At 45.9% G+C, this 236,828-nt stretch overlaps 1 protein-coding gene across 4 annotated transcripts; it reads right to left on the reverse strand.

Moving 5' to 3' along the window:
• Positions 1 to 12,403: 12,403 nt before the first annotated feature.
• bcar3 (BCAR3 adaptor protein, NSP family member) lies at positions 12,404 to 195,871 on the reverse strand. 4 transcript variants are annotated; one of them, XM_080195243.1, is made up of 14 exons: positions 195,668 to 195,871; positions 143,838 to 143,966; positions 120,940 to 121,054; positions 105,157 to 105,472; positions 89,317 to 89,356; positions 45,648 to 45,776; positions 40,257 to 40,702; positions 37,933 to 38,033; positions 35,588 to 36,297; positions 22,514 to 22,629; positions 20,664 to 20,835; positions 18,956 to 19,067; positions 16,105 to 16,311; positions 12,404 to 13,217 (listed from the first exon to the last, which is right to left on the reverse strand). In XM_080195243.1, the coding sequence occupies exons 2-14, from the start codon at positions 143,925 to 143,927 to the stop codon at positions 13,042 to 13,044; spliced, it is 2,730 nt and encodes a 909-aa protein (XP_080051369.1). In that variant the 5' UTR covers positions 143,928 to 143,966; positions 195,668 to 195,871; the 3' UTR covers positions 12,404 to 13,041. The 4 variants fall into 4 exon arrangements, with proteins under 4 accessions (XP_080051369.1, XP_080051370.1, XP_080051372.1 ...); XM_080195244.1 differs by lacking the exons at positions 120,940 to 121,054; positions 143,838 to 143,966; positions 195,668 to 195,871 and adding an exon at positions 109,134 to 109,358; XM_080195246.1 differs by lacking the exons at positions 89,317 to 89,356; positions 105,157 to 105,472; positions 120,940 to 121,054; positions 143,838 to 143,966; positions 195,668 to 195,871 and adding an exon at positions 63,645 to 63,782.
• Positions 195,872 to 236,828: the final 40,957 nt, after the last annotated feature.

Genomic DNA, 236,828 nt, shown 5'->3' on the forward strand with positions numbered 1-236,828 from the left:
TGGTTCTTACCCTGCCAAGGCTCTTCAGAGTCTTGTATGTTTCAATTAGATCACATCTCCTAAAATCCAGAGACTATGGATGGAATTTTCCTGTCCTGTTCACCACGAGATTCGTAGCTAACAGAACACTGACCATGCAAAAGTCCATTGACCTTGGGTGGGATTTTCTATCCTTCAGGCAAGCACAGCTGGAAAATCCCACCCTACAGGTCCAATCCTCTCAACTTCTCATCATAGGACAACTCACTAACCCGAGACCAATTTAGTGAACCCTCCCTGTACTGCTTTCAGTGCAAGTTTATCCTTAAATATGGAGACCAAAGCTGCACATACTATTCCAGATGTAGACTCAACCAAAGCCCTGTACCATTGCAGCAACATTTTTGTTCTTGTATTTCAATTTCTTTCAGTAAAGAGCAACACGCTATTTGCCTTCCTAATTGCTTGTTCTACTTGTGTGCTCATATTCTGTATTCCTTGTATTAGTACTCCCAACACTGTTAACATTAACATTGACAAATTTCATACCTTTTCAAAAAAAAATCTGCTTTACTATTCTTATGACCAAATGGAATAACCTTGCACTTTCCCACATTATATTCCATTTTCCCTCTTGTTGCCTGCTTACTTAACATGTCTATATCTCTTTGCAGGCTCTCTATCTTCCCCACACTTAACTTTCCACCTAGCTTTGTACCATTAGCAAACTTTGATGATGTGACAGAGCGCAATGTATCTAAGTCAATATATGGATTCTAAATAGCTGAGACGCCAACGCTCATCCTTTCAGCACTCCAGCTCTTTTGGAGAATTGGTGCAGGCTTGATGGGCTCAATGACCTCCTTCTGCACTGTAGGGTTTCCATGGTTACATCCTCCAACACTAATAAATTTGTCAAATGGGGTTTCCTTTTTTCAAAACCATGTTGACTTGTTCTAATCACACTGTGCTTTTCTAAGCATTAACCATGGATAGTTAGAAGCTCTTTCTTAGGTTGCAAAGGTTTAAGGTGCAAGGGGCAAAGTTTGAAGGAGATGGACAAGGCATGTTTTTTTACACAGAGGATGGTGCATGCCTGGAACTTGCTGCCAGGGGGAGGTAGTGGAAGCAGAGATGATAATGATTTCTAAGGGACATTTTGATAAATAAATGAATAGGATGGGAATCGAAGGGTATGGTCCCCGGAAGGGTAAGAGGGTTTTAGTTTAGTCAGGCAGTATGGTTGGTGCAGGCTTGGAGGGCTGAAGGACCTGTTCCTGTGCTGTAATTTGTTCTTTATAAGTCCTCCTTAGAAATAGATTCTAACATTTTTCTTTTGACAGATATTTGGCTAACCAGTCTGCAGATGTCTGTTTTCTCTTTCCCTCCTTCCTTGAAAACTGGCGTTGCCATTTTCTGACTTTGATCCTGATGGGATGGTTCCCAAATGCAAGGAATTTTGGAAAGTAGTAGCCAACACATCCGCTAGCTCTGTGGCAATCTCTTTATGATCCCATGGCTTTCATTGTTGTTTTTCAGTGGAACATATTTTTGCTGAATGTTTTGAATTTGTTGTTTAAGTGACTTGATTTTGTTTTGGATTATTTAAAGCTTTCCCATTCTGGAAGTGAAATTGACTGGCCTGTGCTGAGTGTACAAGAATAGAATATAGAAACATAGAAAATAGGTGCAGGAGGAGGTTATTTGGCCCTCTGAGCCTGCTTTGCCATTCACTATGATCATAGCTGATCATCCAACTCAATAACCTGATCCCAACTTCTCCCAACCCCCATATCGTTTGATCACCTTTGCCTCAAGTGTAATATCTAACTGCTTCTTAAAAGCATTCAATGTATTTTGCCTCAACTACTTTGTGGGAGCGAATTCCAAAAGTTGGCCACTTTCTAGGTGAAGAAATTTCTCCTCATCTCAGTCCTAAATGGTGTACCCTTTATCCACAGAGTCTGACCCCTGGTTCTGAACTCCCTCATCATTGGGAGCAGCCTGCTTGCTCCTCTGTCTAACCCTGTTAGAATTTCATAGTTTACCATGAGATCCCCCTTTTTCTTCTGAACTCCAGCAAATACAATCCCAACTGATTCCATCTCTGATGTGGAGTTGCTGATGTTGGACTGAGGTGGGTGGAGTAGGTAGTCTCACAACACCGGGTTAAATCCAGCAGGTTTACTTGGTAGCACAAGTTTTCAGAGCATTGCCCTTTTCATTAGGTGATGCACCTGATGAAGGGGCAATGCTCCGAAAGTTCGTGCTACCAAATAAACCCTGTTGAATTTTAATCTGGTGTTGTAAGACTACTTACTGTACTGACTCGATCTTTGTTCAAGCTCCAGTACTGCTATCCCAGTAATCAGTCTGGAAAACCTTCTTTGCACTCCTTCTGGAGCAAGAATACCTTTCCACATATCAGTAGACCAAAGCTGCTCATAATATTCCAGATGTGGCCTCATTTTTTACAACTCTCCAGGCCTCTGTGTATATATAGAAGTTTGGGAGATTCTGTCTAATGGTTCCACAATTTCCACCCTTCCCTCAGTATCCTTGGATGAATCTGGTGACTAGCCACAATTAAATTTTCTAATAACGCTTTTTTATCAATTTCCACCCCCATCTAGTGATTCATCTCACTATCTTAGCGGCAACATCTTATTCCTTGGTCTCACTACTGTGCCAATATAGTCTTGCAGAATGGGCAAACACTTGACAGATAAAACTTAATCACAAATAGTTTCAAGTGATACATTTTGATAGGAGAACGAATATCAAGATAAACTAAAGGGTGCAATGTTGAACTGGGCACAGGAACAGAGTGACTTGGAGGTGACAGTACCTTCAAAATCTGCAATCTCAACTACCTAGGACGACAATTGTAGCAGATGCATGGGACCGCTACCACCCGCACATCACACTCTCCTTGGAGAAGAGAATATTGAAAGGATATTGTGCAGTGATGTCCAAAATCATGAGGGGTCTGCATAGAGCAGATAGAGTTTCCATAGTTTGGCATCTAGAAACAAAACGTGAAGTAATTTGATTCCTGTGAAGTATGATCACAATTTGACAAAATTTATTTCTATTGTATGTCGTGTGTGTATAATTTGTAACAACTGGAATAACCTAGAAGTCCTTGTTTATATGACGTGGCATGATTTGAATGCTGTGAAAGTAGAATCATCTTTTGATGACTCATTTGCTAAGTGGTCTGCGTATGGTGGAATGGAAATATACAGACCAGGAAAGGCCCAATTACATTCCTCAATCATTGCTGAGCTAGTTAATTTTAGCCACTGACTGGTTGAGCTATTATAATGAATACTTCTGAGGTAAGGAGAGGCAAGATCCATGAGGGTTCCAGTTCTGAATCACCATCCACCCATTTCTGCTGGAAAACACAGATACGAGACTGGGATCGTTTAAGTTTGCTGTTATTTCTAACACGTCGCCACACAAATGATTAAGATAGAAAATGATCAATCTGTAGCCCACCTAGGAGTGATGATGACAGCCTACCCCAATTTTAATTCATCCCCCACCAAATGACGATCCACCAACTGCCCTGGTGTTTAACAGCTTTGTAGCATCCAGTGCACTTACACACTTCAGCTGTACAAAACTAGATTTGGCCACATGATGGAGACAATGAACAGTACAAGTTTGCCTGTTCCTTACAAATTTTGTATGTTTATTTAATATTTAAAAATTTATGTGATCTGTACTTAGAATTTTTGACAAAAATATATTGAGATACTGGGTAAAAGGTAAACAGATTTTCTGAGGATTTAGCAAAAGGTATTATATTGCTTGACTTTTTCAGATATTCTTTTTCTTTTTTTTGGAAAGGGAAGAATTTCATTTATATAGTGCCCTGTTTGGCCTTAGGATGTCACAATGCAGTCTGTGGTTAATTGAATCACTGTCACGGTTGTAATTTAGGTCTAGGACCAATCCTCTCCACTAATTCCTTCATGAATATCTGTTTTGCTGGATTAGCCAGAGACAGATTTACAATGAAACACATCGTGCCAAGGCATAGGGCCCCACCAGTAGGAGGGGGGGGAGGGGCCGGCTGGTTGGTGGCTGTGGGGGCACCAATCAGAGCCTGATTGTTTGCCGATAGGGTCAAATGTGTTGGTTGATCAAATCATCTGCAGGACTCAGTTAAGTCACGCTTTACTCAATTGCTAATTAAAACCGTGGGGCTTGAATCATGGTGTGCTCTGGCAGCAGACAGGAAGGTGTGGGTATTGCGACCTTCCAGTGAGATTTCAGAAGATTAATTCCAGCAAACCAGATAGCAAAAAGGTGGAGACCATCCATTGCTAATGCTGTCCCTGCTTTCCATGCCTCTGTCGAGCTGCTCGAGGCTGCTCCAACCAGCTCCCAGCCCCTCCTGCACTGCCATGTCTTCTTGAGTCTTTGAGCTGGGATAATTATGAAGGCTCTGGCTTCAACCCAGCCTGGACTCCCAGGCCAGCATGGCACAACGGGAGTGCAGGGTGTCGAAATTTGCTGATGACACCAAGATTGGGGGAAAGGCAAATTGTGCGGAGGGTGTGGAGAGTCTGCAGAAGGATCTAGATAGGCTGGGCGAATGGGCCAGGAAATGGCAAATGGAATTTAATGTTGGCAAGTGTGAGGTGGTCCACTTTGGTAGGAAGAATGGTAGGAAGGACTATTACTTACGTGGCGAAAAACTGCAGCAGGCGACGGTGCAGAGGGACCTCGGGGTCCTTGTGCATGAATCGCAAAAACCCAGCTTGCAGGTGCAGCAGGTGGTCAGGAAGGCAAATGGGATGCTGGCCTTCATAGCGAGGGGGATTGAATATAAAAGTAGGGAGGTCTTGCTGCAGCTGTATAGGGCATTGGTGAGGCCGCAGCTGGAGTACTGTGTGCAGTTTTGGGCGCCGCACCTGCGCAAGGATATTTTGGCCCTGGAGGGAGTGCAGAGGAGGTTTACTAGGCTGATACCGGAGTTGAGGGGATTGAGCTATGAGGAGAGGCTGAATAAACTAGGCTTGTACTCGTTAGAGTTTAGAAGAATGAGGGGAGATCTCATTGAGACGTATAAGATGATGAATGGGATGGATAGGATAGAGGTGGAGAGACTCTTCCCGCTCAAAAAAGACAGTAGGACTAGGGGGCACAGCCTCAAGATAAAGGGGAGGCGGTTTAGAACGGAGTTGAGGAGGAACTTCTTCACTCAAAGGGTGGTGAATCTCTGGAATTCTCTGCCCGTTGAAGTGGTGGAGGCTGCCTCGCTAAATATTTTTAAGAAGCGGGTTGATGGGTTCTTGATAAGAGAGGGGATTAAGGGTTATGGGGAGAGGGCGGGAAAGTGGAACTGAGCTACAACAGATCAGCCATGATCTTATTGAATGGCGGGGCAGGCTCGAGGGGCTGGATGGCCTACTCCTGCTCCTATTTCTTGTGTTCTTGTGTTCTTGTGACAAGAAGAAGAAAGATAAACCAAAGTGGCCAAGGCAGTACTTTCCGCTGGGCTGGCCAAAGCCAAGGTGTTGAGTGAGGGGTCCCAGCCCTGCCCTGGCTCTGGAACCACCCCACCAGCCACCATTCTCACATCAGGAGCAGCTCCTTCCAAAGCCGTGCTAGTGTTGGTCCCTGGAGTGGCCAAGAAAGTGAAGAAGGAGAAAGAGTGAGTGTTGGCTTCCCCAGAAGGAGCCGGTCAGGAAGGATGAAGACTAGAAGGAGTTTGACTTGAGCAAAAGAAAGTTGACCTGAAGAGTCTCATTGAACAGGGAGTCAGTGCTGGGCTGAAGCTGGACACTCACGGCCATCCCGGCTCGATGACTCAGGGAGTGGGAGCCAGTCGGAACCGATTAAATTAGCTTGGGAATCCATGCTTACCAATCAGTGCTGAAAGAGAGGAAGAAGATGACGAGAAGAATTAAAGACGATCAAAGTAAAGATGGTGGAGCGTATTTTGCATCGAGATGGAGACAAGATAGTGGAGCCCTGGAGCAAGATAACTCCAGCACTAGTTGTTGCAAAAACCCCAGACTCAAAGCCATCCAGTGTTTATCCCAGTTCTTGCAGCCAGACCAGGTAATGTGAGGCAATCACAATCATAAGGACCACTAGAGATTTACAATAATGCAGCTTCCATCCCTACATGCTGCCAAGTATGTAGAACATGATGTGGAGATGCCAGTGTTGGACTGGGGTAAACACAGTAAGAAGTCTGACAACACCAGGTTTAAGTCCAACCGATTTATTTGATAGTAAACTCGCAAGCTTTCGAGTGACGAAGAGTTTTACCTCGAAAGCTTGTGAGTTTACTATCAAATAAATCGGTTGGACTTAAACCCGGTGTTGTCAGACTTCTTACTAAGCATGTAGAAACCAGAAAACATAAAACAATGGAAAAACAAACCTTGAGATGGTGAATTATGGAAACCAGAGCCCGAGAGGATGGTTCTAAAAGTCAGTCTGTTCAGCTAGAACTTGGCAACTAGTTTGCTCTTGGGAAACAGTAAATATTGATGCATATTTTACAGACTGGTGCACTGTATTCCATCCAAGGTAATTAATCTACTTGGAACCTATCTGTCTTCATCCCACAATGCCTGAAAGGTTTTTAATTGGTCTGGTGTAGATTTCTGCAAGAAAATGAGGCATCATGGGAAATTTAAGCTATATGGACTGGAACTGATAAAGGGTTTGCCTGAGTGTCAGTCACTCCTGGAATGATGTTTTCGCATAAGGATTAGAAGTGCAGCCATTAAGTGGTCCACTTGTTTATGGTGCTGTTTCTTATGAGAGTGCTGAACCTCTCAAAGGTGACCAGCTCCCATACCAGCCTTTGCCTGCTTTGATGAACCAACACTGGTTTATGAAGGAAGAGGTGAGCAGGATCCCAGTCAGAAAGGGCAGAGTCTGAGGGACCCTCTTCATCCCACCAGGTAAGACCTGATATTTTAAATTTAACATCAACTTTCTTCACCTCGTGCTTTATATTGATACTTAAACACTGAGCTGCGCCGTAACATTGTGTGAATACAAAGTGCTCAGACCCAATCATTCCAAATAATATTTGATTTGATTTATTATTGACACATGTATTAGCATATAGTGAAAAGCAGTGCTGGATTTAGGCATAAAATAAACAAGCTACAGCTTAGGACCTCACAAGATTTCAGAAGGCTTACAATGAAGAGAACATTTAAGAGCAGATACCAGAAAAGAAAAAGAAAGCACCAGCTTGAAGAGCAACTCAAAGAAAATTACCAAAAATTGACAGTTACTTTATTCCAGAAACAGATAAGGATCCACAAACCTGATCCTGATTACTTATTTTGTTAGCATTTTGTATATATATTAATGTATCTTAAATGTAATTTTAAAAATAATTTTAAATATTGTTTATGGGGTATACTATATTATAATCTATGAAGAGAGCAAGCCAGCCAAATGATGCGTATGTAATCAGTAAAGGCATCCATTTGAAAATAATTTGTATTTTTCACTTTAAGTACCTTGCTATTAAATAATTAAAAGGCATAATTATGATTTCAACTTTTTTTTTAGCATCCTGTTTTGGTACGCACCTTTGTAAGGCTTTTTGGTGTAACTTTTTAAGAAGGGGCCTCCAAGCTTTATATAGCTTAGGGCCTCACCAAGTCTAAATCCAGCACTGCTGAAAAGTATTGTTTCTTGCGCGCTATACAGACAAAGCATACCATTCATAGAGAAGGAAAGGAGAGAGTGCAGAATGTATGTTACAGTCATAGCCAAGTTGTAGAGAAAGATCAACTTAATGCAAGTTAAGTCCATTCAAAAGTCTGACAGTAGCAGAGAAGAAGCTGTTCTTGAGTTGGTTGGTACATGCCCTCAGACTTTTGTATCTTTTTCCCAATGGAGGAAGATGGAAGAGAGACCGTCCAGAGTCCATGGGGTCTTTAGTTATGCTGGCTGCTTTGTCGAGGCAGTGGGAAGTATAGACAGATTCAATGGATGGGAAGCTGATTTGTGTAATGGATTGGGCTACATTCACGACCTTTTGCAGTTCCTTGAGGTCTTGAGCAGAGCAGGAGCCATACTAAGCTATGATACAACCAGAAAGAATGCTTTCTATGGTACACCTGTAAAAGTTGTTGAGAGTCATAGCCAAATTTCCTCAATCTTATGAGAAAGTAGAAGCATTAGTGGGCTTTCTTAACTGTAGTGCCAGCATGGGGGGACCAGGACAGGTTGTTGGTGATCTGGACACTTAAAAACTTGAAGCTCTTGACACGTTCTACTTCATCCCCAATGATGTAGACAGGGCCATGTTCTCCTTTAAGTTTCCTGAAGTCGATGACTATCTCCTTTTGTTTTGTTGACATTGAGGGAAAATATATCTTTGCACAGCTGGGTTCTGTTCTATAACAAACTTCTTTAAAAATTAAGGTTCATTCTTCTTTAGCTTTAGGAAAGAGTATTTAAATAATTATATTTAAAGTGGGAAATGGCAGAATTTGAGATTAGAGTTTCCATATTTTAACATAATATAAAATGTGTTTAAAATGTTTTCAAAAATCTGTTTTCTTTTTGCATCTTATATCGTAGCCTGGCTTGAATTATACACGTGTGTGTACCAACACAAGTTGCTTTTTAAGAAGCTTTTCAAACTCCATCATCACAGTTAGCAATAATAATAATTGGAAGTGTAAAACATTGATTTGAGTAGACCACTTCCATTGATTCTTGAGGGGTGATTTGATTTATTATTGTCAAATGTATCCGGATACAGTGAAAAGTATTGTTTGTTGCGTGCTATACTGACAAAGCATACCATTCATAGAGAAGGAGAGAATGCAGAATGTAGTGTTTCAGTCTTAGAGAAAGATCAGCTTCATACAAGGTAAAGCCATTCAAAAGTCTGATGGCAGCAGGTGAGCATTGGCTAACGTAAGACCAATGGCCTGTTTAGTATTTGAAATGCAAATGTCATCGGAGGGCAGGGTATGATGTAACTGGGGGAAGGGGGGGTTGCAGAAATGAAGGTGAGTACTGGACCCCACAAAGTGTAAGTCGATCATTAGGATTAACTTTTGGATTTGCAGTGTATTCACAAATGCAAATTTATCGACTTTATCAAGTGACATTTTCTTGTTCAGTAATTATCCGTAGAACAAAGAACAGTACAGCACAGGAAACAGGCCCTTCGGCCCGCCAAGCCTGTGCCGCTCATTGGACCAACTAGACCATTCATTTGTATCCCGCCATCAAATTTTATTTGCATTCTTCTGAATTATGCATCATCCTCTAGTGTTGTAACTATATCAAGATACCTCAAAGCAAGTGTAAATATAACAGCATTCTTGCTGTTGAATGTGTGTGATGGAGTTGGTATAAAAACCTGGTGAAGCGAGTTTAGCACTTTTGAGAATGGCAAAGCTTTTTCTGAAGGGTAATTGCATAAATGGAGCATGTATTTATGATGCTGAGTCACCCAGAACAAGCCAACCTCCGGGCTTGATCTCAGACATGTGCTGTTCGAGCTACTTTCAGGCAGAGCAGCAGAAGGGGTAACAAGAGGTTGTCGGAATAGATGTTGATAGATGTCCCTCAGCAAAGGTGGAGAAAGAATTGGCCAAAGTGTCTGCTCCTTATTCTTATCCACGCCGTGTACTATGATGAAGAACAAACATGTGAGGCAGTTGTTTTTATACAGGTCAGGAGGGACTCTGGATAATTGAAATGCTGATGAGATCAGCTTGGTCAGCAGGCCTTGGTAATTGAATTGGAAATCTTTGGGCATCAAGACACAAGTGTAACCTCTGAACAATCAGGATGGTTATGTTTCTAATATGAGTTTCTCATGGAAACAACAGTTTTGTCAAATGGATTCATTTTCCAATATTAAGCACTTTTCTGCATTGTTTTTGTGTACTTGTTCAAATTTGTCGCAGATAAATGAAGCAACAGGTTCTGCCAACGCCCCTATAATAGAACTTAAAATAAAAACGCTCACAGTGTCATTTCATTCAATACAGAGCATCTGGTGAGGGGTCAGGAGGGGTTGGGGGGGGGGGGGGGGTTGGTCACAGCATCCTCGGGGTGGGGAGGGGCGGGGGGGGGAAACGGGGCAGGAGGAGGAGGCAGGTCAGGTGTATCTCTGGTGGGGGGGAGGGGGCTGATTGTTGTCTGGCGGCTGGGGGGGGCGGGGGAGTGGGGCGGTCTGATTGCTCACTGATTGGCGGGGGTTGCGGGAGAGCGGGGGGGGGGGGGGGGCGGGTCCGAGCACCATTGCAGGCTCTGAAGCTGCTTCAGACGTTCCCCTGCAAAATAAAAATTGGCTTCGGATTTTTAATTTACAGGACGCTTACAGTGCAGATCCGGAACGGACCAGAAGAAAGTAGAGTGGGATTTGGTAAGAGAGTTGGGCGCGCGGTTCATTAAATCATCGGGCTGCCCGATTTGGGTACAGACAGGATCTGCGCCCGAATTGGGTGTTGGTAAAGTCACGGTTTGTTTGGATTATTGTGCAGATCGTGTTAAAGGCCCGACGCCCGAATTTATTGTGATTTTGCATTTGAACACAGGCGCAAATTGTTGGTAAAATCAGACCCTAAGTCCTGAAATCACATCAGTTTCTGTGGCTCGCTCCACTGTTCCATCCTATTGAAATGATTGAGTCTTGGTGGGATTGAGTCTTGGTGGGATTGAGTGGTGAAAGTAACACATTAGAATCACGCCAATAGCCTATTTTAACTTTACTATGTTATCCAACTGAAGAAACAATCAGATACCATACTGGGAGTGGGGGATGCTAGGATCTCACTAGATTGATAAATTAAGGCAGGTCAAATGGTCTTTCTCATCTATAATTCTCTTGTAACACACAGCAGGTTGCTGTATAATTACATCATAAGATTTTGTGGACAATTTGTATATATAGATGTGGAATTGGAACATTTAATGGAAATTTTGAGATGTAAACATAAAGGATGGAATATACAACTTTAAAATGAGCAAACTGAATTAGCAACATGTTCTGGGTGAATAATGTGATGAATTTTTTTTAATCACTTTAATAATTTGGGATTTTAGTGTGTTTCTTGTAAGGCAGACATGTAAGGGCTATGTGAGCATCTAATTTCATAGGATTATAGTGCAGAAGGAGACTGTTCGGCCCATCGCGTCTGCGCCAACCACAATTCCACACAGGCTCTGTTCCTGTAACTCCACATATTTATCCTGCTAATCCCCTGATACTAAGGTCAATTTATCATGGCCAATCAACCTAACCTACACATGTTTGAACTGTGGGAGGAAACTGGAGCACCTGGAGAAAACCCATGCAGTCACAGGGAGAATGCGCAGACTCTGCACAATTTAATTAAAATGAAGACAGTTGGGTGGCAAGGGCTAGAACATCAAAGGACGCAGGTATGAAAGGCATCATTTGACGTGTATAGGGTCAAGTTAGATTCTCTACAAGTAAATAAGACATGTCTAGAAATTTGCATTAGGAGATAAAGAATGTCATGCTGAGTTGTTAAATTTCAAACGGAAGTAACTGAGAAAGGTTGCAAATAAATGAGGCTAAGTTTTATTTTACTTGGAAATTTTAGTCATAAGGAGAACACAAAAAGTTTTTATTTCTGGGAAACATAAATTTCAAAGAAGGATAAGGACAATGAGAAACCATGAAAGACAAAAACATATTTAAAGAGAGGTTAGGAACTGTATTGCAGGGTGGCTATTGCAGACCTGGTGTGTACTGTGTTGGGAGAGAGCTGTAAAAAGAAGCAAAGTGAACCAGTTTTCAGCCAGCCCTGGAAAATGCTTGTTTAGAAAGCAGGGTTTTGTTTTAAAGTTTTTTTGCATTTTTCCACAGCTGAGTGGGAGAGAGAATGACAGAAAAGCACTGGTTCAACTTTTCCTAACAATTATTGCTACCTTATGGAATGTTGCTGGAAATTTTGGGGGATTGAATATCTATGACAGCTAAATAAACATGCCTAAAGGGCTGTTCATTTGTGAATCTAACCAAGTAAGAATCTTTTTTGGGGGGAATGACCTGTAAGACTAATTTTAACTGTGTAAATGTAATCTTTTGTGTTTAAGTTTTCACATCCAAAGCTGTTCCTGGAATATGTGGAACTGAGCAGCGACAGATCAGCCATGATCTTATTGAATGGCAGGGCAGGCTCGAAGGGCTGGATGGCCTACTCCTGCTCCTATTTCTTATGTTCTTATGTTTATGTTATGACTTCAGTACACACATCCTGTAGTAGCAAAGTACAAACAAAATAATTGTGACGGCTTGCCAAAGTTCCCTTTGCGATTTGGTTTGCAGGGCACTTACCACATCATGACCATCAGTAGTCGCCACTCCTCATGTGCAATGTCATGAGAGATCAACTACTCATTACAAAAGAAAATCAAGCATCAAAGTTGATAAAGAAATGGTGCAATTTTACTGGATCATGTTAATACACTTTCTGCACTGTAATTCTGCAGAACTGCATAAAATATCATATGTAACTGTCTTCATTTTTACAGAACTCTATTTACACATTCTGGTTTGATATTACAGTAAGAAAATATATTAAATGGCTGAAACCTTCAGGCAAGAGAGATTGCCTTCTTATTAGATATTTACAAAGACCAACATTTAAACAAACATCGTCTGACTGTTTACCCGATGCAAGCTTCCGGACCCAGGCAGGACCTGGGCTACTGCCTGGGGAAAGCTACATGATCACTCCAACGAGTTTCCTACAAGTGTCCTCAATATCTCAGCTAAAAGATACCCTCGCAATGCAGAATAAACCATCACAACCACATTTCAAAGAATTATCATAAGAGGACAGTGACATTCCATGAGTGTTTCCAGACTCTGCCCTGCTATTAGTTACATTGAAGAATTCCCCTGGAATGTTTAAACTTGTGTTAAGCGGAAGCGGCTGAGATCCAGTATGAGGCAGCGACTAGCGAAAACACTGATATGCGGGCATGGGACTGCTTCTTGATTGCGGCTGAATATATAATGAAGTGTGCTTTAACAACCTTCCCGGGTTGTATTCCCACTGATTTCTAGGGGTCCGGTTGCCGAGCTGGTGGTTCAAGTTTCCGTGACAAAGCTGTCAGAATCATCTTAAACTTTTCGTATCGCTCGCTCTGCTTAACTTGTGCCCCTTTGCTCCCCCACAGCAACCTCATTGCAAACTCAGTCTGAAACGTCTCCAGCAGCTCTTCCTCTGACTCGAAACCTAGGAGCAGAGAGATAAAGCTCAGAAACATACTAAATACCAGGTACAACAGTGGTGCTAACAACTCTGGAGCCATTCAAGATACAGTTGGTTAATGTAAAGGAGTTGAAAGGTTTCTGTGGAAGTACAACCTGGAATGGCTCAATGTTCCTCATCGAGATGTGAAGACATTGGTGTTGGGCTGGGGTGGGCACAGTAAGAAGTCTCACAACACCAGGTTAAAGTCCAACGGGTTTATTTGGAATCACGAGCTTTCAGAGCACTGCCCCTTCATCAGGTTACTGTGCCCACCTCAGTCCAACACAAATGTCTCCACATCATGGTTACCACTGACACCACAAACCGCCAGCTCAAAATGGAGAAGAGCTCCTGCACTCACCTGATGAAGGGGCAGTGCTCCGAAAGCTCGTGATACCAAATAAACCTGTTGGACTTTAACCTGGGCGTTGTGAGACTTCTTACTGTGCATTCCTCATCAAGAAAAACCTTTATTCAGTGATAAAGTGGCCCAGGTTTTGCTGGAGTGGGCATCTCCTGCTTTCCTCCATTAGACTTGTTCATGCACATTCCAGCTTTAAAATTGACAGAGCTGCTGGAAGTGTGGTAATAATTGCACGATGAAGGAATGAGAGCATTTTGACCCTTGATGGACAAAGGGACAGACAATGTAACAATGAAATTAAAGGATTGAGAAATAATCAAGGACCGAAGAGCAGTTTGAACTTGAGTCAAATCAGCTACAGAAAAAGAAATAAAGAGGGGGAAAGAAAGACTGGATTGAGAGAAGAGCAAGTGGAAAGAACATATTAAAAAGGCAACTTTGGCAGAGGAGGAGGGAATGAGACTCCACATTTGTAATTGTTTATTTTCAGGACTAGGAGCAGTTTCTTAGCAGTTGTTAATTGCACAATATACAACAAAACAACTTTCTGAAAATAGCCAGGCAGGTTAAGATTGAGATATTTTTGTGGGGCTAGTAATGGAGCAGTGCTAATTAGCCAGCAACTTGTGGTGGTTCACAATTCAAAGGATAGCTCTTCCTCACCACCGGTTGCTGGATTTCTGCATTAATAATGGCACATAATGGACTTCAGCAAGGTCTTTGACAAGGCTCCACATGGTATCTTGTAGCATAAAGTTAAATTGCATGGCATCCAGGGTGAAGTAGCCAATTGGATACAAAATTGGCTTGATGACAGAAGGTGTTTGTAGAGGGTTGTTTTTCAAACTGGAGGCCTGCGACCAGCAGTGTGCCTCGGGGATCAATGCTGGGTTCACTGTTATTTGTTATTTATATTAATGATTTGGGTGAGAATTTAGGAGGCGTGGTTAGTAAGTTTGCAGATGACACCAGGATTGGTGGCATAGTGGACAGTGAAAGGTTAGCTAGGATTGCAATGGGATCGTGACCAATTGGGCCAGTGGGCTGATGAATAACAGATGGCGTTTAATTTAGATAAATGTGAGGTTATGCATTTTGGTAGATCGAGTCGAGGCATGACCTATTCAGTTAATGGTAGGGCATTGAGGAGAGTTATAGAACAAAGATCTACGAATACAGGTTCATAGCTTCTTGAAAGTGGAGTCACAGATGGACAGAGTGGCAAAGAAGCCATTTAACATGTTTGGTATGATTGGTCAGAACATTGAATACAGAAGTTGGGACGTCTTATTGAAGTTGTACAAGACATTACTAAGGCTAACTTGGAACACCGTGTACAGTTCTGGTCAGCTTATTATAGAAAGGATATTATTAAACTGGAAGGAGTACAGGAAAGATTTACTAGGATGCTACCAAGACTTGATGGTTTGAGTTACAAGGAGAGTCCTTTCCCTGGAGCCTAGGAGTCTTAGAGGTGATCTTATAGAGGTCTATAAAATAATGAAGGGCATAGATCAGCTAGATAGTCAGCATCTTTAGAGTCTAGAAGTTATTTAAGGTGAGAAGGGAGAGATACAAAAGGGCCCAGAGAGGCACTTTTGCACACAGAGAGTGGTGAATGTCTGGAACGAGCTGGAGGAGGCAGTAGTAGAGGCGGGTACAATTTTGTCTTTTAAAAAACATTCAGACAGTTACATGGGTAAGATGTGTATAGAGGGATATGGGCCAAACGTGGGTGATTGGGACTAGCTTTGTGGTAAAAACGGGGCAACATGGACAAATTGGGCCAAAATCTGGTTGCATGTTCCTGCATTTTGAAACTTCTTTAGTGGAATGCAAGAATCTCAGAGAAACTAGCATTTACTGCCCAAGCCTAATTGCCCTCGAGAAAGTGGTGGTGGTGGGACACTTTTTGAACCATTGGGGTCCATGTGGCTAAAGTGTACTGACAACAACTGGTTTGACGCAACTCAGTGGCACGCTTGGTCATTTCACAGAATCCCTCCAGTGCAGAAGGAGGCCATTTGGCACATCGAGCCCGCACCGACAACAACCCCACTTCAAGCCCTATCCCCATAACCTCACATATTTACCACGCTAGTCCCCCTGACACTAAGGGGCAAGTTAGCATGGCCAATCCACCTAACCTTCACATCTTTGGACTGTGGGAGGAAACCAGGGCACCTGGAGGAAACCCACGCGGACATGGGGAGAATGTGCTAACTCCACATAGACAGTAACCCAGGGCTGGAATTGAACCCAGGCTCCTGGTGCTGTGAGGCTAACCACTGTGCCACTGTACTGCCCCAGGATTATGACCTTGGCTTTACAACAGCGGTTGAGAACATGGCAATTCCGCAACCTACCAGTCTTCATTCAGCATACAATTAAACCAATACCGTTACAAATGTGTTCAGCCTCATCACACCATGTCAGAATGCTTCTGGTTTGGACTCAAACCAGCTGACTAAATACTTTCCTCCGTTTAGTGCACAGTATCCTCACCTGTAAGAATGCGTTTTGCATTGGTTTTGTAGATATCAGCGTTGTGTGCAAAGCAGCGTGCATTCTCCAGATGTTGGAACATTATTTCACAGCCCTGGTCAATGCTTTCCCACAACTCAGCAGCTTCAAAGGTAACAAACTCCCGCTCCATCAGAGTAATGAGGGGCATGAGGTGGGGAATTGTCACCTTACTGACAGCGACCTCCTCTATCAGAATAAACAAAAGGAAGAATGAAACATCAACACCGCAAGTTACGACAACGTGTTAAATAGAGACAACCTTCAAACGATGATCGTTAGAATTCCACTCCGTTCTTCATTTGATTGTGCAGAAGATCTTCCCATAACACCAAGCAATTTTAAAATGAATTTTAATAAATAATTTATATATCTTCTCCCCACATCAACTATCTTCTCTGGAGACACTGATTACTGCTGGAGTTCCGGCAGTGCTGGGTAACATTTACAGCTCTTTTCAGTTATTCACTTGCGAATCTAAGCATTGAAGACCCAAAGATCTATGTTAGCCTTCATAGGAAGAGGTATAGAATATAAGAGTAGGAGTCTGATGTTGCAGTTGTATAGAACGTTGGTTAGGCCTCACTTGGAGTACTGCGTCCAGTTCTGGTCGCCGTACTACCGGAAGGATGTAGAGATCCTGGAGAGAGTGCAGAGGAGATTTACCAGGATGTTGCCTGGTATGGAAGGGCTGTCTTACGAGGAAAGATTGAATGAACTTGGGCTGTTTTCCCTTGAGAGACGTCGGCTGAGGGGGGATCTAATAGAGGTTTATAAGATTATGAAGGGGATAGATAGAGTAAATGGTGGTAAGCTTTTTCCGCTATTAGAAATGGATAGAACGAGGGGTCACGGGCTCAGGGTGAGGGGGGCTAGGTATAAGACAAATATTAGAGGGCAGTTTTTCACACAAAGGGTAGTGGGGGTGTGGAATGCACTGCCGAGTAAGGTGGTGGAAGCAGGCACGCTAGGGTTGTTTAAGAGTCACTTAGACAGCCATATGAGCGGGCTACATATAGGGGGATATAGTAGGCCTTACTTAACATTGTAGGCCTGGGAATACGTTTTGCCTCAGGGATGTTAGTCTTTGCCTGTTTAATAATGAATTTTTTTGTCTCCACAGGCATTTAAGTCCAGCAAGGGGCATGCATGCGGCAGGTTGTAGTGGGCTGCTCTTGGACGTTGCTTCGGGAGTTGCCTATTGCTTCATGTCGTTAGTGTGCTTAAACTGGACCATCTCGAGGGCAACATGACAGCTCAGAGACTATCTCTGTTGCTGTGCGGACACATGGATTTGGGCCTGTGTCTGTGGGAGTTTGCACGTTCTCCCCGTGGTTGCGTGGGTTTCCTCCGGGTGCTCCGGTTTCCTCCCACATCCCCCAAAGATGTGCTTTTAGGCTGATTGATTGGGTACTAAATTGTCCCTAAATTGGACCTCCCTGATCCTCGCACGTTAGGTGTAGACTAAAATCATGAATAGGTCACTGAGACAGGGGGACGGCGGCGCGGGCTCGTTGGGCCGAAGGGCCTGTTTCCCGTGCTGTGTTGTTCTTTGTTCTTTGTTCTTTGTATTCAAATAGCAGGGACTAATCCTGCATGCATCCAATGTCCATACAATAGTTATGCATCCCTTCCAATACTAGCTAGGGATGGGAATGCATTCTTCCCATTCTTCCTTGGCCAAGGAAGGCTGAAGCTAATTTTACCAGCCTAACTCTCGCCCTGTCTCAAATGATCTATTTTAGTGCATTCCGGGAGGATTCATTCAGGTGTGAAAATGTGAAGAATTAATTAACATTTACAGATTTTAAAGAATTTGTTCACAAAACTTGAGCAGCGTTCTCATTTATTGTCCATCCCTAATTGCCCTTGAGATGGTGAGCCACCTTCTATAACCGCTGCTACCCATGTGATGGAGGTATGCCCACAGCAGCTAGGGAGTTACAGGAATGTTTTCCCAGCAACAGCAACCCAGTCGCAACTCAGGATGGTGAGTGGCTTGGAGGGGAAACTTGCAGCTGGTGGCATTACAACGCGTCTGCTGCTCTTGTGCTTCTAGGTGGTAGAGGTTGCGGGTTAGGGAGGTGCTATTGGAGCATCCTTGGTGAGTGGCAGCAATGCATCTAGTTGGTGTTACACACTGCTGCCATTGTACACTGGGGTTGGAGGGAGTGAATGTTTAGCTGGTGAACGGGGGTGCCAATCTAGCGGGCTGCTTTGTTCAGGTAAGCTTCAAGTTTCTTGGGTGTTGTTGGAGCTGCCACTCATCCAGGCAACTGGAGAGTACTCTGTCACACCCCTGACCTGTAGATGGTGGAAGGGCTTTGGGAACAGACATATAAATGTGGCATCTTTTTGACCGCTGGACATCCCAAAGCGGTTTTACAGTCAATGTGGTACTTTTGAGGTGAAATCATTGTCAAAGTGTTCCAGCTAATTTGTGCACAGCAAACTCCCGTAAAAAGGCAATGTGATAACGATCAGATATCTGTTTTGATTGATAAATATTAGCCAGAACACTGTGAATAACACCCTGCTCTTTTAAGGTATCGTGCCACAGAATCTTTTATATCCATCCAAAGGCTAGGTGGGAGCCTTGGTTTAACCCTCAATGAGAAGTTATGACCTCTGACTGTACAGCACTCCCTCTGTACCGCACTGCAGTGTCAATCTGGATTGGTGTGCTCAAGTGGGACTTGAACCCACAACCCTGTGGCTCAGAGGCGAGTGTGCCAGAACTAAGGTAACATTATGGAATAAACCCATCTGTAGCACATTCCCTTTCAGAACAAATAACCTACTGCTTCCTGGGTGAACTATCCTAGCCTCTTACCTCTTCCTTCATTTAAAGCTTTGATGCACGGTTTCAGAGTCTTCTCATAAACAATGGCACTCTCGGTGTGTTTTCGCCGCAATACAGTCCACGTTTCTTCTAAGCGCGTAATCTACACAAATAGAAGTGGCATTAGAACAACTTTTGTGCCCAATGAACAGGCGCCACGATCTGCAACAAAACCTCAATTTGATCAAAATTTATCCATCTGAACCCCCCCCACTGCACTGAGTTCTCGGTTCAGAATCACGTCCAATTTCTTTTGCCATGACCGTGTGCCAGCTTGTGTTGGAAGCACAGAATGGGGCAGTAGAGTTACACACTGTCCTCATTACACACTGCACAGTCTCTGGTAGCGCAGGTAGCGATATGGAATGAGAAACTTTCCTCAGCGCTCACCACTACTCAGCCCAGGCTGAAAATCCTCCCCCTTATGCAGGGGGGTGGAAGCTATTTGAGGAATTTCTATAAGTTGATTATAATCAGCTAAAATTCAGTCAGACCTGAGGTGTTCATTCATTGTATCACTCAGGTGTTGTTAAAAACTTGCTGGGCTGATCGAGAACTTTATGTAATATTACATATGAACATTCAAATTAGGCTCGGGAATAGACCACTTGCTACTACTTTGTCCAATCTCTTTCACTTTGCCTTGGTCTACTATTGGCCTGAAAAAAGTATACCTCGTGGAACCCAACGAGACACAAATTTTACCGTCTCACCCACCCGATCACACGTGAGACCAATGGAGGATGCCGTACTGCGAGCCTCGCCTACCCCAAAACTGGGTAAAATTCCAACCAAAGGGTCTGGGAGGTTGGATCAGATCCAGGACGCACAGCTCAGGGTGAATCACCTGCTGGAGGCTGGAGTGTGGGCTGGAACTTGATCCTCCAGGGATTCTGCCTCCTTTATATTGGCCAGAAACATGGTGGCCCCAGTGGAATAAATCACCGGCCTCTAGACACAGTGTGTATGGCTCGGAGTGTTCGGAGGGGGCCTCATCGTCAAGAGCCAGTGTGAAGCACTGTGTGGCCCCAGAACAGATCTCTGACCTTGCACGGAAAAGGTGATCAATTTCCAGAGACTTTGGGGATGACGGTACAGATTTTATTCTCTGCCTAAACTGCCTGAGGGTCATCCTCCCTCTTGTGATGTTTGGGCCTGTCCTCTCTCCATTGACAAAGAAAGTCCATTGGCATGAGTGGTCAAGTTTTAATTCTATTTAACATTTATCCACTTCATTGATTCATTTTGTTTTCATTCATTTGCGGGGCATGGGCTGGGCCAGCATTTATTGCCCATCCCTAGTTGTCCTTGGATGTCCGTTGAGAGTCAACCACATTGCTGTGGTTCTGGAGTCACATCTAGGCCATTCCAGTTCAGGAGAAATCTGCCGTCCTTAAGGACATTAGTGAACCAGATCAGTTTTTCCAACAATGGTCATCAGTAGCTTCTTAATTCCAGATTTTTTTTTAAACTGAATTCAAATTCCACCATCTGCCATGACGGGATTCGAACCTGGGTCCCCAGAACATTAGCTGAGCTTCTGGATTAACAGACGAGCGATTATACCACTAGACTATCGCCTCCGCAGAACCGAAGAGGTGTTTGATAATTAAAATGCTGAATATACCCAGTGATAACAGGATTAACTTCAGCGGGCCAGCTTCCTGTTTAACTTAAGGTGCAATGAGAAAGCAAATACCTGAGGCATGTCTAACGCTTTCATGACAGCAGAGAACGCGTACAGATCTCCCATGGAATATTTCAGTTCCAGTGCCAGTTGGATGATCTTACTCAACACTGCAGCTCTCTCTTCAACACTTCCTGTGCAACCCAAAACGTCCACTGCAATCCCAATGGCCAGGGTATAATGCCTGAGAAAATAAAGGTGCTTTTTATTATTGGTCTGGATTTCAAGATAAAATTAAACAAAGTGACTCAACTAACGTCAACTTAATTTCAACGTAACAGACTTTTAAATCATATCCCAGTGCTGAAAGGAATATCTGGAAGAGTTGCCATCATTCGGTGCTTTTCATGATCTCAAAGTAGCCAATTAAACTCTGCCATGCTGAGAATTTTTTAAAAACTTGGGTGCCCGTTTTATAAAAAGATCAGAGCTGATCTTTCAGATGGCTGCCACAGGTCACCTGATTTTTGGAACTGCAAGCTAACCAGGCTCCTGGAAGCTTCATAATTACACCCTTTTAGCCCTGCAATCACTTTGGTGAAACAGCACCACATCAGCACTATACCGACACTACAGCAGCACTACATCGGCACCATATCAGTGCAATATATTGTTTCCTGAAATTCATTGTCCAAAAATGCACACATTAACTCCAAGGTGGACTCAGGCCAAGGCTCAAGCAGTGCTTGCTCCCATTCTCCTCCAATACAACAGTGACTAGTCCAATCACACTGTTGTAGCCCAACATTTCCTTTACCTGTACATTCTGCTGCAACCTGCATCCTCTGCCGAGACCTGCGCCCCCTGCCGAGACCTGCGCCCCCTGCCGAGACCTGTGCCCCCTGCCGAGACCTGCGCCCCCTGCCGAGACCTGCGCCCCCTGCCGAGACCTCCCAACACAGAATCAAATGCTTTCCGCAAGTTGGAATTTCCTCTTCTGCACTGTTGTGGGAATATTCTAACAGGATTCTCAACAGGGTAGATGCAGGGAAGATGTTCCCGATGGTGGGGGGAGTCCAGAACCAGTCTAAGGATTTGGGATCGACCATTCAGGATGGTGGTGAGGAGACATTTCTTCACCCAAAGCGTGGTGAGCCTGTGGAACTCATTACCACAGGAAGTAGCTGTTGCCAAAACACTGAATGTATTCAAGAAGCAGCTGGATACAGCACTCTGGATTCACCAAAGTGATTGCAGGGCTAAAAGGGTGTAATTATGAAGTTTCCAGGAGCCTGGTTAGCTTGCAGTTCCAAAAATCAGGTGACCCGTGGCAGCCATCTGAAAGATCAGCTCTGATCTTTTTATAAAGCGGGCACCCAAGTTTTTAAAAAATTCTCAGGGTGAATGGGATCAAAGGTTATGGGGAGAAAGAGGATTAAGCTATTGAGTTGGACGATCAGCCATGATCGCGATTTATGGTGGAGCAGGCTTGAAGGGCCAAATGGCCTCCTACTGCCCCTATCTTCTATGTTTCTATTTTGTAGTCACACTTTCCAATAGGTGGTGGTGAGGAGCAGGAATCCTGGCTTCACCCACCCCCAACCTCCCTCCCCTCCCCCAGCACTGAAGCCAGATATAACACACACACGCACATGTGTGTGCACATACACGCGTGTGTACCCTCTGCTGCCCCAGTGGTGAAACCCATACAGGAAAATGGTGAAAGCGGCTCCCTTCTCCAAGGACTCAATCCCACAACTTGCAGAGTATCCAGCGACTGAACCAACAAGGGGGGGGGGGAGGAAAGGGGATTTTAATAAGCTTCAGTCCCCCCTATGCCTCCCCTCCGCACCGTGCTGCAGTTTTGTAACGTGCCCTGGTGTTACAGTGTACTGTATAAACAGTGCAGTGGGACTGTTTACCTTTCTGTGAGATCGAGACGCAGTTGGTGCCCATGGGGCAGTGTAATAAGCTCCAGGCCAGAACTCACGCCCATCTGCTGCTTCAGTTCTTCACACACATCAAGTATCCTAGCAACCTGCAAAAGTACAAAAGTTCACATTTATTATTTGTAGTGCGGAAATTGCCGCTTTATTAAGAAGGTTCGTTTTTCAAGAGCGGGGACTAGAAGACTAATTACATTAGCACTGAAATACAGCCCAAGCCCTGACCACTGCCACTGTCAATAACCTCACTTCCAAACTCACTGCCCGGGCACAGAATGAGAGAGCAATGTGCAGGGTTTTAAAAAACAAACACGTTCTAAAATATCCTGCAGCAACAGGGGAAACTGTGAAAACACAGCAGCCCGGGCGAAGGGAACTGGCTATGTATAAGCTAATGTCTGGGATTTCAATTATCTTTCAACTGCTCTTTTTCAGTAACCATTCCAAAAGAACAAACAATTCAAGCATTTGTTCTTGAAATGATTTACACAAATGTCCCGTCACTTGGGGGAAAGAGATCCAAACATGTGAGTGGAATAATGTGTCACTGGGTCTTACTGCACTAGTTCCAGCTCATAGTGCAGTAATCCAGGGCCTTTAATAATCCAGGCCTCACATCTCACTCCTTTCAGGTTAAACAGTGTTTCGCTTGCATCTCCTTCATGTTGGTGCACTGTGCTCACAGGTCTCCACCACACTGGGGAGACCAAATGCAGACTGGGTGACCTCTTTGTGAAACACCTTCACTCAGTCCGCAAGCACGACCCCCGACCTTCCTACTGCCTGCCATTACAATTCACCAACTTGCTCTCATGTTCCCACGTTGAAGCCCAACACAAACTGCAGGACATCTTCTGAGTTCAGAATGAGGGGGGATCTCATTGAGACGTATAAGATGATGAATGGGATGGATAGGATAGAGGTGGAAAGACTCTTCCCGCTCAAAAAAGACAGTAGGACTAGGGGGCACAGCCTCAAGATAAAGGGGGGGCAGTTCAGAACGGAGTTGAGGAGGAACTTCTTCACTCAAAGGGTGGTGAATCTCTGGAATTCTCTGCCCGTTGAAGTGGTGGAGGCTGCCTCGCTAAATATTTTTAAGAAGCGGGTTGATGGGTTTTTGATAAGAGAGGGGATTAAGGGTTATGGGGAGAGGGCGGGAAAGTGGAACTGAGCCACGACAGATCAGCCATGATCTTATTGAATGGCGGGGCAGGCTCGAAGGGCCAGATGGCCTACTCCTGCTCCTATTTCTTATGTTCTTATGTTCTTATGTTCTTATCTTCCAAACAGGCATCTCACAACTTAACATTCAGTTCCACTACAGACCATGAACTAACTCTCTCTCCTCTCCACTTTGACTTTTTTAATCTTATATTTTTCCCCAACCCTTTCTCAGCATCTGTAACTTGTTCTGAAGTTTTGTTTTCACAGACTGCTGACCTGAATGTTGGTACATTCTGCTGTTTTACCTTTATGCCACTATTAGCACCCTCTTTAGTCTTTAACACTCCCTTTATCTTGTGGCCATGAGATCTTTGCCAATCTCTCCGGAGCTCCCACCTACTCCGCTCCATCTCCTCTCTTTAACAATATAAAATATAAAATTTCTCCCTCTCTTCAGCTTTGAAGAGTCATAGGGCCTGATTTTGCCATTTTGATTCTAAGTGCCCAGTCTGGGCGTAGCGCAGATCCGACTCAGAAATCCTCTTTCAGGTTCCCCGATACGCTCTCAGCCATCTCCGGTCCGATTCGCGCTGTGGGCGGGGCTTAGCACTGCCGGAACGATCGGATTGCGCATGTGCAGTTAGAAAAATATCGGAAAAAGTGCGCCCGTGTCAGATCGCTACCGAGTGGCAGAAAGCAGCCCGGGAGCGAAAAGCGAGGGTGTATCTCGGGAGAGGGGGTGAGAGGGAGGGGGGGGGGGATGCAACATGTATCTCAGGGGGAGCAAATGGATCTCTGGTGGGGGGGCAGGGGGTCTGCTGCCATTCTGCAGGCAAATCAGTGCAGGGAGAGAGGGGGACAGATGTGACAATCGGTCTGGGTAGTGGGGGGTGGACAAGAGACACACACACACACACACACACACACACACATACACACACATCACTGCCCCCCTTATCCAGCCCTCCACGACCCAGACCGATCGCCACCTCTGTTCCCCTCCCCACCATTGATCGCTCACAGAGTGGCAGCGGACCCCCCTGCACCCCCCCCCCCCCCCCCCCACCAGAGATCCATCTGACCAGCCTCTCTCATTCTCCTCCCCTTCACCAGAGAATGATCTGACCTCCCTCCCCTCCTCCCGTCTCCAACCAGACCCACCCCCACCCCCACCCCCGCCACTGATCGGAGTCAGAGAGCCGTTTGAAACAATGAAAGCCCCCTTCAGAGGCTGGAGCACCCGACTCAGACTTTTATTCAGCAGGTCTGTAACGGCGCGGTCCCTGATGGGTAGACACGGCGGTAAAGGGGGAAATGACGATAGAGTTGGGCAGGCAGTTCATTAATTCAATTCAAATGCATTTAAACCGTAGTGGTGCAGAACAGATCCGCGCCATTTGCGGGTCTTGGTAAAGTCACGATCTGCTCCGACTCGGGTGCAGATCGCAATAAAGGCCTCACACCCGATTTTACCACCATTTCGCACCCAAAAACAGGTGCAAATTGTTGGTAAAATCGGGCCCATAAAATCCTACAGAGCAGAAGGAGGCCATTCAGCCCATCGAGTCTGCACCGACCACAATCCCACCCAGCCCCTATCCCCATAACCCCATGTGTTTTACCCTAGTTAGTCCTCCTGACACTAAGGAATAACTTAGCACAGGCCAATCTACCTAACCCACAAATCTTTAGACTGTGGGAGGAAACTGGAGCACCCGGAGGAAACCCATGCAGACACAGGGAGAGTGTGCAAACTCCACACAGACAGTGACCCAAACCAGGAATCGAACCCGGGGTCCCTGGCGTGCTAACCACTCTGCCGCCTGAGTCATACGGACCTAAAACGTTAACTCTCTTTCTCTCTCCACAGATGCTTCCAGACCTGCCGTGTTTTTCCAGCATTTTCAGTTTTTATCTCACTGCTCAGGGTCCTTTCTGTTACACTGACTATGTGTAGCTCGGTTTCAGTGAGCATGTTTGTGAGCAACACATAAGAACATAAGGAATAGGAGCAGGAGTAGACCATCTAGCCCTTCGAGCCTGCCCCGCCATTCAATAAGATCATGGCTGATTGCAAGTGGATCAGTTCCACTTTCCCGCCTTCTCCCCATAACCCTTAATTCCCTTGTCTATCAGAAACCTATCTACCCGTGACTTAAATATATTTAGCGAGGCAGCCTCCACCACTTCAATAGGCAGAGAATCCCAGAGATTCACCACCCTTTGAGTGAAGAAGTTCCTCCTCAACTCTGATCTAAACTGCACCCCCCCCCACTTATTTTGAGGCTGTGCCCTCTAGTCCTGCTATCCTTTCTAAGCGGGAAGAATCTCTTTCTAAGCGGGAACACACCTCAGCATTCACTCAGGGTTCTTTAATAGTGGGTGGAATCCCGTCACCTCAACTCTCAGAAAGCCAATGGGCTTCTTCTGAAGGGCACTCACTGTTTGCTTCATAGGCAAATGAGGCATTCAATTTGCACACAGCAAGCTCCCACACACGTGATCGATGATGACTTCAAATATCAGCCCTGGTGGGTGAAAGGTTATGAATCCAGCAGGAGTGTTCCTGCTGTGGAAGCACAATCCGAGAACGTCCAACTGAATGAGAAGATGGTGCTTTAACACCCTCTGCTAACTCTCCCAGTGTTGCAGTGAAGTGTCAGCACACATTTTATATTCAGCTCGCAGGGAGGCGATGGTGGTATTATCACTATACTATTAATCCAGAAACTCAGCTACTGTTCTGGGGACCCGGATTCGAATCTTGCCACGACAGCTAGCGGAATTTGAATTCAATAAGAAATATCTGGAATTAGGAATCTACTGGTGACCGTGAAAGCATCGGCGATTGTCGGAAAAACCCATCTGGTTCCCTTTAGGGAAGGAAATCTGCCTTCCTTATCCGGTCTGGCCTACATGTAATTCCAGACCCATAGCATTGTGTTTGACTCTCAACCGCCCTCGGGCACCTAGGGATGGGCAATAAATGCTGGCCAGCCAGCGACGCCCATGTCCAATGAATGACTAAAACTGGGGTCATGAATCTAGAACCTCTTGATTTATAGATACAAATACTATCACGAAAAACAAGTTGTGACGTATTGGCACAAATGCTCCATCAGTTTGTAGCTCAAACTGTTCTCGACTGATGAGTTTGTATTCATCATTGTTAGAACTCATGTTAACAAGAAGTTATGTGTTAATACGCTATTCAATGGGTTCCCACAGGAACTGGGAGCTCCACAGATTAATCTGGCCATTGTCACAATGCTGACAGTGGGATCTTACTGTGCACAGATTAGCTGCCGGGATTCTACTTACTGTGGCTGCATTTCAGGGGTACAACATTGGATGTAAAGCACTTTGCAATGTCCTTGGGTTCTGAAAGGCACATTATAAAAGCAAGGCTGTCTCTCCTTAACATAGTTGCAGTTTGTGTAGTTTGTAATCTGTGAGAGGTGACGTCTGTGCGGTACAGTTTGACATTGCAGCCGTACTGGAACTGTGGGAAGGACATTCTCTTTGAAATAGAACATCTTTGCAAAAGGAACATCATGCTAGAGTCCAGGTTACAACACAAGGTTGTGCTGCACTGGTTCCACATTTTCTGCTTGCATTCAACACTGTTATTTTCCTGCAATGTCAGTGGTCAAGGTGTGCATAACATTACCTGCAAGTACTTCAGTGCAGATAAATCTCAAATCTGACACACTGGCAGACTAAAGTTCTGCGGCACAGTGACACACTGCTGCCTCACTGCGCCCAGGACCCGGGTTCGAGGGGCAGGAGTCACTTGCTCAGAATCACAACAGCTGGACCAGTTTGATATTGCTTTGATTCCCGTGCTCCCCACTCTGCTTTGATTATAATGGCACGGTGGCACAGTGGTTAGCACTGCTGCCTCACAGTGCCAGGCGCCCGGGTTCAATTCCAGCCTCGAGGCAGTGGAGTCTGCATGTTCTCCCCGTGTCTGCGTGGGCTTCCTCCAGGTGCCCCGGTTTCCTCCCACAACCCAAAGACGTGCAGGTTAGGTGCACTGGCCGTGCTAAATTGTCCCTTAGCGTTACTAGCAGGGTAAATATATGGGGTTATGGAGATAGGATCTGGGTGGGATTGTTATCGGTGCAGGCTCGAGGGGCCAAATGGCCTCTTTCTGCACTGTAGGGATTCTATCATCCTATGAAAGTGGAAGGGCTGAATGGCCCACAACCATTTCTTTATTCCCAGTTAGGCTGTTCAATTCTAATGAGAAATAGTGAGCAGTTGGCAGTAAATTGCTGAGAATTGGTGCTGTGGTTTGAAGTTAGAATGTGATGTTGGGTCAGTGCACAATATCTTCAAGCATTCATTATCAATTTGCCATTTGAGTGAAAGCATTCATCTGTTGAGTTTAAATAGGTCAGCACCTCTATTTAAATAACATTAAGCACTCGTGCAATTATCAACATGAGAGCAGTTTGCAGGCTTTGACTTTCAAAGCTGTATATCAAAGTGTGAATAGATGAACACTGGCAATGATTATCCAGAGCGACATGGGACATCCTGGCTTTAGTGTCAAATGAGCGATAGTGAACTGGCCACCTCCCTCAATGGAAATAAAAATGAGGAGGAATGCAAAACAGGTTACCGGCTCGCTGTCACCCATTTCACACTGGATCTAACTTGGGTGGCACAGTGGTTAGCACTGCTGCTTCACAGCTCCAGGGACCTGGGTTCGATTCCTGGCTCGGGTCACTGTCTGTGTGGAGTTTGCACATTCTCCTCGTGTCTGCGTGGGTTTCCTCCGGGTGCTCCAGTTTCCTCCCACAGTCCAAAGATGTGCGGGTTAGGTTGATTGGCCATGCTAAGAAATTGCCCCTTAGTGTCCTGAGGTGCTTAGGTTAGAGGGATTAGTGGATAAAATGTGTAGGGATAATGAGGGTAGGGCCTGGATGGGATTGTGGCCGGTGCAGACTCAATGGGCCGAAGGGCCTCTTTCTGCACTGTAGGGTTCTATGGTTCCAAACAGTGAGAGAAATGGATATTGCCCCAAACTGTGGGAGCACAGAGAATTTCACCCTGGTGATGCTTGGAGTAGTTGATGAAAATTGTATGTTAGCAGTTGGGAGTTACATCAGGAGCACTGGCAAAATTAAACTTGTATCGACAATTTGATCAATTCTGTCACTTGCTTTCTACATCTGGAAGTCTGAAATTTCTCACTTCCTCCTTCCATAGAACACTACAGCACAGAAACAGGCCTTCTGGCTCTTCTTGGCTATGTCGAACCATTTTTCTGCCTAGTTTCACAGGTCCCTAGTTCTAGAGAAGGTTTTCAGGGACTTCCTCAATTTTGTGCCGGTTGATGTTCCCACCTATTGGATATCCTCCTGTCCGGGTGACCATGTTGTTACAATATATAAATTAATCAAATATCTCACCCAGTATTTCGCATCGTGTAAGTCTGTCTATTCCTGGTTGAGACAGTAAATGTTATTTAAGATTGATGTGGCCCCAGGATCCATCCTGGCTACTGACCAACTCCATCACAGGTGGGCACTTGGCAGAATTCTGCCAATAATCTGGATGGCAGGAAAATGGGCTGTGTTCAGGGGATCCGTCACTGAGGGCCAGTGGCTTCAGTTTAGAGTCGCCCACAGGCTTTGTGGAAGATTGCAGCCCCGAAATTTACAGGATACTGGATAGAGTGGACGTGGAGAGGACGTTTCCACTCATGGGAAAACTAGAACCAGAGGGCACAACCTCAGGCTAAAGGGACGGTCCTTTAAAACAGAGATGAGGAGGAATTTCTTCAGCCAGAGAGTAATGAATCTGTGGAACTCTCTGCCACAGAAGGCTGTAGAGGCCAGGTCATTGAGTGTCTTTAAGACAGAGATAGATAGGTTCTTGATTAATAAGGGGATCAGGGGATATGGGGAAAAGGCAGGAGAATGGGGATGAGAAAAATATCAGCCGTGATTGAATGGCAGAGCAGATTCAATGGGCCGAGTGGCCTAATTCTGTTCCTGTGTCTCATGGTCTTCGATTGTGTGCATCGGGTCTTGCATGGGGTCAGGTTGTTGGCCTGTGCCGATTTCAGTGACCTTGCTAAAGGATGACAGAGTGGGTACGACAGTTGTCTCTCTGCCTCTGGTGAGAGCCAATACCTGGCGAGCTCTGTTCCAAGGGTGTGTGCGTGTAAATCAGCAGAGAACAGGACTGCCACTGCCCAGGGCTCATTCAGCAGTTTCCTGGTGAAAACTCTGGAATATTCCAGCCATGGCTATTCTGCTGGACAACACACTATTTTTTTCTCATTCATTCATGGGACATGGGTGTTGCTGGCTGGGCCAGCATTTATTGCCCATCCCTAGTTGCCCTTGGCAGGGTAGTTGAGAGTCAACCACATTGCTGTGGCTCCGGAATCACAGGTAGGCCAGACCAGATAGGGACAGCAGATTTCCTTCCCTAAAAGGACATGAGTGAACCAGATGGGTTTTTCCGACAATCGTTTCCTGGTCATCAGTAGATTCTTAATTCCAGATATTTTTTACTGAATTCAGTATTCACCGTCTGTCATGGGATTTGAACCCAGGTCCCCAGAACATTAGCAGAGTTTCTGGATTAATAGTCTAGCAATAATACCATTAAGCCATCAACTCCTCTTCAGAAAACAAAACCTACAATGCTGCTCACCAGATTCTTTTTTCAAAATCACTGTAGTTCTTCTGAGGAACGTCCAACACCTCACGATAATCTTGGTACCCGTCTTTCAGTGACCCAGTACAGTTTTTGAGCAGTTTAAAAAATAATTCATTCAAACAGCTGGGAATGTTTTCTCAAACGGAACCTCACTCGAGTACAGGAGCTTGTTCCACTGTTTCAGCGCTAACAGCAATTATCGAGAGTCGCATCATTTACTGGAGCACCAGCCGCTGTTCCATGTGGGTTTCAGCTTCCTGGCAACACAGCCACAGGGTTGTCCTTCCAAACCACTGCTCAGGAAAGGGATGGAGTGGGAGCTCGGATCAGGTAACCGGCAGTCGGTGGGCTGTTGGGTCCCTGAACTCACCGCCCCTGCCAACGCTCATTTTCTGTTGGGAACACGTTATTAATAAAAACGGCCTCTTTTTAATCACCTGTTGTTCCCAACTCGACATTTCAGTGGGAGGAATGGGCAGACGTTGGATATTAAACAGAGAAATGCTGGAAAATCATGGTAGGTCTGACATCTGTGGCGAGAGAGAGCAGAGCCAGAGCTCTGGTGAAGGGTCATCCAGACTCGAAACGTTGGCTCTATTCTCCATCCACAGATGCTGCCAGACCTGCTGAGATTTTCCAGCATTTTTCTGCTTTTGTTTGAGATTCCAGTATCCACAGTATTTTGCGCTTATCGTAGTTGGATATTGTCCGGTTAGCAGCATGTCAAGGGCAACAGTATCTGCATTAAGAGATCATCGTTATTGCTGAAAACATCCTGAGAATCCTAGTTGCTGAAACTGATCATGGAGCTATTTGTGACACTAAAATTGCTATAAATATCACAGTTTCAAAGATAAATATATATAAATACCTCTCTCCCTTCTATGGAGAAGTGGCAAGTGTTCACCACTCACTGCCTGTGGACCTGACTAGCTCCTTATTCTGACAGGGTGCAGTAGATTGCTGTTAGATTTTATCAACTCCAAATGCCAGCCACACTACCAGGAGCTGTGTAAGATTTACCTAGTCCCCATTCAGGAAGCAGCAATCCATTATCTGCAGAAATCTCACTTTGACAGGACGCTGAGGGAGGAAAAGTCCTGTTGGTGATTTGGACTGCACTTCAGCTTCTCAAATAGATTTACACCGTCTGCTGGAGAAGGGAATGATTTACTCTGGGGTTTCCCGGCATTGGAGTGGTGATTGTCCCCCCCCCCCCAAAAAAAAACTCACAAATAAAATGGATGCACTCTGGTGTGTAGGGAATCTGGCCTCTAAAAATACAGTGTACACATTTCAGGGGTGGAACCAACCAGGTAAGCAACAAGTGTTGTTATACTTGCCCATCTGACTCTCAGGTAACCTCACCACACGTTTCATCAATTTACAGGACCCTTGAAGACAATCAGCAGGGACAAGGCGGCGGTGCCTGGCAGTACAAGGCGGCAGTGCAAGGCAGTACATGGCAGCAGTGCGTGGCAGTACATGGCGGCAGTGCGTGGCAGTACATGGCAGCAGTGCGTGGCAGTACATGGCAACAGTGCGTGGCAGCACATGGCAGCAGTGCGTGGCAGCACATGGCAGCAGTGCGTGGCAGCACATGGCAGCAGTGCGTGGCAGCACATGGCAGCAGTGCGTGGCAGGCAGCACATGCAGAGGAGATTTTTCACTTTGTCAGAGAAAATAGAAGGAATGACTCCAGAATGTCTGCGCCAATCATCAGCCATACAAACTGGAGGGAGGTGGCACGGGGACTGAGGCAATAAAGAAGTCGCATTCATCAATCGAGGGATTGAGTTTAGGAGTCGGGAGATAATGCTGCAGCTTTATAAGACCCTTGTCAGACCCCACTTGGAGTACTGTGCGCAGTTCTGGTCGCCTCACTAAGGAAGGATGTGGAAGCTATTGAAAGGGTGCAGAGGAGATTTACAAGGATGTTGCCTGGATTGGGTGGCATCCTTATGAGGATAGGTTGAGAGAGCTCGGTCTTTTCTCCTTGGAAACTCGAAGGATGAGGGGTGACCTGATAGAGGTGTATAAGACATTGAGAGGTATTGATTGGGCGGATTCTCAGAAGCTATTTCCCAGGGCTGAAATGGTTGCCACGAGAGGACACAGGTTTCGGGTGCTGGGGAGTAGGAACAGAGGAGATATCAGGGGTAAATTTTTCACTCAGAGGGTGGTGGGTGAGTGGAATCGGCTGCCGTCAGTGGTGGTGGAGGCGGATTCGATAGGGTCTTTTAAGAGACTTTTGGATAAATACGTGGAACTTAGTAAGATAGAGGGTTAGAGGTAAGCCTAATAGGTAGGGACATGTTCAGTGCAATTTGTGGGCCGCAGAGCCTGTTTGTGCTGAATTTTTTCTATGTTTCTAAGACAAATGGTATGCTGGCCTTCATAACGAGAGGATTTGAATATAGGAATAGGGATGTTTTACTGCAATTGTATAGAGCGCTGGTGAGGACAGGCCTGGAGTATTGTGTGCAGTTTTGGTGTCCTTATCTGAGGAAGGATGTCCTTGCTATAGAGGGAGTACAGTGAAAGTTTACCGGGCTGATTCCTGAGATGGCAGGTCTGTCAATATGAGGAGAGACTAAGTTGTTTAGGATTACATTCACTGGAGTTTAGAGTGAGAGAGGGGATCTCATAGAAATGTATAAAATTCTGACAGGTTTGGATAGGGTAGATTCAGATAGAATGTTTCCGAAGATGGGGGGGTCCAGAACTAGGGTCATTGTTTGAGGACAAGGGGTAAAGCTTTTAGGACTGAGGTGAGGAGAAATTTCTTCACCCAGAGAGTGACGAATTTGTGGCATTCACCTCCACAGAAAGTAGTTGAGGCCAAAACATTGTGTGATTTCAAAAAGAAGTTAGATATAGCTCTTGGGCTAAAGGGATCAAAGTATGGAGGTGGAATGGGGGATCAGGATATTGAATTTGATAATCAGGCATTGTCAAAATGAATGAGCAGGCTCGATGGGCTGAATGGCCTTTTCCTGTTTCTATTTTCTATGTTTCTATGACCCAATGCCAAATCTCCCACGCCAGCCTCTCCCCAGCATTACAGTCTATGTTGCTTCTGACTAACTTTGCTGTAAAAATGTCCTATGCTGTTTACACACTACAAAAGCAGCAAGGGAATTCCCAGCATTAAATACTGAAAACATTTCCTCCACATGCCATATCAATGAGTGTCATTGGTTTTCCCAATGTAATGTCATATAGTCACAGGAGCAAAGCAATTGTATTTAACATTTACCACCAGCTGCATCATACTCTGAAGGATGTTCATAGTCAATGCCAGTACTTCTGATACACGTCTAACATTATGATCTGCTGACTTTTGCTGAGGTTTATGTGATGTGGATAGCCCTCCCGAGGAACAGGTTCTCAGTTCATTCCACAGTGGTTAGCACTGCTGCCTCACAGCTCCAGGGACCTGGGTTCAATTTCTGGTCTCAGGTGTCTGTCTGTGTGGAGTTTGCACACTCTCCCTGTATCTGCGTGGGTTTCCTCCGGGTGCTCCGGTTTCCTCCCACATTCTAAAGATGTGCGGGTTAGGTTGATTGACACGGTAAATTGTCCCTTAGTGCCAGGAGGACTAGCAGGGTAAATAGGTGGGGTTACTGGTGGGATTGTTGTCGGTGCAGACTCGATGGGCTGAATGGCCTGCGGGGATTCTATGATTCTATGAATACAAAGACAGTTTACATGCTTTAATGTTCTTGTGTGTTATGAATGATGTGGCCTGACTAAAAGTGCGACAAATTTGTGTTTTAAGCTTTGTAGGAAATCACACCACAGTAGAAGTTAATGGCTGGAATTCTCTGACTGTTCATCCCGCTCCCCTTCCCCCTCTCCTGCAAGCGAGGATGGAGAATTTGACACTCAGCCAGATCTCCATTCGCTGTGGTGGGACTAGAGAATCCCACCATCATGAACAACAAGAGAATGCCGGCCAATGGATAACAGACAGAATACACCGGATACACTCCGAAATGACCGGAGCTCAGTGATCTGAAACAATCAACACATTCCCCATTCATTCAACACCCAGAACCCTGCCCCCAAATCTCCACCAACTCCTGGAATTATACAGCCACAACCATGAGAACTCATCATCATCAGCAGGGAGCTCTTCAGATGGATCAGTTTCAGTCTAATTTATTTAAATGGCATCTTCCTCATAAGAGTAAAATGAAGGAGATAATCATTGGCTTTTGGAAGCGTAATGGAGAACGTGCCCCTGTCTACATCAATGGGGACGAAGTACAAATAGTCGAGATCTTCTAGTTTATAGGTGTCCACATCACCAACCTGTCCTGGTCCCCCCCATGCTGACACTAGGGTTAAGAAAACCCACCAACGCCTCTAATTGTTCAAAAGACTAAGGAAATTTGCTAAACTTTTACCAACTTCTCCAGATGCACCATAGAAAGCATTCTTTCTGGTTGTATCACAGCTTGGTATGGCTCCTGCTCTGCCCAAGACCGCAAGGAACTACAAAAGGTTGTGAATGTAGCCCAATCAATCACGCAAACCAGCCTCCCATCCATTGACTCTGTCTACACTTCCCACTGCCTCAGAAAAGCAACCAGCACAATCAAGAACCCTGGACATTCTCTCTTCCACCTACATCCAGCGGGAAAGAGATACAAAAAAGCCTAAAGACAGCTTCAGCTTTTTCCCTGCTGCAATCAGACTTTTGAATGAACCTACCTTGCATTAAGTTGATCTTTCTCTACACCCTAACTATGACCAACACTACATCTGCACTCTCTCCTTTCCTTCTCTATGAATGGTATGGTTTGTCTGTACAGCACGCAAGAAACAATACTTTTCATTGTATGTTAATACACGTGACAATAAAATCAAATCAAATCAGTTCCTTAATGTAGCCAAGTGCTAGAAAGGTCCAGCAGGTCAGGCATCTGTGGAGACAGAGTTAATGTTGAGTGTAATATGACTTCTTCAGAACGGAAGAGGAGTTATATTGGACTCACAACCCTAACTCTTGTTTCTTGGTCCACAAAAGCAGCCAGACCTGAGTTTTTCCAGCGTTTTGTGTTTTGAATTTGAATCCTCAGTGTTCGCAGTATTTTACTGCCACTTTGCTGATTCCCAGGCTGTCGGACACTACGTACAAACACTTGTAAAGTCAGACAGACTTACACAATGTATAATTTTTAAAACACAAATCCTTACCTGGCAGTCCACTTTCAGAATGTGCTTGGCAATGGTGGTGGGGTCATTATTCGCAAACAGTTCTTTGACACGTCGGATCACCCAGGTGTCCAGGGGCTTGTTGTCCACGGGAAGCAATTTTGACCTGAAGTCATTTGGCTTAAAGCAGGAGTCAGTCTCAAAGAAAGGCCCAGAGAAGACCAGGTCGTTGGCTTCTTCCTCACTTTCTGCAGAACTGACAACAAACTGAAACGGGCTCTCGTCCGAAATGCTGAGGACGGATCTGGATCTTTGGAAGGAGATCTTTGGCGCTTCCTCAGTTTTTAATCTTTCTACAAAACCGTCGGACTGGAGTAAACACTGATCTGTCTCTGCCTGCTCTGCTGAAGCATCATCGTTTAGTTCACAGGAGTAATTGCCCCTTTCCGGGGTAACAGCACCACACCTGCCTCTGTCAGGATCATTCAGTAATGAAGGGGAGTGGGGCATTCTTAGAGAAGGCACCTTGCTGGGCTTTGGGGGTGGCTTGGGACAGAGTTGACTATCAGACCCTCTCAGTGCTTCCCCAACTTGTGATTCCAGAGTGGGGCTTCGGACACACGTTGGGCTGAGGGTGGGCTCGCTGCCCGTCCTAAACACTGGGGACTTCATGCGTGCAATCCCTTCCATTCTCTTCTGTTGCTGCTGCTGAGGTTGGTGCTGTTGCTGAGGCAGTTGTGGAGCTTTCGTTCCTGTACATGAACAAGAGAGGGTTAGGGTGTAGTAACAGCCAGTGTGAGTGGGGAGCATTACTACATTAGAAGGTTGTATCTAAACCTGGGCTATTGCTTCAGTGCAGTACTGAGGGAGTGCTGCACTGTCAGAGGTGTGGGCTAGTGGAGGAGATATTCTGCCCTCTGAGGTGGCCATCATAAAGAAGAGCAGGAGAGCTATTCCCAGTGTCCAGGACAATATCTGTCCCTCAACCAAAACCATTGACAAAACAAAATTTATTGATTTGGTCAGCTCGTACTGTGGTTTGTGGGATCTCGCTGTGTGCCTCCTCTATTACAGTGACTACACCACTTACTTAGTTGTAACATGGGATGTCCTAAGGTTGCTAAAGGTGCTATACAAATGGGGCTTTTATCTCCTATGGGACATACAGGAATACCCCATTTTAAATAGTAGGTACATTCCTGAAAACCACAGCTTAAATCAAAACTGCTCAAAATCAAAGTATCTCTTCCCATTTCAATGTCCATAATATCAGGTTCCCACCCCTGCAATTTCAGCCTCAATATGTAACGTAAACACATAAGTTTTTAAGTTTATTTATTAGTGGTGCAAGTAAGGCTTACATTAACAGCGCAATGAAGTCATTGTGAAAATCCCCTAGTCACCACACTCCGGCACCTGTTCGGGTACACTGAGGGAGAATTTAGCATGGTCAATGCAGTTAACCAGCACAGCTTTCGGACTGTGGGAGGAAACCAGAGCACCCGAAGGAAACCCACGCAGACACGGGGAGAATGTGCAGAGTGTGCACAGACAGTGGCCCAAGCTGGGAATTGAACCTGTGTCCCTAGCGCTGTGAGGCGGCAGTGCTAACCACTGGGCCACCATGCAACCAAAATAAACAAAACACAATGTAAATAAATCTTCGATATCCCCAGTGATGTTGCAAAGAAACCGAAGAGAACAGGATATGCTTTTTCCTGATTGCTTGAAAACAAAGCTAGAAAATTTGGCATAGTTTTGACAGTTCGATTTCCCCCCGACTCTTGTTTTGTCCCATTGGGGATTGGGAGTGATGTAGAAGAGAGAGACAAAAACTAAAGAATGGGGAAAGGATATTTCTGCTGATTAACCCAGCTGATAACTATGTAGATAGTCACAAAAAAAAACCCTTTTGTATCTGCGTCCCAACTACTTTATACCAGGATGTGGCCAGTAGTTTTTTTTTTAACATAACAAAACAACTCTACTTAAAATGGGGAAGCTACAAACAAATAACTGGAAGTTTTAAAGTATTAAACACTTGCTTCACTGTTAGTAAGTATTACAATGACTAGAATCTCAGTGTCTATTAGTTTCAGCTCAGCAACATCAGAAGATTAACATTCAACCCCAGAATGATAAAACACCACTGCTTTTCGCACTTCACATTTAGAACAACGCTGAAGATACAAGCGGCAAGCTTCTCAAGATAGGAACATTCTAGTCAACACTGACCACCGAGCACAGCAAGAAATTTGGCAAATGCTGCAGTTATTTTTAAGAGTTAGACGGAAAGTGTTGAGGTCTTTCAATTCTGGAGTCTAAGAACAGTTACGCACGTCTCCAGTGGTGTGGCTGTCTAAAACCACAACCCATTCCAAACTCACCCAAAGGCAGATAGCTTTCTGACTGATGGGTTTTTAGAGGATGTCGTCTATCCTGTACGTAGTCCAGGCTCGCAGGCTGGCTCCCGCTTTTGTCTTTATTCCTACGGTGACAGAGAAAGGAAAAGGGTTTTTTTTTTAATTGAAATGTACGTCTGCTGGCTTTTTCAAAACTTTTGCCAAACTAGCGCGTGGAAACCGCAAGTACTTCTCCGGAGGAGCCTTCCTTTGCCCATATCTGAAGCACTGGGACAGCGCTGAATACAGGCACCTGAAGACAAACGGGGCTGTTAAACCGCCTACAAAAACATAAACGAATTGAATCCCCATGATATAGCTGAAGGAATTCAACACAAGGTGTGAAACAAACTCCGGAATGGAAAGGGAGAGGAAACGTCATCAATTTAACCTCGTACATCCTTGTTTCAAACTGCTACAAATACATTAATTCCCAAGGCCACAGATGGGAAAATGACGCAATCTGAAACTGCTACAACAATATAAATCTTTCCAAGGACAAAGGGCACACAGATTCTGATGGAGGCTGGAAAAGCGAAGAAGCAATAATTAACACAGTTGTTTCATTTTAACCAGATTATTCAAAGGATTACACAAGTTTCCTGATACGAGGTTGAATTAGTTACCTGGTGGTAAAGAGTTGTGTGGGAAGGGTGCTGGCCATGAATCCTTCCTCCTGTTCACTTAGAATCATAGAATCCTACAGTGCAGGAGGCCATTCAGCTCATCAAGTCTGCACCGACCACAATCCCACCCAGTCCCTATCCCCACCACCCCAGGCATTTACCCTAGCTAGTCCCCCTGACACTAAGGGGCAATTTAGCATGGCCAATCCACCTAACCTGCACATCCGTGGACTATGGGAGGAAACTAGAGCACCCGGAGGAAACTCACACAGACGTGGGGAGAATGTGCAAACTCCACACAGACAATGACCCAAGCCACCCACAGTAATAACTCACAGTTATATATTCCAATTCAGCAGGATAGCGGATAGCTATCCAATCCCACTTCAACTCCATCCAACTTGATTTTTGTTGCACTTCTTAATGATGTTGGACACAAGGGGGTTCGATAGATGGGGTAAAGACCTTTTACCCTTCCCCAACTGATCTACTGGTCTTAGCAAAATGAATATACTATAAATAATATACTTTTCTGTTTAATTTCAATATTTTTCAGCCAGAAGGTTTAAGCCAGAATCAACTGAGGAGCAGGGGAAGTAGGCAGTGGGAATTGGTTCTCCCAAATGCCCCTGACTGGTTGCTTACTGCTGTTTGTATCAATGCGCCCGCATTCCCTCCGTTTCTGCTCAGAAATGTTCCTGAATCTGGGATGAGGGGGGGGCGGCTGGGTGCGAAGGAGATGTGAGTCTGTATGTTTGTCTGTTAAAGTCTTTACAAAGCCCAACTCAACAAATCCAAACAGGAAACCATTCAAACATCCAACTGTTACTAGGCAAGACACATTCTTTCAATCAAAAGCCAGTTCCATGGCATGGCTGTGTTTACAAAAAAGAAAAACAAGCATGCAAAGATTATTTTTCTATTGAATCTGTGAGATTAGCCCCTGCACCCATCACCCTGGCAAAGTTACGGCGCAGAAACATTCAGCCCATTGTATCAAAACAAAAGCTGCTCGTTTTATTTCCACTTTCTACCATCAGCTTTGCAGGTTACAACAGACCCAGGTACCTCTGAAATATGTTGAGTGTTTCATCCTAAACCACCCATTCAGGCCAAAGAGTTGTCTGATTCCAAGAAGAAATTACATACAGCTCTTGGGGCTAAAGGGATCAAGTGATATGAGGGAGAAGGGAGGGATCAGGATATTGAATTCAGCCATGATAAAGATGGATGGCGGAGCAGGCTCGAGGGGCTGAATGGCCTACTCCTGCTTGTATTTCTAATTCAGTCATTGAATTCCAGATGCCCAAGACCCCCTCTCTAATGTCCTCTCCGATCCTTCAACTGTTCAGGAGACTGTAACACTGAGCTGAAAGGTAGTGTGTTCCTATTCAAAGTAAATGTGCATTGTGCGATGCAACGTAGTTTGATTTTTATACATTGCTGTTAAGACAGATCCTGAGGCATGGATATTGTTTTAATTTTTGAAATGTTATGACTGTAATTTGTATAGAACTGTAAAAAGTTTTAATTCTGCACTGTTTGCAATTCAAAGACATGTAGATTTGCAATGGTTTATTTGAGATTTTTATGAATAAAGTATATTTTTGGAAAAAAAAAGTATCCATAATATGCACCTTAATCTGCTGTAGTTAGTGAATAATTTCCTCCGACAGAACTCACCTCCAGAGGTTTCCTGGGGACTGCAGCCGCTCCTGACTAGGCCCATTTGACATGTTCAAGCTCAGTCGTTTCTCCGCGTCCAAGTTTCCGTCAGACGTGCTGTAGGAGTGCTGCCTGACCAGAGGAGCTTTTCCGTATTTCTCCTCCATGCACCGGAGCGGGAGGGTCCGATTTATGGGCTGGAAAATGATGGCCCCGATTTGCTCAAAGACAGGCTTGCGGTTTCCCACGTAGCACCTGACCAGCGCGGGGATACTGTCGAAGCTCTCCCGCTCAAACTGGTACTGCAGGCGAGTGAAGCCTTCGTTCACCCGGACAATCACCTTGTTGATTTTGAAGTGGTGAGGGGCGTCTTTCCACTGGCAGGTCAACACCTGGTTTCCAGGGCTGGACAGCGAGTCACGGATGAGGAAGTCTCCGTCTCTCTGAATTAGACTCTCGGCAACCTACAAACAAAAACAATCGCCAGTGTGTCTAAGTGGATTCACAAGGCAGCTGGGGGCACATTCATAGAAGCCCTGCAGTACAGAAAGAGGCCACTCGGCCCATCAAGTTTGCACCAACTCTTCAACAAAGCATCTTACCCAGGCCCCCCTGTATCCCTATAACTCCCCACTGATTCCCTTAACCGACACACCTTTGGGGCAATATACCACCTGACCTGCACGTCTTTGGACTGTGGGAAGAAACTGGAGGAAACCCATGCAGACACGAGGAGAACGTGCAAACTCCACGCAGACAGTGACTCAAACCAGGAATTGAACCCGGATCGCTACGAGGCAGCAGTGCTAACCACTCTGCCACACTAATTTGCCACTTCTCCCAGTGTAACAGCTTGCAATGTGTTCAGGAAGCTGGCAGCTCCTCAAATGTTTGACATACGGCAGTAAGCAAAACCAAATTGAACATGAGGAATTAGGAGGAGGCCACTTAGTTCCTCAGGACTGTTCCACAATGGAATTTAACCACGACTGATCTTACCTCGTTTTCCTGCCTTTGCTCCATTTCTTTTGGTAACTTCACCAAATGAAAATTTGGCGCTTGCAACATTGAAACTTCCAATTAACCCCAGGGAGCGGCTTTTCCAGATTCCCACTACCCTTTGTGTGGAAAAATGTTCCTGATTTCACTCCCTAGAGGCTTTGCTCAAACCTGAAGGTGAGCTGCCTCATCCTGGATTCCTTCAGGAGAGGATTCAACCCCATTGAATCCTTTTGAATATTCACACCAAGCCAAGTAGATTACCTTTAAATGGTCAATACTCTACTGAAAACTCATCAACCTTCGAGCTTGTCCTCGGAACTTAATCCCTTCAACCCCAGTGTGGTTCTGGTGAGTTAGTGTTCCCACCCGTTTGGGAAATATATCCTTTACTTGGTAACACTGCCCAAAAAGAGAAAGCTAGCACGAGGGGGCATAGCTTTAAATTAAGGGGTGGTAGTTATAGGACGGATGTCAGGGGTAGGTTCTTTACCCAGAGGGTGGTGAGGGATTGGAATGCCCTGCCTGCTGCAGTTGTAAATGTGCCTAGTTTGGGGGCGTTTAAGAGATCCGTGGATAGGTTTATGGACGAAAAGGGATTGGTTTAGATTAGAGGGTCATTGTTTTTTAACTGGTCGGTGCAACATCGTGGGCCGAAGGGCCTGTTCTGCGCTGTAATGTTCTATGTTCTAAAACTACAGCAGTACCACTCAGTTACCTGGAGTCACTGTGAATATTTATTTTTTTAAAGCATTCTTTAAGCACACAGGCACTCAGTCAGCCAAATTCAATTTCGGAATGATCGAACAGCCACCTGTAAATACAACCTCCATCAGCACCTTCCAGTCTGGGATCGCTGGATTTTCAAACACTTAATTACCCGGCTCACGTTTTAAATTGATGGCCCTTCATTTTAGATTCCTCCTTCACCACCCCCACCCTCATCACACCCCCTGCCCCAGCCTGCACCCCCCCCCGCACTCCCCCCACCCTCATCACACCCCCTCGCCCCAGCCTGCACCCCCCCCACACTCCCCCCACCCTCATCACACCCCCCACACTCCCCCCACCCTCATCACACCCCCTCGCCCCAGCCTGCACCCCCCCACACTCCCCCCACCCTCATCACACCCCCTCGCCCCAGCCTGCACCCCCCCCCACACTCCCCCCACCCTCATCACACCCCCCGCCCCCAGCCTGCACCCCCCCCACACTCCCCCCACCCTCATCACACCCCCCGCCCCAGCCTGCACCCCCCCCCACACTCCCCCCACCCTCATCACACCCCCCGCACTCCCCCCACCCTCATCACACCCCCTTGCCCCAGCCTGCACCCCCCCCGCACTCCCCCCACCCTCATCACACCCCCCCCCCAGCCTGCACCCCCCCCACACTCCCCCCACCCTCATCACACCCCCCGCCCCAGCCTGCACCCCCCCACACTCCCCCCACCCTCATCACACCCCCCGCCCCAGCCTGCACCCCCCCACACTCCCCCCACCCTCATCACACCCCCCGCCCCAGCCTGCACCCCCCCCGCACCCCACCCACCCTCATCACACCCCCCGCACTCCCCCCCACCCTCATCACCCCCCCCGCACCCACCCACCCTCATCACACCCCCCGCACTCCCCCACCCTCATCACACCCCCCGCCCCAGCCTGCACCCCCCCGCACCCCGCCCACCCTCATCACACCCCCTCGCCCCAGCCTGCACCCCCCTCACACTCCCCCCTCATCACCCCCCCGCCCCAGCCTGCACCCCCCCACACTCCCCCCACCCTCATCACACCCCCCGCCCCAGCCTGCACCCCCCCACATCTCCCCCACCCCTCACCCCACCCCCCGCCCCAGCCTGCACCCCCCCCACACTCCCCCCACCCTCATCACACCCCCCGCCCCAGCCTGCACCCCCCCGCACTCCCCCCTCATCACCCCCCCCGCCCCAGCCGGCACCCCCCCCCACATTCCCCCCCACCCTCATCACACCCCCCGCCCCAGCCTGCACCCCCCCCGCACTCCCCCCACCCTCATCACACCCCCCGCCCCAGCCTGCACCCCCCCCGCACTCCCCCCACCCTCATCACACCCCCCGCCCCAGCCTGCACCCCCCCACACTCCCCCCACCCTCATCACACCCCCCGCACTCCCCCCACCCTCATCACACCCCCCGCCCCAGTGCACCCCCCCCGCACTCCCCCCACCCTCATCACACCCCCCGCCCCAGCCTGCACCCCCCCCACACTCCCCCCACCCTCATCACACCCCCCGCCCCAGCCTGCACCCCCCCCACATTCCCCCCCACCCTCATCACACCCCCCGCCCCAGCCTGCACTCCCCCCACACTCCCCCCACCCTCATCACACCCCCCGCCCCCAGCCTGCACCCCCCCCACATTCCCCCCCACCCTCATCACACCCCCCGCCCCAGCCTGCACCCCCCCACACTCCCCCCACCCTCATCACACCCCCGCCCCAGCCTGCACCCCCCCCACACTCCCCCCACCCTCATCACACCCCCCGCCCCAGCCTGCACCCCCCCCACACTCCCCCCACCCTCATCACACCCCCCGCCCCAGCCTGCACTCCCCCCACACTCCCCCCACCCTCATCACACCCCCCGCCCCAGCCTGCACCCCCCCCACACTCCCCCCACCCTCATCACCCCCCCCACACTCCCCCCACCCTCATCACACCCCCCGCCCCAGCCTGCACCCCCCCACACTCCCCCCACCCTCACTTGGCTTGTATTCGTTAGAGTTTAGAAGAATGAGGGGAGATCTCATTGAGACATATAAGATGATGAATGGGATGGATAGGATAGAGGTGGAAAGACTCTTCCTGCTCAGAAAGGACAGTAGGACTAGGGGGCACAGCCTCAAGATAAAGGGGAGGCGGTTTAGAACGGAGTTGAGGAGGAACTTCTTCACTCAAAGGGTGGTGAATCTCTGGAATTCTCTGCCCGTTGAAGTGGTGGAGGCTGCCTTGCTAAATATTTTTAAGACGCGGGTTGATGGGTTTTTGATGAGAGAGGGGATTAAGGTTATGGGGAGAGGGCGGGAAAGTGGAACTGAGCAGCGACAGATCAGCCATGATCTTATTGAATGGCGGGGCAGGCTCGAAGGGCTAGATGGCCTACTCCTGCTCCTATTTCTTATGTTCTTATGTTCACACCCCCTCGCCCCAGCCTGCACCCCCCCCCACACTCCCCCCACCTTCACTTCACTCTCTTGCCCCAGCCTGCACCCCCTCGCACTCCCCCCACCCTCACTTCACACCCCCTCGCCCCAGCCTGCACCCCCCCGCACTCCCCCCACCCTCACTTCACACCCCCTCGCCCCATCTCTGTACTCCTCCCTGCACCCTTCTCCCGCCCAACCCTCGCACCCCCTTGCCCCACCCCTGTACCTCCCCCCACCCAACCTTCATGCCATCCCTGCACCTCCCCCCACCCTCACTTCACACCCCCTCACCCCACCCCCCTGCACCTTTCTCCCACCCTACCCTCACACCCCTTCACTCCAGCCCCGTACCACTCTCTGCATCTACCTCCCACCCAATGCTTACCCCACTCCTGCACCTTCCCCCCCCTCCCCACCCCTGCACCCCTCCCTGTACCTCCACTCCACCATCCTCCCCACTCCTCTGCAGTGGAAACAGTGAAATCCTTTCAAAATCTTTCAACATTTTAAATATCTCGATCAGATCACTGTCCGATCTCCCCTACTGCAGGGACATCAGCCGCAAAATGCCCTTGGACATTTGCTGTTGTCCTTCCCTCCATCTGGGAGAGGTTTCAGCATCTCAGCTGAGGCCATTCCTCACAGCACCAGCTCAGAATCAACCCTCCATCAGCACAGGAGGGGGTCCGAAAGCTTTGGCTGGAGTGGGGATGGTGAACTGGGCCTTATTACACTGTTTGTTATACTCTGTGTCCAACACCGAGCCCTGCTGGGATCAGTAGAGGGAGCGTTTGATTGGGATCAGACCCAGGGCACGAGTTAACACCGCCTGTTCCGTGTTCCTGGTAAAGATCAGTTTCAACACCAGAAACATTAGCTCAGAGCAATCAGGAAGGCTTCTAGTCTCCTGCTTAAAAGGCAAAGGACAATTTTGGTTTAATGTAATCACGTTTTTTTTTTCATTTATAAACCAGCACAAAAACGTTGCGAAATCGGGGCTCTGGGGAGGATGATCTCATCGCTTATATTGAAATAATCAGTGTTAAGTGATACTGTAAAGTCTAGACTGACTCAAAACCATATGGAAATCTCTGGAGGAATCTTATAGAGGAAACATCGCCTCATTTCGGTGGTCATTTCTAGCAGCGCTATGCAAAGTATTCGTGTGAACAGTCGCAGCTGAAAGGTTGGTAAATGCACAGACCAGGTGGGAATACTCAGCAGCGTACCTTCCTGGGAATGTGGCCATGGTACCAGGCGTGGCTGCGCAGGTCTTCACTGTTTAACTTCAGCTCTTCCTCCAGTTCCTTGCGCAGCTTCTCGGGTGTGGAATCCATGATGTACCTTTCCTTTGAGAACTGTAAAACAAGAGGACCAAAGTCAGAATCGGGTTCTCCCCTATCTGCAGGTAGTGGCTCTGCACTTCAATCTGATCCGCTCCCCAAGCCAGCCTGGGATCCAAAGGTGGATTCGGCCACAATTCCCATTTTCCAGCTGGTACTTTGCCCGTCCGTGTTAATGTCAAATCAATAGCCACAGGAGCCTGTGCAGGGTCACTCTGTTAATGACTAACAGTTGGCCATGTCCTTGCTTCAATGGGGCTGATGCTGTAGGATCTGACACTAACAGCTCTGCTCACTGCTCTCCTTCAGGACAGCATCTGTTCCCAGGCTGCTAATGATGCTTTTTTATTGACGCTCTGTTGACTTAATTATATTAGTTACAAAAAATTAATCTCCCCCTAGCTGTATTTTTCACGTGCTATTATATACTCTGTACACTGTGACGTCAAGGTAGATTTTTCAGAGCTGTTCCTTCGCCCACGAGCAACTTTATATGATTCTGATATTTCCTGGAGACGTGATAACTGATGCTTTTATCCAGCCTCTTGTTTCCTTATCCGTCAACAGGTAAGAAACAGGAAATCGACAAGACAAAAAGGCAGATTCAATCCCTCAAGCTAAAATCAACCGTGTGTGCACAAATATAGCTCATTTTAACTGTAGGAGTGTGTTTAAATATATGTATATAATATATATATACACACACACAGGGTTTATATATATGTGTGTGTGTGTGTGAGAGAGAGAGTGAGAGTGAGTGAGTGCATGCGTGTGGTTATGTGAAAGAGTGTGTGTGTGTGTGTGTGAGAGAGGGAGTGAGTGTGTGCGTGCGTGTGGTTATGTGAAAGAGTGAGTGAGTGTGTGTGTGTGTGCATGTGTGTGCCTGTGGCCTGGTTTGTTGTTAAGCATTAGGAGTAATTCTGATTCCTAATGTAACTTCCTCTCCATTACTGTCAACTTGCTGAGCTGATAATTCATTTCCATTTACTTATTAGTTTAACAGAATGCTGGAGTGGACCAGTGTTTGGTTTGTTATTGCTACTTGGTTCATTTGCCATTCCATCTCTCCTTCCATTTTAATAAAAAGATGTTTTTCAGGAGTTATTGTATCTGTCACACGTCTCATCTTTTGATAAGGGCACAACTCAACAGCATGGGGTGGCATGGTGGCACAGTGGTTAGCACTGCTGCCTCATAGCGCCAGGGACCCGGGTTCAATTCCCGGCGTGGGTCACTGTCTGTGTGCATTTTGCACATTCTCCCCGTGTCTGTGTGGATTTCCTCCGGGTGCTCCAGTTTCCTCCCGCAGTCTGAAAGACGTGCTGGTTAGTTGTATTCACCTGAACAGGCGCTGGAGTGTGGTGACCAAGGGAATTTCACAGTAACTTCATTGCAGTGTTAATGTGAGTCTTACTTGTGACTAATAAATAAACTCTAAAAACATTACTGGCAAAATATCAACAAGGGCAAAGTCAACTTTCCACCCCCAATATTCCGAGGTTCTGCTTTATTCATGGGAATAACAGTGGTCCCTCTGCATCTTCGGTCCGACACTGTTCTGGTCTCTGCAGTTTTAGCTTAAAGGGACGACAGCCCATCACACATGGTGGATTCTTTGGCTGCGCCACTTTGTGCCTACGTAACCACAGTCAATGCATTTCACAAAGAATTCACTCCACGTGAGATTTCTCCAAAAGATGGGTCAAGTTTATGTAACAACACAATCCCAGGTCTATAGCTGGAAAGACAAAACCTGAAATTCTGCAGGTTCTCTCCGTCTCCACCGTGGCAACATCCCAAAGGAAAAAATTGTGGTCAGCAGTTTGTAACCGGGGACTTCCACTGGTCTGCTGATGGGCAGCAGCGTGGCACAGCGGTTAGCACCGCTACCTCAGAGCGCCAAGGACCCGGGTTCAATTCCCAGCTTGGGTCACTGTCTGTGAGTTCTCCTCGTGTCTGCGTGGGTTTCCTCCGGACGCTCCGGTTTCCTCCCACAGTCCGAAAGACGTGCTGGTTTGGTGCATTGGCCATGCTAAATTCTCCCTCAGTGTGCCTGAACAGGTGCCAGAGTGTGGTGACAAGGGGATTTTCACAGTAACTTCATTGCTGTGTTAATGTAAACCTACTTGTGACACTAATAAATAAACTTAAAAAAGCTTAAAGTTATGGTAGCATACTGGGAGAACCACCCTCCTCCCCCTTCCAACACTCCCTACTCCCGTCTCATTGGAATTACTTCCAAGCCAATTCCCATTTTCCCTTCTCCCTTCAGAGGTGAGGCAGAGTTTCCACATAACTGGTTCTCCGCAACCCATCCCCTCAGACTGCCTTGAGGCTTAACTCAGAACACATCTTTTAAAAATATAATTGAATGTTCCATTAGTGGCAGAGTGCATGGTGAGATATACACTGAGTTCTACAGAGAACTAAAGGTAAGGAAAATCTACCAAGAGTGACACTTTGTTTAGCTATAAGTTTAAACTATGGAATGATATCACACAGAAAGAGGCCTTTCAGTCCATCGTGCATATCCTAGCTCCTTGAAAGGAGCTTAGCTGCCTTTGTTCTCAAAGAAAATAGAAAAATAAAGAGTTGGACTGACATCAAATTGAGTTGATGTAATGGAAAGTAGTCCTGAAACCACAACTCCTCCACAGGCCTGACCCTCCAAGGCCCGAGAATGAACTAAACTCCACAAAGGTGTCCCGGCACAATGGTGCCCTCCAGTGGTACTCCAATGCCTATACACCATCAAGGTAATGTGTGGAAATCCCAGTCGATAGTCCAGAACAGCAGGCTGTACCTTCTCAAGGGTGACTAGGGGCTGGCTTTTGCTGGTGACGCCCACATCCCAAGATGTAAAAGAAAAATGATTTATTATCGCAGCCTCTTGCCAACTTCAAATCAACTTGAAATCAATGAGCAGCACAGTGGCACAATGATTAGCTCTGCTGACTCACAGCGCCAGAGACCTGGGTTCGATTCCCGGCTTGGGTCACTGTCTGTGTGGAATCTGCACATTCTCCCCGAGTCCGTATGGGTATCCTCCGGGTGCTCCGGTTTCCTCCCACAGTCCAAAGATGTGCGGGTTAGGTTGATTGGCCATGCTAAATTGCCACTTAGTGTCAGGGGGACTAGCAGGTAAATACATAAGGTTATAGGGAGGGGGCCTGGTTGGGATTGTGGTCAGTGCAGACTGAATGGGCCGAATGGCCTCCTTCTGTACTGTATGATTCTATGACAATCTGTTCAATCACTCTCTCCTTCATTACAATTTTGAAAAAACAAACTTAAGAATATAAACTGTCTCAATTCTTTTCGAATATCCCAAACTGCAGCACAGAAACAAACCATTCTCTGTTACTGTAAATACTGACACAATCCCCTCCATTTCCACCCTGCCCTTTCTTCCTTGTCTGTACATCCTGTACCTCCTTAAACACATTTACACAAATCATCTCAACTACCGCCCGTGGTACCAAATTCCACATTCTAACCAGCCTCTTTTTAGAACATTTTGTCTGTAATTCCTCATTGGGTTTAACACCAACGTCCCACACACGCGCAGCAGGGCTCACTGTGCAGTCGTTGGGGTGGAAACCAGGGCTGGTTCTTATTTTATCGCTAAACCCACAGATGATGTGGCGAACATTGATAGCACTGGCAGAGGGAGGACAAGTAACTCCTGACTGTACTGACTCACTGAGCCCTGGGGAGACAGCACAGAGGACTCTCAATTGGGTGTTTCTTATCCAGCACCAGAGACTGACTATTAACTTAATCACAGCTACAAGTGGTATTCTAATTGATGTTTGCTCACAGTGCTTTACTGCTGACAATTTCCTGCGGTTCTATTATCTGTGTCTATTGATACTATTTGCTGCTCTAATTAAAAGTCTTTATCCTTGTATAGAATACACAAAACAACGACACCCTGTTGGATAAACATGTGCGACTGGGGCCGGAGAACGGTCACATTTAGTTTATGTATCATGGCACTCCTGTCACTCACTGTAATAAGGTGGCACTGGTTTGTATATTGCACAGAGAATCAGGGCTACAACAGAGAGACAGGCCACTCAACCCTTCAACTCTGTACACATTCTTCCATCCACAAGTCACAGCCTACTCTCCATTCATGTGATGTAACTCATTATGTAGCAGTTCCCAATCCAAGCGTTTTTTAAAAAGTAAATAAAAATACTACTTTGTCCATGTAGTCTAGTACCCCTCAAGATATATAGTAGTGTGCCAGACATTGGTGCTATTGGAAATGTGTTTGCAAAAACATAGAAGAGCAGACTCTACCATCAAGCCTGTTCCGCCATTTGATAAGATCGTGACTGATCTGATTGTGGCTTTAACTCCATTCTCCTGTCATTACCACATAACTCTTAACTCCCCAATTTAACTCAGAGTAAATTCAATGATCCAGTCTCCACTGCTCACTGTGGAAGAGAATTCCACAGACTAATGACTCTTCAAGAGAGAAAATTCTTCCTCATCCCCATCCAATAACTTTCATTCTATTATCTGTGTCTATTGATACTATTTGCTGCTCTAATTAAAAGTCTTTATCCTTGTATAGAATACACAAAACAACGACACCCTGTTGGATAAACATGTGCGACTGGGGCCGGAGAACGGTCACATTTAGTTTATGTATCATGGCACTCCTGTCGTGACTGATGTTAAAACATGTTGCTCTAGACTCCGTCACAAGTGGAAACATCCTCTTAGTATCTACCTGCCGAATCTCCTGATGTTTCAATAAGTTCATCTCTCATTCTTCTAAATGCCAGGGAAAAAATGGCCCAGCCTACTCGACCTTCCCTCATAAGACAATCCCTTCATCCCTGGAATCAGTCCAGTAAGCCTTCACTTGAACAGCTTCCAAAGCAAGGATATCCCTCCTTAAATAACTAACAATACATTGGATTTAAACCAACTTGCAGGTGACACCCACATCGCAAGATGTAAAAGAAAAATGATTTACAGATTTATTGTCACAGCCTCTGGCCAACTTCAAGTCAATCAACTTGAAGTCAACAAGACCACAGTGGCACAGTGGCTAGCACTGCTACCTCACAGTGCCAGGGTTCGATTCCCAGCTTGGGTTACTGTCTGGGTGGAGCTTGTTCTAATTAAAAGTCTTTACCCTTGTATTCGATTTATTATTGTCACATATATTAACATACAGTGAAAAGAATTGTTTCTTGAGCGCTATACAGACAAAACGTACCGTTCATAGAGAAGGAAACAAGAGAGTACAAAATGTACTATTACAGTCTTAGCTAGGGTGTAGAGAAAGATCAACTCAATGCAAGGTAAGTCCATTCAAAAGTCTGACAGCAGCAGGGAAGAAGCTGTTCTTGAGTTGGTTGGTACGTGACCTCAGACTTTTGTATCTTATTCCCGAAGGAAGAGAGAATGTCCGGGGTGCGTGGGGTCCCTAATTATGCTGGCTGCTTTGCTGAGGCAGTGGGAAGTCCAGACAGAGTCAATGGATGGGAGGCTGGTTTGAGTGATGGACTGGGCTACATTCACGACCTTTTGTAGTTCCTTGTGGTCTTGGGCAGAGCAGGAGCCCATACCACGCTGTGATACAACCAGAATGCAGTATTCCAATGCCCTATGTAGCTGTAGCAAGACTTCCCTCCCTTTATATTGCATCACCTTGCAGTGAAGGTGAGCTTTCTATTTGCCTTCCTAATTATACATACAGACATTATAGTTAAGAAAGCCCATCAATGCCTCTACTTTCTCAGAAGACTAAGGAAATCTGGCATGTCAGCTACGACTCTCACTTTTACAGATGCATCATAGAAAGCATTCTTTTCAGTTGTATCACAGGTACGGCTCCTGCTCTGCCCAAGACCACAAGAAATTACAAAAGGCCGTGAATGAAGCCCCGTCCATCACGCAAACCAGCCTCCCATCCACTGACTCTGTCTACACTTCCCGCTGCCTCAGAAAAGCAGCCAGCATAATTAAGGACACCACACACACTGGACATTCTCTCTTCCACCTTCTTCCATCGAGAAAAAGATACAAAAGTCTGAGGTCATGTACCAGCCGACATGAGAACAGCTTCTTCCCTGCTGCCACCAGACTTTTGAATGGACCTACCTCGCATAAGATCTTTCTCTACACCCTAGCTATGACTGTAACTCTCCTTTTCTTCTGTATGAACAATATGCTTTGTCTGTATTGTGCGCAAGAAACAATACTTTTCACTATAATAATACATATGATAATAATAAATCATGACTCACTGTATCTACATGATAACTTCTTGTGATTCATATACAAGCACACCCAGATCTCTCTGAGCCACAGTAGTCTCTCTCCATTTAAATAATATTCTGCCTTTCTATTCTTCCTGCCAAAGTGGACAACCCCACATTTTCCCACATCATATTTCATCTGCCAATTTTTTTATCCATTCACTTAACCTGTCTATATCTCTTTACAGACTCTTTGTATCCTCCTCACAACTTGCTCTCCTACCTATCTTTGTATCGTCAGCAAATTTGGTTACAGGATAGTAGGTCCCTTTACTCAAGACATTAATGTGGGTCATAAATAGTTGTGGTCCCAGCATTGATCCCAGTGGGACTTCACTGGTTACAGTTTGCCAACCTGAAAAATGACTCCTTTATCCTGACCTCCTGCTTCCTGGGAGCTGGCTAACCCTTTATCCTTGCTAATACAGCCCACCCATCACCCAGCCTTCATTAACTTTTAACAGGCTTAGGGGGGAGATGTGCAACATTGTAAACTGGGTGATAGCTGAGTCATCAGCCTGTTTTACATTTCAATATTTATTTCCACTGACTGTCCTGATCTGTCCCCAGTTCTCATCCAGGAATCTGATCAGGTCACAGTATAAACTGAAAGCAGGGTTAGAATCCATTGAATCACAGAAACCCTACAAGTGCAGAAGGCCCATCTATTCTGCACTGACTACAATCTCACCCAGGTCCTATCCCCGTAACCCTGTGCATTTACCCTAGTCAGTCCCTCTGACACTAAGAGGCAATTTAGCATGGCCAATTCACCGAACCCACACATCTTAGGACTGTGGGAGGAAACCGGAGCACCTGGAGGAAACCCTCGCAGGCACAGGGAGAAGGTGCAGACTCCGCAGAGACAGAGACCCAAGCTGGGAATTGAACCCAGGTCCCTGGTGCTGTGAGGCAGCAGGGCTAACCACTGTGTGCCATTAGAATCAAAGCAGAATGGAGAGCACAGGAATCAAAGCAATATTAAACTGGTCCAGCTGTTGTGAATCTGAGCAAGTGGATCCTGTCCCTCTGTATTTTCACAATAGTAACATGTGATTAAGTGGCCTCACTCCGTGCTGCTTTTGATGGCGCTGCAGCTGTTTGTAATAACTGTTTGCTCCATCCACAAATACAGGTGAATGTGAACGCCAGACACAGCCAGACTAAACACATCTGGACCTCGGCAGCAGAGAGCTCAGGTGCCTCACACTCTTTTCCATCGGATGTGTGTCCTCCTCGAGATTACCTGGTCTGTGTTATTTTAACACCAGTGTTTTAACCTCCTCGTTTTGTATCTATTCTGCTGGATCAGTGACCCATCCACCATATTAAACACTCCATTCCCTCCCCACCAGTGCTCCCCTGTCTGCAGGGTCCACTGCAGGACTCACTACAGCATCAGAACTCACTACAGCATCACCATCTCCAACTCACACACCATGCTGACTGAGGAATAAATCACTGCGCGTGGATTGCAGCCGTTCAGGAGGAGATCGTCAACCGCACCCTTCTGAAGGGCAATTCAGGCTCAGCAGTAAATGCTAGTGTGACAATATCGCCAAGAATTATATATTTTAAAAATATAGTTTAACACCGACCTTATATAACACCCATCAGAAAGTTGTGAGGTGACCTGGAAAATTCACTCCACAAATGACTTGGGGAGGCAGTGGAGCAGTGTTTTTTTAACACCGTTTTAGTGACCCAGAGCAAGATCGGGGGACCCAGGTTCAAATCCCACCACGGTAGATGTTGGAATTTGAATTCAATAAAAATCTGGGAATAAAAGTCTATTGATGACCGTGAAATGGCTGTTGTAAAAATCTGACATTTTGAGACTCTTTGAGATCCATTTTGAGACCCTTTGTCGGGTCATTTGGACATAAAACGTCAGCTCTTTTCTCTCGTTATGGACCTGCTGAGACTTTCCAACATTTTCTCTTTTGGTTTCGAATTCCAGCAACTGCAGTAATTTGCTTTTATCCAGTTGTAAAAACCCGTCTTGGTTCACTAATATTCTTTGGGGAAGAAAATCTTACCCGGTCTGGCCTACATGGGACTCCAGAGCCACAGCAATGTGGTTGACTCTCAACCGCCTTCTGAAATGGAGGGATGGGCAGTAAATGCTGGACCCAGCCAGCGATGCCCACATCCCCTAAACAAATTTTTAAAACACAGGCCATCAAAGTTGTGAAACATTTTAATAGAGTGCATAGAGAGAGAATATTTCCTCTTGTGAAAAAGAGCACGACTAGAGACCGTCGATAAAAGATAGTCACCAAGAAATTCAATAGGGAATTCAGAGGAAACACCTTCAGCCAGAGAGCGGTGAGAATGTAGAACTCACTACCTCAGGAAGCAAATAATACGATGCATTAAACGGAAAACTAGACAAAGGTATGAGAAGAGGGAAGAGTGGGTTACGATGATCGACGTAGATGAGGAAATATGGAAGGAGCCTGAAGTTTATTTATTAGTGTCACGAGCAGGTTTACATTAACGCTGCGACGAAGTTACTGTGAGAATCCCCTAGTCGCCACACTCCGGCGCCTGTTTGGGTACACTGAAGGAGAATTTAGCATGGTCAATACACCCTAACTAGCATGTTTCAGATTGTGGGAGGAAACCGGAACATCCGGCAGGAACCCACACAGACATGGGGAGAACGTGCGGATTCCGCACAGGCAGTGACCCAAGCCTGGAATGGAACCTGGGTCGCTGATGCTGTAAGGCAGCAGTGCTAACCACTGTGCCACCGTGCCGCCTTTATATGACAGTGTGGACTGGTGAACTGAATAGTCTGCTGCTGTGCTGTATACTCTCTGTAAATCGCGGCTAATGTTACGCCGTTGTTTAAGAAGGGTGCCAGGCAAAAGGCGGGGAATTATAGGCCGGTTAGTTTAACGTCTGTGGTAGGTAAAATGTTAGAATCCATCATTAAGCAGGAAATTGCGAGGCATCTTGAAGGGAATTGCTTGATAGGGCGGACGCAACACGGTTTCATTAAAGGGAAGTCGTGTCTGACAAATTTACTGGAGTTCTATGAGGATGTGTCTAGGGCAGTGGATAGAGGAGAGCCGGTGGATGTGGTCTTTCTGGATTTTCAGAAGGCGTTTGACAAGGTACCTCACAAGAGGTTATTGCAGAAGGTCAGGGGACATGGAGTTGGGGGTAGGGTGTTAGCGTGGATAGAGGATTGGTTGTCAAATAGGAGGCAGAGAGTGGGGGTCAATGGGTGCTATTCGGATTGGCGGATGGTGACTAGTGGGGTGCCCCAGGGGTCGGTGCTGGGGCCTCAGCTATTTACCATTTATATAGATGATCTGGAGGAGGGAACCGAGTGCAGGGTGTCGAAATTTGCTGATGACACCAAGATTGGGGGAACGGCAAATTGTGCGGAGGGTGTGGAGAGTCTGCAGAAGGATCTAGATAGGCTGGGCGAATGGGCCAGGAAATGGCAAATGGAATTTAATGTTGGCAAGTGTGAGGTGGTCCACTTTGGTAGGAAGAATGGTAGGAAGGACTATTACTTACGGGGCGAAAAACTGCAGCAGGCGACGGTGCAGAGGGACCTCGGGGTCCTTGTGCATGAATCGCAAAAACCCAGCTTGCAGGTGCAGCAGGTGGTCAGGAAGGCGAATGGGATGCTGGCCTTCATAGCGAGGGGGATTGAATATAAAAGTAGGGAGGTCTTGCTGCAGCTGTATAGGGCATTGGTGAGGCCGCAGCTGGAGTACTGTGTGCAGTTTTGGGCGCCGCACCTGCGCAAGGATATTTTGGCCCTGGAGGGAGTGCAGAGGAGGTTTACTAGGCTGATACTGGAGTTGAGGGGATTGAGCTATGAGGAGAGGCTGAATAAACTAGGCTTGTACTCGTTAGAGTTTAGAAGAATGAGGGGAGATCTCATTGAGACGTATAAGATGATGAATGGGATGGATAGGATAGAGGTGGAGAGACTCTTCCCGCTCAAAAAAGACAGTAGGACTAGGGGGCACAGCCTCAAGATAAAGGGGAGGCGATTTAGAACGGAGTTGAGGAGGAACTTCTTCACTCAAAGGGTGGTGAATCTCTGGAATTCTCTGCCCGTTGAAGTGGTGGAGGCTGCCTCGCTAAATATTTTTAAGAAGCGGGTTGATGGGTTTTTGATAAGAGAAGGGATTAAGGGTTATGGGGAGAGGGCGGGAAAGTGGAACTGAGCCACGACAGATCAGCCATGATCTTATTGAATGGCGGGGCAGGCTCGAAGGGCTAGATGGCCTACTCCTGCTCCTATTTCTTATGTTCTTATGTTCTTATGATTATTGTTCTTAAGACAGATAGATTACGCATGTTTGCGCAAACAATTAAACAGAATCAATCTGCTTAGCAACAAAACAACCTCGCATCTTCCAAGAGTTGCTCAGAGAAACTAGGAGTAGGCCATTTGGCCCTTTGGGCCTCCTCTGCCATTCATTACGATCATGGCTGATCATCGAATTCAATATCCTGATCCTATAGAACATCATGTAAAGGAACATCCCAGAGCGCTGGACAAGTGGAATGGACGGGGTGTGAAGGAATTTGAGAATGGAGGTCAAAGGCAAAGACAGAGCAGAGATCTGAATTTGTGTAATGGGAGATATTCAGCTGTGGACTCCCTGCTGCCGCGGGGATTCCTATTACGGCCACGTGTCCGAGAAGTAACACACCCAGCCCGGGAGCTTTCACACATTAATATAAAACCAGCGGCAAGTCACAGTTTCCGGATCCGTGCCCCAGGCTGGTGGTGTACGTTTGCCCAGAAGCGCTCCTGGCTGGAATGGGAATAGTAAGTCTGTCTCACGCATCTCATCTCACCTTCCAGATACATTTCAAATCGCTTCACATAGAATAAGTGACTCTGCAACAAAGTGACTCTGATGTAAATGTGGGCAAATTCGCAGAATCCCTACAGTGCAGAGGGAGGCCATTTGGCCCATCGAGTCTGCACTGACCACAATTCCACCCAGCCCCCCTATCCCATAACCCTACACGTTTACCCTAGCTAGCCCCCCGACACTAAGTGCCGATTTAACACCGCCAATCCACACAACCTGCATGTTTTTGGACTGTGGGGGGGAAACCGGAGCACCTGGAGGAGACCCAGGCAGACACGGGGAGAATGTGCAAACTCCACACAGACAGTGACCCAAGCCGGGAATCGATCCTGGGTCCCTGGCGCTGTGAGGCAGCAGTGCTAACCACTGTGCCACCGTGCCTTCAAAGTTTTTTGAACACAGAGAGGCAATAAAAACGAAATGGTTTGGGAAGAGAATCCCAGAGGATTGAAGAGCAATGGTAATGTTAGACAAACAACAATCCAGAGTTGCAGCCTGGACTGCAAGAAAAGTTTTCCTGAAAAGCGGACAATAACATGCGAGGATTTGGTAACGACCAGCGTCATCTTGGAAATGGCTCAACAAGGAGGATGCCAAAACTGGGAAGTTATAACCAGTAGGAAAAACTGTAAAGACTTAGCTCATCACTCTCAAAAAGAGATGCTTGAGGAGTGACCTAATTCAATGAAACCTTTGATCTTGTGTGGCACCAAGGAGCCCTGTTAAAATTAATGTCAATGGAAATTAGGGGCCCTCTCCATTGGTTGGAGACACACCTGGCACAAAGGAAGCTGGTTGTAGTATCTGGAGGTCAATCATCTCAGTCCCAGGACATCACTGGAGGAGTTCCTCAGGATAGTATCCTAGACCCAACCATCTTCAGCTGCTTCATCAATGATTTTCCATCAACAAAGTGGAGATTTTCACTGATACTACGCAGCGTTCGGTACCATTTGCAACTCTTCAGATGCGTACGGCATGACCTGGAGAATATTTAGGCTTGGGCCAATAAGTGACAAGTAACAACGGCACCAAGTGAGTACAAGGCAATGGCCATCTCCAATAAGGGAGAATCTAACCACCTCCCTTTGACATTCAATGGCATTACCATCGCTGAGACCCCACTAGAAACACATTGGGGGTTACTATTGACTAGAAACTGAATTGGACCAGCCATATAAATACTGTGGCTACTGGAGCAAGTCAGAGGTTAAAAATTCAGCTCTGGACCTCCCGAAAGCCTCTCCAAAATCTACAAAACACAAGTCAGGTGTATGATGGAATACTCTCCACTTGCCTGGGTGGGTGCAGCTCCAACAACACTCAAGAAGCTTGACACCATCCAGGACAAAGTAGCCCACTTGACTGCTACCCCTTCCACAAACATTCATTCCCTACAATATTGATGCATAGTGGCAGCCATGTGTACCATCTACAAGATGCACTACAAGACTCACCAAGGGCAGCACGGTGGCACAGTGGCTAATATTGCTGCTTCACAATGCTAAAGATCCAGGTTTAATTCCCAGCTTGGGTCACTCTGCAGAATCTGCATGTTCTCTCCGTGTCTGTGTGGATTTCCTCCGGGTGCTCTGATTTCATCCCACAGTCCAAAAGATGTGCTGATTTGGTACATTGGCCAATGCTAAATTCTCCCTTAGTGTACCTGAACAGGTGCCAGAATGTGGTGACTAGGGCATTTTTACAGTAACTTCATTGCAGTGTTAATGTAAGCCCATTTATGATGAATAAATAAATAAAACTTTAAAAGGTTCCTTAGGCAGTACCTTCCAAACCTTTACAGACGAGAAGGACAGGGACAGCGGATGCATGGGAACATTACCATCCACATGTTCCCCTCTGAACCACCCTGACTTGGAAATATATTGTCTTTCCCTCAGAGTTGCTGGGTCAAAAACCTGGAACTTCTTCCCTAACATCACTGTAGGTGTATCTACACCTCAGGGACAGCAGTGCTCGAAGAAGGCAGCTCCCCACCACCTTCTCAAGGGCAACTAGGGAAAGGCAATAAATGCTGGCCTAGCCAGTGAAATCTACACCCCGTGAATGAATAATATTCAATCAGTACTCTGTGACTTCAATTCACAGGTTCTCATCATGGTCCAAACCCACTCTACACATTGATTTCCTCATCATTTTATACCCTTGCTCTAGCGACCAAAATCAACCTTGAAACAGTTCCTTAGATTGGAGGATGGCTAATGTAACTGAAAAGGGAGAGAGAACAGGGAACTATAGACCAGAAAGTCAGACATCAAATAGTGGAGAATATTCTAGAATCCATTATCAAATATTTTATAGCAACCACTTGCAAAACAGTGGCAGATTGGACAGAGTCAGCGTGGTTTTGTGGAAGGGAAGTCACGCTTGACAAATCTACTGGAATTCTTTGAGGATGTAATGATTAGAGTTGATGAGGGGGAGCCAGTGCATGTAGCTTATTTGGACTTGCAGAAGACAAAGTCGCACATCAGAGATTAGCGTGTTAAATTAACAGGCGTGGGATTGGGGGTAGTGTGTTGAGATGGGATGAGAAATGGTTGACAGACAGGAAACAAAGAGTAGGAATAAACGGGTCTTTTTCCCAAACTGCAGGCAGTGACTAGTGGAATACCGCAGGGATCAGTGCCGAGACCCCAGTTATTCACAATGTATATTAATGATTTAGATGAGTGAACTGAATGTAATGTCTCTAAATTTGCAGATGACACAGAGCTGGGTGGGAGGGTGAGCTATGAGGAGGATGCAGAGATCTCTCAGTGTGATTTGGGCAGGTTGAGTGAGTGGGCAAATGAATGGCAGATGCAGTATAATTTGGATAAATGTGAGGTTATTCACTTGGTAGTAAAAACAGGAAGGCAGATTATCATCTGAATGGCCATAAATTAGGAGAGGGGAATGTGCAACTAGTCCTGGGTGTCCTTGTTGCTGAAGGTAAGTATGCAAGTGCAGCGGGCGGTAAAAAAGGTAAATGGTATATTGGCCTTCATAGTGAGAGGATTGGACACAGGAGCAGGGATGTCTTGCTGCAATTACACAAGGCGGTACAGTAGCACAGTAGTTAGCACTGCTGCTTCACAGCTCCAGGGTCATGAGTTCGATTCCTGGCTCGGGTCACTGTCGGTGTGGAGTTTGCACATTCTCCTCGTGTCTGCGTGGGTTTCCTCCGGGTACCCCAATTTCCTCCCACAGTCCAAAGATGCGCGGGTTAGGTAGATTGGCCATGCTAAGAAATTGCCCCTTAGTGTTGAGCAATGCGTAGGTTAGAGGGATTAGTGCGTATAATATGTAGGGATATGGGGGTAGGGCCTGGGTGGGATTGTGTGCGGTGCAGACTCGATGGGCCGAAAGGCCTCTTTCTGCACTGTAGGGTTCTAATGATTCTAAGGCCTTGGTGAGACCACACCTGGAGTATTGTGCACAGTTTCGGTCTCCTTGTCTGAGGAAGGATGTTCTTGCTCTAGAGGGAGTGCAGAGAAGGTTTACCAGGCTGATTCCTGGGATAGAGGGACTGATGTATGGAGAGAGATTGCCTAGGTTAGGATTGTATTTGCTGGAGTTCAGAAGAATGAGGGAGGAATCTCATAGAAATCTATAAAATTCTGACAGAACTAGAAAGGTAGATGCAAGGGGAATGTTCCTGATGATACGGCTGTCCAGAACCTGGGGTTGTAGTCTGAGGATACAGGGTCGACCATTTGGGACAGAGATGAGGAGAAATTTCTTCATCTGGGGAATGGTGAGCCTGTGGAATTCACTGCCCACAGCAGCTGTGGCCAAAACATTGTGTGTTTTAGAGAAGGAGTTATATACAGCACTTGGGGCTAAAGGGATCAAAGGCAAGATCACACTATTGAGTTGGATGATCACAATGAATGGCAGAGCAGGCTCGAATGGCCTCCTCCAGCTCCTATTTTCTAACCCCAGCCTGAAACGTCTTTATGTAGGTCGCACTATCAAGTAACGGATGCACTGGGAAAGGCTATAGACCCTCCAGAAAGCAGCATTATCGGGTAATCTCTGTCCTCGGAAGTTCCGCCCTGGTCCAGTATCATTATGCGAGTTTACATCTGACCGCTGGAGTCTCTCCCTTCCGACCAGTCTGTAAACAAACACCCAGCAAGAGATTTCCCCTTTGGTCTGCCCTTCATATCACACACTCAAAACGGAGCTTTGATCCCTCAAATCCCATGGGGCAAATCATTAAGAGCGATATTTTTCTCTGCAGAGCTGGGAACCGTTAGTGAAAACCCACATGAAACAACAGCCTCACAGTCAGACCTTTCATGGCAGGCTGAATGAAACACCTCATCCTTTTGAATTCAGTCCAGCTGTGATTCAAAAGGCGGGGGGGGGGGTAATATTGGGGGTTTTATTCGGTTTTCCAATCTGATACACGGATTTCAAAAAAAAATAACCCGGCCCCGTTGGAGTACAGTTGGAAAATGAGGCAGTTTCTCAGCCTGTGTGAGCTGCCCAGGGAACTTGGCAGAAAGTGGGACTGGTTCCGATGACCCAGCTTCTGTTAAGCCAATCGTGTCGCCCAGAGAGGTGTTCAAATCCCACCCTGAACGGGATTCCTCTGCTAACATCCTCGCCGCCCCCACCCCCAGGTCAATAATATAGCCCTACCCCCAGGCTGACAGTGTAACACCACCCCCCCCCCTCCAGGGTAACAGAGTCATACCACTTCTCAGGGTAACAGTGTGAAACCCCGCAGGGTAACAACCCCCACGGTAACAGTGTGAAACTCCCCAGGGTGACACCCCCCCCCCCCAGGGTAACAGTGTGACACCCTCAGGGTAACAGAGCCCCAGGGTAACAATGTGACACTCCCCCAGGGTTACAGTGTGACAGCCCACCAGGGTTACAGTGTGACAGCCCCCCAGGGTTACAGTGTGACAGCCCCCCAGGGTTACAGTGCGACAGCCCCCCCAGGGTTACAGTGCGACAGCCCCCCCAGGGTTACAGTGTGACAGCCCCCCCAGGGTTACAGTGTGACACCCCCCAGGGTTACAGTGTGACAGCCCCCCAGGGTTACAGTGCGACAGCCCCCCAGGGTTACAGTGTGACACCCCCCAGGGTTACAGTGCGACAGCCCCCCCAGGGTTACAGTGTGACAGCCCACCAGGGTTACAGTGTGACACCCCCCAGGGTTACAGTGTGACAGCCCACCAGGGTTACAGTGTGACACCCCACCAGGGTTACAGTGTGCCACTCCCCCAGGGTTACAGTGTGACAGCCCACCAGGGTTACAGTGTGACACTCCCCCAGGGTTACAGTGTGATACTCCCCCAGGGTTACAGTGTGACACTCCCCCAGGGTTACAGTGTGACAGCCCCCAGGGTTACAGTGTGACACCCCCCAGGGTTACAGTGTGACACTCCCCCAGGGTTACAGTGTGACACCCCCCAGGGTTACAGTGTGATACTCCCCCAGGGTTACAGTGTGACACCCCCCAGAGTTACAGTGTACAATGCAGCTCCCATTCACAGTGCCAGCCTCACAGTGAACCCAATCCCTTCCCCCTCCCCTGGATCGCGGGTTTAGGGGAAGTTACAGAGAATCCCTTTGGCTTCCGGCACCGTCTCTCACTGAAAGGACTGGGGTGGGATTTTTCATGATGTGGGTATGCCGGCGTTGGACTGGCGTAAACACAGTAAAAAATTTTTCAGCAGGCGGTTTGAATCTGGAGCAAGGGTTATTTTCGCTCCATCGACATCATTCCTGAGCAAGAAGACGCTGCTTGGACCCAGAGCCCATCTGACACTAATAATACCCCAAAGTCTGCGTGGAAACCGAATGGAAAGTTCCCATGACAACCTCGCCAGTTATTTTAAGGATCAAAAGGCCGCTTGCCAGCGCACATTGCTTAATATATTGTGTAGCTGAACAAGTGCGTGAATGTCAGACTCAACATGTAACCGCCAGTCCCTCAAACTCTCCAACAGTTCACCCTGTACACCCCAAGTACAGTCTGCATCGAGCCTTCTCCTCTGCACACAGCAAATGCAAACTTTACACAAAAAACCCTGGAATCAACAGTCCCCATTCACAAAACCATTGTCCCAGTTCACATCTTGTTAAATACATCAACTCTCAGTGTTGTAGCTCCAGTTAGCCTGGGAGATCTTTCGACACTATGTTTTGCCTCCCGGAATAGTTCCTCACTAATATAACTGCCTGGCTGTTTCCCGTGTCTTGACAGTTAAGAATTCACAAGTACATACCTTGCCTCCTCCAATGTACGAGTTCCTGTAGAAACAGCACAGGGCGGCCGAGAGAGCTCGTAAAATGCTGCATCTCTCAGTCATTGTGGAAGATCTGGAGTCCGCTACTTGGTGTGGAATACACAAGACCCCGTTAACACTGGGAGTTTTAAAAGCAAGGAAAGCTTGGCTGGGCTATCTCACAGCTGGGACTCGGTCTACACTTCCTCCCTCCCCCCCCCCTCCCGCCGCTCTCCCTCCCCACGCCAACGCTGCAGCTCACTCAGCGAATCTGCGGGGGTCCCTCCTATACCGAGCTGGCACACTCCACACTGAACAGTCCATGTATGGAAAGCTGCTCTCCTCATGTGATCCCCACTGGAAAACAACCCTCTCCAGCATCTGGGAAGAGCCTTGGAAGTGAGGAGCGTTTAATTACAGCCCTGGTGGAAGCGTCAGTCACTCCCACCACCCAACCCCTCCCCTCTACACTCCTTCTTAGCTCCTCACCTGAAACACCATGTTGAGGAACCTTTATACCCCTCTGCAGTCTCTGGAAGGACGGTGCTGTGTGCTGAACCGTAAGAAGCTAAGGCTGATAACTCCCCTGGTTACGAGGATAACTGAAGGTTGGGTCGGACTATCTGAAGTTTTAGCATTCTGAACCACTGACTCATCCGAAATATGCAGAGGACACCTCACCCCAATATCATCCTCCCCCTAATGAACTGGCTAATTGTCGGCTGGATAGATCTGAAAGCAGTGTGAACTTTAAAAAAAGTAACAAAACCGGATTCCTCTTCAGAAACTGCCATCAGCGTGAGCTACCGAAAAATAATTACTACCCAAGATCAAATGAAACCCCAACTCCACACATTACATTTTCCCTTCAAGCTAATTATTAACAAAAAGGCACACGCACAGAAGGCTGGATTCAGTAGAAAGGGAATTCACACATTTGTAATTATACAGAATGTTAACTGTAAATAATTAGCCAGAAACACCCTGGCTCATGTGTAAATAAGTGTGGTACTGTAATGCAGGGGTCACTCTTTATTTCACTCCCAAGTTCCAGTCTTTTGGTACAGGTTGACCCATTCTTCGGTGACTGGCAGCACAGTGGTTGGCACTGCTGCCTCACAGCACCAGGGACTTGAGTTCGATTCCGGCCTCGGGTGACTGTGTGGAGTTTGCACATTCTCCCCGTGTCTGCGTGGGTTTCCTCCGGGTGCTCCGGTTTCCTCCCACGGTCCGAAGATGTGCGAGTTAGGTGGATCTTCTGTGCTGAATTGCCCCTTAGTGTCCAAAGATGTGTAGGGTGGGGGGATTGGTGGGTAAATTTGTGGGGGTATGGGCTTGGGAAACGTGCTCTTTAGGAGAGTTCGTGCAGACTTGATGGGCCGAACGGCCTTCTTCTGCACTGTTGGGGTTCTATGATCACAGTTCAGAAGATGCATTCCATTATACCCCAGCACAGAGTGAAATTCTTTCCATCACCAGCACTTCATCTATCTGAGGTTTGAAAGAATATTTTGTCACCCAGCTGACAGCTGTAATCACTCTTTACTTGAAGAGATTTTTTACTGATGTTCTATCTAAAATCACCTACCACCAGCTTCAGTCTATTCCCCTCATCACCCTGGGTCATGTAATTATAGTTTTCAAGGAGTTAGATATAACTCTTAGGGCCAAGGGGATTGAAGGATATGGCATGGGGGGTGGGGGTGGGAGTGGGAGTGAGGGAAGGATCAGGTTACTGAGTTGAATGATCATAATGAATAACAGAGCAGGCTTGAAGGGCAAAATGGCCTCCTCTTACTCCTATTTTCTATGTTGTTGTGAACTGGGAGCCACTCAACCTTTTGAATCTGTTCTGTCCTTTGACAAGCTCATGGTTGATGTTACTGTAGCCTGAACTCTACTTTCCAGCCTGTCTCTCTGACTCAGAGTCACAGAGTCATACAGGTTTACACCATGGAAACAGACTCCTCGGCGCAACTTGTCCATGTTGCCCTTTTTTTAAACCCCTAAGCTAATCCCAATTTCCTGCATTTGGCCCATATCCCTCTATACCCATCTTACCCATGTAACTGTCTAAATACTTTTTAAAAGACAAAATTGTACCTGCCTCTACTACTACCTCTGGTAGCTTGTTCCAGACACTCACCATCTTCTGTGTGGAAAAATTGCCCCTCTAGACTCTTTTGTATCTCTCCCCTCTCACCTTAAAGCTATGTTCTCTAGTTTTAGACTCCCCTACCTTTGGGAAAAGATATTGACTATCTAGCTGGTCTATGCCCTTCATTATTTTATAGACCTCTATGAGAAACCCCTCAGCCTTCTATGCCCTTCTATACCAATGTCTTGTACAACTTTAACAAGATGTCACAACTCCTGTATTCAATGTTCTGACCAATGAAACCAAGCATGCCGAATGCCTTCTTCACCACTTTGTCCACCTGTGACTCCACTTTCAAGGAGCTATGAACATGTACTCCTAGATCTCTTTGTTCTGTAACTCTCCCCAGTGCCCTCCCATTAATTGAGTAAGTCCTGCCCTGGTTCAATCTACCAAAATGCATCACCTCGCATTTATCTAAATTAAACTCCATCTGCCAATTGTCAGCCCACTGGCCCAATCGATCAAGATGATGGTGCAGTCCAAGATAACCTTCTTCACTGTCCACTATGCCGCCAGTCTTGGCATCATCTGCAAACTTACTAACCATGCCTCCTATATTCTCATCCAAATCATTAATATAAATGACAAATAACAGTGGACCCAGCACTGATCCCTGAGGCACACCACTGGTCACAAGTCTCCAGTTTGAAAAACAAACCTCTACAACCATCCTCTGACTTTTGTCATCAAGCCAATTTTCTATCTATTTAGCTACCTTATGCTGGATCCTGTGAGATTTAACCTTATGCAACAACCTACCATGTGGTACCTTGTCAAAGTCACTCCTGTGGATTGAGTTCACTGGGGCCTGATAGGTATTACTAGGAGTGCTGGATTGTCAGAAGTGCCATTTGGCAGCTGAGACGTTAAGCAGAGTTCCTCATTGCCTCTTTGGGTGGATTAAAGTTTATATTTATTAGTGTCACAAATAGGCTTACATGTGATAATATTTGATTGAAGGCTCACTGCAATGAAGTTACTGTGAAAATCCTCTAATCACCACATTCCAGCTCCTGTTCGGATACACTGAGGGAGAATTTAGCACGGTCAATGCACCCTAACCAGCATATCTTTCAGACTGTGGGAGGAAACTAGAGCACCCAGAGGAAACCTGCACAGACACGGGGAGAATGTGCAGACTCCACATAGACAGTGACCCAAGCTGGGAATTGAACCTGGATCTCTGGTGCTGTGAGGCAGCAGTGTTAACCACTGTGCCACCGTGCCACCCATATGAAAGGTCTCAGTGTTGTTTGGGGAAATTCAGGAGTGTTGTCCTGGTTAATGGTGACCCATCAACCTTTGATTCCCCAAGATGGCACCGTGACTTCTTGCAAACTGCGCCCAGCATAGCTTCTAATTCTTTTACTCCTGTTCTATGCTTCTAAAACTTCCTTCTAACTCTTTCAAACTCTAACAATCTTTAATTCAATCTCTTATGACTGTAACATTACATTCTGCACTCTCTCATTTCCTTCTCTATGAACGGTATGCTTTGTCTGTACAGCGTGCAAGAAACAACAGTTTTCATTGTATCCCAGTACATGTGACAATAATGAATCAACTCAAATCAAACATTATCACAGCAGAATAACTGGCTAATTCCCTCAATGCTTTATATGGGAGCTTGCTGTGTACAAATTGGCTGTTATCTGCCTGCGTAATAACCTTCAAAAGTAATTCATTGGTTGTATATTGCCCTTTTAGGGTAGAGGGTATCTTGTGGATATAAAAGATGCTGCAATCTGCATATCCATCTTTTTATTTATATCAGTCTAATACTTCTCTAATTTGAGCAGAAAAGTTTAAGTAACTTCTGTTGAAGAAATTTCTGCCCTCACACTCACCCAAACTAAACGATGAAGCTGTATAACATTTTATTACATTCCCATTACCATTTCAGTGCCCAGTTATTACCTACAGACACACACACACACATATACACACGCGCGCACACACATATATACATTTCAGAAAAAAGTATCAGATCATGGGGTGATGTTTAAAATAATGAGAGAATGGAACAGAGTAGCTAGAGCAGACTATTTGAGAGAGTTGGAGGTACCACAGATACAAAACTAAATACAAGAGTGCAGCAGTAATATCTCCATACGCAGTGCTGTGAATTGATAACAAAGCAGAAACTCTTTCCACATTAGACAGGTTGGCTGGACAGAGGGACCGGGAGGGTAAATGTAATTCTACCTGTTAGATTGTGTGGAGTGTAAAGGTCAGATTTATTGGGCTAAATGGCTATGTTGTAACTTCTATGTATTCCTTCATACCATAATAATTAGAATTGGAATGCTCCTAAGCAGATGTGCTTGGAATACTTTACAATGAATCATTCTTCTAAAATGTTAAGAACTTATACTCATTGCTATATATATTGACAAGATTATTATTCCATTATTCCAGGACTGTCTAATACCAGTACAGGGCAGCACAGAGGATAGCACTGCTGTCTCACAGCACCAGGGACCTGAATTCAATTCCAGCCTTGGGTCACTGTCTGTGTGGAGTTTGCACGTTCTCCCCGTGTCTGCATGGGTTTCATCCAGGTGCTCCGGTTTCCTCCCACACTCCAAAAGATGTGCTGGTTGGGTGGATTGCCTATACACAATTACCCCTTAGTGTCCCAAAATGTGTAGATTTGGGGGATTAGCAGGGTAAATATGTGGGGTTATGGGGATAGGGCCTGGGTGGGATGCTCTGTTGGAGAGTCAGTGTAGACTCAATGGGCTGAGTGGCCTCCTTCTACATTGTAGGAACTCCCAAGCCTGCACCCTGTACCAGCTAGCTTACGGACAAGGGCAGCAGATGCAAAAGAATATGACAACCTCAATGTTCCCCCCCGATTTACACTCCCTGCTTTGAAACAGGGTTACTGCGCCTTCGTCATCACTGGGTCAAAATCCTGGAATTCCCTTCCCAGCAGCACTGTGTGTTCACATGGACTGCAGTGGTTCAAGAGGTGACACAGTAAATGCTGGCCTGGCCAGTGATGTCCACATTCCTTGAAAGGGAATAAAAATGTGCAGCTGATGTGTGTTTTACATGTTGATTACCATTTTGGAAGTAAATAAGGTAGCAATAGTCTATTAGGTAGCAGGACAAACCAAGATTCCACCTGATCTCATCAGTTTCTGATCAGCAGGGTAAGTTACCATTGACCTTACTGTACTTGCTTCGGAAGGTTGACAGGTTTTGAATTTCCAGGTTAATGATTGAGGCAGTAACTACTTCCACATTCCGAGTTAGATTGAAAACGGCTTAAAGTGCCTTTAGGAACTTGAGGGTAAGTGTTATCACAACTATTTGCTGGCGTGGAGCGTAAAAGGTTGATGAAATGTTGTCTTGAAGCCAATTCAATCCCAATTCATCCCATTTAACCCCTGCACACCCTCTCAGGATGGTAGTCAGTGAAGAGCTGAAAGGTTAGAGCCGTCACGAGACACAAAGGAAATCAAAAGAATTCCTCACGACTGATCCAATCCTGTCTGACAGGTTAGTTCAGTGGTGACGCAGGGGAGGCAGCGTCAAAATGATAATGTCACTGAGTTAGTAATGTTTAAAGTTTATTTACTACCATCACAAGTAGGCTTGCATTAACACCGCAATGAAGTTACTGTAGCTACATTCTGGCACCTGTGTGGGTACACTGAGGGAGGATTTGCATGGCCAATGCACCTAACCAGCATGTCTTTCGGACTGTGGGAAGAAACCAAAGCATCCAGAGGAAACCCACGCAGACACAGGGAGAACGTGCAGACTCCACACAGTGATCCAAGCTGGGAATCGAACCCGGGTCCCTGGCACTGTGAGGTAGCAGGGCTAACCATTGTGCTACCGTGCCATCCAGAAAGGGAAATGTCAGGAGTGGTATAACCCAGAGTCCTAGGTCAATGCGCTGGAGACACAGGTTCCAATCCCATCATGGCAGCTGGTGAAATTTAAAATCTGCAAATGTAAAGCTAGTCCCAGTAATGGTGATCAAGAAACTAGCGTCGATTGTCATTAGTGGACCATCTGGTCCACTAATGTCCTTTAGGGAAGGAAATCTGCCTTCCTTACCTGGTCTGGCCTACATGTGACTCCAGAGCTACAGCAATGTAACAGATGGACAAGAAATACTGGTCTTGCCAGTAACTCCCACTGCCCAACAAATAAAAATATATATTTGGGTTTGGCTGGTCTACCATACTCCAGACACTGTTGATGAGCGACCCCACTCAACTTATTAATTAGACATATTCTAACGTGGTTACAGATAATCCTGCAAAATATCCTACAGAGGAGATGTCCTCTTCTAAGTAAGCAATGAGCAGTCGGTATGCATTTGGGAGTCCCTTAGTGTCCCAAAATGTGCAGGTTAGGTGGATTAGTCATAGTAAATGTGCAGGGTTACAAGGATAGAGCCAAGGGGAGGAAGGGTCTGGGTGAGAGTCGTTGCAGGCTCGATGGGCCAAATGGTCTCTTTCTGCACTGCAGGGATTTTATGGATTAAAATGTAGTCTTTTTGATTTTTTGGGGTGAAAGCGTGAATCGAATGTGCCTGAGGACTTATCAAAACTGGGATGAGTGATAAATGCCGACAGCTGTTACATACCAAAACTGGAGTTAAGAATTGGGGAGAGCCAGTGATACTTACAACGGGGGAGTATTTCTCAAAGAAAGCTATTTCATTGAATAGTTGCACTGATCCATTTAAGGGAGAGCAAGATATCTACAGCTTCTTCTCCCTGCTCTCTGCCCAAGGTATTGAGAGGTTGTTTCTCCTTGTGGGAGAGTCTTGGAGCAGAGGGCATAATCTCAGAGTAAGCGGTCGCCTATTTAAGACAGAGATGAGGAAGAATTTCTTCTCTCAGAGGGTGGTGAATCTGTGAAACTGCAGAGAGCTGTAGACGTGAAGTATATTCAAGGCCGAGATAGACAGATTTTTAATCAGTAAGGGAATCGAATATTACGGGGATAAGACGGAAAGGTGGAGTTGTGGATTATCACATCAGATCAGTCAATGCTCTTTGAATGGCAGTGGGTCAGAATTGACGGGACGAATGGCCTTCTTCTGCTCCTACGACTTATGGATCTCTACCATGGTCTGGGCAAGAAAGGAGGCACTGGATCCATTACAGCCAGAATGGGGATCGAACCCCATGCTTTGGTAGCAATCTGATCCATACCAACCATCCAGCCAACTGACCAAACCACCCCCCTCAACAAGTCCAAATTGCTGCGACGCTTTTATCTGCATGTTGGAGCTGGAACCATGAATTATAGAAAATCATAGAAATCCTACAGTACAGAGAGAGGCTATTCGGCCCATTGAGTCTGCATCGACCATAATCCTACCCAGGCCCTCCCCCAAATCCCTACACATTTTACCCACTAATCCTTCTAACCTACACATCTCAGAACACTAAGGGTCAATGTAGCATAGCCAATCAACCTAACCCGCACATCTTTGAATGTTGATGGTGGAAGCTCCAATTTTCTTTCCAAGAAGCTCTCCCACGGTTACCGCCAACCACGTGTTGGAAGGATTTCCACGTTGACACTTGGCCAGGTTGATGGTGTAGTGAACGCACCTTCCTTGGCCATCAAGCCCTAGAGTGGGACTCGAACCCAGAGCTTCTGGATTAGAGGCAGGGTCGCTGCCCACTGTACCACAGGAGTTCCAGATCTGTACATAAGGGCATAAAAAACACAAGAAATAGGAGGAGTGGATCATAAGGCCTGTCAATCCTGCTGCAACATTCAATACAAACATGGCCTGATCATTGGCCTCAGCCTCCAGCTTCCTGCCTGCTCCCCATACATCCCCGATTCCTGAGGGGACAAAAATCTGTCCATCTTAGACTTAATTATGTGCAACAATAGGGTAGAGAGAATTCCAAAGATTCACAGATCTCTGGGTGAAGAAATTTCTTATCTCTGCCGTAAATGATTTATCCTGAGACAATATCCATTGTTTTAGCTTCTTCAACCAATGAAGCAGCCTGCCAAGCCCATTCAGAATCTTGTATTTTTCACTGAGATCACCTTACCCCACAGAGCAGAGACCCAGTTTCCTCAGTCTCATATCAGAGTACAACCCCCTGACCCCAACCTAGTGAACGCTGAGAGAGAAAGGATTGGAAGGATATGTTGATGGATGAATGAAGGTGGAAAAGACTTGTGTGAAGCATAAACTCCTGTTTGGACCCGTCGGGATGTTTAAGTTCTTAGATAATTCTACGTAAGATATTCAAAGCTTGCTCAACAGATATAGCAGTTTGCAAGACAGTTGGCTGATAGCATGTTGACTATCAGCGAAGTTAATGGTGCTAGAGTTAAGAGAGGTGATGGAATGGATAGGTGTAGATTCAGGAGCTGACAGAGCAGAGATGTACAGAATATGCTGGACAATCCTCTCCAGAACGAGAAATGCAGAAAGAACTACAAGTGACATGTGCTAATGGAGATTCACATGACAGGAGCAGGAATTCAGCTCCAGACATCAGTGGGCCTTTACTGAACTTCCAGTGTGAATTCCCAACTTTGCAAGCTTCTGCACTGAGTGTTAATTCATTAAATCTGTCTCGAGAGAGAGAGACAGAGAAACAGAGACAGAGAGCCAGACAGAGATAGCCAGACACACAGAGCGACATGCACATACAGAGTCATACAGAGAGAGTCACACAGGGAGAGTCACAGAGAGAGAGAGAGAGAGACACAGAGTGAGAGACAAAGAGAGAGACAGAGGGAGACATACATAAACACCCAGAGTGACCCAGAGAGAGAGAGACAAAGAGAGACAGACAGAGAGAGGAAAAACAATTTTCCATATACTTGTGAGACAATGTCAGGAAACTGTGGGCAGAAGTACTTCATTGCCTGCAAAACACTTTGGAGCATCCTGCAGTTATGAAATGCACCATATGAATGCAAGGCTTCCTTTCCTTTCTTTACTTTTTCTACAATTATTCACCCATTATTTGGATTGCGAGCTTGCATTCAAAAAAATCAGCCCAAACTTGGAGTTGCTGCTAAAGATGATGGTAAATAACAAGTTTTCCCATTACACTTGAGCAGAAGTTACTTTTCCCACATCCAGGGCTCAAAGAGACCTTCAGACATGCACACAAAAGGATCAGACAAACATCTGATTTTAGATCTCCCTGCACTTGGGCTAATTACAGCTCTAGTTCAATGCACTTCAGTACATTCTGTAACATAAACTACGATAGCTGAATTCAGGGACACACCCGGACCATCAGCTCATACCAAGCGTGACTGGTGTACCAGGAAGTTTTTAATGTGTTCCACCCAAGTATTTGCTGAAACTGCCTCCTCCTTGTAGCTTTCCCATTGTAGCAGAAAATGGGAGAGCTGCTTTCTGGCCCTTTGCCATTATACAAAAAAAAACATGTTTATACAAGGTGCCTAATAAAATAGATGTTGCTCATTATTTAAACGTGCCAGGAGCTTCTGAACAAGCTAGTGAAGTGAATCAACTGCTAACCCATCAGTAGCAGACGGATAACCACAAACACACGATTATACCTTCATCGGGGGGGGCGGGGGGGACTGCACAAAGGCTTAGAACAAGAAACAACACAAACCAAAAACACAGAGATGCTCTGAATATTTGAATACTGTTACTGCCCTGCATCGACCTATTTCTTGGTGTGACCTTGCGACCCACACAAGCTGCAAAGTGGGCAAGGAAATGACATTTAATCACAGGAGGCAGATGGTTGACGCAAACGGCAACACCGTCGTGTTCGTTCATTCAAACAGGTCATTAGTGATAAGTGCTTTTTGGCGGAATTTAGTGTGTCCCAATTTGACTCCTTAAAAGGAGCAGCGAAGGCTAATGGAGGGTGAGGTCTTCTGGGAGCTTTCTCAGTCTGAATCCATTGATGATGCTGCTTAACAATTACCCAATCAATCAGGAAGATTGGAGGAGGAGGAGGAGGAGGTAACCCTTTCCTCTGCCACTATTCCGGGAGATCTGTGACCTGACTGCATAAACTCGCCTTTGGTCCAAATCCTTTCATTCCTTTTGGTTAACAATCTGAGGCCTAAAATAAAACAATCTATCATCAATTATCATTTACCGTAGGAAGTTTCTAACTTCTACCAACCTTTGTAAAAGTGTTCCCTAATCACACTCAGAATTTTACAACATGGAGACTGGCCCTTCAGCCCAACTTGTCCATGCTGCCCAGTTTTTAGCACTAAGCCAGTCCCAATTGCCCATGTTTGGCCCATACCCCTCTACACCAATCTTACCCGTATAACTGTCTAAACGCTTTTTAAAAGACAAGATTGTACCTGCCTCTACTACTACCTCTGGCAGCTTGTTCCAGACACTCACCACCCTCTGTGTGAAAAAATTGCCCCTTTGGGCCCTTTTGTATCTCTCCACTCTCACCTTAAACCTATGCCCTCTAGTTTTAGACTCCCCTACCTTTGGGAAAAGATATTGACGATCTAACTGATCTATGCCCCTCATTATTTTATAGCCTTCTATAAGATCACCCCTAAGCCTTCCACGCTCCAGGGAAAAAAGTCCCACTCTATCCAGCCTCTCCTTATAACTTAAACCATCAAGGCCCAGCAGCTTCCTAGTAAGATCTGGCTCAAAAAGTTTAGGTTATGTGCTCTGCTCCTAGACCAGAAATAGCTTCTTCCTCTCTGCCCTATCAACTCCCCTTAACACTATGTGAACTTTGAACTCAGGGCACAGTTGAGCATCAACCACATTGCTCTGGAGTCACATGTAGGCCAGAGCAGGTAAGGACAAAAGATTTCCTTCCCTAAAGGGCATTAGTGAACCAGAAGGGTTTTTACAACAATGGTTACATGGCCATCATTAAACTTTTAATTCCAGATTTTTATTGAGTTCAAATTTCGCCATCTGTTATGGTGAAATTTGAACCCGGGTCCCCAGAACATTACTCTGGGTCTCTGGATTACTAGTCCAGTGACAATACCACTATGTCACTGCATCCCCTAATGTTCGTTAGCACTCCTCCAGGAGTGTTTGGAAGTACTTAATACACCAAGAACTATACAGATATTGCCATGAAGTTTGGGCCAACAATGTTTGTGTGTCCAACTACACGAGCCTTGCAGTTATTGTGGCTTTTTTCAATGGTAAGAATTTTCCCCATTGGAAATTTCTTGCCATTAGCACGGAAACGCTTCAGGGTAAAGGGACATCAACTGGGAGTGGGAAGATGGGAAGGATCGGGGCCTGACTGAGAGGGGTTAAGAGAAAGCAGGATTTCGTGCTAGTAAGCCATTTATTAGTAACAGAGGAGAAATGCAAGAAGAGTTCTGGTTGAGAGCAAATTTTTAATTTGGAAATGTCACAGGAAAGTTCATTGCGACTCTGGCTAGTGGGCTGGTGCCAATTTCTTTCTGCTCCATTGCAACACTGAGAACAAGCAAAATGGTCCAGAAATAACTGGCACGTAGGCTGGTATCACTGTAGGCAGGACCCAAAGTTACTGCCCTAGAGCCTTGGGCTGCTGGGCACTCTTTAATCCCAGTATTATCCCACAGGAATATCCCACTCAACAGGGACATGTTCATTGCCATCCGTCACACTTGTCAAGAATGCTGCCTCAACATTGGCAGTCACCTTTTCTAAGAAGGCGACTAGAAGTACTTCATTCACCGTAAAGCTTGCCCACATGTCCTGAGGTGACGAAAGGTGCCATTTAAATGCAAATCTTTAAAGTTGGAATAAAATCAGTCGGCAGACTGGGCTGGACCAGTCGAGTTAACAGGATGATTTTACATTGGAATGAATGTTGGAAGGACAGCACCAAATCAGCGAAGAATGTTCAAATCAATTTCAAATTGCACCCGTAATGGTTGTGATTATCAGCGCCCATCAGTACAAGCAACTAATGGTTTTTTGGTCTGTAATTATAACATTATCTGTCATTCCTATCGCTCATACCGAGATGTTGATAAGGGGCAAATTAAAGGACACTCCCCTTTTCAGAAAAACAGTGGCAAAGCACAAAATTGTCCATGTAAGCATTTATCGCAGTAAAAAGATTACTATATGGTTAGCTATATGGACATAACGCGAAATCATAGAAACCCGACAGTGCAGGAAGAGGCCATTCAGCCCATCAATCTTGCACCATCAACAATCCCATCCAGGCCCCATAATCCCACATATTTGCCCCGTTAATACCTCTAACCTATGCATCCCGGGACACTGAGGGGCAAGTTAGCATGGCCAAACCCACATATCTTTGGACTCTGGGAGGAAACCGGAGCATCCGGAGGAAACCCACACAGACATGGGGAGAATGTGCAAACTTCACACAGACAGTGACCCAAGATGGGAATCAAACCCAGGTCCCTGGAGCTGTGAGGCAGCAGTGCTAACCACTGTGCTGCTGTTTCTTCCCCAAGATTTTATTCCCCATCCCCAGATCGGTGTCTCTTCTTCTGCCTCCTCTCCTGAAGGATGTACAGAGGTACTTCCTGGGCCTAGTAGCAGTGTGCTTCTTAGCTTCAGTATGTTGAGGCCAATGATATTGCTTTTACTGTTGCTATGACAATGACCAGCTAACTCAGAACAGCCAGAGTTTTAAGTCTAGGATTTTCCAATGCATTAGCCACTCACCATATGTGACTAATTGAGAATCCAGATATGACTAACTTCATTTTTGGTTGATAAATTAAAGAAAGGAGTAACAGACACTACTGTTGGGTGTATGAACTATAGAATCCCTACAGTGCAGTAAGAAGCCATTCGGCCCATCAAGATTACACCAACTCACCAATAGAACACCTTACCCATGCCCACACTCTCACCTTATCCCCATAACCCCACACATTTAGCATGGCCAATCCATCCAATCTCCACATCTTTGGACTGCGGGAGGAAACTCACGCAGGCAATGAGGATAATGTGCAAACTCTGCACAGACAGTGGCCCAAGGCTGGAATTGAACCCTGGCGCTATGAGTGATCCCAATATTCATTAGCACGGTACATTGCAGGTAGATTTTTAACTTTCAGTGCATCTGTTGGGAAAATGGTAAAGAGAAAACAAAATGTGGGACGTTCTTTGACTGTTGTGTTACTGGGTTACGGCTTGTGGGTTCCCCGCTAAAATGGTGCAGGATACGGGTGAAAACACCAAACCGGCTCACCGTGGAAACACCAGCATTACACGGAGAGGGGACCTGGCGTTGTGGTCAACCCAAGTGGTCAGATTAACCACTCGAGACCATCAGTAGTGAACAAATGACCAGAATTTCCACCAGGCTGCATCATGTGCAATGGAAAACCAGCCTCCGAAAGGAGGCTTCATGAACAAATGCCATTCGACCGTCTTCTGAATGGATTGTGCGAGGCAGCAACTTCAACTGCATTCCAGTGCAGACATGATGGGCCGAAAGGCCTTCTTCTGCACAGTAACAATTCTGTGATTCCCTATTGGACTTAACAGTGACAATCTTCCATTGAGGTCTCCTAAATATTGAATTTCTCACCAAGTGAGGAAAAAAAACCTTTGATCAGATTAGCCCCTTTCATAATCTCAATGCTTTCTATTGGGTCACTGTTTAACCTTCTCCTTTCTGGATAAAAATAGCCTCGGCCCTTTCGATCTTTCCTTTTAGTTCTTGCATTGTCCTGGGAACCTTTCCCCACGCGTCGATACACATTTTCTGATACGAAGAGAAGAACTGTTCACAGTGCTAACCTGGAGCCCTCCAAGTCTGGCCTGGGGTCTCGACAAGTTTAACATAACCCGTCTACTTTTCAATTCCCCCAGCGAATGAGCCGGAGAACTCGGTTTACAGCTTTACGATTTATAATGATGAGTAAATCTCTACCCCTGGATTCAGCTGTTCCTCCGACCTATATTAACGCTCCATAGATATAACTATTTCTGTTTTAATTCTTATCGTATCCTAATGATTTGTAGTTTACTGCTAATTCCTCAGGTTAATCTTACAAATAATAAAATGCCAGTGATGTCTTGCAGTGTAAGCTTACAAAAAGTAACTAAAGATTTAGTACATATCATTGCACAAACCTTCCCAATCTCTGGTCCCATAAGGACTAGCACTCCTGCCCTAACCAAATAACCTGCTCATGGGCTTATTGCCACTAATCATGTTTTTTTGATTTGGTTTATTATTGTCACATGTAGTTTAAAGTTTATTTATTGGTGTGACAAGTTGGCTTACGTTAACACTGAAATTAAGTACCTGTGTAAATCCCCTAGTCGCCACATTCTGGTGCCTGTTCAGGTACACTGAGGGAGAATTTAGATGGTCAATGCGCCTAACCAGCACGTCTTTTGGACAGTGGGAGGAAAATGGAGCACTCGGAGGAATCTCACGCAGATTTGGGGGCTTGTACTCGTTAGAGTTTAGAAGAATGAGGGGAGATCTCATTGAGACGTATAAGATGATGAATGGGATGGATAGGATAGAGGTGGAGAGACTCTTCCCACTGAAAAAAGACAGTAGGACTAGGGGGCACAGCTTCAAGATAAAGGGGGGGTGGTTTAGAACAGAGTTGAGGAGTAACTTCTTCACTCAAAGGGTGGTGAATCTCTGGAATTCTCTGCCCGTTGAAGTGGTGGAGGCTGCCTCACTAAATATTTTCAAGAAGCGGGTTGATGGGTTTTTGATAAGAGAGGGGATTAAGGGTTATGGGGAGAGGGCGGGAATGTGGAACTGAGCCACGACAGATCAGCCATGATCTTATTGAATGGCGGGGCAGGCTCGAAGGGCCAGATGGCCTACTCCTGCTCCTATTTCTTATGTTCTTATGTTCTTAACATGCAAACTCTGCACAAAACAGTGACCCAAGCTGCGAATCGAACCTGGGTCCCTGGAGCTGTGAGGCAGCAGTGCTGACCACTGTGCCATCGTGCCGCCCCATTGGGAAATAGTGAAATGTACTGTTTTTTGCACACAGGCAAAGCATACCATTCATAAAATACACAGGGGAGAAGGAAAGGAGAGGGTGCAGAATGTAGTGTTACAGTCATTGCTAGGGTGTAGAGAAAGACCGACTTAATATGAGATAGGTCCATTTGAAAGTGATGGCAGCAGGGAAGAAGTTGTTCTTGAATCGATTGGTAAGTGATCTCAGACTTTTGTATCTTTTCCCCCTGGAAGAAGGTGAAAGAGAGAATGTCCAGGGTGCATGGGGTCCTTAATTATGTGGTTGCTTCTCCGAGAGAGCGGGAGGTGCAGGTGGAGTCAATGGATGGGAGACTGGTTTGCGTGATGGATTGGGCTACATTCACAACCCTTTGTAGTTTCTTGCAGTCTTGGGCAGAGCAGGAGCCATACCGAGCTGTGATATAACCGGAAAGGATGCTTTCTATGGTGCATCTGTAAAAGTTGGAGTCATAGTTGACATGCCAAATTTCCTTAATCTCCAGGGAAAGTAGAGGCGTTGGTGGGCTTTCTTCCGATTTATTTTTATTCTTTTTATTCCCCAATGAGTCAGTGATGTGTTACCCAACGAGAAAGTTCAGCTCCATAACTGGATATAAACACAGCAAATGAGTCATTGATGAAAACACAGTGGAATTACCCTCTCCCCCTCTAAAGAAAGAAACAAACAAAAAATAAATCAAAAGAACATATGAGTGACTCACACACAGTCAGTGTTGCCTCAGATTGGGAACTTGAGCCTGGAGAGACGTCAGGTTTCTGAATTTCCAAACTGTGGTGGGTTAAGGTTCCGCCCTATCCTTACTCTTCACCCTGGACATGGGGCCTACTCTCTAAGGCTTTCTGAACAGTGATCAGCAACTCGCTGCCAGTGACTCAACGTATTCCCGGAGGTTCCGTCACACAACTTGCCCACAGGCTCCAGCTGTCCATCCTTGCGACGTACTGCCTTCCTACACGACAATAGGGCACCAAGAAGCGCCACTGCCCAATTGGATGGAGCTGGACTATCTTTATTTCCCATATTTAGAAACATAGAAACTAGAAGTCTTCGAGCCTGTGCTGCCATTCATCTTGATCATCAAATTCAATATCCTGATCCTCCTTATCCCTCGATCCCTTTGGCCCCAAGATCTATATCTAATTTCTTCTTGAAATCAGACATGTTTTGGCCTCAATTACATTCTGTGGTAGTGAATTCCACACATTCATCGCCCTCTGGATGAAGAAATTTCTCCTCACCTCAGTCCTAAAAGTTTTACCCCTTATCTTCAAACGATGACCCCTAGTTCTGGACCCCCCACCATTGGGAACGTTCTTTCTGAATCTACCCTGTTAGAATTTTATAAGCTTCTATGAGATCCCCTCTCACTCTGTGAAATTCCAGTGAATTTAATCCTAACTTGACTTTGTCTCTCCACATATGACAGACCTGCCATCTCAGAATTTAACATATGACAGACCTATCGTGCCAGGAAGCAGCCTGGTAAATCTTTGCTGCACTCCCCCTATAGCAAGGACATCCTTCCTCAGATAAGGACACCAAAACTGCACACAATACTCCAGGTGTGGCCTCAACTACACCCTATACAATTGCAATAAAATATCCCTATTCCTACACATTCCAATCCCTGTATGTTTTTATAACTGCTAAAAAGAGACATTCAACAAAAATATAAAAACAAAACTGAAACGTCCCGATGGTTTCCCTCAGGGTTGTGCAGAGAGAGATTAATCTTCAATTTCTGGGGACTCCAGCACAATCCTGCTGGAGTCTCCTGAAACTGGTTTGCTGTTTGAATCTGCCTCTCTCAGAGGAAGTACCTGATCTCGACTTGGCCTTCCTCCTAAAGGCTTATTTCCGCTCTCTGGTATGAAACCAAAGTATGGTGACAAACAGGAATTCTCAATGTGTTCATACTAATAACAACACACCCCAGAAACGAGACTGTTAACTGCAATGCAAACAGTCATTGGAGCTAATTACCGTTTCAAAGTTGCTCACAGCGTCAGCAGCTCAAAGATATTTACAGATGAAATCACAGATGTGTTAATAGATTCCAGGTAACCTGGTAATGAGGCAACTGAAACTACCAGGTGGCTCATAGGGCTAAACGTAGTCAGCACGTTAGCGAGTCGGTAGTTAAACGTAGTCAGCACGTTAGCTAGTCGGTAGTTAAACGTAGTCAGCACGTTAGCGAGTCGGTAGTTAAACGTAGTCAGCACGTTAGCGAGTCGGTAGTTAAACGTAGTCAGCACGTTAGCTAGTTGGTGGTTAAGACAAAGGGGTGAATTTTACTGTCCCGCCCGCCACAGGAATGGGAGGGGGGAGGGGGCGAGCCATGGAAAGGTCTGTTAATCTTGGAGGGGATTTTCCGGTTTTGGGTGAGTGCGGCTGGAAAGTCTCATCCATATGTTGAACTTTGAGGATGGTGAGCGATTGGCACCCACCACCCCGAGGATCAGCCTCTAAACAGACAGCCACTGACTCCCAAAATCCCACTGCCGTCTCACTCAGCATTGATTCTGAGCAGCCCTCCCAATCCCACCCCCTATCCTGAGCCTCCATCCCACCCCCCAATCCCACCCCCCATCCTGAGCCCCTAATCCCACCCCCCAATCCCACCCCCCATCATCACCCCCCAATCCCACCCCCCATCCTGAGCCCCCATCTCACCCCCCATCCTGAGCCCCCATCATCACCCCCCAATCCCACTCCCCATCCTGAGACCCCATCTCACCCCCCAATCTCACCCCCCAATCCTGAGCCCCCAATCTCACCCCCCAATCCCAGCCCCCAATCCCAGCCCCCAATCCTGAACCCCCATTTCAGCCCCCAATCCCACCCCCATCCAAATGACAGTCCCCCCCAATCCCATGTACCCTCTCTACCCCCAAAATCCTGTGTCTCCACCCCCTCCATCACCCAGTTGCCGACGCGGGGCTGTATTCACACAGCTCAACAGGCCAACGTTGCCATAGGAACCTACAACATCCCAAATGATTTGCTTGAAGTGTCCTCGACAGTTTCCTGACAGCCAGCTGACCTCACCCACCCCCACCTCCCCCCCCCACCCCCCACTTCCAAATAACAATCCAGAGGCAGGCTGGAGCTGGGAAACTGGCACATTGGAATGCGGGATATTTATGGTTCCTGGGGGGGGGCGAGGGGCAGCACTGAGAGGGATTGCACTGAGGCGGGGGGGGGGGGGGGGGGGGTGGGGGGACTGCACTGAGGGGGGGTGGGTGAGCTGCACTAGTGGGAGGGGGTGGTGGACTCAGGGGGTGCACTCGGGCGGTGCGCACTCATGGGAGGGTGCTCTCGTGTGGGGGGGGGGGGGGGGGGGGCGTAGTTGGGGAGTGGGGCGTATTCAGGGGTGGCACCACACGCAGGGAGGTGGCCAGGCTCGGGGGGACTCGCACTTGGGTGCGGTCTGCATTCGGTGCAGGGGGCCGCACTCGGGGGGGGGGGACTGTACTTGGGGAGTGGGGTGGGGGGGGGGGGGGGTCAGTGGGGAGGCTGCATTGCCAGAGGTGCTGCCTTTCAGGTGAAACATTAAAGCAAGGCCCGAGCTGCCCGCTTGTGTGAATATAGACAATCCCTCGGCAGTATTTTGAAGATGACCGGGGGGTGGAGGGGACGGTGGGGGAGTTACCTTCGGCGCCCCGTCCAACCTCCCTCCCTCCCGCCCTCAAATCAACATCACAAAAATACACATCCTTCTAAAAGAAAGCAAACAGGTTGTAATCACTTTGTTGTCTGTGGGATCTTGCTGTGCAGACACCGACTGCATTACAGCAACAGCGGTAACATTTAGTGCAGTGCTGTGGGGTGGCAGGGAGGCAGTGGGGGGTGGGTTGTGAAAAAAGGTATTTATATAAACGCAAGTCTACGTTTGCCACGACCTATTTCCTCAGCAGCCTGCACAGTGCTGCCGTTACAGGGACATTTTTTTTTTCACAGAAGAATGGGTCTCTGACAACCTGACCCCACTCAACGGAGATTAATCCATCCATCAACACACAGCCTTAAATCAGGCAGGACACTGCTAGGCATTACCACCAGAGGGTGCCAACTATCACAGTGTGACACTGCGCTGAGTTAATCCGGCAGATGGAATGAATGGTTATCAAACACTCTACACACCATTTCAACCTCAACCTTGCTTATTCTCCCGTGAGATAGTTACGCCCAAAATTCTTTGAGATCGGTAAATGCAGGATAATTGAGGGTGGTTAGGGATTTGCAGTAGGGATTTCCAGCCTTACAACAACTTGTCTGCACGCCAGGAGCCAGGCAGGTGTCTCAACGTCCCCCACTACGCCCTGGTTAAATAGTTAGACACCGACTAGGAGGGAGAAATGGGTTGAAGGGCGAGGGCATAGTTTAAAAAAAAAGAGGAGGGTGGCACAATGGTTAGCACTGCTGCCTCACAGCGCCAGGAACCCGGGTTCAATTCCCGGCTTGGGTCACTGTCTGTACATTCTCCCCGTGTCTGCGTGGGTTTCCTCCAGAAGTCCCCATTATAAATCCTTACTACCATCAATTATCCTGCCCTGGTTTCCTCCCACAGTCTGAAAGACATGCTGGTTAGGTGGATTGGCCGTGTTAAATTCTCCCTCAGTGTTACCCAAACAGGCACCAGAGTGTGGCAACCAGGGGATTTTTTCCCAGTAACTAACTTAATTGCAGTGTTAATGTGAACCTACTTGTGACACTAATAAATAAATCTTTAAAAACTTGCCCCTTAGTGTTAAGGGGATTAGCAGGGTAAATATGTGGGGTTACAGGGCAAAATTTTACCACCTCATTGTGCCAGTTTTGCAAATGGGGAAAATGTCGTAAAAATCAGGAGTGATGCGACCAGCGGGATTGGCACCCGTTTGTGTCCATTCCCATTTACCAAAAAAAATAACCTGGTGTGATCAGGAACCTGCCCAAAAACAGGTGGAATGTCGATTCGCATTTATCACAATGTAATTGGTAAGTTTCGCTCCCTATCTTTCCAGCTAGCCTGCCTTAACCACCCTATTCACTGCAGCTGGAATCGGTTAGGAAAGCATCTCCTCTCGGATTCGCCCCAGGTGGAAGTGCTGCTTACCGTGTCCTGTGATATGCATGGTGGGTGTCCTCTTGAGGGCCTGGACCTTGAAGGCTTTGGCTGGCTTCCAGGCGTCTGGAATGTTTCCAGGACACCCTCTTCATCCTGCTGCCCCTGAACTGTCCCAGTGTCAGGGAGGTGTAGCCACAGCCAGAGTCTCCTGGCTGGAAGCCTTTGGCACAGGCCCGAGCCCTTCCTCCTCCCTCGTGGCTTCTGTGGGCCCCTGGGTCACTCCATGGGATTCTGCAGTGACCTCCAGAAGCTCCAGCGTCACCTGGCACTGCCAGTCCACCTGGGTTCTAGCCATGGTGGACGAGCCCTCAGCGATGGCCACCTGAGTCGAGAGTCACCTCTCAATGGTCGCAGCAAGTGCTCTCTGAGACTGGGCCATGTTCTCAAGGGCAGCTCCCGGAGCCTGGTGTCTCTCAGCAATATCCCGCTGGATCTCCTGCAAGCTCTCAAAGTTCTCCCACTCATCTGATGAAGGGGCAAACCCTGAAAGCTGGTGGCATTTACTGCCAGTAAACCAGTTGGACTTTAACCTGGTGTTGTGAGACTTCTTACTGAGATAGAAAGAGCCAGGTCCAATCTGATGGCATGAGTCCCACACGGTCTCGGGGGGTGGCCTTCAGAGGGTTGTGACACTTTTGGGGAGGAGAAGGGAGGTGCTTGGGGGGGGGTCAGGGGCTGAAGGTATGCAGGGTGCTGGGAGTAGGGGGATCTGGGGGTCGTTTAGAGGCAATGACACTAGATGAGGTTAAACACTCACCCTTGCTGCCCGGGTTCGGTCAGTTTTTTGCAGCACTTCTTCCCGGTTCTCCTGGCCAGTGCCCTGGCACTAACACATGCTGCCACCGCCTCCCAGGCTGCGTTTCCATCCCTTCCTCTGGGATGGTATCCTGCAGGATTGAAGAGCGTATCTATCTTGTCTCCAGCAACCTGGCCAGATCTGTACCCAAAGATCGGGGAGCTGTTATCCCGGGGGCCATTTCTTCCTGCACAGCCTACCCGCCCATCATAGGGGATTTATATGGAGCTCTCCCTTGTTAGGGAAAGTCAGATGCAGGCGGTTCGGGCGAGTCACTCACCCGTTAGAGCACTCCAGCGAGTTTAATGCCGTTTGCCTTGTTACCAGGGAGGGGAAGCCAACTCAGCACTTACAGGAGTGCTGATGGAAGGTGGGGGGGGTGGGGGGTGTTTGTGCCTCTATGATGACGACAGGGGAGAGAGAGGGTCATGTGCCACGGGTCGGGGAGAGAGGGAGGGGGGAGGTCTCTGATGTCCGTGGGGGAGGCTGAATCTAGCTGGGGAGTTCTGTCAGCAGAGCCGTTCTTTTCCCCCCCCCGTGTTTCCTGCGCAGTTTGCGGCTCCGACTTGAGCTGTCTGGTGAATTAGGCCCCGCCCACTGCCTCTGGTGGCTAGAAACAGTCTAGCCCATATTTTCAAAGCCTAAGTGAATAGGATTGGGCGTGAAGACTCACCCGAGAAAATGGATCAGCAACTTGCCCGTTTCCACGCTAGCTGGACACTGTGGAAAAAAATCTCGTAAAGCTCCAACCCTAAGACCTGGTTGGGATAGCAGGCTCAATGGGCCAAATGGCCTCATTCTGCACTGTAATGATTCTGTGATTCTAAATCGCTGGGCAGATCCCCGGTGGCTGACCCTGCTCCCCTGCATGTAAACGACCATCAGCAACAAATTACTGGCTTTCCTTGAATGGCTCTCTTAGCTGTGGGGACGCTGGTTACTGCAGCTGTGTGAAGCTGGATCCTCACCAGCCTCCCGTCCATTGATTCTGTCTACACTTCCCTCCCCTCTGCAATGTAACCAGCATAATTAAGGATTCCACGCACCCAACACACATTCTCTCTTCCACCTTCTTCTGTCGGGAAAAAGATACAAAAGTCTGAGGTCACGTACCGACTCGAGAACAGCTTCTTCCCTGCTGCTGTCAAACCTTTGAATGGGCCTACCTCATATTAAGTTGATCTTTCTCTACACCCTAGCTATGAGTGTAACACTACATTCTACACTCTCTCCTTTCCTTCTCTATGAACGGTATGTTTTGTCTGCGTATCGCTCAAGAAACAATACTTTTCACTGTACATTAATACATGTGACAATAATAAATCAAAATCAAAGTCAAATCTCGAGTTGCCTGTCCTTCAGTAGCCGATGTCAATGACATTCTGATTTGGCCGCTGTGTAGAATGTGCCAATGGTGGCACACAGTGGTTATCGCTACTGCTTCACAGTGCCAGGTTCGGTTCCCGGCTTGGGTCACTGCGTAGAGTCTGCGCGTTCTCCCCACGTCTGCGTGGGTTTCCTCCGGGTGCTCCAGTTTCCTCCCACAGTCCAAAGATGTGCAGGTTAGGTGGATTGGCCATGTTAATTGCCTCTTAGTGACCAGGGATTAACAGGATAAATACCTGGGGTTATGGGGATAGGGGCTGGCTAGGATTGCGTTGGGTGCAGACTTGATGGGCCGAACGGTCTCCTTCTGTGCTGTATGATTCTTTATGTAAGAGGCTGGTCCAGCTCGGGGTAACTGAGCCTTGCTGTGCGCTGCCTTCTGAAAGCCAGACTCTCTCCAGAAGTTTGCATCAAGTACCAAAATAGAACAATGGAAGCCACTGTCGGCCTTCAACAACAACAACCTGCATTTAAATAGCACCTTTAAACAGAATTTAAAAGTCCCACGGTTGCGAGGAGTGCCTGAATGAGGAAAGTGAAGCAGAGAAGCCTGAGAGGTTTACAGAGGAAATTCCAGAGTTTAAATCTTCAAAGTCACCAGTGGAATAAAGAAAAACGGGGAATGAGCGGGAGGCCAGACTTGGAGGAATGATGTAATCAGCCTCAGAAATCACTTTTTATGTTGTTTCTTCCCTTAGTTGGTGCTGTAATTGTTTGGCCGTTTAGGCATTTGATCACCATAAACAAACCAATGCTTTTCAAGCTCGTGTTCATTTTTCTCCTGCTATTCACATCAAAAGTGGAGTGGGGGAGGGGGGGGTGGTTGCGGTCACAGTGGAGGGTAACTAGAGGGATTTTTCAGACTGCTGAGAGGAGAAGCTTTGTTCCATGTGTTTCTGGCTTGTCAGCCCTCGCAGTCAGGAAGGGCAGTCTATAGCCCAGCACTGATACCGCAGCGTCCCACACACTGACTCCGGCTCTGACCCTGCCTCACCTGAAGAAGGAGCGACACTCCAAAAGCTTGTGCTGCCAAATGAACCTGTTGGGACTTTAACCTGGTGTTGTGAGACTTTTTTTTTTAAAAACAGTGCCTTCGTCATGGGCCAGAGACACAATGGGGGGGTTGGCACAGTGGTTAGCACTGTTGCCTCACAGTAAGAGAGATCTGGGTTCAATTCTGGCCTCGGGTGGCTGTCTGTGTGGGGGTTTGCACATTCTCCCCATGTCTGCGTGGGCTTGCTCCGGTTTCCTCCCACAGTCCAAGGACGTGCGGTTTAGGTGGATTGGCCATGCTAAAATTGACCCTAACAGGGTAAATACGTGGGGCTGTGGGAATAGTGTCTGGGTGGGATTGTGGCTGGTGCAGACTCAATGGGCTGAATGGCCTCTTTCTGCACTGTAGGGATCGTACGGTCTATGATGTTTCGATGTTTTTGTTCCTCACACACACTCTGTGACCATTCTGGGGCCTGAGGGAGGAGGAGCAGTTGTCCAGTGTGGCCCTATTTCCAGTTCATGGAGCTCCACAAAACCTCAACAAAACATCCCTTGTTTCTCTGACTTTCCAACAGTTTAATCTGGTCTGGAACAGCAGCGTTTAACCGCTGCATGAACCTCCCATAGAAGCTGCTTCACAAGTACGCTTTTTAAAAAGGCTGCAGATCAATTTTCGAGGAAGATTTAGTGAAAATGCTTTGAGAGATCAAGCGCATTGTGGCCAGTGCGATGCTCCTATGTCCATGATGTCTGGATCCCGGATCCGGTTTTTGTGATGATGCTGCGTGTTGAACAGCTTGGGCCGGTGGATAGGAGGTAGACTTGGTTACAGAAATCTGTTTGGTCATTTCTCAGACACTGCCCAGAGTCAGCGATAATATTCAGGCAGATCAGACATTTTAAATGGACAGTGCTCTGTCTGCACTGAAGGCCACAGTCAAGTGGTTAGCACTGCTGCCTCACAGCACCAGGGACCTGGGTTCGATTCCTGGACTGGGTCACTGTCTATGCGGAGTCTGCATGTGCTCCCCGTGTCTGCGTGGGTTTCCTCCGCGTGCTCGGATTTCCTCCCACAGTCTGAAAGCCACGCCGGTCAGGCGCATTGGCCATGCTGAATTCTCCCTCAGTGTTTCCAAACCGGAGTGTGGTGGCTCGGGAATTTTCACATCAACTTCACTGCAGTGTTAACGTAAGCCTACTTGTGGCATGAACATCTTTTAATAAATAAGCTTTAAACCTGGCTGTGTAAATTTCTCTGTTTAACACAATCTCTTGTTTAAGAGAAGCCCAAGACGTCAATCATAGTTGATCAGGAACCAGTTTCCGCACAGCGTGTACTCGACACATGCGCAGAACTAGCACATGCATGGAGTGTTCTCTGTACACCACACGCGTGGATCGTGCACATGCGATGCGTGTTTTCGCCAGGGTGAAGTTACGAGTAAACTTTATAAGATGCAACATAAATTATATACTTACAGTTATACAGTTTTTGGTGATAGCAGCTACAAAATGCTGCCAAAGATGCTTCCTGGGTGTCGACAATAGTTAGCACATGTTTACAATATTCTTAGTGGATGCTCTTAGCACCATTCCCAGCCTTTATCATTACCATTCACATTCCCTTTGTCCCACTGTAGCCTCCCCCCCAGTATAAATCTGGTATGATTTTCTTTGTCTTCAGCTCTGACGAAGGGTCATCAGGCTCTAAACGTTGGCTCTATTCTCTCTCCACACAGATACTGTCAGACCCGCTGAGATTATCCAGCATTTTCTGGTTTTGTTTTAGAGTACTGTCAAATATTAACCAGGTTGGCAATTGAATATTACACAGCCCTGAACCTTTGCCACTTAGGGCGGCACGGTGACACAGTGGTTAACACTGCTGCCTCACAGTGTCAGGGACCCGGGGTCACTCTCTGGGTGGAGTCTGCACATTCTCTCCGCGTGGGTTTCCTCCGGGTGCTCTGGTTTCCGTCCACAGTCTGAGAGAGGTGCTGGTTAGACGCATTGGCTGTGCTAAATTCTCCCTCAGTGTACCCGAACAGGCGCCGGAGTGTGGCAGCTAGGGGATTTTCACAGTAACTTCATTGCTAATAAATAAATAAATAAACTTTAAAACTTAAACTTACAGCAGCATGTGTTACATCACAGGAATTGTAAGCCAGATTCCTGGATTCATGATCCAGATCATGCAAAGTTTAAACCCCATCGTGCAGTCGGAGATTTTAAATTCAGTGAATTGAACAAGTTATAATTCTGGAACCTGTGACCACAAAAGAACCAGTTTGTTGCAAAAACCCACCTGCTTAATCCCCTGCAGGAGTATTAATACTCCCCTGTAGGAGTATTAATACTCTCCTGCAGGAGCATTAATCCCTATTATGCAATACTTTGCAATAATAGTGTGCAAGAACGTTCTTGGTATATTTTTATTTTATCCATAGACAAGCAGAATAAGTCCTACATTGTGCAACGTGACCCTGTGGAGGGTGAGTGGGACGATTGCACTGGTCGATCGTGTTAGGATGACCATTGAAAAAGTAGATCCCAAGTCACTAAAGTCTGGGCACCCCTGCACCAACCCCAGCACGAATGCCTTGATCGTTGTCTCCTGTTGGGAATTAAACCCCCAGAGAGCACTGCACTCTCTAAAGGATGAAGAGAGCACTTGACCACGAGTCAACAAGACAAGTCACAAATCAACACAGCGCAGTATTATCAATCTCAACACTCCACACATGGTATTTGGAAACAGGTAACATACCTTGACATACTCAAGGGAAAAGTCCGTAGCATCCACGTCCCTGTTGATGAGATAAGAAGTGTTGGTGATATTCACTGAGGATTATTGTTTAAAAAACATACAGATTGTACAGCTGTTTTTGAAAGCGAAATTATTGCAGTTCCCAGCCCCCATCTTCAAATTCAGATTTCCACTGGCTTCCTATCTAAGCCCTCCCACAGGCCCTGTGCAATCCAAACATGCAAAACATAAACAGGAACCTACACTTTTTTGTCCTTTGGCCTCAAAATATATTGAACAGTGTGCTTAGACATACAAAAGATTCAATGTCCATGTAAAACATTGACCCAAAGGCACAGTGATCTTGCAAGATACAAGCATACACATACAATGGTCTCTTAAAATACTTTGGAACATACTAAAACATACTGGGAAAATATTAAAACATATTGGATTTATTAAAAGACATTAGATTATTTAAAACATATTAGAATATATTAAAAAAGAACATTTTAAAACATAGATAGAGAGGGTTGTAGAGACTGGAGGATGTTACAGAGGTAGGAAGGATTGTAAAAGCCAGAGGAGGCTACAGAGATAGGGAGGAATGTTAGGGCTGGAAGAGGTTACAGAGATAGTGAGGGTTGTAGGGGCTGGGGGCGATTACAGAGATAGTGAGGATTGTAGTGGCTGGAGGAGGTTACAGAGATAGGGAGGGTTGAAGGGGCTGGAAGAGATTACAGAGATTGGGAGGTTTGTAAAGGCCAGAGGATATTACAGAGATAAGGAGGGTTGTAGGGGTTGGAAGAGATAATGCAGATAGGGAGGTTGTAGGGGCCGGAGGATGTTACAGAGATAGGGAGGGTTGTAAGGGCTGGAGGAAGTTACAAAGATAGAGAGGGTCGTAGGGGCCGGAGGAGGTTACAAAGATAGGGACGGTTATAAGGGCTGGAGGAGGTTGCGGAGACAGGGAGGGTTGTAGGGGATGGAGGAAGTTACAGAGATAGCGAGGGTTGTACTAAGACATACTGGAATATATTTTTTAAAAATGGAATATTAAAACACGCTAAAATATACTGGAATGTATTAAAAGGTATTAGGATATCGTATTGGAAAATATTAAAAGGTATGAGGATATAATTAAACATAATTTAAACATAATATAATGAAATATACTAAAACTACTGGAATATATTAAATCATATTAAAACTTATTAAACAAATATTAAAATATATTAAGATTTTTGAATATTTTAAAATATATTGGAATATATTAAAACATATAGGAATATATTAAAAGATGAAGTATTTAAAAAAAATCAGAAATACTTCTTCAGAATTAGATACATAAAATTAGCATATTAAAATAGGGAGGCCTCTGTAAATGTGTTCATAAATAATTCACGTTGTTCCATATTTATAGAAAAATCATAACTGATTTCATTTGAAAGTATGTTTAAAGTTTTATTGATAACAGAAAATCTTACAAACAAGCTTATCGGCCTGAACCTTCGCTCCAGAATCCCAGGTTTATAGGCCTGAACCTTCGCTCCAGAATCCCAGGTTTATAGGCCTGAACCTTCGCTCCAGAATCCCAGGTTTATAGGCCTGAACCTTCGCTCCAGAATCCCAGGCTCCGCAAACTCGACCCAGGAAAAGGCGGAAGTTTGGATTCTTGTTCTGGTGGGATTGGGTTTGATGGGAGTTGGGCCTGCCGCCCCTGGAAACAGCCTGGAGGCGGTGCAGGGACTGCCGGGTGTGAGGATGGGCTGGGCGAAATGCCCACCTTGGTGCCCTGACATTGTGGTAAAGAACAAAACAAAAAAAAAAACAGCTCTCCAACCCTTATCCTTCACACCCCCTCAACCGGCCCTATCCCAAACACACTCCCCATGCCCCAACCATGCCACACCACCGTTTCCCTCATGGCCCCTCAATCTCCACCTTTTCCCCTCACCCACTCCCCCCCCCCCATGGATCCTCAAACCCACCATGCCAATGTGTCTTACTCACCCCATAGTCCCATCCCAATTTAGTGCCAACTCATGCCAACCCATGCCACCCACCCTCCATCCTTTGCCCGTACACCCTCCATGAATTCACCGAATATTTAGCATGGGCAGACCTCAGGGCCCAAGCTATTTTTACCAACTACTTAAAATCTGTGCCCTCGATCCTTTCATGAGTGGTCTGCTCTGTCCAGACCTCTCATAATTTTGAGCATCTTTATCAAATCTCCCCTCGGCCTCCAGGGTAAACAGTCAACCCGAACTTCCCCAATCTACTTTCAAAACTGGAATTCCTCATCTACACCAGCAGTGTGAAATAGCACAAGCACATTGCTGTGGTTCTGTAGTCACATGTAGGCCAGACCAAATAAGGACAGCAGATTTCCTTCCCTTAAGTTTATTAGTGAATCAGACACGTTTTTTCCGACAACAGGCAATGGTTTCACAGTCATCAGTAGATTCATAATTCCAGATAATTTTAATCCAATTCAAATTCCACCATCTGTCGTGGCAGGATTCGAATCGGGGTCCCCGGAACATTAGTTGAGTTTCTGGATTAATAGTCTAGCAATAATACCACTAGGCCATCACTTTCCCAAGAGATGCATTGGGTGAACTCTTCTGCCTGTCCCAGGAGCACAGAGACCAAGTGCAGATTCCTACAGTTGTTCCAACAGAGAACAACACACATCTCCCTGCTTATCTAATGCGGCTGAGCTTACAGTATTTGCTACAATGCTGATACCATTCCAATCATACATCGCACAATGCAGAAAGAGGCCATTCGGCCCATCAGGTCTGCACCGACCCTCTGATGGATCATCTTACCCAGGCCCTATCCCCGTAAACCCAAGAATGTACCACCAACCCCCATAACCTGCACATCTTCAGAGGAAACCGGAGCACCCGGAGGAAATCCACGCAGACACCGGGAGAGTACGCAGACTCCCCCACAGACAGTGGCCCAAGGCTGGAGTCGAACCCTGGCACGGTGAGGCAGCAGTGCTAAACCACTGTGCCACCGTGCTGCCCACAGTCAATTAAAAGGAAGATGCCACATAAAGAGGTGCTTGAAATGGAACTGTGTCTCTCCCTGCTTTTTTTTTTAAATCCTCTTCAAATAATTTAATTAACAATGAAAGAAATGAACTGCGAGGTGATGGAAACTAGAAGCAGGAGTAGACCATTTGGCCCTTCGAGCCTGCTCCTCCGCTCATTATGATCATGGCTGATCATTGAATTCAATGTCCTGATCCCACCCCCCTCCGCCCCCCTGTATCCCTTGATCCCTTTAGCCCCCAAGAGCTATATCTAATTTCTTCTTGAAATCAGACAATGTTTTGGCCTCAGCTGTTTCCTGTGGTGGTGAATTCCACACATTCACCACCCTCTGGGTGAAGAAATCTCTCCTCACCTCAGCATTACGTCCAAAGTCTGCGTTCCACTTCATGTCGACAGCACAGATAATGCTGCCACATACAGCATTGCAATCAGTTTCAGACACACACACACACACACACAATTCATCTCCCACACAAATACACATTCACAAACCCAAGTCCCAGTCATTATCCGCGTACTCAGAAATAGCTCGTCTCCCAATCACATCCTCAGAGATTGCTTTGGACAATCGCCAGTTGGCAAAGCGTGAATGCTGATTGCATGAGATAAAATGTTTTTTTCCTCTGGCTAATAACATGGGAAATTTATTTTCGAATATCAGGATTAGGTTATAGCATTATTCTGCATGATGCGGTTCAAATTCTTTCGTGAAGTTTAAAACCAACTATGAAGTGTATTAAAGTCCATGGAAAGAGCGAGCGCGAGGGCAAGCGAGAGAGCGAAAGAGAGAGCGAAAGAGAGAGCGAAAGAGAGAGCGAAAGAGAGAGCGAAAGAGAGAGCGAAAGAGAGAGCGAAAGAGAGAGTGAGAACAAGGGTGAGAGAGAGAATACAGAACAGATTCACATGCGGTTGACAAAACAAATATTGTGAGGAAAAACACAAGGTACTGGGAGCTATTTTAGTGGAAGGGTGAAAACAGACACTGTTCTAATAATAATAAAAACATTAAATGGTGGAGAAACTCAGTGGCTCTGATAATATCTGTGGAGGGAGAATAGAGCCAACATTGAGTCTGGTTGACCCTTTGCTGGAACTGTGTTTTCTGTTTTTCAGCTCTGATGAAGGGTCATCCAGACTGGAAACGTTGGCTCTATTCTCTCTCCACAGACGCTGTCAGACCTGCTGAGTTTCTTCAGCTTTTTCCTGTGGCTTCAGATTCCAGAATCCACAGTATGGCCTGGCGGTATAATCGCTAGAGTATGAATCCAGAAACTCAGCTAATGTTCTGGGGGCCCCGGTTCGAATCCCACCACGGCAGATGGTGGAATTTGAATTCAGGAAAAGAAAACCTGGAATCGAGAATCCAGATTTTCCGGGTCCGGCGCCACAGACCCGGGTTCAGTTCCCGGTTTGGGTCACCTTCTGCGTGGATTCTGCATGTTTTCCCTGTGGATCTGTGTGGGTTTGCTCTGGGGGGGGATGTGTCCAAAGATGTGTGGGGCTAGGGGGATTGGGCATGCTAAATTACCCTCTTAGTATCAGGAGGATTAGCAGGGTAGATGTGTAGGGTTACAGGATTCGGGCCTGGGTGGGATTGTGGTCGGTACAGACTCGATGGGCTGAATGGAAGGATTCTACGATTCCCTTTCCAGAACAACGTTCCATTCTTCAGATGGCTCAGTGCTACAGTGGCTGAGCCTTTGCCCAGTTGGCCAATGTAACTGCCATTAATTAGGCCTGATGCAGGTTTATTTCCAGCAGCAAGTCCTATTTAACTCCAAACAAGGATGGCACCGAGCCCTTGGGAACTCTCATTTATTCACAGGCATCACGACATCCCATGAACGAATAAATAAAAAGAAACAAAAAAAAAAGAGATTTTGCTTTTTTTTTTTAAATCTGCGCAGAAGCTTTTTAAAATCTTCCCATGGAACGTGGGCATCGTTGACAAGGCCAGCTTTTGTTGTCCATCTCTAATTAAATGCGCCACAGTGGTTGGCGCAGCCACCTCATGGACCTGGGTTCGATTCCCGGCTTGGGTGACTGTGCGGAGACTGCGTGCTCTCCCTGGGTTTCCTCCGGGTGCTCCAGTTTCCTCCCAAAGACGTGCAGGTTAGGTGGATTGGCCAGGCAAAAAATTGCCCCTTAGTGCCCCAAGATGTGCAGGTTAGAGGGATTAATGGGGTAAATGCAAGGGGTTTCAGGGATAGGTGGGGAGCCTGGGTAAGATGCTCGGTCAGGATTTGCACAGTAACTTCAGTGCAGCGTTGATGTAAGCCTACTTGTGACACAAATAAATAAACTTTAAAACTTAAGCTTATCCTTGAACTGAGTGGCTTGCTAGGCTATTTCAGGGGGCAGTTGAGAACCGATGGGCCAAATGGCCTCCTGCTACACCGTGGGGATCCTATGAATGTTAGGTGGTTTCTTGAGGTCAGTGGCCAAGTAGTGTTGGCTGACATCAGCAATATTACACTGTACTTATGGGAAATAGTCAGTGAAACGACAGTCAAACCAGTCTTTAAGTGTAGTCTAACAAGCGTATAAATACGCCTGCAGAATTGGAACTATCAGACATGGTACACGATATCAGAAAGGAAATAGATCAAAGATGGAGAAAGATCCAAGTCATTTAATGGGCTGTAGATAAGATTGTAACAGCAAGTTATTTAAATATTGCTTACTCAGAAGGGTGGACTTTATGTCACCAGGCTTATTGTAAATTGGTTTTGTGGCCAGTGATAAAGCATTTACACTCATGCATCATTTACAGACTTTAAGACAAGGCTATTCATGTTTCCTGTTTGACTATCATTCTGGGGTTTCTGAAATTTCCTCTCTTTCTCTGGGAAGCTTCAGCATATCAATTAGCAAGGCAGATCTGAACACCCCTGGTCACACCCACGGTGCTGGTAGGGAGGGAATCCAGGATTTTGACCCCAGCAACAATGAAGGAACAATATAGTTCCCACTCAAAACTCCTGATTTAGAACTTTATTGCTGTTCCTTCGCCATCACTCAGCATGGTGGCACACCGGTTAGCACTGCTGCTCCACAGCACCCGGGACCTGGGTTCAATTCCGGGCTTGGGTCACTGCCCGTGTGAAGTTTGTACCTTCTCCCTGTGTCTGTGTGGGTTTCCCCCGGGTGCTCCAGTTTCCTCCCAGAGTCTGAAACACGTGCTGGTTAGTTGCATTGGCCATGCTAAATTCTCCCTCAGTGTACCCAAACAGGCGCTGGAGTGTGGCAGCTAGGGAAATTTCACAGTAACTTCATTGCTTCACCATTCAATGAGACAATGGCTGATCTACTTCAACATCATTTTCCAACACTAACCCCGTACCCCTTGATGTTTTTAATATGTAGGCTTATGCAAATAGTGGTGGCATGGTGGCACAACGGTTAGCACTGCTGCCTCACAGTGCCAGGGACCCGGGTTCAATTCCGGCTTGGGTCATTGCCTGCATAGAGTTTGCACGTTCTCCCCGTGTCTGCATGGGTTTCCTCCGGGTGCTCTGGCTTCCTCCCACAGTCCGAAAGACACAGTACAAAGAGAAATAAAGAACAGTGCGGCACAGGAACAGGCCCTTCAGCCCTCCAAGCCCATGCCGATCATGGTGCCCTAACTAAAGAAAACACCTTCTGTCCCTTACTCAGTCTGTATCCTGCTCTTCCCTTGCTATTCATGTACCCATCCAGATATCTCTTAAGTGTTGTTAATGTACTTGCTTCCACCACCTCCTCTGGCAGCACTTTCTAGGCACCCACCACTCGCTGTATTAAAAACTCCCCCCTGCACATCTCCCTTAAACTTTCCCCCTCTCACCTTGAACCTGTGCCCCTGTATAATTGACACGTCAACCCTGGGAAAAAAGCCTTTGACTCTATCAGGTTTCCCCTCAGCCTCAGTCTTTCCAGTCTAAACAATCTTGGCTTATCCAACCTCTCCTCATAGCCAACACCCTTGAGACCAGGCAACATTCTGGTGAACCTTCTTTGTATTCTCTCCAAAGCTTCCAAGTCCTAAAGTTCTGTCATTTATAGTATAATTCACACCTAAATCTGACCCTCCAAAATGCATCGTCTTGCGTTTGTCCAGATTAAACTCCGCTTACCATTTTAGTGAATGTTTTAAAAAGACACATTGCGTTCTGCTGGTCCAATTAACTAATTACCCTGTCCTTGCTGCCCTGCATTGGCTTCCAGTCCATTCACTCAATTTTTAAATTTCCCTCCATGGCTGTCCACCCCCCCCCCGCCTCTTTTTATGTAAGATCTTCCAGACCTACAATTCTCTGCAACCTCCATGTTTCTTCTGTTTAGATCATTTGAGCACTGATATCCTCACCCCACCATTGGCAGCCTTCAGCTGTGTAAACTGTTAAGTTCTGGAATTCCATCCCACCACTTTCCAGCTTGCTCCCTTCCTTTAAGGCATTCTTAAATCCTATAGAGCAAGTTGTACGTCACCTGCCCTATTGGCTGTGTATCATTGTACAACACCAACCCTTTGGCTTGGTGTTAAGTTCAACTGAAGGGTTGCCACCCCTTGACACCTGAAGAGGGTAAGAGCTACTCCCTGCTAGCTAAAAAATCTCTTGAGAGAGCTCCCCATCTATCTAACCAAAAGATACCAAATCAGAGAGAGCTTACAGACAGCGGATTTGCCAGAATCACCACAGGTCTTTCTAAAACCACAAAACCTGTATGTATATTTTTTGATAGTGACTAACTTATTATTATTATTGGCAATGAATAGTCCTTGTATTTATTTGAACAGCATTCCGATAGAACCTTACTTTAATTGATATGTTACGTGTTTAGTTAAAGTTCCCGGTTGGTTAAATAAATAACTTGTTAATTATTCACTCAGTGAGTGTCAGATATTTTTGTCAATGAACATCTAAATATTAATGAAGAACAGTTAACACCTTCCCAAACACTTTTAGCAGATTGTGAAGCGGGGTGGTCCTTTTTGGGGAATTTGGTGTGGTTTCAGAAAAAGGGGATTAACCTCAGAGTTGTAACATTATAGTCGTCACTGTTTCAATGTTCAAAAAGCCCTGATTAAAGGTTGTGTGAAAACAAGTGAAGCATTATAAGATTCCTCTGCTAATGTTGTCAGTATATAGACTGTGGTTCCCAGGGCTTAGATTTATGAAAGAATCAAGAGCTTATTTTGACAGATTCGTAAGGGTGTGAACCCACCGCAAGACCCTGCCTTCAGCCGGTCTCTGAAAACCAGTTTGCCTTGGTCTCTCTTTTCCCCACGTGGCCTTCTATATGCCCTGGTTGATCAGGACATGCAGCACTTGTCGCTCATTTGCTCCCAGGCCACTGATGCCATTCATGAAGAACACCGACCCTGGGTTAACTCTCCCGCAATTCCTCCCAACGTCAATGGGGTTGAGGTTGACTGGCACTGGGTACTGAACTCTTCACCTCTGCTACTGTCTCCCTGTTCCCCGAGGCTACTATCTCACTCCTAAGCGCTTTGATAGTATTCAGCTTTAAAATACATACAAGATAAATTTCTTATCACTGCTATTACATATTGTTGCAAATATATAAGGCACTGGTGAGGCCACACCTGGAGTACTGTGTGCAGTTTTGGTCCCTGTATTTGAGGAAGGATGTAGTGGCATTGGAGGCAGTTCAGAGGAGGTTCACTAGATTGATTCCAGAGAAGAGGAGTTTATCATATATAAGGAGAATTGAACAGTTTAGGTCTATACTCTCTGGAACTTAGAAGAATGAGGGGAGATCAAATTGAGGTGTACAAGATGATAACATTTACGGATAAAGTAGACATGGAGCAGATGCTTCCTGTTGTGGGGCATTCTAGGATGAGATGTCTAGCCTCAGGATAAGGGGTAGCAAATTTAAAACAGAGTTGAGGAGAAACTACTTCTCCCAAAGGATTGTGAATCTGTGGAATTTGCTATCCCAAAGTGTGCTGGATGTTGAGACGGTGAGTAAATCTGAGGAGGAGTTAGACAGATTTATAATTGGTAATGGGTTGAAGGGTTATGGGGAGAAGGCAGGAAAATGGGGATGAGGAGCATATCAGCCATGGTCGAATGGCAGAGCAGATTCGATGGGCAGAATGGCCTAATTCTGCTCCTATATCTTATGAACATTTTGGCAAACCAACCCCAATTTCTGATACCAGTTAATGCAACCAGCAACAGAGCTTTATGACCACCAGTCAAAGTCAACATTTTCTTTTTTTAATGGGATATGAGCATGACTGACAGGGCCAGCCTTTATTACTTGTCCCTAACTGCCTTCTCAGAGGGCATGTAAGAGAAAACCATTTTGCTGTGGATCCAGAGTTATATGTAGGCCAGACCAGGTGTAGATTTCCTTTCCCAAAAGGACAGTGGTGAACCAGATGAGTTTTTAAACAACAATTGACAATGTTCCATGGTCACCATTAGGCTTGTAATTCCAGATTTTATTGAATTCAAATTTCACCATCTGCTGTGGCAGGATTTGAACCCAGGACCTCAGGACTTGCTCTGGATTACTGGTCCAGTGACAATACCACTACACTACCTTCTTCCCCTTGCACCACTGCCTCTTTTGTTGTTTGTGGTAGACAACACAATCTACGCTTCCGGTCAGTAACTGGATTTCAGGATTTGAGGTGGAACAGTTGAGAGCAGATTTTCCTTTTCTCACTTTGCACACACGGAAGGAATTATCTCCTATTTTAGACCCGAGGATGGTTTCACTGGCCTAGAAATTTGAATAATGCCAAAAACAAGGTACTCAAGGGGTGGAATTTTCTGACTGTTCACACCGGCAAGGTTTTCTGGTCCCACTTCAGTGAACGGAGATTTGGCCGAGCGGCAAACTCTCTGTCCTCACTTGCAGCGACCGCGAGGTTTGAACGGTTGGTAAGATCACAAGGACACAATAAATACGGGGTGCATTTTCCCATTCCGCCACAGAAATTGTAGTGGGCGAGGGGCGGACCACGGACAGGACCTCGGGTGGGATTTTCCCATTTTGGGGTGAGCATGGCCGGAAAATCCCACTCCGTGTGTCCTGTCGAGCCTGCACCGCCATTCAATATAATCATCGCAATTCCAAGATGGCGCTGGAGTGACTTCTTGCAAGCTGCACCCAGCACATCTTCTAATTCTATCCTTTACTCTTGTTCTACACTTCTAAAACTTCGTTCTAACTCTTTTAAACTCTCTATGCAATATTTACTAAGCTGATCTTTCTCTACACCCTAACTATGGTTGTAACACAATACTTCTGAACTCTCTCCTTTCTTTCTCTATGAACAGTATGCTTTGTCTGTACAGTGCGCAAAAAAATCTTTTCACTGTATGTTACTACATGTGATAATAATAAATCAAATCAAACCACAACTGATCTTTAACTTCAGCTCCATTTTCCCCCCATCTAGTTCTTTTTTTTAAATTCACTTGTGGGACATGGATGTTGCTGGTTGAACCAACATTAGTCGCCCATCCCAAGTTGCCTGAGGGTAGTTGAGAGTCAACCGTGTTGCTGTGGCTCTGGAGTCACATGTAGGCCAGACCGGGTAAGAATGGCAGATTTCCTTCCCTAAAAGGACATTAGTGAACCAGATGGGTTTTTCCCGACAATGGTTTCACAGTCACCAGTAGATTCTTAATTCCAGATTTTTTTTGTTATTGAATTCAAATTTCACCACTTGCTGTGGCGGGATTCGAACTTGGGTCCCCCAAAAATTAGCCGAGTTTCTGGATGAATAGTCTAGCGACAATACCGCTAGGCCATTGCCTCCCCTGAGAAACCAAATGTCTGTATATCCCAGCCTCCACAACACCCTGGACTGAAGAAACTTCTCATCTCAGCCCTAAATAATCGGCCCCTTTTCCCAACACCCCTGTACCCCTCCGTGTCATGAAGTGGAGATGCCGGCATTGGACTGGGATAAACACAGTAAGAAGTCTCACAACACCAGACTGAAGTACGACAGGTTTATTTGGTAGCACAATCCATTAGCTTTTGGAGCGATGCTCCTTCGTCAGGTAAGTGGGAGTTCTGTTCACAAACAAGGCATATAAAGACTCAAACTCAATTTACAAAATAATGACTGGAATACGAGTCTTTGCAAGTAATCAAATCTTAAAAAGGTGCAGACAATATGAGCGGAGAGAGCATTAAACACAGGTTAAAGAGATGTGTTAGGACAGTTAGTGAAATTCTGCAAATCCGTCCCGTGTCCCACATCCCCCAACCAGCATAAACAGCCTCTCGGTGTCAATCCTTTGCCAATCCTTATCAGAATCTTGTTTCAAAATAGGCAAATTTACTCAGCTGTCATCATTGGACAAACCCCTCATCACAGCGACCAAACTAGTGAACTTTTCTGTATTGTACAATACCACGCCACCACATTCTGCAGCCTGCTTATCAGACTGCATTCATTTTAAAGTAACACACAGCTTTCTATTATCCAGGTAACAGATATGGTTCACTATCAGCGCACTAATTAAAAAGAAAGTGGAACACTTCAGAGCGAGCCTTTGAAAAGCAGCCCTCCGCATACCCCCCCAGGTATTCAAAGGCTAATCTATCTATCACAGCGGTGGGTTATCGGGGAAGCCAAAATTCATTCCATTACTCACAGTAACATTCCTGGCCCACGATAACATCAGCACCTACTGCTCATCAGACTAAATATTCAACTTTGCCAACAAGAAATATCCCTTTGAACAAAAACAGCTTTACACAACTTATTACAGGCACAACAAATGCAAAGGAAAAAGCACACCACCCATTTTGAACTTGCATTGTACAGTGGGTCACGCTGATACAACTTGGAAACACGTCAGGGATGATCGAGGGTCGGCACAGTGCTTAGCACTGCTGCCTCACAGCGCTAGAGACCCGGGTTCAATTCTTGGCTTTGGTCACTGTCTGTGTGGAGTTTGCATGTTCTCCCTGTGTCTGCGTGGGTTTCCTCCCACAGTCCGAAAGACATGCTGGTTAGATGCATTGGTCACACTAAATTCTCCTTCAGTGTAACCCGAACAGGTGCCGGTGTGTGGCGAGTAGAGGAGTTGCACAGTAACTTCATTGCAATGTTAATGTTAGCCTTACTTGTCACACTGATAAATAAACTTTACTTATTGAGATTGCGCTGACGCGACTTCATATTGGTGCAGTTTATGGGATGTGATCTGGTTTCTTCCTGATGGGGAATGAAGAGCTGTCAAGGAAGCGAGGCCTACCCGCTGGGTGTGTGTGTATTGGCGCCTGTGGTGAAGGAACCTGGCCACCAGGATCAGACCCAAGCTGGCCATTCAGCCCATCCAGCCTGTGTTGGCTCCCTGACGAATTAGTTCCTCACCAGGCTCATTTTGCCTTTACATTGCCCAGTTGATCCAATGACCCAAAGTGAAGGCAAATACTGCAGAAAGTGGAATTTGACAGGAACTGTCTGGGGGTTTTCCCGGGTAAGTAAAGGTAAGTATAGACCCCGGGGCAAGGGGTGTGGCCAAGCAGTGCCCTGGCACAGGTTGGCACTATGCCCATTCCAATTTGTGCCAGGGCCAATCTACACCAAGGGGTGGGGGATTCATTTAGATGTGATGTTGGCAGGTAGAGGAGCTGGGGATGCTCCTGTGTGCGTGTGTGTGTGGGGTGGGGGGGGGGGGGGTGGAGTGCACCTCAAGGTCTACATATCGCAGTTTGAACTCACCAGTAACCCAAGCTGTATGACACCACCCTGTCTCCTGAGTGGGAGCAGGTGGAGACATACTTGGCCCAATAGCCACTTCAACATGTAACCATTCTAAGACCTCATGGTCATGAGAATTCATAATTAAATTGCGCGGCAACGGTGCACCTGAGTGTCACTGAAGGAGGTACCCCTCCCACACTGGCACTGGAATGGCATCATCAATGCAGGGCTGTCTACTCTTGGTCAACACAGTAAAAAGTCTGACAACACCAGGTTTTAGTCCAACCGATTTATCAAATAAAACCTGGTGTTGTCAGACTTTTTACTGTGTTTACCCCAGTCCAACGCCAGCACATCCACATCATGACTACTCTTGGTCATCCATGCTGTGAAATAGGCTGCGTTGTGTAAATGGAATGAATTTCAGAGCTCTCGCAGGGTAGTTCAAAGCTGTATGCTGCTACAGTGATTCACCCAACCACCAAAAGGTATAAATAAGGAACTCATCCTGGAACAGGAAGTGGTACAGTTGACATTCTTGTCCCAGCCAACAATGCTATTACATGGAATCCACAGCAAAATCAGGCCATACGGCCCCACTACTCAATGCTAGTGTTTAAGCTCCACATGAGTCTTCTCTCACCCTTTCTCCCTATCAGCTGAACCTTCTAGATCTTTCTGCCTCGTGTGTTTATCCTGCTTCCTCTCAAATGCATTATATTCCCTGAAATGCATAATTGTCCCTGAATTGGTTCTCCCTTAATCTGGCACACATAATTCCCTAAATTTGCACCCCCTTTATTGTGGAGTCCAACTAGAGGTAGGCAAAAACGTCAACGAAAGACTTGAATGAGGCACTCACTGAGTGTTAAAATGGGCACTGCGTGGGCTTGTAGGGCCAAAGGGCCTGTTTCCTGTTCTTTGTATTTTGGTTGTGTGGAAAATGAAGGGATGGTTTTAACTCTCAATGGGAGGAACGTGAAAGAAAAAGGAGAGCAAATTAACTTGCATTCATTTCCCCCTGTTCCTTGTGGAAGTAGTGTTGTTATTGGATCTCCAATGCCCACCTGTGGGCTGTGTGTGCAGGCAGCATGGTGTTCATTCAACACTCTGCTGGGGTGTCACAGTGCGCAAGACGCTGGAGTGAGATTCGAACCCATGACTTTCTGACCCAGTATCGCGAGTGCTAACGTGGAGTCATCACTCAACGAGTGAACCACTAGAACGATAGGAAGGAGGGTAGAACACACAGCGGGCGGGAGTGACCAGAGAATGGGCAGAGTCAGTGGGTCACAGAATGGGACAGGTACAAAGTGGAAATATTTGATAAGATGTTAGCCTTGGCTGCGTATTTTTATTGGTCTTTATCATGCAGTTCTTAAACGCACTTTCCACATAAACACGGCAGACAAGATTTTCCAAATAGATCTTGCACAAAACTCAGCCTGTCGGATAAACCTGCAAGAACCTGCCAGGGATAAGTGTAAACATTTGTAAACATCTTAGCCAAGGTTTAGCTACTGATAAGCTGAAGCAGAGGCAAGCATTCAGTGTGTTCACACTGAAGGCGCACGATTAGAAGGTTATGATAAACAGGAAGCCCAAGAAAACAAAAATAATATTGTTACTTTTAATCTCAGAATCCTTACAGTGCAGAAGGAGGCCATTTGGCCCATTGAATCTGCACTGACCATGATACCCCCGAGGCTTTATTAAACGATGAACCTTTCAGACCTCCCAAGGCGCTAAGGGATTTCCAAGCTATAACACTGCCTCAGAACAACTTTGTGAAGCAGGTTATAGTGCATACGTAATCAGTTTCTGTTTTATCTCGATGGCAAATCATCTAGGTTCATTCCTCAGCCCTCTGAAGGCTTTTGTTCCTGCCAAATCTAAATTGGTTGAACCTTTTATTAACAAGCTGGTTCTAATGAGAGGCTGCATACTTACCCTGCTATTCCCCTGACACTAGGGTCAATTTAGCACAGTCAATCAAACTAACCCATGCATGTTTGGAAATCGGAGTACCCGGAGGAAACCCGCACAGACACAGGGAGAATGTGCAAACTCCATACAGACTGTGACCCAAGGTCAGAATTGAATCTGGGTCCCTGGCGCGGTGAGGCAGTGGTGCTAACCACAGTGCCTCTCCTAAAGGCAGAGCCTGCCATTGAGGTACACCAACCACACTGCTGCCACACCTCACTGCACCTTGTGTGCATCCAGACAGTGAGTGTGGAAGGTTATTCAGTCATGGGGACACAGAGGGAAGGTGTTACAGAATCATCCAGTTCTATCCCCATCTCAGCACACCCACCTTTGCAGCAGCGACCATTACAAATTCATTCTTACAACTCACCCTCTTTTAAAGCTGAATTAAATCAACTCTTAAGATGGTGCCATTGTGGTAATGTCTCTGAGCTAGTAATTCAGTGCCCCAGGATCATGCGCTGGTGATATGGGTTCAAATCCCACCATGGCAGCTGGTGGGATTTACATCCCATTAACAAATGTGGGTAAAAGGCTAGTTTCAGTAATGGTGACCATGAAACTGTCAATTGTCATAAAACCCTATCTTGTTTGTAATGTTCTTTAGGGAAGGAAATCTCCCATCCTTACCTGGTCTGGCCTACATGTGACTCCAGAGCCACAGCAATGTGGTTGACTCTCGACTGTCCTCTGAGATGGCCTTGCGAGCCACTCAGTTCAAGGGCAATTAGGAATTGGCAACAAATGTTGGTCTTTCCATCAGCACCCAAGAAAGAATAAAAAGAACGGCCCAAGTTTTATATTGGGTGCTTTCCATCAGGAAGATATGAAAAGGAAATAAGTTAATGACTTTAATAACCTGGTTATAATGGCGTATCAGTGGATGAGTAATGCAATTACCCCCAGTTCCTGGAAAGGTTCTGCGTAGATTGGCAAAGTTATAGATTAATAAATTACTAAAGAGTTTATGACCACAGAGTCTAGTGTCTGACTGTAGAATTTTAAGGATGGAACACCTTGAAACATATTCAGTCAGAGTGCCAGCCTTATCTCAAGGTCCCCACCCACCCCGAGATTACTGACTTTTAACCAAACGCCACGATCAGATACCTGCAATGAAACTCCGCAAACTCTTGTAATGGATTCTCCTCGATGATCTCATAAGGAAAAGATGCCTTGCGCAATCGGGTTGGCAAAGACTGGGGCTGAAATTCCGTGGGACTGTACATGCCACCGGGTATCATCCCGTTTTTCTTCCTTGGCAGCGTGCTGTGAATGGAAATACTTTGGAGCGAGCTGGAATGCTGACTGGCGAGAGGATCTCCAAGATCGAGTGTTTCCATCGAATACGTGCGCACGCTCCTGCGGCTGGTTTGCGTCTTGCGAGGTAAACTTGCAAAGTTTCCCGCGGCCATCATCTTCAGCTCTGCATTTAGAGAGACAGATACCATTAATAACTGGGTGGCACTTAATCGTTGCTATTAAGATTTCATGCTAATTATAGTCCATTAGTGACTAACAGCTCCCTCGACTATTGATCATTTAGTCGTTCCAAAAGATCTGACAATTTCTGAAAATCTGACCAAAGAGGCTCCAGAAAGAACTGATACGACGGAGATCGTTCAGTCTTACTCTGCTGGTCTGGGTCTTTGGGGGTTAGGCCACAATAAGAAAGCTTTCTTTGTGCTACTGTTCTAGCCATCCAGTGCAGACATCTTGTAAAAAAAACATTTCTTTATACTTTGCTCCCTTTCCCCAATCGAAGCCCCATGGATAGTTTGACCTTTGACACCTTGTCCAATTTGTCAACATTGACGTGAGCATCTCAACAGAAGGGTTGCTGGGAGCTTCGCCAATTTGGCTGGATTATCTTGGCAGCTCCAGCTATTAAATTCCAGATGCTACAGAAAGAATCAGAGAGGCAAATAAACAAAATTGTGCTCGTTTCAATTCTTTGAATATTCTAGTTGATTGATCGTTGTGAAGATATTGGAGCGTGTCAGTTATGGGAAACGGAGAGTCTAGTAGCATTATCTATGGACTATTAATTCAGAAACTCAACTCATGTTCTGGGGACCTGGGTTCGAATCCCATCACAGCAGATGGCGAATTCAATAGAAATATCTGGAATTAAGAATCTACTGATGACCATGAAACCATTGTCAATTGTTCATCTGGTTCACTAACGTCCTTTAGGGAAGGATACCTGCGACTCCAGAGCCACAGCATTGTGGTTGGCTCTCATCTGCCCTCGGGCAACTAGGAATGGGCAATAAATGCTGGCCAGTGGTGCCCATGTGCCATGAATAAACAAAAGTGGGATTGGAAATCTGAGCACAGACCAAACCTAAGCTGGGATCTTCCTGAATTGCAGAGCTAAGTAGTCCCACATCCAACAGCGCAGTAAACAACCCCCCCACTCAGCACTGACCAATCCCAAAGCAGATCTCCAGGTTTCTTCAGCAGTTTTTATTGCACTATGTGCACTGGTCGGATTCTCAGGATGTCGGAATTGCCCTGGAATTTTCTCCCAGAAGTTGACACTGTTACGTTTGGCTCAGCTATTCCAGTGATAGAATTGGACAACACTGATTCTGCTGTTAGAATCATGAAACTGGATTGGATGAGGTAAAAGGACCCCCCAGAATCCAACCACAACCAGAGTCAAGAATCTCAAGGTTATTTATTAGTATCACAAATTCCATAGGTATGACACACTGAAAGAATATTATGAGCAAGAAAGCTGTATGCATTATCTTCACAATGTCCAGATTCCTCTTCTACTAGTTAATGCTTCTGATGGCCTCCTAGTGCACAAAAGTTTGCTGACTATCCCTCGCTCACTTGCAGAGAAAAAATAAAAATATCACGTTTGTGTTATATTAACACTGCAATGAAATTACTGTGAAAATCCTCCAGTCGCCACACTCCGTCACCTGTTCGGGAACACTGAGGGAGAATTTAGTACGGCCAATGCACCTAACCAGCGCGCCTTTCGGTCGGTGGGAGGAAACCCATGCAGACACGGGGAGGACATGCAGGCTCCACACAGGCGGTGACCCAAGCCAGGAATCGAACCCGGGTCCCTGGTGCTGTGAGGCGGCAGTGCTAACCAGTGTGCTGCCCAATTTCTAGGCGAGCAAACAGAATCATTTTGGGGCCACTTCATGTAGCAAACTAACCTGTTCTTAAAACAAAACACATTCTTGATATTAACTTTTGTTTACATTATCTAACCACTTATATCTGTCCTACACTACAGGATGCCTTTAGACAAGTCTTTGCCTCATGACACTTTGTTCACATTCGATCGATACCAAATTTGCATCTAGTTTGCTAACCTAATCAACATCAGAGTGCATTCACACTTTTTTTTTGCTATTTGAAGTTCTGAAGCAAATATTTTGCCAATACAGATGAGAAAAAGGTCAAACCTTCACTACGACTTAAAGCAAATCCCAGATAAGCTTAGCCGAAACTGTCACCATTTTTAAGAGCTCAGGCCGAACTTCAGACTCTAGGGCTCTTCAACCCACACAAAGAACCATTACAAAAAGGCAATTCATTCTGCGCAGGACAATGCTGAGGGGAACAATGTTTTCTATAGTGTCACACTGCATCCTACGCTGCTGCCTTTTCATACTTAACTGCAGAAAAATGTCTCCCAAACTCTGCACTCCCGCAAAGACTTTCATTTCTAAAACCAGCTCCTCCAGGAGGTTTCTACAGATACACAGTGTGTGTTCACCAACAGTACATTTAAAACAAAATCACCTATGCTTTCGTACAACAGTCCATAAGCAGTCAAGTCGGTCCCCTTATCCACTGAAAGAAAGCATTAAACGGTCGGGTTGGTAACTATGACACCCTGTTGATTTAAGTGCAGTGTTCCCCCAAGGCTGAGTGTTTGAGATATTCCCAGCAGTACTGTCTAGGTAACTGCTGAGGTGACAGTGCAAGTGAGACAGCAGAAGTTTAAAGTTTATTTACGTGTCCCAAGTAGGCTTACATTAACACTGCAATGAAGTTACTGTGAAAATCCCCTAGTCACCACACTCCAGCTCCTGTTGGGGCACACTGAGGGAGAATTTAGCATGGCTAATGCACCCTAACCAGGACATCTTTTGGACTGTGGGAGGAATTCTATGCAGACACTGTAAGGACGTGCAGACTCTGCACACATAATGACCCAAACTGGGAAGTGAATCGCGGTCCCTGATGCTGTGAGGCAGCAGTGCTAATGACTGTGTTAGTCTATCCATCTAATTTCCCTGATCTTAAATCTTTCCCAAAGCCTGCGTGGTATTTTGTGTGTAAGATAACGCAGATAGTCTCGTAAAGTTAGCACAGCCAATGCATCTAACCAGCACGTCTTTCAGACTTTGGGAAGAAACGGGAGCATCCGGAGGAAACCCACGCAGACACGGGGAGAACAGGCAGACTCCGCACAGACGGTGACCCAAGCCGGGAATCGAACCCAGGTCCCTGGCGCTGTGAGGCAGCAGTGCTAACCACTGTGCCACCAGTAAACGCAGATCACACACATTTAAGCATTTCACATGGACCGACATTCAAATCCTGGCTGCTTTGCGAGCTATTTGACCATTCACTTAGCCAGCCACATTCACAGGACGTTAATGTGGACCCCTGTGACTTTCACCAGGATAAAGGATGCGGCTAACAATTATCATTATAGGGCACCTCATGATAAGTCGCTGACAATCACTTTTATCTTTAACCGAATGCCGAGGTCAGAAGCAGCGACAACACAAGATTTTACAAAGCTTCAGAGCGTCTGCAAGTTAAATCCGTAAATCATGGTCATATGAAGATACACAGTAGAAAATAGTAGCTGGAACACAATATCTAACAGGGAAATGGCATCACTCAAAATGAATGCATTTGTGCTTTATGGAAGCAGCTTTTAAGCTATTTTCTCTCTAGAGCTCACAGCTCCTGCACAACGTGCTTTCACTGAACTGTCCAAAGAGAAAACAGATGGGATCTTCATGGGCAAAGACACTGCGGGATACAAAGTTAACAGGAGCTTTCAACAGCAGCTAACTTAAGAATCAATATCGACCTACCTCCAATAAACGGTGAGGGCTTTTTCTTTCAATGGAATTCCACACACTGATTCCAGTGTCTCTCGCACAACCAAAGCTGTGTGTGCTGAGCCCGAGGCTTTCTGTCAGATTACACATCAAAGCACTGAGGAATTATTTATGAAGTTTAGCTTCCTTCTTTTATGAAGCATCCCTCCATCTCGCCCTCCCTCTCCACAGTCACAGACCCAAAGTTGCTGCTGCTGGAGCAGGGCAAAAACTTCCAGGAGGCACTGCTCTGGTGTCTGATCTGCTGCTTCCCAGCCACACCCCAGTTTGGAGAGTGAGGAAACCAGTCAGAGCTGCACATCTGACCAGCAATCACTGTAAATTTATTGACATGTCACTGAGCAATCCTCACCACACCATTCCACAAGCAATTAGGGCCCTGCCTGTCCTAGTAAAACCAATAACGATTAAACTAAGTAAGATTGACACCTACAGGGTGCACCCCCTTCCCTACCAAACACACACTTCTAAAGAGGGGCCACAAATGTAATTTAGCTTTGTTTTATTTATTCATAAGTCATGGGTGTCACTGGCTGGGCCAGCATTTATTGCCCATCCCTAGTTGCCCTTGGAGGGCAGTTGAGAGTCAACCACATTGCTGTGGCTCTGGACCCACATCCAGGCCAGACCAGGTAAGGAAGGCAGATTTCCTTCCCTGAAGAGCATTTGTGAACCGGATGGGTTTTTCCGACAATTGACAATAGTTTCAGGGTCATCCGTAGATTCTTAATTCCAGATTTTTTTTTTAAGCAAATTCAAATTCCAACACCTGCCGTGGCAGGATTCGAATTTGGGCCCCCAGAAAATTAGCTGAGTTTCTGGATTAATGGTCTAGCGATAATACCACTAGGACATCACCTCTCCTATATAAAGGCAAATTAATGAAAGGGTCAGAGCAGGGAAATGAGACAGACTGTATTGCGAGTTGGCATGGACTCATTGGGCTTCCTTCCAACATTTACTTATTCTTCCAGGGGATATGGGCGGCGTCTGCAATGCCAGCATTTGTTGCCCATCCCCAACTGACCTTGAACTGAGGGGTTATGGGGAAAAAGCAGGAAAATGGGGATGAGGAAAATATCAGCCATGATTGAATGACAAAGCAGACTCGATGGGCCGAGTGGCCTAATTCTGCTCCTAGATCTTATATCTTATGGCTTGCTTGGCCATTGCAGAGTCAACCACATTGCTGTGGGTCTGGAGTCATATGTAGGTCAGACTAGGTAAGGATGGCAGATTTCCTTCCCTAAAGGATGTTAGTGAGTCAGAAGAGTTTTACAAAAATCAATGATAGTTGTCATGATCCTGAGACTAGTTTGGGGGTGGCATGGTGGAACAGTGGTTAGCATTGCTACCTCACAGCTCCAGGGACCCGGGTTCAATTCCTGATTTGGGTCACTGTTCATGTGGAGTGTGCACATTCTCCCCGTGTCTGCGTGGGTTTTGCTCCAGGGGCTGCAGTTTCCTCCTACAGTCCAAAGACATGCTGGTTAGGTGAACTGGCTATGCTAAGTTCTCCCTCAATGTACCCGAACAGGCTCCAGAGTGTGGCGACCAGGGGATTTTCACAGTAACTTCGTTGCAGTGTTAACGTAAGCCTACTTGTGACTAATAAATAAACTTTATATTCCAAATTCATTAATGCAATTAAAACTCTGCCAATTGCCATGGTGGGAGGTTGGACTGGGACAAAGTAAGAAGTAAGAAGTCTCACAACACCAGGTTAAAGTCCAACGGGTTTATTTGGTAGTAAATGCCACAAGCTTTCGGGGCTCTGCCCCTTTGTCATGTGAGTGGAGAGTCTGATCAGAAACAGAGTTGTGATTAGCTGTAAAGACTCCCATTCTAATCAGCATTCTATAAACTGTGTGTGACTTTACAAGATCAGAACTCTGTTTCTGATCAGAACTCTCCACTCACCTGATGAAGGGACAGAGCCCCGAAAGCTTGTGGCATTTACTACCAAATAAACCTGTTGGACTTTAACCTGGGTGTTGTGAGACTTCTTACAGAGTACTAGCGAGGACTCTGACTTACTAGTCCAGTGAGATTACCACTGTGTCACTGCCTCCCTCAATGTTAACTGCTTTCCATTGTGGATTCACATTGTAGAAAGTGTTTCTCCCTCTGTTATTTGTATTTTGATCACTAATGAATGAGAACATTAAAAAAAAATAGAAATAGGGGGCACTGTGCCAAGTTAGGCTGACAATACAAACCAATGATGTAAAGTCATCCGGAACCATTGAATGATACAGCACAGCTCAAGGCTAATCAACTCACACAGCGTGCAATGATTTAGTCTAACCTCACTCTCATCAGCAGCAATTCCTGCCTCCTGAAGGTTTACCATGAGAAGCCATTACCCAGTGAAACACTGAGTCACGCAGTTCAGGAAAACCCCCGGTTCCATTCCCAGTCTGGAATGGGTTTGTCAACCAGAGTTACAGCAGCAACTTGATTCCAACTGCCCTCTGTGTCCCTGCGCAGGACCCAATGGGGGCACATGATACCTTGAACATGACAATCACTGAATAACAGCGCACCTTGACGGTCACTGCTGATAAACAGCCGGAAGAGGCAGACCCTGTTGATGACCTGTTTGCTCTTGGGGATGAGGGATGTGGAAAAGGAGGGTGGAGAGGCGAGCGGTAACTGCTGCTGTCACGAGTTGTGATCAGTGATTCACTCAAATGTGGTGCAAAGGGAGCCAGAACCAAACAAGGCCCAGAGCCTTGGAGACACAGTGAATTGACATCCATTTTCCCCAGTCAATCACACCATTCCAACAGAGCACCATTCTAGACACTGTGCACTGTTTCCGACGGAGCAAATAGGGAAATGACTGCACTGAAAAGAGTATCAGTTACAGCACTTCACCACTCAAGGGGAGGCAATGGTGTAATCATAGAATCACTACAGTGCAGAAGGAGGCCATTCGGCTCATCGAGTCTGTACTGACCACAATCCCACCCAGGGTCACACACAGCAGTGTCCTGGAGGTTAATCTTCAATCCGTGGGGACTCCAGGCCAATCCTGGATTGTTGGCCTATTTGTCCGGCCTCTTTATCGCTGTTTAAACATTCCCAATTTTCTCTCACCTGGCCTGAAAAGTGCAGCTGGCAACAAAACATTGCAGACACTTGAGTCATTAACTAGCTCCATAGCTTGTTAATTCATCATATCAAAATGGCTGCCGAGGGCGGCACCTACTCATCGTCCTTTATTGGTAAGTTATTCTGATAGTTCCTTTTTTTAAAATTCATTTACAAGATGTGAGCATCGCTGGCTAGGCCAATACTTATTGCGCATCTGCAGTTGCCCTTCAGAAGGTGATGCTGAGCTGCCTTCTTGAACCGCTGCAATCCCTGTGTAGGTGTACCCACAATGCTGTTAGGGAGGGCGTTCCTGGATTTTGACCCAGTAACAGTGAAGAAACGGGAATATCTTTCCATGTCAGGTTGGTGAGTGACTTAGAGAGGAACCTCCAGGTGGTGGTGTTCCCTGGTATCTGCTGCCCTTGTCCTTCTAGATGGTAGAGGTTGCGAGTTTGGAAGGTGCTGCCTACGGAGCGTTGGTGAGTTCCTGCAGCACATCTTATAGATGGTACACACGGCTGCCAGTCTGTGCCGTTGGTGGAGTGAATGTTTGTGGAAGGGGTAGCAATCTAGCGGGCTGCTTTGTTCTAGATGGTGTCAAGCTTCTTGAGTGCTGTTGGAGCTGCACCCATCCAGGCAAATGCAGAGTGTTCCATCACACTCCTGGCTTATGCCTTGTAGATGATGGACAGGCTTTGTGGGGGTCAGGAGAGAGTTACTCACCACAAAATTCCTAGCCTCTGACCTGCTCCGGCAGCCAGAGTATTTATATGGCTAGTTTGGTTCAGTTTCTGGTCAATGGTAACCACCCCCCAGGATATTGATATTGGCGGATTCAACAAGTAATGCTCTTGAACATATTGCCGACAAGATATCATCGTGCGAGGAGGAGGCATCCAATTTGGGGTGGCACGGTGGCACAGTGATTAGCACAGGGCCAGGGATCTGGGTTCGATTCCCAGCTTGCATCGCTGTCTGTGTGGAGTTTGCACGTTCTCCCCGGGTCTGCGTAGGTTTCCTCCGGGGGCTCCAGTTTCCCCCCACAGTCCAAAGCTGGTTAGGTGGACTGGCCATGCTAAATTACCCCTTAGTTTTGGAGGATTAGCAGGATAAATGTGTGGGGTTACCGGAATAGGGCCTCGGTGGGATTGTTGTCAGTGCAGACTGGATGAGCCGAATGGCCTCCTTCTGCACTGTAGGGTTTCTATGATTTCTATGAATTTACAGATGTAAAATCCAGCCCCCCAACCTGACCCCCAGGTGTTTAGGTGTTACGTAGAAATCCATAAAATGTCCAGCGTGGAAACAGAGACCAGACAGTAGGATTTCCAAACACTTGGTGAAGGCTGCAGGTTGCGATAATCAGTCTGGCAGACACTCCAGGATGAACCCCTGGTCACCCCTAACTTGTCAGGATTGGAATTCAAACCCTAAAGGGAAACTGGAGAGGAGGCTGAAAATCCAGGAGTCTGGCAGATCTGTCAGCACTTCATTTAACACTTACATTCCTTTCTTTGCTAAGAGATCTTGGGCACTATTTTTAAAATTTATTTATTCGTCACAAGTCAGGCTTACATTAACATTGCAATGAAGTTACTGTGAAATTCCCCCAGTCGCCACAGTCCAGCGTCTGTTCTTTCAGAATGGGGAGGAAACCAGAGCACCTGGAGGAAACCCACGCAGACATGGAGAGAACATGCAAACTCCACACAGACAGTGACCCAAGCCGGTTTACACATCTCGGGCCCCTTCAGGGCAACTCAACATAGCCAATGCACCTAACCCGTACATCTGTGGACTGTGGGAGGAAACCGGAGCGCCCGGAGGAAACCCACGCAGACATGGGGAGAATGTGCAAACTCCAAACAGACGGTGACCCCAGCTGGGAATCGAACCCAGGTGCCTGGAGCTGTGAAGCAGCAGTGCTAACCACTGTGCTACCGTACGTCCAATACATTTTCCCAATCCACTGGGAGGCCAGGAGGAATTCTGTAGCTTTTCTGGGCGTATTTTACTGGTGATAAAACGACAGCAGGAAATATAGGTGGGAGTAAATAAAGAGGTGATGTCAATAGGTGCTTAGTGATGAGGTGATGCCAAGCTCTGGTTTCAAACAGCCTGAAGGCTGTGGGAGGATTGGAGGCCAAGGGAGGGAGGCATTTCCACACCTTCCGAGGTCTGAGAAAAAAAATCAATAATTAGTGTTGGAGTCTTGATTTCAACACTAGATGATTGCAGGAAGGAGGAGGAGGCCTATAGGGATGGGATATTTGGAGGGTGAAGATAAAACACAAGTTCAGTGGAGCACCGGCTACGTGTTACACTCTGCAGTACAGCTCGGGGGCGGTTAGCGACTGATATCAAACCGAGGCAAAATGGTCTCTCAGCAAATGGTTAAGAATCTGCCGTGGAAACTTCATCAGAGATACTGTGGAAACGCCTCACCATTGTCCACTTGAGGTCAAATGGCACTTGTTTAAATTGTCCAGTAAGAAGTCTCACAACACTAGATTAAATATAACGGGTTTATTTAGAATCATGAGTTTTTGGAGCGCTGTTCCTTTATCTAATGACTGGAAAGGTGGATTCACAAACATGTAACCACATGATAACTCATAATTCCAAATAAACCTGTTGGACTTTAACCCGGTGTTGTGAAACTTCTTACTGTGCTCACCCCAATCCAATGTCGGCATCTCCACATCGTGACTTAAATATTCTAGTCGGACATTTTTCAGGCATTTCCGTGCCACAATATGCGCGCCCCCCCCCCCCCCCCCCCCCCCCCCCCCCACCAATGTTGGAGTCTTGTTGACACCAAGTTTCACATCTGCAAACATAAATACGAATTAGAAACAGAAGAGGCCATTCGACCCCTCAAGCCTACTCTTCCATTCCATAAGACTAGCAACTGTTGCTTCACAGCACCAGAGACTTGGGTTCAACTTCAGCCTCCGGTCACTGTCTATGCGGAGTTTGCACAATATCCCCGTATCTGCATGGGTTTTCTCCAGGTGCTCCAGTTTCCTCCGAAACTCCAAAGATGTGCAGGTTAGGTTGATGGACCATGCTAAATTGCCTCTTCGTATCAGGAGGATTAGCAGTGTAAATATATGAGGGGTTACAGGAATACGGCCTGGGTGGGATTGTTGGTGCAGACTTGATGGGCTGAATGGCCTCCTTCTGCACGATAGGGATTCTATTCTATGAATAAGCTTATGGCAGATGTACCTGTGACCTCAATTTCAAATTACCGCTGCCCCTATGTCTTCCTTGTGGGTCAACAGTTTATTATTTAATGAATCTGCCTCCACCGTTCTCCAGAGAGATCCAGGGACTCACCATCCTCAGAGAAATCAATTTTGTTCAACTTCATCTTAAATGGGAGATGCCTCCTACCAGATCTATATTCTCCTCTATTTCTTTTCATCCAAAATCTGGTATTGCCAGCTGTGTCGCGCACTCCCTCGGCGTCGCACGCTCCCCTGGCACCGCGCACTCCCTCGGCATCGCACGCTCCCCTGGCACCGCGCACTCCCTCGGCATCGCACGCTCCCCTGGCACCGCGCACTCCCTCGGCATCGCACGCTCCCCTGGCACCGCGCACTCCCTCGGCATCGCACGCTCCCCTGGCACCGCGCACTCCCCCAGCGCCACATACTCCCCTGGCACTGCACTCAAAATGATAGCACTCAATTTTCTGGAGTTTATTTATTCTTACACGGGATGTAGTGTCGGTGGCCAGTCTGGCATTTATTGTCCATCCCTAATTGCTGCTGAGAAAAACTTGGAACACACAACTCGATGAGAGTACCTATCCAGTGCGTTATGGGGTTGACAGTTTGAACACAGTAAGAAATCTCACAACACCAGGTTAAAGTCCAACAGGTTTATTTGGTAGTAAACGCCACTAGCTTTCGGAGCGCTGCTCCTTCGTTAGGTGAGTAGGGAGTGCTGATCACAGACAGGGCATATAAAAGGCACACACTCAGTTTACAGAATACTGATTAGAATGCGAGTCTTTCCAGCTGATCAAGTCTTAAAGGTGCAGACAATGTGAGTGGAGAGAGCATTAAGCATAGGTTAAAGACAAGACAGTAGGAGAGATGTTGCAAGCCCAGGCAAGTCATGGGGGTTACAAATATCGTGACGTGAATCCAAGATCCTGGTTGAGGCCGTCATGACAGCTTGAAACCAGAGCAGTCCTTTGTGAAATGAACTTGGACAGTTCCAGCCCAATACCCGACTAATCCACGGCATCAAACTGTCTGTAATTCAGCACAAAGTGAACAGGAAACTTGATGCAGGAAACTAGAATTCCATTTTGGTGCACCAGGAACATTCTGGAGGTGGATGGCGAGTGTTTTACACCGAGCTCTTTGTGCTCTGAGTGTTTTCACCATCACACTGAAACTGCTCTAAATCTAAATAGACACAAATTGATGAACTGGGAAAAGTCATCAAGAACAATCAATGCAATTTACATTTATATAGCGCCTTTCAGAGCCTTCAAGCCCTTCTCAATCATCTTCTCCCCATGCCTGAAGAGCTCCTAGCAGAGTCGCAATGCAGATTCCATCTATCAGGAGGCACAGTGAACATGATCTTCACAGCAAGACAAGCCCAAGAAAAGTGCAGAGAGCAGCAGCCACCTCTAGTCATGGTCTTCTTCCACTTCACAAAGGCCTTTGAGTCTTATCAACCAGAAGGGACCGTGGAAAATCCTTCTCGAATTTAACTGCCTGCAGAAATTCGTCACCATCCTCCATTTACTGCCTGATGAAATGCAAGCTGTGATCCTTACGGGTGGCACAGTGATTAGCACTGCTGCCTCACAGTGCCAGGGACCCGGGTTCAATTCTGGGCTTGGGTCACTGTCTGTGTGGAGTCTGCACATTCTCCCCGTGTCTGTGTGGGTTTCCTCCGGGTGCTCCGGTTTCCTCCCACAGTCTGAAAGACGCGAGGGTTAGGTGTATTGGCCGTGCTAAATTCTCCCTCCGTGTACCCAAACAGGCGCTGGAGTGTGGTGACTCAGGGATTTTCACAGTAACTTAATCGCAGTGTTAATGTAAGCCTACTTGTGCCACTAATAAATAAACCTTTAAGCAAGGCTGTGTCGATGCTCTTTTCCGTCTTCCTCGCCACAAAACTCCATCCCATCTCCATGTACCTTCCTATCAGAGTGGGGCTGCTCTACAGGTCGAGAAACCATTCAAACTACGTCACCTTCAGTCCAGAACAAAGACCACTCTGACCTCTGTCACCGAGCTGACCATCCTTGTGTATGTGCACACTCAGAGGCTGGGTTGTAAACTATCGTCAGCACAGTAACAGAGCTGCACGAAGGAATGGGTGCTGTGCCAGCCTGCTCTCCCTGCGCAATGCCATCCTCCAACTATCAAGATCCACAATGAATCGCTGGACAAGTTAATAATTCCTGATACCTTGGCAGCCACCCCTGAGCGAGGGAAAACACCAACGATGAAAATCGACATTGTTTTCAGTGAACCAGCGCAGCTTTTGGCTGTCTGAGGAGGGCTACTCAATGACAAGAACCTCAAACCCAGCAACAAGCTAATGGTCTACAGGCTGCATTGCTATCTGCCCTCCTGTGTGTGTCAGAGACAATATACAGCAGAAACCCCTGCAGTCGTATCACCAGTGATGGCTCTGCAAAATCCTACAAGTTCAATGGCAGGATCGATACACCAATATCACTGTCCTCAGGCCAACATCCCTAGTTTTGAGGCACTGATTATAGTGAATCAGCTACACTGGGTGGATCATATTGTCTGCATACACGGTGGTACAGTGGTTAGCACTGTTGCCCTACAGCGTCGGGGACCCGGGTTCGATTCCCAGCCTTGTGTCACTGTCTGTGTGGAGTTTGCATGTTCTCCCTGTGTCTGTGTGGGTTTCCTCCAAATGCTCCGCTTTCCTCCAAAGATGAGTGGCTTAGGTGGATTGGCTGTGCTAATTTGCCCCTTAGTGTCAGGGGAACTAGCTAGGGTAAATGTCTGGGGTTATGGGGATAGAGCCTGGGTGAGATTGTGGTTGGCGCAGACTCAATGGGCCGAATGGCCTTCTTCTGCACGGTAGGGATTCTGACACAAGACTCCCAAAGGATGCTCAGAACTTCTGTACGTTAATGATTACCAGGAAGGCAGAGAGAACATTTCTGGGATGTCCTCAAAACTTCCTTAAACAAACAATATCCCCACTGATTTGTGGGAATCTCTTGCTTGCGATTACCCAAATCAGAGGAGCATCCACAAAAGCGCCAACCATTGTCAACAGGCCTAGGTGGAGGCCAAGCGCAAAAAGTGAGAGGAATGTACCAAATTCCAAACATCCCACCCACCTGCCACATCAGACACTACCCCATCTATGGCAGGGTGTGCAGATTCAGCATCTAAGTCACCTCAGGACCCACAACCCTGGAGCGGAATAACGTTACCCTCAATTCTGAGGGACTGCCCAATAAGACAGCAATGTCCCAAAACACTCCACAGCCAGTGGAGTACCTCAGAATCACTGTCATACCTTAAACATAATACCAGCAAACACTTTGGTGAGAAATATCGATATCAACAGCAGGCACCATCAGGGTTTATCATCAGAGTTTCCATTCTGCAGGAAGCTTTAATGTGTCTTTATTGTTGGTCATAATACTGGAACCCAACTTACCTCAGCCCATCAAAAACAGCCTCCCGGAAACCAGCTGTGTTGATGCTGTCCTCGGAGAGTAACCGGCTCCATGGCTTCAGTACAAGCAGCGGTTAGAAGCCGAGGGGAAAGTGCAGGGATCCTGGGGGATTCATTTAGAAAGTAACAAGGATTTGCAAATCATTTCCAAGAGAGCTCCATAGCCAACCAAGCGCATTTTAAGAATAATCAACATCATTTCCCAAAGGTAGGGGAATCTAAAACTAGAGAGTATAGGTTTAAGGTGAGAGGGGAGAGATACAAAAGAGTCTGGAGGGGTAATTTGTTTCATGATGTGGAGATGCCAGTGTTGGACTGGGGTAAGCACACATTAAGAAGTCTCACAACACCAGGTTAAAGTCCAACAGGTTAATTCGGCAGCACTAGCTTTCAGAGTCTCAAGTTCCTTCATCAGGTGAGTGAGGACTTGTGTTCACAAACAGGGCATATAAAGACACAAGCTCAATTGACAAGATAATGTTTGGAATGCGAGACTTTACAGGTAATCAAGTCTTAAAGGTATAGACAATGTGAGTGGAGAGAGGGTTAAGCACAGGTTAAAGAGATGTGTATTGTCTCCAGCCAGGACAGTTAGTGAGATTTTACAAGCCCAGGCAAGTTGTGGGGGTTACAGATAGATCCTGGTTGAGGCCACCCTCATGTGTGCGGAACTTGGCTATCAGTCTCTGCTCAGTGGCTCTGTGTTGTCATGTGTCATGCGCTTGGTTGGCTATGGAGCTTTTTGGGAAATGATTTGCAAATCCTTCTTACTTTCTAAATGAATCCCCCACAATAGAACGCTTACCCGAAGATCAGAGGCCGAATGCCTGTGGCCACTGAAGTGTTCCCCGACTGGAAGGGAATACTCCTGCCCAATGATTGTCGAGTGGCGCTCATTCATTCATCGTTGTAATGTCTACATGGTCTCCCCAGTGTACTATGCCTCAGGACATCCTTTCCTGCAGCACATCAGGCAGTCAACGCTGGCCAAGTCTCAGGTGTATGTACCATGTACCATGTCCATGATCCAGCATGTCTTGCAGGGGTTGCTGTGGCAGGGTTTTGTGGTGTCGCGGTAACTGTTCTCCTGAAGGTGGGTAGTTTGAGGTTGTTCGAAGGTGTTTCAAGTTATTTCACACAGAGAGTGCTGTGTTTCTGGAACGAGTTGCCAGAGGCAGTAGAAGAATTGGGTACAATTTTGTCTTTTTTAGACAGTTACATGGACAGGATGGGTATAGAGGGATATGGATCAGACACGGGCAATTGGGACTAGCTTAGTCATTAAAAAAAGGTGGCATGGACAAGTTGGGTCAAAGGGCCTATTTCCATGTTGTAAACCTCTATGACAATGCAGGAAACATGGGAGCCAATTTACACACAGTAAGCACCCACAATGAAATAACTGACTAGATTGTCCATGTTTAGATGTTGGCCAAGGAATAGGTATTGGCTTAGATACCCAGGAGAAACCCCTCCAACCCCAGCCCCTCCGCTCTTATTCACAGTATTGCCATGGGAATTTTTGACATTCACCCAAGGCGGCAAAAGGGTCTTCAGTTTCACATCTCACCCAAAGCATGGCATTTCCAACAATGCAGCACTCCCTCAGCCACAACCTCAACATTGTGCTCCAAGCTCTGGGGTGAGACTTGAACTCACAACCTCCTGATGTTGAGGCAAGAGTGCTATCACTGAGCCACAGATCAGAGTTGGACTCTCTAACAAGCTCTCCTTATAACTGGACCAGCAATTCAGCAGAATTCATGTGGCCAACTCCAGTGAACATGAACCTGAAACGTGTGTGCAGGTACATGCACACACACACACACACACACACACACACACATCACACATGCACACACACACATACACACACACATCACACATGCACGCACGCACACATACATACACACACACACACGCATGCACGCACACACACACAATAAAGAAAGAGTATGATCTTATACTGGGATACCTTTCCGCCTTTCTCTCTCCTGAAGAAGAAAGATGCTGGATACGATATGAGTCCTGTGCATCTGGTTCTGAATTCCCAGCTGCCTCAGATCAGCTTCTGTCAAATGCAGCAAATCCTGTAGAAAATAATAGAGTGTGAGACTACTTAAGAGTAAGAATGATAAATCAGATTGTGAACTATATACCATATAAAATAGACTGCACTAGGTATACAGTATAAATCAGACTGTGAACAGAATTTCTTGTACAGATCAAACAATGATTGGTATATTGTATTTATGTGTATATTGTATCCATCAGATTGTGTACAGTCTATGTACATCAATTCTAATCTGTGTACATAAGACTGAAGTCAGTATATGTTAGATAATCAACGTCCTGTAAGACTGTGATAACTACACAATGTCAGCCTAACTCTGCACATGTCAGACTGTGTACAGAATTTCTCTTATATAATCAGTTTGCAATCCAATTCTTCAACGTTTCATGATAAGCTCTGCTTCAGGTGAACTCAAAAGTATAGTTAAGAAATGGACTGATAAGTGGAAAACTAAGTGGAAAACAGTGTGTGTTTGATGGACAAATTATGTTGGGTTGGGAGGAAGTCCTGAGTGGGATGCCTCAGGAAATAGTGTTGGAACCATTGCTGTTTCCATTTTTGATGGGGAGTGTAATATTACTGGGAGTGGCTGTGGTGGCGAAGGGAGGGCAATGAACCATTCCACAAGTGACGTCAGTGTGGAGCCAACCCACCTCGCAGCCATAGAAGATAAAGCGATGGAGGAGAGATTGACTAGGTTAGGATTGTTTTCACAGGATTTCAGACGAATGAGGAAGGTTCTCATTGAGACTTAAAAAATTCTAACAGGTCTAGACAGGGTAGATAGGGGGAGGATGTTCCCAATGGTGGGGGAGTCCAGAACCAGGGGTCACAGTCTGAGGATTCGGGGTAGGCTATTTAGGATCGAGGTGAGGAGACATTTCTTCAGCCAAAGAGTGGTGAGCCTGTGGAATTCATTACTACTGGAATGTAGCATTGAATGTATCAAAGGGGCTGCTAGATATAGCACTTGGGGGAATGGAATCAAAGGTTATGGGGAGAAAGCAGGATTAGGCCATTTGGTTGGATGATCAGCTATGATCGTGATGAATTACGCAGCAGACTCAAAGGGCTAAATAGCCTCCTCCTGCTCCTGTATCTGCTATGTCTATGTTTGAGGTGGACTAAACAGGGCCAATGTGAATAATCAGGAACAGCGGTGAGACACGAACCTGCCAATATTTTTAAGAGCAGTATATATCATTTGGACACATGAGGTTAGAAAGTGGCAACCATTGGGTGTAAAGCAAGCACAAAGAACACCAACTTAGCATCTTCGTCTGTAGTCAATGTATGTCACAAGAACATGAGCAGGCCAACAGAGCAAGTAAGAGAGAGAGAGTTACAGAATAAAGAGATCTAGGAGTACATGTTCATAGCTCCTTGAAAGTGGAGTCGCGGGTGGACAGAGTGGTGAAGAAGGCATTCGGCATGCTTGGTTTCATTGGTCAGAACATTGAATACAGGAGTTGGGATGTCTTGTTGAAGTTGTACAAATTATTGGAAAGGCCACACTTGGAATACAGTTCTGGTCAGCCTATTGAAAGGATATTATTAAACTAGGAAGAGTGCAGAAAAGATTTACTAGGGTGCTACCAAGACTTGATGGTTTGAGTTATAAGGAGATGCTGAATAGACTGGGACATTTTTCTCTGGATCGCAGGAGGCTGAGGGGTGATCTTGTAGAGGTTTATAAAATAATGAGAGGCACAGATCAGCTGGATAGTCAATATCTTTTCGCAAAGGTAGGGGAGTCTAAAACTAGAGGGCATATGTTTAAGGTGAGAAGGGAGAGATACAAAAGTGTCCAGAGGGGCAATTTTTTCACACAGAGGGTTGTGAGTGGCTGGAAGAAGCTGCCAGAGGTAGTAGTAGAGGTGGGTACAATTTTGTCTTTTGAAAAGCATTTAGACAGTTACATGAATAAGATGGGTATAGAGGGATATGGGCCAAATGTGGGCAATTGGGATTAACTCAAGGGTTTAAAAAAAAAGGGCGGCATGGACAAGTTGGGCTGAAGGGCCTATTTCCATGCTGTAAACCCTCTATGACTCTAATATTCAACATATTATCTGCAGCACATTAATCCGAGGCTTCAGCCATTGTGAGAACCTTTCCTGGGTGATAAACCATATTCTCAATCATTGCCTTTTGCATAAGAATCAGATATTTGACTGAACCAAGTTCTATATTCATATATTTGTGTGTCTTGCTGTAACCCCTTAGGCATGAAGTGGAGATACCAGCGTTGGACTGGGGTGTGTACATTGAAAAGTCCCACAACACCAGGTTAAAGTCCAAAAGACTTATTTGGAATCAGGAACTATTGGTCAATTTTGCTCCTTTATCAGGTGAGTCACTTGTAATTCCAAATAAAGCTGTTGGACTTTAATCTGGTGTTGTGAGACTCCTTACTGTACAAACTCCTTAAGTTTTCTTCTTTCAGCAAAACAAGTTCTCATTGAAATTCATATTGCCTGGAGCCACTGTACTTCCTGGTGGCTTTTCGGTGAAGTACATTGATATGTTGAGGTTTCTCAGAATTTTTAAGTTTAAGATTTATTTATTAGTGTCAGAAGTAGGCCTACATTAATGAAGTTACTGTGAAGATCCCTTAGTCGCCACACTCTGGCACCTGTTCGGGTACACTGAGGGAGAATTTAGCATCATCAACGCACCTAACCAGCACACCTTTCAGGCTGTGGGAGGAAACCAGAGCACCCGGAGGAAACCCACGGGGAAAATGTGCAGACTCCGCACTGACACTGACCCAGGCTGGGATTTGAACACGGGTCTGTGAGGCAGCAGTGCTAACCACTGTGCTGCCCTGATGTGCCCTGGGCATGGTGGTGTTTGAACCAGGGAGACGGAGAGTGTCAGCCGTAAAGTGATGTACTTTCTTCTGGAGTTCAGTTGGGTCAGGCTGTGGTGGAAATCTTGCCGCTTACAGCATTATCCTTAAAAGTCTCGTTCTATTTTCCTTGTCTCCAGCTCTGACAAAGGGTCATCCTGACTCGGAACATTAGCTCTATTCTCTCTCCACGGATACTGTCAGACCTGATGAGATTTTCCAGCATTTTCTGTTTTTGTTTCAGATTCCAGCATCCGCAGTAATTTGCCTTTTATTCTCTGGCTGTTGGAGAGTTCACCTTAACTTCCAAAGGAAGGAGGAAATGTTGAGCACCCTAAATTGCACTAAGGTAGACAAGTCCCTGGGGCCGGATGGGGTCTATCCTGCAGGAGGCAAGGGGAGAAATAGCTGGGACTTTAACAGCTATCTTCACATCCTCTTTGACCCCTTTGTCTTTTACCCTTGGAAGTGACACAATCATAGAATCCCTTCAGTGCAGAAGGAGGCCATCGGCCCATCGAGTCTGCACCGACCACAATCCCACCCAATCCTATTCCCATAACCCTTCACATTTACCCTGCTAATCCCCTGACACTAGAGTCAATTTTGCAATGGCCAATCCACCTAACCAGCATGTCTCTGGAGTGTGGGAGGAAACCGGAACACCCAGAGGAAACCCACGCAGACACAGGGAGAATGTGCAAACTCCACACAGACAGTGACCCAAGGCTGGGAATTGAACCCAGGTCCCTGGCACTGTGAGGCAGCAGTGCTAACCACTGTGTCACCTCCCCCCGCCTTACAAGAACCTCTACAAGGCAATTTGATTGATCAAGCACGCTTCACATCCACAAAGAAGGTGACTGTCACATCACACACTTCATGCTGGCGGCATGTTTAAAATCTGTTGTAAATGAATATTTTGCTTCACTTTGAATTCCTGGTAAATGGTTGGTGAACAAAAGCAGGAGAATGCTTTGAATCTGGCACTTTTATCAGTGTCACTTTGTGAAGCAGAGTGGTACCAGGGCAAATTGCTTCCCAGTCATAGCTGTGGCTGTATCCTAGTCAGCCCTTTGTTTCTCTTATCTCATTGTAAATGTTATGACTGTTTAAACAGGCCCCTTGTACAATTTGGGGGAGGAGTTTCTATGACTCTGTGCTCTTGTGTTTTGACAATGCTGTTTCTCCGCAGGTGCTTTTCTACTATCTCTGCGAGCTTTTGTGCGGCAGGGCAGGGAAGGCTGTTAAAGGTGACCGGTCAAATGCTGGCCTCTGCACCTGACTGCAACAAGCCAGCTAATGAAGGGGGTCCGTAAACAGGCAGGCAGGCTGAATGGCCCCTCATTCTCCAGACATAAACACTCTAACGGATCAAAAGGCATTATCAAAGCCATCAGTTTTCCTACCAAGACTTCTCCCTTCAACGTTGCCATAATGCGCTCAGACCACCAACACTGTTTCAAGGGCAGATGTTCTGAAATTACACCATTGACTAGAAGTGGAGAGTAACAGGAGGAATGTATTAAATTTGTTACCGTCAAACTACAAAAAAAATCCCTGACCCAAATGTTCAGACACAACGCTGGTTAAAAAAACAGGCTGCAACAGGGATGCATGAGGGCTTCCTTTATTTTCATGGCTAAAACATCATCATTGTTTGGAGTACAGCGGCACAGTGGTTAGCACAGCTGCCTCACAGTGCCAGAGACCCGGGTTCAATTCCCGGCTCGGGTCCCTGTCTGTGCAGAGTCTGCACGTTATCCCCGTGTCTGCATGGGTTTCGATGTGGAGATGCCGGCGTTGGACTGGGGTAAACACAGTAAGAAGTCTGACAACACCAGGTTTAAGTCCAACCTATTTATTTGATAGTAAACTCACAAGCTTTCGAGGTTTACCTCTTTGTCAGATGAATGGAGAGTTCTGGCCTCAGACAGAGCATATAACAGCACAAATCTGTAAACTGTCTGTGCTGTTAAATGTTAAATGTGCCAATCCATTACCCCAATAGACCCCTGTACTCTCCATGCCAACCTATGCCTCTCAACCCAAGCCAATAGTCCCTCATCCACCTGCATGCCAACACTGTCATCTCCACAGCCCCTTATAGCACCTACATCAATGGCAATTCTTACTCCCTACCCACTGTCCTTTTCCCTTCTGCCCCCCATGCCAATTAATGCAGTATCCACCATGGACAGGCCTCAGGAGCCATGCTGAGATAAAAATAAAATTCTAAGTATCCATTACATACCTTGCTACATTAAGAAACTCTCGTTCATTAAAGCCCATTTTTAAAATTCTCACAAGTACTTAATCCCTTACAAAAACAAACATTTATGTTCATAAAGCTACAAAGGCAGCTAATCTATTAATAACTTTTTTGAGTTATCGATCAACTTGAAAACTTACAACAATGATATGTTTTGAAAGCAGCTAAACAGCAAGAATACTATAATGACAGTACTTAGGGTAATGCCAACAAACAACTACACTGTTCGAACTGATTTTTAATATTTTCTCAAACACATGCAGGCTTTTTTTTGAATTTTAAAAGGGGCATGGGATTTAAATAACTTGAAAGTTTGATAGTTTACATATGTTATCTGTCTTTCAAGAGTATTTACACCACCACCATAAAGCTGTGGAACACACACCACAGATCCAAGGCCATATTTGGAGTGAAACATGGGTCCGTTTGTCTTGTGCGTGGAGTTTAAATGGCCCAGCTGAGTGTAATTCACACCACCATCGCCCTCACTCTCCACAATGAGCCTCTCGCCTAGCTGCAAAAATAGGATCTGCTGGAAATGTTATAGAATCCCCACAGTGCAGAAGAGGCCATCAAATATGTACTCATTCTCTGAGAGAGTATCTTACCCAGGCCCTCTCTCCACAACATTACACATTTTTATCCAGGCTAATCCATCTCATTTACACATTTTAGGATGCTAAGGGCCAATTTAGCATGGCCAATCCAGCTAACCTGCATATCTTTGGAGTTTGGAGGAAATCAGAGCACCCAGAGGAAACCCACACCAATGTAGAGAGAACATGCAAACTCCACACAGTCATCCAAGGTCGGAATTGAACCTGGGTCCCTGCCGCTGTGAGGCAGCAGTGCTAACCACTGTGCCACCCTAACAGAGCTTCCAGATCCTGCCATTTTTAAGGATCTGCATTGTGCCATGTATCAATGAAAATCCTTTCCCCAGGCACTTGCCCTGGAAACTACACCATGTGGTCCTGAAACATGGGGTGGAATTTTCCTGACAAATTCACCACGGGAATCATAGTGGCCAGGACAGGACCATGCAAAGCTCCGTTGATCTTGAGCGGGATTTTCCGGTCTTGGGGTGAGCATGGCTGGAAAATCCAGTCCATGGAGTCAGAACTGATTCCAGCTTCAATCCTTAGTCTCTGCAGAATTAGCCAGATTCATTCAGCAAACACTAGCCAGGCTTCCTGCTGCTAAGTGCCGTCTGCTGACCCTCTGCTGATGTTCTGGCTGAGGACAGGATACCTCTTCACTCTGAACACTGCCATGGGAAGGTAGCCTGAGAAAGTGAAGCTAAATTACAAGACCTGCAGGGTCAGGCAGTGTCTACAGGGTGAAAGATTGGTGTTGTACTAACAGCAAAATCATGGTGTTATTGAGACACAATAACCTGTTAATAAATCTTTTGCAATTATGCGTCAGTTGTGTCCAACATTTCTGCTCCAATACAATCCTTCACAAATCCTTTATATACTGTGTTACTAAGTATTCAAGATAGAGAAGGAGTAAAAAATGGTTGGCATTATTAATTAAGGATGAAAAGTTTGAAATAGATTGGACACACCAGCTGCTTCTTGGACTGAATCCACTTGGCTTGGGTTTAAGGAACAGGAGAGTGAATATTTACATAGCTGGGATTTTCATTTGAATAGAAATCCAAAATGTGAAAAAGAAAACTTGTTGGCAAATTTCTAAGGCAATTAGGGTGGCACAATGGCACAGCGGTTAGCACTGCTGCCTCACCGTGCTAGGGACCCAAGTTCAATTCCAGTCTTGGGTGACCGTATGTGCAGAGTTTGAATGTTCTCCACGTGTCTGCGTGGTTTTCATTCTGGTTTCCTCCCACTGTCCAAAGATGTGCAGGTTAGGTTGATTGGCCATGCTAATTCACTCTTTAGTTTCCCAAGATGTGTAAATTAGATGGATTAGCCATTGGGTAGGGTGGAGTGGTGGGCCTGGGTTAGATACTCTGTCAGTGGGTCGCTGTGGACTCAATGGGCCTCCCACTGCACTGCAGGGGATTCCATGATAATAAAATTAGAACTGTAATATTAGAAGACGTTAACAACCTTAATATAGACATACTGCTAAGAGTAGGGCAAGGAGAGAAATTTCTGATATGATACTGGAGATGAGGGTTTAGTTTATGAAGACAGATTGAGTAGATTGGGCCTGTACTCGTTGGAGTTTAGAAGGCTGACGGGGGGGGGGGATCTTATAGAGACATATAAGATATGAAGGGGCGAGATAGGGTAGAGGTAGAGAGATTCTTTCCACTTAGAAAGGAAACAAGAACTAGAGGACACAGCCTCAAAATAAGGGGGAGTCAGTTTAGAACAGAGTTGAGGAGGAACTTCTTCTTTCAGAGGGTAGTGAATCTTTGGAATTCTGTGCCCATTGAAGTGGTGGAGGCTACCTCGTTAAATATGTTTAAGTCACGGGTAGATAGATTTCTGACCAATAAGGGAATTAAGGGTTATGGGGAGCAGGCGGGTAAGTGGAACTGAACCACTATCAGATCAGCCATGATCTTATGGAATGGCAGGGCAGGCTCGAGGGGCTAGGTGGCCTACTCCTGCTCCTATTTCTTATGTCCTTATGTGTACAATTTCCTTGATCAATATGTCTCCTGTCCAAAAGGATAAAGCAGGGTTAATCTAATTTTGGGTAATGAAGTATGGCAAGTATTACATCCAGCCTGCCAAGACCACAACCTAATTCAGGTTAGAATAATTATAGACAGAGACCAGAAAACACGGATAGTAAAAATGCTCAACTGGGGTAAACTAATTTTCATGATTTAAGAACCAGTAAATGGGAAAAGGTGATTCCAGGGTCAGGCGGTAACAGAACAATGGGAGGCATTCAGGGCTGAGAGAGTTCAAACAAAGACTTGCATTTATATGGAGGTTTTCACAACCACTGGATGTCTGCACTTTACAGCCAATGATGTACTTCTGTTTTGCACCGTAGTCACTGTTGTAATGGAGGTCTGAAGCAGCCAATAATAGTCAATCCTCACAAACAGTAATCATGACTTTGTGTGACATGGATTGAAGGATTAATATTGGCCAAGACACCACAGATGCTCTTCTTTGGAATGATGTAATGGGATCTTTTACATGATGATAGGGTCTCATCCAAAAGACAACATCTCCGACTGTGCAGCACCTCCCCAGTGCTGCATTGGGGTGCCAGCCCTGATTTCTGTGCTCCTGACTCGAGTGCCATTTCCAAGTGAGCTACAGTTGACAAACTAGGCTTACTCCTTTGAAAGGAAAAGATTGGGCATCCAAAGCTAACATACCCTGAATGAGGTGGGAAATAGAAGTTAAAATGTCCGGCAGATGTCAGGAGTACATTATTCATTAGAACAAGGAAGGTTATGGAAAGTACAGGAGAGAGTTGTAGATATAGAATAGATATAGAAACCCTACAGTGCAGAAAGAGGCCATTTGGCCCATCGAGTCTGCACCAGCCACAATCCCAGCCCCATATCCCTGCATATTTACCCACTAATCCCTCTAACCTACACATCTCAGGACACTAAGGGGCAATTTTTAGCATGGCCACTCAACCTAACCTGCACATCTTTGGATTGGGGGAGGAAACCGGAGCATCCGGAGGAAACCCACGCAGACACGAGGAGAATGTGCAAACTCTACACGGACAGTGACCCAAACCGGGAATCGAACCCAGGTCCCTGGAGCTGTGAAGCAGCAGCGCTAACCACTGTGCTACCGTGTAGCCCAAAGGGATTGAAAAGGTTCACAGAGGAGGCAAAGGAAGATTAAAGAAAGGTTAACAGGTGGTATCATTTAAATCCTGAAACATTTTAGAAACCTATATTAAAAGTGGCCCACTGAGGAAAATGCGAGCCCCATAATGTATCTGAAGGGAAATCTCCGTGTAGAAGGCATGGGCCAAGTATTAAATAAGCACTTTGCATCTGTCCTCACAAATCAAGTTAATGTGGAGGTCCATAAGTGATGGACCAGATGGTAATGGAGAAGATATACTAATCATAGAAATCCTACAGTGCAGAAGGAGGCCTTTGGACCCAATTAATCTGCACTGGCAACAATCCCACCCAGACCTTATTACCATAACCCCACATATTTGTCCCGCTAATCCCTCTAATGTACATATCTGGGGACAGTAAGAGGCAATTTAGCGTGGCCAATCAACCTAACCTGCACATATCTGGACTGTGGGAGGAAACTGGAGCATCCAGAGGAAACCCATGCAGACATGGGGAGAATGTGCAGACTCCACCCAGACAGTGACCCAAGCTGGGAATCGATCCCAGGTCCCTGGAGCTGTAAGGCAGCAGTGCTAACCACTGTGCTACAGTGCCACTCAATGGGTAATCACTGGTCTGGATTGAACACACCCTCAGCCACTGACAGAAGCAATGTGTAGAAATAGTAAAGGCACAAGTCACAGTTAACAGTCAACGTATCAGAGCAGCGGCAGAGTATTGCTTACTTCATATTCCAGAAATGAGAGAAGGGTAAAGAATGGACCTGCACTCAGTCAGCCTAACATTAACACCAGAGAGGTTATTGGAAACCATCATCAGGTACAAGCTGAACTTTCACTTGGAAAGGCAGAGCATAATCAAGGGGAGCCAGGAACGGGTATGTTAAAGACAAATTGTCTGACTAGCTTGACTGTATTATTTGACGAGGTTGCCTCAATCGGAAGGCCCTTTCATATTTGGGGTTCCCGATCGCCGGAACCTGGGAGCTCCAGGCCTACCCTCTAACAATGAGATTGCCCCCCCTCCGACCCTTGGGGCATCCCTTACCCTCCAGGCCTCAGGACCCAGTGCGGTCCCAGGACTTAGTTCCAGGCAGAATGCTGCACTATTACTTCTGGGCTTGATTGAGTGTGAAATGGCAGTGGGTTCTGTCAGAGTTGGTGGGTGCGAGTTATGCCATTTTCAGCACTTCTGAAGATTCTGTCCCAGATATTACCAACTGCCATGGTGGGATTCAAACCCCTGAGCCCTGCTCCGGTGATAATACCACTCCGCCCTGCCTCCCCTCGATAACGGAAGACAATGGAAGCTAATCCCAAAAATTGTCTTAAGAGGAAGTTGAACAGGTATAGAGGATGGGGAACTTAGAAGGTTATGGACAACAGCAGAGGCACAGCACTGAGCACAACTGCCCTCTCAAAGAGCCAACACAAGTCTAACAAGTCAAATGGCTGCCATCAGTGTTCTATGATTCCTCTGCAGCACAGTGTCTGGGTCAACAACAACATTGCAAAAAGCTGCTTCAACACCGCTCTCAGCACTGAGTTACTAAAAGGTAATACTAGAAACAGTGACCAAAACTTTGGTCCGATGTAGGTTTTGAATAGCATCTTAAAAGAGAACAGAGAAGCGGAGAGTTTTAGGGAGAGAATTTCAGGGCTTTGGGCCGAGGTTGAAGGGATCATACAATCCCTACAGTGCAGAGAAAGGCAATTCAGCCCAGTGAATCTGCACCAACTTTCCGACAGAGCATCCCACCCAGATCCTACCCCCGTAACTCCACAGATTTACCCCACTAATCACCACCTAAACTACACATCTTTGGACACTAAGGGGCAATTTACTATGGTCAGTCCACCTAACCAGCGCATTTTTGGACTGTGGGAGGAGACTGGAGCACCCGGAGGAAACCCACGCAGACACGGTGGGGGGAATGTGCAAACTCCATGCAGCCAACCAAGGCTGGAATCAAACTTGAGTCCCTGACGTTGTGAGGCAGCAGTACTAACCACTGTGCCACCCTTAGGCACCAAGAATGGAGTGAAGGAAATGAAGGGTGAGCAAGAAGGCAGAATTGGAGGCAGGAGAGCTCCCAGGAGGTAGTAGGGCTGGTGGAGGCTGCAGATATATGGAGAGTCATACAACAAAACCATGGCTTCTATTAACCCACAATGATTTAATCCAAACAAAAGACAGCAAGTGGTTAGCACTGCTGCCTCACAGTGCCGGTGACTCAGGTTCGATTCCTGGCTTGTGCAGAGTTTGCACATTCTCCCTGTGTCTGCGTGGGTTTACTCCGGGTGCTCCGGTTTCCTCCCACACTCCAAAGATGTGTGGGTGGGTTCATTGGCCATGGTAAGTTACCACTTAGTGTCAGGGGGACTGGCAGGGTAAATACATGAGGAGGTGGGGCTGGATGAGATTGTGGGTGGTGCAAACTTGATGGGTTGAATGGCATCCTTCTGCACTGTAGGGATTCTATGATTCTATTCTATTCTATGTAAAGGGCAATGTATCTAACTGGCTTCACTTTACATTACAGAAGAGGCTGGATAGACAGGGACTTTTTTCTCTGGAGCGTGGGAGGCTGAGGGGTGATCTCATAGAGGTCTATAAAATAATGAGGGCATAGATCAGCTAGATAGTCAATATCTTTTCCCAAAGGTAGGGGAGTCTAAATCTAGAGGGCATAGGTTTAAGGTGAGAGGAGAGAGACACAAAAGTGTCCAGAGGGGTAATTTTTTCACACAGAGGGTGGTGAGTGTCTGGAACAAGCTGCCAGAGGTAGTAGTAGAGGTGGGTACAATTTTGCCTTTTAAAAAGCATTTAGACAGTTACATGGGTAAGATGGGTATAGAGGGATATGGGCCAAATGTGGGCAACTGGGACTAGCTTAGGGCTTTAAGATAAAAGGGCGGCATGGACAAGTTGGGCCGAAGGGCCTATTTCTCTGCTGCAAGACTGTCTGACTCTATTACTGAGAAGAATTCCTTCAGAACTTTTATTTACATATTTACGTTAAACCTGTGGTCGATGCAGAGCAGAGCTGGGCTCTTGAGGTCTGTTTGCATTAACTTCAATAGCTGTTTTAAAAGACACCCAAAGGCTAAACCTCTGGCAGGGTCCTCACTGAGACAGATCAGCTGGAAGATGCTGACTGCGTCCGTTAGCTAGGCTGACCCGAAATCATCAATTCCAGGTGTCAAGTAATAGATGGGAACAGCTGTCACAAACACCAGTGCTGATGTGTGTGAATCATCGATCGATTGTCAGAGAGGGTTACCGCACCCTTTACACGCCTGTCTGCATGCAAGCTTGCTGCAGCAGGCAACTACAGTTAACACGTGAAACGCAAAGTGTTGGTCCATCTCAAATACAAAAATGCAATAAAATGGCAAGCCCACTGCGGAGATTCAGACCAGAAAACTTCCTCTGAGAGGAAATTTGTCAGACAAGGGTACAAAGGATATGGAACCAAGGCAGATACAGGGAAATAAGGTATAGATCTAAATAAATGATGGAACAGGCTCGAGGGGTTGAATGGCCTAATTGTGTTCTTGAGAAATAAATATTTATTTGTTACAAGTAGGCATGCATTAGCACTGCAATGGACATGAGAACATAAGAACTAGGAGCAGGAGTAGGCCATTTGGCCCCTCAAGCCTGCTCCACCATTCAATAAGATCATGGCTGATTTTTTTGTGGACTCAGTTCCACTTACTCACCCACTCACCATAACCCTTAATTCCTTTATTGCTCAAAAATCTATCTATCTTTGCCTTAAAAACATTCAATGAGGTAGCCTCAACTGCTTCACTGAGCAGGGAATGCCACAGATTCACAACCCTTTGTGTGAAGAAGTTCCTCCTCAACTCAGTCCTAAATCTGCTTCCCTTTATTTTGAGGTTATGCCCCCTAGTTCTGGTTTCACTGGCCAGTGGAAGCAACTTCCCTGCTTCTATCTGAGGCTACCTCATTGAATGTTTTCAAGGCAAAGATAGATAAGTTTTTGAACAATAGAGGAATTAAGGGTGATGGTGAACGTGTCTGTGAATGAATGCTCCAGGTAAAGATTCAGCAAGGAAATATATTAGAAGAGATTGTAATGGGTTGCTTTGTATAGGCTGCACAGTGTATAGTTGATCTGAATGAAGTAAGAAGTCTGACAACACTAGGTTTAAGTCTGACCGATTTATTTGATTTGATCAAATAAATCGGTTGGACTTAAACCTGGTGTTCTGAGACTTACTGTGTTTACCCCAGTCCAACACCAACATCTCCATATCGTGATCTGAATGAAGCCATTTCTTGGTCTATCCAAAGAGCAGGAGCATCTCGAGAAATACAAGCTAATTTCAGCAGGACTTTTCGAATGAAGGTGTTGGAGGGTAATGTTGTTGGTGTGCATGTGGAAAGTATTCTGCCTTAGGGAAGGTGTATTCTTCCTGACATCTCGCTATTCATTAATGGGAATGTGCGCAAGAATGGACTCTAAACGAGCCTGTCTTTTGTTACTCATCCACACAGGCAGCTGATCACTTAGAAAACCTGTGCCTCTGGCAGGTGCGGTAATCTTGTTAAAACATCGGCACAACACTATCTGTCAACACATTGCAGCTTATCGTTCAAACAAGGCCATTGTTTCAATTCTGGTGGAAGCAATAGGAACATACCAGATGTGTAACACCTTTTCATCAAAGGCTGGAAATAATAAGACCAATTAGTTCTACTCGCAGAATAGGAAGAGTTTGTCATGGCCTGGGCTTATCTTGAATGATTTGTCTCAATTTAGTTTGTGACATTGTATCCGTCTCTCCAGCGGCCCATCCAGGAGAATTTTCAGAATCTGTGTACAAGATGCAGCCTCGCTGTAGACACCTATCTGTTCATCTTCTTTTCTTGATGAATGAACTAAATAATGTTCTTTTATTCTTTATGCTACAATGGAATGGGAGCTTGAAGTTGGCAATCTCCATTCTCCATCTTTGCCTGGTTACTGCTGCACCATTTTATCTATCAATAGAAATAAAATTTGTCACCGCTGACAGTCAGACACTGTCCAATGTCCATCCTGAAGGTCCATTGGGAGATGGGGGGAGTTGTTGGACATTACAAATGAAGGTCCAGCTAATTCATCCCCCTGGTAGTGATATAACACTAAGCGGTAATGAACCCAGAAATGTCCCTGCCTGGGGTGGAGATAACCAAGTACAAAAGCTGGGTACTGCATGGGCATTACCAGGACCAGTTTTTAGGTATCCAGATCACCAACAACCTATCCTGGTCTCCCCATGCTAGCACTAGAGTTGAGAAATCCCAGCAACATCTCTACCGTCTCAGAAGACTAAGGAAATTTGACATGTCCAAAGCATTTAAAAAGCATTTAGATAGTTACATGGGTACAATGGGTATACAGGGATATGGGCCAAATGTGGGCAATTGGGATTAGCTTAGGGGTTTTAAAAAAAATAAGGGCAGCATGGACAAGTTGGGCCAAAGGGCCTGTTTCCATGCTGTAAACCTCTATGACTCTATGTCTGCTGCGACTCTCACCAACTTTACAGATGCACCATAGAAGGCATTCTTTCTGGTTGTATCACAGCTTGGTATGGCTCCTGTTCTGTCCAAGACCACAAGAAATTACAAAGGCTCTTGAATGTAGCCCAATCCATCACGCAAAATAGCCCCACATCCATTGACACTGTCTACACTTCCTGCTGCGTCGCAAAAGGAGCCAGCATAATTAGAGACCCCACGCACCCCAGACATTCTCTCTTCCACCTTCTTCTGTCGGGATAAAGATACAGAAGTCTGAGGTCACACACCAACTGACTCAAGAACAGCTTCTTCCCTACTGACTTCAGACTTTAGAATCGACATACCTCGCATTAAGGTGACCTTTCTCTCCACTCTAGCTATGACTGTAACACTACGTTCTGCACTCTCTCATTTCCTTCTCTATGAGCGGTATGCCTTGTCCGTATAGCGCACAAGAAACAATATTTTTCGCTGTATCCCAGTACATGTGACAATAATAAAGCAAATCAAAATCAAATCAAAGTGAACTTCAAAACTAGTCATAGCTGCCAAAGGGGCAGACGAAGAATTTCCCCTCCCCAAATTGGCCAGTGCTTTATCTTATTATCCCACCTTTCCCAGAAGGTCACATAACTTTCATGTGATGTGCGGGAGTCTATACCTTGTGTTGCAGAAGTTACCACAATTGTGAGGGACGGGGTGGATGGGAAGGAAGATGCTTTCCTGTCCGTCATCATTTGCATGTTCCTAAGTAATGACCATGGGTGGGATTTTCTGGCACTTTCCACTGGCGGGAACCTTTGGTTTCGCCAAAGGTGACCCTGACCGACCTACCCCCCACCACCCCTCCCCCACCCCACACACACACACACACACACACACACACACACACACACACACACACACACACACACACACACACACACACACACACACACACACACACTTTGTGGAGGGATCTCCAGCAGCAGAGTGGGCGAGCAATTCAAAATGCAGTAGACATTGGCAGCACCGAAAGATCCCGCCCGGCGGCTAATGGCGAGCTGCCTCCACAAAATGCCACGGAAGGGCAGCGAGTTCCTGCCCTATGATTAGTCAATAAATCTCTACCAATTATATGACTAGAGACTCAAACATGAGAAGAGGAAAATTCATGGAGGAAAGCTTTGGGGAACATTAGGTCCACACACCTGTCCCTCCCAAACACGTTACACTTCCCACGTGGCGCGGTTTAAATTACTGCATCACAAAACACTAGCACAGAATCATAGAATCCCCACCATGCAGGAGGAGCCATCTGGCCCATCAAGTCTGCACCGAGAACAATCCTACCCCAGATCTTAGCCCGTTCCCCTGCGTATTTACCCTGCTAATGTCCCTGATATTAAGGGGCAATTTAGCACGACCAATCAATCTAACCAGCACGCCCTTTGGGAGGAAACAGGAGCACCCGGTGGAAACCCACGCAGACACGGGGAGAACGTGCAGACTCTGCACAGACGGTGACCTGAAGCTGGAATCGAGACCTGGATTCTGCCGCTGTGAGACAGCAGTGCCAACCATTGTGCCCACCCAAGTTTCTGGAAGAGCTCTAATTCATTTTTGGAATGAATCAATATTCCCTGCTTCTGTGGAGGGCTTGCTGACTGCAATCTTGAGGGTGATTAGTCGTCAGCGTAAATGGTGACGTGGGCTGAAAAACTCACGATAGTCGGCAAACAAAACATTTAAAGATGGTGCCCCGATATCTTGAGGAGTAGAGCTTGCCAGTTTGATAAGGCTCCGTCCCACCAGAGTGCCGGTGCAAACCGCACCTACAGGTTGTTTTGGGCTCAATGTTTTAAAATCTGGAGAGACACGGGCTTGTTTTCTCATCTCAGCCAGCACTCTGTGCACTGAGAGGAAAATCCCCCCCCAGTGGGTGTGATTTTCCACCGGTGAGATTTTCCACTCCCGTCAAAGTCAATGGACCTTTGAATGACTTGTCAGTATTTCCAGCCCCACCCCCTAAGTGAAAGGGCTGTAAAATTGTGTCAGTAGCTTGGTGCAGACTCGATGGGCCGAACGGCCTTCTTCTGCACCAAAGACATTCTACGAAGATTGCATTTGGTTGGGAGGATTTGGCTATTCAGGGACTTACTTAGTTTGAGGTTATGTCGCCACGCTCTTCTGTGTAACGGTGTGTACAAGTCACATCGTAAACGCACCCATTCCTTTGTCGAACAAGTAAGCAGCAAGTGAACATCCCGACACTGTTACCCTTCAGCTGAGAAGCAGCGTAAGACATGCCCCAGATGACAAGGTCACTCGGTATGATATTAATACCGTATTAATCAGCCCCCTCTTTATTCATTTAAGGGATGTGGGTGTCAGTGGCCTTTAGTTATTGCCCATCCCTAATTGCCCCTGAGAAGGCACCGGTGAGCTGACTTCTTGAACTGCTGCAGTCCCTGAGGTGTAGGTATGCCTGGTTAAAATAGCAAAGTTTATTTATTCGTCACAAGTAGTCTTACATTAACACTGCAATGAGGTTACTGTGAAATTCCCCTGAGTCACCGCACTCCGGCGCCTGTGCGGGTACGCTGAGGGAGAATTTGGCATGGCCAATGAACCTAACCCGCGTGTCTTTGGGCTGTGGGAGGAAATCGGAGCGCCCGGAGGAAACCCACGCAGACACAGGGAGAACATGCAGATTCCGCACAGGCATCGGAAATCAAACCTGGACCCCTGGAGCTAGAAGGCAGCAGTGCTAACCACTGTACCACTGTGTGCCGCCCCAGAGAATTCCAATATTTTGACCCAGAAAGAACAGTATTTCCAAATCAGGTTGGTGAGTGACTTGGAGGGGAACCTCCAGGTGGTGACATTCCCAGGTATCTGCTGCTCTTGTCCTTCTAGCTGGTAGCAGTCGTGGGTTTGGAAGCTGTTGCCTAAGGAACCTTGGTGCGTTCCTGCAGTGCATCGCATCTTGTAGATGGTACATATGGCCACCACTACAGGACTAGTATTTCCTACTTTCACACAAACTCTAGTCTGAACCTCATAAAACTCCATTTACAGATATCTTTAAATGTGGCAGGTTTTACACCCACTTACGGTTAAGATAAAATGCAAGTTGACTTTTAAAATTAGACTTGAAAGTTAGACTGTTGATTTATAAGCAACATGATATCAAACAGGTCAGATTCTGACAGCAATTAAGCTCAGAGATAACCTCACTGTGGAGTTCACCTGCCATCCATCCAGAATAAAGAGTTTAGAAAGTAAATCTGGTTTATCTTCTCAGCACATTCGATCGGCGTCTTGGAGGAGACTGAAGTCCTAAATAAAGCCTGTCCCTAGGTTTTCCGCATGATGATGGCTCAGCGTGTTTACTAAGCAATACCAAACAGGAAATTCAGGGGTTTGAATCCAGGACTGTGCTGAGCCTGCAAATATCTGTATGGTAACAGTGGGCGTCATTGCTTTTGGGTAACTGAGGTTTAGGGGGAGGTGGGGCTGAGGATGGCATAGGGGTGGAAACTGGTCAGTATTGAAAATCCACTGTAAGTGAGGTTTTAATTACTCATTTTTGGCATGTGGGCATCGCTGGCATTTATTGCCCATCCCTAGTTGCCCTTGCTAGGCCATTTCAGAGGGCAGTTGCGAGTCAAGCACATTACTGTGGCTCTGGAATCACATGTAGGCCAGACAGGGTAAGCACGGCAGATTTCCTTCCCTGAAGGACATTACTGAACCAGATGAATTTTTCCGATAATGGCTTCATGGTCATCTTAATTCCAGGTATTGTTTACTGAATTCAAATTCCACCGTCTGCCGTGGCGGGATTCGAACCCAGGTCCCCAGAACGTTAGCTGAGTTTTTGGATTAATAGTCTAGCGATAATACCACTAGGCCATCGCCTCCCCCTCATGTGTGGGCATCAGCCAGAGAGCTAGACTATGATGAACAACTTGCTGACACTTACTGTCAAGCTCAAAATGACCTTTTGAGCAATGTGCTGCTGAGATTTCAGCGCCTCCAGTTCTGAATACCAACCAGTAGCCAAGAGTGGGGAGAAAGATGAAAAAAAAGTGAGGAAGAAAATTGGGAGAAAGTGAAAGCTGCTTTTAAATGGAGCACAAAATCAGTGATGATGAGTCATTCTGTTCTGTAATGTAGATAACTTTCAATCAAGGTACGCTTATCTATATGGATTGGAAAATCATTCAATATAAAAGACTGGCCGACAATATTCATGTCGCTTACGTAATCATTACTTTTAATAAGTGAACTCTTATCACACTCAAACTGTGGATGCAATCTGCTGAGTCATATCCAACAATCCAAACTGTTTATCCAGCAATCACAAGGTGGAAAATCACCAGATCAATTATATATCAACACAGTGACCGAAGGGTGAAATTCCTGGTTCGGTTTAGTTCACAGAATCTCAGGATGGTTCCAGCGCGGGATGCAGCCGTTTGTCCTGCTGTGTCTGCGTCGGCTCAGCAACTGAGCAATGCGTCTAGTGCCATTCTCCCCGTGACCCTGCAACTCTCCCCTTTCAGATAATACTCCCATCCCCTCGATTGAAGCTCCTTCACCAAACACTCAGGCAGCGCATTCCAGATCTTCTCGCTATTTTTAAAACAATTCTCACGTCACCATTGCTTCTTTTGCCAATTAGGGCGGCACAGTGGTTAGCACTGCTGCCCCATAGCGCCAGGGACCTGGATTCAATTCCCGGCTTGTCTGTGCAGAGTCTGCATGTTCTCCCCATGTCTGCGTGGGTTTCCTCCAGGTGCTCCGGTTTCCTTCCATGGTCCATAGACATGGTGGTTAGATGCATTGGCCATGCTAAATTCTCCCTCAGTGTACCCGAACAGGCGCAGGAGTATGGAGACTAGAGGATTTTCACAGTAACTTCATTGCAGTGTTAATGTAAGTCTACTTGTGACACTAATAAGTAAACTTTAAACTTTAAATCATTCTCTCTCCTTCCACTACTGGGAACAGTCTCTCCCTATCTACCCTGTCCACATCATTTAAATTTGAACATCTCTATCAAATCTTCTCTTAATTATAAGAGAATGAAGTTCCAATGCCATTACTAATTAGGAATGTGTTCCCAATGCAATTAACAATTCAGGAATGATATTCCCATTGCAAGCACTACTTAGGATCGCACATCTCTAGTGTAGTTAATAATTAGGGGATGATATTCCAAATGCAGAACTAACCACATTATTAAATTCCTGGTGCAGTTGCTAATTAGGAGATCATATTCCCAGTGGAATTCATAATTAGGAGATGATATTCCAGATGCATTTATGAACCAGAAGATGAAATCTTAAGTGTATTAGTAATTCAGGTATTAAATTCTGACTGCAGCTAGTGTTTAGGGGACAATATTCCAAGCGCAGTTACTAATTAGGCAATGATATTTCTGATGCATTTTGCCAGTGAGCGTAATTGCTAATTGAGTTATTGAACATGGATAAGGATAATTGCGAAGCTGTCCTCTATAAACTAATCCTTACAGAGGTGGCATAGTGGTTAGCACTGCTGCCTCACAGTACTCGGGTTCCATTCCCGGCTTGGGTCACTGTGTGTTTGGAGTTTGCACATTCTCCCCATGTCTGTGTGGGTTTTCCTCCAGGTGCTCCGGTTTCCTCCCACAGTCTGAAAGACATGCTGGGAAGCTGAATTGACCATGCTAAATTCTCCCTCAGTGTACCTGAACAGGCGCCCGACTGCGGCGACTAGGGGATTTTCACAGTAACTTCATTGCGGTGTTAATGTAAGCCTATTTGTGATTCTAACAAATAAACTTTAAACAACGCTGAACAATAAGAAAGGTGGAATTTCAGAAGTAGAGTTCTTCTCAAACCATCTTTGTAACCTTTAATCTTGCTTGCCACAAATAAAGCACGTGACTGGAGACGAAATTTATTCAACACACCAGCATTTCTTAGCAAAACATTAAATACAACAAGCAATTGTAGAGATGAAAAGAATTACAGGCCAGGAGAGGCTGGATGTGCCTAAATAATTGTTTGGCAACCTTTTTTTTGTGCAATCAGCTGTTTCCCAAATGATTTATTCTTATTTCTCATGAGGTGCCATGTAGCGTCAGCATTTTAACGGGCTGGGGATGACAGAGTTGGGGTTTGGCTGGGGTGGTTCGGGGCAGCTTTAACAGACCTCAGTGGAACACAAACAGGTGATCCCCTCAGGCAACACAGAGAAGTGGCTGCTCCCCACAGCAAACTGAAGAAACTGGAGCTCACAATGCCACACCATCAAAACAAGCGGTCCCCATGGAAACCTGGTTCAGCTAGAAGTGAAGAATTTAAGGCTGCGTTGGAGAACACCGTAATGTATCCCTAAACATTATCATTTGCATTCCACCCCTTGGCAACGTCCATCTGCTGACATGGGGTTAGCTCATACACGTACACGGACAACAACCAGCCTCATCACTGTTTCCTATAATCCCTCCGCATGCTCTGTTACATAGAAACATAGAAGATAGGAGCAGGAGGAGAGCATTTGACCCTTCGAGCCTGCTCTGCCATTCATTAAGATCATAGCTTGTCATCCAAGCATAATCCTGCTTTCTCCCCATAACCTTTGATCCCATTCGCCCCAAGTGCAATATATAGCCGCCTCTTGAATACATTCAATGTTTTGGTATCAACTACTTCCTGTGGTAATGAATTCCACAGACTCACCACTGTTTGGGTGAAGAAATGTCTCCTCACCTCCGTCCTAAATGGTCTATCCTGAATCCTCAGACTGTGACCCCTGCTTCTGGACTCCCCTCACCATCAGGAACATCCTCCCTGCGCATCTACCCTGTCTAGACCTGTTAGAATTTTGTGAGTCTCTGTGAGATTCCCCCTCATTCAGATTGGTCAGACTGTCCAATTGATCTTCAACGCGACTCAATTTCCTGGAGTTAAATATTGTGAAAATTAAAGTAATTGGGTGAGATTCTCTGGCCTCCCAGTTACTGGACGTCAATCCAGTTTACTTGACGCATACTTTTTTCAGAGAAATGTCAGAAAAATCAGGTACGAAAATTATTTCACATCGAAGATCAGAAAGGAGAAAACTCCCATTCTTCAACTAACAAAAGCCTTAGGTTCCAGTTGAATAACACAGCAGGAAATGTTGTAACAAGAATGGAATATAGGAATAGCTTTACCGTACTAAATAAAAAGAACAAAGTAATCGTTTTACTGGAGGAGGTAAGATCCTATCCTTCCCTCTAACCTTCTCTCTGCTCTCAAGGGATAGCCTAGTGAGACCAGCAAAATGCCAGGATTGATGCCTAGTCTGTAACGAGCTACCTGATCGGAATGGTGGGTCATGTCAAGGACTACGATTAGCCTCACTATTCCTAGATAAGGGAGTGAAAAATTAGCCTAGTTTTCCACAACAACTAGATATACTCCAAAGTTCACAAGGGTTGTGAATGTAGCCCAGTCTATCACGCAAACCAACCTCCCATCCATTGACTCCAACTACATTTCCTGTTGCCTCAGGAAAGCAGCCAGCATAATCAAGGATTCACGGACCCCGGACATTCTCTCTTCTACCTCCTTCTTTCGGGAAAAAGATACAAAAGTCTGAGGTCACGTATCAACCGACTCAAGGACAGCTTCTTCCCTGCTGCCATCAGGCTTTTGAATGGACCTACCTTATATTAACCAATCTTGCTCTACCCCCTAGCTATGACTGTAACACTACATTCTGCACTCTCTCCTTTCCATCCGCCCTGTGTACTCTATGAGCAGTATGTTTTGTCTGTATAGTGCACAAGAAACTATACTTTTCACTGTATCTCAACGTGACAATAATAGAATCCCAACAGTGCAGAAGAAGGTCATTCAGCCTATTGAGTTTGCACCGAGCACAATTCCACCCTATCCCCGTAACCCCACGTATTTATCCTACTTACACTTGGACACAATTTAGCATGGCCATTTAACCTAACCAACACATCTTTGGATTGTGAAAGGAAACTGGAGCACCTGGCGGAAACCCACACAGGCATGGGGAGAACATGCAGACTCCACACAGACAGTGACCCAAGACGGGAATCAAACCTGGTTCCCTGGCACTGTGAGGTGACAGTGCTAACCAGTGTGCCACTGTGCCATCCTTAAATCAAATAGAAACATAGGAACTAGAGGGAGGGGTAGGCCCTTCGAGCCTACTCTGCCATTCACCTTGATAATGACTGGTCATCCGATTCAATATCCTGGTCCCCACTTCCTCCAGTCAAAGATTATTAAATATTCTTAAAGATTTATTCATGGAAGAGGTTTTCCAAGTTAATTATCCCGCAAGGAATTGTTTGTGAGTTTAACCACACTCACCTCCACTCCATCATATTCTTCATCAAAGAGCTTGAAGTATTCGGGGAGTCCCAGCTGAGTCAGCCACTTGGAAATAGGAAGGTGCTTCATCCTCAATGCACACTGTTCAGTTCACAGCTGCTGCAGAAACTGTTACGAGAAAGGAATGAACACGTTCAGTACAAGCAAAGCAGGAAAGCAAATCTACATTCCATAGTCTGAAAGTGAAAGGTATTTCTCTGTGGATCCCTTCAGGCTTATCTGAATTGTAAATATTTAGTCATTTTCGGCACTTGCTCTACTCTCAAGGTTTGGGTTTGTCCGGAGAGTTTACTGAAAGCTCTGATCCGATCACCCACTCTCAGGCAGAAGTTGGGAATGTACAGAGGGACAAAAAGAGGGGAGGTGGGGGGAAGCATTCATTATCAGGGTGTAAAACAGCTCCTGCTGGCTTGACTCTCTGTTAAGCACCATGCTCCATTTTTCTATTGGTTTTGGGAGACTGCTACCCTCTGCTTTACACCCCCACAGACTGAACATTAAACACAGGACTAAATCTCACCACTGTTCATCCAAGTGAGGAACTGAATGCTGTTGTTCTCGTACTGAAACCACTAAACAAACTGCCTGTCGAAGCCATTTGCTGACATATTAGACAGGGAGGGTCCAGCTACTGATTTTGGAATAATACAATTAGACACTCTTGCATCAGAAAAGTTTAATTACAATTAATGCTCCGCACTCTGCCAGTGTTTGTTAATTACACGGTTAGTCTGCCAAGTAATTCCAACTGGATTCTGTGTTTGATTTGTTTCAACATTAAATCAATAACAAACAGCAGAAGCAGCAGCAGGAACCATTTGCTGTCACAAGTCTTCTCGGTGGGATAGCTGGTTTCAAACCTCTCCATGAATGTGGATAGCAACCTGTGATCGGACAACAGGAGGGAGAATCCACAGCAGGGTCTGTCCTGCCTGCTTCAAAGCCCCCCTCCCCTCCCCTCACGCACTCATCACAAAGAGATGATTGAACCTGCCGCAATAACTCTCCACCAGCAGCTCAGACACATGCCAATCCTAAACTCACAGAATCACAGCACTGTAACGGTGCAGAAAGAGGCCAATCGGACAGTTGTGTCTGCACTGTACCTCTGCACATTGTTTCTATTCGAATGGTCACCCAATACCTTATTGAATGCCTCGATTGAAGCTGCCTCCACCACACTTCCAGGCAGTGCATTCCACACCCGACCCACTCGCTGAGTGAAAAAGCTTTTTCTGATGTCACATTTGCTTCTTTCGCCAATCACTTTAAGTCTGTGCCCTCTCCTTCTCGATCCTTCCACGAGCAGGAACCGTTTCTCCCCATCTACTCTGTCCATCCCTTTCATGATTTTGAACATCTCCATCAAATCTCCTCTTAGCCTTCTCCTCTCCAAGGATAACATTTCCGATCTCTCTAATCTATCCTCATATCAGAAGTAGCTCATACGTGGAACCAATTTTGCAAACCTCTTTTGCTCTCTCTCCAATGCGTTCACATCCTTCCCATAGTGTGGCACCCAGAACTGTGCACAATATTCTAGCTGAGATCTAACTAGTGTCGTGTATAAGTTCAGCATAACCTCTTTGCTCTTAGACTTTATGCCCCTCTAAATAAAGCCCAGGATACTCTCTCTACCTGTCCTGCTAACTTCAGTGATTTATGCACCTATACACCAAGGTCCCTCTTCTCCTGCATCCCCTTAAGAATTATCTCCTTGTCTTTTATAGTTTACGTTCTTCCGACTGAAAAGCATGACCTCACACTTCTCCATATTGATAGTTCTGCCACCTATCTGCCCACTTCACCAACTTGCCGATGTTCTTTTTAAAAAGTTCTACACTGTCCTCTTCACAGTTTACAATGCTTCCAAGTTTTGTACCATCTGCAAACTTTGAAATTGTCCCCTGCACACCAAGATTTAGATAATTAATTTACATCAGGAAAAACAAGGGTCCCAACACTGACCCATGAAGCAAAGTGTGACAAACCTTCCTCCAGCCCAAAAAATATCCCTTGGACATTACTCTCTGCTTCTTATTATTCAGCCAATTTTGTATCCATGTTATTGCTACCCCTTTTATTCTAAGAGTGTAACTTTACTCATAAATCTGTGTGGCACTGTATCAAATGCCTTCTGAAAGTCCACTTACACCACATCAACAGCATTACCTCCAATAACCCTTTCTTTTATGTCCCCAAAAAACTCCAATAAGTTAGTTAAACACCATTACCCCTTTGGAAATCCATGCTGGCTCTTCCTAAACAACCCACATTTTCCCATGTGACTACCCAATCCTGAATAATTGTTTCTAGAAGTTTCCCCAACGCTGATGTTAAACAGTAATTGGGATGTAATTGCTGGCTTATCTTCACAACCTTTTTTGAACATTGTTTGCAATTTTCCAGGCCTCTGGCACCTCCCCCACCCCCCACCCCCAGACTGGGGAAGATTATGGTCAGCGCCCCTACGATTTCCACTCTCACTTCCTTCAATACTTTTGGGTGCATCTCAGCCAGTCCCGGTGCCTTGTCAACTTTAAGTAGCGACAGTTTGTCCAATACCTCCTCCTTTGCAATTTTGAACTCTTCCATCTGCAGAGATTCTTCCTCTGTCACCATACCCTGGGTAGCATCTACCTCCTTGTAAAGACAGATGCAAAGTTTTCATTTAATACCTCAGCCATGCCCCCCCCGAGCCTCCAGGTATAAATTCCCTTTTAGTCCCCTAATCAGCCCTTCTCCTCCTCATACCACCCTTTTACCATATATATGCCTGAGGAAGATTTTGAGATTCGCCTTTATGTTGGCTGCCGGTATTTTCTCAAAACCCCTCTTTGCTTGTTGGTTCTCAACTGTATTTTCTTTTGATTTGATTTATTGTCACATGTACTAGTATACAGTGCTACACAGACAAAGCATACTGTTCATAGAGAAGGAAATGAGAGAGTAGAGAATGTAGTGTTTCAGTTATTGCTAGGGTGTAGAGAAAGATCAACTTCATTCAAGGTAGGTCCATTCAAAAGTCTGATGGCAGCAGGGAAGAAGCTGTCCTTGAGTTGGTTGGCATGTGATCGCAGACTTCTGTATCTTTTTCCTGCTGGAAGAAGATGATAGAGAGAACGTCCGGGGTGCATTGGGTCCTTAATTATGTCTGCTGCTTTACCGAGGCAGCGGGAAGTATAGGCAGAGTCAATGAATGGGAGGCTGGTTTGCGTGATGGATTGGGCTACATTCATGAGCCTTTGTAGTTCCTTGCAGTCTTGGGCAGAGCAGGAGCCATACCAAGCTGTGATATGACCAAAAAGAATGCTTTCGATGGTGCATCTGTAAAAGTTGGTGAGAATCATTGAGGACATGCCAAATTTCTTTAGTCTTCTGAGAAAGTCAAGACGTTGACTGGCTTTCTTAACTATCTATCTAACACAAGGAAAATTTTCCTTCCTTCCTTCATCCAGGGAGCTCTGGATTTGTTTACTCTACTTTTTGTCCTTTTGGGGCAAAATCTTCTCTTAAAAACTAGAGTTTGAGTTAAAATATCCTGACTTTCATCTCCTGGCGAGCGCTGCATTAACTGACTGGTGCTGGGGATGCCAATAGAAGTGACACAGCTGGTCTTGGGAAGAGAGGAGGTGACTCATTCCAATGTCGTCTATTGACTGTTGGGTTTCTGTGTACAACGATGCCAGGAATGGTTGTAAGGATAACCACGTGACTTCCCCCAGTGTTCAAACATACAACTGACAGTCACTATTCACAGATAGTAACCGTTTGTTTTAAGTATCAGAGAGTTTCTGGTACGAGAGCAGCAAAGGAAACAGGGAAGGGACTAGATAGGAGCAAAGGGAAAAAAAAAAGACAGAAAATGTTATGAAAAAAAAGGACAGAAACAGCTGTGTAAATAATTCATCAACTATATGTTCAACAAAGAACAAAGAACAGTACAGCACAGGAACAGGCCCTTTGGCCCTCCAAACCTGTGCCAATTATATTGTCCTATCTGGACCAACCATTTGTATCGGTCTATTCCCCGTCTGTTCATGTGTCTATCTAGATAAGTCTTAAATGTCACTAATGTGTCTGCCTCAACCACCTCAACTTGGCAGTGCATTCCAGGCCCCCACCACCCTCTGTGTAAATAAAACTTCCCCCACACATCTCCAATGAGCCTTCCCCCTCTCCCCACTTTACCTTGAGCCTGTGTCCTCTTGTAATTGTCATTCCTGCCCTGGGAAAATCCTTCCAACTGTTCACCCTATTTATACCCCTCAATTTTATCAACTTCTATCAGGTCGCCCTTCAGCCTCTGTCTTTCCAGGGAGAACAATCCCAGTTTATTCCTTGCAATCTGACAGAAACACAATCAGAAGTTCAGCCATCAACATCCTGGAAGCTACCAGCGAACTGGACTAGCCATATCAACACTGTGGCTACAGGAACAGGTCAGAGGCTGGGTGTTTTGCAGTGAGTATCTGACCTCTGAACCCACATAAAACCTGTCCACCATCTACAAGGCACAAGTCAGGAGTGTAATGGAATACTCTCTTCTTGTCTGGAGCTCCAATAGCATTCAAAAAGCTTGACGCCATCCAAGATAAAGCAGTTTGCTTGACTGGGGCTCCTTTCACCGCCTTGAACATTCACTCCCTCCAGCAGAGTGGCAGCTGTGTGCACCACATACAAGATACACTGTAGTAACTCACCAAGGGACAGCACCTTCCAAACCCTGGACCACCTAGAAGGGCGATGCATGGGAACATCACCACCGGGAGTTCCCCTCCACCATCCCGACCTGGAACCATAATCGCCGTTCCTTCAATACGCTGGGTCAAAATTCTAGAAATCTCACCCTAACAACATGATGGATTTGCCTACACCCCATGGACTGCAGCGGTTCAAAGCACCTCCTCCTCCAATAAATGCAGGCCAGCCATGATTCCCACATCCCACAATCAAATTTTTTAAATCCCCCCAAAAGGGATCCATGTGCATGCGATGGAGCTCAGAATGTTGAGCACAACCAATGAGCCCCTTGACTTCACTCAAGGTCAACATTTCTAATCCCCCATTGTCCCATCAGGGCGGCACGGTGGTTAGCACTGCTGCCTCACAGCGTCAGGGACATGGGTTCAATTCCGGCCTTGGGTCACTGTCTGTGTGGAGTTCGTATGTTCCCCCTGTGTCTGCATGGGTTTCCTGTTGCTCCGGTTTCCCCCCACAATCCAAAAGATATGTGCATTATGTCGATTAGTCATGCTAAATTGTCCCTTAGTGTCAGGGGGATTAGGACTGTAACTATGTGGGGTTACAGGGATAGGATCTGGGTGGGATTGTGGTCAGTGCAGACCCGATGGGCCAAATAGCCTCATTCTGACTGCAGGGATTCTATGACAAATTATAAAATTAAATTCAATAAATCTAACAATCCCCCGAGGAAAGAAATGCGCCAGAGAGCTATCATGTTATTGCAACAACCTAATCGGACATCAGATACCTAGCCAATGGCCCCTGCCCAGCCTCACCTACAGAAGGGTAGACAGGCTTTATGGGCGGGATTTTACAGCCTCGCTCAAGCGAGACTGGAAATTCTCACCCAAGGTCGATGGAAGTTTCCATTGTCGGACCCCTGCCCTCTCCGATTCTGGGTGGGCGAGGTGGTGGAATTCTGGCTTACGTAAATGCAACTTCACAAGGACCACCCAAAGTATTTCTCATCCACTTTACAATCGGAGTCTCTGTTGTAACGTAAGAAACACAGCAGCCAATTTGTGCACAGCAGGATTCCACAAACAGCAAATGTGACAATGACCAGATGCTGTGTTCGAAGTTTGGAGTGATAAATACTGGCCAGGGCACCAGGGGGAACTTTCTTTGATTTTGATTTGATTTGATTTATTATTGTTACATGTATTAACATACAGTATTATTTCTTGCGCACTATACAAAGCATACCATTCATAGAGAAGGAAACGAGAAAATGCAGAATGTGGTGTTACAGTCATAGCTGGGGTGTAGAGAAAGATCAACTTAATACAAGGTAAGTCCATGCAAAAGTCTGCCAGTAGCAGGGAAGAAGCTGCTCGTGAATCGGTTGGTGTGTGACCTCAGAATTTTGTATCTTTTTCCCAAAGGAAGAAGGTGGAAGAGAGAATGTCCGGGGTGCGTGGGGTCCTTAATTATGCTGGCTGCTTTGCTGAGGCAGCGGGAAGCGTAGACAGAGTCAATGGGTGGGAGGTTGGTTTGTGTGATGGATTGGGCTACATTCACGGCCTTTTACAGTTCTTTCCGGTCTTGGGCAGAGCAGGAGCCATACCAAGCTCCCAGACAGAATGCTTTTTATGGTGCATCTGTGAAAGTTGGTGAGAGTCACAGCAGACATGCTTCTGAGAAAGTAGAGGCGTTGGTGGGCTTTCTTAACTATTGTGTCAGCATGGGGGGACCAGGGCAGGTTGTTGGTGATCTGGACATCTAACAACGTGAAGCTCTCGACCCTTTCTACTTTGTCCCCATTGATATAGACAGGGGCATCTTCTCCTTTATGCTTCCTGAAGTTGATGATAATCTCCTTCATTGTGTTGACATTGAGGGAGAGATTATTGCTGCTGCACTAGTTCATCAGATTCTTTATCTCGTTCCTCTACTCTGTCTCATCATTGTTGAAATCCGACCCACTATACTGGTGTCATTAGCAAACTTGAAAATGGAATTGGAGGGGGATTTGGCCACACAGTCACAGGTGTATGAAGAGTATAGTTGGGGGCTGAGAACACAGCCTTATGGGGAACCGGTGTAGGGGATGATCGTGGAGGAGGTGTTGTTGCCTATCTTTATTGATTGTGGTCTGTGAATTAGGAAGTTCAGGATCCAGTCACAGAGGGAGGTGCCGAGGCCCAGACCACGGAGTTTGGAGATGAGTTTCATGGAAGTAATGGTGTTGTAAGTGATTGTGGAAGAGTAATCCGTGTTCTTGTTTGCAACAGCGCCACGGGATCTTTTCCTGGAGGGGCAGACAAGGCCTCCATTTAACACCTTCTCCATAAGTCAGTCCCTTGGCAGCCCTGCGCTCCCCCAACCCGTACATCTTTGGACTGTGGGAGGAAACCAGAGCACCCAGAGGAAACCCACACAGAAAACATGCAGACTCCAGACAGACAGTACCCGAAGCCGGAATTGAACCCGGATCCCTGGCGTTGTGAGACGGCAGTGCTATCCACTGTGCCACCATTGAGGCAGGGATGATGCCTGTAAATACTTTTGTTCAGACTCTTGTGGGCGATTGAGAAGCAGCAAAGCACCAAGCCACTCAGTTGTAAAACACTTGCTGGAAGACTCGACCTTCCCCTCCCCAATCCCCCACAAAACAAAGGACGAGCAACAAATGTCAGCCCTGCCTCCAACCTGACAACAAATATTTTAAACAATCATTTACACCCGTACCAAAACAGAACATCGGACTTCTGTGAGTTTTTGTTTGTAAGGGGCTGGCTGATAAGCATGAGTTCCACAAGTTGTTGCTTCACTACAGACCTTGAAAATAAAGCTGCAGAGAAAAAAAATACTCCCAGCGACAATATCACAAGGACACCCACTCTGCCTTCAACAACAGCTTCTGTTTGTGCTCCAACCTTTCGGCTAAGTTATCTCCTCATGCCTCACACCCCCATCAGTTTTCTTGTTCATTTCTGCAGTCTTTAGTAGCAAACTGGGTCAACTGTGCCCAAGGAACTGATCCTAACACGTGAAACTTGATAGCAAATGACAACAAGTTGTTCACTATTATTGTAAGAAGTCTCACAACACTAGGTTAAAGCTTTCAGAGCATCAGGGTGGCGAAGGGACAGCGCTCCGAAAGCTCGTGATTTCAAATAAACCTGGTATTGTGAGACTTCTTACTGTGCCCACCCCAGTTCAACACCAACATCTCCACATCATCACTATTATTGTACACAGTCCTGTCCCCAAGTGCTGTTCAGCTACTTGAGTATACTCCAGTAAGGCCCTTGACTGAGTATATACAGGCTTAACGTTTATTTATTATTGTCACAAGTAGGCTTACGTTAACACTGCAATGGGGGGGTGTAATTGTGAAAATCCCTTAATCGCCACACTCCGGCGCCTGTTTGGGTACAGAGGGAGAATTTAGCACGGCCAATGCACCTAACCAGCACGTCTTTCAGACTGTGGGAGGAAACCAGAACACCCAGAGGAGACCCACGCAGACACGGAGAGAATGTGCAGACTCCGCATAGATAATGACCCAAGCCGGGAATCGAACCCGGGTCCCTGGCGCTGTGAGGCAGCAGTGCTAACCACTGTGCCACCGTGTCGCCCACTGGAAAGCCACAATCACGGCCGGTTAAGAGAATCCTGCTGGCGGGGAGGGCCAGAAAATCTCATCCTTTGTCTTTTGTATCCATGTGTCAGATTCAGTTATCGCTCAGGAATGTTATATTGACACAATAAGCTTTGTGCTAAGAATAAGGGCAGCACATATTGTACCAGAATTATAATAAATATTATCTATCTATTATGGAAATGGTACAACGTGTGTGGAGTCTATTCCCTGTTACATGTTTGTTCTGATGTTCACTTGGGTGATACACACTGTGCTGGCTTCACACAGCTAGCAGTTTTATCGGGTGAAGCTTGCTAATGATTCTCTTAAACCCCTGCCCATCTCATAGCTCAAAGATCTATCAGTCTTTGTGTCTTCTCAACAATACTTCACTGGACTGGATTCCATCATTCTCCTTGGCTGCTTCACCAAGCTAAAACCTATGAGGCATACGCATTCTGCTTATCCGCAAACGGAGATTCCACCCCCCCCAACCAAATCTAATTTGTTATCAAGACCGCCTCGCTTCCTTACGGAATTATTGCCCAAACTCACTCAGACTCTTTGCTGCTGTAACCAAAGCCATGTCTTTGTCATCTCATTGACACGGCATTTATAAACATCCTCTTTCAGTCCTGATGCCAACAAACTACAACTTGCCCATCATGCTATTGGTTCGCTCACACAAAAATCCCTCGTTTGCTCTCAAGCTGCATCATCCTCCTGCACCTCAATCAATCTGACCCAGTAGATCCTCTATCTTATGTTCAAATCCCGTCTTATCCTTCCCCCATATTTCAGATTATGGACTGGTGACGGCTGTGTTGGAAACTTGTGAAATAACAGTGCGAAAATAAACCTTCGCTTAACAGTAAAACTGTAAACCCAAGAAAATATGAACAATCTCAGGTTTGAACAGGATTGAGCAATATCCTTTGGGAAACTGGTACACAGATCGGAACTCAGATCAAATACTTTTGCTAGGATCCTGTGAAAGATATCACCAGTTTCCAAAATCTCCACATTGATAATTTCTTTGATATTTTTCGTGGGACATGGGCATCACTGGCTGGCCGACATTTATTGCCTATCCCTATCTGCCCTTGAGGAGGTGCCTTCTTGAAACACTGAAACAACTGAGAGGCTTACTTGCCCATTTCAGATACAGTTGAGAGTCAACCACGTTACTATAAGTCTGGAGTCACATGTAGGCCAGACCAGGTAAGGATGGCAGATTTCCTTCCCTAAAGGACATTAGTGAACCAGATGGGTTTTTCCGACAGTCGACAATGGTTTCATGGTCACCAGTAGATTTTTAAATCCAGATTTTTTTTATATTGAATTCAAATTCACTGCAGCCACCCGGCAGGATTCGAACACGAGTCCCCAGAACATTAGCTGAGTTTCGGGAATAATAATTTAGCGATAATATCGCTCGGCAATCATTCGGTCCGCCTTGTGTCCAACGAGGGGCATACACGCGATGGGTCATTCGAGATTGGCCTTGTGCTTCATGTCGTTAGTGTGTGCCTAAACTGGACCAGATACTGGGCAAGATGACAGCTCAGTGACTATCGCTGATTGCTGTACAGACACATGGATTTGGGCCAGTGTCTGTGGGAGTTTGCGCATTCTCCCCGTGCTTGCGTGGGTTTTCTCCGGGTGCTCCGGTTTCCTCCCACACCCCAAAGGTGTGCTGTTAGGCTGATTGGCAGGAATAAATTGTCCCTAAATCAGTTTTCCCTCAATCTGGATGGCCATAAAACATTAGACAGGGGTCATGGGTGGAGAGGGGGACTGGTGGTGTTGAGATGGCGGCGCGGGCTCTTTGGGCTGAAGGGCCTGTTTCCCGGGCTGGTTTTGTTCTTTGTTCTTTATTCTTTATTTCCCCTGTGGGTGGGTGAGTTTTAACTCTGGTGCAAATTGGGTGGTTGTAGATGCTTTGTTACACTTACCTGATTGGGGGGGAGCGAGGGATGGTGGGCGGGAGGGGCTCTCTGGATAGCTTGGATGGGCAGGAAGGACACAAAGACCAGCATTTGTGTTCCTCTAGGCCTACAAGATCAACTTTGGAAATTGAATCATGCTGTTTATGGAGCAGCCTCCAGCTGTTCCTTTAAGGATCGTTGGGCTTTCAGCTCCACACGCACACACTACCTGAGCACTGCAACAAGCCTTTACAGGTGCAATAGCATACTGACTGGAATAAGGCTCCTGGCTGTTTGTAGTGGGGAGTTCATTTTGATAACACGCGACTAAAAAAATAATTGAGCAGGGTGGATTCTGCACAGCTAGCTACCGGTTGCAAGATCTTTTCAGTGTGGGTGTGGTGGCAGTCGGATGAAAACCACTCCCCACCATGGCGGCTGCAGTGATTTGACATTCACTAGTTACTCACATATTGCTGTCAGTGAGCGTGCTGATGGCACTATCTCAGAATGTCAATGTAACTCTGTTAGACTCACTGAGAGGGATGTCAGGGTGTCCCAAGGAAAAGTGGACAAAACAAAGAATTTTGTTTAATAACCCTGGAACGAGGTTGGCCCGGATTTTCAATAGTGTTTTGGGATTTTTTTTGTATTCATTCGTGAGACATGTGTCTCGCTGGCTGGGCTAGCATTTATTGCCCAGTCTTAGTCGCCCTGAGAGGGCAGTTGAGCATCTACCATATTACTGTGGTCCTGGAATCACATGTAGGCCAGACCAGGTAAGGACGGCAGATTTCCTTCCCTAATGGACATTAATGAAGCAGATGGGATTTTCCGATAATCATTTCATGGTCATCAGTAAATTCTTAATTCCAGATATTTTATATTGAATTCAAATTCCATCATCTGCCGTGGCGGGATTCGAACTTGGGTCAGAACATTAGCTGAGTTTCTGGATTAATAGCCTAGCAAAAAGACCACTAGACCATCACCTCCCCTGCCATCACACTGCCATCAACTTTGCTCTTAAAAAAACATAAATCTTGATAGCAGGAACCTGACGATAAAAATATAGAACACTTTTCCCTGAATTTATTTTCTGTTTTCATTTAGATTGTTTTGGGTGTCACTGGCTGAGCCAGCATTTATTGCCCATCCCTAATTGCTTTTGAACTGACTGGCGTTTCAGAGGGCATCTAAGTGTCAACCACAGTGCTGTGGCTCTGGAGTCACATGTAGGCCACACCAGATAAGGGAAGCCAGGGAAAATATTTGCAGAAAAATAAACCACAATTGCTCACGATTCCTTACTCATCATGTTACAAAGATACAAACAAGGCATTGCCCAAAGGGCAATGGTGACACAGATGGGTTTTTATGCCAATCGACAATGATTTCATGATCATCATAAGACTCCATCTGAAGTGGTGGGGTTTGAACCCAGGTCATTACTCTGGGGTGTCTGGGTTACTAATCCAATTACAATACCACTATCCCACTGTCCAATGCACAAGATGCAAATCAAAGGGAAAGACACTGGCATGATGGCATTGTAACAAAAGTAGTAAAATGGTTCTTCTCATACTCACCCTAACACTTACAAAGGTTTCCCAAACACTTTTGTCCAAGTTGAAGATACACCTTTTGGACTGGATGTTAAAGTGAGGCTTCCTCTGCCTTGTCAAGTGGACACAAATCGTCCCCATGATACTCTTTTGAAGAAAAGCAGGATAGTTCTCCCAAATGTCCTAATCAATATTTATCCCTGGACCAACATCATTACAAAAAGATTACTTGCTCTGATGCCGTGGCTTTCTTTGGGGCCTTGTGCTGCATAAATCAGCTACTGCATTTCCTCTATTGCAACAATGAGTGCACAAAAGTCCCATCCATCTCTCTGACCTTCTATTTTGCTCCACCTGCTCCACCCCCAGCAGTCTGCAGCCTGCAGCCTGGGAAACCAAATGTGGCCCATCTGGCTTCAGAGGGATTTAATTTATTATTGTCAACGTGTATTAGTATACAGTGAAAAGTATTATTTCTTCCACGTTATACAGACAAAGCATACCGTTCATAGAAAGGAAAGGAGACAGAGTGCAGAATGTTACAGTTATAGTTAGGGTGCAGAGAAAGATCAGCTTAGTGAGCATTGTTAGTGAGTTTAAAAAGTTAGAATGAAGTTTTAGAAGCATAGAACGAGAGTAATTTTAGGAGCATGGAACAAGAGTAAAAGACAGAATTAGAAGGTATGCTGGGCACAGTTTGCAAGAACTTGCCTTACTCCAACGCTATCTTGAATAAAAAATCTCATGGATCCATGAGATATTTTGTCGGCCACTGCACATGCACAGGGTTGCCAATTTCATCATCATAGAAACCCTACAGTGCAGAAAGAGGCCACTTGGCCCATCAAGTCTGCACCGACCACAATCCCACCCAGGCCCTACCCCCATATCCACCCACTAATCCTTCTAACCTACACATCTCAAGACTCAAAGAGACAATTTTAGCATGGCCAATCAACCTAACCTGCACATCTTTGGATTGTAGGAGGAAATCGGAGTACCCGGAGGAAACCCACGCAGACACGAGGAGAACGTGCAAACTCCACACAGACAGTGACCTGAGCCAGGAATCGAACCCAGGTCCCTGGAGCTGTGAAGCAGCAGTGCTAACCACTGTGCTACCGTGCTGCCCAATTTCCAATGGTTTCTGTCCACATTGTTTATTCTGACCAGTGTGACTGATATGGTTCACACAAAGCAAAGACATGTGAAACGAGGTGTAACAATGGATCTCTGATTCCAATCAAATATCAATATTTCTTTTGTTTTTACCATTTGAAATTGATAGTTAACAGTAAATTTTTAAGCATTTTCTACAAGTTGTGAAATATCAAACGTGTATTAAATGTATTCAATCTTATTCAAGGGGTCATGGTTAGTGAACAGATATGATTTCAATCTTGTGACCCACTAAAATGGGGAGGCCGTGGCCCAGTGGTATCATCACTAGGTTATTAATCCAGAAACTCAGCTAAAGTTCTGGGTTCGAATCCCACTGTGGTAGAATTTAAATTCAATTAAAAAAAAAATCTGGAATTAGGAATTTGCTAATGACCATGAAGCCATTGTCCATTGGCAGAAAAACCCATCTGGTTCACTAATGTCCTTTAGAGAAGGAAATCTGTTGTCCTTATCTAGTCTGGCCTACATGTGATTCCAGAGATCTCCAAAGGCATCTAGAAATGGACAATAAATGCTGGCCAGTCAGTGGCATCCAAGTCCCACAAATGAATAAAAAAAATGAAGATGCTTACTAGCTAGGTTGTCCATCGCTGTCTTAAACAATATAATAAGAAGTGTCACAAGTTTATTTGGTATCATTAGCTTTCAGAGCACTGCTCTTTCAGCAGGTGAATCATTAAACTGTATAAGATCTATCACATTTCTCTATTGCTCTAAAGAGTCAAAACGCTGTTTACACAGTTTCTCTCTCCACAGATGCTGCCAGACCTGCTGCGTCTTTCCAGCATCTAAAGTATTTTGCTTTTACTACAGCTGTTGGCTACAAAGAACTTGCTGGTGTCCTGAGATTGTGAATGGTGCTGTCTACAATAAAAAAGATCTTTCTTTAAATTCAATCCCACATTCACTAGGTATAAATGCTTTAAAGTAGATACCATATCCAGTTGTAAAATAATATATTCCAAAGAAATTTCCTGTGTACAAAGGTTCTTACTTGACATCCTGCTGACCAACATTTTATGCAGGGTGTTAATCTATTAAACAAATAGACCTGTGAGGAAGCTGATATCATTCAGTGCGATTTTCAACTTTTAAAATAAATTTGTAAATGGTTTGATAAAGGACTCTGTAGATAATGCTCTTTTAAGTATAATCAATTAACAATAAAATAAACTATTTACAAAGGGTGACAGTCCCTAACAGGGCAACTGTAGAGATATTAGCACCAGTGCAATCAGATTGCATTATTAAACAGTTCAACGTAGGTCAGAGATGTGACCTTATTAACTCTGGTTAATAACACAGTGGTTAGCACTGTTGCCTCAGTGCCAGGAAGTCAGGTTCAATTCCGGCTTGGGTCACTATCCTTAAGGAGTCCGCATTCTTCCCTTGTCTGTATGGGTTTCCTCCAGGTGCCCCAGTTTCTTCCCACAGTCTGAAAGACATGCTGGTTAGGTGCATTGGTTGGGGTAAATTCTCCCACAGTGTACCCAAATAGGTGCTGGAGTGTGGCAACTAGGGGATTTTCACAGTAACCTCACCGCAGTGTGAATGTAAGCTTACTTGTGACACTAATAAATAAACTTTAAAACCCAGTTCTCCTCCTTGGTCAACACCTGAAGCCAGGGAAAACATTTGCAGAAAAATAAACTGTAGGATCCCTTACTCATCATATTACAAAGACACAAACAAGGCAACAACTGTGATATCAGAAGCAAGTCAGCTGAAGATTTGAACTACCGAGAAGTGGGATGGTCAGGCTTTTACCTCGGGGCCACTGATAAAAACAGCGTGTGGCGACAGCACAGTAACATTTATAGGGACCGCAGGTTCCACCAACATATTTATTGCTGCATAGTGACAGACAGTTCCCAAAATAACCCAGTCTTCAACAGCAATAAAATAAAACTGCACAAAGCAACCGCCTGCATTCTATATGCACTTTACAGCTCAAAGCAAATGCTGCAACGATTTCCCAATTTCCTCCAATAAAATAATTTTTTCTGAGATAAATGTTTCCGCTGAAGGTTGCAAAGTTTAACCTACTGGCTCCAAGAATGTTGCTTCATTTTATAGTGCTTCCTTGTCCCCTTCACTCCACGGGACTCACAGTATGTTCCCCTCCGCCAGCTATACCCTGATTACCAGCTGAATGAAGTCCCTGCGTGTATCCAGATGGTTTATCTTGTTTGACTAGCAGATCCTCAGGGTGTGTGTGTGTGTGTGCGCATGTGCGTGTGTGTGAGAGAGAGAAAGGGAGGCTATACTGCCAACTCAGAGCCTGAACCACCACAATACAGGTGTGGTGTCACCCTCCAACTCAATCTGGGTGGGTGTTTGGATGATGAGGACCACTTAACGCCTCCATCACCATTTTTCTAACGCTGAGAAGATGTTAAGACAAAACAACGCGTAAAACTCATAGAATTATAGAGTCCCTACAATGCAGGGGAGGCTATTTGGCCCATCAAGCCTGTACCGACTCTCTGACAGAGTACCTTACCCCCTCTCTATCTCCATAACCCCATGGATTACCATAGTTAGTCCATCTAACCTACACATCTCGGGGCACTAAGAGGCAATTTAGCATGGCCAATGCACCTAACCAACACGTCTTTTGGACTGTGGGATGAAACCAGAGCACCTGGAAGAAACCCATGCAGACATGGGGAGAACATGCAGACTCCCTACAGTCGGTGACCCAAAGTTGGAATTTAACCTGGGACCCTTTTGCTGTGAGGCAGCAGTGCTAACCACTGCTCTGCCCTCAACGGATGATGATTAATTTCTCAAACTTTCCCTTGGAGTGTTTATAGAATCCCTACAATGCAGAAGGAGGCCATTTGGCCCATTGAGTCTACACCAACAACCATCCCACCCTGGCCCTATCCCCGCAATCCTACATATATACGCTGCTAATCCCCCTGACACGGTCAATTTAGCATGGCCAATCAACTTAACCCGCACATCTTTGGAGTGTGGGAGGAAACTGGAGCACCCGGAGGGAAGCCACGCAGATACAGGGAGAACATGCAAACTCCACACAGGCAGTGACCCGAGACTGGAATTGAACCCAGGTCCCTGTCGTTGTGAGGCAGCAGTGCCACCCAGTTATTGCAAGTTTCAAACCTGGCAGAAAGAGGAGACAGGCAGACAAAAAAAAATCCAAGTGCCTTAACTCAGGCACTGCTGCTGAACCACACAGAACGCAAACTCGCAGAGGAATTAACAGCAGACTCTTTGGCCTCTGAAGCCCATTCTGCCACTCAATAAGATCCCTGCCTCCACCTCTCTCTGGGCAAGGCAGCGTTCCAAAGATTCACAGTCCTCAGAAAAATAATTCTTCTCAGCTCCAAATTAAATGGTGAGAGACCTTTGTTTTTAAGCTGTGTCCCCTAGTTCCAGTCTCTCTCACAAAACATCCTGAAACATCCTTTCAGCATCCAACCTATCAAATTCCTTCAGGGTCTTGTATATTTCAGTAAGATTGCCTCTCATACTTCTAAACTCCAGTGGATAACAATAAAATCTGTGCAAACTGTCCTCCTAGGAAAATCCCTCCCACCCATCTCAGATATCAGTCCAGCAAACCTTCTCTGAAATGCTTCAAATGTATTTATATCCTTTCTTAAATAAGACCAAAACTGTACACAGTACTCAAGACATGGCCTCGCCAACTGGAACAAAACATCCCCACTTTTGTACTCCATTCCCTTGCAATAAATGACAATGTTCCATTTGCCTTCTGAATCACTTGCTGTGGCTGAATAATAACCTTTCCTGATTCATGTACTAGGACACCCAGATCCCTCTGTACCTCAGTTCTGCAATCTCTTTCCATTTAATTAAAACAGTATTACACGGGTGTACAAAACAAGGACATTTTTTGCGCTTCCTGAAGATTCACTACAAAAATATCTCCAAAACTTCTTGCATGCAGCACTGGGTTTAAGCACAATCCCTCCAGGAGATATCCTGAATAGCTTCTTGACTTCCTCATGGCGCCAGCAACTCCAGCACAAGCGGAAAGCTCTGGATACCGTCACCTCTCTATGGGGTGCTCCCATTGGCTTCATTCACCCCAGGGCATGGTGTGAACATTACCTTGGGCATTTTGGTGAGCATCAAGTTCATTGGTGATGCCCTTCATAGTCAAAAAGGCTGGTGACGTTTGCCATTCTGGTTCACATACCAGGAGTGGCCACTTCAGCAAGCTAGTCAAGGGTAACAGCACAGCGGAACCAAGAACCTAGCACTAGTCATAGAAGTTTACAGCATGGAAACGGATCCTTTGGCCCAATTGTCTTGGCTGCCCTTTTGTTTTAAACCGCTAAGCTAGTCCCAGTTGCCCATGTTTGGCCCATATCCCTCTATATCCATCTTACCCATGTAAACTGTCTAAATGCTTTTTAAAAGACAAAATTGTACCCATTTCTACTACGACCTGTGGCAGCTCGTATCAGACACTCACCATCCTGTGTGGAAAAATTGTTCCTCTGGACACTTTTGTATCTCTTCCCTCTCATTTTAAACCTATGCCCCCTAATTTTAGGCTCCCCTACCTTTGGGAAAAAACATTGACAATGTAGCTGATCTGTGTCCCTCACTATTTTATAGACCTCTATAAGATCACCCCTACGTCTCCTATGCTCCAAGGGAAAAAGCTCCCTGTCTATCTGGCCTCTCCTTATAACTCAAACCATCAAGTCCCGGTAGCATCCCAGCAAATCTTTTCTGCACTCTTTCTAGTTTAATAATATCCTTTCTACAATAGGGCGACCAGAACTGTGCACAATTGATGAGAGTTTCTATCACTTTAATCTTGATGTTGCACTAGAGAATAAAAGGCTAACTATCGGCTGATTCTGAATGAAAGCAATTTTATGTTCAACTCCACAATTATTTTGTGCAACTAATAGTCACTCAACACATTAGCTGCTTCATTTAGCCTGATCGCGATACAGTATTTTGAGTTACATTACCTTTTAGTGATGTTCTCCTTACTCAAGAGATTTGGAATGCTTTTAGTCACTCTGAAGAACTTAACCAAACTGTCAAAACATTATATTCAGCAGCTTCTCAGAGTCACTCATTCCAGTTTGAGTCTAACCTACTGCCTAATCCTTTAATCAAGAATAAGTTTACTTTGTGCTTTCTACATTGAAGCAAATGAGAACGCCATGTAATCTTCTCGTTGAACTTATTGCAGTGATTGGCTTATTACACTTAACCCCGTCTGATAGGATTTACATGAATGGCCCAACTCCAGATATAAAACCAGTTTAGAACAGTCTGACAGAGCTTTCACTTTGCTCTCCAGGTTTCCTCTCTTTCTTTGCTGAAGGTTCTTGTAACAGTACCGTATGCACTGGCTGTCCTCTGATACTTTGCCAGAGTTCCCATAATTGGCATCAATTAGAGATCGTATGGCCATAGTGGGTGTCACAACTGGGTTAAATTCCTCCTTCACTAATCACACGTATACCTTCAAGCAAGAGTTGGTGATCGAGACTGTGAAGCTTGAATTATATTTTTCTCTCCTGGGACAATGGAGGCCAATCATAGAACTCTACGGCTGGAGATCACCTTTTATGTTAGTGATGTATTACAGATCACTCGGAGTCAAGAGTCGCTGGCAACATACACTTTTCCATGCATTTTGTTGTTTGGATCTGTGGAAAAGTGGTGCTTGCAGTCTCTTATAATCAATAAGGGAATCACAGATTCTGGGGATATAGCAGGAAAGTGTTGTGGAGCTAAACATTGTTATCAGATCAGCCATGATCTTATTGAATGGTGGTGCAGAGTCCGTGGGCTGTATGGCTTCCTTCTGCAATGTAGGATTCTATGATTCAATAAAGCCTTCAGGCCCATTGAGTCTGCACCGAATTTCCAACAGAAGATCCCACCCAGGTCCCTTTCCTATAACCCCATGTATTCATTTCCCAAACCTACACATTTTGGGACACTGAGGAGCAATTTAGCATGTCCAATCCACTCAGCCTGCACACCTTTGGAGCATGAGGGGAAACTGGAACACCAGGAGGAAACCCACGCAGACACAAGGAGAATGTGCAAACTCCACACAAACACTCACCCAAGGCTGGAATTGAACTCGGGTCCCTGTGTGGCAGCAGTGCTAACCACTGTCCACCATGCTGCCCATCTCGAGATGCCCAAGAAAATGATGTGGTGATCTGTGGTAATAAGATCCTCACAGTGCTTTTAAAGTAAGGAGTTTCAGAATTTTGATCACGTGACAATGAAGGAATGGTGATAATATGCCTTAGTCAGGATGGTGCATCACTTGAATGGGAACTTGGAAGTGACAGTGCTCCCATGCATCTACACCCCTTGTCATTCTGTACAAAGAACAAAGAAAATTACAGCACAAGAACAGGCCCTTCGGCCCTCTAATCCTGCACCAACCATGCTGCCTGACTGAACTAAAACCCCCTACCATATAATAGAAGGACTATATTGCTCCATTCCCATCCTATTCATGTATTTGTTAAGACACCCCTTAAAAGTCACTAACGTATCTGCTTCCACTACCTCTCCCGGCAGCAAGTTCCGCCAACCTCTGCGTAAAAAACTTGTACATCTATTTAAACCTTGTTCCTCGCACCTTAAACCTATGCCCCTTAGAAATTGACTCTTCCACCCTGGGAAAAAGCTTCTGACTATCCACTCTGTCCATGCTCCTCATAATCTTGTAGAAGAATTTTACCAGATCGTCCCTCAACCTCTGTCGTTCCAGTGTCAACAAACCAAGTTTCTTCAAGCACTTCTTATAGCTAATGCCCTTCATACTTGGCAACATCCTGGCAAATCTTTTCTGTACCCTCTCCAAAGCTTCCATCCTTCTGGTAGTGTGGTGACCAGAATTGAACACTACATTCCAAGTGTGGCTTAACCTAGGTTCTATAAAGCTGCAACATGACTTGCCAATTTTTAAACGCAGTGCCCTGGCCGATGAAGGCAAACACACCGTATGCCTTCTTGACTACCTTCTCCTTACTGCGTTGCCAGTTTCAGTGACCTGTGTACCTGCATACCCAGATCTCTCTGCCTATCAATATTCTTAAGGGTTCTGCCATTTACAATTATGTAAATAAATATTTCTATAGCTTTGAGCTGGGAGGGGTGGGGACAAGGCAGGAAGGAAATACAGAGAAAAAATACTAGTCAACATTCCGACTCCCATCTTTATTAGACCTTCCAAAATGCATTACCTCACATTTGTCCAGCTTGAACTCCATCTGCCATCTCTCCGCCCAAGTCTCCAACTGATCTATACCCTGCTGTATCCTCTGATGGTTCTCATTGCTATCCACAAATCTACCAACCTTTGTGTCATCCGCAAACTTACAAATCAGTTTCCATTTTACTCCAAATCATTTATATATATTGGATAGGCACTTGGAGCACACCAGAATGATAGGGAGTGGGATAGCTTGATCTTGGGTTTAACATAGAACATAGAACATAGAACACTACAGCACAAACAGGCCCTTCGGCCCACAAGTTGCGCCGATCACATCAACACCTACCAATCCATAGACCTATCTATAACCCCCAATCCCATTAAATCCCATATACTCATCCAGAAGTCTTTTAAAAGACCCCAGCGAGTTCGCCTCCACCACCACTGACGGCAGCCGATTCCATTCACTCACCACCCTCTGAGTGAAAAACTTACCCCTAACATCACTTCTGTACTTGCCTCCCCGCACCTTAAACCTGTGTCCTCTCGTAGCGACCATTTCAACCCGGGGAAATAGCCTCTGAGAATCCACCCTATCTATTCCTCTCAACATTTTATAAACTTCTATCAGGTCGCCTCTCAACCTTCGTCTCTCCAGGGAAAAGAGTCCCAGCTCCCTCAACCTAACTTCATAAGGCATGCCTCCCAGTCCACGCAACATCCTTGTAAATCTCCTCTGTACCCTTTCAATAGCTTCTACGTCCTTCCTATAGTGAGGCGACCAGAACTGCGCACAGTACTCCAAATGAGGCCTGACAAGGGTCTTATAAAGTTGCAGCATTACCTCCCGATTCCTAAACTCAATCCCTCGATGAAGGCCAGTACACCATACGCCTTCTTGACCACATCCTCCACCTGCGAGGCCGATTTAAGAGTCCTGTGGACCCGGACCCCAAGATCCTTCTGCTTTTCAACACTACTAAGACTCCTGCCCTTTATAGTGTACTCGTTCATCCCGTTGGTTCTGCCAAAATGGATGACTACACATTTATCCGCGTTGAAGTCCATCTGCCACTTCTCCGCCCAGTCCTGCATCCTATTTATGTCCTGCTGCAACTTTTGACATCCTTCCAGACCATCCACAACACCACCGACCTTCATGTCATCAGCGAACTTACTTACCCATCCCTCCACTTCCTCATCTAGGTCATTTATGAAAATGACAAACAGCAAGGGTCCTAGAACAGATCCCTGGGGCACTCCACTGGTGACTGACCTCCATGCCGAAAAAGACCCATCCACAACCACTCTCTGCCTTCTGCAGGCAAGCCAGTTCTGGATCCACAAGGCCAAAGCCCCTTGGATCCCATGCCCTCTCACCTTCTCAAGAAGTCTTGCATGGGGGACCTTATCAAACGCCTTGCTGAAGTCCATGTACACCACATCCACTGCACTTCCTTCGTCAATGTGTTCAGTCACATTTTCGAAGAACTCAACTAGGCTCGTAAGGCATGACCTGCCCTTGACAAAACCATGCTGACTATTTCTGATCATGTCAAACCTCTCCAAATGCTCGTAAATCTTGTCCCTCAGAAGCCTCTCCATCAGCTTACCAACCACTGAGGTCAGACTCACCGGTCGGTAATTTCCCGGGCTATCTCTGTTCCCTTTCTTGAAAATAGGAACTACAACCGCAATCCTCCAATCTTCCAGAACCTCTCCCGTCTCCATTGACGACGTAAAGATCATCGCCAGGGGCTCTGAAATCACTTCCCTCGCCTCCCACAGTATCCTGGGGTACATCCCATCGGGTCCCGGCGACTTATCTATCTTGATAGAATTCAAAAGTTCTAACACATCCTCCTCCTTAACATCCACATACTCAATCTTTTCCATCTGCTGCAAATCTGTAGCAACATAGCTCGGCACAACATCAAGGGCCGAAGGGCCTGTACTGTGCTGTACTGTTCTATGTTCTATATTACAAATAGCAAAGGTCCCACCACTGATCCTTGAGGAACATCACCTGTCACAGTCCTCCATTCAGAAACGCACCCTTCCCTCTGCCTTCTATGACCGAGCCAGTTCTGTAACCATTTTGCCAGCTCACCGCTGATCCCATGCAACTTCACCTTCTGCACCAGTCTGCCATGAGGGATTTTGTCAAAGGCATGTAGATAACATCCATGGTACTATCCTCAATCATCTTCATCACTTCCTCAAAAAACTCAATCAAGGAGATACGACTCCCCTTCACAAAACCATGTTGCCTCTCACTAATACGTCCACTTATTTCCAAGTGGGAGTAAATCCTGTCTCGAAGAATCCTCTCCAATAATTTCCCTACCACTGATGTAAGGCTCACTGGCCTGTAATTACCTGGATTATTCTTGCTACCTTTCTTAAACAAAGGAACAACATTGACTATTCTCCAATCCTCCCCTGTAGCCAGTCAGGGTACAAAGATTTCTCTCAAGGCCCCAGCACTTTCCTCTCTTGCCTCTCTCAGTATTCTAGGGTATATCCCATCAGGCCCTGGGGACTTGTCTACCTTAACGTTTCTCCAAAAACACCAATACCTCCTTTTTGATCTCAACATGACTCAAACTATCTACGCATCCTTCCCCAGACTCATCATCCACTAAGTTCTTCTCTTTGGTGAATACTGACGCAAAGTACTCATTTAATATCTTGCCCATTTCCTCTGGCTCCACACACAGATTCCCTCCCCTGTCCTTGAGAGCCAACTCTCTTGCTCTTTATATATGTAAAAAAAAAAGCCTTAGGCTTTTCCTTAATCCTGCTGGCCAATGATTTTTCCTGACCCCTTTTAGCCCTCCTTACTCCTTGCTTACGCTTCTTTCTACCTTCCTTGTATTCCGCACTTGCTTCCTGTGTTCCCAGCCTCAAAAGCTTCCTTTTTCTCTTTGACTAGGCTCACAATATCCCTTGTTATCCAAGATTCCCAAAATTTGCTATGCTTACTCTTCATCCTTACAGGAATGTGCCGGTCCCCTGAATCCCTATCAACTTACACTTGAAAGGCTCCCACATATCAGAGGTTGATTTGCCCTCAAACATCTGCCCCCAGTCTACATGTAGTTGGAGGAAATTGTGTTAGACCGCGTCAAACAAGCCTTGGCAAGTTGCTAGAATGAGGGTTTCGGCATGCAGCAACGGGCACTGCTGGGGTAGCCAGTAGATTTAAGCCAAGGGATGGATTGTTGATCATGAGGATTGCTTTGTCCTGGGTGGTGTGGAGCAGGGGTGATATCTGGACCATGTGGTCTAGATGGCTGAAGGGGAGATGAAAAATCACCTCATTCATTTACTCATCAAGACAGAAGTAAAGAGGAAGGAACAATACATTTGGCTTACTATCCCCATGTTAGGGGTCAAAAACTGGCTCTTGCACAAAATTCATATGTGTAAACTTCAAATCAAAGCCAGCCCTGACCTCATTCTGGTCACCGCACCAGTGCTCACTGACTGGGCTCACACGATTGCCGTGTAGATCGAGAATTGTGGAGTAGCACCTCAGCATTAGCCACTCTCTCCAGGAGAGTAAAGATAAAGTGTGAAAAAATCAAACACACATTAAATACTAAACACACAAGAAAGGTTCAAAAGCTTCAAGTTTTTAGGTATCCAGATCACCAACAGCCTGTCCTGGCACCCCCCCCCAAGCCAACACTATAGTTAAGAAAGCCCACCAACACCTCTACTTTCTCAGAAGACTAAGGTAATTTGGCACGTCAGCTACGACTCTCACCAACTTTTATAGATGCACCATAAGAAGCATTCTTTCTGGTTGTATCGCAGCTTGGTATGGCTCCTTCTCTGCCCAAGACGCAAGGAACCACAAAAGCTCGTGAATGTAGCCCAATCCATTATGCAAACCAGCCTTCCATCCATTGACTCTGTCTACACTTCCCACTGCCTCAGTAAAGCAGCCAGAATAATCAAGGACGCCATGCACCCGTACATTCTCTCTTCCACCTTCTTCCATCGGGAAAAAGATGTAAAATTCTGAGGTCATGTACCAACCAAAGAACAGCTTCTTCCCTGCTGCTGTCAGACTTTTGAATGGACCTATCTTGCATTGAGTTGATCTTTCTCTGCACCCTAGCTATGACTGTAACACTACATTCTGCGCTCTCTCATTTCCTTCTCCGTGAACGGTACGCTTTGCCTGTGTAGCGCGCAAGAAACAATACTTTTCACTGTACGTTAATACGTGTGACAATAATAAATTAAATCAAATCAAACATGGGGCATGCATTTTGAAGAGCTTTTTGACATTCTGCAGGAAAGCTCAATTTAAAACTGTATTCTGTCTGGGCTGAAGCAGAGAGAGACGCAGGAGAAATACTCCTCTTTGATGTCAACACTTCTATGTGCTTATTACCTACACATTAGGCCAGATTGCTGAAGTGCGCATTTCAGTGCATGCGATATCAGGCTAATCACTATGACAAGCTTAGACGGGCATGTAACTGGATGATTAATCAGCTTTGAACTATGTGAAGCTGCCTCCCACTCCTGTATACTGGCAAACTCTTTCAGATAAATACAAACAATAACTGGGGCCAAATGATGAGCTAGTGAGTCACTATTCTGTATATACCCACACCATGTTAGTTTCTTTCAGAAGTAATATTTTCCTCACTGACTCACTTCACCAGATTCTGACAGCATTTCTTATTATCTAGAAAGGCGTGTCTCCACATTTCTGCCATAGCAGTGTCTTGTTTAGGTGCATCAGATAGAGTTTTGCCACTGTGATAGGACAACGGGAATCTCGCATCACATGTAAGATTGGGAAACTGACTCGTGGGCCATTGCATTAGCTTCCATTACGGACATGCCAATGAGCCCAGGAATGCTAACCATTGGCAATTAACGGGAAGGTAGGAATCTGAAACACAGCCATGTTGATCACATCCAGCCAATGAGAACAGATGAAGGTCACAGCAAAAATATTTCAGGACTCTCAAATGAGTTTAAGGATTCGAGTATAGGGATGTTTTGCTGCAAATGTACAGGACGTTGGTAAGGCTACATCTGGAAGTATTGTGCGCAGTTTTGGTGTCCTTATCTGAGGAAGGATGTCCTTGTTATCGAGGGAGTACAGCAAAGGTTTATCAGGCTGATTCCTGGGATGGCAGGGCTCTCTGATGAGGAAAGACTAAGTCAATTAGGAATATGTTCACTGGAATTTAGAAGAGCGAGAGGGGATCTCATAGGAACTTAAGAAATTCTAACAGGGTAGATTCAGAAAGAATGTTCCCAATGATGGGGAAGTCCAGAACCAGGGGTCATAGTTTGAGGATAAGGGGTAAACCTTTTAGAACTGAGGTGAGGAGAAATTTCTTCACCCATAGGGTGGTGGCGAATGTGTGGAAATCAGTACCACAGAGCATAGTTGAGGCCAAAACGTTGGCTGATTTCAAGAAAACATAGATACAGCTCTTGGGACTAAAGGGATCAAGGGATGTGGAGGGAAGCAGGGGGAAATCAGGGTCCTGAATTTGACGATCAGTCATGATCAAAATGAATGGCGGAGTAGGCTCGAAGGGCTGAATGGCCTCCTCCCACTTCTAATTTCTATGTTTTTATGTTTCTATGACAAAAGCAAAGGTATTTGACTGTGGGTAAATTATTATTTATTGTAAGGATCCTTCATACCTTTTACCCAGTCCAGGAGACCTCCACCCTTAATTATTCAGAGATCTTTATCTCAGGAAAGTGACTTGATTTCTGAGGCACAGTGGATAGCATCCCTGCCTCCAGGTTCGAGTCCCACCTCAGGACTTGATGGCCAAGGAAGGTCTATTAAAAACACGGTGTGGAGATGCTGGTGTTGGACTAGGGTAAACACAATAAGAAGTCTCACAACACCAGGTTAAAGTCTGTTTGTGATCAGAACTCCCCACTCACCCGACGAAGGGGAAAAGCTCCGAAAGCTAGTGGCGTTTGCCACCAAATAAACCTATTGGACTTTAACCTGGTGTTGTGAGACTTCTTACTGTAAAAACACGGTCAAACAGGTTGAGCGTCAACCTACGAAATACTTCCAAACATCTACTGGGCAGGCTATAAGAGAGGGATGGCCTCCTCGTGTCTCTCAAGCTATAAGCTCTGGCAGCATACTAGTGACCTGTTCCGGGAATTACTCGCGATGGAAATCTGCCTCGGTGCAGCACTAGGTGCAGGAAGAGGAAGGAGAAAGATGGACACCAATAGTCAGCTGTTGAGTACAATAAGCCGAAGGATTGTTTGATCGGTGGTTGCATTCAGTACAGTATAATCACAAAAGGTCACAAAATTCCGAATGGTTTAGAAGGAGCCATTCAGCCCATTTAGCCTATCCTTCCATAAAATCCAACAGCCCCTCTAACAGCATCTAACTGCCTCTTGAATAAATTCCAAAGGGTATTTTTGCCTCCACCACTTTAACCAGAAGACCATACTTGATTGGGGAGTGGTAGAATGATTCCCAGTGTAAATTTATTTGACCAGTTTGCACCACTGTGCGGTCGTTAACCTTTTCCAGTTCACTCTGTACCTCGTAAAAACTCTCGCCACACTCATCTCTTTACAAAGTCTGGAGTACATCACTAGGTGCTACAGGGTCTCCATGGAAACCTATTCCCCCACGCAGATACTCTTACTTGTTGTACAAAGTGTTGGTATTTAACAGGGTTTGACACAATGAGTACAGTTCTTGAAGGACAGCCAAGAAAAGTATCACTTGACCAACACGAGTGACATCATGGGAATGGTTAGCAACCAGCGGGCAAATGCTGTGCTGCACTGGTATCAAACACTTCTATCTTTTTAATGTACCACCCCTTTAAGGCTCTCCGACATTATTGGGCAGTCCCTGTGGGAGAGGATGGGTGTCCTGCTCCCTTGGCAATCTAGGCAATGGAAGGAAGATGACATGATTGGGCTTCACTCTATCTCAAATTTTCCCTTCCTTCCCATTCTGCACCTCCCTCTGGTGGTCTGACTGCAGTGTGTCCTCACTCCCATATCTCACCAAAGCCTCTCCTTGGTCTCCAGCAGGCCTCAATCTCTTGCCAGTTATGATTACATCGTGCCAGCCGCTGTCCACTTGCCTTGTTCAGTTGGCCATTTGTCAACTGTGAGCCTCGACCGCAGAGGGCTTCATGTCTAATCCCGATCTTGTTTTCATCCTCCATCGAGCCAAGGCCAGTTCCTGTAGGAATTGTCTGACACCAATCAGGAGCAGAAACTGCGGCTGATCCACCCCTCCGTCTCCAGGCCCAGGAATCCCCCTGCTCTTGCCATGGTCAACATTCACAGGAAATGCTGGAAACCAGTCAGGCAGCAACTGCATTGACCGAGGGGCTCACCACTCTCTTCCAACAGTGACTTGGTGTTGCTGAAGGACCTCAATGGTGCTCAGCCAAATAGGAGCAGGAGGCCATTCGGCCCTTCGAGCTTGCCCCGCCTTTCAGCACGATCATGGCTGATCATCCAACTCAACAGCCTGATCCTGCCATCCCACCATATCCTTTTATCCCTTTTACCCCAAGAAACATAGAAAAACTACAGCACAATAAAGGCCCTTCAGCCCACAAAGTTGTGCCAAACATGTCCCCACCTTACTAGGCTTACCTATAACCCTCTATCTTACTAAGTTCCATGTACTTATCTAAAAGTATCTTAAAAGACCCTATTGAATCCGCCTCCACCACCGTTGCCCACAACTCATTCCACACACCCTCCACTCTGAGTGAAAAACTTACCCCTGACATGTCCTCTGTATCTACTCCCCAGAACCTTAAACCTGTGTCCTCTTGTGGCGACCATTTCAGCCATAGGAAAAAGCCTCTGACTATCCACCCGATCAATACCTCTGTCAGGTCACCCTTCATCTCTCCAAGGAGAAAAGGCCGAGCTCACTCAACCTATCCCCAAAAGGCATGCTCCCCCATCCAGGCAACATCCTTGTAAATCTCCTCTACACCCTTTCTATGACTTCCACATCCTTCCTATAATGAGGCGACCAGAACTGAGCACAGTACTCCAAGTGGGGTCTGACCAGGGTCCTATATTATCTCCCGACTCCTAAACTCAATTTCTCGATTGATGAAGGCCAGTACGCCATATGCCTTCTTAACCACAGCTTCAACCTGCGCAGCTGCTTTGAGCATCCTACGAACTCGGACCCCAAGATCCTTCTGACCTTCCACACTGCCAAGAGTTCTATCACTAATATTATATTCTGCCATCCGATTTGACCTGCCAAAACGAACCACTTCACACTTATCTGGGTTGAACTCCATCTGCCATTTCTCTGCCCAATCTTGCATCCTATCAATGTCTTGCTGTACCCAAGACAGCTATACCCAACTGCTTCTTGAAGAAAGTCCAATATTTTGGCCTCGACAGTTTTCTGCGGCAGCAAATTCTACAGGCTCAGTACTCTCTGGGTGAAGAAACTTCTCCTCATCTCAGTTCTAATATGTTTACCCCTTATTCCTAGTCTATGATCCCTGGTTCTGGACTCCTCCACGATTGGGAACATCCTACCTGTATCTACCTTGTTAAAATATTATAGGTTTCCAGAAGATTCTTACCCCTCCTTCATCCGTCTAAATTCCAGCAAATATAATCCTAACCTACTCAATCTCTCCTCATACGTAAATCCCGCCGTCCCAGGAATTAGTCTGCACTTCCTCCAGAGCAAGAACATCCTTCCTCAGATACGGAGACCAAAACTGCACACAATATTCCAGATATGGCCTCACCAAAGGCCCTGTATAATTGCTCCTGTACGCGATTCCTCTCAATGGGCAGCACTCCTACCCCAAAGTCAGAAGGTTGCAGGTTCAAATCCTGCTCCAGAGATTTAAGCACATGATCCAGTCTGACACTGCTGCACTGAGGGAGTGCTGCACTGTCAGAGGTCCTGCCATTTGGATAAGACATTAAAGCAAGGCCTAATCTATCCTCTCAAGATAGGTCCCATAGCACAATCTTGAAAACAAAGGGGTGCAGTACCCTGGCCAATATTTATTCTTCAACAAAAACTTCTGAACAGATTATTTGTTCATTATCAGTGTTGTTTGTGGGGTCATGCTGCGTACGCACTAGCTGCTATCTTTCCTACACTTTCACTGACAGCGCGTCGAAAAGTAACCTCTGTACTGTAAAATGCTTTGAAATGCAAGTCTGTCTTCTTTTTTGCTCAGTTAGCACTACTGCCCCACAGAGCCAGGAACCCAGGTTCGATCCCAGCCTCAGGTCACTGTCTGCGTGGAGTTTGCACATTCTCCCCATGTCTGCATGGGTTTCCTCCAGGTGCTCCGGTTTTCTCCCACACTCCGATGATGCGCAGCTTAGGTTGATTGGCCATGTTAAGTTGCCCCTTTAGTGTCAGGCGGGGTTAGCAGGGTAAATGCATGGCGTTATGGGGATAGGGATTGTTGTCGGTGCAGGCTCAATGGGCTGGCTCCTTCTGTGCTGTAGGGGATTCTACGTGCAGGATAAGACATTGACACTTGCTTCGATCACAGGAGATGCATGTTCTCTAATGGGTCTACAATTTTATCAACATGGGCATGAAAGCCCGTCACAGACTCCCGTCACCCACAATCCAAACTACACAGGGATCAATGAAAGATGCAACTGCCCAGACACATTCAGCACCTGACGAGCGCCGCATCATATACATCCACAGACCACAAATAACGTTTATAAATGTTTGAACTGCCTCTCCTCCCCCTTGAGGGACAATGATGTAAAACAGAGAGTTTCATTCATCAATCGACTCAACCTCAGATCAAGAGCCACAGGGTCGGTGATATCAAAACATCGCAGAGCAGCAGCTGGGGAGACACGAAACCACAAATTCTGGAAAATATAAAATCAAAATGGAAACGGCAGCAAGTACAAAGGCGGACCTTTAGCAAAAAAAAATGCAGATCCCCCCCTTCAGGGAATCATTAACTTGCCTTTTCAGCACGGTGACACAGTGGTTAGCACTGCTGCCTCACAGCACCAGGGACCCGGGTTCGATTCCTGGCTTGGGTCACTGCCTGTGTGAAGTCTGCACATTCTCCCCATGTCTGTGTGAGTTTCCTCCAGGTGTTCCAGTTTCTTCCCACAGTCTAAAAGATGTGCCGATTAGATTGATTGGCTATGCTAAATTGCCCTTTAGTGTCAGGGGGATTAGCAAGGTAAATATGTGGGGATAGGGGGATTAAGAACATAAGAAATAGGAGCAGGAGTAGGCCATCTAGCCCTTCGAGCCTGCCCTGCCATTCAATAAGATCATGGCTGGTCTGAAGTGGATCAGTTCCACTTTCCCGCTTTCTCTCCATAACCCTTAGTTCCCTTATCTGTCAAAAACATTCCCTTGTCTGTCAAAAACAAATTGTGCAGACTCGATGGGCCGAATAGCCTCCTTTTTCTCTGTAGGAATCTATGATTTTCACCTTCTCAGTCCAGCGACATCACTAAGTCAGTTTATACAGTCATTATTACATTGCTGTTTATGGGAGCTTGCTGTGCACAAACTGTCTGCTGAGTTTCCTACCTTACAACAGTGACTGCATCTCATTGAATGTTAGTTTCTCTGGGACATCCTGAGGTAGTGAAAAGTGCATTGTAGATACAAGTTCTTTCTTTTGCTTTTTAGAGCCTGAATGACTGGCTGTACATTTCTGGATGCAGAGGAACTGAAGGCAAGTTATACACTGGGGGTTGTTAAGTTTGGTGTTGTACACTATCAAAGATTTTCCTATGTTTACCTTGAATCAGTTCTTCTTTTGACAAAAGAAAATGTCTTTTATTACCTACAGTCATAGTCATACCATGTGGGAAGGTAATGGCCTTGTGGTATTATCACTGGACTATTAATCCAGAAATTTAGCTAATGTTCTGGGACTCCAGGTTCAAATCCCGTCACAGCAGATGGTGGGATTTGGGATACAATACAAAATATCTGGAATTAAGAATATACTGATTCAAGGGTCGATTGTCGGAAAAACCCATCTGATTCATTGATATCCTTTAGGGAAGGAAATCTGCCATTCTTGCCTGATCTGGCTTACATGTAACTCCAGTTCAACAGCATTGTGGTTGACTCTCAACTAATCTCTGAACAAGGGCAACTGGAGATGGGCAATAAATGCTGGCCAGCCAGTGATGCCCATATCCCACGAATGAATAAAAAAAACCACATAAACCATTTTTTGGCCAAGATTGAAGAAGTAAAATAGCCCCTGCTAGTCTGTGTAATCTTTCTGCACCCATCTACATTATATTACCGTCCACAAATAGACCAATAATGTCTAAAGAAAGCTTTAATTTCCCGGTGAAAAACTTAAAGGCATTGCACTACAAGATTGAGTTTTAAGACTTTTACTGTAACAAACAAACCAAAAACAACTTAACTAAATGAAGAGTCATCCAGACTCGAAACGCTAGCTCTATTCTTTCTCCACAGATGCTGCCTGACCTGTTAAGATTTTCCAGCTTTTCTGTTTTTGTTTCAGATTCCAGCATCTGCAGGAATTTGCTTTATCTTTAAATTAACTAAACATTATTTAGCAGGCAACTTATACAACATGCTTCCTGCAAAATTGCAGTCTTCCAGAGGAATCAGTCCAACTTACTCCCAGTTTCTAACGGGCTTGTTTCTCGGAGCCATAACATTCAGTGACCATTGAAAGTCCTTTCCCTCAGTCTTCTGAGAAATCCCGAACTGACCTCCAGCTGCACAGCCTTCTCCGGCCATTCCTTCTTTCCATGAGACCAGATGGAACCTTCCAGTGTTCTTAAATTTCCACAGATTCTCGCTTTTTTACCAGAAAATGTCCTCCCATCTGCATTCTGCCTGGTAGCTAACAGAGTCCTGCTACTGCTGACCCTGGCTCTCTTTCTGGGACCCTGTGCGTCTGTCCCAAGCTTTTGAGACAGTATGCCAGCCCATAGTCAGACCAGCAATGTTCAGATGTGAAAATTAACACTTGCGTTTCAGCAGAACTTGACCTGGGACCCCAGGCCCCATCGTAACAAGGTCATTTGGCTTATTCTCGGACAGAACTAGCAGGAAATTAATGCTCCCTTCTGAATTTAAAGAGACAGTTTAAACCATAGCCCTCTTATATAAAATCTCACATTCCTAACTAGTCATTTTAATAAGGACTCGGTTGCTATGGTAACTGCTGTCCATTCCTTGGTACCCTCCCGTCTATATAAACAGGCTAGTTTCTTCAGGAGTGGGAATTGCAGAATCACTCATTTCCCAAAGCAATTCTACGGAATAAATTCAGTAAAAATAATCTCATTAAATCTTTGCCTGCCTGGCATCGAGGCAAGCTACAAAGTCAAGTCTTCACGTTACAATGTCAGGTAACAGGGAAGGGAGCCCTGGGAAGAGGAAAGGAACTGCAGTGTGAACACTTTCTCCAGTGCATCCAAACCTATACCCCGACACTTTTTCCTAATCACCAGGGACAGCATCGACCAACCTTCTAGATGTTAAGGATAACAGGAAAACACAAGGGCCCTTGTTCTTTTCCTCCGTTGGCTTTACAGTAACCATGGTAAATAAGGAGCCAAACAACAAAAGCTTTTAATATTTGTAAAGATGGTCCACCATCCCCCGCAACACCCCCACCTCCACCCCAAACTTCCAGATCTCCACAATGCTGGTGACCTCGTTGCTGGATATACTTCCCGACCAGAATTCACGTAAACTCACCTCCAAACTTATCGCAAACCCCTAACATTCGAGTTAGGGAGGACGGATAACTGTGCCCACTATAAACTTCTTCACAACTCAGAGTTAAACAGGATTCCGCTACTCATTTTGTTTCGATTTGCATAGCTGCTAAGGCAATAATTGACTTAAGTCTGAGTCAGCAGTTGAGGTGTTTAACATTGAATTATACGTTGTTGACATCTCTTGTTCAACAAAGTGAGGAATCTGACCACCCCAGGCAGTAAAACCTCCGGGAGAACAATCAACAGATGGGAGGGACAATCCTTCCCCAGTAAGGGATTTACAAAGGGGCTGACATCTGTTACACAAAAAGGGCCAGAATCAAAAAGGTAAGACAACGAGAAACATCAAAACCATTTTGAAAATGTGAGCATAGCTTTGAAGGATTAAAAAAAGAACCAATTAGTTACTCTATTAAGGCTACACTCCCCCACAGGTGAGCACTGGCAGTGATTAGCTTTTGGTTTCTTCATATTCTGATAACCACTCTTCTTCATCTCCATCTCTTTATTCCACAGCCATCACTTTGATATCTGCCTGGATCTCTGACAACAGGGACCCAGGTTCAAGTCCAGCCTCGGGTCACTATCGTCGTGGAGTTTGCATGTTCTCCCCGAATCTGCGTGGGTTTCCTCTGGGTGCTCTGGTTTCCTCCCACAGTCCAAAAATTAGGGGTTAGGTGGACTGGCCATGCTAAATTGCCCCTTCGCGTCAGAGGGATTAGCAGGGTTAATACATGGGGTTACAGGCATACGGCCTGGGTGGTATTGTTGCAGACTCAATGGGCCGAATGGCCTTCTTCTGTACTATAGGGATTCTATTCTATGAAATTGCACAGGGCATTTCCAATAAGGTGGTTGAATTAACTGCGCAAATAGATGTAAACAGGTACGATACAGTTGGGATTACGGAGACATGGCTGTAGGGTGACCAGGGATGGGAACTGATCAGGGATATTCAGGATTTAGGAAGGACAGACAAAAAGGAAAAGACAGTGGGACTGCATTGCTGGTTAAAGAGAAAATTAATTGTGAGGAAAGATATTAGCTCTGACAATGTGGAATCTGTACGGGTAGAGCTGAGAAACACCAAGCAGGGAAAAAACATCTGTGGAGGTTGTACATAGATTCCCAAACAGTGGTGTTGATGTTGGGAATGGCATGAAACAGGAAATTAGAGATGCATGCGATACAGGAACATCTGTAATTATGGGTGGCTTTAATCTGTGTATGGACTGGGCAAATCAAATTAGTAACAATATCATAGAAGAGGCATTCCTGGTGTGTAAACAGAGCCAAAACCTTGAGGAACAAACTAGAGAACAGGCCATCCTAGACTGGGTATTGTGCAATGAGAAAGGAATAATTGACAATCTGGTTGTGCAAGGCTGCTTAGGGATGAGAGACCATAACATGACAGGATTCTTCATCAAGATGGAGCGTAATGAGGTTGATTTTGAGACAAGGGGCAGAATTTTCTGGCTGTACCCAACCCAAGGTCGGAAAATCCCGCCTGAGGTGAATGGACCTCTGCATGGTCTGTGTCCCACCAGCTACGATTCCTGTGGCAGGGAGGAAGGGAAAATTCCACCCTAGATTCCTGAATCAAATAAAGAAAAGTACGATAATATGAGGCAAGGCACGAGTTGGCTATGACTGATTGGTGAATGTTACTTATCATAGAATGTATGGCACAGAGACTGGCCTTTCGGCCCAAACTGGCCCATGCTGACCAGAAAGCCCATCTAAGCTAACCCCATTTGCCTGCATTTGGTCCTTATCCCTCTATATTTCCAATCTATGTATCTGTCCAAATGCTTTTTAAATGTTGTTACTTAAAAGGATGATAGTGGATAGGCAATGGAAAAGATTCAAAGAACGCAGGGTGAACTACAACAATTGTTCATTCCTCTCTGGTTAAAGAGTAAAATTGGCCAAGCCATGGTTTTCAAGGGGAATTAGAGATAGCATTAGATCCAAAGGCGAGACATACAAATTGGCCAGAAAAGAACAACAGATCTGAGGACTGGGAGCAGGCTCTCGATTTGCATATCTCAGTCTGATATAAAGTGGGACATTTACAGTGAGAGAAGTCCTTTGGTCAGAATCATCTACCAGGTACTCGTGGTCACTCATATTAATGACAATGGCAGCCATCATTGAGGTGACACCTTTAGTGCAGAGAACCATCATGTCAAGGCACCTCAGAGAGAACAGATACAAAGCTAAGGAAAGATGGAAAAACATGATCAGTGAGCTGGGCCTTAAGGAGAATAAGGAGGGATTGGGAGAGTTGGAGGGATTTCAAAGGGTGGGACACACCTGTCAATGAAAGGGAAAACACCGTGAGAGTTGTGGGAAAACCTGCCCTAACTCCTGTGTGTCTGTGTTCTCACCTGACTATTTCTAATCTGTAATAAAACGTTAACAAATTAAACAAAATCAAATGAGCCAAGGGACAGGTTAAAGGAGCAGCCCCTTATGGGAAAACTGCTTTAAACATAAGACCAATCACAAAATGAAACTTTAAAACATGAAACCAAATCTAATAATGGCTCTACGCTTCAGTCACCACCCCAATTCCTTCATGTTCAACCAGATTGAGTAACACTATCCGTAAGAACATACATCACGCGCAAGAAAGCAATAAATCAAAACCGTAATGACTTTAATCAGGCTATTGAAGTTGGCCTATTGAAATTCGAACTCCCTGATTAAAGGGCCAATTGATGAGCCTCTTTCAGTACACAAAATTACCCTTTGGGGTATTGTCAGCGTGTGCGATATTTCAGAAAACGATGATGAACAAAGGTTACCACAGGTCGCCATGAACGTGGACCATGTCCTCATCACCGGGAAACCAGGGCAGAACATCTGCAGAACCTGGAGGAAGCCCTTGGAAGATTTTCAGCAGCAGGTGTGCGCTTAAAGAGGGAGAAATGTGTCTTCTTAGTACCACAAGGAACCTATCTGGGCTACAAAGTTGATAAATCAGGCCTACATCCTCTGGAGGATTGGGCAATCAAAGATGCCCCAGCCCCCAACACAATCCAGGAGATATGGTCGTTTTAGGGCTGGTAACATGACATGGGAAACTTGGATTCCCCACATCAGTTACTAAAAAAATTGTCTGCCAACCAGGAAAATCAAACAACAGCTCTCCTCAGCAGAAGTTTTAGTACATTACGACGCCAGGAAAGAGTTGGTGCTCACTTGAGACACGTCCCCATACGTCGTTGGGGCAGTTCTGGCATATAGAGGGCAAAATGGACAGGAACAGCCTATACCCTGTGCCTCCAGGACCCTACTAATTGCAGAACAGAAGTATGCCCAGACCAAACAAGAAGGACTGGCCGTACTTTTTGCAGTAAAGAGGTTCCACCAGTACCTATACGGGCAAAAATTCACAATCGTCCCCAGTCACAAACCATTGCTAGGTTTGCTCAAAGACGTCAATGCGGTGCCACCAATAGCATCAGACTGGATCCAGCGATGGGCATTATTACTTGGGAGCACACCCATACGAGCTGGAGCACCAGCCGGGAACTCAAGTGGCAAACGCCACGCCTTAAGCAGTCTACCATTGCCAGACACCCCACCATTGGTACCCAGAGTAGAAGAAGTGGTGATGACACTCAATTTCCTGGATGCCCTCCGCACACAACACATGCCTGTGGACATGAAAAGATTCGGTACTGGTGAACATAAAGCACTCGGTATTAACAGGGGAAATGGAAAAACCAGTCTAAACACAATTCCATCCTGCTTGGAGCAGAAGAGAGCAGATCACCAGAGAAGACAGGATACTACTATGGGGGACACGGGTCATAGTCCCAAGTCGGGCCATTCTGGCTGAATTACATTATGGGCACCCAGAAGTCTCCAAGATGAAGCTGCTGGCACGGAACTATGTCTGGTGGCTGGATTTAGATGCAGATATAACGGCATTGGTGGGTCAGTGCCAGGAATGCCAACAGGAGCAGAAGGTGCCACTGGTAACCCTGCTGCACCCCTGGGAATGGCCAGGTAGGCCATGGACTTGACTTCATGTCCATTTTGCAGGCCCGTTTATGGGGTCCATGTTTTTATAAATAGTAGACATTCACTCAGCATGGTTGGACGTCTACAGGATGAAGTTGGCAAACACAACAACCATCGCCTCATTCTCAACACACGGAATTCCAGAGGTGCTACTCTTAGACAACAGATTGGCTTTCACCAGCCATGAATTCACCAAATTCATGAAATCGAATGGGATTTGACACATCAGGACAGCACCGTATCTTCCAGTGTCAGATGGGCTTGCGGAGAGAGCTCTCCAGGCTTTACAAAGCAGCCAGTAGCGTCAATATTCACCAAACTCCCCCACTGGTTGTTTGACTACAGAACAACCCCACACTTCACCACGGGAATAGCACCGGTGGAACTGTTTATGGGCAGATGATTCCGCACTAGGCCGAGCCTGCTATTCCCAAACCTGGGGGGAAAAGGTGGAAAGATCCATTGCAGAGGCCACGACAGCAGCTGCCGAGCAGGCGGAAAGTGACTGCACAAATGGTCCCACACAGATAGAGGGAACATTCGGGTCCAGGATAGGGCCTGCCTTACCGGACAAGGCAGGAACAGTCGAGTCTCGGACAGAGCTTGTCTTACTGGGTGCGCATAGGAGAGGCTGTCTTAAGAAAGCACCTAGGCCAAGTGTAGGCCTTAAATTCAACACCTGTCCCAGCGCCAACTCAGTCCAGAGGGCCAAGGATTGAGGAGAGTCTTCCTCGATGGGCCAGCCCCGCCTCCCCAGCACCCCTGGTGAGAACCTCAGAGTCTGAAATGGGCACAGTGGACGAAGTCTTGGCTATCCCCCTATCTTCAGGGAAAGAGGGAAAACTGACCCTCCTGTGCTCACTGCGGAAGAGGCGAGCGCCCAACAGTTACACCCGCCTACCTTTGATGCCGAATTGGAGGATCCAGACCCGGCACTGAAACAAAGGAAGAGGCCCGTGAGGCATCCAGACCACGGGGATTCTGCAGACATCGGGGGGGGGGGTGGTTTGGGTGAGTATAATGGTTTTAATCAGGCCATTGAAGTTGGCCTATTGGAGTACAAACTCTCTGATTAAAGGGCCAATCGGAGGACTTTATGTATAATCGGGAGTGTCAGTTCCTCTGGCACTCCTGAAGATAGACTGCTAACTGACAGCTGTTGGAATTGTAAATAAAGGAATTCTGGAGAAAGGATTTCCGCCTCCGTGAACTTGTTACAAAAACGTCAACGAAAAGATAGAGCAGGGAAGTACGGACACTACACTTGACAGGTGGGGATGCGTGGGGGAAACTGGAAGATAATGATACCAGGTACTGGAGAAAGGGACAAAGGAATTTTTTTTCACATCTCTTTCAATGGATACCTTGGTCACGGTAACCGCGCGCTATGATTCTGAGCGCTACATTGTAGAACTCAGAGGTTTTGATTCAGATTGTGCCCAGTTAGCTGCTCTCAGTAGCTGGAACAATGTAATTGGGGACAGCTCCTCCAGGATGCAGGGGGCAGGGGACACACAAGGTGTTTAAAAATAAGAATCAGCCTGGGATCCTGTTCCTGATCACTACTTGGTAACTCCTGCTGGCTGATATGAGGATAGATATTGTGTGACATCAAGATAAGGGCAACCCATGTTTGAACTTGCAAAGACTCAGCTGAAGCTCGTACTTTTAAAAATAGGTGATGCATCAGAGAATTCCCAGTGCTTTCTAGGAGGAGGGAGGGGACTTTAAGACAAATTAATTGATTAATCAAACATCCTGTCCCGTTGGCTACAAGTGAATATTATTGTGCTTTGACTTGTACAATCCATAAGCAGATCCAACCGAATCTGGAGCAAGAAGAGTAACTGACGCGTGCAATTCATTGCAAACGCTGGCAGGTAGGTTTTGGGAGAATCAGCACTATTTTCTCAAATGACATGCAAATTTTCTGCCAACTGTGCTGCCTACACAATGTCCACAAGGAGAGCAATTCTGACCACATCTCCCAGATCTGGGAACGTGGGTTCAACAATGTGACAATTTGTACTGACTGAGTAACATTATTGTTCCCAACTCCCTGTTAAATATTCAGGACGGCCAGTTAATACAGGGTTTTTCTGGCAGTGTTTTCAAAGGCTTACAAAGTACAACAAATCTTGAACTTTCAATCCTTTGCTCTCGGTTGAGAGCAATTTTAGACATTTTGATCCTTTTTGGTAACCTCGTGTTAGCAAAGAGTTGAAAAAAAAATTCTGTGCAAAGCCTCGATACTTATTCAAGTGACAATTGGTTGCATCTTGGTATCAAGCCCAAGAGGCCATTATCTGTGCGTTTGCCTTGGCAAGGAATAAAGAAATGGTCAAGTAACCATAGTCCCTGATGACCACAGGCTGCCCTGCCCTTTGAGAGGGTGAGCTGACTGGTGGTGATCTAACCGAGGATCACCACACCTCAGGTAAGGTTGAGAAGGTGGGGTTTTACGAATAACCTCAGCCGGTACGGGAGTTGGACCTGCACTGCATCACTAACCCACTGCATCATTGCGTGGGTTTCCTCCGGGTACTTTGGTTTCCTCCCACAGTCCAAAGGGTTAGGTTGATTGGCCATGCTAAGAAATTGCCCCTTAGTGTCTAGGGATGCGTAGGTTAGAGGGATTAGTGGGTATAATATGTGGGGATATGGGAGTAGGGCCTGGGTGGGATTGTGTTCAGTGCAGACTCGATGGGCCGAAGGGCCTCTTTCTGCACTATAGGCTTCTATGATTCTAACCAGCCATCCAGCCAAGTGCTGTCAGATTGACTTCCATTCTGCCCTGACCCCATACCCACTCACACATCTAGCCAGCAGGTGACCTCTGAACTGATTTGTCTCCTTCTGCTGGGAGTACTGAGGCCAACAGTAAAGCCTCCCAGTGCCACCATAGCTAATTAAACAGAGCCAGGATTGAGACATTCTCCTGTCTCAGATAGACCCCCCTCTACTTTCCTATATTACCTGGCCTTATTGAAAGCAGTGACTCATGTTGACACAAGGAGATGCTTTTTGCAGTCCACCCCTTAAAAATCCTTCCAAATGGCTATTTATGTGTTTGTAAGGCCAGGACTGCCTGCCCCCTATGCCTAACAGGATTTCAATACAGAATTATACAAGATCTTCATGGGGCATCGCCATCAAAATTTCCACACACTATTTTGATGCCTTGGGACTGGGAGTGCAGGGACATCTTACTGACATCACCATGTCAAACACAGCTCATGGTGGCCTCTGTACTTTGATGTCCCTCCCTCACCCTCCAGCTAGTGGAACTTACACCCACCCCCACACACCCAGTGCTCTATCTGACTCTGGTTGTTTCCTGGGGTCAAGCTCACGTTATTAAATTTGGTATTCCTACCTGCACAGAGAACACACCTTGGCGGGGGTAAGAGGCAAAGAAATTCCTCTCCAATTCCTCTCCCTACTGTCTGAAGGACAGATTCAAATATTTGGAACTGAAAAGCAGAGCTGGAAAAAATTGGCTGCGTACAATCTTTCTTTCAAATCCCTCTCTACATGCAATAGTTGTAAGTCAAGAGTAAGACATTCCTGATGTCTTGTGCTGCTACAGTGTAAATGATGCATGTTACTGTACAATGATATGGGGGCAGCACGATGGCACACAGTGATTAGCACGGCTGCCTCAGAGCGCCAGGGACCTGAGTTCAATTCCGGCCTTGGGATACTGACTGTGTGGAGTTTGCACATTTTCCCCGTGTCTGCATGGGTTTCCTTTGGGTGCTCCAGTTTCCTCTCACAGTCCAAAGATGTGCAGGTCAAGTTGATTGCTAAATTGGCCTTAGTGTCAGGGGATTATAGAGTAAATATGTGGGATTATGGGGATAGCGCCGAGGTGGGATTGTAATCAGTGCAAACTCGATGGGCTGAATGGCCTCCTTCTGCACAGTAGAGATTCTATGATATAATAATAATTTCAATCTGTGCATCCATATTTGGGATGGATTCATTGAACGTCCAATGTCACTGCAGGGAAATTCGGGATTTGATTGTTGGATGAGCAGAGCTACCCAATCTCCTATCCCCATCCACATCAACAAACACAGTTACACACTCCAGCATTGGTCCTCCACATTTGTCTTGGATTGGGCAGATTTTCCACCAGGTATCAGTTCTAAATTGCCAATTGCCAATGTTAGGCAAGAAGGAAATACTTGAGTGTTAAAAAGAATTAAACACCATCACCCTTAACACAAAACTCAAAAGCAGCCTGGCATCTGTTTCTAGGTCGCAAGAGGAGACCATCAATTCCAAGCAAAAATCTTTTCCCTGTTACTGTGTCTATGTACCGCCTACTGGATGGAGGCAAACATAATAGGGATAGCGAAAGGATTTGAGTGTAGGGATAGGAATGTTTTACTGCAATTGTACAGGGCGTTGGTGGGGCCACACCTGGAGTATTGTGTGCAGTTTTGGTGTCTTCATCTGAGGAAAGATGCCCTTGCTATAGAGGAGTACAGCAAAGCTTTACTATGCTGATTCCTGGGATGGAAAGTCTGTCATTTGAGGAGAGGCTAATTCAGCTAGGATTATGTTCACTGGAGTTTAGAAGAGTGAGGGGGGATTGCATAGAAATTTATAAAATTCTGACATGACTAGACAGGGTAAATTCAGAAAGAATGTTCCCAATGGTGGGAGAGTCCAGAATTAGGGGTCATAGTTTGGGGATAAGGGGGAAACCTTTTAGAACTGAGGTGGGGAGAAATTTCTTCAGCCAGAGGGTGGTGAATGTGTGGAATTCACTACTACAGAAAGTAGTGGTGGCCAAAATGTTGTCTGATTTCAAGAAGAAATTAGATATAGCTCTTGGGCAAAAGGGATCAAGTTCTTAGGTGTCTAGATCACCAACAACCTGTCCTGGTCCCCCATACCAACACTATAGATAAGAAAGCCCAACGATGCTTCTACTTTCTCAGAAGACTAAGGAAATCTGGCCCCCACCAACTTTTACAGATGCACCATAGAAAGCATTCTTTCTGGTTGTATCACAGCTTGGTATGGCTCCTGCTTTGCCCAAGACTACAAAAAACTACAAAAGGTCGTGAATGTAGCCCAATCCATCACGCAAACCAGCCTCCCATCCTTTGAGTCTGTCTACACTTCCCGCTGCCTCGGAAAAACAGCCAGCATAATTAAGGGTCCCATGCACCCCGGACATTCTCTCTTCCACCTTCTTCCATCAGGAAAAAGATACAGAAGTCTGAGGTCACGTACCAATCTACAGAAGAACAGCTTCTTCCCAGCTGCCAGATTTTTGAATGGACCTACCTTGAATTAAGTTGATCTTTCTCTACACCCTAACTATGACCGTAACACTACCTTCTGCACTCTCTTGTTTCCTTCACTATGAACGGTATGCTCTGTCTGTATAGCGTGCAAGAAACAATACTTTTCACTGTATACCAATACATGTGACAATAATAAATCAAATCAGAGATATATGGGGCAAGGGGGGAGTCAGAATGTTGAATTTGATGATCAGCCATGATCATCATGAATGGCAGAGCAGAATCAACGGGCCAAAAGGCCTCCTCCTGCTTCTAGTTTCTACCTTCCCATTCTGTCATTAATGCTGTTTGCTCCTTCCAGGGGTTATAATAAGCCCGTTTCTTCGAAAGAGCTGCCAATGTTCTTCTCTCTATATTTTATCACTTTTTATTCGCAGCCAGAAAGGGATGAAAGACTTTCCAATCTTCCAAAGGATGTGAGGTGTTGACTGATAATTAGGGAGACAAGTGAACAAATTGCGCATCATTAACTGTCTCTTTTGTGAAAAGCAACATGCGTTTGTTTATCAAACCACCTGTCCTCTCAGTGACAACCTCTCAGCTTCTAAGAATACTTAGCTGCTTAAGACAAAACACCATCAATACTCACTCTTTTTCCTCAATCCTTTCAAACAAAAGTTGCCGGAACGTGTGGGAACATTCTTCCCGCAACAATCCACAGCCCACCTGCTGCCGTTCAGTAGAATTATTTGCGGATTAGACTCAGGTGGAAAAGGCTCAGCTGGTCCTCAGCTGAGGACCAGGCCAATACAACAGCAACCTCTGTTTATACAGCGCCTTTAATTCACAGCAACGTTACACAATAAAATTTGACATCCAACCGCATATTATTTATTTATTAGTGTTTAGTGTCACAAGTAAGCTTACGTTAACACTGCAATGAAGTTACTGTGAAATTCCCTTATCGCCACACTCCGGCACCTGTTTAGGTACACTGAGGGAGAATTTAGCGTGGCCAATGCACCTAACCAGCACATCTTTCGCACCGTGGGAGGAAACTGCAGCACCCAGAGGAAACCCACGCAGACACGGGGAGAATGTGCAGACTCCACACAGATAGTAACCCAAGCCGGAAATGGAATCCGGTTCCCCGGTGCTGTGAGGCGGCTGTGCTAACCACCGTGCCACCCATTGAAAGTCTGGGTAGGTTCTAAGGAAATTCTTGAAGGAGGGAAATGGAGGGGGAAGACGTTCAAGGAGAGAGTTCCAGAGTGTTAGGGCATTGACAACCGAAAGGAGGGCTATCTAATAGTGGAGTGATTAAAATCAAGATATACCTGAGGCTAAAGAGAGGTTACAGAGATCAGGAGGGACAAAGCCATGGAGGCAATACTCGGGAAAAAAAATCATTAAAGCTAAATTCATCTTTAGTTTCTTTTTCTCAGCTTACAGAGTTCCAGGACAACAGTGAGATACAAGGAACTGTTAACTGGGAGGGAGGAAGGACAAACAAGTACAAGACAAGACAGCCTGGTTTATTTTGCTGCTTATAGCGACCTCAAGATGTCTGCAGCCCAGGTAAGGTCCAATTCTGCCCAAACCCTATTTCTGCATTCCTAGCACTGTCCCCATTCTCATCTCTGTACTGGGACCCACAGTCTCAATCCAAGGCACTTTGAAGTAGGGGGCAGTAGCATTCAAGACAGGAACTGTTGTCCGTGACAATGGACGTGTTGTCAGGGAGGTGATGGCCCTAATGATATTATCGCTAGACTATTAATCCAGAAATTCAGTGAATGTTCTGGGGACCTGGGTTCAAATCCTGGCATGGCAGCTGGGGGAATTTGAATTCAATAAAAAAAAATCTGGAATTAAGAGTTTACTGGTGACTATGAAACCAGTGTCGATTATTGGGAAAACCCACCTGGTTCGGCAATGTCCTTTAGAGAAGGAAATCTGTACTTTCCTGGTCTGGTCTACATGTGACTCCAGACCCATAGCAATGAGGTTGACTCTTAATTGCCCTTTGAACAAGGAGGGATGGGCAATAAATGCTGGCCAGCCAGCAATTCCCATGTCCTATGAATTAATAAATAAAACTTTATTTCCCACTCTCTCTCTGGGAGATGGGGAGACCGATATTTCCTCAGTATCCCCTCCTCCAGGTCCCATGCCCTAAGAGCACTGGCAACCCTGGACTCCCATTGGATTGGTCCATGATTATGCTTGAAGCGCTGCAGTGGTTTGCTTTTGTCTTCTACAAAATAGCTGACCAGGAAACTCTCCCAGTCTCACCAGCTGCCACTGGAAGGATTTACAGACTGATAACCAACCTGGATTATGAACACACCTCCCATGGCCAGTGGGACTTGAACCCGGAGCATTTAGCCCTGAGGTAGGAATGCTATCAGTGCATTATCAGACCCCCGCCCATCCCCTCCCCCTCAGCTCTACCGAGTGTGTGTGACAACAATGGCGCCGTCTTCAAGGCCTCTGCTCTTCACTCAGAGGAAACGTGCTCATCTGGAGCTGATCAGAAGGAACAAGAGAGTCTTGAACTTATCAGAGACAAGTAGAGCTCAGAGGCTGACAATTAATGTTATTTATTGTCTTGGTATATTTATGAGATACTGTACCCAAATACTTTGTGTGGAATTTGCATTCTGAGAGCCTGGATACAGTCCAGAGCTGAAGGAAGATGTTGGCACCTCTCCAAATGCACCATAATTTTCACCCCATTCATTATCTCCTTAACTCCAATTCTGCTGATACTCTATCAGCAGCCTCTTCCTTCATAAACACTGATACAAAATATTCTAATGTCTGTATTGCATGCAATACTTTTCACTGTATACTAATACATGTGACAATAATAAATCAAGTCAAATCATTGACTATAATAGCTGTGCATCCACGCATTCATCACCTTCTTTGTCCCTAATTGAACCCATCCTGCCTCTTACCACCTGCCTGCTGGTAAATGGTTCCTGTGTTCCATAAGACATGGGAGCAGAAGTAGGCCATTTGGCCCATCGATTCTGCTCTTCGCCATTCAATGAGGCTATGACTGATCTAATGATAATCCTCAACTCCACTTTCCTATCTTATCTCCATAACTTTTGAATCCTTTATTGATTAGAAATCTGTCTATCTCAGCTTTTAACATACGTAATGACACAGTCTCTGTAGTAAAGAATTCCACTATCCTCAGAGAGAATCAGTTCTTCTTCATCTCTGCCTTAGATCTCCTTTTATGCTCCCTGCCATTCTATTCTCATATTCTCTTTGCCAGTCCTATTCTCCTCTTCACTTTCCCTCCAAACATTTTGTATTTTGCCTTGTTCTGACTTGAGGAACTCATGCAATAGGTAAAATACGCCCTTTTTTTTGTTTAATCATATTCAGTATCTCCCTCATTATCCAAGGAATCCTGGCTTTGGTTCTCTTATCTCTTATCCCTTTATTGACCCTGTACCTGAAATATCTCCTCCTTAATAAATCACCTATTGATTTCTTTTCTGTCAGTCTTTCATTCCAATTTACCCAGCTAGTTCCCTTCTCAGCCCATTGAAATTCACCCTCTTCCAATTTAGAAGTTCCAATTTAGATTTTTCCTCGCTCTTCTCCATTACTAATCTAAACCTTAAGATACAATGATCACCCTTACCTAAGACACTTGGTCTACTTCATTCCTCACTACCACATCTGCCATCTTTTCCCTAGTTGGACCTGGAACATACTCGTCCAGGTGGTTCTCCTGAAAACATTTTAGGAACTCTTCCTCCTCCTTTTTCTTTACCTGCACGTTAATTACCCAAAGGTGGCATTGTGGTAATGTCACTGGATTAGAACATAGAACATTACAGCGCAGAACAGGCCCTTCGGCCCACGATGTTGCGCCGACCAGTTACAAAACAATGACCCACTAACCTAAACCAATCCCTTTTCGTCCATAAACCTATCCACGGATCTCTTAAACGCCCCCAAACTAGGTGCATTTACAACTGCAGCAGGCAGGGCATTCCAATCCCTCACCACCCTCTGGGTAAAGAACCTACCCCTGACATCCGTCCTATAACTAACCCCCCTTAATTTAAAGCCATGCCCCCTCGTGCTAGATTTCTCCATCAGAGGAAAAAGGCTATCACTGTCCACCCTATCTAAACCTCTAATCATCTTATATGTTTCAATAAGATCCCCTCTTAGCCGCCTTCTTTCCAGCGAAAACAACCCCAAATCCCTCAGCCTCTCCTCATAGGACCTCCCCTCCATACCAGGCAACATCCTGGTAAACCTCCTCTGCATCCTCTCCAAAGCCTCCACATCCTTCCTGTAATGTGGGGACCAGAACTGCACACAGTACTCCAAGTGCGGCCGCACCAGAGTTGTGTACAGTTGCAACATAACGCTGCGACTCCTAAATTCAATCCCCCTACCAATAAACGCCAAGACACCGTATGCCTTCTTAACAACCTTATCTACTTGATTCCCAACTTTCAGGGATCTATGTACACATACACCTAGATCCCTCTGCTCATCCACACTATTCAAAGTCCTCCCGTTAGCCCTATACTCAACACATCTGTTATTCCTACATCTGTTATTCCTGGATTGGTAATCCAGAAACACTCAGGTTAATTCAATGGGGGCACGGGTTCAAATCCCACCATGCCAGCTGGTAGAATTTTAAATTCAATTAATACATCTGGAATATAAAGCTAGTCTCAGGGATGGTGACCATGAGACTATCATAGATCATTGTAAAAACCCATCTGGTTCACTAATGCTTTTAGGGAAGGAATGCTGCCACCCTCACCTGAACTGGCCTGCATGTGATTCCAGATCCACAGCAATGTGGCTGACTCTTAGCAAGCCACTCAGTTCAGGGGCAAGGATTGGATGGGCAACAAATGCTGGCCTGGCCAGTAACATCCACATCCCCGTGAAAGAACAAAGAAAAAATAACAAATGGGGATAAAGTCCCCAGTATCTAGACTTCTTGCCTATCTGTGGTTTCCCTGTAGGTTTGCTCCTGTCTCTCTTTCTCCTTATTAGGAGGACTATAGAATACCCCAATTTCCTCACCTCCCCCCACCAACCCACCCACCCACCACCCCGGGACATCCTTTCTTTTCAATACTACAATGCTTTCTCTAATCAGCACTGCCACTTCACCCCCCCCCCCCCCCTTTTTTCTTTCCCTACCTTTCCAAACACTATGTCTTTAATTCTTGCTATTGAGGGAGTCCAGCCAAGGTTCACCAGACTGACTCCTGGACTGACAAATGAAGAGAGACCGGATCGACTGGGCTCGTACTCACTGGAATTTAGAAAAATGAGAGGGGATCTGATAGAAATATATAAAATCCTGATGGGACTGGACAAGCCATTCAGGACTGAGATGGGGAAGAGCTTCTTTACTCAGAGAGTTGTGAACCTGTGGAATTCTCTACCACAGAAAGCTGTTGGGGCCAGTTTATTGTATACGTTCAAGAGGGAGCTGGACGTGGCCTTTGCGGATAAAGGGATCAAGAGATATGGAGAGAAAGCAGGAGTGGGATACTAAAGTGCATGATCAGCCATGATCATACTGAATGGTGCTGCAGGCTCGAAGGGCCAAATGGCCTTCTCCTGTACCTATTTTCTATCTTTAAGGTTAAGTCTTCAATCCTCGCCATTTTATTGCTCACCGTTATTGCTGTTGTATCATATTCCTACACTCCTGTCTGTCCCACACCAGCACTATTCAACACACTTTACACATAAGTCTGACATTTGGATTGAAGGGGAATGATTTGCTGCAGATATTTCTTATTAGATAAATGATGTGGATCTGATAAGGGAACAGAGCACTTTAAAGGTGTGTTGAGTGTGCGTGTGTAACCACTTTTGTGCCAGTGCTGTTTTAGATTGGATTTGGAAGACTAGGATCCTTGAGTTGACCATCTAAATCGACAGAACTGAATCCAGCTCTTAGCCTGAGGGGGAAATGATAGATCTGGTTTAGTGCAGGTCTCCGGTTCCACTCTGCTGGGATTGGGAAACTGGATCTGTATGCATTGCCTGAAAGGGTCTGCAGCGGTTCAAGAAGACAGCTCAGCGCCACCTTCTGAAAGGCAACTAGGCTTGGGCAGTAAATGCTGGCCAGACAGCGACACCCTCATTCTGTAAATGAGTTTAAAAAAGGACTGTGGAAACAAATTCAACAGTAACTCCGATTTCTACTTGAAAAGAAACATTTACAAGGTGATGGGGAAATGGAACAAGACCATAAGAAATAGGAACAGGGGTAGGCTGTTTGGCCCTTCGAGCCCTGCTCCAACATTCAGTAGGATCGTGACTGATCCAACATTCTCACGCCCACTTTCTTACCCTTTCCCTGTAACCCTTGATTCCCTTACTGATCAAAAATCTATCCATCTCAGCCTTAAATATACACAAGGACTCTGCTCCCCAGAGATAAGAAGTTCCAGTGACTCACAACCCTCTGAGGGAAGAAATTCCTCCTCACCTCACTCTTAAATCAGTGCCTCTTTATTCTGAGACTGTGCCCTCTGCCCCTAGACTCTCCAAGAGGGAAAACGTCCTCTCAGCATTTACCCCCATCAAGCCCCTTAAGAATTCTGTATGTTTCAATGAGACCACCTTTCATTCTTCTAAATTCCAATGAGTCGAGTCCCACCCTGTTTAACCTTTCTTCAAAAGACAACCCCTCCATACCAGGGATTATCCTAGTGAACCTTCTCTGAACTACCTTCCATGAACCTCCAAGGACTAACTGGACAGTTACTTCAAAAGGTTGGCAAAATGGACCAAATCGGTCTCCTTATGCACTGTCCAATTCCATAGAATCAAACAAAGGCTTATAGTCTCTCTAAATGAATATCGGCAGAGTAACCATTTCTGATCCAACCCTCTTCTTTGTTCAGGGTGGTCAGTTTCCACACGACACCCCAGATAAAAGCAAATTACTGCAGATGTTGCAATACAAAAGTAAAAGAGAAAATGCTGGAAAATCTCAGTGGGTCTGGCAGCATCTGTAAGGAGAGGAAAGAGCTGACGTTTCAAGTCCAGAAGACCTTAAAGGGACATGTGGACTCGAAACGTCAACTTGTTTCTCCCCTTACAGATGCTGCCAGACCTGCTGAGATTTTCCAGCATTTTCTCTTTCGGTTACACACAAGACCTCCCGGTTCTGCTTCAGCGGAGAAGTTTCCAGCCACCCCCACCCTCGACTTTCTACCCGAGTCTGCCTTACAGTTTTAAAAGGACACATTCCATCGTAAAGCGAAGCAGATTGTTCGCATTCTCCGGGATTCTAAACCCTGCATGTGGGAGAGAGAGATAAACTTCATATTTCTCTTCAGCAGAGCAACAGCAGTTAAAGACTGACTGCCTTATCATTCTGCATACGAAGGTTCTGTTCCCAGACTGTTCCTGTATGCACTGAATCTTACAGTGACAAATGTGTCATCCCCCCGATTCCTAATTCCATTTGTCACTGTTAACATAGAACATAGAACACTACAGCACAAACAGGCCCTTCGGCCCACAAGTTGCACCGATCATATCCATACCTACCAGGCCATAGAACTATCTGTAACTCCCAATCCCATGTACTCATCCAGAAGTCTTTTAAAAGACCCAAGTGAGTTCGCCTCCACCACCACCGACGGCAGCCGATTCCACTCACTCACCACCCTCTGAGTGAAAAACTTGTCTATGGAAGTTTTGAGCAATTTACTCTCCCTCCTCTTCAGCAGCAGATTTTGTTAAATAAGGTTGTTTCTCACTTTTGCCACTGGCAGCATCAAATCAGACGCTGGTTTAAACCTCACCCTGCTTCCCCTTCTCACTAAAATCCATGAGTGGCCACTCCACTGCTGCCAGTCTGGTGTCCAGCAGTGAGAATATTAACCCCACTAACCAGTTTTCCACCCTTCCCTCCTCTCCAGGATTAGCACCCATTCATCAGCTGGTCATTCAAGGTCTGAGCATTGGCAGTGACTGTCCGTAGGCTGTGGAGTGGAGTGGAGTGGGGTGGGGTGGGGGGGGGGGGCATTACTGCTCAGCACCGTCCTTCTGCACTGGTAAAAGAATCACATTTGGACTGGACGCTGAGCCAAGGTCCCATGTACTTGTTCAGGTGGATGAAACAAAAAAAAAACCCATCACCTTGGGCAGCAACAGTGGCAAGCAGTGCTGCCTCACAGTGCCAGGGGGCCAGGTTCAATTCCAGCCTCGGGTCACTGATTGTCCGGAGTCTGCATCCTCTCCCCGTGTCTGCGTGGGTTTCCACCGGGTGCTCATGTTTCCTCCCACAGTCCAAAGACATGCAGATTAGGTTGATTGGGCCCTTAGTGTCGGTGTTAGTGTCAGACTAGTAGGATAAACATATGGGTTTTAGAGCTAAGGCGAGGTTGCTATCAGTGCAGGCTCGATGGGCCAAATGGCCTCATTTTCTCTGTAGGGATTCTATGACTCTTATTTGGTGGAGAGCAGGGGCGTTCTTGTAACATCAACATCCAGCACGGACAAGTTGGGCCGAAGGGCCTGTTTCCATGGTTGTAAACCTCTATGACACCCCCACCCAAAGAAAAACAGATTAACCAATCATTTACCTCATTGCAGTCTGTGGGATCTTACTGTGTACATATTATTTGTCTACACAAACAACACTGGCTAGACTAGAAAATGCATCGGCTCTGAACCACATTCTGAGGATGTGAACGGTGCTACAGGAATGCACTCTTCTTTATTCCCTTGTTTATTGACAGAAGTGACCAGATGCCCAGCAGAAAGGGAGAACCTGGACTCTGGACAAACCTGCACCACCACTACCCCACCCCCCCCCCCCAACCTTTTACTCCCAGCTCAGATCAGGGCTACGCACTGAGACACCTTACTGACTGTTCTGGATGACATGATGTGGAGATGCCGGCGTTGGACTGGGATAAACACAATAAGGAGTCTCACAACACCAGGTTAAAGTCCAACAAGTTTATTTGATGGTAAACGCCACAAGCTTTCCGAGCGCTGTTCCTTTCTCAGGTGAGTGGAGAGTTCTGATCACAAGCAGCGCATATAAACTGCTTTTATAACAAGGCTTCCCAAAGCTTGTGGGTTTACTATTAAATAAACTTGTTGGACTTTAACCTGGTGTTGTGACACTTCTTACCGTTCTGGATGAACCATGGGAGAAAGGGTATTTTTTTAATAAATATTCCAACCTGCCTCGACACCAATGCCCAAAACTCAAGTTCACCAAACCACAGAGACCTCAAAAACCCAGTCAAACTGATTAAACCCAGCGATCTGCTGCTCATTGCTCACAAACATTAACCGTACAGAGATACCCGAGAGAGGGAGCAGTGTAATTCTGCAAGAAGATTTTCATTTGGAACCCCTTACACTGTTAAAAAAGAGAACTGAAACCGATAACTTTGCGATAACAGCTTCTCCCAGAGAGAGCTGCCCAGAAAACCCTTTTGCTAAGAAGCTCGCAAACAAAGCAGTGCTTACCTTGTAGCAATAAGTAGCTCTAACTGGTATCGCTGTTTTACACACAGTGGCACCAGCACTCCAACACGCATCTCCCTCAGTTAGAGGCAGCACACACTGAGCTGACAGGAGAGAGCTGCAATCTCACATGGACTCAGTGAAATGACACACGTTTACAAGAAACAGCCACACCTAAAAATCATTCCCACTCTCAGCAACACACTGCCGGCAGCTGCCCACTCGCAGTCATTCCACCACCTCGGGTGATTTTATCAGAAGCTCCGGCAATACTTTGCAGAGGAATGTTACAAGTTGCTCCACACAGTATTCTGCATTCCTGAAAAAACACACTGCCATGCAGCCGGGAGGAATGTTGCAAAGTCAGCAATGACTGAGATCTGAATTACACCAAATCCCGAGGCCATTCAGTCTGCAGACTCCACAATGTCAACACCCCATTCACACACGCTGCACAAATCATGCAACTGTCTCCCTCCCTCGGTGTTAGCCTGCATTTATATAGCACCTGAAAGGAGAAAAGGACCTCCAGCTGCTTCACAGGAGCGTGTTCCCAGCCAGGCATTAGAACAGGGAGTATGGCTTTAAAAAGCATCTTAAAAAGGTGGTGTGAGTGAGTGGGGAGAGTGTCAGTGGGGGGGATTGGTGAAGGAGAGTTGGGGGGAATCAGTGAGAGGGAAGGAGGAGTCGGTGAGGGGGATTCAGTGAAGAGAGAGTCCCAACTCTGAGACGTCCCAAGCCAGGAATCGAACCCAGGTCCCTGGTGCTGTGCAGTGCTAACCACTGTGTTGGGGAGCTACTCTAAACTTCGCTGGAGTAAAAGACTCCTGGTGTGGGTGGGAGATGCTATCGGGTCTGGAGAATTCTGTGCGGGGTCTGATAATCGCACTTAAAATAGATTAAAAACAGATTTAAATCACTTACCTTCTCTTCCCGCCAGTTTCCAGTGTGGTCCTGACTGCGCCTGCTCTCCGGCTGTGGGAGATGCATGCGTCAGGAACACAAATCCCATGATATGGCCGATACCTGTAACTCCCAACCCAATGCACATCAGGATGGGAGAATCGGCCCCATCACATCCAAATGTTTCCTTAAACGGTGTCCCATTAGCAGCTTATTTGGCATAACCCCTGTGGTCACATTTAGTATGGTGCTGTAAGACAGCAAAAAGCCAACAATATGAAAGGGTGGAAGCTTATTGATTTACATAGAACATTACAGCCCTCAATGTTGTGCCGAGCTATGTCCAATCCCAAGATCAAGCTATCTCACTCCCTATCATTCTGGAGTGCTCCATGTGCCTATCCAATAACCGCTTGAAAGTTCCTAAAGTATCCTACTCCACTATCACAGCTGGCAGCCTATTCCACATCCCAACCACTTTCTGAATAAAGAATCTACCTCGGACATCCCTCCTATATCTCCCACCATGAACCTTATAGTTATGCCCCCTTGTAACAGCTACATCCACTCGAGGAAATAGTCTCTGCACGTCCACTCTATCAATCCCTCTCATCATCTTATAAGTCACCTCTCATCCTCCTCCGCTCCAAAGAGAAAAGCCCCAGCTTCTTTAACCTTTCCTCATAAGATTTACCCTCCAAACCAGGCAGCGTTCTAGTAAATCTCCTGCGCGCTCTCTGCAATGCTTCCACATCCTTCTTATAGTGAGGTGACCAGAATTGAACACAATATTCCAAATGTGGTCTCACTAACGTCCGGTATAGTTGTAGCATAACCCCATGGCTCTTAAACTCAAACCCCCTGTTAATAAACGCTAACATATTATAAGCCTTCTTCATGGCTCTATCCACTTTGTTTTGTTTCTTCATTGATGCCTTGAAAGTTTGCACAGCATGCTCTGCTATCCAATTTGTTGTCAGGTGATAAAGTGCTGGCCTAACATGGTGAGTGCCATTTGATTTTACAAATTTCTGAAACCACTTGACTGCGAAGGATGTGCCATTATCTGATACTAAGGCCTCTGGGATACAGTGAATGGCAAAACTTTCTTTCAATTTATCAATGGTGGCATTGGCCAGCGTGGAGTTAATCAACTGGACAGCCCACCACTTCGAGTATGTGTCCACTAATATTAGAAACTTATTGCCCATAAATGGTCCTGCATAGGGGCAGCAAATGGTTAGCATTGCTGCCTCACTGCGCCAGGGACCCAGGTTCGATTCCTGGCTTGGATGACTGCCTGTGTGGAGCCTGCACATTCTCCCCGTGTCTGTGTGGGTTTCTTCTGGGTGCTCTGGTTTCCCTCACAGTCTGAAAGACGTGCTGGTTAGATGCATTGACCCAAACAAGTGCCGGAGTGTGGCGATTAGGGGATTTTCACAGTAACTTCATTGCAGTGTTAATGTAAGCCTACTTGTGACACTAATAAATAAACTTTAAGAAAAACTTTAAACTGCAAGGTTGATATGTATTCTCACTCAGACTCTGACTCCCTAGGATGCACATTAGCTGGAGACGGCAAGGTCTGTTGAGCTTGACAACTGCAGCATTAACTAACCATCCTTTCTATTTCCTCTAACAAAACCAGGCCACCAGATGTAACTTCTGGCTAGTGATTTCATTCTACGTAAGAACCAAGAACATAAGAAATAGGAGCAGGAGTAGGCTATCTAGCCCTTCGAGCCTGCCCCACCATTCAATAAGATCATGGCTGATCTGAAATGGATCAGTTCTGCTTTGACCTGGATGTGAGTGTGCAGCACTTGCAACAATAGCCGTCTTCCTGGCGATGGGACAATGATCCTAGCCTCCCAAAACCTTGGCATGTGCCAATTTGCAGATTCACCCTGGAAAAACCACTTTTTTTGTTGCAAAAATAGACATTGTTCATGAAGTATCTGAAAGAACACTGTAAAAGGTTTCAAAATGGCCAGGACAGAAAGTGCAACAATATTCCAATTCTCTACATTGATCATGTACTCTGAGATGTTTCTAACAATAAAAAGAACATTACAGACATTTCAAAATTCCGGAAAGTACAATGATTTATCTCTCAGTCAACACTACAGAAATATGGGAAGTTGCTCATACATTTGGTTTCTGTCTTTCATAGAAGATCGGAACAGGAGGAGGCCATTTGGCCCTTTGAGCCTGCTCTGCTATTCATCATGGCTAATAATAGCCTAATCCTGCTTTCCCCCCATAACCTTTGATCCCATTCCCCTAAGTGCTATATATCCAGCCGCCTCTTGAATACATTCAATGTTTTGACATCAGCTACTTCCTGTGGTGATGAATTCCACAGGCTCACCACCCTTTGGATGAAGGAATGTCTCCTCTTTTCCGTCCTAAATGGTCTACCCTGAACCCTCAGATTGTGACCCCTGCTTCTGGATTCCCTCGCCATTGGGAACATCCTCCTGGAATCTAACCTGTCTCGTCCTGTTAGAATTTTGTAAGTCTCTATGAGATCCCCCCTCATTTGTTTGAACTCTGATGAAAACAATTCTAACCCAGTCAATCTCTCCTTGTAGAGCAGTTCCACCATCCCTAATATTATAACAGTGACTAGACTATGAAAGTGCTTCATTAGCTTTATAGAGCTTTGGGCAATGCGCACTTATGAAAAATGCTACAGAAATGCAAGTTCTCTCCTGTAAGTATCACTCTTCGGCTTAAATCCCCATATGAACATAGAACATAGAAAACTACAGCACAAACAGGCCCTTCGGCCCACAAGTTGCGCTGATCATATCCCTATCTACTAGGTCTATCTATAACCCTCAATCTCATTAACTCCCATGTACTCATCCAGAAGTCTCTTAAAAGACTCCAACGAGTTTGCCTCTACCACCACCGACAGCAGCCGATTCTACTCACTCACCACCCTCTGAGTGAAAAACTTACTCCTGACATCTCCTCTGTACCTACTCCCCAGCACCTTAAACCTGTGTCCTTTCATAGCGAGCATTTCAGCCCTGAGAAATAGACTCTGAGAATCCACCCAATCTATACCTCTCAACATCTTATAAACCTCTATCAGGTTGCTTCTCATCCTTCGTCTCTCCAGGGAGAAAAGACCGAGATCCCGCAACCTATCCTCATAAGGCACGGCACCCAATCCAGGCAACATCTTTGTAAATCTCCTCTGCACCCTCTCAATAGCTTCCACATCCTTCTTGTAATGAGGTGACCAGAACTGCGCCCAGTGGGGTCTGACCAGGGTCTTATAAAGCTGCAAGAAGCTGACTAGGGTCTTAGAAATCTGCTTATGAAGCAGAAGAAACATTTGGATTCAACTTCCCCAAACCTTTCAAATGTAATGAGAAATGCTGACACTAAGATAAGGCTTGCCAATGAGCAATGGCCATTGCTAAAGGTGGTCAGGGCATTTGGAACTATGACCCTGTGGGAATCAGCACCTTCACAAGTGGAGGAGTGAAAAGAAACAGAAAATGGAGCAAGTGAGAACAGCTACAAGGGTTATTCTAGAAACATTGCCTAAGCTATTCTGGCAGATGAAGATCAAAGGAAGTTTAAGGCAGAGATGAAAGTGTATATCCGAGGAAGAGGTTTCATAAGAACATAAGAAATAGGAGCAGGAGTAGGCCATCTAGCCCTTCGAGCCTGCCCCGCCATTCAGTAAGATCATGGCTGATCTGTCGTGGCTCAGTTCCACTTTCCCGCTTTCTCCCCATAATCCTTAATCCCCTTGCCTATCAAAAACCTATCAACCTGTGTCTTAAATATATTTAGCGAGGCAGCCTCCAGCACTTCAATGGGCAGAGAATTCCAGAGATTCACCACCCTTTGAGTGAAGAAGTTCTTCCTCAACTCCGTTCTAAACCGCCCCCCTCTTTATCTTGCGGCTGTGCCCTCTAGTCCTACTGTCCTTTCTGAGCGGGAAGAGCCTCTCCACCTCTATCCTGTCCATCCCATTCATCATCTTATATGTCTCAATGAGATCCCCCCTCATTCTTCTAAACTCTAACGAGTACAAGCCTAGTTTATTCAGCCTCTCCTCATAGTTCAACCCTCTCAACTCCGGTATCAGCCTAGTAAACATCCTCTACACTCCCTCCAAGGCCAAAATATCCTTGCGTAAGTGCGGCGCCCAAAACTGCACACAGTACTCCAGCTGCGGCCTCACCAATGCCCTATACAGCCGCAGCAAGACCTCCCTACTTTTATATTTAATCCCCCTCGCTATGAAGGCCAGCATCCCATTAGCCTTCCTGACCACCTGCTGCACCTGCAAGCTGGGTTTTTGCGATTCATGCACAAGGACCCCGAGGTCCCTCTGCACCGTCGCATGCTGCAGTTTTTCGCCACGTAAGTAATTGTCCTTCCTACCATTATTCCTACCAAAGTGGACAACTTTCCATCATCAGTGGTAACCTGGAGCAGAATTGTACTGGACACAAGAGTTCCTGATACTCTCCTACCAATCAAAGCCTTGTGCCGGGCTACTGAATGCAAAGGTGTTTCCCTCAACAACAATGTCTTGCATTTGTGTAGCCTCTTTAAAGTTAAAGTTTATTTATTAGTCACAAGTAAGGCTTACATTAACACTGCAATGAAGTAACTGTGAGATGCCCCCAGTCGCCACAGTCCGGCGCCTGTTCAGGTCAATCCACCTAACCAGCACACCTTTCAGAATGTGGGAGGAAACCGGAGCACCCGGAGGAAACCCAAGCAGACATGGGGAGAATGTGCAGCCTCCGCACAGACAAGGTGGGAATCGAACCCGGTTCCCTGGCGCTGTGAGGCAGCAGTGCTAAACACGGTGCTAAGGCACTCCTCAGAGGTGCAGCTGTCAAACTGCATCATGTGCAATGCATTTTGTGTTTGTTCTAGTTGATCCCTTGAATAAATATGTTTACATGCTATTGTCGGAGTTTTCTAGCCGTTCGTACCGGCGGGATCTTCCAGTTCTGCTGCCGGCGCACTCCAGCCATGGGTTCCCGGTGGCGAGTGATGCATTCAACAGGAAATCCGTTGATAGTGGTGGGACCAGAAGATTCCACTGCCGGCAAATGGCAGATCATCTTCACTGCCACAAAACATGCAGCGGGTTGCACAGAAAATCCTGTCCTATGTACAAGATATGTCTTTGATTTGGTGTTGGCACAGTTCATAAGCTCATAAGAAATAGGAGCCATTCAGCCCATCGAGTCCGCTCCGATCATGGCTGATTTGCTCCTCATCCCCATTTTCCTGCCTCCTCCCCATAACATTCCAACCCATTACCAATTAAAAATCTGTCTAACTTCTCCTTAAATTTACTCACTGTTCCAGCATCCACCACACTTTGGGGTAGCAAATTCCACAGAATCACAACCCTTTGCGAGAAGTAGTTTCTCCTCAACTCTGTTTTAAATTTGCTACTCCTCATCCTAAGACCTCTTGTCCGAGAATGTCCCACAACAGGAAGTATCTGCTCCACATCTACTTTATCCATATCTTTTATCATCTTGTATACCTCAATTTGATCTCCCTTTACAGTTAATATACTCCTGCTTCTGAAGACTGGGTCCAAGTCCCACTCCAGAACCATAATCCAGGATGACACTTCAGTGCTGTGCTAATGGAATGCTGCACGGTGACACAGTGGTTAGCTCTGCTGCCTCACAGCGCCAGGTACCCAGGTTCAATTCTGTCTGTGTGGAGTTTGCACATTCCCCCCACGTAAACGTGGGTTTCCTTCAGGTGCTCTGGTTTCCTCCCGCAGTCCAAAGATATGCAGGTTAGGTGGATTGGCCATGCTTAAATGCCCCTTAGTGTTCCAAAATGTATCGGTTAGATGGATTAACCATGGTAAATGTGTGGGGTTACGGGGAACAGGTCTGGGTGGGATTGCCCTTAGTGCCAGTGGGACTATGTAGGGTTACAAGGATTGGGCCTGGGTGGGATTGTTGTTGATGTAGACGCGATGGGCTGTATGCCCTCCTTCTGCACTATAGGGATTCCATGATTATATGAATTCTGGCCTTGTGTCACTGGCTGTGTGGAGTTTGCACATTCTTCCCATATCTGCGTGGATTTCCTCCATGTGGTCCAATTTCCTCTCACAGTACAAAGAGGTATAGGTTAGATGGATTAGCCATGGTAATTGCACAGGTTTACAGGGATAGGATGGAGGGGAGGATCTGGGGAGGAATGCTCTTTCAGAGAGTTAGTGCAGACTAGATGGGCCAAATGGCCTTTTTCTGCACTCTAAGCATTCTATGATTCCGTCTATCGAGTAGAATGGCACCATGACCTCAGAATCAGTTGACCATGCTGTAACTTCCTGTTACATGCTGTATATATTTTTGTTCCAGCTTGTTTTGTATCCTGTTGGTATTTTAACTCCATCTAACCAGCTCTACTGTTTTCCTGGCACTGCTTGCTGCTATCCTGTTTTTAAGCATGATGAATTGTAGTAATTGTACATCTCATATTATTGCAGCGGTCACACATTAGGTGGAGTTCTTTTTCTGGACAGGATGTTAAATAAATATTTAAATTCCAAATTGTCTTTAAAAAAAATTGTGTGCACATTTGATGTTTTGATGGGTGAAATATCTCAGGGATGTTTCCCCAGACCCGATCTACCCCTCCCCCCTATCCTGGGCCCTGGATTCTCACCAGACCGAGGGCTCACAGATGGCATGATTTTTCAATGTAAGAATAAAACTGCATTTCTATAGTGCCTTTCACACCATCGCAAAGCACTTTACAGAGGACTGAGCACTACTGACGTGCAGGAAGTGCAGCAGCCGACTGGAGCACCCACATATAGCAAACTGCAAAAATAATAATGTCATCTGTGCCTTGATATCAGTTCAGGGATCAATATTCGTAGAAAATCTTAGAAACCCCACAGTACAGAAAGAGGCCATTCGGCCCATTGAGTCTGCACCGACCACAATCCCACCCAGGCCCTACCCCCGCATCCACACATATTTTGCCCACTAATCCTCTAACCTATGCATCTACGGTCAATTCAGCATAGCCAATCAACCTAACCCGCACATCTTTGGACTGTGGGAGGAAACCGGAGCACCCAGAGGAAACCCACGCAGACACGAGGAGAATGTGCAAACTCCACACAGACAGTGACCCAAGCTGGGAATCGAACCCAGGTCCCTGGAGCTGTGAAGCAGCAGTGCTAACCACGGTGCTACCGTGCCACCTAATTTGGCCAGGACAATGGGGATACCAGCTGTGGTCAGCATTGAACTATTCCACCTACCTCGAGAGAGCAAACGCGTTTCTCTGTTTCATTTCCTTCAAAGGACTGGACAATGTATGACAGGGTAGGTGAAAGAGGTGGAGTGAGATCCCTCTGAGCTCACTCTGTCATCACATCATGTTCATAGAATCATCAGTGCAGAAGGAGGTCAATTGGCCTTTTGAGTCTGCAGTGACCCCACAATCCCACTCAGGCCCTATTCCCCTGACCCGACATATTTTACCCTGCTAATCCCCCCAGCACTAGGGTCAATTTAGCATGGCCAATCCACCTACCTGCATATCTTTGGACTGTGGGAGGAAACCGGAGCACCCGGAGGAAAGCCACGCAGACATGGGGAGAACATGCAAACTCCACACAGGCAGTGACCCGAGGCCAGAATTGGGCCTAGAATTACTAACCACAATGCTGCCCACAGATACACCACGGTGCAGTTCAATCAGTACAGTAATCTCTCATTTAACGTCCTAGATGTTTTCTTTCAAAGTGCAACTTTAAGAACATAAGAACATAAGAAATAGGAGCAGGAGTAGGCCATCTAGCCCTTCGAGCCTGTCCCGCCATTCAATAAGATCATGGCTGATCTGTCGTGGCTCAGTTCCACTTTCCCGCCCTCTCCCCATAACCCTTAATCCCCTCTTTTATCAAGAACCCATCAACCCGCTTCTTAAAAATATTTAGCGAGGCAGCCTCCACCACTTCAACGGGCAGAGAATTCCAGAGATTCACCACCCTTTGAGTGAAGAAGTTCCTCCTCAACTCCGTTCTAAACCGCCCCCCCTTTATCTTGAGGCTGTGCCCCCTAGTCCTACTGTCTTTTTTGAGCGGGAAGAGTCTCTCCACCTCTATCCTATCCATCCCATTCATCATCTTATACGTCTCAATGAGATCTCCCCTCATTCTTCTAAACTCTAACGAGTACAAGCCTAGTTTATTCAGCCTCTCCTCATAGCTCAACCCCCTCAACTCCGGTATCAGCCTAGTAAACCTCCTCTGCACTCCCTTCAGGGCCAAAATATCCTTGCGCAGGTGCGGCGCCCAAAACTGCACACATTAAGTCAAACAATATTAAGCAAATCAGATTTTCCCATCAGAGTAAATGTATAAATTAGATTTTCCCCAGTTTCTCTCCTGATCTCCAGACTCTGTCTCCTCTAATCCCTAATGACTGTCTGGTTTCCTCTCACATTCCAAAGATGTGCAGGCTAGGTGGATTGGCCACAGTAAATTGCCCCTCAGCATCCCAAGATGTGTAGGTTAAATGGGATTAGCCATGGTAAATGTGTAGGGTTATGGCGATCAGGTGGGGGAGAGGGCCTGGGTAAGATACTCTGTCAGAGAGTCAGTGCAGACTCAAAGGGCTGAATGGCTTCCTTCTGCATTCTAAGGATTCTATGATTCCATGTTTGGCGGATTCTATGATTCCATGTTTGGTAGCATAGCAGTTAGCACTGCTGTCTCACAGCATCAGGGTCAGGGTTTGATTCCTGGTTTGGGTCACTGTCTGTGTGGAGTCTGCACATTCTCCCCATGTCAGTGTGGGTTTCCACTGGGTGCTCCGGTTTTCTCTCACAATTGGAAAGACGTGCTGGTTAGGTACATTAGCCATGCTAAATTCTCTCTCAGTGTACCCAGACAGGTGCCGGAGTGTGGAGACTAGGGGATTTTCACAGTAACTTCATTGCAGTGTTAACTGCATTAGGGATTGCATTAGGGATGAGCAACAATTGCTGGCCTTATCAGCAATGCCCACGTCCCAGGAAAGAAAATGAAACATGTAAGTACCCTGGAATGACTAAAGTTCTGGGCAATGTTCGGTTGTGAGTCACCCAGTGTGAAAGCAGTTGTCCCCCATCCAGTCCTGAGTCAGAGTTATTATATATTCTAACTACACAAAGGGAGCCAGACTCCTGAAGACCTCTGCTCATTTCCTGATTCCGGATTATTTGCAGTGGATCAATTTAAAATCCCAAAAAGAAACAAAGCACAGGAAACGTGGTTCACTGAGCATCGGGGCAACTGCTTGGAAAGAGGCTGCGAATGGACCATTGATTCTAATCGAAGGGAACTGCAATCAGAAAGATCTCAGCCTGTTTTTCTTGGCAGTTTTCTCCTGCAAGCGATGGGATGTTTCTCCCTCAAAGCTTTCTGACTGATTTAAAAATCAAGGTCAGATAGGAGAAACAAAGAGTGAACTTTCTTGTCTTGTTATTATTTCAATTCTGTGTTAAACATCACTCAGGCTGTTACACAGAGTGAAAATTCCCATGACTTCATCACAAAACACTTCAACAAATCAGCGACAAATTACTCATTGTTGATTTGTAGATGTTCCATTCGCAATTCATTCTCAACCATTATTTTGCTGCAATGTATTTATTTGAGGGTCTGTGTTGAGTTAAACTGAGCTCAGCTGGTCCCCAGGTACCTGCCCTGTGAAGTGGGGTTGGAGATTGGTGGGTGAGGGGGGAAGGCAGGGGATAAGTCATCTGGGTTCCCGTCCCAGATCACAACGCAGTACCTGAATCCCCTGTTGCACAGTGTGTACGTGAAATGTACGTGGGGCGGCGCTGCTGCCAGCGACCCGCGTTCGATTCCCGCTTGGGTCACTGTCTGTGCGGAGTTTGCACGTTCTCCCCGTGTCTGCGTGGGTTTCCTCTGGGTGTTCCATTTTCCTCCCACAGTGCAAAGATGTGCGGGTAAGGTTGATTGGCCATGCTAAATTGACCCGAGTGTAAATATATGGGGTTATGGGAATAGGGCATGTTTGGGATTGTGGTCGGTAGAGACTCGATGGGCCAAATGGCCTCTTTCTGCACTGAAGGGATTCTATGATTCTATGAAATGTTAATGTTTACTATAGAAATACTGTGTCATTATACACACATTTCCTGTACAGTGCCTCACTTTGCATTGATCTGTTCAACATTTCTTTGTTATAACATCAGCAATGCAATAGAACCATTGAATGCCTACAGTGCAGAAAGAACTATCCGGCCCAGTGAGTCTGCACTAGCTCTCCGAAACGCTATTTCACCCAAACCCTTCCCTCTGTTCTAGTCCTGTAACCTTTGATTTGATTTATTATTGTCACATGTATTAACATACAGTGAAAAGTATTGTTTCTTGTACACTACATACAAAGCATACCATCATAAAAAAGGAAAGGAGAGAGTGCAGAATGTAATGTTACAGTCGTAGCTAGGGTGTAGAGAAAGATCAGCTTAATGCAAGGTAAGTCCGCTCAAAAGTCTGACAGCAGCAGGGAAGAAACTGTTCTTGGGTCGATTGGTATGTGACCTCAGATGTTTGTATCTTTCTCCCGATGGAAGAAGGTGGAAGAGAGAATGTCTGGGATGCATGGGTTCCTTGGTTACGCTGGCTGCATTGCCGAGGCAGTGGGAAGTGTAGACAGAGTCAATGGATGGGAGGCTGGTTTGCGTGATGGATTGGGCTACATTCACAACCTTTTGTAGTTCCTCATGGTCTTGGGCAGAGCAGGAGCCATACCAAGCTGTGGTATAACCAGGAAGAATACTTTCTATGGTAAAGGTTGGTGAGATTTACATCTGTGCATTTACAAAGCTAATCCCCCTAACCTGCATATCTAAGGGACTAGTTACCATGGCCAATCCACCTAACTAACACATCTTGGGACACGAAGGGGCAATTTAGCATGGTTAATCCACCTGACCTACACGTCTTTGCACTGTGGGAAGAAACTGGAACACCCGGAGGAAACCCATGCAGAAACGGAGAGAACATGCAGACTCCACACAGACAGTTATCTGAGGTGCGAATTGAACCTGGACCCTGGCACTGTGAGGCAGCAGTGTTAACCACTGTGCTGCCACGCTGCCCCACGTTAACTCTTGTTTCTCTCTCCACTGATGCTGCCAGACCTGCTGCGTTTGTTTAGCACTCTCAGATTTCTAGCATCCACAGTATTTTACTTTCATGATGGGCCAAACCGCGTTGCTGTGGGTGTGGAGTCACACGTAGGCCAGGCCAGGTCAGGATGGCAGATTTCCTTGGTGAACCAGATGGGGTTTTACAGCAATCGATGCTAGGTTCATGGTCACCATTACTGAGACTAGCTTTACATTCCAGATTTTATTAATTGAGTTTAAATCCTGCCAGCTGCCATGGGTGGGAATTAAAGAAGGGCAGGTCTGAAGGAAGGAAGATGCACAATGCAGAGTAGCCTGCTGGAATTGAGGACAACTTATTACACTCCCACCATCAGATAAGCAAGGGAACACTCACACGAGAAGGCATTCCAACAGCGGCACTCAATGCAAACAAGTGAATGCATGTCCTTCAAATTCACAAACGAGAACAAGTGAAACCAGTGGAGTATACGGCGACTCACAGAGAAATGTATTTCTCATCTTTCACCAGCAAATCAGATACCTTGAGCTCTAGAAAATGGAAACAATTTAGAGCTTCTTACATTCCATATAATCATACTATCTTGCAGTACAGACGGAGGCCATTCAGCCCATCGAGCCTGTACCAACCACAATCCCATCCAGGCCCTATTCCCTTAGCCCTTACTTATCCCATTAATCTGCCTGACATTAGGGTTAATTGAGCATGGCCAATCAACCTAATCTGTACATTTTTGGATTGTGGGAGGAAACTGAAGGAAACCCATGCAAACACAGGGAGAATGTGCAAACTTCACACAGACAGTGACCCGAGGCTGGAATTGAACCCAGGTCCCTGGCGCTGTGAGGCAGCAGTGCTAACCACTGTGCCGCCATGCATTTATGTACAACTTTGGACGAGGCTGAATAAACTAGGCTTGTACTCGTTAGAGTTTAGAAGAATGAGGGGAGATCTCATTGAGACGTATAAGATGATGAATGGGATGGATAGGATAGAGGTGGAGAGACTCTTCCCGCTCAGAAAGGACAGTAGGACTAGGGGGCACAGCCTCAAGATAAAGGGGGGGCGGTTTAGAATGGAGTTGAGGAGGAACTTCTTCACTCAAAGGGTGGTGAATCTCTGGAATTCTCTGCCCGTTGAAGTGGTGGAGGCTGCCTCGCTAAATATTTTTAAGACGTGGGTTGATGGGTTTTTGATAAGAGAGGGGATTAGGGTTATGGGGAGAGGGCGGGAATGTGGATCTGAGCCACGACAGATCAGCCATGATCTTATTGAATGGCGGGGCAGGCTCGAAGGGCTAGATGGCCTACTCCTGCTCCTATTTCTTATGTTCTTATGTTCTTATTTCTGTGTAGTATGACCTCTAAGACTTACTATATAGATTTACAAGGATGTTACCGGGATGGGAAGGTTTGAATAATAAGGAAAGGCTGGATAGCCTGGGACTTTTTTCCCTGGAGCTCAGCAGGATGAGAGGGGGTGACCTTATAGAGCTTTGTAAAATCACGAGGGGCATAAATAAGGTGAATAGCCCAGGTCTATTCCCCAGGATAAGGGAGTCCAAAACTAGAGGGCGTAGGTTTAAGGTGAGAGGGGAAAGGTTTAAAGGGGACCTGAGGGGCAACTTTTTCCACACAGAGGCTGGTGCTTGTATGGATTGAGCTGCCAGAGGAGGTGGTAGAGGCGGGTACAATTACAACATTTAAAAGATATTTGGACAGGTACGTGGATATGAAAGGTTTAGAGACTAATGCGACTCATTCAGTTTAGGAAACCTAGTTGGTTTGGAAGAGTTGGGCTGAAGGGCCTGTTTCCAATGCAGTATATCTCTATGGCTCTCTCTATGACTGTAACCGTGCTCTTGCTGCAGAAACAAGCAGATGAAATGGAGAATATAAAAATCAGAAACTCATTTAATTTCTGGTTGCCTAAGTGGAGATTGTATTTATTCACTCTGACCTCCACACTCTAGTAATGCAATGTCCCACTCTCCTCCAGATGGAAAAGTATCAGTCTGATCGAGAGGGATCACTTCTTATTTGTCCTGACCAGAGAATAGGAAGGGAAATATGGCTGGAATCCTCAGGTGTTGTACACCCTGTCGCCACTGCCTGTGAGAGCAGAGAACTCGGCGCTCAGACAGATCTCCACACACAGCAGCAGGACTGGAGAATCCCGGCCACGGATAAGGTCGGAGAATTCCGGCCTGTATATCTATGTCAATCGGGCTACTGCTTAATTATTATTTTACATTTAAAAATGGCCAAGGCTTTACCCATTATTGAGACCAGAGGAATTTCTAATGCTCCAGAGAAAAAGTCCCAGTCTACCCAGCCTCTCTTTATAACTCAATCCATCAAGTCCCGGTAGCATCCTAGTAAATCTTTTCTGATTCTGAATGACAAATTTTATTTGGGCTCCTTTATGCCACATTTTATCAAATGCTGCCTTGAGGGCAGTCACTCTTATCTTATGCCTGGAATTCAGCTCTTTTGTCTTTTGGATCAAGGTTGTAACGAGGTCTAGAGTTGAGTGGCTCTGGTTATCTCATGGATCCCAAACTGAACATCAATGACCAAGCTGTTGTTTGTAAGTGCTGCTTAATAGCATTTCCATCATTTTGTTGATGATCAAGAGTAGGCTGATGGGGTGATAATTGGCCTAATTGGATTTGTCCAGCTTTATGAGGACTGAATATACCTGGGCAAGGCTTCACGTTGTTGGATAGATACCAGTGTTGGTTAGGGGCAAGGCTTGTTATAGAGCACAAGTCTTCAGTACTATTGCTGGAAGGTTGTTCAGTTCTATTGCCTATGCAGTATCTGGTGCCTTCAGTCATTTCTAGATTTTTCATGGAGTGAATTGAATTGGCTGAAGACTGGGATCTGTGATCTTGAGGATTTCAGAGGAGGATTTCAGAGGAGTGGATTGTCCACTCAACACTTCTAATGATTTTTGATTTGATTTGATTTATTATTGTCACATGAATTAACATACAGTGAACAGCATTGTTTTTTGAGCACTATACAGACAAAACATACCGTTCACAGAAAACAAAACGAGACAGTGCAGAATGTAGTGTTACAACCATAACTTGGGTGTGGAGAAAGATCAACTTAATGCAAGGTAAGTCCATTCAAAAATCTGCCAGCAGCTGGGAAGAAGCTGTTCTTGAGTCGGTTGGTACGTGACCTCAGACTTTTGTATCTTTTTCCTGAAGGAAGAAGATGGAAGAGAGAATGTCCAGGGTGCGTGGGGTCCTTAATTATGCTGGCTGTTTTGCCGAAGCGGAGAGAAGTGTAGACAGAGTCAATGGATGTGAGGCTGGTTGTGTGATGGATTGGGCTACATTCACAACCTTTTATAGTTTACTGCAGTCTTGGGCAGAGCAGGAGCTATACCCAAGCTGTGAAAAAACCAAAAAGAATGCTTTCTGTGATACATCTGTAAAAGTTGGTGAAAGTCATATCTGACATGCCAAATTTCCTCAACCTTCTGAGAAAGTAGAGGCATTGGTGGGCTTTCTTAACTATAATGTCGGCATGGGGGGATCAAGAGAGGTTGTTGGTGATCTGGACACCTAAAAACCTGAAGCTCTCGACCCTTTCTACTTTGTCCCCATCGATGTAGGCAGGGGCATGTTCTCCTTTACACTTCCTGAAGTCAATGACAATCTCCTTCGTTTTGTTGACATTGAGGGACAGATTATTATTGCCACACCAGTTCACCAGATTCTCTATCTCATTCCTGGGGTATTCTTTCTTGTCATTGTTTGAGGTCCAACCCACTATGGTGGTGTTGTCAGCCAACTTGAAAATCGAATTGTCGAAAATCTAATCAAAAAAAGAAGATTGTCACAAATGTCTCAACTTTGTGTTTTGCGTTGGTGTGCGCCATTGAGGCTGGGGCTGTTTAACTTTAAAAGAGAGCCTGAGACTTCATGGTTTTACAAACGGTTGTAAATGACAATCTGCTTTATTACTGTGCCATGTGTTCCTTAAGTGTTGTCCCGATGGCCAACATTCTAACTGGAATCGTTCCCATTTAAAGGTGTGGGCTGAATGACGAGAACCACTGCCAGAGAGTGGGAATGCCTTGGTTACTTTGTGTTCCTTATTGTAAATGTTGTGCAGATTTCCTCTGCCCATTAATTCTAGTAAAATTGTTCATTTGCTCTGCATTGCAAAGCGGAGGTCACATTCTACCCATAGGCTTCCACTTAGTTGTCCAACTGACCACCACCTATAACAACTGCATATGGCCAGACTGCAGAGTTATCATCTGACCCAAAGGTTCCAAAGAAGTGTCATATTGGACTTGAAACATTAACTCTGTTTCTCACTCTGCAGTTGCTACCAGATCTGCTGAGTCTTCCCAGCATTTTCTGTTTTGATTTGATCTGACCTGTTGGTTGTGGGATGGCTTAGCTCTGTCTATGGCATGCTTTTTCCGCAGTTTAGCATGCAAGTGGCTCTGTGTCCTGACAACGGAATGGGAATAACTCTGTGGAGATTCCTGTTTTGCACATCCAGCCTTCTCAATGAAGGCAACCTCGCCTCCTGTGAATTGGAAGCAAAAAATGGGATTTAAAAAAAAATCTGATTGTGGTTTTTACAAAACCTGTTCTTTACATTTAAGGTCACAGAGGAGAATGAAATCCTTGGTCAGAGTAAGATGAAAAATGGTGAAAACGAAACTGCAGAGACTTGCCTGGTGGGCACATTGTTCCCATGTCAGCTGTATAGAAATCTCAGTAAAATGCACTGTGTCAAAACACTTCACCCTAACTTATCATTATGCTAATTTTCAAGAGATGAATTACTTCGTAACTGCTCCTCAAGGGTGGAGGGAGTTGAGAATTCCTCTGGTTGCTATGTATTACAATGTTTGTGAAGATTTTATTCTATGTCTGGTGCATATAATGGAATAGTAAACACATTATTTTCCAGCAAGGGTGTCCACAGACATGTGTGCCAATGAGGAAGGAGGGAGGGAGGGCTGGTCATACAGATACAGCTTAAATCCACAATCCCATTAATCTGCGCCTACTCCATCTGGCTGGTATAAATAGATGCCTTCAACTGACTTTGAAACGAATGCATCGATCAAGCAATGTTGTCAAGGGCTGCTATTTATTTCAAACCACTACCCCTCCCCGCACAGGGTCCAAAGAGTTCAAACAAGGCGGAACGGTTGTTAGGAAGACAAGTTCAAATGAGTCTGGTTGTCTTCACAGATCAGATTAAAATTGCATCATACACGGAGTGAAATGTCTTACGCTCACCAATGCCAAAATCAAATGCAGAAGTTAGAGTCTAGGCTAACTTCATAAAATACCTTGGAGTTTCTGATCTGGTCCTTAGCAGTCGATGAGTGATGGGGAAAAGGGATATGTTGTGCGTTGCCATTGCACCCTGAGAATGGACATTACAGCAGCTTGAGAAATTATAAAAGAACAAAGAACAACTTAAAAGGGAAATTAGGAGAGCCAGAAGGGGTCATGAGAAGACCTTGGCGAGTAAGATTAAGGAGAATCCCAAGGCCTTCTATAAATATGTGAAAGGTAAAAGGATAAGAAGAGAAGGGATAGGACCGATAAAAGGTGAGGGGGGAAAGGTTTGTGTGGAACCAGAAGAAATGGCGGAGGTGCTTAACGAGTACTTCGCCTCAGTATTCACGGTGGAAGCCGATCTGGGAGATTTTGTTATGGATTTGCAGCAGATGGAAAGGATTGAGTACGTGAATATTAAGGAGGAGGATGTGTTGGAACTTTTGAATTCTATCAAGGTAGATAAGTCGCCGGGACCAGATGGGATGTACCCCAGGATACTGTGGGAGGCGAGGGAAGAGATTGCAGAGCCCCTGGCGATGATCTTTGCGTCATCAATGGAGACGGGAGAGGTTCCAGAGGATTGGAGGATTGCGGATGTAGTTCCTATTTTTAAGAAAGGGAACAGAGATAGCCCGGGAAATTACCGACCGGTGAGTCTGACCTCAGTGGTTGGTAAGCTGATGGAGAGGCTTCTGAGGGACAAGATTTACGAACATTTGGAGAGGTTTGACATGATCAGGAATAGTCAGCATGGATTTGTCAAGGGCAGGTCGTGCCTTACAAGCCTAGTTGAGTTCTTCGATAATGTGACTGAACACATTGACGAAGGAAGTGCCGTGGACGTAGTGTACATGGACTTCAGCAAGGCGTTTGATAAGGTCCCCCATGCAAGACTTCTTGAGAAGGTGAGAGGGCATGGGATCCAAGGGCCTTTGGCCTTGTGGATCCAGAACTGGCTTGCCTGCAGAAGGCAGAGAGTGGTTGTGGATGGGGCTTTTTCTGAATGGAGGTCAGTCACCAGCGGAGTGCCTCAAGGATCTGTTCTGGGACCCTTGTTGTTTGTCATTTTCATAAATGACCTGGATGAGGAAGTGGAGGGATGGGTAAGTAAGTTCGCTGATGACACGAAGGTCGGTGGTGTTGTGGATGATCTGGAAGGATGGCAAAAGTTGCAGCAGGACATAGATAGGATGCAGGACTGGGCGGAGAAGTGGCAGATGGACTTCAACGCGGATAAATGTGTTGTCGTCCATTTTGGCAGAACCAACGGGATGAACGAGTACACTATTAAGGGCAGAAGTCTGAGTAGTGTTGAGGAGCAGAAGGATCTTGGGGTCCGGGTCCACAGGACTCTTAAATCGGCCTCGCAGGTGGAGGAGGTGGTCAAGAAGGCGTATGGTGTACTGGCCTTCATTAATCGAGGGATTGAGTTTAGGAGTCGGGAGGTAATGCTGGAACTTTATAAGACCCTTGTCAGGCCTCATTTGGAGTATTGTGCGCAGTTCTGGTCGCCTCACTATAGGAAAGATGTAGAAGCTATTGAAAGGGTGCAGAGGAGATTTACAAGGATGTTGCCTGGACTGGGAGGCATGCCTTATGAAGTTAGGTTGAGGGAGCTGGGACTCTTTTCCCTGGAGAGACGAAGGTTGAGAGGCGACCTGATAGAAGTTTACAAAATGTTGAGAGGAATAGATAGGGTGGACTCTCAGAGGCTATTTCCCCGGGTTGAAATGGTCGCTACGAGAGGACACAGATTTAAGGTGCAAGGAGGGAAGTTCAGAAGTGATGTTAGGGGTAAGTTTTTCACTCAGAGGGTGGTGAGTGAATGGAATCGGCTGCCGTCAGTGGTGGTGGAGGCGAACTCGCTGGGGTCTTTTAAAAGACTTCTGGATGAGTATATGGGGTTTAATGAGATTGAGGGTTATAGATAGGTCTGTAGGTTGGTAGGTGATGTGGTCGGCGCAACTTGTGGGCCGAAGGGCCTGTTTGTGCTGTAGTGTTCTATGTTCTATGTTCTATGTTAACAAAAACAGCCCGGGAAACAGGCCCTTCGGCCCAACGAGCCCACGCCACCATTTTAACATTACCAGTCCCCCCCCTCCACCCATGATCCTTATCTATTGTTTTATGGCAATCCACATTGAGGGAAAAGCAGCAAGCATTTTGGCTTCGGTGGAACTTTTCCAGCAAAACGCCAAGGAAGCTGGTGGAAAAGCAATGCTCGAAGTTAAGCAGAAGCCTATGGGTAGAATGTGACCTCCGCTTTGCAATGCAGAGCAAATGAACAATTTTACTAGAATTAATGAGCAGAGGAAATCTGCGCAACGTTTACGACAAGGAACACAAAGTAACCAAGGAATTCCCACTCTCTGGCAGTGGTCCTCGTCATTCAGCCCACACCTTTAAATGGGAACAATTCCAGTTAGAATGTTGGCCATCGGGACAACACTTAAGGAACACATGGCACAGTAATAAAGCAGATTGTCATTTACAACCGTTTGTAAAACCATGAAGTCTCAGGCTCTCTTTTAAAGTTAAACACTGGCTTTTAACATGAGCATTTGTTTTAGATTTCATGTGTTCGTCTCCCGTTACAAATGATGAAATGCACCATAAAAGGGAAGCTTTTTAGCGTGCAACAATAAATCTCCCTCTACCCACTCATTCAAATCTGCCCCAAGTTTACATGTACAGTTACTGCAAACATCACTGAGGGAAAGCTGTGCAGCAAAGGTTTGCATTTCGCGAAACGCCCTGAAAGGGCTTTTGAGGACTCTGATGCAACACTTTTTTAATTAAAGTTTATTTATTAGTAAGCTTACATTAACACTGCAATGAAGTTACTGAGAAAATCCCCTAGTCGCCATGCTCCAGTGCCTGTTCGGGTACATTGAGGGATAATTTAGCATGGCCAATGCACCTAACCAGCACATCTTTCAGATTGTAGCAGGAAATTGGAGCACCTGGAGGAAACCCACACAGACCTGGGGAGAATGTGCACAAACAGTGATCCAGGCTAGGAATCAAACCCAGATTCCTGGTGCTGTAAGGCAGCAGTGCTAACTATGTGCCACCATGCAAGACAGCACAAAAAGCTGATTTCTCATTTCAGAAGCAGATTCCTACAAAGCCATTGAGCTATTTCTTTTGTTTCCAATGTCTTGTAATCTCCTCCCGCCCCACAACTCTCTGAGATATCCGCGTTCGTTCAATTCCAGCCTCTTGAGCATCCCCGATTTTAATCGCTGTACCATTGGTAGCCAAGGCATCCCTACAGCTGTGGGATTCCTTCCCTGAATCTCTCCATCTTCCTTTTCTCCTAGAAGATGACTTTCCCTTTGTCCAAACTTTTGGCTATCTGCCCTAATATCTCCAAAATTGGATTGGTGTCAAATTTAGTTTTATAATGCTCTTGTGAAAAGCTTTTGGAACTTTCTTTTACATTAAGGGTGCTTTATGAATGGCATGTAAAAGCATGGGGTGGCACAGTGGCATGGTGGCACTCTGCTGCCTCTCAGTGCCAGGATCCTGGGTTCAATTCCCAGCTTGGGTCACTGTCTGTGTGGAGTCTACATGTTCTCCCCATGTCTGTATGGATTTGTTCTGGTTTCCTCCCACAGTCCAAAAGATGTGCATTGGCCATGCTAAATTCTCCCTCAATGTACCTGAACTTTTCATAGTAACTTCATTGCTCTATTAACGTAAGCCTACTTGTGACTAATAAATTAAAACAAATGTTGGTGTAACTACACAAACATGCACCTATCTCACACCTCTCCTGGTAAATCTTCAACAGGACGGTGTATAAAATCTGCTTTGTGTGTGAATTTAAAAATAATTGTCAGCAGCGCAACAACTAGAAAGGATGAGTTCATTTAGTGAGTAACTGTGCCATGTAAACAAAGTGTGTGTCTGTGTGTGTGTGTGTGTGTGTGTGGATTGTGGGGGAGGAGAAAGAGAGTCAGTCTCAATGGATACCCAAAAGCTTTTTCTCAGGGTGGAAGAGTCAATTACTAGGGGGGATAGGTTTAAGGGCGAGGTTTAAAGGAGATGTACGAGGCAAGTTTTTTTACACAGAGGGTGGTGAGTGCCTGGAATTCGCTGCTGGGAGAGGTAGCGAAAGCAGATACGATAGTGACTTTTAAAGGGCGTCTGGACAAATACATGAATAGGATGGGAATAGAGAGATATGGTCCCTGGAAGAGTAGGGAGCTTTGGTTCAATCAGGCAGCATGGTCAGTGCAGGTTTGGAGGGCTGAAGGGCCTGTTCCTGTGCTGTAATTTTCTCAGTTCTTTGTTCTTTGTTCAATGGTGATTCCTCCTATGGTCAAATAGCCTGCTGACACACACCAAAGAGGCTTACATGTGCCACACGGACAGGATGCCGGAGGGAACTGAGTAGCTGGGAGCTGGGCTGCTGCCAGGTATCAAAAGCCTCCAAGACAGCTGGAGTGAAATGCACCAAAGGAGAAATGTCACGTCCCTGATTACTGTGAGGTTGTTTCGGAGCAGCTCAGAGCAGAATGTGTGGCTGGAACATGCTTTTTCTCCACAGCTCATTGTTCATATTTATCATTGCTCTGGTCATCCAGCCCTTCCTCTCTATCTCTTTTCACTAAAGTTTCTTGTTGTGACGGGGTACATCACTGCTTATTAATACACTAATCTCCTGGTTTTCTCCTGGCCCATGCGGTGGGCTCTGCTGTGGGAACTGTTCAGTCCCAAGGAGTGAAAAGTCAGAGTTCAGCTTCTTAATGTCCATTCTGTGAGCAGTGGCCTTGATGTTAACTTGCTGCAAATGGCTTCAAAACAAGTTCTGCAGCCTTATCTAACTAGTGGCTCTAATTACTAGAGGTACTAATTAGATAAAGTACCGTTATGGGATCTATGTGAATCTGTGAGTGTAGGACACTGACTGGGTGGCATGGTGGTACAGTGGTTAGCGCTGCCACCTCACAGCTCCAGGGACTTGGAGTCGATTCCCGGCTTGGGGCCACTGTCTGTGCGGGGTTTACTCATTCTCCCCCTGACTGCGTGAGTTTCCTCCGGGTGCTCCGGTTTCCTCCTACGATCTGAAAGATGTGCAGGTTATGTTGGTTGGCCACACTAAATTGCCCCTTAGTGTTCTGGGATGTGTAAATTAGAGGGATTAGCGGGGTAAATATGTGGGGTTAGGGGGAGAGGGCCTGGGTGGGATGGTTGTCAGTACAGACTTGATGGGCTGAATGGCCTCTTTCTGCACTGCAGGGGTTCAATGTTCTATATTCAGCACCCATAGTTTGCCAGTTCCAGATCAATTCAGAGAATGGTTACAGCACCGAGGGAGGCCATTTGACTCATCAAATCTGTGCTCTTCAAAACAATTAATTCCTGGGGTGTGGGTGGCTAGCTAGGCTGGCACTTAGTCCCCATCCCTAGCTGGCTCACCGTAAGAGCAATGTACACAGTAGGTGCAGACACCAGCCCAGTCAAAGTGCAGGTCCTCCCGTGGAACCGTGATCAAGGGCTGTGGCTCAGGAGAAAAATACAGAGAGGCCTCCAGTGTCCTTGCTCCAGTTCCGGTTACCAATGGTAAAATAGCAATGGAAAATCCATCTGCTATCCAACATCAACAATTTCCATTCTCATTATTGTTTTGATTTTCTCCAGAAGCATTAGGGGGAGAACAGCGCCTGAATCAATAAATGGAGTTTACAGATCTGATATAAAACACCAATCTCAGGGGAGAAGATGGCCGAGTGGTATTATCCCCTGACTATTAATCCAGAAACCCAGCTACTGTTCTGGAGACCTGGGTTCGAATCCTGCCGCAGCAGTTGGTGGAATTTGAATTCAATCAAAAAAATCTGGAATTAAGAATCTGATGACCATGAAATCATTGTCCTTCCGGGAAAGAAATCTGCCTTCCATGCGTGGGTCTGGCCTACTTGTGACTCCAGAGCCACAGCAATGTGGTTGTCTCTCAGCTGCCCTTGGGCAACTGGGGATGGGCAATAAATGCTGGACAGCCAGTGACGCCCATGTCCCACGAATTGAGGCCCCCCCCCACCCACCCCAGAGGTGTCTCCTAGGCATTGGCACCTTGACAGTGTCAGCCTGGGCCTCCTGGCACTGCCCAAGGAGCACCTTGGTACTGCCCACCGGGTGGAGGCACCTGGAGGGGGTGTGGCCTGATGGGGAGCCTCTAGAGGAGGGAGGGGGCCCGTTGGGGGGGGTTGGCGAGTCCCATTGTCACTCTGCAGTTGGGATCAGTGGGGGAGGGAAGCCAGCTAGCCATTGCTGTGGGGAGGCCCTGCTGGGAGGGTTGGGCCTGTGGGATGGGGTGGGAGGGGTGTCGAGGCAGGCCAGGAGTGGGGGGGTTGGACCTGGGCATGATTTGGTGGGGGCGGGGGGGGGGGGGGGGGGGAGGGGGGGCGGGCAGCGATCAGGCCGTGGGAGGGAGTGCAGGGCTGGCCAGGAATCGATCTCGGCACTGACAGATCAGCGCGTGCATAGTGACCTGCTCAGCGCTATGCTGCCAGTGGGAATAGGCTCCACACACTGATTTTCAACGGGATTTACACTGAGGCAGTCTGCGGCACACAGAATGTGGGAGATTCTTTTTTAAAATCCCACTGAAAGAAAATCGGGATTGGCCCCAGTTTTTACACAAATTCAACACTTAGAATTTTTTGGGGAGTGTCACCCCTGGTAGATTCGGGGACATCTAACTAAAACCTTTGTGGAAGAGATAAAGGGTCAACAGGGCTCGGCGAGGCTTCAGATACAGGGCAGCAGAGCACAGGGTATGACTGACACAGCTGCCAAGGCCACAGTTAAACCACAGGATTTAACCCATTCTGTGATGCAGCAATCAGTCACAGCCACACCACCACGAGGAGATTCCAGGCAGTTTGTACTGGGATGAAAAAACTGTGCACCTCCCAGCAATCAAAACAGAGCAATCCAGCAGGGCAGCAGGCCTGAGCACCAGCCCTTCCCCACCCCTGGTCGATGGGGTAAGAAGAGAAAAGATTTATTTTCAAAGTGAAATAAATAAATTTGTACCTGCCCTGGAAAACATGTAAAAAAACGTCCAAACAAATGTTGTATACCTTAAAATGAAAGTCCAGTATTATTGCTGATTGTTACTGGGATTTGAAACTTTTGATCTGTTTTTTCCCTTGAACTGTCAGGTCTCGGCACGGGACAGCACGGTGGTTAGCACTGCTGCCTCACAGCGCCAGGCGTTCAGTTCCCAGCTTGGGTCATTGTCTGTGTGGAGTTTGCACGTTCTCCTCGTGTCTGCATGGGTTTCCTCTCACAGTCTGAAAGACGTGCTGGTTAGGTACATTGGCCGCGCTAAATTCTCCCTCAGTGTACCCGAACAGGCATCGGAGTGTGGCGACTCAGGGATTTTCACAGTAACTTCATTGCAGTGATACTTGTGACTAATAAATAAACTTCTGCTTTAAAAAAAACCTGTTGAAGGTGTAAAACTGACACGAGAGTGCAGTTTTTTCTTTAAGAAGTGTTCGTACCGTGTGGAGATCGACAGTCTAAACTTTTCTTTAACCGCCTGGGACTTGTTTGTCTTACTTTTTAATGTGTTCCATTCCTTTCACTCCTAAGGTTAAAAGTATTCTCACATCTGTTACTGAGGAAGGAGCAATCCTGCAGCCTCAGTGCGGACAATCCCGATCCACAGGCCTGTTCAGCGGAACGGTTCCAGGTTACTACCTGCTGAGGGGAGCATAGTGAGGGGGGGAGGGGGGAGGGGGAGGGGGAGGTTAACTCTTCATTCAGCAAAAATACTTCCACAAAACCTCTTTATTACAAAATCATCTGTATTTTTTGGCCGCGCCCCATCACCACCTTCATGTTCAAAAGGTCGAAAATTCCTGGAATTAGTGTCACTGAGAATTATGAAGTCCGGCTGAGTCAACCCAACTGCCTCACCTTCCCACTCACCTTCCCTGATAAGAAAAAATAATATTCAGCAACACCTCACTCTAAATTCCTGGCTGGATAAATTCCGCGGTGACGTTCTTCCATTTGGAATAAGGATCATAAGAATAGGCTAGCCTGCAAAAGATCCCTCAAGCCTCACGCAACCATTCCAGATTGAAACCCTCATCTATAGAGAACCCTCACGGTGCAGGAGGAGGCCATTCAGCCCACCGGGTCTGTACAGACAACCCGAGAGAGCAGTCACCCGGGCCCTATCCCCACCATCCCTTGCATTTACCCAGCTGCTGTGGGAGGAAACCAGAGCACCCGGAGGAAACCCACATAGACAATGTGCAGACTCTGACAGACCATGACCCAAGGCTGGTATTGAACCCGGGACCCTGGTGCTATGAGGCAGCAATGCTAACCACTGCGCCACTCAACATGTCCAAACTTAAATACTGATCTTACAATAAAGAGAGTGAGCCTGATGCAAAATTTGGACAGGATGCTGAGATCAGCCCAAAAAGATAAGTAGACTGTTCAACAATGAGCAGGGAGTGTGGGGCAGCACAGTGGCAGGGGTGGCATGGTGGCAGAAATGGCACAGAGGCAGGGGCAGCATGATTGCACAGTGGTTAGCACTGCTGTCTCACAGCACCAGGGACCTGGGTTCGATTGCCGGCTCGGGTCACTGTCTTTGTGGAGTTTGCACATTCTCCCCGTGTCTGCGTGGGTTTCCTCCGGGTGCTCCGGTTTCCTCCCACAGTCTGAAAGACTTGCTGGTTAGGTGCATTGGCCATGCTAAATTCTCCCTCAGTGTACCCGAACAGATGCCAGAGTGTGGCAACTAGAGGATTTTCACAGTCACTTCATTGCAGTGTTAATGTAAGCCTACATGTGACTAATAAATAAACTTTAACTTTAGGATACCTTCTGTGTTAACAGTGAAAGTGCAGAGTCAGAGCCAGAGTGGTTACAGTGGACTGCTGCCTGTGTGTAAATGGACGTTGGTTTAAATGCTTAAACATTATCAGTAAAGTAAATCTCTTGTTTACCTGAACCAACGATAAGCTAGCCTCGTATTTCAGTTTGCTGGAAGTCTTGTAAACCAGACAATTCTGGAACCAGACACTATCTGGAAAGTCAGTTGCTATTTTAAAACTGATTACACCCAATTGCTAGACTATAAAGCAACAACCATATACTGGATATACTCATAGATCAAAACCTCTGGAGTGTAGTGACACAAACATACAGAATACTTTGTAATAGCCCATCCACTCTTCCTTCTACAAAGCAGTTTATTGTCCTGTAAAAGCAAGCGTTTCACTGCCCTAAGCCGCTAACAGCTCTCACACTAATGAGCTAAGCAATACCTTGGGATTTATAAGCTACATAAATGCATTTACTGTGAAACTGTTACAATAAAAACTGACACCAAATTTACAGCCAGCAATAGCAAGAGCTTCATATCTTTTCTACCTTTGGCACTTATTTAGCAATTCCAAACACTCTCGTGTATTAAAATGCCAGTAAAACATCACAGACCGAGGTCCCCACATTCTGACATTAACTCTTCCAATTACAAAATCCCAGGTTTCATCTCAGGTTTATCTCACAGGGCAGTGGCGGCACAGGGGTTAGCATTGCTGCCTCACTTCGCCAGGGACCCAGGTTTGATCCCTCCCTTGCATCGCAGTCTGTGTGGAGTTTGCACATTCCCCCCGTGTTTGCGTGGGTTTCCTCCGGGTCCCCTGGTTTCCTCCCACAGTCATGATGTGGAGATGCCGGCGTTGGACTGGGGTAAACACAGTAAAAAGTCTGACAACACCAGGTTTAAGTCCAACCGATTTATTTGATAGTAAACTCACTAGCTTTCAGGGTTAGTACTCTCCATTCACCTGACGAAGGGACTAACCCCGAAAGCTAGTGAGTGTACTATCGAATAAATCGGACTTAAACCTGGTGTTGTCAGACTTTTTACTGTGTTCCTCCCACAGTCCAGAAGATGTGTGGGTTAGTTTGACTGGGCGTGCTAAATTGCCCCTTAGTATCCTGGGAAGCACAGGTTAGAGAGATTAGCAGAGCAAATATATGGGGTTGCGGGGATAGGACCTGGCTAGGATTGTGGTCGGTGCAGACTCGATGGGCCAAATGGCCTCCTTCTGCACTGTAGGGATTTTATGATGTGGGTTTCCTCTGGATGCTCCAGCTTCCTCCCGCAGTCCAAAGATGTACAGTTTAGGTGAATTGGCCATGGTAAATTTTCCCTCTTGTGTCCAAAGATGTGTAGGTTAGGAGGATTAGCCATGTTAAATGTGTGGGGTTACAGAGATGGTGGGGGGGGGGGTGGGGGTATGTTCTATGGGAGGGTGGGTGCAGATTTGATGGGCTGAATGGCCTTTTTCTGCTCAGTAGGGATTCTATGGGTCTATGGTGCAGTGTAAAAAAATTATTTTCAATGTTCACCCTCACCACCAGCTTTTGTCCAGCAGTGCAACTTAAGCTATAAATTTACAATGGTAAATGCAAACTGTCTTTGTATTGGAAGTACTGATGCCCTATTGCTGTCTAATCAAAAACTTCAATGGGTTGGACTTACACCCACATACTACAAGTTAAAGATTGCTAACAGCATTATATTATCATTTTAGATCTAGCTTGGGAAGCAGCACTTTCAGAAGGTTCCAGAAGAAACGCTTTTGATCAAAATTAAAGATGATGGGATTCAGGAAAATCCCTGGGAATGAATTTAAGAGAATGAACTGAAAGAATGAGTACTTGTTAGAAAGGTCATATCAAGGGGAAGAACTATTTAAGTGGGGCACCTCACTGCTCAGCTCTGAGATTATTGCTGCTCCTAATTTACATGAACTAATGGATTTAGTTTTAAATTTATTAGTGTCATAAATAGGCTCACATTAACATTGCAATGAAGTTACTGTGAAAACCCCTAGTCGCCACACTCCGGTGCGTGTTGGGTACACTGAGGGAGAATTTAGCACGGCCAACGCACATAACCAGCACCTCTTTCAGACTGTGGGAGGGAACTGGAGCACCCGGAGGGAACTCACGCAGTCACGGGGAGAAGGTGCAAACACCACACAGACAGTGACCCAAGCCCAGAATTGAACGTGGGTCCTTGGTGCTGTGAGGCAGCAGTGCTAACCACTGTGCCACCGTGCGCCTCCATCCCCCTCCCACGCAAATATGGACAAATCTGCACAGACATTGAATTAGGAAGAGAGGTGCGACTAGATCAGGCAATCCAGAGCTGACTGAATAACTGGGTCAGATAAAATATGGAAGTTGACAAAATATTGGCAGAGTTCTGTACAAAACAAAGCCTTTCAGACTGGAAAGGAAGTGTCCTTGAAGCGATCGTACAGAAATATTTAAGATTATGAAGGGTATGGGAAAGGTTGATTTAGAACATTACTTTAGATTTAGCTGCAACAGCAGGACGGTGGGTATAGGTTCAAAGCAGAGACGATATCTTTTACACAGATTATATTAAGTTTGTTTGAACTCAAAGTGCAAGGAGCACATTTAAATCAAAGAAACATAGAAACCCTACAGCACAGGAAGAGGACATTCGGCCTATCGAGTTTGCACTGACAACAATCCACAGGCCATATTCCAGTAACCACACATATTTACCCCGCTAATCCCTCTAATCTACCCATCCTGGAACACTAAGGGGCAATTTAACATGGCCAATCAACCTAACCCGCAAATCGTTGGACTGTGGGAGGAAACCAGAATGCCCAGAGGAAACCCACACAGACATAAGGAGAATTTGCAAACTCCACACACTCAGTGACCCAAGCTGAGAATAGAACCCAGGTCCCTGGCGCTGTGAGGCAACAGTGCTAACCATGTACCACTTTTTCCAGAGAGTGCGGTGGAATCAGAAACTGGAATCATTTCAGAAACCATGTTCTGCTGCCATTGTAGGATTTGGAGCTGTAGTTCTCAGGGGGTGGGTCATGACCCCCAAGTGCAGTCACATTAACGATGTTTGGGTTTGTGAACTTCTCCTCCTCTGACACTGCATCCCACAAGGCCCAGGTCCCTGCTCTTGTCCTACTTGTTTCTTGGTCTTGAACTGATTTTCCGCTTTTACTCCTTGAGTGTCTGGAACGAGTTGCTAGATGTAGCCATAGAGGCCCGTCCAATTTTACTTTTTAAAAAGTGTTTAGACAGCTACGTGGGTAAGATGGCTATAAAGGGATATGGGCCAAATGCGGGCAATTGGGACTAGCTTAGTAGTAAAAACTGTGCGGCATGGACAAGCTGGGTCAAAGGGCCTGCTTCCATCCTGTAAACCTCTGTGGCTCAATGGCCAGTTAAAAAGGTCACCTGCAGGGCAATAACTGCACGCCAGCTAGGGCCCAGGCTGTTAGAACTGTTATGAGACAACAGTGGCTGCCACTGGTCAACTGAAGTGTGTGTGAGGGAGGGAAGGAGTTGATTAAGTGTGTGCATGTGTGTGTGGTGGGGGAAGGAATTGCAGAGTGCTGTGATGGTAGGGGAGAAGAGGACTGAAATCCTGAGTAAAAAAGCTAAAAACTTATTTGAGTCACCTTATATTAGAATCAATGATGTCAAGATGGCCTTTAGGGATGATGTTGCTATGGGCCAGTAATGCTGAATGAAAACACACATCAATGGTATCCCTCTGCTTCCTGGTCAAAGGCATTCAGCTGGAGAGGTTGGATGAAGTAATGGACTGGTGAGTACATAAAATAACACTTTTGCAAAATTACTTAAGAAAACGCAGGTTTTAATGATGTTTTTATTATGTATTATCTTATGATGATCGTTAACTGAAAGACCTCCTGTATGGTGAACTTGCCACTGGGTCATGACTCCTTGGGCGCCCATAATTTCACTACGAGGACAGCTGCACATGAGAACTGAAGATAGTGAACATTGATACTGACAAATGGGAGGCAGTCACTGAGGGATGTGACCTTTGGAGGTTGGTTGTTTGGAGGAGGTAAGCAGAAATGAGGAGGTCAACTGGCTGCGAAGAGGAACCAGAGAAAATAGAGGCCATCGAAACTTGCACCTTCCCAGGCCACTGTCGTTCTCTGCAGCAGAGGCTGGCATGGCAGAGTGGGGCTCCTGACACATACCAAGTGATGTCTAACACAGAGCTGAACATCACAGTGCAAACCATCAGCTTACCAGATGGAAAGCTGCCAATATTAAATGTCGACTACATTTAATAATTATGTACTGAATGTTGCAATGCTGCTTTATTGCTGTTTTGTTTTTGTTAATGTTTGTGGTAACATTAATTTTCAGGTGTTAAAATGGGAAGCAGTGTCTGAGTTCCTACCTTAATAGAGAATTCTTACTGCAACATTTTCCATTTCAATAACGGGCGGGTCGATCTTACTAAAAAAATTTTAAGTGCCAAACAAGTGTGAAAATGGGAGAGAATCATACTCACATTTTGGGTGAGCTCCCAGACCTATGTATATGGCACTTTGGAAAAAAAGAGGCAAAGTGTGATTCTCGCCAGCAGGGGGAGTGGGCGCAGCCTATTCGTGCCAGGAAGCTGGCTGCTCACCTCTTGAGGCGCCATTGTGCATGTGCCCTGATCTCCCAGTGCACTGCCAGCGCTTTCTGTCTTTATCCCAATCTGTTTCACCGCATTATGAATGCACCTTCATTGGCCATCAGATGGGGGAGTGGGACTTAAACTCAGAGCTTCCAGGTCTGAGAGGAAATCCCATTGGCAGCGACAAGACCAGAGAATCCCAGCACTAGCGAACTGCATGCCACCTTCAACTCTCAGAAAGCATGTGGCTGGGAGGCTGGAGAATCTCACCCGTTATCTCTCTTCCTCTATGAACTAAACACCTTGAGAACTAAAGAAAAACTGCATTTACATAGCACCTTTGCCAACCTCAGGTCATCCCAAACATCCTGAGAAGCATTTTTCAAATGTAGTGGTAGTGTAATGTAGGAACACTGCTGGAGAATTTACACACAGTAATCTTCCTCAAACAATAGATGACAATGACCAGGTCCTCTGCGTTTTTGTGATGCATCTGGGTCTATGACAATTTTACTTTGACCTAAACATTGGCAAGGACGTGAGAGGCTACTCCTCTTTACCATGAGATCTTTAGTACTGACCTAAAAGGGACAAAGAACAAAGAAAAGTACAGCACAGGAACAGGCCTTTTGGCTCTCCAAGCCTGCTCCAATCATGATGTCCTAACTAAACTAAAACTGTATGCACTTACGGTGTCCATATCCTTCCATTCCCATCATACTCATGACAGGACCTTTGCTTTAACATTTCATCAGAAAGAAGGAAGTTCAGACAGTGCAGCAACCCTCAAGTACTACAATGGACGGTCAGTCTAGACTTTTGTGTTTAAGCCTTTATGTGAGCTTTAAACCCACAACCATCTGATTCAGAGGCAAGAATGCTACCGACAGAGACAGAGCCTACTGCTTGAATAATAATTGTGTTTAATTATATGGAAGTGGAGGGAATTAAATGGGAGGGAGGTTCACTTGTGCGCCTATAAATAGGAGCAGACTAAAACTGTGCTTGTAGGGTGAAGAGGTTTATGTTTGTAATGTCTACTTGGGTGAAGAAATGTTTATTAAAGTGTTAGGCTCGGCTCCAGTTCCATCTTTCACTATCTGTCTTCCTGAAGTGTGACACTTGAGTTTAACTAAATTTAGCAACGGCAATTTTTAAATACACATCTTAAGATGATCCTTCCATTGCAAATCAACCTTGAAAAGTTACAACCCTCAATAAATAAATCATCGTACTTAATGCGTTCAACATGCAGTTAAACAGATTCTTTTCCATTACAGCACTGAAAATGTGACTGTGTCCCCGTGCTGGCAATGTTTCAATGTGTACATGCATGAAAAGGGTGCTCTGTAACACATTAAAACCACTGGTGCTCAAATTAGCAATCAGGTGCATGTTTTATACGTGTTAATAATTCATTTTGTTGTGAATGAACTTATTGGAAATAGAAACAAGCCAAGGCAAACCTTTTCATTTGTTCTGAACTGGTCTGATCTAAGCATCAAAAGAACGCTATCTGTGGGAATGAATATGAGTCATGATGACTGAAGATTAACTGTTCTTTTTGCAGCCGGGCTCTTCTTTGGAACAGAGTACAGAACATGAGGAGACATCATTTATCAGGAATGACCCTGTACCTCACTGTAATGTTGTAAGGTGAAGCCAAAAGCAGGTGGGATCCGTGAACCTGATAACAGCCAGGAAATGTGAGCAAAGTAGTACTGGAACTTCCCACACCCAAAAACATTATTCGATAATGACCAGGCCCCGGGGCCAGGGCTGGGTGCATCCTAACCCCATAACTTAGAGAAAGTTATGTGAAACCAAAATCTGCTATTCCCCCGCCACCCCCCTCCGCAATTAGATTTCGAGCTAGCTTCAAACAAATGCTTATGATCCCCCGTCCCATACAAACATTTACAATATTGTAACAATCTATTCATATCAATGTATCTGAATCTCACAATTGTCATAAATGCTGTAGCCATGATGGTCTGTGGTGTGATTTATATGGAAACAAATAAAGACAAAGTCCATTATTTTCATAACTTCCTTTCATGGCAAATATATATCTTATTTTTATGCATACTTCATCCATATTTACATGAAAGGTATGTGTGTATATATATTATATATGAAAAATGGTCTTCATCATACATCCTCTATTCATCACATACACACATGTAATTGTACTGATAACAATTGCACTGATTGTTATCAATACAATTATGTGTGTCTATATGCATACACACGTGTCTGTGATGAATAGAGGATGTATGTTCTATACATACTGCTGTGACTCATAGATCTTCATTGAATCCTTACAGTGCAGAAGGCGGCCATTCGGCCCATCGAGTCTGCACCCATTTTCTGACAGAGCATCCCATCCAGGCCCTATCCCTGTAGTCCCACTTACCTGCCCCACTAATCCCCCTAACCCAAGCATCTTAGGACCCTAAGAAGCAATTCAGCATGGCCAAACCTGCACGTCTTTGGAAGGAAACCGGTGCACCCGGGGGGAACCCTACGCAGACATGGGAAGAACACGCAGGCTCCACACAATCACCCAAGGCTGGAATTGAGCCCAGATCCCTGGCTTTGTGAGGCAGCAGTACTAACCAGTGTGTCACCATGCCGTCCTTTAAATAAAAGTGGAGAACGTGGGCAGTTGGTAGTATTCTCATCACTGCGAGAGAAAGGTTCAGTCCCAGCACAATGCTCTAGGCTGAAATTCCAGTACAGTACTGAGGGAGTGCCGCACTCTCAGCCATGCTCCTTTTCAAACCATTCATTGGTTTGGTAACCATTTGGTAAGGGCTATCTGCCCTCCCAGGTGGATACAAGTAATCCCTGATCCCATCAGGATTGTCCGATCCCACCGAAAGTCCATGGACGTTTGGGTGAAGCAGCACGCCCCCATGTCAGGATCAGAAAATGCCAGCCAGTTGTACCAAGGCGAACAACGAGGAACGCTTCCCCATGTAAAAGCAAAATACCATGGATGCTGCAAAGCTGAAACAAAAACAGAAGGTCTGGAAATATTCAGTTCAAATTCAGCAGCTGCGGAGAGAGAACAAGGATTAATGTTTCAGATCTGCGAACTCTCAGTGTTATCCCCCTTACCCTGGCCTTCCTCAATCCCATAAAGATCAGATTATCTGGTTATTATCACACAGCTGTGGCTGCGTGTGCTGTACAAACTGGATGTTGAGATTCCTACATTACAGCAGGGGCGACACCTCAAAAATACTTCATTATGGAAAGCTGCAGGACATGAAAGGTGCTACATAAATGCAAGTCTTTTATTCTCCCTTTGAAAGTTTGATCTTTTTCCCCCTGTTTTCAAAGTCTTTGTCCCAGGATGAAAGCGTCAATGACAAGGGGGCACAGGTTCAAGGTGAGAGGGAGGAACTTTAAGGGAGATGTGCGGGGAAACTTTTTCATGCAGAGACTGGTGGGTGCCTGGAACAGGAGAACAGTGACCACAATACCACACAACCCTGCCACAGCAACCTCAGCAAGACATGCCGGATCATCGACATGGATACCATCATCACACGTGAGAATACCATCCACCAGATACACGGTAAATACTCTTGCAACTCGGCCAACATTGTCTACCTGATACGTTGCAAGAAAGGATGTCCTGAAGCACGGTACATTGGGGAGACCATGCAGACGCTACGACAACGGATGAATGAACATCGCTCGATAATCACCAGGCAAGACTGTTCCCTTCCTGTTGGCGGACACTTCAGTGGTCACGGGCGTTCGGCCTCTGATCTTCAGGTAAGCGTTCTCCAAGGTAGCCTTCACAACACACGACAGCGCAGAATTGCTGAGCAGAGACTGATGGCCAAGTTCCGCACACATGAGGACGGTCTCAACAGGGATCTTGGGTTCATGTCGCGCTATCTGTAACCCCCGTGACTTGCCTGGGTTTGCAAAACCTCACTTACTGTACTGTCTGGAGACAATACACATCTTTTTAACCTGTGATCAGTGCTCCTTCCACACACATTGTCAGCCACTTTAGGACTTGAACAGCAGGTTAGGTGTAAAGATTCGCGTTCTAATCAATAATCTGTAAACCGTCTGTGCTTTATATGCTCTAAGGCCAGAACTCTCCATTCGCCTGACGAAGAGGGTAACCTCGAAAGCTTGTGAGTTTACTGTCAAATAAATCGGTTGGACTTAAACCTGGTGTTGTCAGACTTCTTACTGTGTTCACCCCAGTCCAACGCCGGCATCTCCACATCATGGAACACACTGTCAGACAAGGTGGTGGAAGCAGGCACATTTAAGAGACGGGAACACACGCAGACATGGAGAGAACATGCAGACGCCACACAGACAGTGACCCGAGACTGGAATTGAACCCGGGCCCCTGGTGACATGAGGGAGCGGAGCTAACCATTGTGCCACCACGCCACCCATACAAGCTGTATACGGGACGTTAGCAAGCAGCACTGATGATAATATGATGGAAGGAGTAATATCAGTTGAATGTATAAATCTTAAGGTGATGCATTGCCACCTAAAGCTGGTTTCCCAACATAACTCATATAGTCTGTAAAAATCCAGGGAACAAACGCTCACACTTAAAAAGTATCAGATATTTTCAAGTCTTTGACTCATTTTCAATCGCTGCTTCAGCAGAAGTGAAAGATTTGATTGAATAGATGACAGGGGAATAATGTACAGCACGGTACCTGACAATGCTACAGCAATCTATAATGGCCCAGGCTTATTCACTGGGCTACTGTTTGCCTTTATACATTCAGGCAAAGGAGCGGAAAGACACAAGTTAGGATCATTGTAGGAGCTTCTGTTCAGGGACCCTGTCTGAAAAATGTGTGTGTGTGTGTGTGAAAGTTTGGATTCACTGAGAATTAGACTCCTCAGGGTGTCCCTCAGGTGAACAGCCTGCCAACTGTCAGGTTTACCAATGAAAGGCCTTCATTTGGGAGCCTTCCTGTCGCCTGTGGAACAACAACCCAACAGAGTCAGTACCCTGAGGAGAAAAAGACAGGCAAAATTGAAAAAGATAAAAGTAAACTACAGTTATGAGGCTGGAAAAGTTTAGACAGTTCTTCTTGGAACAGTGAACATTAAGAGGTATCCTAATTGAAGTTTTCAAGATGAGGGGTTTTGGGAATGCAACGATTTAATTCGGGACTGTTAACTTTTAAAGAGAAATTCAAACTTAACAGTATATTAACTCTGTACTGTGGTTAAAAACCAAGTATATTATAAACTCAGTTTCTTTTTCACACCCCCATAAGAACTCCCTTATATGTTACTGCAAAACTGAAGGTGCGTTCACTTCTCTAGGGACTACCAAAGTATGCTACAGCCCTCTGGAATTCACTGTAACTTTCCCTGATATTCCAGCTGTCCTCCAAGTTAACATTCCATTACCTTTTTACCCTCCACTTTTTCTTTATAGACCTCACAATTATGGATGCTTCAGCAACTTATGGGCTGCCAATTGCCAGCAGATATCCAATTGCCTTCCCACAGCTTTCAAAGCTAACTCTGCTGACTGCTTTCTGCCACAAGGCTCAGAGGCATAGGGTGGAATTCTCCAGCTGTGCTGGTCTAAAAGCTGGAAATTCCTGCCCGACTGTCAATGGTGTTTCCCATTCTCCACAACCCGCCTGCTAAACTTCAAGGAAGGTGGGATGGGAGAATTCCAGCCATAGAAACTAGAAGTACATAAGAAATAGGAGCAGGAGTAGGCCATCTAGCCCTTCAAGCCTGCCCCGAAGTAGGAGTAGGCTATTCAGCATTTCTAGCCTGCTCCACCATTCGCCTTGATCATGGCTGATCATTCAATTCAATATCCTGACCATCCATTCCTCCCATATCTCTTAATCCCTTTAGCCTCAAGAGCTATATCTAATTCCTTCTTGAAATCAGACAACGTTTTGGCCTCAACTACATTCTATGGTAGCGAATTCCACACATTCACCACCCTCTGGGTGAAGAAATTTCTCCTCACCTCAGTTCGAAAAGGTTTACCCCTTATCCTCAAACTATGACTCTTAGTTCTGGACTCCCCCACCATTGGGAACACTTTTTCTGAATCTACCCTGTCTAACCCCTGTTAGAATTTTATAAGTTTCTATGAGATCCTCTCTCACTCTTCTAATCTCCAATGAATATAATCCTAACCGACTTAGTCTGTCCTCATGACAGATGTGCCATTCCAGGAATCAGCCTGGTCAACCTTCGCTGTATCCACTCTATAGCAAGGACATCCTTTCTCAGATGGATGTGACACACACTGCCTGTTAACAAATAGAAATGCTCATTAACCATCTTTTAATAGACAAAGCAGCTGAACTCCTGAGGTAAGAGTAACGATCCTTGACATGAAGGCAGCATTTGACTGTGGCAACAAGGAACCTCAGCAGAAGTGGAGTCAGTGGGAATCGGGGGAACACAATACTTTCCAGACTTATTGGTACCATTATGAAGCTAAGAGCAAGCTCCCTGCTGTTTATGATCTAGTTCTGACTGCTTAAGTCAACATGGCCCCAATCTTTTGATTGGTAATTGCCTTAGGTTTGTTTACTATTTAAATTACATTGAAAAATTACAATCTCCAAACTAAGAGTTATATTCCTAAAACCAAGAGTTATATTCTAAGATAAAGGAATTATGAACCAGATTTCTGCTACGATAGAAGAGAAGAAAGACTATTCCCTCTGCTGATTAAAAACCCGAGACCATAGATTTTAAATCATTGACAAAGAGAGGGAGAGATGAGGAGGAACTTTTCACCTGGAGAATCGTCATTATCTGGAACGTCCTACAGGAACATAGGAATACAGGCAGGGGTAGGCCATTTGGACCCTCAAGCCTACTCCACCACTAAACACATTATAATTGATCACTCTTAATGCAATTTCCCACACCATCTCCACATTCCTTCCTGATTTCATTGGTATCTAGAAATCTATTGACCTCTGTTTCGACCATACCCAATATTGAAGGCTCCACATCCCTTCGGGGTATAGACGTCCAAAGATTCATCAGCCTCTGAGTGAAGAAATTTCTCCTCATCTCCAATCCAAATCACTCACCCCTATTCTCAGAGTGAGGCCCCTGAATCTGGCCACATCCCCCCAACAACAACAACCAGAGCAAGCATCCCTTCCCTATCAAGCCCTGTGAGAATACTGTACACTTCAATGAGATAACTCTCATCCTTCTAAACTCGAGAGAGTTTCTCCACCCTAGAGGAAAAAGTGGTGGAAGCCAATTCCATAAATATTTGAAAAGAGAATTGGACAGGTTCTTGAAAGTGAGAAAGTTACAGAATTGCAGAGAGAAAGCTGGAAATGGGATTGAGTACAACTGCCTTTTCTAAGAGACAGACGAACAAGGAGCAAGGTAGGCCATTCAGCCCCTCGAGCCTGCTCGGCCATTTAATAAGATCATTGGTTGATCTGATAGTAATGGGGAGGCGATGGCTTAGCGGTACTATTGCTAGACTATTAATCCAGAAACTCAGCTCTCGGGACCCAGGTTCGAATCCAGCCACGGCAGATGGTGGAATTTGAATCCAATAAATTAAGAATTGGGATTAAGAATCTACCGATGACCACAAAACTGTTGTCAATTGTCGGGAAAACACATCTAGTTCACTAATGTCCCTTAGGGAAGGAAATCTGCCGTCCCTACCTAGTCTGGCCTATGTGTGACTCCAGAGCCACACCAATATGGTTGACTCTTAACTACCCTCGAAAGGCAACTGAGGATGGGCATTAAATGCTGGCCTGTCAGTGATGCCCATGTCACACGAATGAATAAAAAAAACACAGCTCCTGCCTACCCCGATAACCTGTCACACCCTCGCTTATCAAAAGTCTATCTACATCTGCCTTAACAATATCAAAGACTCTGCCTCCATCACCTTTTCAGGAAGAGAGCTCCAAAGACATTGGGATCTTCTGAGAGAAAGAAAATAAGTTAACTTTATTTATTAATGCAACAAGTAGGGGCATACATTAACACTGCAATGAAGTTGCTGTGAAAATCTCCTACTCGCCACACTCCGGCACCTGTTCGGGTACATTGAGGGAGAATTTAGCATGGCCAAGCACGTCGTTCAGACTGCGGGAGGAAACCGGAGCACCTGGAGGAAACCCACACAGACATGGGGAGTACGTGCAAACTCCATACAGAGAGTGACCTGGGCTGGGAATCAAACCCACGACCCTAGCACTGGGAGGCAGCAGAGCAAATCGCTGTGCCACCATGCAGTTACGTTTGTTTATCATTGTCACAATGAGTGGCTTACATTAACACTGCAATGAAATTACTGTGAAAATCCTCTGGTCACCACTCTCTGTTCCCTGTTAGGGTACACTGAGGGAGAATTTAGCACGGCCAATAAACCCAACCAGCACATCTTTCAGACTGTGGAAGGAAACTGGACTCATCTCCATTTTAAGTGCGTGACCCTCATTTTCAAACATGATAATCTCATTGTCCTGCTTCACTTCTGTAAATTTCTATGATTCTGCAATACGTACAAAGGTAAAAATATTCAATTGCCGGTAAAAGACGGGTTAGGTGTCGAATCTTATACCTAATTCTCGTCCCGTTCCTTTCCTCCCCTCCTGAAGGCGCTGACTCATAAAAGAGGGATCCATGATTCTCAGCAACCCTCTCTATGGAAGCAGGAGAATAGGAACCTCCTGCTCATGTTGACCAGAGCTTCGCTTGGACAATGCTTTACTCACATTTCACAAGGCATGGAAACCACTGTCAAAAATCATCTCCGTCGCCTCCGAGAAACCATCGCGTAAGCTCTGGCAACAAAGTGCAGTGAAGGAGAGTCGGCGAATGCACGGAGTTCTCAAAGCTCCAGGGGAGGGTCGAGTTTAAAAGTTCATTGTTGCGTTTTGAGACATAGATCATATTTACCAGTGAAAAGGTATCTTTGCTACCTTAGAATTAACCTCTCGGAATTAGTGTAAAATCCATCACTGTCTTCGCATACTGTCTATAGATCCCGACTGAGGGATGGACCCAAGGCTAGGACCCAGGGTCCCAGAGGGACTCCGTGTGTGATGATAAAAGCTGGAGTTCAAATAAAAGTACCATTTAATTTCTGAAGAAATTCTTTGCCTCATAGAATCTATTGTGTCGCGGATCACCCTTTGTGTGTCTCAAAAGCACCATGAGGTCAACCCAGTCTCAGTTCCGCAGCTTTGCAGGGATTGTACGCTCTGAAATACCAGCACTCATTGTTATATTTCAGATAATTAAACCCTATCGAATGTTCCCATTCTACAATTCTGCTTAGTGTCAATCACATCCTTTCCCTCAGCTTCCTCTGCTCTCCATCTCCTGTGAAGTCATTAACTCCCCCACCTTAGTCACCGAGGTTAAGGTGACCTCCCAAAGCTGTTTGATAGGGAGTTCCAGGATTTAGACCCAGCCCTAACACACCTTTAAGTTGGGATGTTATGTGATTTGGAGGGAAATTCTTTGGAGGTGTTTCATAGGCAAATAGCAGCTCAAAAACGGGAGTCAGAGTGCACTACACAGCCTGGTCCACGCTTTCAAAGTTTCTTTATTAGTGTTACAAGTAGTGACATTAACACTGCAATGAAGTTACTGTGAAAATCCCCTAGCGATTCAATACGATCATGGCTGATCTTCAGCCTCAGTCCGCCATCCCGACATCCCCCACGTCCATTGATTCTCTCTGGTTTCCTCCCACAGTCCAAAGATGTGCGGGTTAGGTGGATTGGCCATGCTAAATTGCCACTTAGTGTTTGGGGGAACTAGCGTGGGGTTATGGGGATAGGGCCTGGGTGGGATTGTTGTAGATGTAGATTCGATGGGCTGAGTGGCTTCCTTCTGCACTGTAGGGATTCTATGATTGAATATATCTCGGGCTGAGATAGATAGTTAATGATGCTGCATCCACAATCCTCTGGAGCAGAGAATTCCAAAAATTTGTAGCCCTCTGTGTGAAGAAATCTTTCCTCATCTTAGCTCGAAGCGTTTGAATGTTTATCCTGAGATTATGCTCCCATGTTCTAGATTATCCACTCGGGGGAGCCACCTCTCGGTGAGCTGGGTTATACAGGCACTGAGGCTCCCCCCCACCATCACTCTGGTTTAGTCAAGGCAGACCCCACCCAGGGAAAGAACAGCTGCCCCACAGTAATTTCACAGCCAACTGGCTGGGGGGATGGGGGTGGGATTTTTG

The sequence above is a fragment of the Carcharhinus amblyrhynchos genome, chromosome 9, assembly GCF_965287045.1.
Source record: "Carcharhinus amblyrhynchos chromosome 9, sCarAmb.v2.hapA, whole genome shotgun sequence".
NCBI classification, from domain to species: domain Eukaryota; kingdom Metazoa; phylum Chordata; class Chondrichthyes; order Carcharhiniformes; family Carcharhinidae; genus Carcharhinus; species Carcharhinus amblyrhynchos.

What these genes read in the sequence shown, in the direction of transcription:
- bcar3 (XM_080195243.1), bottom strand. Translation starts at nt 143,927, where the DNA reads ATGAAGCACCTTCCTATTTCCAAGTGGCTGACTCAGCTGGGACTCCCC. An exon ending in TTCTGAAAGTGGACTGCCAG is followed by an intron (nt 22,630 to 35,587) that starts GTAAGGATTTGT and finishes GTACTTTTGCAG; the next exon opens with GTTGCTAGGATACTTGATGT. An exon ending in AGCTTTAAATGAAGGAAGAG is followed by an intron (nt 16,312 to 18,955) that starts GTAAGAGGCTAG and finishes TTATTCTGATAG; the next exon opens with AGGAGGTCGCTGTCAGTAAG.